Genomic DNA, 288,358 nt, shown 5'->3' with positions numbered 1-288,358 from the left:
GTACTCCTTTTCCTATTTGGAGCCAGTCTGTTGTTCCATGTCCAGTTCTAACTGTTGCTTCCTGACCTGCATACAGGTTTCTCAAGAGTATTAAAATAATATAATTGTTTTAAAACAATGAAAGCTTAAGTAATAATGGTATGTTGCTGTATTAGTTTGATGTACTCTTATTAAGTCAATTTGCCAATCAAATTATTGTCAAAATCCTGTTATAAATAATTCAATATCAAAAATTTTCATGACATTTAAGTCTTATTTCTGTGGGGTGAGAGAATACTGCATTAAGATGAGTCCAAACTAATGTATCCAACTTTTTAATATGTGTATTCATCAAACGTCTCACAAGCACTGTCCTCTTAACCTGTAATTGACATGTTCAATTTGGGACTCAAGATCTTTCTGCCCAAATCTATTCTTTGTTCTGTGTTACCTGTCACAAGGGTTTGAGACTCATCTTTGACTCTTCCTCTTCCTAGCATCCATTTATCTCTGTTATCTAAGGCATTTTGATTCTATGCCTGATATCCATTCTTTCTTCTACATCCCCACAAACACAAAGCTATTAAAGAGCCTCATTTTAGCTATTAAAAAAGTTCCTTCATTTGTAACAAAAAAGCAGAGACTCACTCAAGCTAATTCAAGCAAGAGAGTTTGTTGTCCCAAGTAACTGGTGAATCACACAATAACCTGGGATATAAAAGGACACGTGTTGATTAATAAAACCATTTAAGCATAAAATTAAGCAATAATAATACATAAATACAAATTTTAAGCAATCCTGCTTTCTCTGGTATATATCTTCTAGTGCCTTATTCATTAATTGTGCATGAGAGATAAGCTTTCTAAATCCTTTGTGTCTTTACATTACTTTGATAATGTAGCTTGATATAAAATTGCTAGTGTTGGTGACATTTCCTTCAGAACTTCTGTCTTTTAGCATTACCTGATGTAAATGAAAAATTTTATGCTTATCTAATGTTTGCCTCTTTGAGCCTATTTTTTGCATTATGTAAACAGATTTTTCTCATTCTATCCAATGTTCTGAAATTTATTAACCACATATCTAGGTCATTCACTCATCTGACCCAGCACTTGATAAGCTCTTTCCACTAGAAGGTAAATTGGTCCCCTTTTGTTTTAGGAAATATCTTTTATTATATTTATTATATCTTTGATAATTTCCTCACTTTCATTCTTCTCTTTGGAAATCTTAGTAGTCTGAATTTATCCATCCTAATCTTCTTTCTTTTTAATATTTATCAGTTGCTTCCTTTTTTCTTTATATTCTGGATAATTGACTTCATCTTTCAAAAATTCTATTGAATTTTTAAATTTGACAATCATTTTTAAAACAAAAGCTCTTTTTATTCTCTGATTGCTCCTTTTTACTGACTAAACCATTTTAATCTCTTCCCTCTTACCCATTTTGGTAGCTGTCCAGTTTGGTAATATCCCCTTTTTGTATTTCTGAGATTTATTTTTTTTTCCTTTTCGCCTCTAACATAACTAGCTTCTGCCAAGACTTGAAAGGCAGATGTGAAGTTTTTGAGACCACACAACCCAACTAGCAATCACAGTTTAAAAGTCCTTCAGTCTTTCTGTAGCAATAATAATGAGAGTACTAATATCTAATCCCTAGCTTCTAGAGTGACTGGGAGGGATTTCCACTGGCAAAATCTCATGGAGTGAACAGCTTTCCTGAGTGTCTCACTTTAGTGTGGGATCAAACTTTGATTCTGTAGCCTTTCTAAATATTCTGTAAGCTAACTTATATGCTATGATAAAATTATTTATGCTTAGAATCAGTGATTCTGTTGTCCAACCCAATGGTGGCAGATAACAAGGAGTAAACTGTTCTATGTTCATACCTTCACTTAACCTCCCTTTCCTCAGTCAGCACTTTTCATCCATAAATGTCCTAGTAGTTTTTTGAAATTTGCCGATTTATTTTCTATTGCTATGTAAAAAAATTACCACAAACTCAGTGGCTTAAACCAACACCCATTTGTTAGTTTACAGGTCTGTAAATCATAAGTCAAGGCAGGCCTGACTAGGTTCTCTGCTCAGGATATTACAACGCCAAAATCAAGGTATCAGCTAGGCTGTGGTCTTATCTGGAAGCTCTGGGGAAGAATCTGATTTCAACCTCATTAAGGTTGTTGGCAAAATCCAGTTTCTTGTTGCTATAGATCTGAGGTCCCCATTTCTTTTCTGGCTATCAGTCAGAGGCTGCTGTTTTTTTCTAGAGTTGTCTCCACCGTAGCCTTATCACATGGGCCCCTTCATCTCCAAGATCAGCAACAGAATCATCTTTCAATTCTAGCCTCTCCTGCTGCTGCTGCTGCTAAGTCGCTTCAGTCGTGTCCGACTCTGTGCGACCCCATAGACAGCAGCCTACCAGGCTTCCCCGTCCCTGGGATTCTCCAGGCAAGAACACTGGAGTGGGTTGCCATTTCCTTCTCCAATGTGTGAAAAGTGAAAGTGAAGTCGCTCAGTCGTGTCCGACCCTCAGCGACCCCATGAACTGCAGCCTACCAGGCTCCTCTGTCCATGGGATTCTCCAGGCAAGAGTACTGGAGTGGGGTGCCATTGCCTTCTGCCACTAGCCAAAGAAAACTCTGCTTTTAAAGGACTTGTGTGATTACATTAGAATAACCCAGATTATCTCCTTTTATTAACTTAATCAACTGATTAGTAACCTTAATTACATATGCAAAATCTCTTTTGCCATATAATATGACATATTCACAAAAGAGGGAATTGTGCAAGGGCAAAGGTCATTGGGTCATTCTTAGAATTCTGCCTATCTCACCCCTCTCTTGTTGTTGTTGAGACGTTAAGTCGTGTCTGACTCTTTGTGACTCCATGGACTATAGCAACCCAGGCTTCCCTGTCCTTCACCTCCCAGTGTCCGTTGAGTTGAACTCATGTCCACTGAGTCAGTGATGCCATCCAACCATCTCATCCTCTGTCATCACCTTCTCTTCCTGCCCTCTATCTTTTCTAGCATCAGGGTCTTTTCCAATGCGTCTCTCTTCACATCAGGTGACCAAAGCATTGGAGCCTCAGCTTCAGTATCAGTTCTAACAGTGACTATTCAGAGTTGATTTCCTTTAAGATTGACTGATCTCTTTTCTGCCCAAGGGACTCTCAAGAGTCTTCTTCAGCACCAGAGTTTGAAATCATCAATTCTTCAGCACCCAGCCTTCTTTATGGTCCAACTCTCACATCCATACATGACTACTGGAAAAACCATCGCTTTGACTATATGGACCTTTGTCAGCAAAGTGATATCTTTGTTTTTTAATATGCAGTCTAGGTTGATCATAGCTTTTCTTTCAAGGAGCAAGCATCTTTTAATTTCATGGCCACAGTCACCATCCACAGTGATTCTGGAGCCCAAGAAAATAAAGTTTCTCTGTTTCCATTGTTTCCGCATCTATTTGCCATGAAGTGATGGGACCTGATCCATGATCTTAGATTTTGAATGTTGAGTTTTAAGCCAGCTTTTTCACTCTCCTCTTTCACCTGCATCAAGAGGTTTTTTAGCTCCTTTTTGCTTTCTGCTATTAGAGTGGTATCATCTGTATATTTGAGGTTGTTGGTATTTCTTCCGGCAGTCTTGATTCCAGCTTCTGCTTCATCCAGGCCAGCATTTTGCATGATGTACTCTGCATATAAGTTAAATAAGTAGGGTGACAATATACATCCTTGATGTACTCCTTTCCCAATTTTGAACCAGCCTGTTGTTCCATATCTGGTCATCCCTCTCTGGTTTGTTTTAATGTCAGAAATGGAAACCTTTTTAATTTTTTTATTAATTTTATAATCTTTTCAGACTTAAAAGGATTTGACATTATCTTAAACTAAAAGTATCAATCCCACTCACAGTTGGTTGCAAATTTATTTATATTAGAGTTAGATGTGCAAAATATCAAGGTATGATTTCTCTATAAATGATCCAATCATCTTTGCTAGCCACTATTCCCCTAGTCACTGGGTTGGGGTTGGAGAAGGGAGCGGGACTTAGTAAACTCATTTAGTCTCTTTTAATAAAGGTTTTTAGATTAATGGTATATATCAAAAAAAAAAAAAAAAATTTTCACTGGCAGAGTAAACAGACAAAGTCTATTCAAAACAGACAAGGAAGAGAATCTGACCACAGCTATACTGCAACAAAGGTGGGGCTTTAGTGAGACAGAAGGAAAGTACCAGAGGTACTTCCGATAAGATTGGTTAATGTGATTAGGCCATTTATGATTAGGCCATTTATTATCATGGAGAATTAAATGGCAACCCACTCCAGTATTCTTGCCTAGAGAATCCTGTGGACAGAGGAGCCTGGTGGCCTGCTGTCTATGGGGTCGCACAGAGTTGGAAATGACTAAAGTGATTTAGCATGCATGCATGCATTGGAGAAGGAAATGGCAACCCACTCCAGTATTCCTGCCTGGAGAATCCCAGGGACAGAGGAGCCTGCTGCTGTGTCGCTTCAGTCGTGTCCGACTCTGTGCGACCCCATAGACGGCAGCCAACCAGGCTTCCCCTCCCTGGGATTCTCCAGGCAAGAACACTGGAGTGGATTGCCATTTCCTTCTCCAATGCATGAAAGTGAAAAGTGAAAGTGAAGTCGCTCAGTCCTGTCTAACTTTAGCGACCCCATGAACTGCAGCCTACCAGGCTCCTCCGTCCATGGGATTTTCTAGGTAAAAGTACTGGAGTGGGGTGCCATTTGGGCTGCCATCTATGGGGTCGCACAGAGTCAGACACGACTGAAGCGACTTAGCAGCAGCAGCAGCAGCATTATTATGAAAGTTCAGCTCCACATTGCCTCAAAAACTGGGAGATAGGAGCAATATCTTTCTTGATCCTATTTCAAAGGGATGGCTAGCAGGTTCTTGAAAAAGATATTACTAGGATGTAAAACTGTCAGAAAATCTATATCTCAAAAGGCAGTGAAAAATTTACAACTGAACGTTTTCTCTTGAGAAACCTTTATGCAGGTCAGGAAGCAACAGTTAGAACTGGACATGGAATAACAGACTGGTTCCAAATAGAAAAAGGAGTACGTCAAGGCTGTATATTGTCACCCTGCTTATTTAACTTATATGCAGAGTACATCATGAGAAACGCTGGGCTGGAAGAAGCACAAGCTGGAATCAAGATTGCCAGGAGAAATACCAGTAACCTCAGATATGCAGATGACACCACCCTTATGGCAGAAAGTGAAGTGGAACTCAAAAGCCTCTTGATGAAAGTAAAAGAGGAGAGTGAAAAAGTTGGCTTAAAGCTCAACATTCGAAGATGAAGATCATGGCATCTGGTCCCATCACTTCATGGAAAATAGATGGGGAAACAGTGGAAACAGTGGCTGACTTTATTTTTGGGGGCTCCAAAATCACTGCAGATGGTGATTGCAGCCATGAAATTAAAAGACGCTTACTCCTTGGAAGAAGAGTTATGACCAACCTAGATAGCATATTGAAAAGCAGAGACATTACTTTGTCAACAAAGGTTCATCTAGTCAAGGCTATGGTTTTTCCAGTGGTCATGTATGGATGTGAGAGTTGGACTGTGAAGAAAGCTGAGCGCCGAAGAATTGATGCTTTTGAACTGTGGTGTTGGAGAAGACTCTTGAGACTCTTGGACTACAAGGAGATCCAACCAATCCATTCTGAAGGAGATCAGCCCTGGGTGTTCTTTGGAAGGAATGATGCTAAAGCTGAAGCTCCAGTACTTTGGCCTCCTCATGCGAAGAGTTGACTCACTGGAAAAGACTCTGATGCTGGGAGGGATTGGGGGCAGGAGGAGAAGTGGACGACAGAGGATGAGATGGCTGGATGGCATCACCAACTCAATGGACGTGGTTTGAGTGAACTCCAGGAGTTGGTGATGGACAGGGAGGCCTGGCATGCTGCGATTCATGGGGTCACAAAGAGTTGGACATGACTGAGCAACTGAACTGAACTGAACATTTTCTAAAGCAAATGCTCTAAGAAAAGGGAGGTCAGGGACCTAAAGTCTGGAAGAAATCTGACTTATGTTTAGTCAGCCTAAGAGGAATGTTAAAGTACCTCGGTCACTATTAAGGGTAAAATGCTTAGCAATTCAGTTTTCTACCCATCTCCTATTTCTCTCCACAAATTATGAGTGTTTGAGGAAAGTGAAGCTTATAAGATCTTGTGTCTGATGACAAAAGATAGAGACCTTGAATCCATACAGTGTCTCCTGGACTCTTGCTGGTCATTTCTGCAGTGTGGCCACTGTTGATAACCTGTTGGGAACCACTGATGTGTGCTAGACCTATTGATTTATTTTAATAGAAAGTATCATGTTGTGCTTCCCACAAGAGTTCTTGGTTCTGTTTCCTTCCATTCTTGAGGTCATTGATTCCTGCATTCATTAATATTGTCTTTATTTTGTGCCCTTTCTCTAGAAGTAAACAGATTCCTATGTTCATTGTATATCTTTACCCCCTTGAGAATCAGGGCATTACATCCAGTTCATTTACCTGTCTTCCACCAGCACCTCTGCATATTGCTTATCATGTGTTAGGGCCCTAAGCCAGAAGCCTAAGATTCCTACTACCCTGTACCTCCCTAACATTATTCCAGAAACAAGCATACTACACACACACACACACACACACACACACACACACACACACACACAACCAGGTGTTCTTAGTCCATAAACCCAGCTCATTGTTTCAATCCATCCCTCCACCCACTCCACATTCTTACCCCAAAGGACACATCCACCGTGTTGAGACTGGGAGCTGACTTTCCACTGACTTCTGTTATTCTTCTTCCTACCCACTCAGGGCATTCTCTTTCATACAGTTCCCAAGCATAATACTCTAGGCCCAGTTTTTTATATCTTAATCTGAAGTTATAATAATTTTTTAATTCCTTTCTTTTATAATCAAATTGTATTGCTGAAGAGCCTAAAACTTAGTTCATGCAATTCAAATGACTTATCAGTGACTTTCTAGCACTAACCACTTCCCTCTTTCCTGGGCAATATGCTTCAAAATATAATTTGGAGGGGAACAATTCCCTTATTTAATATTTGCAAAATATTACCCCTGTAAAATACTCTTAAGAGATTAAGCAAACATATGGGATAGTAACCTGGCTATAAAAACGTTTTTGACGTCTTAACTGACAGATACAAAAACAAATGTCTTACAGCTAGACTAAAGTTCTGTTTAGCAATCTGTTCTTTCCCTTTTTAATTTCAATAAATGTGAATACTGTTACTGTCATCATCTTCCCCAATAGAATTTATGAACCTATATTCAGTTGACATGACAGTTGTGTCTTAAGGACACAAACTTTTGAGAATGGTGTGTATCACTTACACATGTAACAAGTATGATTACCTAATTATGATAATAAAACAATTTTACTTATTTACAAAATAATTTTAACAATTGTTTGCTATTGTTTTTTTTTAAGTTTCTTCAGAGTAATTCTTAAATAGCTATATACAAAATACATGTGTAATCTATATGGAGACATCTATGTACATGGAGAGAGGAGAGAAATGGTGATTGAATAAAGTGCCTTCACTCTGAAACCTTACTCATCATACAGTGCAGATTGTCTTTTATTTTGAGTCCTTTTAAGTATTAATAAATAAATTAAAAATTCAATTTATAATTTCTTTTGGTTTGGATATGAGATTTTTTCTTAATGTATTAATGTAATATTTATTTTAACATCTAGCACCATTAAATTGATGGTAAAGTTGGGAGTATGGTACATGTATGCTAGTTGTTGTTAGTCAGAATAGGAGAGTAGAGATAAAATTAAGTTAAAATCTTAGACCTAGGATTGGATGCTGTTTATTCAGTTGTCTCACAGGTGAAAGCTGCTATTTCTATCATCTTCTTTCATATCAGGGCCTTTGACCATTTTCTCCTCCTGCTCTTGACATACCGAGTTGTGAGTTCCTTCCATGATAAAATAGGACAAATATCCCTCATTTTTATGTTACTGGGCCACAACTGGTCATTTCTTGATTTCACTTTTAAAGACAGATTCCAGTAATATGGCTTCTTCACTTGACTCATACTTTATTGCTGTCCTACTGAACGCAGTAACAAAGCTCAAAGACAATTTGAACTATCCGGTGAACATTACATACCTTATTCCTTAAATAGGTATTTGTAAGTTTAGAGGGCATAGAGGCAATGGATTCTGCACCCACCCCTGCCGCCCAACACCCATCCCTACCCAAACATGCAGTATAAACATGCTGAGCACAACACCATCACATACATCCCTACTTAAAGAGTCTAGCTTCCAGGTTAGAATGCTGTGTTCCACATCATTGATCTTCCCCCAGCGATTAATTCTGATTATGCACCTAGTGAGCAATTGGGAAATGTTTGTGGAACGTCTTTCGGATAAAAACAGTGAATCATTAAGAGATAATTTTAGCATCCAGAGACCTAACTGTAACCGGGTTGTGCGACTGTCCTAACAAAGAATTCACGAGCCCCGCCTGTGAGGAACCAGCAGAAGGAACGCGAGAGATTAGACAGCGATGTCTTCGACCGCCAGCGTTGGGGATTAGAAACATTCCGCGGTCAAGATTGTTGCTTCTGGATGGAGTGGAGGCGGGTGTGATCTCTCAAAGCCACACGTCAGCGCAAGGCACGCCGGGATACCGGGGAGCCCGAATACCGTCACCATGCAACCGACAGGCACGCGGTTGTCATGGAGACCGGCTGGCGACTCCGACAGCCTGGCTGAACTGCTGCCTTCGCCCTAACCCGGGCAAGATGCTTCGCGGGGGCTGTAAAGCCTCTGAGAGGCGAAAACACTTGATAGACCGCCTCAGCTGGCAACAAGACCAAGCGCTGAGTAGCAGCATCTACCTCCTCCGAGAGATGGGCCCCACCGCCTTTTTGCTGAGAGAGGAGGAACCGGAAAACAGGGATTTCAGAGTAACTACCGCCCCCAGCTCGCCTCGGCTTCCAGCCAGGCGGACCCGCCCAGTCCCCCCAGACCCACCTTGTATGTAGCTAGTCGCTGCCGAACCTCACCCGCGAGTGTTCCAGACTTTAAAGACGTGCGCATTGCCGAGCAAAATAGCATTTGTCAGAAAAGTTACGTTATTGAAGGTTAAGGCTCCAAATCGTATCCAGCTCTTCTAAGATGATGCCCCTTGATCTTCGGGCTTGAAAACACAGCAGGTTTTATTTGAGTATATGGTTTGCTTTTACGTAAATTCTTGGATCCATTAGCAGTCACTAGCCTTGTAACGCAGATGAAATGAAAATCGTCCAATCTGTTTACAAGCCGTATATATCTGCTGGATAAATAAAATTGGATTTTCTTTACTTTTTTGTCTCTCGGAAGCTATAACGAGACACTTTTAAAGTGTGGATTAAATGGCGATTCCTTTGACAGTTCTTGATGAATAAAAATTCTTTTTAATTTTGCTGAACAGGTATTTAATTTTCACATATCCTGCTCTCATCAGTCAAAAATCAGCCACCTCTCTACCTCTCAGAAGTTAACCTGGAATCTTTTAATTTAATGTTATTAAATTAAGTTTATTTATTTTAATTTATTTTATTTTAAATTAATGTAAATTTATTTTAATGATAAATTTAATTATTAAGTTAATGTCATGCGTAAGATAACCTATGCTTATCTCAGACATCCTTTCCCCACTTTACAACACTTAGGGCATTTAATAAATAGTTTAAGCCAGTATAGACTTAGTGAGTAAAATTAAATACAGTCACTAATTGAAATATATGCACAAAACAAAAACCCGGAAAGTACTCCATTATTAAAAGCCTTTAGCTACACTGCAAAGTAGAATTTCCTTTCAGTTAAAATTCTATAGATTTTTCTTTCAAGCTTTTAAAATTAGATTTCTTTTCACTTGCCTAAACATAGGACTCTTAAAAACAATCTTAGCTGACAATACAATTTGTTGAGCAAGGCAAAGAACATGGAAGTGGAAAATTAGACTGGTGTCAAGAATTACGATGTCCCAAGTAGGCTGTATTTAGCCTTTTGGAGTCACCTGAACTATGAGCTGAAATCTCTGTTAATCCAGTTATTAACTTAATTTTACTCTATAATCTAAAATTTGACTTGAGGGTTTTTCTTTTTAAGTATGCATTTTTCTTTTGAAGGTTTCTCTGGGAAATCCTCATGTTTGTAATTGTTCCACATTTCTGAAAGGAGGGGAACTTTGTAAGCACATATGCTGGTAAGTGATGTTGTAATGAAGCTCTTCCACAAAGAAACATCTTGTTTTATTACATATTTTGCCTTTTTCATGGTTTGAGTTCCGTGAGATTAAAGAAATTTGGTGTTGAGAAAATATAAAGGTAAAATGATCATAGATTGTCAATATAGTCAATATAGTTTGGGGCATTTTATTTCAACCCAAAAATTAAGTAAGATTTAAATTGAGAAACATACTACCACCTCTACATGTTTGTAATGTTATTGTTTTTAATAAGAAAAAAAATCAATGTTTAGATTTTTATTATGTACAAAGGTGAAATCTAACAATAAATCTCCTTGATTCACGTCAGTGGTGATAATTACCTAGTTCATTATGATTGTTAAAAATTTTATTACATTCCTTTTCAGTAACCATTTGACTATGAATTTTCAAAACTGAAGTAGGACTCTACTTTAGATTACTTATGTCAAATCTAGAATTTTTCCTCTAGAGTCAGAACCTGTTTGTAGGGGATCCCAGAAATGAAAAACAAAAAAAACTCCCTCCACCTATGGACCTTTCAAAGCTTGCAATTTGGTTTTATTATTTTACATAAAATAGATTTTTTCCATTTTTATTTTATACCAGTTTCCTTAGGGCAAGGGTGTTCAGTTCTGATTTTTATGTAATGTAACATTTTTTGCAGTATATTAACCATAAATTTCGTGGAAATATAATCCAAGTATTTAATATACTAATGTATATTTAATATATTTAAGTAAGAATTTAAAATATGCTTCCCACTTTTTTAAGAGTCATATTCCATTTTAGTTGATAATATTTGAAAGTATTTTTCTGTCATACATTAAAAGTGATATGTATAGGAAAACAGGAATTATCTAGAAAATTCCTCCATTTCCAGGAGTAGGAAGCTTCTGTGTTAGTTGCTTAGTTGTATCCGATTTGTGACCCCATGCACTGTAGCCCACCAGGCTCCTCTGTCCATGAGATTCTCCAGTCAAGAATACTGGAGTGGGTTGCCATTTCCTACTCCAAGGAAGCTTCCAAGGCAGTTTAAAAGGAGTGCTGTGAATACTTAGATTCCCTCACTAACCTTTCTTTGTGAACTACTCTATGTCATAAAGAAATATATGGACTCTCTCTGACAAATCTCTTTATTGCAAATGCCTTTTGTTTCCATGGATCATGTGTTTTTCACATACTTATTTGAAAACATAAATTTAATGTCTTGTAACAGAAAATGATGAGAATTTTATATTTATACCTAATGTGTTCAGCAATGTAAATTCTGTAATGCCATTCCTATTCTAAAATTAGTAATACCTTTTGAGGTTATGTCAAAAATAAATGTTTAATTTTGGTTTTCTACTTTTGGATATTAGGGTCTTGTTGAAAAAATTCAGGCTCCCAAGGAATCATGAATGTAAGTTATGTTTGTGTGTGTGTTTTTACTAATTTAAAGTTAACAAATTAAAAAATTTTTTATTTAGACATATTCTAAATTTAGGCAGTTATTTTTCTAGGTGATCTGACAGCTGTCTGTAATGCAGTTTGTTACATTTAAGACAATTGGAACATTTTATATATAACAAAAAAATGTAACTTTATATGACATTTCAAATTAAAAAGCACTTAATAATAAATGAGATGAAATAATTGACAGATTTTCAGTAGACTTTCCCTATGTATTCTAAGCAAGAGTTCAGAGTAGTTTCTTTATCTAATTTTATTTTAATTGTGAGAAAAATAACAAATTGTTCAGATCCCACAAATACACAGTTGACATGATACATAATTTTTTAAAAAATATTTACTGACAAGTTTTATGCAAAAATGTATGTTTTTTAGAGTAAAATAATTCTAATGAAGTAAACTTAGTAAATTGAGTTTAAAGTCAGGCATATGAAAATTTTTATAATTTTCAACTTAAAAATAAATTCTAGAATCCTCAAAAATAAAAAAGAAAGAAAAATAATTCTATTACAGGTTAATTAGATTTGTACATTTTACAATAAAGATTCTGTCATTATCAAAGTGTTTCCTGCAAAGATTTATCTAACCTATACTAGATTAATCCAAAAACTACACAGGCATTTTTAAATTTATTAATAAATGTCTATAATATTCATTAAAATTAAAATAATAATTAGTTTTTTTTCCAATTCAGGGTATAGATTCTATTTAGGCAAGTTCATTCCCCTCAAACTATTTTATAAGCACAATAACAGTAGACATTTATAAGTTCTAATAGACAATAAATTAATATTAGTGTTTCACAGGCATTTTTCCTTTATATTCTTCTCTCCACATACACATTCCCTGGTGGCTCAGCAGTAAAAGAAACTGCCAGCAATTTAGGAGACCACCTGCCAAGCAGGAGACATAGATTTGATTCATGGGCCTGGAAATTGCATTTCCTGGAGAAGGAAATGGCAACCCACTCCAGTATTCTTGCCTGGAAATCCCATGGATAGAGGAGCCTGGCGAACTACAGTCCATGGAGCCACAAAAGAGTTGGACACAACTTAGCAACCAAACCATCGCCACCACATATTTTCTTAGAAATGTCTCACATTTCCTGTTTCCCCTTGTTACCTCTGTAAATGTGATTTCTGCATCTCATCAGGAAACCCGTATTTCCACCTGCCTTCTGAGGAGCGCAGTTTTGGTGGTCCCACGGGCATTTTGAGTACTCAGTTCCCCCATATGTGTTCCCCTGTCCTATTCTCCAACTCACATACTGACTTTCCCTTTTCTTAGTCTCAAAGCTAGAAGCTTTGGCATCCTTGGTTTTTCATTTCTCATCCTCTTCTCTGGTACAAATCCTGTTTATGTTACATCGTCCCTACTTCTCAACTGTGCTCTCACCTCTCCTCCTTCTCACTTTCGGCCAGACTTCATCAGCCGTTAGTACTATTCTCAGTGGCCTCCTTGTTTCCAGCACCTGCACTTTGTTGCTGGCTCCTTCACATTGTAGACAAAAGGTTCTTTCTGAAATGTCACTTACTCTTCACTTCATCCTCTCCCAGTCCTTCTTACACAATGATTGATTGTATGAGTTCATGCATATTGTTTTCTTCTCTATTTCTCTGTTCTGCTTGAAGTTAAATGTTCACATCCTCTACACTATTTTTTATATCATGTCACAAGCTTCTATACTACACTGCCCGTTAGAAATATAATGTGAAGCACATGTATAATTTTCTAGTAAACATATTATAAAAAGTAAAAAGAAATAAGAAAATTAGTCTTAATAATATATTTTATTTTAACCCAATACATAAAAATGTCAGCATGTAATCAATATAAAAATTATGAAATAGTGTCTTTTACACTTACAGTACATCTCAACTCAGACACTGAATTGAGTGTATTTTCATTAGAAATGCTTGATCTGCATTTAGACATCATAAAATATTCAGTTGAAAAATAGATTTAGATAACACATAAATTGTTATACTTCTAAATTTCCAAAAACTATAGATTATTGGTCTTCCATTTAAATTTAAATAAAACAACATTTAAAAGTCAATTTTTCAGTCACACTATCCATACTTCAAGTGCTCAGTAACCAATGGCTATTGTATTGGACAGTACAACTCTACCCAATTATATTCAACAAATATTTATTGTACTGCATTTTAGTTGAGAGCTCTGCTAGGTTATTTTTTAATAAATTGAATCAGATGAATTGCCAATATTTTTTCATCTATGAAAATAGTAATTTCATATGGATAAATCTAATATTTTGTATCATATTATCCTTTGTGTTCTTGAAGGCAGAAATCATGTCATTCTTTTTATTTACAAGTATCCCTGTAGTAGGAAAGTTTGTAAATGCTTACATGTGATCCTATATATGAATTTTAAAAAATTATGTTTCCTACTAAAAGTATTTTATATAATATTTAAAAGATATTTTAGCTACTCAACATTGAGAGAATCCTTTGTGTACAAATATTCAAAGAAAGTATGTCTCAATAATGTTGAAATTTATCATTTAAATGAAAGTTCGAACAAACATGCATGAAAATTAAAGTAATCCAAAGAAAGCTATAAACAGCTATTCATTAATATTATGTAAAGTATATAAATGTAGAGAAGAAGGTTATTAATAATGAAGTAGAAACATTTTGAACATCATTCATAGATGTTCATAGATTCATAGATTCTTTTCTAAAACAAATCTGGAAACAATTATTAGTGTTGCATTCCAGAAACCTGAGACTTACTTTTATTTTTGAAGACCTACAAAGATGGTTGAACAAGGAAATGGCAACCTATTCCAGTATCTTTGACTAAAAAATTCCATGGACAGAGCAGCCTGGTTGGGCACAAAGAGTCAGACACGACTTGTGAACTGAGCACAAAGATGGTTACATAGGAATTTTTCATAAAAATATCAGTTTTTGAACACTGAATATTTTTCCCATCACCCCACAAATATTTCCCAGCAAAACCTAGCTTTATTACCTAATGAGTTTTTTCTAAATGCAATGTCTAGTAAATCCCATCTATTCCTTTTTTCAGTTAAATATTTATGGATAAAATAAAAACCACACTTAACGAAAAAATTTTTAATTCCAACCACAAAGATATAATAAATATTTATTTTCTATTTTTTTTGAATTTGTATTTACAGAAAATAAATGTAAATGTGGGAATTCTGTGTTCTGCTTTTATCACACACTGTTACTTTATAAACACTTTCAATGCTATGTAGTCTCTCCAAGTTGTCAGTGAATGTTAAATGAATTATGATATACTCAGAGTATTATAGTCATAATTTATTTAACGTTCTCCTGTTTGGCATTTATTTCTAAATACCCGTTATATTCTTTTTTATCATGACTCATTTCTATTGATTTTTTAATTAATTTTTATTGGAGTATAGTTGTTCCTGTTATATTCCTTGTATATGAAACTTATTCTTCTCTCAGTTATTTCTTTAGCCTAAATCATTAATTGGATCTTGGAGTAAAAGTACTATTGTTTTTATTTAGATATAATTGACATAAAACATTATATAAATTTCAGATGTACGGCATAATGATTCATTGTATATGTATATTGCAAAATGATTACAAAACCACACAATTATAACTTTTTTCTTGTAATGAATATTTTTAAGATTTTTCTCTTAGCAACTTTCAAATACGCAACACAGTACTATTAACTGTACTATTAACTGTAGTCACCATGCTGTGCATTATGCTCCCATGGCTAATTTATTTTACAAATGGAAGTTTGCACATTTTGACCACCTTCAGCCATTTCTCTTACCTCCTAGCCACCCTCCTACACACCTACACACCTTCAGGCAACCATCAATCTGTTCTCCATATCCGTGAGTTTGAGGGTTTTTCCTTTTGTAAGTATTACTATTTTATGTCTGTCACCCGTAAGTATTGCTTTATAGCAGTACTTTTGCTGATTTATGACTTCAGCATATATCAGTTTTCTGCCAGTTTTGCTTTTTGGATTCATGCTTTAGTCATATTTAACATACTACATATATTTAACAGCATATTTTAAGTCTCCAAAGTAAATAAAGATACATGGAAAATTTTGAAAAACTGAGATATTTCTATAATACTAGGAAAAAAGACTAAGTCACACAAAGTAGGAAAAGATACAAAGTTCATAGTAATCTATTCATTCCCAGAAAATTAAGAAAATAGTTTTCATTATTTCATACATCTGACATACCTTTAGAATCTAAAATGCCCTGATATAATATAGGGCAAATGAAACATAGCCCTTTATTTATTTATTACCTTTTATTTAGGTTTTATTCTATATCTGTGACTCATTTTGATTTTAACCCACTTTTCCTTGATATTGATGAAATTGAATATCTTCTATTGACTTATTTGTACTACATGTGTAAATAGTACTTTGGCTGTTTATTTATTGGAGTAAAACTACAAGCTCTTCCTAAATATAAGGTTTACCCTTCTTTGCAAATGTTTTCCTAATGACATAATTCTTTTTCATATGGTTTTATTAAGTTTTGTCACATATATGTAGGTTTTTGTGTTACTAAATCTTACTATTTTTATTTTTTGTGTGTATTGTTTTGATACTTTGAAAGTTGTCCTTCCATAGTATTTTAGAGATTTTTTTTCTGCTAGCTTTTTCATTTTATTTTTATTTTTCCTTATGGCATCCATATGTAGCTGTATTGGTATAAATTGGAGATTGGTTTTTTTAAATTAGTTTAATTTTCTCCATATTTTTACCTAGTTATCTCAGTAACAGCTAATAAATAGTGCTTCTTTTCAACCTTTCTTCATAATTTTTATTCTTTAGTGAGTTTTGTATATACTTTCTTGTTTTTATAATAGATTGTGATATCTGATAACGTTAACTGTCTTACTCTTCCCTGTTATTAAAGAGGATTCTTTCATAGTCTCTTACATCAATTTTTCCAAATTAATTTCAGAAGAGTTTGTTTCTCCCTTTTATTCTCTGATTCATGTTGTACCACAGAGAATATTTTGTAGCCAGCTTGTCTTACGAAATTTTATGATTCAATATTTCTGCTACTGTGGAGAAATCTTTTGTTCTTCATTTTCCTCCTCATTTTTTAGGGAGCAGATGTTGCTCTGTCTCTGTGACAAATAGCCCTCATCCTCCAAAGTAATGGTTAATTAAATATGATACCCTCCCACATTCCACCTGCCACCCTACCTTAGACAAGGAACAGAGTATAGTCAAATGTAACCGTGATGTTTTCAGTATTTTTAGTGTGTAAGTGGTAATTTTTTTAGGGGAAAATGAAGCTTTTCATTATCTTGCAAGTGATTTTTAATCTATGTGTATTAAAGAATGTATAAAATGACTAGAACTCAGGGGGGCCAATAACAGCTGGCATTTTAATGATGGCATGTAAGGAGAGAGGAAGAGAAAAGAACATGGGAATGGGCCAGAGGAAAAAAGGAATCTGGGATGCCTTGAGCTAAAACTACATGCACCGAGAGCGCCAAGTTGGACAGCAGGATGCAGAAAACTCAGAATTCAGAAACTGCACATCCCAGGCTGTAGATAATACATTCCTCATAGGTTGTCCCCAGGAATACTGACCAAAGCTGTGAAGGGTGTGGCTACCAAGATGCTCCTGTAGGGGCGTAAAACTGGGAAAGGAAAATAGGCACAGTGGAGTCTTGCTCTCTCATTGTCTATTTACTCATCTAACAAATGTTAATTACACTAACTACTCAAGTATCTCTTCCCCTTTCTGAATTTGCACCCATTTCTTTTCATACTCTTGTATGTTGATAAAGTATTCATTTTTGAATAAGAGATAAACATGTAAGAGATGATTACAGCACCAATCCAAGGATGAACACTGTCATATAATTAATCTGAAATGTTTATAAGGTACTGGTTGTACCAACTCTTTACAGTAACAAGAAGATAAGAGATAACTTCCATTATTTTTATAAATAACTCTTTTCTGACCTTTTGGCTCTGAAAGGAATACAAAAATAGTAAATGTCAGTGTAATAATTCAACCAAGTCTGTCTTTCTGATATTTGGAATAAAACATGCTAACTTTCAGCCTAAGTTGTTTCTGTATCTCCAATTTGCCATCAAATTTTAATACTTTGGAATTTATCACTAGCTGCTTTGCAGTTAGGTCTTGTGGAAAGAGAAATCAACGGTTTGCTTCAGGGAATACATCGAGTTCAAACTCCCCAACGAGAAATGAACAATGAAAATGCACAGACTGAAGAAGACGGTTACATTAAACAGAAGGAGATTGGTTCAGATGATATCTGCTCTATTTGTCAAGAAGTACTTTTAGAGAAAAAGCTTCCTGTCACCTTTTGCAGGTGATATGAGTTTTCCTTAGATTCTACAAACTTATGAAAAAATTCTAATTTAATGTGTTTATAATATATTGTTATGAAACATGTTGACAGAAAAATAATACATATTTAAGCAATCATATTTAATTGGCCTTTTATTTCCTAACATATCTGTTTAAAGAGGTCCTGTTCTTACTCTAAATATTTCTGGCTACATTTAAAGGGTGAAAATTAAAAAATAAATTCTACTTTATTTCCCTTTTCACTTTAAGTAATTAAAGTAGATAATTTTCATGTTTTTGTTTTATACACATGAACAAATGCCATGGCTTATAAGCCACCTGTTAATGCAGGAGATGTGAGACGCAGGTTTGATCCCTGGGACCCAAAGATCCCCTGGAGGAACACGTGGCAGCCCACTCCAGTATTCTTGCCTGGAGAATCCCATGGACAGAGGAGCCTGGTGGGCTACAGTCCATGGGGTTGCAAAGAGTCGGACATGACTGAAATGGCTTAGCATGAACAAATGCCATTGCTTAGAGTGGTTACAAAAAGTTTTCTGAAAGTAATGATTATTTTACTTTAAAATGATAAAAAAAATTCTCTTCAGCTTTTCTAAATTTTATCTTTAAACCTAAATAATTCAAAATTCCACTTATACATAAATGCTTATTAAGAGTTTTGTATTCAACTATTCTTAAAGGCACTATAAAGTTGGACATGGAAAGTTTGAGCAACCACTTGGTATTTAACTTTTTAACTCTTTTTTCCTTGGTTATTTACTAAAATTTTCATCCACATTGTATTTTTTTACATAGCTGCTTCCTTTGCATATTTTGAAATTATTAACTATTTCCCCAAATATTATTTCTCTCAGCAGATATTAACTAGGTACTACCACATTCGTGTTAGTGTAATTTCTAGAAAAAAAGATGGCACCTCTGCTCTCAGTAACAATTTTTATTTAAAAATAATAATTATTATTATAATTTTCCTCTTTGCCAAGACTGTATTCATTCTCAATTTTAAAATGAAAAACATAATGATGCAAAATCTTTTACGGCCAATTTCATTGAAATGGGGAGCATTTTGTCTGGAATTCTGATATACTAAATTAAATATGATAAATTAGACTAGATAGATAAGATAGTATTTATGTGTGTGTGTGCTTAATTCCTCAGTTGCGTCCAGTTCCTCGTGACTCTGGACTATAGCTCACCAGACTCCTCTGTCCGTGGGATTTTTCAGGCAAGAATGATGGAGTGGGTTGCTATTTCCCCCTCCAGGGGATCTTCCTTACCCAGAGATCAAACCCGTGTCCCATGTCTCCTGAACTGCAGGTGGGTTCTTTACCACTGAGCCAGCAGGGAAGCCCCGTTTATGTCTGTAATCAGGCTATAAATGATCAGTTCCGAATCCATTTTTATGGGAAATAAAAATGGTAGCACAGAAAACTTATTTATGTAAATAAACTTTGTTGCATACAAATGGTAAACATGGATTTTATTTCTAACAGGTTTGGCTGTGGCAATAGTGTTCATATAAAATGTATGAAGATCTTAGCTAATTATCAGGATGTGCCATTGAACTCTTCCATGTTGAAATGTCCTCTGTGTAGGAAAGACTTTGGACCATTAAATCTTATTTTAGAGGAATTCAAAAACTCTAACAAACTGGTGACTGCAGCTGAGAAAGAACGATTAGACAAGCATCTTGGAATTCCTTGTAATAACTGTCAACAATTTCCACTTGAGGGGAAGTGTTACAAGTAAGTATCAGTTAGTAAAACTATAAGCTTGTAGTCTTTTTTTTTTTTTATTTTAGAAAACTTTGAACATTAGAGTACTAGTCATTTAAACTTCTTTTCTTCCTTTATTTATTTATTTATTTATTTTGTTTTGCTTTGTTTGAGGGGTTGGGTTTTGTTTTGTCTTGTGTTTGTGTTTGCCCTATATAGGATTAGGCTGCCTATTCAGGATTTTCAGACTAGTGATCTGTGTACCTCATAGATGTATCCCTGTACCTCAGAAATTTCAGTTGTTTGTTTCCTTTCCTCACACAGAGTATTAACTTTGCATTCTGGTATAGACTGTGAGTTTGAAGTAGCATTCTTTCTTGGAAGCTCTGAACACAGGATTTATAATTTGGCTTAAATCAGTTTGCAAGCTCAGAGCCCTGCTACAGAGACCTCTCATCCCCTGTAATTTTCTTTGAACCACCTATGAAGTCATTGCCAAAAACTTCTAGGACTGAGCCAGAGGGATATTGACTAGATCAACTGAAGTTAATTTCCCCCCAACTCCAAACTGCAATGATGCATGTTTTGTTTTCTTTTACATCTCAAACCACCACAACAAGATACTTAGGAGAGAAGGAAATTTTCATTATTTTTAAGTAATCCTCAAACTTTCCCACAAGTCCCACAGTAAAATATCAATTAATTTCTATGCTTATAAAATTGTTCTTTCATAATTAAAATCTTAAAAGTTAAATGTATGTGAAGAAGAAAATATCTTGTTTCAACCTTTGTTAAAAATTTTCTAAAATGCAGTCTTCCTGAAATTACATTATGATGAGTCCAATTAATATATTTGTTAAACCCTCTCATAAAACTATAGACCTGTTTTTATCACCCCAACAGTTAATGATACCTCCCTCTTGGAACTGTTCTAATACTTTGTTTTCTCAGTGTGTCACATAAAAACAAATCATCCAGAGCACTGTTCGCAAAAGTCTTTATTGGAAAACAGCTAGCCTGAGAAAGCTCCAAAGGAGCCTTTTCACTTGAGGAAAAAGGGCAGAATTTTTATAAGGTTTAGCAGGAAGTGTTCAGACAGTTTCTGGAATGTTGGTTAAAGAAAATTCTAGAAAAAGGAAAGACTTGATATTTGGCACTAGCAGTCATCGTTTTGGCAATCTGAATTTTTTCAGGAGGGGTGAGTAAGAAGAATAAGGGACTAAGATAACGCCTGGAAAAGTACGTTGGGAGAAATAGCTCAGGTGGGGAATAAGGACAGGCGAATGTCACAGTGTAAAATTTTCAGCCTTTATAGTGATGTGTTCCTCAGATGGTTAACGTGTGAGTGGCTTTGGTAAATTATCTTGTTTTTGTTAATGACAGTGTTCTCTGTCCCTCTGACTGCACTTTCTGTCCCCGTGGGTAATTCTTCCTACTACCCTTCAATCTAGGCATTTTCCACTGTTCAGCTCCTTGCCTGCTGTTCCACACTCTCAGAATAACTTCTTCTATATGAATTTGGTTCACAATTATTCACATCCATATCAATTTTCTTTTACAAATTAAAGAATGCACTATTCCACTCCCTCAAATACTAAGATTTCAGGCATTACCCTGAAAGAACTATTTCCAGTGGTTTAGTAATGGTTTGAATAAGAGGCAAGATAAACTATAAAGCTTTTCAGTTCTTTCTTCATTAAAGTTTATAATATAGCTATTAATACTTATTATCTTTTAATTTCAAAAATATCATATATATATCAATACAGAGATGCTTAACTTTTCCTAGCTCAGCATAATCTTATGTATTGAATAAGTTACACCATTGCTCAGATGTTATTAAGAATCTTTCTTGTGTATATAAATTAATGAATAAATTAATACTTGCTGTTTCTAAGATATCTGAAGGATATATTTTCCCAAATTTCTCTTGGAAATAATCTTTGACAACTTGAGTAAGAAAATAACATTATTATATTGCTTGAAATGTTATTTTGTGGTGAATATTGTGGCAAGTAAATTAGAACTCTCTGCTTGTGCCAAAATTTTATTTAAGTAACATATGTTTAGATTGAATTTGGCTGAAAATGAAAATTTTTATCATATCAATAGTTTTTCAAATTTTTTTATACATATAGGTTTTTCCATTTTGTGAGGGAAGAGAGGGAATATAATACAATTCTGTTTTCAAGAATCTTTCTACTAAGTATAACTCTAGCGTTCAGGAAATCGTAGGGAAACACTGGGTAATCAAATGATAGAATATCTAATAGGCTGTTGGACCTAAGGAACTTAGAGAAAGAGGTAGATTCAGGATAAGGTATTCCAGGAAGACATCATGGTGAGGTGGGGGGTGGTAGGCAAAATAATACCTTCCCCAATATATCCACATCTTCATGCCCAGAACCTGTATGTTAGGTTACATGTTGTAGGAGAATTAAGGTTTGGTGAAATTCAGACTGCCTGACCTTGAAAAAAGGAGATGATCCTGCACTGCCTGGTCTCAGTGTATAATCACAAGGGTTCTTAAAAGTGGAAGAGGGTGGCAAAGAAGACAATCGAAAGGGATACATGACTATGAAGGAAGGCACAGAGAGATACTGCATTGCTTGCTTTGAGGAGGAAAGGGACACAAACTAAGCTAAGGAAGGTGGGAAGCCTCTAGAAGAGAGGACAGAAAAGCAGATCTCCCCTATAGCCTCCAAAAAGGAATGCAACTTTTGTGGACCCCTTGATTTGAAACCCATTGAGACCCATGTCCAACTTCCAACCTACAAAACTGTAAGATAATATAGTGTTGTTTAAGCTGCTAAATTTGTAATTTGTTACAGTAGCAGCAGGGAACTAATATAGGTGAGACTTAAGATGGGCCTTGTCATTATCTGCATAGTTCCCAGGAAATCTTGACCAGAGTTTTTCACCAAAAACCATCAAAATAACTGGATTTTTTTTTTCCTGTATGTTTTGGTGTTTTGCATTTTTAGGTGTACCAAATGTATAGAATATCACTTATGCCAGGATTGTTTTGATAGCTGCTGCCATCTTTCTCACTCATTTATGTTTCGTGAGGTACAGTATCCTTCTTGAATTTCATATAGTGTTTGTATTTGTCCCATTGTAAATCTAAGTAAAATCTAAGAATAGATAACACTCTGGAATAGAGCTGACTATGTCTGAATAAAAACCAAAGACCAAGATTTTTTGGATAACTTTTTCATAAGGTTTTCTAGGCGATTGGTTCTTACATCAGTAATTTATAAAATTCAACACAATAACAAATATGTGATGATATCGTATATAAGGACAGAAATTAATGGCCATCAAGCTTGAAAATTCATTTTGAAAAAAAAGATCTCAACACACCGAATGACTTATTACTAACGATGATTTATGGTTTTAAAATGTCTTACATCACTTGAATTTAACAAGTAAATAAGTGTCTCCTGGTTCTGAACTTACTACACAAGATAAAACATCCACAATTACCATTATTGATTAATAGATTAAAATTTTACCTTTAAAAGTAATGTTAGAGTAGCTGTGCAACAGTGTATAAGAATGACTGCTGCTGCTGCTGCTAAGTCGCTTCAGTCATGTCCAACTCTGTGCATCCCCATAGACGGCAGCCCACCAGGCTCCCCCGTCCCTGGGATTCTCCAGGCAAGAACACTGGAGTGGGTTGCCATTTCCTTCTCCAATGCATGAAAGTGAAAAGTGAAAGTGAAGTCGCTCAGTCGTGTCCGACTCTTAGCGACCCCATAGACTGTAGCCCACCAGGCTCCCCCGTCCATGGGATTTTCCAGGCGAGAGTACTGGAGTGGTGTGCCATTGCCTTCTCCAATAAGAATGACTAATAATTTGCAATTTCTTTAATGTGTTACAAAGCTATATTTTAAAATGATGAGTCTTTATCTACATTATTATTTTACTGATATGCATCTTACTGATTTTAATGCACAAGGTAAAAGTTTCCACAAATTACCAAGTAACATTCACTTTTTATGTATTACAGAAGAGAAATCAAAAATGGAGATCGCTGGGGAAAAGGTCGGATAAAACTGTAAAATATGTCGATATTAAAGATGAGATAGAGGAAAAGATGCCACATTTTCAAGAAAAGCAAGAGTAAGATTCTCAGTGAAATTTGTATTTGGGAAAATATTTAAATTTTCAGTTTGAATAAGTTTTTATTCATTTTTTTATTCAATAAATATGTATTGATCAAATACTATTATGTACTAGATGATATAGTATTCAAGTGAAGAGCAAAGCTCTGGAGTCAGAATGCTTAAATCCAGTCCTGGTACAGCCACAGGTTGGCTATGCCACTTTGGGGCTAGTTATTTCACTCCTCCCTGCAACAGTTTTCTTTATCTTTAAAATGGGGACAGTTATAAAACCAGTCTTATAGACATTTTGTGCATGTGAAGTTAATACAGTAAATATTCAAATAATGCTGTCTACTATTATTAATATTAATTCTACCAAAGATTATATTAGGGATATAGTAGTTAGAATAGTTTCCTTAGTAATGATCATCAAAATAAATATAAAATTAAAACTGATAGGAGTTAATATAAAGAAAAAATACAGTTAGCTATGAGATTTGCTTTGAAGTAATCAGCCACTGGAACTTCCCAGGTGGCTCAGTGGTAAAGCACTCACCTGTCAATACAGGAGACGTGGGTTCAATCCCTGGGTCGCAAAAATCCCCTGGAGAAGGAAATGGCAACCCACTCCAGTATTCTTACTGGGAAATCCAATGAACAGAGGAGCCTGGCTGGCTACAGTCCATGGGGTTGCAAAGTCATCCTTGGCAAGTCTTTCTTTTCTTATTGCCCCTCTACTCCACCCCTATTGAAGAGTGTTGAAGGGATTGGTTGTATTTCAAAACCCTGACTCAGCCTCTTTACTAGAGGACAGTTTTTGTCATACTTACTAATGAAAGAAAATTAAACCTACTATGTATAATTACTATATTGCTATGCTATGCTATGCTAAATCACTTCAGTCATGTCCGACTCTGTGCGACCCCATAGACAGCAGCCCACCAGGCTCCCCCGTCCCTGGGATTCTCCAGGCAAGAACACTGGAGTGGGCTGCCATTTCCTTCTCCAGTGCATGAAAGTGAAAAGTGAAAGTGAAGTCGCTCAGTTGTGTCCAACTCTTAGCGACCCCATGGATTGCAGCCTCACAGGCTCCTCCGTCCATGGGATTTTCCAAGCAAGAGTACTGGAGTGGGGTGCTATTGCCTTCTCTGAATTACTATATTAGGTACACTATAAAACATTAACAAAGTTCATTTTAAAAGAATGGGATAAAATTGAAATATTTTTTAAAAGACAATTTCAATGAATTAACCAAACAAAAATTGTCCTTGTTCATTATATATGTAATATATATATATTTAAAATGTTATCCTATGTATATATATTTCTATCCTACATATATATATATGTGTGTGTATGTATATATATATATATATAGTATGTCTATATCTAGATAGACAGATGATTGATAGATTTCTGTCCAACCCAGTAGACAGTAGATACCTAGCCCATGCCCTGTGGGTGCTCCACACACTTCAGAGACCATAGCTCTTATGGACTATAAAATGCTTTGTGGGTGTGAAATGAGCCTATACAAAGGCTCTCCATCTCCATTTTCCGTGGCCCTGGCTGGGTATCACACCTCAACCTATTAGAATGATAAATTGTATAACTAATGGTTTAAGAGATATTGTGGAGGTAGGCAAGAGAACATTAGGGATAGAAGGACGTTCTAGGCAGAGAAAATGGAATAAATAAAAGAGTTTCAAGATAAAAAACTGTTTCAGTTCAGTTCAGTTCAGTCACTCAGTCGCGTCCAACTCTCTGCGACCCCATGAATCGCAGCACGCCAGGCTTCCCTGTCCATCACCAACTCCCGGAGTTCACCCAGACTCACATCCATCGAGTCACTGATGCCATCCAGACATCTCATCCTCTGTCGTCCCCTTCTCCTCCTGCCCCCAATCCCTCCCAGCATCAGAGTCTTTTCCAATGAGTCAACTCTTCGCATGAGGTGGCCAAAGTACTGGAGTTTCAGCTTTAGCATCATTCCTTCCAAAGAAATCCTAGGGCTGATCTCCTTCAGAATGGACTGGTTGGATCTCCTTGCAGTCCAAAGGACTCTCAAGAGTCTTCTCCAACACCACAGTTCAAAAGCATCAATTCTTTGGCGCTCACCTTTCTTCACAGTCGAACTCTCAAATCCATACATGACCACTGGAAAAACCATAGCCTTGACTAGACGGACCTTTGTTGGCAAAGTAATGTCTCTGCTTTTCAATATGCTATCTAGGTTGGACATAACTTTCCTTCCAAGGAGTAAGCGTCTTTTAATTTCATGGCTACAGTCACCATCTGCAGTGATTTTGGAGCCCCCAAAAATAAAGTCTGACACTGTTTCCACTGTTTCCCCATCTATTTCCCATGAAGTGATGGGACCGGATGCCATGATCTTCATCTTCTGAATGTTGAGCTTTAAGCCAACTTTTTCACTCTCCACTTTCACTTTCATCAAGAGGCTTTTTAGTTCCACCTGAAATAATAGAAACACATAGTTTTTTTTTTTTTAGTTGATAATTAAGTGACCTTGGTAAAGGCAATTTTTGTAGTTTATCTGCAGAGTTAATGAGAAGTATATCTATAGAGTCATGAAAAGTATAAAGTTTTCTAAGAATAGATTTTAACTTTATTCTGAATAACCATTGAATAACAAGAATGCATCTAACCTTTAAACCAAGCTTTTGTTTTTAAATATTTATCTGTTTTATCAGCTGCTTGCAGCATCAAATTTACATTGCATAATCTAAATTATGTTTGTTGGTACTTTGGATACAAAAATGGGGTTGGTATCTTTACAGTACATTTACATGGTCTAACAGTACTGAAGTAGTAAGCATATGCCCCATGTGAAATGTTTCTTCATAGACTATGACCTACCAATTTATCATAGTAGCCTGAAATATTTAATATGGCCTACCATCCACCTTACTTCCTACCAGATGACAAAGTGAATTGGGTTGTATTTTTCTAAACACCAGCCTTTGTGTTAGCGCAGCTCATATATATGAAAGTATATAGTTTGCATCAAAATTCTGTTCTGGTTTCATTGATGTGAAAAAGCTCAACTCAAAAAATTCCAACTTAGTATTTTTGTTTGAAATGACTAAATTTTGTTCTTTATGAAGTTGATGTTGAAATTGGATGCATCTTGTTCAAGATCAAGACAATAGATTTTTTTTTACTTTACAATATTGTATTGGTTTTGCCATATATCGAAATGAATCTGCCACAGGCATACACGTGTTCCCCATCCTGAACACTCCTCCCTCCTCCCTCCCCATACCATCCCTCTGGGTCGTCCCAGTGCACCAGCCCCAAGCATCCAGTATTGTGCATCGAACCTGAACTGGCGACTCGTTCCATATATGATATTATACATATTTCAATACCATTCTCCCAAATCATCCCACCCTCGCCCTCTCCTACAGAGTCCAAAAGACTGTTCTATGCATCAGTGTCTCTTTTGCTGTCTCGTATACAGGGTTATTGTTACCATCTTTCTAAATTCCATATATATGCATTAGTATACTGTATTGGTGTTTTTCTTTCTGGCTTACTTCACTCTGTATAATAGGCTCCAGTTTCATCCACCTCATTAGAACTGATTCAAATGTATTCTTTTTAATGGCTGAGTAATACTCCATTGTGTATATGTACCACAGCTTTCTTATCCATTCATCTGCTGATGGACATCTAGGTTGCTTCCATGTCCTGACTATTATAAACAGTGCTGCTATAAAACTCCTAGAGGAGAACATAGGCAAAACACTCTCCAACATACATCACAGCAGGATCCTCTAGGACCCACCTCCCAGAATATTGGAAATAAAAGCAAAAATAAACAAATGGGACCTAATTAAATTTAAAAGCTTCTGCACAACAAAGGAAACTATAAGCAAGGTGAAAAGACAGCCTTCAGAATTGGAGAAAATAATAGCAAATGAAGCAACTGATAAACAACTAATCTCAAAAATATACAAGCAACTCCTACAGCTCAATTCCAGAAAAATAAATGACCCAATCAAAAAATGGGCCAAAGAACTAAATAGACATTTCTCCAAAGAAGACATACAGATGGCTAACAAAGACAATAGATTTTTAAGCTTTATAATGCATGAGACTTATTATCTTCAGTTCTAAAAAGTATTGGGTTCAGTTGCATTATTTATATGGAGGTTATTACCTGTACTATTGATTGCTTCCTGATCTATAATCACATATGACCATTCATCTCTCTCTGCTTATTCTCACTTAGCCAAATTTATACACCAAAACACGTGGTAAAGTCACTGCCCCTCTTTCTGATCACAAAGAACAGTAAACTGCTTGCTCCAGGATACCAGTGTCGACTTTGTTTGAAGGCGTTTTGTCGTGGCCAACATATGAGACAGCTGCCGTGCACTCACAAGGTAGAAGTCACAGCATTTTAGTCTGACTTTCCCTGTAGGGCCAGCTTTCACAAATGGAATGGCAATTTAAGTCTCTCCTTATACTTTTTTAGTTGGATTATGAGCAGAGATGTTCAGATTGAACAGTGTGTGTAAAAAGCTATAGCAGAGACTATTGAGAAGGTGGTCTGCCTCCCAAGGATGGATTCCTATGAATTAGGATTCATTTCTGTATATACTACTGAGGAAACATAAAATGACACTTTAAGTTAAATACTTTTGTCTACTTTGGTTAATGATAAAAAGAAAAAGCTTAAAGAATATACTAACTTATGATTCTTCAGATGAAACAGAAATGCTTAATTTGACATAGTTTACTATTTCAATGGACTCACTGGAATCAAAGTTGCTGAATCACTATGTGGTGGTAACCAGGTTTTTTCTGAGATAAAGTTGTTTTAATAAACTTTTATGATTTATGATATGTCTTACCATCATCATATAAGTTTTCAACACAAGTTGGCTATGACATTTTTATTATTTAATAATATTCATTAGAAAGTAAGAGTGAAATGGTATCCATTGAGGGCTTTTCATTTTAATGTGGAAAATAGCAATCAGTCTATAACCAACTACATTTTTAAGAGAACTTCTTCAAAATATTTCCATAAAACATGATAAATTGTATTACCTTCCAAATTTATGAAAGTTTTAAAAGTAACACAGTAATGATATGGGAAAATGTGTATGAATACTATACATTATAAATAAGATATTGTATCTCTCATTAGCATAACTTTTTTTTAAGTTTCATAGGAAATGTATTGACAGTTGGTTACTCTACAAGTGCAATTCGTGCCCTATTGATGGACAAGTTATATATAACCCTTTAATTTGGAATGATAGAGCGGTGAATGGACATGTACATCATTCTGTTTCAAACACAGACGTCACTCATCTGCCAAAACAGGAAGAATCAGAACTTTTTATTCCTGGTACTGGATTAGTCTTAAAACAAAACAAACCTGGAATTTTACCTATCTTACCTCAATGTAATTCTGAAAAATTGAATACTCCTCAGAGTCCAAATGATACTTATCAGAATATAACAATAGACAATCTATATTCTATCAAACTAGATGATTCAAATTCAAGAAAATCAATCTATGAATGTAAAATTAACCAACATTTTCCCAGCTATCTCCAAGATTTACCCACTGGATCCTTTGGAAAAACATCATCTCAAACACTTTTTCCTTCTATTGATCACAAGAATATAATACATCTAACTGAAAGGAAAAACCCATGTATAAATAAAAAACACCACACTAATCAAAGCCAGAAGATGAACAAAAGTTGTAAAGGAACTAACCACAAATCAAAGAAGATTCTTGGTAATAAAGTAAGAGAGGACAACACGAGATCAAATACTTTGCTTCCAGATTTAAGTCTTATTGTCAGTTGGGGTACAACAAAACTTAGTTTGTCTAAAAGGTATAATAATTGTATGGGGAAGATTAGACCAAAATGTAGTCATTTATCCAGAAGGCCTGTATCTCACCCTTTAAATACAAAAAGTCCTGAGCTATCTTTAATATTGGAAGGTGTTCATTTATAAAAATTAATTTCTTAAAATCAGAAAATATTTGAATATCAAATGTAAAATTTTTGTAGAATGTAATAAATGCTATATACTCTTGACAAATAAATATAAAATTCTCTGCTATTATTTTGCCTACTTGTCTATGAATAATGGCCTATATATATATATATATACAAAATTCTCTGTTTTTATTTTGCCTATTGTTTATGAATAACAACCTAAGGAAATGGCCTCATTTCTTATAAGACTTAAAGCATCGATAAGTATGTTTCAAGGTCTTTTGAATTATAAATGATTTTTAGAAATTTTGTATATGACTTTACATTGATTAAATTAATTATTTTTAATTAAGGAAATAGATCTTCCTTGCATTGAGTTACTGTTTTCAAACATTGCATTTGATGACATGTAACATACAGGGATTCTTTCCAGTTATTTTTTACATTTTCTGAACTAATGATCACCACAACCCTATAGGAAAATCCAGATGGTGGTTTTCTTTTTTTATTTATTTTTTAATTGAAGGATAATTGCTTTACAATATTCAGTTGGTTTCTGCCAAACATCAACATGAATCAGCCATAGGAATATATGAATCAGCCTCCCTCTTGAACCTCCCTCAACTTCCCAATCCATCCCACCCCTCTGTTGTCACAGAGCCCCAGGTTGAGTTCCCTAAAACATAAGGAAAATCCCACTGGCTATCTGTTTCACATATGGTAATGTATATGTTTCCATGCTACTCTTTGCTCATCCTACCCTCTCCTTCCCACCCTGTGTCCAAAAGTCTGTTCTCTATGTCTGTCCTAAAAATTGGTTCATCAGTACCATCTTTCTCAGTTCGGTCACTCAGTCGTGTCTGACTCTTTGCGACCCCATGGACTGCAGCACGCCAGGCCTCCCTGTCCATCACCAACTCCCGGAGTTCACTCAGACTCACGTCCATCAAGTCGGTGATGACATCCAGCCATCGCATCCCCTGTCGTCCCCTTCTCCTCCTGCCCCCAGTCCTTCCCAGCATCAGGGTCTTTTCCAATGAGTCAACTCTTCGCATGAGGTGGCCAAAGTATTGGAGTTTCAGCTTCAGCATCAGACCTTCCAGTGAACACCCAGGACTTATCTTCTTTAGGATGGACTGGTTGGATCTCCTTGCAGTCCAAAGGACTCTCAAGAGTCTTCTCCAGCACCACAGTTCAAAAGCATCAATTCTAAAAAACAAACAAACAAACAAACAAACAAAAAGCATCAATTCTTCAGTGCTCAGCTTTCTTCACAGTCCAACTCTCATATTAATACATGACCACTGGAAAAACCATAGCATGACTAGACAGACCTTTGTTGACAAAATAATGTCTCTGATTTTCAATATGCTATTGAGGTTGGTCATAACTTTCCTTCCAAGGAGTAAGTGTCTTTTAATTTCATGGCTGCAATCACCATCTGCAGTGATTTTGGAGCCCCCCCAAAAATAAAGTCTGACACTGTTTCCACGGTTTTCCCATCTATTTCCCATGAAGTGATGGGACCATATGCCATGAGCTTAGTTTTCTGAATGTTGAGCTTTAAGCCAACTTTTTCACTCTCCTCTTCCACTTTCATCAAGAGGCTTTTCAGTTCCTTTTCACTTTCTGCCATAAGGGTGCTGTCATCTGCATATCTGAGGGTACTGATATTCTCCCAACAATGTTGATTCCATCTTGTGCTTCTTCCAACCAGCGTTTCTCATAATGTACTCTGCATATAAGTTAAATAAGGAGGGTGACAATATACAGCCTTGACATACTCCTTTTCCTATTTGGAACCAGTCTGTTGTTCCATGCTCAGTTCTAACTGTTGCTTCCTGACCTGCATACAGGTTTCTCAAGAGGCAGGTCAGGTGGTCTGGTATTCCCATTTCTTGAAGAATTTTCCACAGTTTATTGTGATCCACACAGTCAAAGGCTTTGGCGTAGTCAATAAAGCAGAAATAGATATTTTTCGGGAACTCTCTTGCCTTTTCTATGATCCAGCGGATGTTGGCAATTTGATCTCTGGTTCCTCTGCCTTTTCTAAACCCAGCTTGAACATTTGGAAGTTCACGGTTCACGTACTACTGAAGCCTGGCTTGGAGAATTTTGAGCATTACTTTACTAGCGTGTGAGATGAGTACAATTGTGCAGTAGTTTGAGCATTCTTTGGCATTGCCTTTCTTTGGAATTGGAATGAAAACTGACCTTTTCCAGTCCTGTGGCCATTGCTGAGTTTTCCAAATTTGCTGGTATATTGAGTGCAGCACTTTCACAGCATCATCTTTCAGGATTTGACATAGCTCAACTGGAATTCCATCACCTCCACTACATTTGTTTGTAGTGATGCTTTCTAAGGCCCATTTGACTTCACATTCCAGGATGTCTGGCTGAGAAGGGTGATCACACCATCGTGGTTATCTGGGTTGTGAATATCTTTTTTGTACAGTTCTTCTGTGTATTCTTGCCACCTGTTCTTAATATCTTCTCCTTCTGTTAAGTCCATTCCATTTCTGTCCTTTATTTGTTTTCCTCTTTCTGACTTACTTCACTCTGTATAATAGGCCATGTATAATAATTCATCCACCTCATTAGCACTGACTCAAATGCATTTCCTTTTGTTGCTGAGTACCATGAACAGTATGAAAAGGCAAAAAGATAGGACACTGAAAGATGAACTCCCCAGGTCGGTAGGTGCCCAATATGCTACTGGAGATGAGTGGAGAAATAACTCCAGAAAGAATGAAGGGATGGAGCCAAAGCAAAAACAACACCCATTTGTGGTTGTGACTGGTGATAGAAGCAAAGTCCGATGCTGTAAAGAGCAATATTGCATAGGAATCTGGAATGTTAGGTCCATGAATCAAGGCAAATTGGAAGTGCCAGTGAGATGACAAGAGTGAACGTCAACATTTTAGGAATCAATGAACTAAAATGGACTGGAATGGGTGAATTTAACTCAGATGACCATTATATCCACTACTGTGGGCAGGAATCCCTTACAAGAAATGGAGTAGCCATCATGGTCAACAAAAGAGTCCGAAATGCAGTACTTGGATGCAATCTCAAAAATGACAGAATGAACTCTGTTCATTTCCAAGGAAAACCGTTCAATATCGCATAATCCAAGTCTATGCCCCGACCAGTAATGCTGAAGAAGCTGAAGTTGAAAGGTTCTATGAAAACCTACAAGACCTTTTAGAACTAATATCCCAAAAAGTTGTCCTTTTCATTATAGGGGACTGGAATGCAAAAGTAGGAAGTCAAGAAACACCCGGAGTAACAGGCAAATTTGGCCTTGGGGTACAGAATGAAGCAGGGCAAAGACTAATAGAGTTTTGCCAAGAGAATGCACTGGTCATACCAAACACCCTCTTCCAACAACACAAGAGAAGACTCTACACATGGACATCACCAGATGGCCAACACCGAAATCAGATTGATTGTATTCTTTGCAGCCAAAGATGGAGAAGCTCTATAAAGTCAGGAACAACAAGACCAGGAACTGTCTGTGGCTCAGATCATGAACTCTCTATTGCCAAATTTACACTAAATTGAAGAAAATGGGGGAAACCACAAGACCATTCAAGAATAACCTAAATCAAATCCCTTACACAGTGGAAGTGAGAAATAGATTTAAGGGACTAGATCTAATAGACAGACTGCCTGATGAACTATGGATGGAAGTTCATGACATTGTAAAGGAGACAGGGATGAAGACCATCCCCCCCCAAAAAAAAGAAATACAAAAAAGCAAAATGGCTTGCTGGGGACCAGCCCCAGCTGATCCAGGGTATTCGAAGGAGAGACGGCCTAGGCGACTATTTATATGCTAATTAGAGATATAAAGAATAATAGAATGAGGATAGCTCAGTAGGAAAATTCAGTGGAGAAAAGAGGCTGAGTAGCTTGGTTTACGCGGGAGACCAATAAAACTTCAAGACAAGAAGTTTGCACCACTTACGTAGGCCGCAGGCGCCCTCTCGAATAGCGGAAGGTGCCTCACCCTAGACACCTTCTCGAGTGGGTCTTAGAAGCCCAGGCATAATTAGTAAGTGTGGTGGGTTCCGCGCTCCAGATGGAGACTCAGCTGGAAGTTAAAGGGAAGAATGACATGGGGAGACCAAGCGTTGGTGAGCAAGGCCCGTAGCTTTATTTTCAACAGGGGCTTATATACCCTAAGTTACACGTAGAGGATAATAGGGGATGCAAAGTCAGCAGTCTTTGATTCTTATCAAAAACCAGGGTTTCTTTCCTGCAAATTTATCGTATACAAATGGTTTAGGTGATTTACATCATCTTCTGGCCAGAAGGCCTACTAACATTTTATGACTCTTGACAAGGACTTATCAACAAAGACTTATTTTCTCTAAGAGTAATTATTTTAAGGTTTGGCGCCATCTTCCAAAGATAAAATTGCATTCCTATAGGGCGGATGTGTAATGGGCTTACAACAAAGAAAAGAATTTATTACCTTAAGGGTCTAAAGTTACTAACACCAAGGCCACTACTTATTTTTTCTATATACCAACTATTAATTAATACACATTCAAGGATACAATTCAGGGGATGTGAAAACTTGGCAACAAGCATTGGCTCATCAATGAAATCCTTTACTAGTTTATTCTGACAGTTTCTAACTCTCTGAGAGGCTCTAAGCTATTTGAATATCTTAAGCTTCCCATGCCTCTGGAGGCTAGGAGACTGTAAACAATCGTATGCATAGCTGCAGGAGTCCGGGTAAACTTGTCAGGCGAGTTAGAGAGCCATATGAGGGGTTTGGATTTAAACACTCCTAATTGCCCAGGAACTTTATTAATTGGAGCTGTAAGTTAACTCTTTGACAGAGAGAGAGCGAGATGGTGGTAGGGGACAGCCCCCAGTAAAGTCAGAGGTGAGAGCACAAAGCAATAAAGTAGGCAGACTCTGGTTTTTTTGGGGGGAAAATGCTCGAGAATATCCGGGCGGACTCCTGAGGCTCGATCCCGCCTTTGCGTATGCCGAGCCTCCTTCCTCATGACCTTTGTCACGAGCGGAATGCCTCACCGGCTCCCGGCAATGGCTGTCTGAGTAGGCCTTACAAACAGTTGTGAAAAGAAGAGAAGCAAAAAGCAAAAAAAAAAAAAGCAAAGGAGAAAAGGAAAGATACACCCATTTGAATGCAGAGTTCCAAAGAATAGCAAGGAGAGATAAGAAAGCCTTCCTCAGCAATCAATGCAAAGAAATAAAGGAAAGCAATAGAATGGAAAAGACTAGAGATCTCTTCGAGAAAATTAGAGATACCAAGGGAACATTTTATGCAAAGATGGGATCAATAAAGAACAGAAATGGTATTGACCTAACAGAAACAGAAGATATTAAGAAGAGGACACAAGAATACACAGAAGAACTGTACAAAAAAGATATTCACAACCCAGATAACCACGATGGTGTGATCAGTTACCTAGAACCAGACATCCTGGAATGTGAAGTAAAGTGGGCCTTAGGAAGCATCACTATGAACAAAGCTAGTGGAGGTGATGGAATTCCAGTTGAGCTATGTCAAATCCTGAAAGATGATGCTGTGAAAGTGCTGCACTCAGTATGCCAGCAAATTTGGAAAACTCAGCAGTGGCCACAGGACCGGAAAAGGTCAGTTTTCATTCCAATCCCAAAGAAAGGCAATGCCAAAGAATGCTCAAACTACTGCACAATTGCACTCATCTCACACACTAGTAAAGTAATGATCAAAATTCTCCAAGCCAGGCTTCAGCAATACATGAACCGTGAACTTCCAGATGTTCAAGCTGGGTTTAGAAAGGGCAGAGGAACCAGAGATCAAATTGCCAACGTCCGCTGGATCATAGAAAAGGCAAGAGAGTTCCCCAAAAACATCTATTTCTGCTTTATTGACTATGCCAAAGCCTTTGACTGTGTGGATCACGTTAAAACTGTGGAAAATTCTTTAAGAGATGGGAATACCAGACCACCTGACCTGCCTCTTGAGAAACCTGTATGCAGGTCAGGAAGCAACAGTTAGAACTGAGCATGGAACAACAGACTGGTTCCAAATAGGAAAAGGAGTATGTCAAGGCTGTATATTGTCACCCTCCTTATTTAACTTATATGCAGAGTACATCATGAGAAATGCTGGACTGGAAGAAGCACAACCTGGAATCAAGATTGCCTGGAGACATATCAATAACCTCAGATATGCAGATGACACCATCCTTTTGGCAGAAAGTGAAGAAGAACTAAAGAGCCTCTTGATGAAAGTGAAAAGGAGAGTGAAAATGTTGGCTTAAAGCTCAACATTCAGTAAACTAAGCTCATGGCATATGGTCCCGTCACTTCATGGCAAATAGATGGGAAAACAGTGGAAACAGTGGCTGACTTTATTTTTTTGGCCTCCAAAATCACTGTAGATGGTGACTGTAGCCATGAAATTAAAAGATGTTTACTCCTTAGAAGAAAAGCTATGACCAACCTAGACAGCATATTAAAATCAGAGACATTACTTTGTCAACAATGGTCCATCTAATCAAGGCTATGGTTTTTCCAGTAGTCATGTATAGATGTGAGAGTAGGACTGTAAAGAAAGCTTAGCACCAAAGAATTTGAACTGTGGTGTTGGGGAAGACTCTTGAGAGTCCTTTGGACTGCAAGGCGATCCAACCAGTCCATCCTAAAGGAGATCAGTCCTGGATGTTCCTTGGAAGGACTGATGTTGAAGCTGAACATCAATACTTTGGTCAGCTGATGCTAAGAGCTGACTCATTTGAAAAGACCCTGATGCTGGGAAAGATTGAGGGCAGGAGGAGAAGGGGATGACAGAGAACGAGATGGTTGGATGGCATCACCAACTCAATGGACATGGGATTGGGTGGACTCCGGGAGTTGGTGATGGACCGGGAGGCCTGGCGTGCTGCGGTTCATGGGGTCACAAAGATTCAGACACGACTGAGCGATTGAACTGAACTGATATTCCACTGTATATATGTATCACAGCTTCTTTATCCATTTGTCTAAAGATGGATATCTAGGTTGTTTCCATGTCTTAGCTATTTTAAGTAGTGCTGCAATGAATACTGGGGTTATATGTGACTTTTTCAGGTATGTTTTTTCTGTTGGTGTATGAGAAAACCGTAATTGTTGGATCGCCTGATAGTTTTATTACTTTTTTAAAAGGAATCTCCATGCTGTCTGCAACAGTGGCTGTATCAATTTACATTCCCACCAACAGTGCAGAGGGTTCCTTTACTCCACATCCTCTCCTGCATCTATTATTTAAAAGGTTTTTGATGATTGCCATTCTAACTGGTGTGAGATCCCACTCTAGTTTTGATTTGCATTTCTCTAATAATGAACGATGCTGAGCATCTTTTCATGTATTTATTAGCCATCTGTGTGTCTTCTTTGGAGAAATGTTTGTTTAGGTCTTTTGCCCACTTTTTGATTGAGTTGTTTATTTTTCTGGTATTAAGTTGAATGAGCTGCTTGTATCTTTTGGAAATTAATCCTTTGTCAGTTGTTTCATTGCTATTATTTTGCAGATGGTGGTTTTCTTTTCTACTTAATGTCCTTAAAGGAGTTTTCTTGTACAGAAAATGAAATAAAATAATTATTATATAATTATATTCTGATAATGCTATAAACTATGCCATATTTACAGTGATTTTACTGGGGTTTTTTTTTTTTTCATCAAGAAATATATAAGTACTACCAAATTCCCTCTTTTATTGTAGTAACAGTTCAATTCAGTCGCTCAGTCATGTCCAACTCTTTGTGATCCCATGGACTCCAGCACACCAGGCCTCCCTGTCCATCACCATCTCCTGAAGCTTATTCAAACTCATGTCCACTGAGTCTGTGATACCATCCAACCATCTTATCCTCTGTTGTCCCCTTCTCCTCCTGCCTTCAATCTTTCTCAGCATGAAGGTCTTTTCCAAAGAGTCAGTTCTTCACATCAGGTGGCCAAAGTATTGGAGTTTCAGCTTCAGCGTCAGTCACTCCAATGATTCAGGACTAATTTCCTTTAGGATGGACAGGGTGAATCTCCTTGCAGTCCAAGGGACTCTCAAGAGTCTTTTCAAATACCACAGTTCAAAAGCATCAATTCTTCAGTGCTCAGCTTTCTTTATAGTCCAACTCTCACATCCATACATGACTACTGGAAAAACCATAGCTTTGACTAGATGGACCTTTTTTGGCAAAGTAATGTCTCTGCTTTTTAATATGCTATCTAGGTTGGGCATAACTTTTCTTCCAAGGAGCAAGTGCCTTTTAATTTCATGGCTGTAGTCTCCATTTGCAGTGATTTGGGAGCCCAAGAAAATAAAGTTTCTCATTGTTTTCATTGTTTCCCCATCTATTTGCCATGAAGTGATGGGACCAGATGCCATTATCTTAGTTTTTTGAATGTTGAGTGTTAAGCCAACTTTTTCACTCTCCTCTTTCATTTTCATCAAGAGGCTCTTTAGTTCTTTTTTGCTTTCTGCCATAAGGGTGGTGACATCTGCATATCTGAGGTTATTATATTTCTCCTGGCAATCTTCATTCCAGCTTGGGCTTCATATATATATATATATACAGAAGCTTGAGCTTCATATATATATATATATATAGGATTTGAGTTTGTTGAATCATCCCTTGTGACACTGGAATAAATCCAACTTGATCATGGTGTATGACCCTATTGTTGAATTAGGTTTACTGATATTTTGTTGAAGATTTGTTCATCCTTATTCATCTGAGCTATTGGCCTGTAGTTTTCTTTTTTGTAGTGTCTTTGTATGGTATCAGGGTAATGGTGGCCTCAGAATGAATCTGGGAGTGTTCTCCCTCTACAGATTTTTTGGAATAGTTTGAGAAGATAGATAAAAGTTGTTCTTTATATGTCTGGTAATATCCACTGTGAAGCTGTCCAGACCTGGACTTCTGTTTTCTGGGAGTTTTTATTACAAATTCAATTCCACTTCTAGTGATTGGTCTGTTCAACTTGTCTATTTCTTCTAGACTCAGTCTTGGAAGGCTATCTTTTCCTAGAAATTGGTTCATTTCTTCTCCTTGTTTAGTCGCTAAGTCATGTCCAACTCTTTCAGACCCCATGAACTGCAGTGTGTCAGGCTTCTCTCTCCATCACTATCTCCCTGAGCTTGCTCAAACTCATGTCCACTGAATCCATTAATACCCTGAATTAACTTTTTAGCTAACCAAATAAATAAGCTCTCCTGCCCAATCTTATTTTCTAGTCCCCTTAATTAAGCACTCTTAGAATTCAGACCCACAGGTTCTCCTCCAGCACCTGTCAATACACAATGGCTAAGTCTCATTTTCTCTTTAGAATGTTAGGCATTATTAACACCAGAGTATCACAGAAATGTCAGAAGAGTCTAGAGGTTCAAAATGTCCAGGATCATTCACCCAGATATTCTCTTTGCAAATATTAAGATCCCATTTTATCCCAACCAGGCCCTGATCTTGTCTTAACTAACCTCCCTTGATTGGGCATTTAATCTTATCTGGAACTCTACACTCCATTAACTACTAGTCATCAGTTTCTTCTGCCTTCCTGTTGCCAGAGACTGTTTTTGTAAGCTTTCAGAAGGTTTATAGACTTTCATCCTTGGTGATCAACTGCCCACACCTTTCCATGATCTTTTTCTGGGGCAGTAATGGGCTTAACAATAGCCATTCATTCCCATTATTTTTAAAGTTTGTTTCCCAGTTCTTCTCAGAGGTCTGATACTTTCCACTAGCTAAAGCATACTCCCTTCCTGCAGTGGTACCCTTCACCATTCACCAGTGGAGCAAGGTTTAATAACTGGACACCCACTTTATGTCCAGGCACATCTATGTTCCCCTTTCCAGTCGGACTGAAAGGGATCCTACTCCCAATTAACATCTTATCTCAGTTTTCAGATGCCTCTCATTACCAAGCATAATTTATTTCTTCCAAAAACAAGGCTTACATAGAATTTGGGGGCTTCCCAGATGGTGCTAGTGGTAAAGAATCTGCCTGCCAATGCAATAGACGCGTGATCCATCCCTGGGTCGGGAAAATCCCCTGAAGTAGGGAATGGCAACCCACTCCAGTATTCATACATGGAAAATTCCATGGACAGAGGAGCCTGGCATGCTATAGTCCATGGGGTTTCAAAGAGTCAGATGCAACTGAGCACCTGAGCACACAAATAGAATTTGATGTATAAACACCTATGAAAAGAAAGTGCCCAATTCTGTTTTCATTTAAAATACTTATGTTTTGTTCATCATCTTTCCTCACTCTAGTCCCTTTCCTGGAGAAAGAAAGCCAAGTTTGTCAGAGAGAAAAATCAAACTGTAAAGCCTTGGTCCTACTGCTGCTGCTGCTGCTACGTCACTTTAGTCGTGTCCGACTCTGTGTGACCCCATAGACGGCAGCCCACCAGGCTTCCCGTCCCTGGGATTCTCCAGGCAAGAACACTGGAGTGGGTTGCCATTTCCTTCTCCAATGCATGAAAGTGAAAAGTGAAATTGAAGTCGCTCAGTCGTGTCCGACTCTAGCGACCCCATGGACTGCGGCCTACTAGGCTCCTCCGTCCATGGGATTTTCTAGGCAAGAGTACTGGAGTGGGCCAGTTACAGTCAATTTGGGGGTGTTGCCATCTCAGGAAGGGTGTGATCTTGTCCCAGGTAGCACTCGCCAACTAAGGCTGGCTCTGGAGAAGCTGACAGCTTCAGGCTGTCTTCTAAGTGCGATCCCAGCAGCCCCAGCAACATGTCTTTCTGTAAAGGCCCATTCATAGGCAATGCATCCCCTGTTTGCTATAAGCAAAGTGCTTATTGATAAGGGGAAGGAGAAAAAGAAGTCTAAAATAATTCTTTTTGTGATAGATATTGCTGGAGCTAATCAGTAGCTGGTTCCTTGCTGGGCATCTGGGAAACTACATTCCCCAGTGAACCAGTGAAGTTGCTCAGTCATGTCTGACTCTTCGCGATCCCATGGACTGTAGCCCACCAGGCATCCATGGAATTTTCCAGGCAAGAGTACTGGAGTGGGTTGCCATTTCCTTCTCCAGGGGATCTTCCCGACCCAGAGATCGAAACCAGGTCTTCTGCATTGCAGGCAGACGCTTTGCCATCTGAGCCACCAGGGAAGCCCTGCCCCCTTGTAGTAAAGCTCTGTGGCTAGCTCAGGATGGACAGAATGTGGGAAAAATTGAAGTCTATCACTGCCAGACAGAGACAGTGAAAAGCTCCCTCACCATCCAGCCTCTTTTCCCCAGCTACAGTATTTGGGAGGCCACATACTCCAGCTGGCACAGCAACACCATGGGTCCTCCAGCAGCCTGTGGCCTTGAGGTAAGCACTTAAAGTATGGAGCTCAGAAGAGGTATGGAGTGAGATTTTAAATGTAGGGGTTATAGGCACATAGACAAAAATCGTTTGAGTAAGGAGTGAATACAGAGTAAATAAGAGAGCTTTGGATGGAGCTCTGGAAAGCTCGACCATTTAAAATTCAGAAGACTCTAGCAAAAGATGTTGAGGGACAGTGAGAAGCACTCTAATTTGGGTTCTAATATAACTATTCTACCATTTTCATAGCACTTGAGAATTATGTGAAATTAGTTAATCCCCCCACGCTTAAAATGTAAAGTACTTAGGAGCAAGGATCTTGTTGTTTTGTTCACTGTTAACATGCTCAACATACACTGCTTGACATACATGGATATTCTGTAATATTTGTTGAACTATTGAACTATAAAGGAAAATGGCCAGATTGGGAGTGGAGGGGAAAAAAAAAAAAATATGTTATTAGGAAACCAAAGAAAGTGTAGTCAACTAGCAGGGACTGGTCAAGTAAGAACAGGACTGAGGGAGGCAATTTTGCATTAGCTGTGAGGAGGGCAATCCTGACAATGGCTAGGAGTCTTTTAGTGGAGTTGTGGGAGCCTAGTCCAGATGGTGTTGGGGTGTAGAAAGAATGATGAGTGAAGACATAGAAACAGGATGTATACATAACTCTCATTATGAGAAGTTTATGAAAAACATAAAAGTAGCTGGAAGAAGGTGTTTGTTTCAGGGATTTTTTAAAGCTAAGACTCAGACATGTTTAAGTCTCATTGAGATACAGCTAGTGATAATTGAGTAACAAAGATCTCGAGCACAGATGATGGAACAGCCTATGGCAGGATGCAGACACATGGCCCCTGTAACAGAGGGACGAAAGCGGGTGGGGGGTATTAGAGACGTAGGCAGGTGTGAATACTTGCTGGCAGGAGATAGTGAAATTGTAGTCTAGATCAACAGAGTGAATAAAGAATCAAAAGGTTTGCAGTCATTGAAGATTAAAGAACATTTTATTTTCCTCAGAGAAATAGAAATGGAGCTGACTTCTGACACATGACAGAAATTCAGGCAATTTTAAGGTCCTTTTAAGTTTGTTGGCTACGAATTTATAGACTGTTACCGATCTGACTTGTTTGGACGATTTTTAGCTGCACAAAGCAGTCTATGTGCAAGCTGAAGCCGAAGAGCTGGATTCACTCATGGTTGCAGTTTTGGTAGGCAGTTAGAATTAAAGGAAAATGGACAAGAAAGTTTTGGGCCTTAACAAAGAAATTATTGAAGAGAGAGACTCAAAATCTAACCTGGATTAGAAGAGAACAGAGGAGAAGTCTGACCTGTAGGTAAAATAAATCAGTAAATGAATCAGAAGACAAAGAGTGGTCAAAGAAGACTGCTTAGGCAGGCAAACTGCAAAGCTAGGACGTTTGAACCCGAGATCATGCCTGAAGAAGAGATTTCAGAGGTGGGGCAGGCTTGAGTGAGGTCCCAGGGGTGGCCCAGGTGGAGATGGTGGAGAGAGGGCTGCAAGGGTGAAAACACAAGGAAACTCAGCAGCAATGGCAATAACCAGGTCAGTCTGTTGGCAGCAAATCTGAGGCCCAGTCATGTTGCCAAGTGTTGTGGCAGAAAAGCATATAGTGAGGCAGAAGGAGCTAAAGTCAACAGGAGGCTGGTGGTCAGCAGGGCTGTTCCAGGGTAACAAAATGAACCAGGACTGAGAGGGGATCACAGGGGTAGACTTGGGTGAAAGCAGACTGGAGACCAGCGACTGGCTCAAACCCTTTTCTGTGGTCTCCTGATCTCTCTCAGCCTTTCATCCCGGATGCAGAGCTTAGGAGCTGAAAGAATTTTTGGAGATCCTGCTTTCTTTATGAGGAAAATGACATTTAATGGACTTTCATGTTTCACCCAAGATAAGGAGTCAAAGCTACATTCAAAAAAAATCCACATTTTTTTGCTCCTAGTTTGATTTTCTCTCTTTCCACCTCTCCTTCCTTCTCCCTCTTTCAGTCCCTCTCAGCATTTAATTGAGGGAATGTTGTATTATCCCGTTAAACTAATCTTTCTTATCATGGCTAGAAAATGTTTTTTGAAGCGTGTAAAGGCAAAATTTTAACAGTGGGATGTATTTAACTTTTATAGAGTCAGTATTATACTGAATAAATACCTTTGTGAGTATTATCATGATTAATAACTGCATACATAAACCATGTTGCTTGTACATATGGTAATAAATATTTTATTCAGATTAGCCATTATAATGAAATATTTAGTGACACATGATTGCAGGAACATTTCCAAAAGCAATTAGAGGATTCAAAACTGATAGAACTGCTTTTTTCAAAGTGAAGCAAATTCTACTTTTAATGTGCTCTTTGAAGAGAATGACCAGTTTCTTTCAAGTTAAAATATCATCATTACTGGGTGAGTGACTGATGTCTCTGAAGTAGAGGAGGCATCTTTCAAGCTAGAATAGAAACCATTGATTCATACAAAAAAACAATCTGGCATACCACAGAGGTTTAAATCACTGGAAAGGCTCTAGTGTTTAAAAGTTGGATTTCAGTTTTTAAATAAATTGTACTGTTTTGCAGCCATCTGTTTCACAATTAAAATACATTTTCAAGAAGTATGTTCAAACATTAAAGCCCTGAGAATGAGAAATAGAAGACATAATACTAAAGATCAAACTGTGCTTCAAATGCATCTTTAATAAAGTAATATACTAGTATATTATTATTATAGTATAAAGAAGCAAGATAAGAAAGAAAATAAAAATATTTGTAAGTAGTTGCTCTCATTTGAAAAAATGCCAACCACGAACTAGAGGTATGTTTCAATAATACGTCAATAATATCTGAATAAAACAATTAAGGTATACTAACAAAAATTCCTCTTACCAAAAAAAAAAAACAAACACCAGGTGAGTTATAAATTTAAAAGAAACATGTTCAAGCTAGAAATAGTATCCTTTTATATTTTAAAAACCACTAGAATACAATGTTAATTTTCCCAAAATCCACATGCCTGTCATTGATTAATTAAAATAAAAGCAATTGTTTACTAATTTTTCTAATGAAAAATTAATAGTAACTGTTAAGTGCTAAAATTCTAACTCTACCTCGCAGAAGAAAAATAGAGTAAAAATCTAATAAGCTTTCAAAAGCAAAATTTCATAAAAATCACTTTTGAACAGATGAAAATTATTAAAATGATTTTTCACTGTTCCATCACTAAGTCATATCTGACTCTTTGTGACCCCATCAACTGCAGCACACCATGCTTCCCTGTCCTTCACTATCTCCTGGAGTTTACTCAAACTCATGTCCACTGAGTTGGTGATGCTGTCCAACCATCTCATCCTCTGTTGCCCACTTCTCCTCTGGCCCTCAATCTTTCCAGCATCAGGGTTTTTCCCAATGAGTCAGCTCTTCAAATAGGGTGGCCAAAGGATTGGAGCTTCAGCATCAGTCCTTTCAATGAATATTCAGGATCGATTTCCTTTAAGATTGACTGATTTGATCTCCTTACTGTCCATGGGACTCTCAAGAGTCTTCTTCAGCACCACAATTCAAAAGCATCAGTTCTTCGGTGCTCAGCATTCTTTAGGGTTCAATTTTCACATCCATACATGATTACTGGAAAAGCCATAGCTTTGACCATAGGGACCTTTGTTGGCAAAGTCTCTGCTTCTTAATACACTGTCTAGGTTTGTCATAGCTTTTTTCCCAAGGAGCAAGCATCTTTTAATTTGGTGGCCATAGTCACGATCCACAGTGGCTTTGGAGCCCCCCCAAATAAAATATGTCACTGTTTCTACTTTTTCCTCATCTAATTGCATGAAGTGATGGGACTGGATGCCATGATCTTAGTTTTTTTGAATGTTGAATTTTAAGCTAGCTTTTTCATTCTTGTCTTTTACCCTCAACAAGAGGCTCTTTAGTTCTTCTTCACTTTCTCAAGTGGTATCATCTGCATATCTGAGATTGTTTAATTCTCCCAGCAATCTAAATTCCAGCTTGTGAGTCATCCAGCCTGGCATTTCCCATGATGTATTCTGCATGTAAGTTAATTAAGCAGGGTAACAGTGCATCCTTGATGTACTCTTTTCCCAATTTTGAATCAGTCTAGTTAGAATCAATCAGTTAGAATCATGTCTGGTTCTAACTATTGCTTCTTGACCTGCATACAAGTTTCTCAAGAGACAGGTAACATGGTCTGGTATTCCCATCTCTTTAAGAATTTTCCATAGTTTGTTATGATCCACACAGTTACAGGCTGTAGCATAGTCAATGAAGCAGAGTAGATTTTTTTTTTTTTTAATTCCCTTGCTTTTTCTATGATCCAACAGAATTTGGGAATTTGATTTCTGGTTCCTCTGTTGTTTCTAAATCCAGCTGGTACATCTGGAAGTTCTCGGTTCACGTACTGCTGAAGCCTAGCTTGAAGGATTTTGAATAATTAGATTCTGAGTATTTCTCTTTGTAATACTAACTATATAGTTACTTTAAATAAAATAATAAAACCATTATACATGTAACATGGATTTTGAAAATAAAATATAGCAATAGCACTAATTTGTATACTTTTTATGATAAAACTTTCCAAAAGTACAATTTAAAGAATCTCAGTTCCTAATTTTTCTATATACTGTATATGCACTAAGGAATGGTGCATTTAAAAAAGGACTATGATCTTGATAATTCTCAAATGTATTATTTTTAAACTTCAATTGATTATTTTGGCAGCAAGAAGTTTTAAAATATATTACTTTTTTGGAGTATAGTTGATTGATTTAATCAACTATACTCAAAAAAGTAATATATTTTAAATCAATACAATATTACCAATATATTAGTTTCAAGTGTACAACAGAGTGATTCAATATTTTTACAGATTATAAACCTTTTAAAGTTACTATAAAATATAGACTATATTCCCTGTGATATCCTTGTATCTTGTTTATTTTATATATAGTATTTCTTAATCCCCTGCCTTTATCATGCCTGTCCACCCCTTCCCCTCCCTACTGGTAGCTACTAGCTTACTCTGTCTGTGAGTTTGTTCCTGTTTCATTATTTTCATTCATTTGTTCTGTCTTTTAGATTCCACATGTAAGTGGTAACATACAGTAGTATTTTTTTGGTCTTTCTCTGCTTGACTTATTTCACTAAGCATGATAACCTCCAGGTCCAATCATGTTGCCAATGGCAAAATTTTATCCTTTTTTATGGCTGAGTTGTATTCCACTGTATGCATGAGTATGTTCAAGTATGTGTGTGCACGTGTGTACATGTGTTTTTATCTGTATCCATGTGTCTATTGATGGACCCTGGTTTAGTGTCCATATTTTAGCTTGGCTATTATAAATAATGCTGCTATGAACATTGGGATGTATCTTTTCAAACTAGTGTTTTCATTTTTATATTTTTATACACCAGGAGAAAAATGTATGGGTTATATTGTGGTTCTATTTTTATGTTTTTTGAGGAATCTCCATAATGTTTTCCATAGAGACTACACCAATTTGCATTCCCACTAACAAAGTACTAGATTTCCCTTTGCTCCACATCCTTGCCAACATTCATTATTTGCATTCTTCTTAATGACAGTCATTCTAACAATTGTGAAGTGATATCTCATTGGGGTTTGATTTGCATTTCTCTGATCAGCAGTGTTGAGCATCTTTTCATGTGCTCGTTAGCCATCTACATGTCTTCTTTGGAAGAATGTCTAGTTGGGTCTTCTGCCTATTTCTTTTATTTTTTTGGTATCGAGTTGGATAAGCTGTTAATATATCATGGATATTAACCCTATATCATCATATAATTTTCAAATCTTTTCTCCCATTCAAAAGTTTATCTCTTCCTTTTGTCAGTGATTTCCTGTGCCATGCAAGCTCTTAATTTTTATTGAAATACAGTTGATTTACAATGTGTTTCAAATGTAAAGTTATACAAATGTAAATATATATACTCCTTTTACTTTATCTTCCAATCTAACAGTGCAGGAGGTTTCCTTTTCTCCATACCCCATCCAGCACTTACGGTTTGCAGACATTTTGATGATGGCCATTCAGAACAGTGAGGTGATACTCATTTTAGTTTTGGTTTGTATTTCTCTAATAATTAGTGATGTTGAGCACTGAGCATCTTTTCATGTGTCTTTGGCCATTTGTATGTCTTTGGAGAAATGTCTGTTTAGTTGTTCTGCCCATTTCTTGATTGGGTTGTTTTTTATATAGAGCTGCATAAGCTGTTTATAAATTTTGGAGATTACTCCTTTGTCAGTCCCTTCATTTGTGAATATTTTCTCCCATTCTGTGAGTTGTCTTTTCTTTTGCTTATGGTTTCCCTTAGTATGCAAAAGCTCTTAAATTTAATTAGGTCCCATTTGTTTATTTTTGTTTTTATTTTCATTAGGAGGTGGATTGAAAAAAATCTTGCTGCAGTTTATCTTAGAGTGTTCTATCTATGTTTTCCTCTAATAATTTTTATTCTATCAAACTTATATTTAGGTCTTTAATCCATTTTGAGTTTATTTTTGTGTATGGTGTTAAGGTTTGTTCTAATTTCATCTGTTTACATGTGGCTGTCAAGTTTTCCCAGCACCACTTGTTGAAGATGCTGCCTTTTCTCCATTGTCCATTCTTGCCTCTTTTATCATAGATTAGGTGACCATGTATGGATGTGAGAGTTGGGCTATAAAGAAAGCTGAGCACTGAAGAATTGATGCTTTTGAACTGTGGTGTTGGAGAAGACTCTTGAGAGTCCCTTGGACTGCAAGGAGATCCAACCAGTCCATCTTAAAGGAAATCAGTCCTGAATAATCATTGGAAGGACTGATGATGAAGCTGCAACTCCAATACTTTGGCCACCTAATGGGAAGAACTGACTCATTTGAAAATACCCTGATGCTGGGAAAGATTGAAGGCAGGAGGAGAAGGTGACGACAGGATGAGATAGTTTGATGGCATCACTGACTCAATGGACATGAGTTTGAGCAAGCTCCAGGAATTGGTGATGGGCAGGGAGGCCTGGCGTGTTGCAGTCCATGGGGTCTCAAAGAGGCAGACACGACTGAGCAACTGAACTGACTGACTGAGGTGACCATAAATGTGTGGGTTTATCTCTGGACTTCCTATCCTGTTCCATTAATCCAAATGTCTGTTTTTGTGCAAGTAACATGGTGTTTCATACTGTTTTGACAACCGTAGCTTTATAGTATAGTCTGAAGTCAGGGAGCCTGGTTCCTCCAGCTCCATTTTTCTTTCTCAAGACTGCTTTGGCTATTTTTGGTCTTTTAGTTTCCATACAAATTGTAAACTTTTTGTTCTAATCCTGTGAAAAATAATCTTGGTAATTTGATAGAGATTGCATTGAATTTGTAGGTAGCCTTGGGTAGTATTGTTGTAGCCACACATTCCGGGAAACAAACTCACTCAGAAGGACAATGCAGATAGTGGAGTTCAGTTTATTACACCGGTGGGCCCAAGGCAGAGTCTCCTCTTAGCCAAGGACCCTGACCAGCGTTTGTGAATATTTTTTATACCCCATGTGTACATGTCTTAACTCGTCACTCCAAATTCCTTGAGACTTACATAAACCAAGGAAAATACAATCCCAATAACCCCATTATTCACGTACTATGTGCTCATGTGCTCAAACAGTCAAACAATTAGCCAATAATCAATAAACCTGAGGTTATACTTCGATAGATACAGAAAAATTTATGGCCTGTCTGGAGGAAGGGGCGATTAGTGTATGTTTTCTCTTAGGCGATGAATAACCTAGATACAATCTAGGTTCCCCTGTCTGGAGGGGGTCTCATCCTGTTGCTGTTTTCATAGGCACTAAACACAGAGTTCAGAGTCCATTGGAAAGGTGGCCGAGCATGATCAGCATGAACAGGCCTAAGATGGAGTCCAGGCCCTATGAATTCCTTCTTCAGTATAGTCATTTTGATAATACTAATTTTTCCTGTCCAAAAACATATCTTTCCATCTGTTTGTTGTCATCTTTGATTTCTTTCATCAGTGTCTTATGTTCGGTATACAGGCTTTTTGCCTCCATAGGTAGGTTTATCCCTAGGTATTTTATTCTTTTTGATATGATGCAAAATGGAATTGCTTCCTTAATTTTTCTTTCTGATGTTTCATTGTTAGTATATAGGAATGCAAGAGATTTCTGAGTATTAATTTTGTGTCCTGCAACTTTACTGAATTCATTGAGCTCTAGTAGTTTTCTGGTAGCATATTTGGGATTTTCTATGTACGGTATCATGTCATCTGCAAACAGTAACAGTGTTAAAACGTCTTCCTTTCCAATTTATAGTCTATGTCTTTTTCTTCTCTAATTGCCATGGCTAGGACTTCCAAAACAATCTTGAATAAAAGTGGTGAAAGTGGACATCCTCATCTTGTTCCCCTTCTTAGAGGAAATACTTTCAGCTTTCCACCTTTGAGAATAATCTTAGTGTGGACTTGGCATTTATGGCATTTATTATGTTGAGGTAGGTCCCCTCTATGCTCTCTTTCTAGGGGGTTTTTGTCAAAACAAACAAACAAAAAAGAATGTTAAACTTTACCAAAAGACTTTTCTGAATCTATTGAGATTATCATAGGGTTTTTATTCTTCTGTTGGTTAATGTGGGGTGTCACACTGATTTGTGCATATTGAAGAAGCCTTGAATCCCTGGGATAAATCCCATTTGACCATAGTGTGTAATCCTTTTAATGTATTTTTAGATTTGATTTGTTACTATCTTTTTGAGGAATTTTGCGTCTATTTTCATCAGTGATATTGACCTCTGATTTTCTTTCTGTAGTAGCTTTGTCTGGTCAGAGTGATGGTGGCCTCATAGAATGAGTTTGGGAGTGTTCTTTCCTTTGCAATTTTTGGTAAGAGTTTCAGAAGGATAGATGTTGACTCTTCTCTGAGTATACTTTGAGAGAATTCATCTGTGAAGGCATCTGGTCCTGGACATTTGTTGAGAGTTTTTAAGTCACAGTTCCAATTTCAGTTCTTGTGATTAGTCTGTTCATATTTTATGTTTCTTCATGGTTCAGTCTTGGAAGGTTGTAACTTTCTAAAAATAGTTCCATTTCTTTTAGGTTGTTCATTTTATTGGCATATAGTGGCTTAAAGCCCTGTCTTGTGTGCTCAGTTATGTCAGACTCTTTGTGGCCCAATGGATGGTAGCCCATGAAGCTCCTCTGTCCATGGTATTTTCCAGGCAAGAATACTGGAGTAGGTTGCCATTTCCTATCCCAGAAAATCCTCCTGACTCACGGATAGAATCCATGTCTTATGGTAGTTCTAAGGATTCTTTGTATTTTTATGGTGTCAGTTGTAACTTCTTCTTTGTCATTTCTAATTTTATGGACTTGGGCCCCCTCCCTTTTTTCTTGATGAGTCTAGCTGAAGGTTTATCAATTTTGTTTCTTTTCAAAGAACCAGCTTATATCTTCATTCATCTTTTCTATTGTTATCTCTGTTTCTATTTCATTTGTTTCTGCTCTGATCTTTATGATTTCTTTCCTTCTACCACCTTTGGGGTTTTGTTTGTTCTTTTTTCTCTAGCTATTTTAGATTAAGATTACATTGTTTATTTGAGATTTTTCTGGTTTCCTGAGATAAGCATGTATTGCTATAAATTCCCCTCCTAAAATTGCTTTTCCTGCATCTCATAGGTTTTGGATCATTGTGTTTTCATTGTCATTTGTCTCTACGTATTTTTTCTTCTTTGATTTCTCCAATGATCCATGGTCGTTTAGTAACATATTGTTTAGCCTCCACATGCTTGTGCTTTTTTTACCATTTTTTTTTTCTTTCTGTGACTGATTTCTAATCTGATAGCATTGTAGTTGGTAAGATACTTGATATGATTTCAATCTTCTTAAATTTACCATGGATTGTTTTGTGACCCAGTATGTGATCAGTTTTGAAGAGTGTTCCATGTGCACTTGAGAAGAATGTGTATTTTGCTTTTGGATGGAATGTTCTATAAATATTAAGTTCATATCATCTAATGTGTCATTTAAGGCCTATATTTCTTTATTGATTTTCTGTCTGAATATTCTGTCCATTGATGTAAATGGGGTGTTATTGTAATTGTGTAACTGCTATTATGTACTGTTATTATGTAACTATCAATTTCTCCTTTAATGGCTATTAGGATTTGCCGTATATATTGAAGTGTTTCTATGTTCGGTGCATATATATTTACAATTGTATACCTTCTTCTTGATTGATTCCTTGGTCGTTATGTAGTATCTTTTGTTTCTTGTAATAGTATTTTAAAATCTATTTTCTCTGATATAAGAATTGCTATTCCAGCTTTCTTTTGGTTTCCATTTATATGGAAAATATTTTTCCATCCCCTCTCTTTCAGTCTGTATGTGTCCATAAATCTGGGTCTCTTATAGACAACATATATACATGTCTTGGTTATGTATCCATTCAGCAAGTCTGTGTCTTTTGGTTGAAGGATTTAATTCATTTCTATTAATGTAATTATTGATATATATGTTCTTATTGACATTTTGTTAATTATTTCAGATTTGGTTATGTAGGTCTTATTTCTTACCTTCCTTTTTTGTTTTCTTCTCTTGTGATTCAATGCCTATCTTTATTATTGTATTTGAATTGGTTTATCTTGTTAGTGTATCTATTGTAGCTTTTTGGTTTGTAGTTCGCATGAGGTTTTGATGTAGCAGTCTATATATATACATACACACATAATAGTCTTTCAAGTTGCTGGTCCCTTAATTTCAAATGCATTTCCAGTATCCTGCATTTGTACTTTTCTCTTCTCATGTTTGCTGGTTTTGATATCATATTTGTGTGGATGATTTTCTACCTTTATTGTATGTCTGTCTCCACCAGTGAGCTTTCCCAATTGTAATTTTCTTATTTCCAGTTGTGACCTTTTTTTCCTGTATAAAAGAAGTTCATTTAGCATGTGCTATAAAGCTGGCTCAGTGGTGCTGAATTCTCTTAGCTTTTGCTTGTTTATAAAGCTTTTGATTTCTCCACTGACTGTGAATGTAAGCCTTGCTGTGTAGAGTATTCTTGGTTATAGTTGTTTTTTTTTTTTTTTCTTCCTTTCATCACTTTAAATGTATCAAGGCATTTACTTCTGTCCCAAAGAGTTCCTGCTGGAAAATCAGCTGGTAACCTTATGGGAATTCCCTTGTATGTTTTTGGTTGCTTTTCCCTTGTTGCTTTTAATATTTTATCTTTGATTTTGTAAATATGATTAACATGTGGCTCTTGCTCCTTGGATTTACCTAGTGTGGGACTCTCTGCTTCCTGGACTTGAGTGAGTGTTACTTTTCCATATTAAGGAAATTTTCAGCTGTTGTCTCTTCAGATATTTTGTCAGGCCCTTTCTCTCTCTCTTCTCTTTCTGAAACTGCTATAAAGTGAATGTTTGTGTGTTTAATGTTCCAGAGGTCTCTTAGTCCTCATTTCTCTTCTTTTTTCTGTTCTGTGGCACTGATTTCCACCAATGTGTCTTCCAGCTCCCTTACTTGTTCTTCCATCTCATTTATTCTGTATTGATTCCTTCTGGTTTATTTTTATTTCAGTTATTGTATTGTTCATCTTTGTTTCTTCTTTAAAGTTTCTAGCTCTTTATTAAACAATTCTTATATTCCCTCCATCTCTGCCTCTATTCTTTTCCCAAGATCTTGGATCACCTTTGCTATCATTTCTCTGAATTATTTTTCAAGTAGATTGCCTATCTCCACTGTACTTATTTGTTCTTCTGGGGTTTTATCTTGTTCCTTTATCTGGAGCATATTTCTGTGCTGTCGCATTTGTCTAACTTTCTGTGGTTGTGGTCTCTGTTCTCAGGCTGCAGAATTATAATTCTTGGTTAGTGAAATTGGTCCAGGGGCTTGTGCAGGCTCCCTGCTGGGAGAGACTGGTGCCTACCCACTGGTGGGTAGTGGTGGGTCTTGTCCCTCTAGTGGGCAGCCATGGGGTGTGTTTTTAGGCAGATGTTGGCTCAATGACTTTAGACAGCCTCAGGTAGTTTGGCCTGAGGTGTACTGGAGTTGTACTGGAGCCATTTGAATGCAGAGTTCCAAAAAATAGCAAGGAGAGATAAGAAAGCCTTCCTAAGTGATCAATGCAAAGAAATAGATGAAAACAATAGAATGGGAAAGACTAGAGATCTCTTCAAGAAAATTCAAAACACCAAGGGAATATTTCATGCAAAAATAGGCAGAATAAAAGACAGAAATGGTATGGACCTAACAGAAGCAGAAGATATTAAGAAGAGGTAGCAAGAATACACAGAAGAACTATACAAAAAAGATCTTCATGACCCAGATAATCACGATGGTGTGATCACTCACCTAGAGCCTGACATCCTGGAATCCGAAGTCAAGTGGGCCTTAGGAAGCATCACTATGAACAAAGCTAGTGGAGGTGATGAAATTCCAGTTGAGCTATTTCAAATCCTGAAAGATGATGCTGTGAAAGGGCTGCACTCAATATGCCAGCAAATTTGGAAAACTCAACAGTGGCCACAGGACTGGAAAAGGTCTGTTTTCATTCCAATCCCAAGGAAAGGCAATGCTAAAGAATGCTCAAACTACTACACAATTGCACTCATCTCACACACTAGCAAAGTAATGCTCAAAATTTTCCAAGCCAGGCTTCAACAGTACCTGAATTGAGAACTTCCAGATGTTCAAGTTGGTTTCAGAAAAGGCAAAGGAACCAGAGATCAAATTGCCAACATCCATTGGATTATTGAAAAAAGCAAGAGCATTCCAGAAAAACATTTACTTCTGCTTTATTCACCATGCCAAAGCCTTTGACTATGCGGATCACAACAAACTGTGGAAAATTCTTCAAGTGATGGGAATACCATACCACCTGACCTCCCTCCTGAGAAATCTGTATGCCAGTCAAGAAGCAACAGTTAGAACTGGACATGGAACAACAGACTGGTTCCAAATCGGGAAAGGAGTACATCAAGGCTGTATATTGTCACCCTGATTATTTAACTTATATGCACAGTACATCATGAGAAATGCTGGGCTGGGTGAAGCACAAGCTGGAATGAAGATTGCCAGGAGAAATATCAATTACCTCAGATATGCAGCTGATACCACCCTACTGGCAGAAAGCGAAGAACTAAAGAGCCTCTTGATGAAAGAGAAAGAGGAGAGTGAAAAAGTTGGTTTAAAACTCAACATTCAGAAAACTAAGATCATGGCATCTGGTCCCATCATTTCATGGCTCATAGATGGGGAAACAGTGGAAACAGTGACTGACTTTATTTTTGGGGGCTCCAAAATCACTGCAGATGGTTATTGTAGCCATGAAATTAAAAGACTCTTGCTCTTTGGAAGAAAAGCTATGACCAACCTAGACAGAATATTAAAAAGCAGAGACATTACTCTGCTGAGAAAGGTCCATCTAGTCAAAGCTATGGTTTTTCCAGTAGTCATGCATGGACATGAGAGTCAGACTATAAAGACAGCTGAGCACCGAAGAATTGATGCTTTTGAACTCTTGAGAGTCCCTTGGACTGCAAGGAGATCCAACCAGTCCATTCTAAAGGAAGTCAGGGCTGAATGTTCATTGGAAGGATTAATGCAGAAGCTGAAACTAATACTTTGGCTACCTTATGTGAAGAACTGACTCCTTGGATAAAGCCCTGAAGCTCGGAAAGATTGAAGGCAGGAGGGGAAGGGAACGACAGAGGATGAGATGGTTGGATGGCATCACCAACTCAATGGGCATGAGTTTGAGTAAGCTCCAGGAGTTGGTGATGGACAGGGAAGCCTGGCGTGCTGCAGCCCATGGGGTCTCAGAGTTGGACATGACTGAATGACTGAACTGAACTGTACTGGAGCCTACAGGCCATTGGGTGGGGCCTGTCTCAGTGCTGAAATGGTGACCTCTAGGAGAGTTTACACTGATTAGTATACCATGGGATGTCCATCACAGTGTCGTTGCCCCCACAGTGAGCCACAATTGACCCCAGGTTCCCCAGGAGACCCTCCAAGACCTGCAAGTAATGTGGCCCAGGCTACTAAGGAGTCACTGTTTTGCCTTGGTCCTTGTACATGTGAAACCTCCATGACTGGAGTCACTGTTTCTCGCAGTCCTAAGGAGCTCCTGCACCAAAGCCTTGCTGGCTTTCAAAACCAAGTGCTCTTAGGAGCCTTCCTCTAAGCCAGATCCTAAGCTTGGGAGTCTAAGGTGGGGCTCAGGAATTCAGTCCTATGGGAGAAACTCTGCGATAAAATTATTTTCCAGTTGTGCATTGCCCAACTTGGAGTTACGGCGTTGGATTATATAGCAAAAGCATCTCTCCTACCATCTCGTTGAGGCTTCTTCTTTTATGGTAGGTTCAAGTCTTTTTTCTTTTTTGTTAATATTTGTTCAGAAGTTTGTTGTGATTTTGGTGTCCTCATGAGAGGAGGTAAACTCAAGTGCTTTGCTTGCCATTTTATCTCCAGTCTGTTTCATTTATTTTTGCTCTGATTTTTATTGTTTTTTTTTTAACTTATCTTTGGTTATGTTTTTTCCTTCTTTTTCAAGTTCTTTTAGGTGTAAGTTAGATTTTCTTATTTGAGATTTTTCTGTTTCCTGAGGTAGGCTTGTACTGCTATGAAGTTCTCTATTAAAACTGTTTTTGCTGTGTCCCACAGGTGTTGAATCACTGGGTTTCCATTTTCATTTGTCTCCAGTTATTTTTATTTCCTCTTTGTTTTCTTCAATGACTCATTGGTTAGTAGCACATTGTCTAGCCTCCATGTATTTGTGGACTTCGCAGTTTTTTACTGTAATTGATTTCATTTTCTCATTAAAAATGCTCGATATGATTTTAACCTCCTGTGACCAATCTGGAGAATGTTCCATGTGCATTTGAAAAGAATGTACTCTGCTGCTTGCATAGAAGGTTTTCTATATATCTTATTAAGTTCATCTGCTCTGATATGTTAAGACCCATGTTTTTCTATCGATTCTATGTCTAGATGATCTGTCCATTGGTGTAAGTAGGTCCCACACTATTATTTTGTTGCTAATATTTTCTACTTATGTGAGCTGATATTTGCTTTATGTCTTCAGGTTCTTTTGTGTTGAGTGCACATATATTTATGAATGTTCTGCCCTCTTTTTGTATTGCGACCCTTTTCACCATGTGACATTCTTCTTTGTTCCTGTTCCATTTTTTGTTTTGAAGTTTATTTTGTCTGGTATATGAATTCCGACCCCAGCTTTCTTTTGGTTTCATCTGTATGCAGTATACGTTCCTGTCCCCTCACTTTCAGTCTGTGTGTTTAGAGCTGGTGTGAGTCTCTTCTGGTAGCATGTGTATGTGTCTTATTTTTTATCCATTCAGTCACTCAGTGTCTTTTGATTGGAACATTTACCACGTTTACATTTAAGGTAATCACTTAAAAGTATTATTTATTGCCATTTTGTTCACTGTTTACAGGGGGTTTTTTTGTTTGTAATTCTGTTTCTCTCTTCTGTTTTTGCTCCATTCCTTTGTGACTTGATTACTGTCTTTAGAGCTATAATTGTGTAACTTTCTATTTTCTGAGTGTGTATCTGTTACAGGTTTTTAGTTTGTGGTTACCATGAGGTTTATATATAATTAGTTTAAATTGATCTCATAAGTTTGAACACATCCTAACAACCCTGTATTTTTAGTCCCCAACACCATGAGTAATACTTTTGACATCATATTTCACATCTCTTTTGTTTTCTGTATCCCATTTATTCATTGTGAATAAAGATGTTTTTACTATCTTAAAATGTTCATACAATTTTTAAAGTTTAAACTCCATTTACAGTTATTACAAAATGTTGGTATATTCCCTATGTTATATAATACATTCTTGAGGCTAACTTGTACCTCCCACTCCACATTGATATTGCCCCACTGACTCCTCCCCACTGATAATCACTAGTTTATTCTCTACATCTGTGAGTCCACTTCTTTTTGTTATATTCACATTTGTTATGTATTTTTAGATTCCACATATAAGTAATATCATTGTGTATTTGTCTTTCTCTGTCTGACTTACCATAAAATCTCCAAGTCCATTCACATTGCTTAAAATGGTAAAATTTCATTCTTTTTTATGTCTGAGTATTATTCCATTGGGTGTGTGTGTGTGTGTATAACATATACATATATATGCTACAAATTCTTTGTTCACTCATCTGTTGATGAATGTTTAGGTTGCTTCCGTATCCTGGTAATTGTTAATAATGTTGCTGTAAACTTTGGGGTGCACGTGTCTTTTCAAGTTGACAGTGAAAGTCACTCAGTCATGTCTGACTCTTTGTGACCCCACGGACTGTACAGTTAATGGAATTCTCCAGGCCAGAATACTGGTGTGGGTAGCCTTTCCCTTCTCCAGGGGCATCTTCCCAACCTGGGGATTGAACCCAGATCTCCTGCATTGCAGGTGAATTCTTCACCAGCTGAGCCACCAGGGAGGCCCATGTTTTTAAGTTAGTGCCTTGGTTTTTTTGGATATGTACCCGGGAGTGGAATTGCTGGGTCATATGGTAGTTCTATTTTTAGTTTTTTTGACTAACATCTGGACAGTTTTCCACAGGGGTTGCACCAATTTACATTACTAGCAACAGTATAGGAGGGTTCCCTTTTCTCCACATCCTCTCCAATATTTTTGATTTGTATTCTTTTTGATGATAGTCATTCTGACTGGTATAAGATGATATCTCATTGTGATTTTGATTTGCACTTCCCTGATGATAAATGATATTGAGCATCGTTTCATATAGCTGTTGGCAATCTTCATATACTTTGGAAAAATATCTAGTCCGGTCTTCTACCCATTTTTTTTTTTCCAGGCAAGGCTTTACTGGGGCCCAGGAGGAAGTGAGAACAAACAGTTTCCCTTCCTACTCACTCATGGGGTGGAGGAGTGGGAGAGAGAGAAGGGAGAGGTGAGCTTGTTCCTTATGTAGGGTGAGGGTAGGGGTGTGTCCAGGGGTCAGGCTGGAGTGGTGGCTTAGGTGGTTTGCCCAGCGCTCTGGTGGTGTTGAACGTAGGGGCATGCTCAGTACTCTGCTGTTGCTCCGAAGACCCTGATTTTACTCCTGGCTCTTGAGAAGTAGCAATAGGGGTTTTCTGGTCTTTTGTATATTTTGTCCAGAATTTGCCCTAATTGTACATGCATGCAGCTATTTTTAGTCACATACAGTTTCTTTGTATTTTGTTGCTGGAGGAGAGGTTTGTCCAGGTGTAAGCATTGTAGCACCACAATAAAAGGTCCCAGGTCCCAGCCTGTCTCATTCCTCCCTGAGAGACTCTACATCCTCATTCTTATTTATTTATTTTTTTTTTTAGAATTTATTTATTTATTTTTTTTCAATTTTAATTTAAAAAAATTATACATGTGTTCCCCATCCTGAACCCTCCTCCCTCCTCCCTCCCCATACCATCCCTCTGGGTCGTCCCAGTGCACCAACCCCAAGCATCCAGCATCGTGCATTGAACCTGGACTGGCATCTCGTTTCATACATGGCATTTCACATGTTTCAATGCCATTCTCCCAAATCTTCCCACCCTCTCCCTCTCCCACAGAGTCCATAAGCCTGTTCTATACATCAGTGTCTCTTTTGCTGTCTCGTATACAGGGTTATCGTTACCATCTTTCTAAATTCCATATATATGCGTTAGTATACTGTATTGGTATTTGTCCTTCTGGCTTACTTCACTCTGTATAATAGGCTCCAGTTTCATCCACCTCATTAGAACTGATTCAAATGTATTCCTTTTAATGGCTGAGTAATACTCTATTGTGTATATGTACCACAGCTTTCTTATCCATTCATCTGCTGATGGACATCTAGGTTGTTTCCATGTCCTGGCTATTATAAACAGTGCTGCGATGAACACTGGGGTACACGTGTCTCTTTCCCTTCTGGTTTCCTCAGTGTGTATGCCCAGCAGTGGGATTGCTGGATCATAAGGCAGTTCTATTTCCAGTTTTTTAAGGAATCTCCACACTGTTCTCCATAGTGGCTGTACTAGTTTGCATTCCCACCAACAGTGTAAGAGGGTTCCCTTTTCTCCACACCCTCTCCAGCATTTATTATTTGTAGGCTTTTGGATCGCAGCCATTCTGACTGGTGTGAAATGGTATCTCATAGTGGTTTTGATTTGCATTTCTCTGATAATGAGTGATGTTGAGCATCTTTTCATGTGTTTGTTAGCCATCTGTATGTCTTCTTTGGAGAAATGTCTATTTAGATCTTTGGCCCATTTTTTGATTGGGTCATTTATTTTTCTAGAGTTGAGCTGTAGGAGTTGCTTGTATATTTTTGAGATTAGTTGTTTGTCGGTTGCTTCATTTGCTATTATTTTCTCCCATTCTGAAGGCTGTCTTTTCACCTTGCTAATAGTTTCCTTTGATGTGCAGAAGCTTTTAAGTTTAATTAGGTCCCATTTGTTTATTTTTGCTTTTATTTCCAATATTCTGGGAGGTGGGTCATAGAGGATCCTGCTGTGATGTATGTCAGAGAGTGTTTTGCCTATGTTCTCCTCTAGGAGTTTTATAGTTTCTGGTCTTACGTTGAGATCTTTAATCCATTTTGAGTTTATTTTTGTATATGGTGTTAGAAAGTGTTCTAGTTTCATTCTTTTACAAGTGGTTGACCAGATTTCCCAGCACCGCTTGTTAAAGAGATTGTCTTTAATCCATTGTATATTCTTGCCTCCTTTGTCAAAGATAAGGTGTCCATATGCGTGGATTTATCTCTGGGCTTTCTATTTTGTTCCATTGATCTATATTTCTGTCTTTGTGCCAATACCATACTGTCTTGATAACTGTGGCTTTGTAGTAGAGCCTGAAGTCAGGTAGGTTGATTCCTCCAGTTCCATTTTTCTTTCTCAAGATCGCTTTGGCTATTCGAGGTTTTTTGTATTTCCATACAAATTGTGAAATTATTTGTTCTAGCTCTGTGAAGAATACTGTTGGTAGCTTGATAGGGATCGCATTGAATCTATAAATTGCTTTGGGTAGTATACTCATTTTCACTATATTGATTCTTCCAATCCATGAACATGGTATATTTCTCCTTCTATTAGTGTCCTCTTTGATTACTAGAACTAATCAATGATTATAGTAAAGTTGCAGGATATAAAATCAACACACAGAAATCCCTTGCATTCCTATACACTAATAATGAGAAAACAGAAAGAGAAATTAAGGAAACAATTCCATTCACCATTGCAATGAAAAGAATAAAATACTTAGGAATATATCTACCTAAAGAAACTAAAGACCTATATATAGAAAACTATAAAACACTGGTGAAAGAAATCAAAGAGGACATCCTCATTCTTATTGTGATCAGAAAAAACGTTTGAAATAATTTCTATACTCTTTAATCTGTTGAGATTAGTTTTGTGCCATAGTATGTAGTTAATCCTAGAGAATATTACAGGTGCACTTGAATGTGTGTTCTGTTTTTGTTTTTTAATGTAATATTATGAAAATATCAATTAAGCCTGACTTCTGTTGAATCATTTAGGATCTTCTTGCCTCATTGATTTTTCTATCTAGAAGATCTATCCATTGATGTGAGTAGTTTTAAGGTTTCCTACTGTTATTGTATTCCCATCAAAATCCCCTTATGTCTATTTGTTTTATATATTTGGGTGCTCCTATATTAGGTGCATATATGTTGATGAGTGTAAAATCCTCTTGTATTGACCCTTTTATTGTTATATAGTGTCCTTCTTTATCTATCTTTATGGCCTTTGTTTTTAAGTCTATTTTGTCTGATATGAGTATTTCAACTCCCATTTCTTATCATGTCCATTTGCATGAAATATTTTTTTCATCCCTTCACTTCAGTCTATGCATGTCCTTTGCCCTAAGTGGGTCTCTCATAGGCAGAATATTGTAGGCTCTTGTTTTTTTAATCCAGTCTGCCACTCCTTTGATTGAAGCATTCAGTCCATTGACATTTAACGTAATTATTGACACGTGTATTTATTGCCATTTCAAACCTTGTTTTCCAGATGATTCTGTTTCTTCTTTGCTTCTTTTTGCCTTTTTTTTGTGTGTATGTGGTTTGATTATTCATTTTATGCTTGTATTCTCTTCTTTTTTGGTTTTTGTAAAATCTATTGTATGTTTTTGATTTGTGGTGACCTGTTTTTAAAGTATGTTAACCCCTTCCGGTATCTTCTTGCTTTAGGCTTTTAGTCATATAGGCTCAAGTGAAAGTCGCTCAGTCATGTGACCCCAAGGACCATACAGTGCATGGAGTTTTCCAGGCCAGAATACTGGAGTGGGTAGCCATTCCCTTCTCCAGGCATTCTCCCTAACCCAGGGATTGAACCCAGGTCTCCCACATTACAGATGGATTCTTTACCAGCTGAGTCATCAGGGAAGCCCAAGAGTACTAGAGTGGGTAGCCTATCCCTTCTCCAGTGGATCTTCCTGACCCAGGAATCAAACCAGGTCTCTTGCATTGCAGATGGATTCTTTACCAGCTGAGTTACCAGGGAAGCCATTCTTAAAAAAAAAAAAAAAAAAAACCTATATTTTTACTCTCTTTCCCCACATTTTATGATTTTGATATCCCTTTTTTTTTTTTTTTTTTTACATCTTCATGTTTAGCCTTGGCTGTTCCCTGCATTTATTATCACTCTCACAAGTAGTTTTTTCCTTTTTGATCTGTATACTGGCTTATTTAAGTGAATTACTTTCCAATTGTGATTTCCTCCTTCTTATATCTTCTTGCTTTATTTCTATTTAGAGCAGACCTTTTGATATTTTTAAAAAATAAGTTTGTATTGCTGTATTCTTCTAGTTTTTGCTTGTCTGAGAGATTACTTCTCCTCCTATTCTAAATGATAATCTTGCTGGGTAGATTATTCTAGGTTGAAGATTTTTCCTTTCAAGCTCTTTGAATATATTTTTGAGTATATTAAAATATATTTGAATATTTAAATATATTTTGAATATATTTTACAATTCCCTTTTGGCCTGCAATGTTTCTGTAGAGAAATCAGCTGATAGCCTTTTAAGATTCCCTTGTAATTAACATTTTTCTGGCTGATTTTAGAATTCTGTTTAACTTTTGACATTTTTATTATGTCTTGATGTAGGTCTGTTGGGTTCATTTTGCTTGAGATCCTCTATGTTTCCTTTATCTGGATATCGGTTTTCTCTTTTAGGTTTGGGAAATTTTCAGTTATATTTCTTCAAATACATTTTTAATCCCTTTCTCTTCCTTCTCCTTCTGGAATCCCTGCTGTGCACAGATTGGCACACTTTATATTATCCCATCAGTTCAGTTCAATTGCTCAGTCATGTCCAACTCTTTGCAACCCCATGAACCACAGTACGCCAGGCCTCCCTGTCCATCACCAACTCCCAGAGTCCACCCAAACCCATGTCCATTGTGTCGGTGATGCCATCCAACCATCTCATCCTCTGTCGTCCCCTCTCCTCCTGCCCTCAATCTTCCCCAGCATCAGGGTCCTTTCAATGAGTTAGCTCTCTGCATCAAGTGGCCAAAGTATTGGAGTTCTCAGCTTCAATGTCAGTCCCTCCAATGAACACCCAGGACTGATCTCCTTAGGATGGACTGGTTGGATCTCCTTGTAGTCCAAGGGATTCTCAAGAGTCTTCTCCTACACCACAGTTCAAAAGCATCAATTCTTCTGTGCTCTACTTTCTTTGTAGTCCAACTCTCACATCCATACATGACCACTGGAAAAACCATAGCCTTGACTAGATGGACCTTTGTTGCCAAAGTAATGTCTCTGCTTTTTAATATGCTGTCTAGGTTGACCATAACTTTCCTTCCAAGGAGTAAGCGTCTTTTAATTTCATGGCTGCAATCACCATCTGCAGTGATTTTGGAGCCCCCAAAAATTAAGTCTGACACTGTTTCCACTGTTTCCCCATCTATTTCCCATGAAGTGATGGGAACAGATGCCATAATCTTAGTTTTCTGAATGTTGAGCTTTAAGCCAACTTTTTCACTCTCCTTTTCACTTTCATCAAGAGGCTCTTTAGTTCTTCTTCACTTTCTGCCATAAGGGTGGTGTCATCTGCATATCTGAGGGTACTGATATTTCTCCTGGCAATCTTGATTCCAGCTTGTGCTTCTTCCAGACCACTGTTTCTCATGATGTACTCTGCGTATAAAGTTAAATAAGCAGGGTGACAATATACAGCCTTGACTTACTCCTTTTCCTATTTGGAACCAGGCTGTTGTTCCATGTCCAGTTTTAACTGTTGCTTCCTGACCTGCATACAGGTTTCTCAAGAGGAAGGTCAGGTGGTCTGGTATTCCCATCTCTTGAAGAATTTCCCACAGTTTATTGTGATCCACACAGTCAAAGGCTTTGGCATAGTCAATAAAGCAGAAATAGATGTTTTTCTGGAACTCTCTTGCTTTTTCCATGATCCAGCAGATGTTGGCAATTTGATCTCTGGTTCCTCTGCCTTTTCTAAAACCAGCTTGAACATCTGAAAGTTCACGGTTCACATATTGCTGAAGCATAGGCCTCTTATATTGCTTTTATTTGGCTTTCTGTCTGCTGTTTTGGTTGGATAATTTCCTTTATTCTATCTTCCAGATCACTTATTCTTTCATCTGCATTATTCATTCTGCTGTTCATTGCCTTTAGCTCATTTTTTGTCTCAGCAAAGAATTTTGCAAATTTCTCTTAGCTCCTCCTTTTTTTCCCTTTTACAATAACTTGCATTTCTGTTAATGGCCTTTCTTAATTCCATATTTTCATTTCTTCCTTTTTTAACTTAGTGTCTATTAGCCTGAAGAGGTCTCTTTCATTGCCTGTTCCTTCAGGGAAATTCTCTTCGTCTTTCAACTGGAAGTCATTCCTCTGCTTCTTCATTTTGCTTATATTTCTTTCTCTCTGAGCTTAGGAGAAACAATTATCCATTGTAGTCTAGGGGCTCTATTTATATGCAGGTGAATCCCTGTGTATCTTGTGTGAGTTTAATATCTTTTTGGAATGTGGACTGTATTTGGTTTAGATGCTTGCCTCTCTTTCCTCAGTATGTGCTAGCTATTATCCTTTTGCTAGGCGATGTGCAGACACTTGGCCCATGCCTGCTCCCAGGTAGGTGGGGATAGCAGTTGGCACCCAGTCTTGGGATTCTTGGCAATAGCAGTGATCAGCACCTGCTTCTGGAGTCCAGGGTATCAAAGGTAGCTCACACATCCCATCCCCTGAGCTCACGTAGGCAGTGTCCTGCTGCCTGGGAGCACGCATGTGGAGAGAGAAGTGCTAATGGAAGTTCCAGCCCTCTCCTCACATACCTCATCTTCTTGCCTCTCTGGCACACTCACATTTCTTCCTATACTCCCTTGGTTGTGATGTATCACACCCTGGCTCCCTCAAACTGTATCCACAGTCCTCTCTCAGGCTCTAACTCTAACACCTGAGCCTCAGCACCCATCCCCCACCTGCCCCAGCAAGGCGCATTGCAAGCGAGGGCGTGCCAGGAGGTGGTGTCCCCATCTGTGCAGGTCTCTCTCTGCTTTGCCTTCCACAAACTGATTGTTGTGTTCTCTGAGGTTCCCCCTCTGTCCTGACTGATCTCCCCTCCTCTCAGGGTGGGGAAACATTTCCTCTTTCACAGCTCTCTCCCTAAGGTGCAAGTCCCATCTGATTCCTTTTTGTCTTTTCTTTTTTTTTGGCTTTGTTTTACCCAGTTACTTGGAGATTTTCTTGCCCTTTTGGAAGTCTGAGGTCTTCCTCCAGCTTGAAGTAGCTGTTCTATGAGAATCGTCCCACATGTAGAGGTATTTTTGATCTATTTGTGGGAGGAGGTGAGCTCCATGTCCACCTCTGCCACCATCGTGATCTGATCCCCCAAAGAAATAATTCTTATTCCCACTTCATCTGATGGCATCACGATGCCAACTCCCACAGTACTTTTTTCCCACTTACTCTAGGAGAGGAAAGCAATCTAATCATAGAAAGAGGTGTCTGCATCCCCTTATTGTAGGTACCCCCAAACTTCACCAAACTTCCCCAGTGATCTTGACCCCCGACTGAAACATCTGAGAAGAGTACGAGTAAACTGCTCCTTTGACCACCACAGGGGTGAGGTGAGCTGATAGCTCCCTTCAGTAACACCCCCTCCCCAGAAGGAGCACTTCTCTGCTTCCTTGTTGTCTTCTTAGATTAATGAAATGGGGAGCAGGGTGAATTTAACACCAGTTCTGCAAAAAGGTTGCTCTCAACCAACCCTTCAAAGAGATGGTTGATATCTGATAACTGAGGGTTCTCTGGACTTAAAACACATGTGTTTTATTCTACAGACTTGAGTCTTCAGGTTACCAGGAAATCTCCTACTCAACGTTTTGGTCCATTCTTTTACAAGTTTTAGAATACATTCAAAATATCAGTGAAGAGATCAAGAAAATGTTAATTCTTAGAAACAATTTTTGTCTGAAGGAAATGGTGTGAGCGAATACTTTTAATTTGTAAAACATTTTAGAGTAATAAAAAGGTAGGAAACTACTAGAATGAGGATGTGTAGATTCCTTTGATTCATGAATCACTGAATAATGGGTTCATAAAATCCTCTTCTTCATGCCTTGCTGTTAAATTATTCTAGGTAGCTAAGTAGTTATTGCATTATATGGGATTTAATATGAAGTATGGGAGGCAAATGATACAGGAGAGCAGTGAGTTTACCCAGTTTGTCAAATCCCCTAAGTAATTTGAGTGGTTCTCCTCTTTCCCCAATTCCTAATGATACTGATTAAAAGGAAAAAAAGTACAGTAGTTGCTGTAAGGAGAACTCTAGCATCTGGAGGCCTATACTTTGATAATTAGCTAACATGGTGTTAGTGTGCAGTGATAAATCAGCTTTTAATCGGAGATAATCCAATTGGTTAAACAGAGTTGAATCACAAAAGCAACCCTGCTAATTTATAAATTGGTTAAATGTACAGTCATAGGTCAATAACTCATAATTTGCCTGGTCTGTGCTTTTCCTTTGTACCACCTTCAGTCTTACCATATTGCTGTGATGAACATTGTCAGACCCACATAACACGAGGAAACTGAAGTTTACTTGAAATGTGAAGAGTCATGGCCTGAACCCAGATCTCCTAATTTTTACTTCTTTCTATTTATTGAAAATCTACATTGTAAAAATGAAATATAAAAAAGGAAAAAAATAATGAAATTAACATAAAACAATAATTTGCCACTTATTTTTAAGTAAGATTCTACTTACAAAAAATAAAATTATATTTGAGATATAAACTGAAAGTCATATTTATGAAATTTAAAAGGAGATACCAAAGTCATTGTCTTATTTTCTTTCAACTCTACTACATATACAAGTCTATTTGTTAAAACCTAATATTCTTAAATAGAATTGATATTTTACTTATATTTTATTTATTACACAAAAAATGACACCAATGGAAGTATTTTCTCACCCTCCCTACTCTTTCTTGACCATCTCACCTTTGCCTGTAGCTTCAAACAACCATTTGAAACTCCCAAAATCTCTACTGCCTGCATTGGATTTAACATCTGATGTGACCCTAATAACCCAAGATGGATTCAGAGGTACACAGAAACTCTTCTAGATACCCCACAGATCCTTTTAACTTGGAATATCCAAAAGAAAGTGGCAGGTCTCCTCTCAAGCCTTCCTCCGGCCACCTAGTTACCCCAATAATCAATAATAAACATCAAATGAAAAGATAATAAGAATATATGTAAAACATGTTAATAAACATTTCTGTATTTAGTGGTCACAAGTCTTTTAGAAGTTATTGAAGTTAGAAAAATAAATGCAAAAAAGCAAAATGGCTGTGTGAAGAGGCCTTACAAATAGCTGTGAAAAGAGAAGCGAAAAGCAAAGGAAAAAAGGAAAGATATACCCATTTGAATGCAGAGTTCCAAAGAATAGCAAGGAGAGATAAGAAAGCCTTCCTAAGTGATCAGTGCAAAGAAACAGAGGAAAACAAGAGAATGGGAAAGACTAGAGATCTCTTCAAGAAAATTAGAGATACCAAGGGAACATTTCATGCAAAGATGGGCTCAATAGGGGAAAGAAATAGTATGGACCTGGCAGAAGCAGAAGATATTAAGAAGAGGTGGCAAGAATATACAGAAGAACTGTACAAAAAAGATCTTCATGACCCAGATAATCACGATGGTGTGATCACTCACCTAGAGCCTGACATCCTGGAATCCGAAGTGAAGTGGGCCCTAGGAAGCATCACTATGAACAAAGCTAGTGGAGGTGATGGAATTCCAGTTGAGGTATTTCAAATCCTAAAAGATGATGCTGTGAAAGGGCTGCACTCAATATGTCAGCAAATTTGGAAAACTCAGTAGTGGCCACAGGACTGGAAAAGATCAGTTTTCATTCCAATCCCTAAGAAAGGCAGTGCCAAAGAATGCTCAAACTACCACACGATTGCACTCCTGTCACACGCTAGTAAAATAGTGCTCGAAATTCTCCATGCCAGGCTTCAACAATATGTGAACCAAGAACTTCCAGATGTTCAAGCTGGTTTTAGAAAAGGGAGAGGAACCAGAAATTAAATTGCCAACATCCGCTGGATCATCAAAAAAGCAAGAGTTCCAGAAAAACATCTACTTCTGCTTTATTGACTATGCCAAAGCCTTTGACTGTGTGGATCACACAAATTGTGGAAAATTCTCCAAGAGATGGGAATACCAGACCATCTGGCCTGCCCCCTGATAAATCTGTATGCAGGTCAGGAAGCAAGTTAGAACCGGACATGGAACGACAGACTGGTTCCAAATAGGAAAAGGAGTACGTCAAGGCTGTACATTGTCACCCTGCTTATTTAACTTAGATGCAGAGTATATCATGAGAAATGCTGGGCTGGATGAAGCACAAGCTGAAATGAAGATAGCCGGGAGAAATATCAATAACCTCAAATATGCAGATGCTGCTGCTAAGTTGCTTCAGTTGTGTCCAACTCTGTGCGACCCCATGGACAGCAGGCAGCCCACCAGGCTCCTCTGTCCATGGGGTTCTCCAGGCAAGAATACCGGAGTAGGTTGCCATTTCCTTCTCCCACCCTTATGGTAGAAAGTGAAGAAGAACTAAAGAGCCTCTAGATGAAAGTGAAAGAGGAGAGTGAAAAAGTTGGCTTAACACTCAACATTCAGAAAACTAATATCACAGCATCTGGTCCTATCACTTCATGGCAAATAGATGGGGAAACAGTGGAAACAGTGGCTGACTTTATTTTGGGGGGCTCCCAAATCACTGCAGATGGTGATTGCAGCCATGAAATTAAAAGACGCTTACTCCTTTGAAAGAAAGTTATGACCAACCTAGACAGCATATTAAAAAGCAGAGACATTACTTTGTCAACAAAGGTCCATGTAGTCAAGGCTATGGTTTTTCCAGTAGTCATGTATGGATGTGAGAGTTGGACTGTAAAGAAAGCTGAGCACTGAAGAATTGATGCTTGTGAACTGTGGTGTTGGAGAAGACTCTTGAGAGTCCCTTGAACTGCAAGGAAATCCAACCAGTCCATCCTAAAGGTGATTGGTCCTGGGTGTTCATTGGAAGGACTGATGCTGAAGGTGAAACTCTAATACTTTGGCCACCTGATGTGAAGGGCTGTTTCATTGGAAAAGAACCTGATATTTGGAAAGATTGAGGGCAGGAGAAGGGGACGACAGAAAATGAGATGACCAGATGGCATCACGGACTCAATGGACATGAGTTTGAGTAAAGTCCGGGAGTTGGTGATGGACAGGGAGGCCTTGTGTGCTGCAATCCATGGGGTCGCAAAGAGTCAGACACAACTGAGCAACTGACTGACTGAAGTTAGAAATCAGGATTTCAAGGTAGTATTTATTTCAAAATGATGGATATTAGAGATAAATTTAAACTGAATAAATTCACTTTAAAATATTTTCTACATAAAACATATCTTTATTTTCCAGACTGAAATATGGGGATATATAAAAATTATTTTGATATGTAATGCACATTGTTTAATAGTTACAATCCTACCTTTCATTATTTAGGAAATGTTCTTAACTAAGATGTTCAAGTATAATAAGCCCAGAGACTCCTGGGAATGTAATTATCTGGTTTGTTTTGAATCAGACTGTCTGGAGTTAGTCTAGTGTTTTAATAAGGTCCACAGGGATTAGAACTAGTAAATATATGAATTATGAAACTTCTAGTCAACCAGAAGAACATAAGAAGGAAAAATAGAAGACTAAATCATGTGGGAAATTTGAATATCCCTAAAGGACTGTAGAATATTTACAACCATAGCAAATGTAGGTTTGAAAAACAGGAAATATAGGGTACAATCAAGACAGATTTTTGCCACCAAAGGTTTAAAAAATACCATTTACTTCTCAACATGTAAACTTTCCCAATGGAAATAGACAGATAGTCATCTACTATAGCAATGTGGAGAAAAATTGTATTGTAATGTTTTGATAAACACCACAGATAATTTTAAAATGTGATCTTTAAGCTTAGCTTAGAAAGAAAATAGTTACTTTTCCCCTAAGTAACTTTCCATATGTATCTAATGATAATGTTTCTCCATCATTTATAATTGGTTTTATTAATTTTTGGTACTTAACATTATAAATTGTGATTGTCTAGAAATCAGTTTTTCTCTAGTCAAACTGAAAATGCTTTTATCAAAAAAAGTAAACTCACTGGACAGAGTCCAATTCCAGGTCCTCCACAGTTCCACATTAAACAGAGGCTCAAAATAAAGGGAAAAAGAAAACAAGTCAAAGGAAAAATATTTATTTTGATAGAGAAAACATATCAAAACCAAAGACAAAAGAAATTAACCCCACAATTGGTTGAGAGAGCTTACTGTTGAAATTAAGCTGTCTCACTGCATATTAGGATAAAGAAATCCATCTATAAAAAGAAAGCTAAAAGGTGATTTTATGAAGTGTAGATAAAGCAGCACTGCCATATAGTTTAACATTTTTCCAGCATGTAGTTGAAGGATCCCTGATGAGCTGTTAAATACCTCCTAACGCCACCCCTTTCCTTTCCTATAGTTCCTACACGTTAATTTCCCTTGAGAATGTGAACTTCAATCTCTTTGGCAGCTAAATTTCTCATTATGATTTATGAAATCTTATTTTCTATTACAACCAATTCCATGTGAGTTTGAGTCTTGCATGACTCCTCCAGGGGCTGCATCATTTCTGTTAAGACTCCATACTCTCCTAGATGGAGACCAGGCCCTGACAAAGGTAGCTATGGCCTGGCTTGCCCTTGGGAGGGATCCAAACTGAAGTGTCTATTTCAACTCCAGTGTTGAGGGTTATAATCTCCATTGTATTTGTGAGTGGATTCAGACTACAATTCCCATTAGAATTGACCAAAGTTATTTCTGGTACCATATTTATTTATATAAGTTGTACAAAATGCCTAAAAACATGGAAGTCAGGTTTTGTTGTTATTCGGTCGCTCAGTCGTGTCCAACTTTTTGCAACCCCATGGACTGCAGCACACCAGGTTTCCCTGTCCTTCACCATCTCCCGGAGTTTGCTCAGACTCATTGAGTCAGTGATGCCATCCAGCCATCTCATCCTCTGTCGTCCCCTTCTCCTCCTGCCCTCAATCTTTCCCAGCATCAGGGTCTCTTCTAATGAGTCAGCCCTTCACATTGGGTGGCCAATGTATTGAAGCATCAGTCCTTCCAATGAATATTCAGCATTGATTTCCTTTAGGATTGACTCCTTAACTGACTTCCTTTAGGATTGATCTCTTTGCTGTCCAAGGGACTCTCAAGAGTCTTCTCCAACACCACAACTCAAAAGTGTCAATTCTTCAGCACTCAGCCTTCTTATGGTCCAACTCTCACATCCATACATGACTATTGGAAAAACCATGGCTTTGACTAGAGGGACTTTTTTGACAAAGTAATGTCTCTGCTTTTTAATATGCTGTCTAGGTTAGTCATAGCTTTTCTTCCAAGGTGCAAGTGTCTTTTAATTTCATGGCTGCAGTCACCATCTGCAGTGATTTTGGAGCCCAAGGAAACAAAATCTGTGACTGTTTCCACTTTTCTCCCCATCTATTTGCCACGAAGTGATGGAACTGGATGCCATGATTTTAGTTTTTTGAATGTTGAGTTTTAAGCCAGATTTTTCACTCTCTTTCACCCTCACCAAGAGGCTCTTTAGTTCCTCTTTACTTTCCGCCACGTGTAAGGTTGTTGATTTTTCTCCTCGTAATCTTGATTCCAGCTTGAGCTTCATCCGGCCCAGCATTTCACATGATGTACTCCACATTTAAGTTAAATAAGAGGGTGACAATATATAGCCTTGATGTACACTTTCCCCAGTGCTGAACCAGTCCATTGTTCCATGTCCGGTTCTAACTGGTGCTTTTTGACCTGCATATAGATTTCTCAGGAGGCAGGTAAGGTGGCCTGATACTCCCATCTCTTTAAGAATTTTCTGTAGTTTGTTGTGATCCACACAAAGGTTTTAGCCTAGTCAGTGAAGCTGAAGTAGATGTTTGTCTGGAATTCTCTTGTTTTTCTCTATGATCTGGAAAAACCCAAATGAACTTTCTGGCCAACCCAATACATGAACATAAGCACTGTTCAATTAACTGAGCAAACAGCCTTAGTGTTATCATTAGTCTTAGGTTTAAAGCTAAAAGAATTTTTTCTTTTTTTTTTTACAGGGGATATGGGAGGGTGTACTCTATTGGTTTTACTTAGAATATAAAAACTACAACTCGAAAATAGCTGTCATATTTTCTGGACTTCCCTGGAGGCTCAAATGGTAAAGAATCTGCCTGCAGTACAGGAGACTGGGGTTCAATCTGTGGGTCAGGAAGATCCCCTGGAGAAAGGAATGGCTACCCACTCCGGTATTCTTGCCTGGAGAATCCCATGGAAAGAGGAGTCTGGCAGGCTGCAGTTCATGGGATTACAGAGTCGGACATGACTGAGAGACTAACACTTTCATTTTCATTATCTTGTAAAGTCTTCTCATTGAATGGGAAAATGATTTGTCTATATTCAGCTTTAATAGTCAAAATGTGAACTTTGGAGAACATGAAATACAAAGAGAAATCAAGTTCATTATATAAACATAGGGTATTCAAATATTTATTTTACTATAGGGAGTGTAATCAAGAAAATAATTGAATATTCATCTACCAGATTAAATAACAATTTAGGAAGGAATGTTTCATAGTTTACCCAAAATAAAACAGTGCATCAGATACATTTTTAGATTTTATTATCTTTAATGAACCATTTAACATTTTTACAAATCATCAGATTTTTAACAATTTCCAGCAGTAAATATAGTAGTGATGGCATAAATACACTGAAATGTGAGATTCCTCTGAGGAGAGAATACAAAAGATAGAAACACCTGGAAACGGAGGGCAAAATGTCAATTCTAGTTCTGAGACGGAAATTAACATAGTTAAATTCTTTACAACTCTAGTACACGGAGAAATGAGTAACTCATTCCCTATAAATGAATACGTAACTTTGAGCTTCACCTTCCTGGAAGTTTTGAGGGACATCATTTGACCCAAAGATCCCCAAAACTTTATACTATGTATTGATACCAGAGGATTCAAACATACAGAAAGTGATCTGAAAATGATTGCCAAAGTAAAGAAGTGCTTTTATTCCTCAATATTTGTGACCTTCGTGGTATACTGTGTATTATAAAAGGGCGTAATCCCTATACAATTGCATAAATGTCATACAAATGGATTTTACAAATTCAATATCATATGTATTCAAAAATACATACAGCTGTGCTTTAGTAAATGAATCCATCAGTTCCTTGAGGGATAATTTTGCTTTTAAGTTATATCCAAAGTATATACAAAGGATCCACAAATGTTAACAATTTGTGACTAAAATTCTCAAGGTTTTCATTTGCAAAAAACTGTGGTGGTTTTCAATTTAAAAATTTTAAGAAAGTTGTGAATATTGCCGCTTTATTATCACTTGGGTTAAGAAAAAGTAGATGGCTTCAGCTCTTTAACAGGAAATTTGTGAACTACTCACAAATGAGAAGTTACACATTTTGGATCATTAGAAAAAGATGAATTACCTATACTTCCCAATTGAGAACAGAATGTGCAGTGTATAAAAAAATAAGATTTTATTCTGAAACCAACAAAAGTATTTCTAGAAAAGCCCTTGGGGATACATCTTCTCATTTCCTTTACACAAGAATGAGTAAGTGGCATACCTTAATGGCATATGCTTATATCAAAGTGTGTATTCCATTACCAAGATGAGAGATTGAACATTTTTTAAGGGTGGGAAAAATATACACTTAAAATGTCAAAGTCAGTACATTACTATATAGTTTCTAACTTCATTCCAACATAATGTTATCAATATAAACTAGACTGAAAAAAGAATTAAATACACAAAGAGATGTTACTGGCATGCAAAATTCATTGTTCCAACGTGAAACACTAGGTCTATATTTATAATAAAAACTGCACATCTGTTTAATTTGGCTAACAGGAAGAAAATGCACATTTAAGAAAGATGTTATCATATCCTTCTAATAAAGCAAGTCTATATCAAAGGCACTTCAGCAGAGCACTAACTCCTTTACCTTTTCCAAATCATTTTCATTTATGTCACCTTAAATACATCTTTCTGTGTAAAACCAGTAAGAAACTGCCTCTAATTTTGGACCTTATCACCCCCTCCCTCAAAAAAGTAAATGTAGTAAATTAACCAAAACATTTCTCTCTTCTATGGATTGGGGTAGAATATAGCAAACTTTTACCTAGATCTTTAAATTCTTTGGGTTAATACAGAAAGGAATGTTATCTGACAGGTTCTATGCTTCAGAAATGGTTACAGGAAAACCTGGCTGAAGTCTACTGCCTTGGGGGAAAAGCTGTTGTCTTTTGTTGTCTATCTATCTACAGTTTGACTGAAGCTAATGTGGTTAATTTTAGTTCTTACAACTTGTTTATGTGCCTTGGGTCTCTATGTTGCTCCCATCTTAATTAGTAGTGCATGAGAAATAAAGCAATTTAGTTTCATTCCCCGCCCCCGCCCCACCCCAAGGAAAAGGGTAAGCTGCTTCAGACATTTGCCTTTATGGAAATTTTAAGAAAAATGAGATGAGTTGATTTTAATTAACAAAATTTCATTTTTAGGACATGAATGATAATTCAGAGTTGAAAGCACTTAAAATTTAAAAACAGTTCTTGAATGTGTTCACACTAATTCTCTGCTATGATGGAAAGAATATATTACTTCCAAATCTGGAAAAAAAATGTTATATAACTTAAAAGCATTTACGTGATTTAATAAAAATCTTTTACTTTTCCTGTGAAATTGAAACTGTTGTTCCCAAACATTTTTAGAATGTCAGCAACAAAAAAATCTGGATGTATACCTGGGATCCTGAAGGTATTCTTGAATCTCAAGAGAAATGGCACGTTTTTTCTGCTTGACATTTCAGAAAAAAACTGAAATGTTTATTTCCTTTAGCTCCACATATTTTAAGTTTGGATGTTTATAAGAAACTTTCAATTCATTGATTTTTAAAAATCAAGTTTAATAGTTTAAGTGACTTTTTTTGAATAGAAGAAATATCTGAAAACTAATTTCAGTCTATATGTATCAGTGAGCCTTAAAGATTGGGGAGTGGGAGGAATGACTTATTTTTTTAAAGACTGGTAAAAAATTTTCTTGACAGCTAAGCTCACTTCCCCTTTTGGTAATGGGGAAGGGGGCAAGAAATTTTTAAGTAAAAATTCAGTATCAGAACATTCATTTCTCAGATTTCTAGATAAACTAACATCTTTTTATTCTGTGAAGTTTTATCCAAAAACAACCAAAGAGCTGGCATTTCCCTCTCTAACAACCAAGTAGCTTCTTGCCCATCTTAGGTGAGTATGGAATTTACTTTTGGGTTGATACAATATACATGCTGTTTAAAATGAAAGAAAATGTGGTTTGGCCTTTGAACTCTAGAATAACATCAATCCAGAACATTTATCCAGTTATTTTCAAGTATATGCAGTGGAGAATATAATAGTAACATTTCACAAGAGTAATACAGTTTCATTTCTAAATGTTTCACAGGGGTAGTTAAAGCAAAAGCAGTATTTTTGAACTTTAGCAACTTTAGAAGTACACTTTTCACTGTTATTCTTCAGAGTCAGGGCTCAACTTGATGACTGAGCAACAATTTCAGGTACTATTTTACATTTTGAACCCTCAGATACTTCAAATTCATCACCCAAAAATAAATAAAAAGCATAGGCCAGAAAAAAGCATTTCTTGGTAGCCTTCTCACTACTGAATTACCAGTTTACTATTTACTCTGCTTGAGACATGTCCAGGGACCATGAGATTGCTCAGTCTCAGCTTCTTCAGAAGTTCACACAGCAATTTACAATAAAAAGCAAGAATAAACAGCACGAGACAACAGAGACACAACCACTCTTGGTGTTAATTTATGGGAATCAGTGGGCGTTCCTCTCGCTTCTTCCAGATGTTAGTTTTGCTATCTCTCTTGGCTAGTGGTGGTGGTCTGCCCCTTTTTTTAGTGGGGGATATATTGGCTTCAAAATCTTCAGTGGTGCTTTTTCTTCCTGGGGACTCTTCCCCAGGGTGCTCCATGATGGCTCCACTCCCTCCATCTAGGATGTGCCTTAAAGCTGGGTCCTCTGGAGAGCAGACAGTGGTTCCACTCTCACTACTGCTCAGGTCTAAGTCTTCTAAGTAAAGGATCTTAGGCTGATGCATGCTTTTGATGAACGTTTTCTCCCTCTCCAGTTTTCTACTGGAGTGGTGCTCATTCATGTCTACCCCAGAGTCCAGACTCGTGTCATTGCTCTGGGCTCTCTTGCCCTTTTTCAGGTCTATGAAGGAGTGCCTCACCTGTGCGACCGGCTTTCCATCAAGAGACACAAACCAGGCTCTGGGGTGGGGGGAGGGCTTTCCTTTGGACAGTTCTAGGAGGGTCTGTTCTGAAATTCCTTGAAGCTCTGATGAAAAGGGAGTCATTACAACAGCTTCATTTAGTGTTCCAGGAACAGAAACAGATTCCAGGAGGCTGTTTGAATACCGACTCCAATCTGAAGTTTGGGATGGCAAACTCTGTTGACCTTCCAGTGGGAAGTTCTCTTCCCTGGCATCTGGGGGCTGGGCATGAGAATGCATTGGCATTTTTGGTAATGTCTGTGTAAAGTTCTCTCTATTTACTGGTTCCATCAGTTGGCCATAGACTAACTGTCCCTTTCTTGGCAGAGTAGCCGACTTAGCAGGATGCAACTGCTCTGGAGTGGGGAAGAGGTCAGCTGTCTGAAGGATGGCTATGGGCTGGCTGTAGATGTGCATGATCTGCTCTGGAACGTGGGAATGCCCGTATGCCTCTTCATTACCTGTGAGATACCTCTTTTCCTCTTGCGTATCACCTAGAGACGAAGACATATTGTTGTTAACATGTTTAAGTTGTTTGGACCCCACATTGGGCTCCAAAGACTGTGCTGGGTTTCTGGAGTAATTATTTTGATTGACTGACAGAAACGAAACATCTTCATTGTAGATTTTTAAATTGTCCCGAGTTTTCACCATGGAAACTCTTTCTTCTGATTCCACCTTGGATGATTCCTTTTTCTGAGGGCTGTACGAGGAGCTTTTGGCATTGAATAACTGTGATTTGTCCTCGGTTTTTAATGCAACTTTGACTGAACTGATGTGATTTATGTGAGTTGTTGAAGTTGTCTGGTCTCTCTTGAGGACCTCAAGTTTAGTGGTATTTCTTTCTCTTTTCTGTGGAGTACCACACTTATCCCTAGAGTAGAAGAGAAGGAAAAAAAAAAAAAAATTTTTTTTCAAACTTATCTAGAAGGTTTCATTAAAAAAAAAAATCTCATGTTTATTTTATATATATAATGCTACTGTTAGAATATATCTTTTTTTATTTTAATCTATATTTTAAATATCAAACCACTGCTTTCTACAAACTTTGTAACACACAGAATTTACATGACACTAATATCAGTTTGTGTTCACACACATTACTATTGTTCTTACCTGCAATAACAAAGAAGTACAGCAAAAAATCCAATGACAATGACTATTGTTCCTCCTAATATGGCTGTAAGAAATACTGTGTGGTAGGCAGTTATGTCCTTTGAATCTCCATTCATACCTGACCCTAAATAGTTCAAAATAACAAAGAGAAAATATATTACTTTAGGTCAGACTTTCAACTGTGTCCTATCCTGGGTGAGGCAGATTAAAGATGTGTACACAGGTCTATTAATTTGTCCCCCTCCCATGGCAGGCTTCTCTGTGGATGGAAAATATTTTCCCTACCCCCATTAGACTTAATCAGTTGACTTGCTGTGCCCAGTGAGATATGAGCACCTTAAATGAGACTGTATAAACTGCCTGTCCTCTGCTAAGGTCTTCTACTAAGTGAAAAGTATATCCTGAAGTTTTGTTATTCTTTTAACCTAGGTTCTGGAATGAGAAAAAATCTTAAAACTGAACCAAGTCAAGCCCAACAGTCACAAAATGAAAGCAACAAATAGAGAGCAGGCTTATTTGTTACTGATGCTGAATGTTATAGAAAATGATACCAAGATGCTAAAGTCCTGCTGTTACAGAACTTAAAATATGTGACACTGGCTTCCAAGTCAAGCAGTAAGGAAACTGTTGCAGGAGGTAGTAAAAATAGTGACCGAAATTATGTGGTAGCAAAATGTGTGCTGGAACAAAAATATTTCTAAAGAGAGCTTTGTGCAAAGAGGTTTTGAGATAGAATATAGTGAGCGTTGATATTAGCTGTATTCAATTGAAAAAGAAAATTTAAAGATAAAAAGAATCCTTTAAAATTCTTTAAAAAGAATTTGCTAAAGTAAACAGGGATGAAAAGACCAATGAGAATGCAAAAATTAGGGGGCCTGAAGAATCAAGTTGTAACTCCTTGACAGGACCCTAGAATAACATGGCGCCATGATCCCCATAAGCTAAGCCCAGCAGAAGACGCTGACCCATTATTCTTCTTTATGAGAACACATATACACAATGTTGTGGTAATTACTTTGTTGTGTTTGTACAGTTGCTAAGTCATGTCTGACTCTTTTGCAACCCCATGGACTGTAGCCCACCAGGCTCCTCTGTCCATGGGATATTCCAGGCAAGAATACTTGAGCGAGTTGCCATTTCCTTCTCCAGAGGATCTTCCTAACCCCGGGATCAAACCTGCATCTCCTCCATTGCCAGGCAGATTGTTTGCCATGGAGCCACCAAGGAAGCCCCTGGAATTAGCTTAACTGCAGTAAAAGCAGACTAAGCATGGGGATGATCAGTGGAGGTTCTGAATATCCTGCATGAAAGTAGATGTAACTTACCTTGAGGTAATGTTTCAACATCACTAGGACTTAATTTTGCTCAGAAATGTATACAAGTCTACTGATTAGTATCAACTGGATTCTAATGTGTATTGGGGGTGATGAGACACCTGATTTTCCACTCATCTCAACCATAAGAAAAAGTCCAGCATGAGGCTTTCAAGTTCACCAAGGACACTGGAAAGACTAAGGACACATAAAGACTTAGATCCTTTAACTTTTACATCATCTAAGTTGACCAAAGTGTAGTGACATTAAAGGATTTGGAGAAGCAGTGTTTTGTTTATGCATTCAGACTTCGAAGCCAGAGTGCCTGAACTGGAATCCTGGCTTCACCCTTTCTGTGTGGTGTTGGGCAAGCTTCATTCACTTATGTCTCAGTGCACAGCTGTCATACCTGTTACAATGATTAAATAAAATATTGAGAACAGTGTTTAGCACATGATAAGCACTCAGCAAGTGTTGGCTATATTATACCACTGTTGTTAAATGAAATGTCAAGGTTATAGAAGAACGGGCACTCTAGTACTGAATACTCTTTTAACTGGTAACTGAAAATAAAATGTTTATCATATTGAGTAGGTAAGCAAGCACAGCATCGCACAATATGAAATTTCTTCAAAGAAAAAAGATAAAAGTAACAACTCTATCTGTAGATTACTATTTACCATCCGGAGCTGCAACAGAGTAAATAGTTAGACTATAACTGGGTGAAATTCAAGTTCTTCTCCAAAGAATATCTGAATATACGTTTTCACAATTGAGTAATGTAAGCAATTTTCACTCCACAGAATTCCAACAGAACTCACCTTTGGAATTAAGAGGCTGACATTGTTACATCTGTCCCAGATCTTACGTGTATGACAACAGCAGAAAAGCATACAACTGCATGTGTGTGTGTTAGTGTGTATGCACGTGCCCAAGAGAGGTCAGAAAGTTAGAAAATTACATAAATTTTCATTCTGATATTTGAAAATTAATGGTACTTGTTTAATTCTATACTCAGCTACCTACTTACCTATAATAATGTGAAAAACTAATTGATTTTAATTTTTTGCACTTAATATTTTTTCTAGAAATTGGTTTAAGATTTATTTTAAAAACATATTTAGTAATATTATTAACCAAATTATAGCTTCAGCACACCAGACACTAACTAGCCCATCACAAAACCAGTTTGATTTTACAGTAATATTTGCATCCTAAACTGTTTAGGGACATGAGTGATCCTCATATCCAACTCCTGCAATTTAGAAAAAGGAAAACTAATACTCAGATGGGTAAGTACCTATTTCAAGTTCACTCTGTTAATTACTGTCAGAGCCAGAACTACAATCAAATTAATGTTACCCATATTTTTCATATGGACCTTTCAAAAGCATAACTAGAAATTATCTTAATAATCCTACATTTCTGTTAGTACTCCGATTCACACAAAATTGTTCCCAACATAAAAGCCAAAATAAAACTTCTATTTTAGAAAATTACTTCAGCTCTTATAATTCAGTCATCTTGCATAAATGGTATATTTTTAGTGGAAACCACATTTCTCTGTAAAACTCAAGTGCTCCTGTGGTTATTTTTATCAGAAATGCAATAACTTGGATTTAGTTGAGTTGAAGTGTTAAATATTAATTGTTCTTTTTCATCAATATTTTATAGTTGCAAATTTAGAATACAATAAGATCAGACAGCTGGCAAGACTGCATGATATTTTGCACCATAAACAACAAAAGCAATCACCCTCTGTTTTCTGGATAAATATAAACTCATAAGCACTACATTGAAATAAAAACAGAACATTCCTCATGATTATAATGGTTAATAGCTCATATTTCTTCTACTCAAATACTCTATTTTAGCTTCATTTTTGAAATAAAGTCTTGTTACCTTGCATGGTTTAAAAATGGAAGGTTGTCAAATGTAAAATAAAAATAAACTACATAAAAAGTTTCAAAAAACTCAAAGCTTTCAAATAGGCAGCCATAACAAAGTTAGCTGATACACTGCTACTGAGAAATGGATGTAAAATGTTATCCGTAACCTGGATCAGGGCATGTACAAGGACTATTCCTGAACAGCATGAAATAGCCAGGTTGCAGCTGCCTTTCAGCTGGAAGCCAAGACACTAGCTAAACCAAAAGAATTACTTCTGACCCAATTAAAGATGAAGGAGGGACATATGCATTCAGCTTTTACACTTTCCCTAAACTTTACAAAAAGGACACTGAAAGTTTTGCTCTGTCTTGTTTTTATAAATATACATGTCCACAGGTTAAAGGAGAATGAGATCAAAGACAGGAGCAACAAGATGCTGACAGCTGGAGGGTTGACTTAGCAGAGTGTGCAGCAGGGAAAACCAAGAAGCAACTCAACTCATACCAGTGAACACCCAGGAGACCTAATGAGTGGTTGCCGGCCCACGGTGCAGCCAGGCTACATGACAGCTGGTTAGAGTATTTCTTTTTTTAAGATGACTTAATGGATGAGATATGCAATGTTTGAGAATTTTGAGACTTTTACACAACTCAAGATGTAGGCTTTCTAAGTACAAAGTATATACATAGACTGATACCATGTTAATTTGATACCAGTTAAATCCAGGAAAAATGAAACACTTATTTCTCCTAGAATATGAATAAGACCATTCCTAGCACACAGCTCTTGGTTTTTGCCCACCTTCTGTTCACATGTCAGGCCAATCTTCATTTGGGCCATCACCTGTCTTATCCTATGAACACTGGGGACACTATTATTCAACAGTCCCTCGTCCCCACCACACCCCCACCAAGGAAAATGCTCATGATCTAAGTCTGCAAATTCTTCATCCCTAGAAAGATCAGGAACAGTGTGAGGAAAAGACTGCAAAGGGTTAGGTTCCGCTATCTTGAAGCAGCAATCTTCCAAAGACAGTGGAGCAGGTCTGCTAACTGGGTCCTCTAGGATTCCTGCCTTTTACAGTCTGCTTTTTCAGCCTTCCCTAGGATCCTGCAAACTCCTGATATCCTACTACATATTTCTAATTATCCAAACTCTGCTCCTGTTGTTTGCAATCAAAAGCTCTCAACTAATCTGGGTAGAATTCATTCATAAAAAGCAAACTAAGAAAATTCTTCATTTGAATAAACTTTGTACTTCAGATTCATCAGGTATTATAGCTGTAAAGGACCCTAGAGTTCATGGAACTTAATCTTTCCCTATATATCTGGAAAATATAGATATATTCTATATTTTACTATAGTAAATATAGTAAAATATAGATATTTTCTAATTTTACTATAGTAAAATAAAGCTGAGATCAAGAGACTAGAAGCTTTTTCCAGTGTAATACAGTAAGTAGCAATGCTTACAATAAAATGGGAAACTAATATCAGTTTCAGCATGACTATTTGGATTTTTTTAAGTTTATATTTTGTTTCATTTTTACCATACCTGTAGTTCGTGGAAGTGGAGCTGCTATCCAGTAGCCCAAATGTGGTGCATCATATGTCCAAATTAAATGACTGTTATATTCCTTGACCATTCCCTGGCCATGATTTACCCATGCACCTAAAAAGGAAGGCAAAAAAAAGTACTAATCAGTTACCTTATATATCTTGAATGCTAATAGGAGTTTGCTGATAGTCATGTACAGAATACTTTGTAGGATATTTTCAAAGATGAAAACTGTGACAATATATTTTCATGGGATAATAAATATCATAATATATTATATTAAATAGAATAATTTATGACCAAAGAATATACAATCAATATAAATAAACTTTATATCATATATAAAATCAATATAAATTTTATATAAATATAAAAAGGGTATCTACTTAAGAGTTGGAGAAGGCAATGGCACCCCACTCCAGTACTTTTGCCTGGAAAATCCCATGGGCAGAGGAGCCTGGTGGGCTGCAGTCCATGGGGTCGCTAAGAGTCGGGCACGACTGAGCGACTTCACTTTCACATTTCACTTTCATGCATTGGAGAAGGAAATGGCAACCCACTCCAGTGTTCTTGCCTGGAGAATCCCAGGGACAGAGGAGCCTGGTGGGCTGCCGTCTGTGGGGTTGCACAGAGTCGAACACGACTGAAGTGACTTAGCAGCAACTTAGGGAAATCATACTCTCCAAATAATGTCTAAATTGTGTATATTGAGATATGTCTTAGTAAGAATGTAATTAAATCCAAATTTATCAACAGATGGTTGTTACCTGCTCTGGGGTTCTCATTAAATGCTTATAGTATGTGTTTTATGACCTTATTAATATTTTTATTAAATGGTGTTTTGTTCTAGTACTGCTGGCATGGTTCTTTTAGAACTAAATGTCTTTTAAAAAGTGCTATTCTGATTCATTTAAATATCAACCACAGAAAAAAGAATTCAGTAAAACCAGTATCTTTTATGAAGTCCAGCATTACAAAGCTTGTTTATAAGTTTGGTCTATGTATTTGGTTTACTGATTCATTGTAATGATGTATATAGATGAAATTATGGGAGTGAGTCAACCTGCTTTTTGAATAGTCACGTTAAACTTAAGCAGTACATGTGATGAATCAATTCAAAAATTCTGCCACTGGAAGGTACATGAGAAACACAGGCTTTTTTCAGGAGAAACAATCAGAAAGCAGAACTCAAAGCAGATATTCTTCTTTAAAGTGCCTTGAAACAATTCTCTCATTCAACAAGTCAGGGGATTGAGGCCAGAATAAGTCAAGTGACTTGTTCAACATCATGTTGCTGGTAAATGGACAGAATCCAGGTCTTACAGCTTTTAATCCAGTGTTTTACAGTACTATACCACTGTGACACTGAGACTTATAATAGGAAATTTATATATACGGTCTTGAATCCCCAGTCCTGGCACAGAGCGCCTAAAACTTTGTAATTCCCTATGTGATAAGATCCATAAAGGTGGAAACAGTGTCTTTTCTTGTTGACAACAAGCTAATTTCAACCATGTCTGAGTTTATGTTAATGAGGTGAATTTTGGAAAGTCCCAGTGGATGGGGGCTGGTTGCCAGGGGAACCAACTGCATGTACCTTTCATCCCCACCCCCACACAACCCTCTAGAGAAGGGAGAGGGGCTGGACCTTGAATTCAATTGTCAGTGTTCAAAGATTTAATCAAGCATGCCTACATACGGTGGCCTCCACAAAAGCCCCTGAACTGCAGGGTTCAGAGAGCAGAGCTGGTGAACACGTGGAGGCGCTAGGAAGGTGATGCGCCCAGAGGAGAGAGCACTGCGGCTCCAAACCCCTTGCCCTGTGCATCTCTTTCATCTTGCTATTACCAAACTGTATCCTTCTACAGAAGACCGATGACCTAGTTAGTAACCTGTCTTCCTGTGAGCTATTCTAGCAAGTTACCAAACTTGAGGAGAGGGTCACAGAAGCCTCCAACTTATAGCCAATCGTGGCAGGAGCATGGCTGATAAGCTGGACTTGCAGTTGGCCTCTTGATTTGCAGGTTGTGAGCTTGCCTTTAACCTGCGGGATCTGACACTAACTCCAGGTAGATAGGATCTCAGTCAGTTCACTTCAGTCGCTCAGCTGTGTCCAACTCTTTGCAACCCCATGGACTGCAGCACGCCAGGCCTCCCTGTCCATCACCAACTCCCGGAGTTTACTCAAACTCATGTCCATTGAGTTGGTTATGCCATCCAACCATCTCATCCTCTGTCGTCCCCTTCTCTTCCCACCTTCAATCTTGCCCAGCATCAGGGTCTTTTCAAATGAGTCAGTTCTTCACATCAGGTGGCCAAAGTACTGGAGTTTCAGCTTCAGCATCAGTCCTTCCAATGAATATTCAGGACTGATTTCCTTTAGGATGGACTGGTTGGATCTCCTTGCAGTTCAAGAGACTTCTTCAACACCACAGTTCAAAAGCATCAATTCTTTGGCACTCAGCTTTCTTTACATCCATACATGACTACTGGAAAAACCATAGCTTTGACTAGACGGACCACTGAAGGAAATTTTAGGACACTTAGCTCATGTTGGAGGGTACAAGAAAAAATACCCTCACATTTGGTGACCAGAAGTGAAACTTCTGAGTGCAGAATAGAGTTGAAAGAAGAGTTTGTCGCTTACAACTACCTTTGTTACTTACATAATTTCCAGTCTTTTAAAAATAACATATCTGTTTTTATCTTCTGTAGTGAACATGTTTGTGCCTCACTACCTACCTTTTCAGTTACAATGAAACCTCAATTCCAAATCTCTTTGAGAATACACTGCTCCCTCTTCTTAGTCCACATGATTAGTTTAGGGCTCCAATCCCAGCTCCAACACATGACTTAAGCCTAAATAAATCTATGAAATCTATTTGCAGGCCACAGACATTTTTTCTGAGAATAGGCATGCAAACCTCCTTCTAGAAATGCACGGACTCCAAGGGCTTGTGTACTAGCTATAGGAAAAGAATTTCTCTACCTTCTGGACTTTAACCTGGGTAGTATAAAGTGAGAGCGCCTACGGCCTTCCTGCTACTCCAAAGGAAAATCCTATTTCAGAAAGGTTATTAACAGAGGAAACAGATGAGAGAGAAATCAAGTCCTACAAATCAGTCTAGTCTGTGCATCGTGACTTAATCCAACACAGCTCTACCCCGGGGCTTTTCAGTTGTGGGGGATTGATCATCTTTTTTTGTTTTTTGATAAGGACTCCACTTTATTTACATGGAAAAACAAAACCAAGAGAAGCAGAAGAGAAAAATGCATCCAGTTGCTATTTAGGAGGCTAATCTCAGGAAACAAAATTGGTACCAAAGTGTTTTTTTGGAAAATAATCATTCTTTCTACCTTTATACACACACACACACACACACAGAGAGAATACAATGTTATTTATTTTCATGAAATTTGCATACATTTATTAATTGCTTTAGCCAAGCTTTTAGATATAAGTTTATACTGCCTATGAATCCACCTGCAATGCAGGAGACCCCAGTTTGCTTCATGGGTCGGGAAGATACCCTGGAGAATCTTGGGCTTCGCTGGTGGCTCAGATGGTTAAAAATCCACCTGCAATAAGGGAGACCTGGGTATGATCCCTGGTGTGGGGACCATCCCCTGGTGGAGGGCATGGAAACCCACTCCAATATTCTTGCCAGGAGAATCCCCATGGACAGAGGAGCCTGGCATGTTACAGAACGTGGGGTCACAAAGAAGTGGACACAACTGAGCAACTAAGCATTAGCACTATCATAGCAAAAACCCATAAGAACCTCAAAATATAAAACATGGGAATGTGAGTAAATAATGCTATTTTAAAATAATAGTGATATCATTTTCCCTACAATTTTATTATACTAATCAAAGTGGGGCCACTTTTGGTCACTGATAAAGTGCTTAAAATTATAATATTACTGATTTAGTGCTCTACTAAAGATAAAACATTCATATATAAATATTAATGTTTAAATAATAAGGAATATTAAAATTTAATATTCTATGTAAAATAGAAATTTGTCAATTGTACCTTAATAAAGTTGAAAATTTTTAATAACAATAGAAACCTATTTTTAAGGTAAACATGCAAATATTCAAAAAATTCCAAATATTCAGAACTTTTTCCCATAGTTCACATACCTGTGTTCATATCAAATGTCCAGGCAGGTACGTGATCGCCTGCACTTACATCATTTGTATGTAGAAGAGGAAGAGAAATTTGAATAGAGCCATCCACCTTTAATTCTTTTCCTCCAGAATATATTTTCACACATATTGCAGCAAGAGGAGTTAATTCAATGCTTTCAAAACCTAAAAACAGAAGACAGTTCATTAAAATATGTAAAGCACAAACTGTTAACAACAAATATTAACAACAAACTAATATTGGCCTAAAATATCTAGTTCCTCTATTTCAACCAGAGCTATCCAGTGTAATACCAAATAGATACTAGATTCTATTCGAAGATTTTTAAACTATAAAATATATTGTAAGTAAATGCTATACTTATGTAACACTGAGACATCATGTTACGAGCCTAATCTAATTCTCTCAGACTCCTCTGATTTAATGTCACTGGAATCTAAAAGTCAATATTTTTTTGTTTTTAACTTTTATTTTACATTGGAGTATAGTTGGTTAAAAATGCTGTGAGAGTTTCAGGTGTAGAGCAAAGTGATTCAGTTATACATATACATGTATCTATTCATTTTCTAATTCTTTTCCCATTAGGTTGTTATCTAATACTGAGCAGGGATCCCTGTGCTATCCAGTAGGGCCTTTGTTGGTTATCTATTTCAATAATTTGATGTTTTTAAAAACCTACAAAACCATCAGGAAGGCTGCCTCTCTGAGAAGGAGACATTTGAGCAGTGGCCAAATGACAGGTGCCATCCATGCAGAGACCTCAGAGAAGAGCCTTCCAGGCAGAAGAAACCAGGGCAAATCCCCCAAATCAGAAGTGATCTTGGCATGTGTAAGAAGGCAGATGAGAGCGCAGAGGGAGATGGAACCAGCATGAGGCCACGGAAAGGAATTCTAATTATCGCTGCCACCGAACCTATGAATGTATCTCCAGTTATCAGACAGGGCAACCACTGGCTTATTGGAGATTTTCTGTTAAATGTAACAGATTTAACCTTTGTAAACATCCTAAAATTCTATCCATAAGATAAGCAAAATAGTGCCATACATATTCTGTAGACTAGTTGCACTGGTAAGTAATGTACTATAAAAAGTACTATGTGAGTAATTATAATATCTCATATCAAACTGTAAAACCAGCTGGCTTTCTTAACTCCACCCCTCGGGTCTGTGAAGTCAGTGGCTTCACATACTGAATGCGTCTGAAACTGATGAGGTCAACACCCTATCATTTGGGATAAGGCCAACTAAAAGAAAAGGAAAAAAGAGTCTGAAAGACAATGAGGAGACTTTAAAAAAGCATCTTCATATTCACAGAACTCTAGAACTGTGCAATCAGTATATTAGCCATGAGCAACATATGGCAATTTCAATTTAAATGAAATTATCAATTTAGTTCCTCAGTGCACTGGTTATATTTCAAGAGCTCAACTGCCACCTGTGGCTAACTGCTACCATATTGGGCAGGACAGAACATTTTCATTTGACACCATGGCTCTAGGACTTTTCAAATGTTAGCAGCTTCAGGACCATTGAAACGTCTAATGAACAATCTCAAAAGCAGGTGGTAGAGAAATGATGAAGAGCAGAACATATTATAACTTCCTCCCACTGAATCTAATGAGTCTTGTTCATAAAAACCCTCCAGGGCAACATGAGCTTCATTTGTGATAGTGTATATTGGCTACCATGCTTGCAATGCTTTTATTTGGAGCATCCTATAACTTATACCTGGAAAACTTTGGCAGGTGTCTTAGATTGGCTTCCTCAAGAAGCAGACCCTGAAATAACACTTTGGAAGGAAGGAAGCACCCACCACTGAGGGAATGGAGGAGTAATACAGAAGAAGGAAGGAAGCCAACACACGATGTGTTAATGAAGAGGTGTGTACACTTTACGTACTCTTTTCTGTCACTGCTTGAGAGCCTGCCTCTTGTGAGGGCTCAGTCTACTTCCTGGGCCAGGGAATGCCCTTATGCAGAGTCACAGATACATGCAGTAGGAAATATTTAGGCTTGTAACAGAAGAGAGGGTCATCTGCCTGGGGTATCAATAACATCAGCTACAGCAGGTAGAAAAAATGCCTATCTAACCATAACACGTATTTGCTTATTACTCTAATTTCTGACTAGCTCCCAAATGATATGGACCAAAAATTTGACTCACGTGAAACCATAAAAATTACAGATTGTCTGAGGTGATTTTTAAAACTGTGGAGTTTCTTACTGGCAACAAGTGGCAGAAATGGTGGAACAAGTATGGATTTACAAAGGAAAGATACAGCTTTTACAGGGGTCATTCATAAGTAAATTGTTAAATAAAATGTAAAATCCCATCACCTCCTTAACTTAGGTCATGACAGCCTTACATATTACTACTGTTGAAACTGAAAAATATACTTTTTCAATATTTACCCTTTTACTCGAAGTATTTCAAATATTTCAAAATTTCCAATTGCTCACTCCAATCTACAAACTTTTTTGTTTCCAACAATTATTGACACTTCTGATCAATTTGAGAATGACTGGTCAAATCATATGTCTAAACTTCTTAGTCAAATTTCCACTTTTAAATGCATTTTTTAATTTGCAAAATTTTACAGTAAACATTACTATTTTCTATAGTTTGTTTACCTACTTTGAATAAAAATACCCTGTAAATTAAATTCCCCATTAACTTGTAATTTATGCATAAGGTTCTGATGTAATCTCTTTCATAATGTACTAGAATAAAAGGACTGCCTATAAACACTTTAATAACTGTGTTTATGTTTCAAAACTGATGTCTCCTCCAAAGTGTAAATTAATATCAAACATCTAAATAAACAGAATTTGAATATGTACTATTTTTATAAAGAGATTATATAAAAATTAGGAAATACCTGACTTATTGAGAGTAATGCCAGTTGTATACAGAAAATTATCCACCTTCAAAAACTGTTGTAGAACTGTAAGGTAGCCTGTAACATTGCTAATATGATGGTTGTTGGGTAGTTTAATTAAGGCTTTTGAAAACTGAACACTTGGTTGAGATTTGGCATCTGGAAAAAGAAAACCTCATTAGCCAATAAACAAAACAAATGCACAGAAAGCACAGCACTACTGGTCAGGACATGTTACTCTAAGTGAACCAGTTATTTCTAAAACATTACTAACATCTTATTATAATGATTATTTTATATTCAGATCTGAATAAACAAGAAATGCCCCTTTCTTTAACTCAAAGTCCTGCACTCAACATGCCAGCAAATTTGGAAATCTCAGCAGTGGCCACAGGACTGAAAAAGGTCAGCTTTCATTCCAATCCCAAAGAAAGGCAATGCCAAAGAATGTTCAAACTACCACACAATTGCTTTCCTCTCACACGATAGCAAAGTAATGCCCAAAATTCTCCAGGCCAGGTTTCAACAGTACATGAACCGTGAACTTCCAGATGTTCAAGCTGGGTTTAGAAAAGGCAAAGGAACCAGAGATTAAATTGCCAACATCCGCTGGATCATCAAAAAAGCAAGAGAGTTCCAGAAAAACATATACTTCTGCTTTACTGACTATGCCAAAGCCTTTGACTATGTGGATCACAAACTGTGGAAAATTCTTCAAGAGATGGGAATACCAGACCATCTGACCTGCCCCCTGAGAAATCTGTATGCAGGTCAGGAAGCAATAGTTAGAACTGGACATGGAACAATGTCCAGTTGCAAATCGGGAAAGGAGAACATCAAGGCTGTATATTGTCATCCTGTTTATTTAACTTACATACAGAGTACATCATGAAAAACACTGGGCTGGATGAAGCACAAGCTGGAATGAAGATTGCTGGGAGATATATCAATAACTTCAGATATGCAGATGACATCACCCTTATGGCAGAAAATGAAGAAGAACTAAAGAGCCTCTTGATGAAAGTGAAAGAGGAGAGTGAAAAAGTTTGTTTAACACTCAACATTCAGAAAACTAAGATCACGGCATCTGGTCCCATCACTTCATGATAAATAGATGGGGAAACAGTGGAAACAGTGGGAGACTATTTTTTGGGGCTTCAAAATCACTGCAGATGGTTACTGAAGCCATGAAATTAAGACACTTGCTCCTTGAAAGAAAAGTTATGACCAACCTAGACTGCATATTAAAAAGCAGAGACATAACCGTGCCAACAAACGTCCTTCTAGTCAAAGCTATGGTTTTTCCAGTGGTCATGTATGGATGTCAGAGTCGGACTGTAAAGAAAGCTGAGTGCCGAAGAATTGATGCTTTGAAACTGTGTTGTTGGAGAAGACTCTTGAGAGTCCCTTTGGCTGCAAGGAGATCAAACCAGTCAATCCTAAAGGAAATCAGTCCTGAATATTCATTGGAAGGACTGATGCTGAAGCTGAAACTCCAATACTTTGGCCACCTGATGTGAAGAACTGACTCTGAAAAGACCCTGATGTTGGGAAAGATTGAAGATGGGAGGAGAAGGGGACGACAAAGGATGAGATGGTTGGATGGCATCACCGACTTGATAGACATGAGTTTAAGTAAGCTCCGGGAGTTGGTGATGGACAGGGAAGCCTGGCGTGCTGCAGTCCATGAGCAAAGAGTTGGACACGACTGAGCGACTGAACTGAACTTAGATCACACAAGGCACATTTAGGCTAGAGCCTGCTTGAGCTTGATTCATCTGCCCAGAATTTCTTCACCTTTGAGTTTCACTCTGGGGAACCACACGTTGACCCATGTGGCACATCTGGGGTTTCATTTCTGCAACAAGAGTAGAGGCACTGGAGCATGCTAGAATGGGCTGAAAGCAATCAACAGCATCTCATTGTCCTCTTGACCACAGTGACTTGCTGAGTGATGGAACCTGTGCCAACCACAGTTAATGAGACCCAACGTGGATTTTGGGCTTCTCAGGCAGCAGACAGTATAAAGAATCCACCTGCCAATGCAGAAGATGCAAGAGAATGGGTTCGATCCTTGGGTTGGGAAGATCCCCTGGAATAGGAAATGGCAACCCACTCCAGTATTCTTGCCAGGAGATTCCCATGAACAGAGGAGCCTGGTGGGCTACAGTCTATGGGATCACAAAGAGTAGGACACACTAAGCATCTGAGCACAGACAATGTGAATTTTGCTTGGACTTCTAGGGGCAAAGACATGCTATTGCCTACACTAGATTTAATGTGAGCAGGTATGTCCAGGAGTCACAAAAGCCATTTTGTGACCAGAAATGAGAACTCATTTGAAAATAGACAATAAGGGGCGGAAAGTTGAAAAATGGAAAGAGTTTGAAGAGGCCAGTAAGGAGTGGGACTATGTCAAGATAATGGCCTTTCTCTGCACACATGCAGGTCCTATTTACTTTTTACCCTTCACACACAGCTCTACATCCATCCTGCTGTGCACCAGCAAAATCAGTGCAAGAGTGAGAGATTCTACTACCTCGCTCAGTAAATGACTCCAAGATTAATCAAGCCCCAGTTTTTCCCAAATGATAGTATTAGGTTTTCTTTAATACATTAGGACTAAATAAGATAGCTTCTAAAAATGAAGAATTTCAAAAACTGTTTCTTTACCATGACTCTTGTCTCGGACTCTAAGATTTTCTACTTTTACCAGTCATTCCTAATATGCTTTGGTTCTAAACATTGATTTCCCAAAAGAAATAAGTGAATTATTGTCATTTACAGACGTTTTACATAATATGCAGTAAGAGTTACAAAATGCTGGGATGTTCCCTAAGGACTAGTTAAGGGAGGGGAGGAGGTAGGTGAGGATGAAAGCTAGCATCTTCGAGGTTGCTAAGCAGAGTTGGAAAACACAGTTTGAATCACAGCCCAAATCAGGCTTCTTGTATTCCTGCCCTCGGGACATGTGAGTGGGGCAAATCATGTCTGCTCAGTAGATACTGAATTCCCCAGCCTCAGATCTTTCCCTCGCAGGCAGCAAGATTAATGTCAGAAGCAGGAATGAAGGTGACCTGCCAACGAGAATGCCCCAAAGGTCTGAGTCCTTTTCCCAATTTCACCAACCACCAAAGCCCAGAAAGAGCTGTGATTTGGGAAGAAGTTCAGAGACTCTTTCCAGTATTTCTGAAAGTCAAATGTTCTATTGAGGGTGGCTAAAATGATAAAAGAGAATGAGTCCCACTACACACAAAAAAAAATATGTATGCTATAGCTTGATAGTGAAATAAGAATCGGTTCAGGCCAACTTATAGTCAATACCAGTCATCCCAGTTCAATTTAAATTTTTCCCACCTTATAATCAACATTGATCCATTGGTGAAGTAGTACAGTTATACAATACAGTCACTTTCAAGTGTTTACTTACTAGTTAAGAAGAAGTAGAGTACTTACCAGCTAATTTTCCAGTAATTAAAATAGTGTCTTCAAATAGCCATATATTTGCTTGGTTTTGTGGGAACAATGAAAGTGTAACTGATGAATATACTGTGAAATATAGCACAATTAGAATATTTTATTAGACATGGAGGTAAAACTGGGACAAATACAGTTCTGCTCCAGCAGGCCCTAAAAATGTAGGAAAAGCAAACTGTGTGATGGGAAAAGCAATTCAAAACAAGGAAGAATGAATGTAAAATATAGAGGGGAAAAAAGAAACATAATAAAGTGAGAAGATTGGGCATGACTACTAATGTTTTAAAAATTTCATACAATACTTTGTACCAAGATGACTAATGATGTTCTCTAACCCTATATATATGTATATGTGTGTATGGTCAAGCTAAATGCTTAAACAACCCTCTGCTCTTTTCTCTATACAATCATTACTTATTTCCTTCTTATAATTCTTAAAACCTTTTTTCCTGCCTCCATGATTTTAGGTTCTTTAAGGGGAGTACATCCATTCTGTTTTAACTTCCCACACAAAGGTTCAATGCTTTTCTTCACAGCGTGGTTCACCAAACAGACTGAGTTGGCAAAGGATAAAACAGTTTAACATACACATGATCCATAGGCAACCTTTAGTAGTAGGCAGGATGAGGCTGAACCTGTCTACAAGAGTAGGCATCTGAAATGACTGGTGAGATGAGTAAGTGCAAATCCCTGAAAGATAACAATTCTTTCCAGATGAGGAGCAAGAGGCAGGGATAAAAGACCATCATTTTATAAGCAAGAACAAGTCGGATAAGCTTACCAATCCTGCAAAAGAAAAATGTTTTGAGGCATTACCTAAAGTACAAGTTCTCATTGATCTCCTCCATGCAATGTATTTAAATATCAACAGAAACTATATAGTACCCCTAAATCACGTAAAAGATAAAATACACTTGCCTGGGAATACTTTTAATTAGAGCTTACTGTTAAAGGAAATATGAAAAAGAAGATAAAATATAAAACTATACAAAAATTATGGGTGGATGTAAAACAATTTTTTTTATTAAATAGAAAAGGAAGACTATCAATGAAAGTAATTTTAATTCAGAAATTATTAATATTTAGACAGATTGCTGGAGTTCCAAGATTGGAGAGGAGGTGGTGGGATAATAGCTTGGACCTTGAGATGACTGGATCCCACACTGTGGAAAGGGGCTACCCTGACAGCTTTTCCTATTAAGCCTGAGGAGAATCTTTCTGAATCTCATTAAAATTTGCATTCAGATTTCCTTCGATTTACAGAAATGTTTCTGATTTTAAAAGGGATGTGTATCTTCTCTGGAAAAGCTGAGAAATACAGAAAAGGAAGAAAATGATGGTCATCACAGGACCACCACAGAGACCACCACCATTAGTATTTCACTGTAGCTCTTCCTGGATTTGTCCTGTGGTTTAAAAAAGAGGGAGTGTGATATCATACACAGAGTATTTTCACCCTGCGTTTTCACTTAAGATAATGTTGTAAGCATTTCTGTCCCTCAGTAGAAACTTTTCATAACATTTTCAAGGTCACATTCCTTAAAGTATCAAGATTCACTTAAACTGTATAATACTGTAGACTGTTTCCATTTTCACGATTACAGAATATTCGCCTCATTATCCTTGTGCACAAGTATCTGTCCACTTTATTTGTATGTTCATGTTTAGAAAAGATTCCCAGCAAAGATGAAGATTTCAAAGACTCTGACACACATATTTCAAAACTGTCATCCAGATAATACTGCCAACTTCTCCTCCCACCAGCAGTGTTAGAGGAGGCCCATCCTGTCAATACTGAGGATGTTCACTCTATAAAACTTCCCTGAGGTGAAAAATCTAAGAAATGCATGTTTTGGGGGTGTACTTAGATTATTAGAAAGGTAAATATTTTATCACATTCTTTAACTTGTATTTCCTGTTTTAAATCTGCTACGTCATGGTTCTGTCCATTTATATTATTTAGGCAGTGTCCTGGTGTCTTTTACTGACATGAATGAATTCTTAGCACATAAAAGGTATCATTCCTTATTACTTCACATATTTTTCCTACTTTTTTAAAATTATGGTGAAATTTACCTTTTACGACATCATTCATTGCTTTTCAGTTTAAAAAGACCATCCTAAAAAAAGATAGTTTATTATATTAAATATAATTTTCCACATTCGAACTCTTTGAGCAATATATTTTGGAATATGGATTCAAATTAATTTACTGCAAATGGTTAGCAAAATATTCCAGTATTACTTATTGAATATTCAGCTTTTTCCTCAATGATTTATAATAGTTCCTTACCATAGATTATATTTTTTATACCTACTAGTATCTGATTTGTAAAATATCACAATAAATCTGTAGCTAGATATTTTAGTTATCTGGAATTTCAAACTGCCTCTAGTAAATCTCTTAAAACTTCAGGTATTTTTACATATTTATTCTTCAAGAATTATTTTGCCAAGTATTTTGCTAATACGTTAAATCTGTAAATTAATATGGGAAGAATTAAAATCTTTACAATATTCAGAGTAAGAAAAATATATATTTTTCCAGTTATTCGGTGTTTTAGTTGATTTTTTTTTTCTAGTTCTATCAGTAACATTTGGTAGTTTTATTTTCCTCCCCACAGTTACTTCACTTTTTTTGTAGGTTTCCCTTCTCATAGTGTTCTGAGAAGCATTTATTTTCCTTTTTCCTAATTGGAAATGTATGTAAGAACATCTGTTGATTTTTACCAGTGCTAACTTTCAGTTTTCCAGGGATATGATCATAACCACAAATAATGGCTTTGATTCTTCCTAATAGCTCTCCTCTTTTTTGTCTGTTAATATCTTTTTGTTCTGATGAGAACTTCTACTACAATGTAAAATAATACAGATATCTGTATTTAGTTTCTTACTTTAGTAGGATCACCTCTAATATTTTATGCTTAGTATGAGTTTGAGATATCTAAGTATATCTTTATGGTCCTAGTTTTTAAAGAGTTTATTCTTGGTTACGCATGAATGGTAAACTTACAAAATACATTTCAGGCACTTGTTGATATTATCACATACTAGTTTTAATTTGTTTTAATTGTTGTTGTTCAGTCGCTCAGTCATGTCTGACTCTTTGAGACCCCATGGACTTCAGCACACCAGGCTTCCCTGTCCTTCATCATCTCCCAGAGCTTGCTCAAACTCGTGTCCATTGAGTCGGTGATGCCATCCAACCATCTCACCCTCTGTTGTCCCCTTCTCCTCCTGCCCTCAATCTTTCCCAGCATCAGGATCTTTCCTAATGAGTCGGCTCTTCGCATCAGGTGGCCAAAGTATTGGAGCTTCAGTTTCAGCATCAGTCCCTTCAATGAAAATTCAGGATTGATTTCCTTTAGGATGGACTGGCTTGATCTCCTTGCTGTCCAAGGGACCCTCAAGAGTCTTCTCCAACACCGCAGTTCAAAAGTATCAATTCTTCAGCACTCAGCCTTCTCCATGGTCGAACTCTCACATCCATACATGACTACTGGAAAAACCCTTGCTGTCTCTGCTTTTTAACATGCTGTCTAGATTTTTCATAGCTTTTCTTCCAAGGAGCAAGCGTCTTTTAATTTCATGGCTGTAGTCACCACTTGCAGTGATTTTGGAGCCCAAGAAAATAAAATCTGTCTGTTTCCATTGTTTCCCCATCTATTTGCCATGAAGTGATGGGACTAGATGCCTTGATCTTCATTTTTTTGAATGTTCCCTGGTGGTTCATACAGTAAAGAATCTGTCTGTAATGCAGAAGACACACATTTGATCCCTGGGTTGGGAAGATCCCCTGGAGAAGGGAGTGGCAACCCACTCTAGTATTCTTGCCTGGAGAATTCCATGGACAGAGGAGCCTGGTGGGCTAAGTCCATGGGGTCGCAAAGAGTTGGACACAGCTGAGCAACTAACACTTGACTTTTACTCTCCTCTTTCACCTTCATCAAGAGGCTCTTTAGTTCCTCTTCACTTTCTGCCATAACAGTGGTGTCATATGCACATCTGAGGTTATTGACAGTTCTCCTGGCAATCTTGATTCCAACTTGTTCTAATAGTATGATATATAAAATTAATAAAGTCTGACATCTGTATAGTCCTGCAAACAGAAAAATTCTACTTGGTCTGGACAGTACGCTATATTTAAATAATGGTGAAATTCTTTTTCACTATTCTGCTTAGGATTTTTGCATTTCAAGTTACAGGTAAGATTGATCTATAGAGGGATGTGTAAATGAGAAAGAGTATGCTCACAAGAGGGCATTTAATTTTGACCTTTGTTAGGTCTCAGGATCAAGGCTGTACTGATTGATATGGTAGAATGACCTGCAGTACTTTTCCTTATAGCCTCAGAAGTTATTTTTATCTAGAACATTTTATGCATGATTAATTTACCTCATCTAAAAGCAATAATCATTTACATTATAACAAAATTGTTTGTTTTATTGGATTTTTAAGATATTTGCCATCAAATTTGTTATCAATAACTTTTATGACTTTTAAAACTTTTATGTATTTTTGTCAACTATTTCTTTATATTTTTCTAACATATGCCAATATACTTCTGTCTTTATTATTTCCTTTTCCCAATAGTTGGTTTCTTCTTTCATTGTTTTTCTCACTTTTTCTGAATGAATAGTTGTGCTTAATTTCTATCTTTAAAAAAAATTAAATCATTTGAGACCATGAATTTATCTCAACCATATCCCTATACAGATTTTCTAGTCATTATTTTCTAGAATTTTACTCATGTGAATCTTATTAAATTACCTAATTTTTCATTTTCTTTCTCAATCTAATTTAAATAGTTCAATGATTCAAATGTTTCCAATATGAACTATAATATCTAAAATTTAACAAGAACAATAAAATATAAAATTTTTGAAAAGACTGACTGCCGAATGGATCATCCTTCCAATCAGACTTGTATTCTGGAAACTGGTTGGCCATTTTACCCCCAATATCCAATTAGTTATACTGTGGTAGTCACTCAGTCATGTCCAACTCTTTGCAACCCATGGACTGTAGCCCACCAGGCTCCTCTGTCCATGGGATTCTCCAAGCAAGAATACTGGAGTGGGCTGCCATTTCCTTCTCCAAATTAGTGATACTAAGTACTACCAATTTTTTCCAGCTTTGTTGAGATATAACTGACACATAACATTATATAACCTTAAGGTATACAATGGCATGATATTTGTATATATTGTAAAATGATTACCATAATAAATACTGATTCTTTCTCTAGTATGCCTCTTGTATGCTTACGTCTCCTTTCATCTCCTTTCTTACATCAGGCTAGCCTTACAGTCCCCCAGCACAGCCACAGTTTCATAGCTAGACTCCCTGAATCTATTTTAGCCCTGCTGTTGACCTATTCCCTATATGCTGTAAACTCAGTTTCTAAACAACTTAAATTCATGTGTTCAAGAATCTATAAGAATGGCTTTATTAGTCATCATGTAAATCTAAACTGTTCATCTACCTTTAGAGAAGGTCCCTTCACCAATACTTTGGCCCATCCTAATCCTGTAGGCCGGAGAAGGCAATGGCAACCCACTCCAGGACTCTTGCCTGGCAAATCCCATGGACGGAGGAGCCTGGTTGGGTGCAGTCTATAGGGTCGCTAAGAGTCAGACAAGACTGAGCGACTTCACTTTCACTCTTCACTTTCATGCATTGGAGAAGGAAATGGCAACCCACTCCAGTGTTCTTACCTGGAGAATCCCAGGGGCAGGCGAGCCTGGTGGGCTGCCGTCTCTGGGGTCGCACAGAGTCAGACACGACTGAAACAACTTAGCAATCCTGTAGGCATGCCATGCCCCCTACCCCCATACACCTGCAGACAAGTTTTATACCAGAGCAGAGCTATTTCTCAGGATTCCTTCAGGCCTCTGTAGCAGGAAAAAGGCCTTCATATTTTCTTCAAACTGGCACACCTTTCTAATTTCCTTATACTGGCTTCACATAGACAGTCATATTTTCAGTTTACCAGAACAAGCAATTCTCAAAGAGTAAAAAATCATTTACATTTAGTGAAGGCAAAACACTATTTAAGTGCTTACTTGGCATTCTTCTGGTCTTCCAAGGTAGAGGCGTCAACACATAGCCATCTTTGTAAGCAATAATGGTTAAGCTGAGTCCTAACTTGTAGGGTACGCTTATCAACACTGCTCCATTGTTTCTAGTTACTGTGGAATTTGTCTTTGTGTAGTTTACAAACACTTCTACAACTGCTTGACTCAGGTACTGACGACTGATGATGTCATTCACCTGGACTTTCAGCATAAATACAGACACTAGAAAAGACAAAATCACAGCACATTAAATCCTATAAAGCATATGTCACTATACTGTAAAATGTCATTTAAAACACCTGAACAATACCAAACTGTTGAAAAACTTAGAAGATACATACATATGGATGGATAGAAAGGTGTTAAACATTCCACCAAATTCATTCTTCCTAAAACTGATTAAGTTGAATATTATTAATAAGGTATAGTATTATCACTATTTTGTCTGCCAGTTAAAAGGAAAAGAAGGGAGAATAGTGAATAACGGAAAGTGAGAATAGTAAATAATGCAAAGACAGCTTCTGGCTTTAGGAAAATTTTTACTTTATATGACAAATTTCTAATATTATCAAGTTGCTGCTACTGCTGCTAAGTCGCTTCAGTCGTGTCCGACTCTGTGCGACCCCATAGATGGAAGCCCACCAGGCTCCTCCGTCCCCAGGATTCACCAGGCAAGAACACTGGAGTGGGTATTATCAAGTTACATAGATTTAATACTAATAAAATACAGTCAAAGGTCTTAGAATAAAATGCTATTCACCAAACCCATTAGTGCATGGATAGCTCTTTTATTTTGCTCTGTTGTCTGGAAAGCAGAGGATGTGTTTTAGTTCCAAATTACAAAATATCAAAACAAAATCTCAGATGGACCTAGAGAATATTATGCGTAGTGAAATAAGTTAGAGAAAGATAAATACTATGATATTACTTTTAAATAAAATCTAAAAAATAATACAAATGAACGTATACCCAAAACAAGCAAACTCACATAGAAAATAAACTTAAGATAACCAAAGGTGAGAGGGAAGCTGAGGGGACAAATTAGAGGTATGGGATTAACAAACTACTATTTATAAAATAGATAAGCAACAAGAATGTGTTGTATTGCACAAGGAATTACAGCCATTATCTTGTAATAGCCTATAATGGAATAAAATCTACAAAAATACTGAATCACTATGCTGTACTGCTGACACTAATACTGTAGATCACCTATGTGTGTGTGCTAAGTTGCGTCAGTCATGTCCAGCTCTTTGCGACCCTACGGACTGTAGCCCATCAGGCGCCTCTGTCCACAGGATTCCCCCGGCAAGAATACTGGAGTGAGTTGCCATGCCCTCCTCCAGGAGGTATTCCTGACCCAAGGATCTAATCCGCATCTCTGAAGTCTCCTGCACTGGCAGGTACGTTTGCCCCTAGCTCCACCTTAAGTTAAAAAAACTTTTACTAAAATATTAAAAACATTATCAATTAAATATATAGACGATAAATTCAAGAAAAAAGAACTAAGGCTGGCTTCTACTTAACACCTCCAGCCTTACAGATTTTGACAATGTGTTCGTGGATTTACCATTGATAATATCTGGCTACGGAAGAACTTTTACCATCATGGAAATACCTTTGCAAAGCCAGCATCACAACACCTTTGCTAAAAATGTCTTTCTTCTCTTCCACTATTTATGGGCTCTGAGGTCAGTCAAGGTCCATCTTTGCTGTTCTCTAGATGTGTGACTTTAGGTAAGTTACTCACCTCTCAGTCCATTTGCTCATCTGTAAAATCAGGACAGCAGCCACTAATTTGAGCTAATAAAGTGAAATAATGCAAATAATGTGCTCTGTATAGTGTTTGTCAAATCAAATTATAATATTGTTATTTATAACAAAAATTATTACTTCACAATTGGAGACCACTTCACAAACATGAGAACATCACTAAGAAACAGCTCATAAGGATTAACTATGCTGCTATGCGTTTGTATAAACCTATATTTAAGAATTTTTAGCAAGAACATCATGTCAGGTAAAAAATCCCAGTCAGCACTGACTGAATTGCAGTGAAGCAATTGCAGCACTGACTGAATTTAGTATTGCTACAAAACTTATCACACCTTATCTATTCTTTGTTAAAATAATCGAGACTTTAAATTGCTTTTGGACCACAACAAAGGCATTTAGATCAAAATAGAATCGTCAAAAATAGAATCATTAAATTTTTATATAACATTAATTAAAAATAAAAAAGTAATCACAAACACACGCTCGTGCCAGACCATGGCTTCAAATTCAAATGGGAAATATAACTCTTGGCAAAATAATAAAAGGTTGTAATAAAAATGGTATGATGAGCTTCTAAACCAGATGTCCTTGTACAGGTCCACCTAGTACAATAAACTATGCGTAGAGGACAAGTAGCTGCTGCTCAATCTAAAGTAAATACCCCAGCCACCTGCCCCTAAACCCCGAGACAAAATGTACTGAGCCACTGGCATAAAGCATCCAACTAATGCAAACTCCAGGAGACAGAGGAGGACAGAGGAGCCTGGTAGGCTACAGTCGATGGGTTCACAAAGAGTCGGACACAACTTAGTGACTGAACAACAACAAAACCGCAGGCCAGACAGTCTGTTAGGCCCTTGAAATGTTGATTAAAGATACACAGAGGCTAACAGTTGCTGAAGCTGAATCATCTCTGGGAGTCTATAAGCTTCCCCTCTCTGTGCTTCCCTCTCCTTCCAGAAGAAGTGTTATACAGCCCCTCCTGATGATCTGTGAGTTGTATCAAACTCCCTGAATCTTATAGCATGAGTTGGGTTCTGTTGCTTGTTTCCAAAGCAAGTACCTTAAATGACATAGGACACAACTGTAAGTACAGAATAGTTTATTCCTCAGATGGTAAAGAATCTGACTGTAATGCAAGAGACCTGGGTTCAATCCCTTGGTTGGGAAGATCCCCAGGAAAAAAGAATGGCTACCCACTCAAATATTCTTACCTGGAGAATTCCATTGACAGAGGAGCATGGCAGACTACAGTCCATGGGGTCACAAAGAGTCAGACACGACTGACAACTAACCCTTTCACTTTTTTCTCTTTACACCCTATCTTCCATAAGAGAAAGAGGAGGGAAGGATAATGTACCAAACTCAGATAAACCATATAAGAGGAATACTGCACACTATGGTTTTTCCAGTGGTCATGTATGGATGTCAGAGTTGGACTGTGAAGAAGTCTGAGCACCAAAGAATTGATGCTTTTGAACTGTGGTGTTGGAGAAGACTCTTGAGAGTCCCTTGGAGTGCAAGGAGATCCAACCAGTCCATCCTAAAGGACATCAGTCCTGGGTGTTCATTGGAAGGACTGATGCTGAAGCTGAAACACCAATACTTTGGCCACCTCATGTGAAGAGCTGACTCATTGTAAAAGACCCCGATACTGGGAAAGATTGAGGGCAGGAGGAGAAGGGGACAGCAGAGGATGAGATGGTTGGATGGCATCACCGACTCGATGGACATGGGTTTGGGTGGACTGTGGGAGTTGGGTGATGGACAGGGAGGCCTGGCATGCTGCTGTTCATGGGGTCGCAAAGAGTCGGACACGACTGAGTGACTGAACTGAACTGAACTAGAAGATAAGGAAACTAATAATTTTAAAAGCTTTTAAAATTCGGTGATGGGCCTTATTCAAACCAAAGGTACTACAATGGTTCCTTCAACAGCATTTTCAGGAATGGGACTCAATAGGGAATTTTTATTAATTTGTTTGCTCCAAAGATTAGTTTCAGAAATTCTCAGAGCCTTTGGATTTATAGACAAAGTCCAAGTGTAGTAAGAGTCTAAACTAAATTAATTAAAAACTCTGCATATTCCATCTGTTCCATCTTTATAAAAGTACAGTTGCCAAAATAAGACACCCAAAAACCTCCTGGCATTCTGAAACTGGGTTTGATTCACAAAATGTCTTCCAATCCAGAATGGATGATTTTATTTTTTCACATGTACTAATACAGATGCTTTAACCTCTGAGCCACCAGGGAAGTCCAATACTGTTAATAAATCTGATGAGAAATGAGTATCAAATTCAGAAAAAAACAACTTGCAAAGGTCAAATCTTCACTATCAAAAACACACCGTCTCTCTCTGAGGAGATCTCCTCTATCTATACCTTAGGTTGCCTGACAGACTCAGGATATAATGTAGGCCTGACCAAAACTGTCTTTCTAAGCTCAAATAGGAAAAAAATTAGTATTTGTATAACACACACACACACACCTCTTCCCCCAGGCCCAGTACTAGAAACTTTATATACGTTGTTCAATTTCAACTCAGTACAAACCCGCAAGACTTCCCCCGTTTTAAGGCAAGAAAACTGAGGCAAACATTGAGCAGCTAATAGAGCACAGGCAGGATTAACAGGTTCATTTTACTCCAAGTTCCATGTATTTGTACTTTCTCTCTCACCGCAAAGCCTTAGGAATTTGGTTTCCACCATATTTACTAGTTTCTGCTTTCAGAGTCCCTTGGACATCAAAGAGATCAAACCAGTCAATCCTAAAGGAAATCACCCCTGAATATCACTCACTGATGCACAAACTAAAGCTTCAGTATTTTGGCCACCTGATGGGAAGAGCCGACTTACGGGAAAAGACATTGATGCTCTCTGAGAAAGACTGAAGGCAGAAGGAGAAGAGGGTGACAGAGGATGAGATGGTTGGATGGCATCACCAATTCAATAGACATGAACCTGGGCAAACTTGGGCAAAGACCAGGAGGCCTGGAGTGCTGTAGCGCATGGGGTTTCAAAGAGTCGGACATGACTTGGCAACTGAACAACAAAAAAATATTCACTAGCTTATTTCCTCCCAACCAGAGAAGGAAGCCCTCATTTGCTGACCCTCTGAGCCACCCACTCCCTCCTTCAGCTTGGTTTTTCTGGCCCCAGCATAAGCAGCAGCAAAAAACAGCATTAAAAAAAAAAAAAAACAACCCTAAAAACAGAATCTTGGCTGAAAGCCTAGTTATAGAAATTAAAGAGGCACAAACAATTCTTTTTCCTCCAAATAAAAAGTTATAAAGAATTGTCTGCCATGACTTAAAAAACAGGATGCTTCTGGCTTCTGTGATGTCAACAGTTTGATCAGGCAAATGGTACTGACAGCCAGAAATAATATATAGCCATAATAATCCCCCTCACTAGCTTTCTTCTTCAACAAAAATACTTTGGCATTTCGATTGGACAGATTGTGTGGTTAAATATATGATTTTCCACCAGAGGTGCTTTTGTCTCCATAATCTACCTACTGTTCTCCATTGTATTTTTCAGCTCTCCATGCCCATATTATTTTCTCTGTCACTTAATTATAATCATTATGTCTTGCCCACACAATCTTCTTTTCAAAATGTCAGCATTGGTTTAAAAATGGTTCAATATCAAATGATTTCAACTACACCCTTAGAAAACATATAATCTAAACATTGAAAGAAACAAGTAAAAATAAAATATACATGCATGAGCAAGACCCTGAGGTTGCTGGCAAAGATTTAACCACTTAGCACATGATTAGAAGCATTAAGTAATGAGAATCACTAAAATTCAAAAGACTGCTAAATAGGTATAAAGAAATGTTCTTGAAAAAGCCTATTAGAATCAACACTGTATTATGGTTTTGCTATAGGGTATGTTGCTAAGTCGCTTCAGTCATGTCCGACTCTGTGCGACCCCATAGACGGCAGCCCACCAGGCTCCCCTGTCCCTGGGATTCTCCAGGCAAGAACACTGGAGTGGGTTGCCATTTTCTTCTCCAATGCATGAAAGTGAAAAGTGAAAGTGAAGTCGCTCAGCTGTGTCCGACCTTAGCGACCCCATGGACTGCAGCCTACCAGGCTCCTCTGTCCATGGGATTTTCCAGGCAAGAGTACTGGAGTGGGGTGCCATTGCCTTCTCCGACTATAGGGTATAGATAGGTAAAACTCAAAATCCAGAAAGGGCTAAAACAAAAGGTACTGCTAGCCATTTATCTGGCAACATCTGGAGTAGGGTGGGCTGAGAAATTACAACCCCACTTCTTTCCAAGAGAATCTGACATCTTATTATGTTGGTACTATTATGTAGGTTACAAATGTACGTATGGAGAAACTCTATTTTCAGATTTCTCTGGTACAAAAACTAGCCTACTTCTTTTCAACTATGTATAAAGCATCTATAATAATTTCATTTAATATACAATTTTTTTCTCTCTAGGAATATAATGCTACAAATACACTAAGTATATAAAGTTTTGTAAACAGATCACAGATGAAATTTAATATTTTAACAATGAAGACTTTTAAACTTTGAGGTTTATGCATTCTAAATGAGAACTATTAAGAAACGAAAAACACAAAATATAGTGAAATAACTTGTTGGGAACAATTAGAAATGTTTACCTACATTCATTCAGTTAGCAAATGTAGACTGATAGTCTGCTTTCGGCCAGATTTGCACCAGGAGATAACAGGGCTGCAAACATGAATAAGGTACATCCTTACCTTGAGGAAGATTCTGAGGAAAGACATGAGAAACAGTACTGCAGAATTATCTGATATTACCGTAGAGGAAGTTTTAAAAAGGAAATGAACCAGAGACAAGAGAAGAACTGTCTATAGTACCTAATACAATCTTCTATGAAATTACGTAGAATTTTAGAATCCACACGTGTAACTATTCCTGAAGGTATCAATCTTGAAGAGAGAGGCTTGTACTCCCATGCTCAATGCAGCATTATTCCCAACAGCCAAGACACGGAAAAAACGTAAATGTCCATCAGCAGATGAATAAAGGAAACTGGTATATACATACAATGGAATATTATTCAGTCTTACAAAATAAAAAAAAGAAATTTGCCATTTGCAACAAGATGGATAGAGCTAGAGGATTATGTTAAGTGAAATAAGCCAGATGCACAAAGATAATAATGTATGCTCTCATTTATACATGGAATCTAAAAGAGTTAACTCAATTGACATGAGTTTGAGCAAACTCCAGGAGACAGTGAAGCACAGGGAAGCCTGGCAGGGTGCAGTCCATGAGGTCGCAAAGAGTTGGACATGACTTAGTGACTGAACAATAACACAAAACAGTCAAAGATTAGAATGGAGTTTCCAGGGGCAGAGAAGAAGGAGACGTGGGGGTAAAAGGGTGTGAAGTTTCAGTTACACAAGATAAATAAGTACTAGAGATTTAGTGTACAACAGTACCTACTGCCAACAACACTGCATATTTCATACTTCCTAACAGGACTGATCTTACTTTCAGTGTTCCTACCACAAGATAATAATAATAGGAGCAGGAAGAAACCTTGGGAGGTGATGCATATGTCTATGGCTTTGATGGTGGCGATGGTTTCACATGTGTACATTTATCCCTGAACTCATTAAGTTATATATGTGACATATCTACAGCCTTTACATGTCAATCATGCCCAATAAAATGCCTTTTAAAGAGTAAGTATCAAAAAATGTGGATTTTATATCTACTTTGGAATCAAGTTCACACTATTAGTTTTTGAACAGGGAAGAATGTGGACATTTTGAGTCCAGATCTCCAAAGGGCCCACCCATTCATTCTCTCCCACTTTCTGAGCTCTGATTTTTTTGATCCATTCCAGTGAAGACTTTATTGTGAGAAACCAATACAACATTGTAAAGTTAAAAAATAAAATTTAAAAATAAAAATAAAAATAAAATTAAAAAAAAAGAAGAAGAAGCCCAAAGATGCTATGACTCAAACTTTACTGCGGGGCATTCAAAGGCCTAGTTTGTTCTCTATCCACTATTTTTATACTAAATATTAATCAGAGAAATCTTAGTATTGAGCTAGCTATACAGGTATCTAAAGGATGTAAACAGAAAACATCTGGTTCCATATTTAAATATCAAGGTATTTAAAGTCTTTAGTAGAGACATAATCATGGTTTTACTAAAGAGAGTACAATTAATTTCCACGTCTTTAGCTTAGCATTTATAAGCTGACATCTGGCCATCACCTCCCATTCTAGCCATATTTCCCACTAGAGAAGGAAATGACAATCCACTCCAGTATTCTTGCCTGGAAAATCCCCATGGACGAGGAGCCTGGTGGGCTACAGTACAAAGGGTCGCAAAGAGTTGCCCACAACTGACTACTAAGCACAGCGTATTTATTTCCCACTAACCACTGTTTTATCAGGGATTAGCAGACGATAGCCCATGGGCAAACTCAGACCTGCAGCCCATTTTGTAAATAAAGTTTTATTGGAACACTGCCAGTGTACTCATTTATGGATTGCCTATGGTTGCTTCTGCTACAACAGCAGAGGCCACATGGTCTGCAAAGAAATTATTTACTCTCTGGCACTTTACTGAAAACGTCTGAAGAACTCTGCTCTATCAGTTCAGTTCAGTCGCTCCGTCCTGTCCGACTCTTTGTGACCCCATGGACTGCAGCACACCAGGCTTCCCTGTCCATCACCAACCCCCAGAGCTTGCTCAAACTTATGTCCATCAAGTCAGAGATGCCATCCAACCATCTCATCCTCTGTCGTCCCCTTCTCCTCCTGCCGTCAACCTTTCCCAGCATCAGGGTCTTTTCCAATGACCATGACATAAATGGGTCACTAGTCACTATCCCAGACCAACCCACACAACTGCTACATCCTTCCTTTCTTCTGTCTGAAGAAAATCTTAATCTCTCCTCATCAAAAACCCTAACCTATCCTTCAAAGTTTAGGACAAACAACCCTCTTCATAAACCTGCGCTGGGATAAATTTGCACTTATCCCAGTTAGATGGCCCTCCTCTCCTGTACTGACTCATCTAATGGCACATGATATATTGTGGTGTATGTTTTTATTCTCTGTGTATTGATCTTCTCTGTGAGAACAAGCTTCTTGACAGTCAATGCTGTTTCAAACTCAGCCTTGTGTTTTGCCAGGGTTTACTAAGGGTAGTTAGCATGTAGCTTCTAGGTGAATGGAACAGGGAGAGGAAGGAAGAGCAGAAAGATGAGAAAAGTAGGAAAAAGAAAAGAAATTAAGAAGAAAAGAAAAGAAGATAGAGACAATCAGAAGTGACCAAGCACCAGGGTAAAGAGTGATAATTGTTGGATATCCACAGAAGTCACTTGAAATTATAGCCAGCTTTCCAGTCCTAGGATTGGTGAAGTTTTGGGCTTGACCCCATAGTTGCTGGTGACAAATATTTCACATTATTACAATAATCACAAAAACAAATATTAAGAGTGCATTCTTTTTGGAAATTAATGTTTCCTTCTTATAAGAAAATTTAACTTGGAAATTTTTATTAAAAAAACCCATAAGTAGCAAAATTTGCTAAATAAATATAATGCAACCAGATTAAGTCTAATTTACTTTCACTATTACAAAACAATACCAACAAAGTAGGTTTACAATTCTTTCTCCCAGGGTACCAGCCCAATTTTCCTACTTAATTGGAAGGAGGACTGAAAGTTTAGGAAAGAACAAGGACAAACAAGGAGTTTATGAGAGAAAGGACCATATTATTCCACATTCTATAAAGCAGAATGGAAAGGACTTCAACAGTCTAAGCTTTACAGCATTTCAAACATGGACACACAGCCTCCTTCTTTTAAAGGAACAAAAGGGAGCTGAATTAAAGAAAGAGTTCAACAAATCAGAAAAGCCTTCTTTTCGTTGCTTAAGCACCATATTGGATCCAAAATTCTTACAGGCTTTAGAGTTTAAGGGAAAAAAAAACAATCTGCACCTGTTTGAAGCAAAAACAAACTTACTGCACTAATACTTATTACAGAGAAAATGTCAAATCGAAGAAGAAATTATGGAGCTGGAATGAAGACATGATCTCCAAAGGTGAAAAACAGTATGAAGCAAGTAAAATGCACGTTGTCTTCATTAGGACCAGAAACTTGAGTGTGATTTGCCAAAACTAATGAGATGAGTAACGTGAAAGAGTCCTTATAACTTATGAACAAGCACATGGCAGAGGCCTCAATAGGGAGCCAACAAGAAAGTGAGCCATTTGCAGCTGGACTCAGTCCCTTCTTGCCTACCCAAAGGGCCCTTTCCCTCAGTGGAAATAATTCAGTCTGATAAATGAACAAATCAAACTCCACAGGCATTTCTCACTCTTTTTTTCTTTGCAATCTCTCATCCTGCCTCAGGATCACAATTATTCACTCACTCACACATTCACCCAACACGCATGAATTGGGCACATAAACTATATAGGGAGGCACTAAGTATGGGGTGACAGAAGAACCAATAGCCCAGTGAGTGGCAACACAGATGAAAAGACTAAAAGAAAAATAAAAAGGTGAGACTTATTTTCCTGTGAAAAGTCAGCAAAAAAAAAAAAAAGTTAAGGACCGAGGAAAGAAAAAAATGAGGTTAAAAAGAATATGTTAAGTCTCTGCCAAAACCAGAAACAACTGAGCTAAGAAAACATGAGAAGCAGATATTCCTCCTCAGAGGAAAGATGGGAATTTAGTGACCAACCCCACAAACATGCACTGAGCAACATCACCCCCTTCCCTCAAGAAGGTCCTTGCCTGAAGATGTGCCCCTGAGTCTCTGAGCTTAATCCTCCCTGTTCCATCCTCACTCCTCTGATCCACTTGGGCTCCAGCACTTTCTTGAACCAGGCAAGTTTCCACCTCTGGGTCTTTGCACAGGCTGTCCCTTCTGCCTAGAATTCTCTCCCTACCTCCCACCCTACCCCCATAAATGAACAGCTTACTTTCTCACCTCCTTAGAGTCTTTGTCAAAATTACATTTCTCATGACTCCATACTCTCCCAGTCCTTCTTACTCTATGTTTCAGGAGTCCCAAGACCACTTCCAGTTCAGTGACTTATCAGAAGGACTCACACCACTTAATAGGAGGTCATACTCAAAACTAAGATTTGTAACAGTCAAGGATAAAAAGTAAAAACAACAGGAAAATTAAATGCATCAGGCAAGCCCAGAGAAGTCAGGCATGGGCTTTCAAGTCCTTCTCCTGTTCAGTTTACACAAGACACAATTCTTCTCTAGCTGTGAACTGCAGGCACATGGAATCTTAGGGTCAGAGCCTGCCATGGGGACACCGGTCATGTAGCCATATTCCTGTTACGTAACTAGCCATGGATGCTGAAACACAGAACCCAAGCAAAGATACCAGGTGTACCTGCTAAATAATCCTGAGAAGTCTTGACAAGCTGGAATAGTACACCCTATTGCTCTGTGCATATCATCATTCGTTAGTAACAGAAAGAACATTTTAAGAGCCTAGTCTCAGGAGCTGGCCAAGGAACAGCCATGGTTCCAGGGTCTGCTGGAGACATGCAAGGGTTGAGCAACTACACCTGCTGTGTTATCACTTTTCTTATATCCTATTTTTTCCATACTACCATCTTTACATACTGTTTAATTTACTCAGAATGTTCATTTTCTGTTTCCCCTATGAGATATTGAGATTTTTCATTTTATTTATCGTTGTATCCTAAACTATCAATCCTTATTTTTGAATTAATGATCGAATTAGTGAACGAATTCCTTACTCTGAAATCACAAAGTGAGACTACAACTCAGAACCACTTCTGTAAGTGTGCTGTGCTTAGTCACTCAGTTGTGTACAACTCTACAACCCCATCAACTATAGCCTGCCAGGCTCCTCTGTGGGGATTCTCCAGCTAAGAATACTGGAGTTGGTTACCATGCCCTCCTCCACGGGATCTTCCCAACCCAGGGACTGAACTCAGGTCTCCCGCATTGCAGGCGCCTTCTTTACCGTCTCAGCCACCAGGGAAGCAATAATTGCAAGGGAGGATACAAACATGTGAAATGAGGTGGATAAGCCTTGCAGTGGCATCTGGGACAAGGAGATAATGTGTAATCAACAACTTCTGTGCATAGAATATTCGTAAGTTATATACTTTAAGCAAAGTACAGATTCTTTGATTCCTTACCAGTTCTTCCTTCAATAATTTCTTCAACAGATATGTTCATTCTTGTGATGTCAAGAAAGAACTTTTAAAAACAAGATTAGGGCAACCATTGTGGCTTTTCCTTAGAAAAGCAATTAAATGAAGATTAAGTTCTACCAATTATTACCCAATTCTAAATAATTAATTGTAAAAAATCTCTTTAGCATATCATCAAGGAACCAAAATTGAAGTTGGCAATAAAAACGGAAACAAGTAATATGAGTGAAAACAAGAGACTGCTGTAAGGGGGTGGGGAACACCCATCTGGGAAAATAATTAAAGAATTTTAAAATAAAAAGTTGTTACAAAATCTATTTCACACAGATTTAGGCTTCTTAATAAATTGCTATTTAATAGGAACAATCCATTAGGAATTGGTTGAGTAGTAAATGCTTTTCCCCTAGGTATTTCAAATATATTAACGATGATACATAGGAGAGAGGACCTTTAGAGAACCAACAATCACTGAATGCTCCCTCCCATGAATGTAACATGGAAATCAGGTTAGATGTGTTAGTTGGGATGCAACACCTGCTTGGGGAAGAATTAAGTATGAACTACTTGAACACAGGGTACTCTAGCCTCCTTTGAAACTTAATGAGTCAGTGTCCTTCAGTTCAGTCGCTGGTTGTGTCCGACCCTTTGCGACCCCACGGACTGCAGCACGCCAGACTTCCCTTTCCATCACCAACACCCGGAGCTTACTCAAATTCACGTGCATGGAGTCAGTGATGTATCCAACCATCTCATTCTTTGTCGTCCCCTTCTCCTGCCTTCAATCTTTCCCAGCATCAGGGTCTTTTCCAATGAGTCAGCCTTTCACTTCAGGTGGCCAAAGCACTGGAGTTTCAGTTTCAGCATCAGTCCTTTCAATGGATATTCAGGACTGATTTCCTTTAGGATGGACTGGTTGGGTCTCCTTGTAGTTCAAGGGACTCTCAAGAGTCAGTTCAAAAGCATCAATTCTGCAGGGCTCAGCCTTCTTTATAGTCCAACTCTCACATCCATACATGACTACTGGAAAAACCATAGCTTTGACTAAGCATTCCTAATTTAGTATAATTGATGGATGAAATCTGGAAAGGACTATGTCATCCAGGCAAAAAGAAGAATTAAGTGACTGCTATTTATACAATTAATATCCTGAAAAGGATTTAGTTTACTAAACTGTCTTCCCAAATGATCTCCCCAAAATATTCCCCACCAAGCTTCCAATAAGGATGTAACACTCCAAGAGCAAATAACTGTAAAGTGTGATCACTATTTTGAGCTGCACAACTCTAAGCCAGGGGACCTGGTACAAGACAGAACTCATCCCTGGAGCCCACATTAGCACATTTCTCCATAATGAGCTAGGGTCACAGTCCATACCAACTGGAATGGCCAGCAGCATCCACCACTTGTCTAGTGAACAGCCCAGCACTGCCCGAAGACCACCACCTCCAAGCCCCAGGCTACAAAACAACCTCCTACTCTTTCTTTAGAACCAGGGTGGTTTTCTTTACCACTGTTTGTGAAAAGCGTTCCAATTTCAAAAACATCAAAGAATATGGTACTATAAAGTACTTATTAGTGCAGCGCCTTGAATCCAGTGAAGTGCTTTTCTTTTTTAAAGTAATCATTTTTAGTGGTCCCACATCTCAATGATACAAACAAAGACTATGATTAGTCTTCTTTGTTAGAATGTATGCATAGGCTTAGCAACTAGATATCGAAAGCTAACAAAACAATCAACAAACCCTTAACAGACAAATCCTCTGTCATGCCCAAAACAGAAAAATATCAAAGCCAGAGACTTGGGGCCACAGTTCCTAAACTGTGTTTGAAGCCACCAAAGGTTATACAACAAACTCACAGGGGTGACAGAAGGTATTTTAAACTTTCATGAAAGCAAACCAACTCGAGAGAGTTCATAATTCAAGATTCTATACTCAAAGCAATGACATGAGATTTTTGTGTAGCTGAATATTTAGTGATTGTTCTGCTAAAAAGTAAACAGCGCATGAAAACCAATGCTGAACAGGAAATAAGGATGGCTATATTTAGTTTTACTCCAACGTCTGAGAAGCTGTGCAGTGTCTAACAGAAAAATACATCCCACTAAGTAAATAGCAAATATGTATTATTTTTTTCAAATGACTACTAATTTGTTAGAAGTTGCTGTGTGGCCACATGAAAAATTACTGAGCTACTAAAGCGAGTGTGAACCAAGAAAGTTTCAGAGTCTGGGTCTGAGCAGTCATTTTATGCTACACACTTTTATTAAGCACCGACTATATGCATAATTTGTACTAGTCACTGTGAGAGACACAAAGAAACTGTGCTATGTCACTTCAGTCGTGTCCTACTCATTGGACTCCATGGACTGTAGCCCACCAGACTCCTCTGTCTGTGGGATTTTCCAGGCAAGAATACTGGAGTGGGTGACCATTTCCTTCTCCAGGGGATGTTCCTGACCCAGGGATCGAAGTCATGTCTCCTGAGGCTCCTGCATCACAGGCGATTCTTCATCACTGAGTCGGCTGCCTTCAAATATGTACATGACAGAGTCCAATAAAAAGAGTAATAGTACCAAAAAAGCACACAAAGATATTTAAGAGTTAAGAGAATTGTATGATTAAATTATGCTGGTTAATGATATTAAACAAGAAATGAGTCACATGTGAACTCATAGTGTCTATCTTTCTAAAAGTGCCAGTTCACTTTTGTTAGTAAGAACATTTCAGGAAACAACTGCTCTTTGGGGAACAAAACACATTTAGAATTATAAACACATGTGTTTACTCAATTATTTTCTGAATGTGTGATTGAATAAAAAATACATGATATATTAAATGAAACTCTTACAAAATCTCAAAATTATCAACTTGCAAATGATGTGTTTACTATTGTTACCTCTCTAGTATGTACGGTTCTCCTGGCCTAGGACAGTAGTTCTCAACCCTGTGTAGACATCAAAATTGCCCGGAAACCTTTATATTCCCAGGCCCCACCTCACTCCAATTAAGTCAGCATCACTGCAGATGGGGTCCAGGGAATCAAGTTTTCAAAAGGTCCCAGATGATTCTAATGTACAGCCATGGTTGAGAATCGCTGACATAAAAAAATATTGGATATTCCTAGGGGGTAGGGACATGACCTAAAGTCATCCTCTTCAATTGTTTGGTTTCTTTTACTATAAAAAAATATAAACTTATCTTTGAAATGAGATTTATTTATTCCAAGGCTTGCACAGGTACCCCAGAGAATCAGAGACATAGGATACTGACATGAAAGAAAGCTAACCTTGGTGGCTATCTACTAATAGTTATTGTTAGCTGCTTTTTTTTCTTTTTAATCTGATATTTACTATTTTCTAATCATTTATTTCTGTGTCCTTCTCACATTAAAAACACCTGGTTAACTTATATATGGCTCCACACAATGTCTTTTAAATGATCTATATAGATAAGTGGGAAAATATGGAAAAATAAAATTTTCTAACCCAATTTCTCAGAAATAACTTGGATTCCACCCAGTACTTTTAAAAGCATACTAAAAAAAGACTTACAAAATTAAAAGCATATTGTATACATGTATATAATCGTGTATATATTTATGTAAGCATGAGGTAAGGTGTGAAAGAAATTGACCAAATATTGACTGTATTATTTGGGCCATGGGAAGATACCATTTGACTTGCTAAAACATGATGTGACTTACTACAGTGAGCATGCATTAGAGGTAGGAAGAATAAAAATAAAAAATAAAGAATGCTATATGTTGTGTCTTTTGTTAAGATTATACTGTGAACATGTATCCATGCTATTAAGTACTTTTCAAAATTACCATATTTCATCAGTGAAGAATATTCTATGGTTGTTTATCTCATTAGTGTATGTTTAGTCATTTCTAACTTTTCACATGTGCAAACAATGCTCTAATTAAAATCCATGTACAAATATCTTCATCTGAATCTTTCATTATTTTGGGGGGAGGAAAAATAATAGGCCCAAAGGTATAAACTCTTTATAGGTTCCTGTTTTTAAAAAAAGAGTCTTGATATATAATTATTAAATTGCTTTCCAGAATGTGATACGAATTTGGAAACAGAAGAGTATTCATACTTTATTTTGTTGTAGTCAACGTATCAATATGCCTGCTTCTGTCTCTCCAGGGAGTTACCATGAAAAATACTAAAGTTTTGAAATTATTTATTCTACTTTTTTTTTCTACTTTACCTTTTAGTCATTTTATGTTTTTTGCTATTTTTCTTTTGATACCCTCCTGAGAGGCTGAGAGGAGCCTTCTTATGAACAAAATTAAGTAAGAAATAGCCTGACAAAGAGCCAACATGTACTGCCTATTTTGTTGTTTGGGGATTGCACTGATGAACTTATAAACTTAATTTGCAGTCAAATGAGGTGGAAAGGACTTAAAACATCTATCTTCCCTTTTTCCGAAGGCTCTCTTCTTGTTCTCTCCTTGTTCTTTCTACATGCAAAGTATGTTTAAATAAATAAAAAGAAAATAGAACTTACTTAGAACTTGCCAGATACATGCTTCAGAGTGGCTTTTTTTATTTTATTTTTTAACTTTACAATATTGTATTGGTTTTGCCATATATCATAATGAATCTGCCACAGGTATACATGTGTTCCCCATCTTGAACCCTTCCCCCTCCTCCCTCCCCATACCATCGCTCTGGGTCGTCCCAGTGCACCCGCCCCAAGCATCCAGTATCATGCGTCGAACCTGGACTGGCAACTCGTTTCACATATGATATTATACATGTTTCAGTGCCATTCTCCCAAATCATCCCACCCTCTCTCTCTCCCACAGAGTCCAAAAGACTGTTCTATACATCAGTGTCTCTTTTGCTGTCTCATATACAGGGTTATTGTTACCATTTTTCTAAATTCCATATATATGCGTTAGTTTACTGTATTGGTGTTTTTCTTTCTGGCTTACTTCACTCTGTATAATAGGCTCCAGTTTCATCCACCTCATTAGAACTGATTCAAATGCATTCTTTTTAATGGCTGAGTAATACTCCATTGTATATATGTACCACTGCTTTCTTATCCACTCATCTGCTGATGGACATCTAGGTTGCTTCCATGTCCTGGCTATTATAAACAGTGCTGCGATGAACATTGGGGTACACGTGTCTCTTTCAATTCTGGTTTCCTCAGTGTGTATGCCCAGCAGTGGGATTGCTGGATCATAAGGCAGTTCTATTTCCAGTTTTTTAAGGAATCTCCACACTGTTCTCCATAGTGGCTGTACTAGTTTGCATTCCCACCAACAGTGTAAGAGGGTTCCCTTTTCTCCACACCCTCTCCAGCATTTATTGATTGTAGACTTTTGGATCACAGCCATTCTGACTGGCCTGAAATGGTGCCTCATTGTGGTTTTGATTTGCATTTCTCTGATAATGAGTGATGGTGAGCATCTTTTCATGTGTTTGTTAGCCATCTGTATGTCTTCTTTGGAGAAATGTCTATTTAGTTCTTTGGCCCATTTTTTGATTGGGTCGTTTATTTTTCTGGAATTGAGCTGTAGGAGTTGCTTGTATATTTTTGAGATTAGTCCTTTGTCAGTTGCTTCATTTGCTATTATTTTCTCCCATTCTGAAGGCTGTCTTTTCACCTTGCTTATAGTTTAAGCAGAGTAGCTTTTTAAAAGGGTCTGAAACCTACTGTCAGCATTTCATTTAAGCAGATGAGACCCACCCTGCGGGGAGAGTGCTCAGATTTAAACAGACTGAGTTCCAGCATTTTCTCCAGTGCTCCTCTAACAACTTAGTAAAATGAAGCAACTTCCCTGTAAACAGACATATGAAAGGAATAGTGACCAGAAAATAGAAATTCAGGTGTTAGAAGAACAAGTACCTAAGCCATGACCACAGAAAGACTACTACAGCCTGAAGGGAATGCAGTTTACAGTATGGCAGAGAGGTAATATATGGGTATGCAAATTTTAAGCAAAATGAATGATTCATTAATTCATTTTTTCAGTGAAAAAAATAACATGAAATCAAAAGATCTTAAAAGACAAAGCAGTATGAATTTTGTATGAAGGAAATGGACCTTTCTTTTAAAATACTTTAAAATGATGGGGAACACATGTATACCTGTGGCCGATTCATTTTGATATTTGGCAAAACTAATACAATTATGTAAAGTTTAAAAATAAAATAAAATAAATAATTAAATAAATAAAATAAAATAAAAATAAACAAAAACAAAATACTTTAAAAATATTTTTAAAATTACTTTTTAAAAATCACAGTATTTTTAAAAAGTCAGATGAAACTCACCTGAGTAAACATTTGTCGAATACTGACCAGGCATCACCAGGTAAAGGGCCAGGTCCAGTGGAGCACATTTCGTAACTTGGATTTATTCACCATGATCTCTGTATCAGAAACTATGCTCTTCTAAATTTTTATGTTATTCTATTTAATAGTACCTAGTTTTAGGTCTGAAATAGTTCAAAATCTAGCAAGAAAGGCATAGAGAAAGGATATGAACAAAGTATTACAGGTATGCAAAAAGGGAAATATGAATTCTAAGTGAGAGAATGTGAGACATTTTCAAGCAGCAATTAACTGAGGCTAAACTTAAAAGTGGTCTTCCGGTTGTGAGAGCTGACCATAAAGAAAGCAGAATGCCAAAGAATTGATGCCTTGGAATTGTGGTGCTGGAGAAGACTCCTGAGAGTCCCCTGGACAGCGAGGAGATCAAACCAGTCAATCTTAAGGGAAATCAACCCTGAAAACTCATTGGAAGGACTGATGCTGAAGCTGAAGCTCCAGTATTTTGGTCACTTGATGTGAACAGCTGACTCAATGGGAAAGTCCCCGATGCTGGGAAAGATTGAGGGCAGAAGGAGAAGAGAGTTTTAGAGGATGAGATGGCTAGATGGCATCACCAATGCAATGGACATGAACTTGGGTGAACTCTGGGAGATGGTGAGAGACAGGGAGGCCTGGAGTGCTGCAGTCCACGGGATTGCAAAGAGTCGGACACGAATGGGCAACTGAACAACAAACTTAAAAGAGTAAGATAAATTTTAAAATACAGGCTTGATGTAAGGACACAGCAAGAAGAAGGACTAGCATGAGAATGGGCACCAAAGTTAGGGGAAAAAAGAAAATAAATGAAGTATTCAGGACATGACAGTCAGTGGTAGCCAGAAAATTTAAAAGTCCATGTACAATGGGAGAGGACAGGATTTCATTCCACTGTCTATGTGATGAAAGGTTGAGCAGTGTATAAAAAGACTTCTCTGGCAGTGGAGGGAAAAAATCGACTTGGATAGTGAGAAATAGATATATCTATTGAAATAACTTGGGATCAAGTGAAGAAATAATTTAGGATCAAGTGAAGAAAGTCAAAGTTAGAGTAGATGCAGAGCAAAGGAGGATTGGAAACAAAAACATTTAGGATCTGGCCACTGACAATAACTGAGAATGAGGTAAAGTTAAAATTACGTGAGATATTTGAACTTCAACAACTAGGAGAACAGAAATAATATTCTTGTTATTTAATATTATTTACTGAGTACCTAATCATTGCTGATGAAAATGGCAGGCAATGATGGTCAGTGAAGAAAGCTGAGCGCCGAAGAATTGATGCTTTTGAACTGTGGTGTTGGAGAAGACTCTTGAGAGTCCCTTGGACTGCAAGGAGATCCAACCAGTCCATTCTAAAGGAGATCAGTCCTGGGTGTTCACTGGAAGGACTGATGCTGAAGCTGAAACTCCAATACTTTGGCCAACTCATGCAAAGAGTTGACTCACAAGAGAGGATGAGATGGCTGGATGGCATCACCGACTCGATGGACATGAGTTTGAGTAAACTCTGGGAGTTGGTGATAGACAAGGAGGCCTGGTGTGCTGCGATTCACGGGCTTGCAAAGCGTCGGACACGACTGAGTGACTGAACTGACCTGAACTGATGGTCAGCCGAACAGAACAAGATACTCCCTACTCTGTGGACAGAAAAGTCTAGTGGGAAGACACAGACAAATCAAAGGCCATTTCAACTGAGAACCAAGAGTGCTTTAAGACGTCAAATGACATGGAACCTAGAGCAGGACCACCAACCCAGACCTGGAGGAGCCAGAACAGCCCCTAATAAAGGTGACAGGTAAGCTGACACTAGAAAGCTCTTCTACATTACCGAGAAGAAGCTCTCCAGACAGTGATCTAGACAGAAGAGTGAAGCAAAATGCTGAGGCAGTAGAAGGCAGGAGACAGGAAAGCCTGCCTAGAGCCCAGAACGTCAGGGAGAAGACTAAGAGCAAGAAGCATCTGAACAGAAGCACCCATTATAGTAGATTCAGCTACTGTCCTTCTGGAAAGCAATGTGAATGAACTTTCATAGGTTGCCCAGCCTAGTGATTCTATGATATAACTCCACGGAAAAGGTCTGCCCTCTTCGTGCCAGTGATACTTCAATCTGTTCAAGAATCTGACAAGTCCATGGTCTCTCTTCATCTCCACCGCACAAAAAAGAAAGTGCACAACAATTTTGCATGTAATTTCACTGGGCTCAAACATTCCCATAAACTAGGGTTTCTAAATTGCTGAGGATATCAGCATATTCCCTGCTTCACATTTTTTAAAAACAAGATTATTTTAACTATCATTATCTTAATTTCAAAAATGTGTCTTCGTTTTATAAACACAGGTAATTTTCCAAGAGGCCAATACAGTCTATTTTAAGACCCAAACAGCCACAGTTCCAGTTCCAACTCTGTCTCTTACTATTTATGTGACTGTGGCAAGTTACATAGCTAACCTGTGCCTGAATTTCATCTATGAAGTGAGAATAACAGGACCCAGGCAATGGCTATATATCATAAAGTTACTGTGGGATTAAATGAAATATTAAACAATGCTTAGAACAGCTCCTGGCCCTGAGTATTACTAGCATTTGGTACTGTTATTCCATATTTGTAAATATTTCCTTAGCTTCTGAACATAAGTCTCCTCTGGTATTTTTGAAGAATCACTCTCACTTTACCAAGATCTTTCTCAGAAAAATGAGCACATATTTATATACATTTCAGTTTGTATACTTTGGCCTTTCTGGAACTTTTGTCTTCACTTTAATATTTGTATAAGAAGGCTGTTGGGACTTCCCTGGTGTCCCAGTGGTTCCACCACAGGGGGCACAGGTTTTATCCCTGGTCAGGGAACTAAGATCTTGAATGCTGAGCAGTGTGGTTAAAAAAAAAAAGAAGAAGAAAGAAAAGAAAACAGTCTGCTAAAAAAAAAGGGGGGGCTGTTTATTTCTTTGAAAATAATTACCTTCAATAAAATATTCTTTTATGAAACAAAAATTTTACATATATATATGGATACTTAAATTACTAAAAAGTCTTACAGCAAATCTTGACAAGTGATCCATATAGGTGAGTTAACAATTAGAAAATACTGTTTTTATTATTTCTGTTAGGCAAAGATATTACTTGTATATTGTAGCTTTCATTTAACTGATCTGGAATAAACTGTATAGAAAAGGAAGTCTAGTTCAAATAAGAAATTTTCTGTATTCAACAAACATTAACTAAGCAAAAAACACTGAGACCAGGATGGATTTAACAACAGTTTTGCCTTCTGAGTTACAGTGTTCTTAGTATCTTGTATATATGAACTCATCTCAAGTCTCACTAACCCATTTTAAGCATTACCCTTCACAATTTAAAAGTGAGGAAACATGATTCAAAAAAGAAACTGCTCAAGGTCTCATTACTTGAGTACTGAAATCCTCAAGGAAGAGTGAAGATAGTATACTGCTCAATTACATACATTATTCTTTCCCAAGAAGAAAACTGAAGCATCCAGTAGTGTGACATCAGCCATTATATGGAAGATTCCACAGCAGCAGCTGGACTTGTATACAATTCCTTTCCCAATCTCAAGCAATACCAAAACTGGTGCAAAGGCAAATTTACGACAAAACCAGATAAGTTGCTCTTTTCTACCTTCAAATCTGAATATAAGTTTCTCCAAAGAAGTTATATAATAATCTAATTTCTGAAGCAGTCAACTCTGAAAATAAATTATTCATGCAAGAATAAAAGTTCCCACACTCCTAAAAAAGACTCTTCTGTAACCATGGCAATAGGTAGGCACAAGAACAGACTTTAAACATGCTTAATTAATATATGACAGCTTGAAATAGCCTTTAAACCAGAGAATTGGTTTGAAACTCCTTTAACCAATGATTGACAAGTTGCCACAGTGAAGGCGCCTCTATAAGGCAACCAATCAGTGACCAACACTCCTGAGCATCAGCCAATCTGGAACAGAGATACTCATGGATGGTGCCTCTGTCCTGCCATCCAGACAGCAAAAGCTTCACCTGAGAAGCCAGTTTCCATTGCCAATGTCATCCCACTGGCACTCCTGGAAGTCCGCCAATCCAAGAACTCAACACTTACCAAACACCTTCACGTAAGGCCAGTTTCCTGCTCTGCTTCGAAAAACTGCCTGATCATATAGCTCTCTCCATCAAGTATGCAACAAATTCAGCATTTTGCTTTTGCTTCAGGTATCAACTGGTAGTTTCATCCTTTGACATAAAGCATGCTATTTCAGGCCTAAACAGACACTGAAAACAATACTTTCCACATTAAAAAAAAAAAAATTTTTTTTGCTAACACTGTTCCAAGCCTAGTATCCCATTCTTCATCAACTGCTTTCATTTTGAGTGCTCTGAAAGCAGGATTACTTCATAAATAAAGAGAATTTTTATTATTTCATAAAGAGTTCTCTTTATATTATATAAATATGATATAAATACAAATAACTTCATATATTGAATATAACGTATGCTGCTGCTAAGTCACTTCAGTCATGTCCGACTCTGTGTGACCCCATAAACGGCAGCCCACTGGGTTTCCCCGTCCCTGGAATTCTCCAGGCAAGAACACTGGAGTGGGTTGCCATTTCCTCCTCCAATGCATGAAACTGAAAAGTGTAAGTGAAGTTGCCCAGTCGTCTCCCACTCTTCGCAACCCCATGGACTGCAGCCCACCAGGCTCCTCTGTCCATGGGATTTTCCAGGCAAGAGTACTGGAGTGGGTTGCCATTGCCTTCTCCAGAACATACTGTATAGGTTCTTTTAAAATTCTCATATTTCTCAAAGCTTCTGAACTGAAAAAGCACTAGATAAAATCTAACTGCCCCGTGAGGCTCTTTTATATGATGGGCTATTATGTAGCAATTAAACTGAAGTAATGACATGTTAATCCATCAACAACGGAAGTTCCCAAACAGGATACTGAGTGAAAAATAAACTGCTAAAGGATATGTATAATATGAATATACATATATATTCAGTTCAGTCACTCAGTCGTGTCCAACTCTTTGTGACCCCACGGACTGCAGCACACCAGGCCTCCCTGTTCATCACCAAGTCCCTGAGATTACCCAAACTTATGTCCATTGACGGAGAAGAAAATGGCAACCCACTCCAGTATTCTTCCCTGAGAATCCCAGGGACAGAGGAGCCTGGTGGTCTGCTAACTATAGGGTCGCACAGAGTCAGACATGACTGAAGTGACTTAATAGCAGCAGCAGCATTTCCGTTGAGTTGGTGATGCCATCCAACCATCTCATCCTCTGTCATCCCCTTCTCCTCCTGCCTTCAATCCTTCCCAGTATTGGGGTCTTTCCAATGAGTCAGCTCTTCACATCAGATTGCCAAAGTATTGGAGTTTCAGCTTCAACATCAGTCCTTCCAATGAATATTCAGGACTGATTTCCTTTAGGATGGATTGGTTGGATCTCCTTGCAGTCCAAGGGACTCTCAAGAGTTCTTCAGTGCTCAGTTTTCTTTATAGTCCAACTCTCACATCCATACATGACTACTGGAAAAACCATAGCCTTGAATAGACGGATCTTTATTGGCAAAGTAATGTCTCTGCTTTTTAATATACTGTCTAGGTTGGTCATAACTTTTCTTTCAAGGAGCAAGCATCTTTTAATTTCATGGCTGCAGTCACCATCTGCAGTGATTTTGGAGCCCAAAAAAATAAAGTCTGACACTGTTTCCACTGTTTCTCCATCTATTTGCCATGAAGTGATGGGACTAGATGCCATGATCTCTGTTTTCTGAATGTTGAGCTTTAAGCCAACTTTTTCACTCTCCTCTTTCACTTTCCTCAAGAGGCTCTTTAGCTCTTCTTGACTTTCTGCCATATGGGTGGTGTCATCTGCATATCTGAGGTTATTGATATTTCTCCCAGCAATCTTGATTCCAGCTTGTGCTTCATCTAGTCCAGTATTTCTCATGTTGTACTCTGCATATAAAAAGTACATACTCCTTTTCCTATTTGGAACCAGTCTGTTGTTCCATGTCCAGATCTGACTGTTGCTTCCTGACCTGCACACAGATTTCTCAAGAGGCAGGTCAGGTGGTCTGGTATTCACAACTCTTTCACGGTTTTCCAAAGTTTACTGTGATCCACACAGTCAAAGGCTTTGGCATAGTCAATAAAGCAGAAATAGATGTTTCTCTGGAACTCTTTTGCTTTTTTGATGATCCAGTGGATGTTGGCAATTTGATCTCTGGTTCTTCTGCCTTTTCTAAAACCAGCTGGAACATCTGGAAGTTCACAGTTCACGTATTGTTGAAGACTGGCTTGGAGAATTTTGAGCATTACTTTACTAGTGTGTGATAGGAGTGCAACTGTGTGGTAGTTGGAGCATTCTTTGGCACTGCCTTTCTTTGGGATTGGAATGAAAACTGCCCTTTTCCAGTCCTGTGGCCACTGCTGAGTTTTCCAAATTTGCTGGCATACTGAGTGCAGCACTTTCACAGCATCATCTTTTAGGATTTGAAATAGCTCAACTGGAATTCCATCACTTCCACTAGCTTTTGGAGAAGGCAATGGCAACCGACTCCAGTACTCTTGCCTGGAAAATCCCATGGACGGAGGAGCCTGGTGGGCTGCAGTCCATGGGGTCACTACAAGTCAAACACGACTGAGGGACTTCACTTTCACTTTCAACTTTCATGCACTGGAGAAGGAAATTGCAACCCACTCCAGTGTTCTTGCCTGGAGAATCCCAGGGATGGGGAAGCCTGGTGGGCTGCTGTCTATGGGGTTGCACAGAGTCAGACACAACTGAAGTGACTTAGCAGCAGCAGCAGCACTAGCTTTATTCATAGTGATGCTTTCTAAGGCCCACTTGACTTCACATTCCAGGATGTCTGGCCCTAGGTGAGTGGTCACTCCATTGTGATTATCTGGGTTGTGAAGATCTTTTTTGTACAGTTCTTCTGTGTATTCTTGCCACCTCTTCTTAATATCTGCTGCTTCTGTTAGGTCCATACAATTTCTGTCCTTTATTGAGCCCATGTTTGCATGAAATGTTCCCTTGGCATCTCTAATTTTGATCTCTAGTCTTTCCCATTCTATTGTTTTCCTCTATTTCTTTGCACTGATCACTGAGGAAGGCTTTCTTATCTCTCCTTGCTATCTTTGGAACTCTGCATTCTGATGGATATATCTTTCCTTTCCTCCTTTGCTTTTCACTTCTCTTATTTTCACAGTTATTTGTAAGGCCTCCTCAAACAGCCATTTTGCTTTTTTGCATTTCTTTTAATTTATTTTAATTGGAGGCTAATTACTTTACAATATTGTAGTGGTTTCTGCCATACATTGACATGTCTTGTACCTGTCTCCTGTATAATGTCACAAACTTCCATCCATAGTTCATCAGGTACTCTATCAGACCTAGTCCCTTAAATCTATTTCTCACTTCCACTATATAATCGTTCAGTTCAGTAGCTCAGTCGTGTCTGACTCTTTGTGACCCCATGAATTGCAGCACACCAGGCCTCCCTGTCCATCACCAACTCCCAGAGTTCACCCAGACTCAAGTCCATCGAGTCAGTGATGCCATCCAGCCATCTCATCCTCTGTCGTCCCCTTCTCCTCCTGCCCCCAATCCCTCCCAGCATCAGAGTCTTTTCCAGTGAGTCAACTCTTTGCATGAGGTGGCCAAAGCACTCGAGTTTCAACTTCAGCATCAGTCCTTCCAAAGAAATCCCAGGGCTGATCTCCTTCAGAATGGACTGGTTGGATCTCCTTGCAGTCCAAGGGACTCTCAGGAGTGTTCTCCAACACCACAGTCCAAAAGCATCAATTCTTCGGCACTCAGCCTTCTTCACAGTCCAACTCTCACATCCATACATGACCACTGGAAAAATCATAGCCTTGACTAGACGGACCTTTGTTGGCAAAGTACGTCTCTGCTTTTGAATATGCTATCTAGGTTGGTCATAACTTTCCTTCCAACGAGTAAGCGTCTTTTAATTTCATGGCTGCAGTCACCATCTGCAGTGATTTTGGAGCCCAGAAAAATAAAGTCTGACACTGTTTCCACTGTTTCCCCATCTATTTCCCATGAAGTGATGGGACCGGATGCCATGATCTTTGTTTTCTGAATGTTGAGCTTTAAGCCAACTTTTTCACTCTCCACTTTCACTTTCATCAAGAGGCTTTTGAGTTCCTCTTCACTTTCTGCCATAAGGGTGGTATCATCTGCATATCTGAGGTTATTGATATTTCTCCCGGCAATCTTGATTCCAGCATGTGCTTCTTCCAGTCCAGCGTTTCTCATGATGTACTCTGCATATAAGTTAAATAAGCAGGGTGACAATATACAGCCTTGATGTACTCCTTTTCCTATTTGGAACCAGTCTATTGTTCCATGTCCAGTTCTAACTGTTGCTTCTTGACCTGCATACAAATTTCTCAAGAGGCAGGTCAGGTGGTCTGGTATAATGGTTAGGGATTTCATTTAGGTCATGCCTGAATGGTCTACTTTTCTTCAATTTAAGTCTGAATTTGGTAATAAGGAGTTCATGATCTGAGCCATGGTCATCTCCCTGTCTTGTTTTTGCTGACTCTATAGAGCTTCTCCATCTTTGGCTGCAAAGAATATAATCAATCTGATTTCGGTGTTGACCATTTGTTGATGTCCATGTGTAGAGTCTTCTCTTGTGTTGTTGGAAGACAATGTTTGCTATGACCAGTGCTTTCTCTTGACAAAACTCAATTAGCCTTTGCCCTGCTTCATTCTGTACTCCAAGGCCAAATTTGCCTGTTACTCCAGGTGTTTCTTGACTTCCTACTTTTGCATTCCAGTCCCCTATAATGAAAAGGACATCTTTTATAGGTGTTAGTTCTAGAAGGTCTTGTAGGTCTTCATAGAACCTTTCAACTTCAGCTTCTTCAGCATTACTGGTCAGGGCATAGACTTGGATTACTGTGATATTGAATGGTTTGCCTTGGAAACAAAGAGAGATCATTCTTTTTTGTTTTTGAGATTGTATCCAAGTACTGCATTTTGGACTCTTTTGTTGACTATGATGGCTACTCCACTTCTTCTAGAGGATTCTTGCCCACAGTAGTAGATACAATGGTCATCTGAGTTAAATTCACCCATTCTAGTTCATTTTAGTTTACTGATTCCTAGAATGTCGATGTTCACTCTTCCCATCTCCTGTTTGACCACTTCCAATTTGCCTTGATTCATGGACCTAACATTCCAGGTTCCTATGCAATATAGCTCTTTACAGCATCAGACCTTGCTTCTATCACCAGTCACATCCACAACTGGGTATTGTTTTTGCTTTGGCTCCATCTCTTCATTCTTTCTGGAGTTATTTCTCCACTGATCTCCAGTAGCATACTGGGCACCTACCAACCTGGGGAGTTCCTCTTTCAGTATCCTATCTTTTTGCCTTTTCATACTGTTCATGGGGTTCTCAAGGCAAGAATACTAAAGTGGTTTGCCATTCCCTTCTCCAGTGGACCACATTCTGTCAGACCTCAGTCAGTCCTCCAGGAGGGCTTATGCCATACCCAAGTCTGCTGTACCCAGAGCCCCTATCCCTGTGGCAGACCACCACCAACCCATACCTAATACACACACACACACACACACACACATACACACATATATATTATATATATAAAAAAGTTTTTTAAACAGAAAGATTAACACCAATTTCAGGACAGTGATTAATTCAGAGTGGAGAGTGGAGCTTGAGTCTAAGTTTAATTTTTGCTTCTTGAAAAAAAGAAATTTGAAGCAAATAGCAAAAAGCTAATATTTGACTAATTTCACTGATGAAACTATGTAGACATACAGACTACATTTCTATATGTTTGGAATCTTTCATATAATATGAAATATAAAAACAGAAGTGGGAAAATGAATTCTTACAGTGAATAGGTGAGTGAATATAAAAACACAAACCAAAATCTTAGTTTCCATTTTCTCCTTCTTAACAGCTAACCTTCTAATGAGAGACAATTAAAAAAAAATTCTCCTTACTCCTTTCCAGCCACTCCCTTTAACGTAGGCTCTAAAACTGTGGTAACAATAAAGAAGGTAATTAAGCCATAGCAATTGGGAAATCAGTCCCTTAAAAATTGAAAGTCTGTTTCTCCTTCCCTCAGGTTCCCATAGCACTTTTAAACTCTAAGGGGATATATTATGGCATCTTACATTAAATTATATTTACATATGTTTATGCCCTCTTAATCAATTTAATGTTAAGTATCTTGAGAGCAAAAAACTTGCTCTTCAAAGTTCCTTCAAAAAGTCAGACTTTGTAAATGTTCACCTGCAGTTGCTATACTGAATTTGAGTGTTACTCTCTATGTCCATCTATTTGACTGGATCATTTTCCATCTTAGAATTTCAGTATATCACATTTAATTTTCAATTGTCAGGTTTAATAGACTAAGAAACTATCACCTTTTTAAAAATAGAGCTAAATTTTTTTAATTTATTTATTTTTAATTGAAGGATAATGGCTTTACAGTATCGTGTTGGTTTCTGCCAAACATCAACATGAATCAGCCATAGGAAGCTACCACCTTTAAACTAAGTGTTTCTAGTTCGTTCTCTTATGGCAAAACCTGAGAGGATAGCATAAGCTGCTTTATGCTAAGAATTGAACAAGATCAAATCTTATATTTAGCCAGCCATCAACTTAGACACAGCTGACTTATTAGCCTGTGCCCAACCTGTCAATCAATTCCACCTAACCAATCAAGAAGCAAACATATATCCACTGAACCAACCACCCAGGAAGTTATTACTGTGAACCCAACACAAGTCCAGGGTTGATAATTGCCTTCCTGCCAATTGCCAGGCTCTGTAAGTACAGAGAAAAAAAAAAAAAAAAATCACTAACACTGAATCCTTTGTTTCTGTGTACATTCAAAGTGGACTAAAAATAACTCCTAAACTATGAGCTTTCATTTATTTTTGTCCTACTAGCTTTATAAACCTTCATCTTGTTTATTACTTTAATTTGAACACAACTATATCATCATGATTAGGAATTTTCAGTAAACTCCTGATGAATCTTATTTGGCCTTTACAATGCATGACTTCCTCTTGCTTCCTACTTATAGAAAGAAGAATGGCAAATCATTTCTGAATACTTTTAATGTGTAGTTTATAATAATTCTATTTCATTCTTCCATCTCGTCCTTTAATGAAAACACCTTAGAATTTGTTTTACTTGTGAATGTTGTTAACAGAAAATTTTAAACTAGTCAGATGCAACTGCCCTACCAAATTCACAGAACACAACCTTCTAGATCTAATCAATATGTTAATCAATCAGCTGCCTCCATTAGGATGTTAATGCCCTTCTCTGCTGTGGTAGGAACCACAATACTAGAGAGAAACATAATTTACTACTCCTCTGAGATACGCTGTATTCAAAAATAAATAAGATTTCATCTGCTTTGCAGAATTCTTTTCTAACAAGAATGCTTCCAGACACATCATTTTCATGGACAGATCCTTCTCCCCAGCACAATCCAAGGCTAGCAAAAAGACAGGAGGTGAACTGCAAAATATTCCTGTTTGTTCAACAAAGAAACACTATCTTTTCAATACATAGTTTTCCAAGGACCACAGCCAGTATTCATTGGCTTATTTGTATGCTGAGAATATTCTAGATCGTGTTAAGATTTTCTGGAAAGATAACAAAAGAATAATATAAACTATTGTTTGAATTCAGCCTTTCTTAAGAACCAAGTTGTGTTTTCAGCAAAACAAAAGTAATCACTATAACAGTGAAAGCAGGAAGCTCACAGATGAATTTTTGGCTTCCAAATATATTTTGCGTGCTTGCTTGAGGTAAGGTTCCAAAGACAATGTCATTTCTAGGTTGTCTGAAAAGAAAAACAGAAACTTTATTCCACAATATGCTTTAAAACTTATTAATGGAACATTCTCTTTAGAATCAACTTATAGGAAATACATTAAAGCAATGAAAAGAAATCCAGCCTCATTTACTAGAAAGTGGTAAAAATCGACACATTATCATTTCTGTCTACTTATTCAATCCTTACCACCAGAGACCAAGACAGAACACTCATAGTTCTGAAATACTTAACTTACTAAAAACCATCTCTAATAACAGCAGTAATAGATAGGTACCTGTTAAGTTCTGGGTGTTTCACAACAACTCTAGTACTTGACAATGCTGCAACGTTAAGTCTCAGTATCTTTATCTCAGAGGAAGTTTAGTTTGCCCAAGAGCACGCCTAAGAAGGGGCAGAACAGATTTTGAATTCTAGCTGTCCAAGTTCCAAAGCCCATGGAATAGCCACCAAACTACAAAGCCTGAGAACAATTCCTCTTCTGACAAAGACACAGGAGCAAGTGAGCGTACAGAACCCAGTGAGCTGCCATAAACAACCACACCCAAGTCCTGCTTGCCTTCACCACCCAATCCCATCACCTTCTCACCTCACTCCCCTCAGGGCAGCCACGCCACATGGGCCTTCTTCTGTGGCTCAAATTCTCCAAGGCCTCTCCACTTCAACATCACAATCAAGAACCATAAGTCAGCTAGTCAGGCAGCTTTTTAAAAGTGCCATGAAGTCTCATGACTGCCCTCATTTATTATGAATTTTGTGACAAAGAACTTTTATTTGATAATTACTGAGGACTGATTAATTAAATGCACTTGTTTGCAATGTAGATTTTGAGATTTGTTTATGTAAGTCAGAGGCTCTAGAGCAGTATTTGGAGGAGAAAAAAAGATTTCAGTTTGGAATCCTTAGGACATCTAAATTGGTCCTGTGAAGTGAGGTGGGGGGAAAGTGAGTGAGAAAAAAGAGGGAGAGGGAGTGAGAGGCATGAGGCTTTCATCACGGACCAAAAAGTGATAAAACTGAGTGCTAATGAGAGACAAAAAAATAAAAGTAGAAGTAAAAGGGAACAAAGATATAGAAAAGGGAAAAAACTGTCTCTGACAAAGCAGTCCAGGTGTAAGAACTGCACACAACTGACCACTCTCAACCTTAGAGCATCATACAATTTTCATCATCTTCAAATTCATTTAATATCATCAGTATTTACTCCAAACTCATAAATATAAGAATATTTTAATTAACATGAATTTACACACACCTACCATTTTTCTAGCACTGTAGCAGGCATGAAGAGCAAATGAATAACGTGCCTAACAAAAGACCCTTGGTTCCTTAGCTATGTGTCTTAATATACAGTGTCACAGCATGTTAGGAATCAACATGCCATGCTTCTATTGCGCACTTACTGAGTGTCAGGCATTCTGGAAGGTAAAAATGGATTAAAAAGTATATCTATGCGCTAAAGGAATTCAGAAGAGACACACACACCAGAAACAATTAGGGACTAATTCAAAATACCGTGTTATCAAATACTAAATCACCAAAGAGAGATCACCAAGTGATGCAGCAAGAGAAAAATAATTGAGAACTGAAAAACCTTCATGAAAAGACTAGAGTTAAGTTGGTTTCTGATGGAGTTAGGGATAAAACAGAGTTAGGGCAATGCCAATGGGGTGCTAACAGTAGCTCCCAGGTGGTGCTAACAGTAAAGAACCCACCTGCCAATGCAGGAGACATATGAGACGTAGGTTCGATTCCTGGGTCAGGAAGATCCCCTGGAGAAGGGAATGGCAACCCACTCCAGTATTCTTGCCTGGGAAATCCCATGGACAGAGGAGCTTGGTGGGCTACAGTCTATAGGGTCACGAAGAGTCAGGAATGACTGAGCACATACAATGGGGGAGGAGGGAAGAGTCAATGAATTTAAAATCTGCTTGGAGTTAGGACTTACCACTGGAAATAACATATTAATCTAGTTATAACATTTTGGATTAAAATCGTTACAGAAATCAACCAGAATTTCCCAAGGCAAAAGGGAAATTTATCAATTGATGGATACAAGAAAAATTACAAGCAAACCACAGGGATGGCAATTATCCAGTTGATCTGGAGAATGACTGTAACCAGGAGCTCCACCTCTGTTATATCGGCTTCATCCTTTCCATCCACAGGCTGACTCACTTTCTCCACATGGTGGGGAACATGACTGATGACAACTCTCAGGTTTTACGTCTTACCATTTCGACCATCAAACGTGGATGGATGAGGGCAGCATAAGCAGAAGAAAGGGGGAGAGAGGTACCAGCCAGACATGGTTCTATATATGTCCACCATCAAAGATACACTTAAAAAGCTGACTAATGGGAATTGATCTTAGACTGGTAGGAAACAACCAAAAGACAAGATAAATTGAAAGCCTGGCAGAACCTCCCATTTTGGAGCAAAATGAAGCTAATATGCTACCTTTATGCAGTCCATGGGATAGCAAAGAGTTGGACATGACTTAGCAACTGAACAACAATACAAAACTCGGTCTTATCACAACCTAGTCAATTTTTTTCCAGGAGTTGGTGATGGACAGGGAAGCCTGGTGTGCTGTGGTTCATGGGGTCGCAAAGAGTCGGACACAACTGAGCAACTGAACTGAACTGAAAGTGGATTTGTAACATGTTAATTGTACAAATATTATTAACAAAGTGAAACCTATACTGCACAATCTGTAAGATTCATTTATTCATTCATCCTGTACTTGAAGCTCTATATCTTTTCTTTGATCATTTTTATACAGTTCAATTAAAAGTTTTTAGTACTTGTTTTACCATTTCAAAAAATTATCATTTCAAAAAAATGTATTACCTGCCCATTAAATGTTTCCCCAGATCTTAAAAGAGGCATGCTAAAGCTTTTAGACATGAGAAGTCAGGATATATAAATCTAAGTTTCAACTGGTTCTGCTATACCATGTGTGTGTGTGTAGATAGATAATAAAAGAGATAAAGTAAAAATAACAAAATTTTAGTAACTGTTGCATTTTGGAGGATATATGGATACCTGTTACAATAATTCAATTTTTTGGTATACAGTACCTTATTCATTGTAAAAATTTGAAGAATAGAAGCTTGACAGACGGCTTCACATTTTAAATGAAAACATAATGAATGCTTAAAAATGAAAATGGTGTTTCAGGAAGATGCATGGAGTAAGGGTATGGTTTGAGTGAGGGGCAGGAAAAACACAGGGAGACCTAGGAGATTACTGTCAGAGTCCAAGCAGATGGAGAGGGGGATGGGCTAGATGAGCGAGTGGCCGAGAGAATGAAACAGAAGGAATGAACCCGGAAGACACTCTGATGAATACTTAACTGAAACCAGTGAGTGCTAGGTGAGTGTGGGGGAGAGGACAGAATCGATGAATCCTGGTTTCCCAGGTCACATAGAGAAGGGAGAGAAACAGATCTAAAGCAGGGAGCAGATCTGTTGGGCTAAGACGATGTCTTTCATTAAATAGGGTAATATATTGCCTCTTCCCTGTGAATCATGTAAGTACAGTTCACATGCTGAATGGTGGTGTATGTGCTATCATCTCCTCCTCAGTCTCTGAAAGCCCAAAAGACAGCATAGCACACCATCATCCTCAGAGCAAATGCAGCAGAGACAGTGAGCTGGAGCCCGAGGCGGAACAGCGTGCGTCAGCCCATATGCTCCCCCTGGCAAGCCACCTGCCTCAGTGTCTCAGCTCCCCCAGCCGGGAAGATGTACAAAATTTAAGGGCTTTTTAAAAAACACAAAAACTGCATGATAGGGTGCTTTAAAGTGGTAAGAACAAACCTGAACTTGATCCACAAAAATACATCCGAGCATACAGCTTCACGTAAATGTGAGAGGGCTTCCTAGGAACCTGCCAGCTAATTCAGGAGACAGAGACGTGGGTTCAATCGCTGGGAGGGGAAGATCCCCTGGAGGAAGGCATGGCAACCCACTGCAGTAATCTTGTCTGGGGAATCCTATGGACAGAGGAGCCCCATGAGCGGGCTGCAGTCCATAGGGTTGCAAAGAGTTGGACCCAAGTGAAGTGACTTACACACAAGTGTGAGACCTTTTCTCATGCTTAGATAATGTCAGTTAAATGGCCTCTTGCTATGAAGACACCTCTAGAGTATCTTAATGGAGAAAAAGTTCATGAATACATAAAATTCCTCTCTATTAGTTTTCTTAAACTTTCCCATTTAGCAGAAAACCAGGCAACTGTTATGTGCAATTACATTTCTTTAAAGTACAATTCAGATGGTACAATCACAATCATTAACAAATTTTAAATCACTCACTGCCTTGCGGTGGGGTGTGGAAATGAAATTGCGGGTCACTAAAGAGGAAAGAAGAGAAGCCAGGCTGTTTCCGAGACAGACTGGGGTAATGGCCAACAGTTTGGCCCAGATGGGAGAGGGAGGTTACAAGAAATGTCAAGACACAGCTCTCAGTGTTGTGTTCATGTGGAGAGCTGAGATGCTAAAAAAACAGCACAAGTTGGTCAAGGTGGCGACAGCTCATAGCTAACTGCAGGGGAAAGTATTTCGGCTACATATCAGTGCAGAGGCAAGATGAAGTCTCTGCTAGGTTACAGCAGATCTAAACTGATAGAAATGGGGCTTATGTTTGAATCCTGAATTCCATTTCTTTGTTTAGAAAGAAGTATGCACATCAGTCTGGTCTTCAGGAAATGTGAGCACAGGGGAAGAACTATGGTCTTTTTCTTCATAACAGTATGGAATGGTGAGCCATTAGGGATACGAAATAAAGAGGAATTAAAGGAAAGAAAAAGAATTCTAGAGAATATAAGATATTAAAGGGAAAAGAATTATCGTACTGTTAATCACAAAGAAATGAAAAAATAGACCTTAGTCAAAAATAAATTATTTCTGGGTTTCCCTAGTGGCTCAGTGGTAAAGAACCTGCCTACCAATGCAGGAGGCATGAGTATTGATCCCCGACATGGGAGGATCCCATATACGTGGAACAAGGCCCATGCACCACAAGTACTGAGTCTGTGCTCTAGAGCCGAGGAACTGCAACTCCTGAGCCCACGTGCTGCAGATACTGAAGCCTGCGTGCCCTAGAGCCCGTGCTCTGCAGCAAGAGAAGCCACAGCAATGAGAAGCCTTATCGCCGCAACTAGAGAAAAGCCCATGTAGCAACAAAGAACCAGGATAGCTAAAAATAAATAAAATGACTTAAAAAAAATATTTCTTTCTGCTTTTATCACTTTGGTTTCACTTTAAGTGTTCTTTCTTCCAGGAAACAGGCTAAATCATTTCCCCCAAACCTGGGTTCCCACAGTCTTCTATATATTCCTCTAATACAGCATTTATCACACTCTTAGCATTTGTGGTCTTTCTATGTCCCCACCAAGGGTTCTCTGCAATGAGAGTTTTGTTTAAAAAAGGAAAAAAAAAAATGAATGAAATCAGTTCCTATAGGAATCTTGTATGTTATCTGCAGCACCATATATAAACTAACATATAAGGTCCGTCTAGTCAAGGCTATGGTTTTTCCTGTGGTCATGTATGGATGTGAGAGTTGGACTGTGAAGAAAGCTGAGCACCGAAGAATTGATGCTTTTGAACTGTGGTGTTGGAGAAGACTCTTGAGAGTCCCTTGGACTGCAAGGAGATCCAACCAGTCCATCCTGAAGGAGATCAGCCCTGGGATTTCTTTGGAAGGACTGATGCTAAAGCTGAAACTCCAGTACTTTGGCCACCTCATGCGAAAAGTTGACTCATTGGAAAAGACTCTGATTCTGGGAGGGATTGGGGGCAGGAGGAGAAGGGGACGACAGAGGATGAGATGGCTGGATGGCATCACTAACTCGATGGACGTGAGTCTCAGTGAACTCCGGGAGTTGGTGTTGAACAGGGAGCCCTGGCGTGCTTCGATTCATGGGGTTGCAAAGAGTCGGACACAACTGAGCGACTGATCTGATCTGATGTTGAGTTAAATCCAAATAAATATCAGTTCCTCTTTCAATCAATTTTTTTTAAAGCCAACATTGCTCTTGATCCAAAACCTGCATACTTTGGCCACTTCATTCTGCAAGACTACAGCCTTTTCCCTATATAATGTTCTTTTCATATATATACTCACTAGAGAAACCCACTCAAGCTAGGGAAAGAAAGAAGATACTCAACGGCACATATTTATCCACATGGAGTTATTATTTTTTTCACTCAATGACTATTTATACAAGATATGGCCCCAACCAAAACAATTATTGCATCTGGCCTCCCCTGGCTTCCAATATAGAGGTGAAGACAAATATGGAATTATGGAACAAGATGCCTAGCTAGGAATTAAGGTGCCTAGTTACAGCTCAACTACGGACCCTGAGCAATTATAAAATGCTTATGAGAGCACAGAATAGCAGAGGAACCTAGTTCAGACTGGAAAGCCAAAGAAAATCCAACGAAGTAGCACTTAAGCTAATACTGGAAGTTTGGATGAATTAGGGGAGGGAAGGGCGGGGGCAGAAGGTGTGTGCATGTTGGAGCAGGGAAGTACTGCAAGCAGAGAAACAACCTGCAAAGGTGCTGAGGAGCAAAACCTGTCACACTCAAGGCACAGAGAGCAGGAGTGTAGTGATGAAGCAGGAGAGAAGCTGGCACTGAGACAGGGCAGGAGAGCACACAGACTTTTACACACAGGTCATTGGTTCTCAATGTCTTGGGAAGCCTGATCAGGTTTGTACTTAAAAATAAAATAACCGCTACTGTGGGTGTGGGTGGATGGTCTCCATCGTTGCTCTAGGGCATGGATTTCACAGCACCAAGAATGGACACAGGGAGGCCAGTCAATATGCGAACCCAACTAGAGCATTAAGAGTAACCTGGGCTGACGGAGGGGCAGTGAAGATGAGAAGTTAACAGATGAGAAATACTTAGGAAACAGACTTGATGGGTTTGGTGACGGGCCAGGAGAAGAAGGAAGTGGCAAGGACAGCATCCTCAATTCTCCTTATTGGTCACAGGGGCACTTTAGTAACAGTGGAGTTTTTAGTTAACAACAAGGATGACTGAAGGTAGGTGAAAGGTAAAAACTGCTAGTTAACGTAAGTTCTGGAAGGTAGTGTATAGCATAGGGACTGCAGTTAAAAAAAAAAAAAAGCCAGGAGAGGATTTTTTTATCCTGGAAGGTGTGGTAAGAAATGAAGAATCCAGACTTAGGCATGGTTTAACAGAAAATCTTGAAATCTATCCAGATAAAGATGTCAAAATAATTGGTGGATATATTCAGAAGTACACTCTGGGGAGTCTTAGCCTATAGATAGTATTTAAAGCAACTGGAGTAGATGAGATCACCTTGTGAGAAGGGAGAGTGAGAAGAGAGAATGTGGAATGAAAAAAATCTTTTTCTACTTTTACGTTTTAGAACATAAAGACATTTTAATTATCTACATGTTACAGTATCGAATATTTTATGGTTGTAATGATACTTAAGTATAACTCTAAAATATCATGTAATTACTGCATAGCAAATTATTCAAAAGTTACAAACTTCAGACTTCACTACAAAGAATACTGATACAAAGAAAGGGGAGTAAATGTGGGTCACTGTATTTTCCTCTTTCTTTGTCAGATCTCTAAGCTGCTGGATCCATAAAGGGTCCCACACGTAGACCCTGCATAGAGCTCTAGTCTGTGAGCCAGTCCTTACATACAGGATACACAATGGCCACAGAAAAACCCAGATTTGTCAGGGAGCTTACATTGTTTTTACCTCCCTGCCTGTGCACTTACACTGTTTTCTGAAGCTTTAGTTTTCCAAGTCTCAACACATGCTATTATTTATCTTTGGAACATCAGAATGTGTTGAAACATAAATTTTTCCATTTGGACTTTCAAATGAAAGAAAAAATGTGCAATATTAAGCCACTTCTCAAAACAAGGAATCACTCTGTTATTTACTCTTCGTAGCATCTAGCTTTTCCAACGCAGTCAGTTATTAGTAAAACTAGGAGAGGTGTAAATCAAAAACCGCAAGGAAAACGAGTCTCAGTAAGTTTAGAGATGATATTCTAAAATTCTGAAAGCCTAGAACAGCACTGGTGATAAAGAGAGCAAGTTCAAACCACAACTTGAGTCACAGTAGGCTGAAGTTACTATTTTGACCCAGAAACTGTTTTAAAACCAAAGATTAATACTTATTTCAGCAGGTGGGAAAGAGCTTACATTTTTATAAATGCCTTCTCTGTAAACTAATAACAACCAGGGCAGGCCCTCATCTGCTAAAACTGATTGAAGTTTATCATCAGGCCTGAGGGATTGGATGAATCACAAAGTCATCAGAGCCCTTGTTAAGATATTAACTTAATCTTTGTGACTCTATCCTTCAGTGCAAGAGCCAAGAGCCAAAATCCAGAGAGTTTCTGGGTTGACTGCCAAAAAATTCTGAACAGAGGGCTTTTTTCAGGTATAAGATATCCCACCAGGTTATTATATAATGAAACCTGGATGCAAAACAATTCAAAGTCACGTAGTTTATCAAAAGATAAACCTGGGACTTCCCTGGCAGTACAGTGGATACCGCCACTGTATCGGTACATCTGCCTGCTGGTGTAGGGGACATGGGTTTGATCCCTGGTCCGGGAAGACTGCACACGCTGCAGAGCAACTGAGCCCACGCACCACAACTACCGAAGCCCCGCTGCCTACAACCTGGGCTGCGCTTCAAAGGAAGCCGCTGTTTGATAAGCCTGTGTGTCACAACTGCGAGGAGCTCCCACTCGCTGCAATGAGACAAAGCCTGAGCACAGCAGTGAAGACTCAGTGTAACCAAAAATACATTAATTAAAATTTTGAAAAAAGATAACTGCTGCATTTTGGTAGCCACTCTATAAACAGAAAGGAAAAGCCAAAGGTTGAAAGAATCAGCCAAGGTACATGCATCTCAAGCAGTCAGTTCCTTTAAGGGTTAAGGCCTTCTGGCAGGATTGGTTATGTCACCGAAATGCTAGTTTTACCCATCACAGACACACAATAACAGGAACTTTACATATTAAAAAAGAACAGAAAAATGTTATCTGAGTCTGAATGTTACCCTTGTCCTCATTGAGTCCACTTACAAAGGCCTAATTAACCATGGCAGGTTTTCTTAACCTTTTGGGGGTCAAGGATTGCTTTGAAAATCTTACAGCTGATCTCAACACTAGGTAACTGCTGACTGTGTAATTAATTGCAGGGAGCTCACTACACCCTGCACTGGTTCCCTAGAACCTCTGCCATATAAGTATAAGGGACAGTGAGTCCCTTACACATACCAGGGGAGAAGAAGATTCACCAAGCTTTACTGATTCGCACGACTTCTTTCCTATCTGAAATACCATGGCATAGAAGCAATTTAAAAATACATTTTTTTGACTCTTCTGATTCACAAAATTGAATTCGTTGGTAAGGAAAGAGCTCACTTATCTTAGTCATATTTGCTGTGAAGAAAATCAAATTATCCTTAAGTAACAGTGTTATCAGGCTTTGTATCTGCCAGGTGGTACCACAATTTCTTTTAAGATGTGGATGTGGGACCTGGAGATTATCATATGAAGTGAAGTAAATCAGAGAAAGAGAAATATCATGGGATCACTTATATGTGGAATCTGAAAAGAATGATACGAATGAACCTATTTATAAAACAGAAACGGACATTAAAAAAAACCTTATAGTTAAAAAAGGGAAAGACAGTGAGAAGGGATAAAATAGGAATTTGGGAGTAACATATACACACTATTATATATAAAACAGATAAACAAGAAGGACCTACTGCATAGCACAGGAACTATATTCAATATCTTGTTAATGATGTATAATGGAAAAAAACCTGAAAAAGAACATATAATATACGTGTGTATATATACGGCCTTCCCTGGTGGCTCAGATGGTATAGAATCCACCTGCAATGAAGAAGCCGCAGGACATGCGGTTTGATCCCTGGGTCAGGAAGATCCCCTGGAGGAGGAAATGGCAACCTACTCTAGTATTCTTGCCTGGAGAATCCCATGGACAGAGGAAACTGGCAGGCTACAGTCCACAGGGTCGCAAAGAGTCAGACACGACTGAAGTGACTTAGCACACACACACATAAATATATATATATATATGGATATGGATATTTGTACGTATGTGAAAGAGGTAGGTGCTCAGTCGTGTCCGACTATTTGCAACCCCATGGACTGTAGTCGGCCAGACTCCTCTCCGTCCATGGAATTCTCCAGGCAAGAATACTGGCGTGAATAGCCACACCCTTTTCCAGGGGATCTTCCTGACCTAGGAATCGAACCTAGGTCCCCCACATTGCAGATTTTTACTGTCTGAGCCACATGTATGTGTACAGATATATGTATGTGTGTATGTATATATATATATATATATATATATATAACTGAATCACTTTGCTGTACACCAAAAACTAACACAATATTATAAAGCAGCTATACGTCAATAAAAATTTAAAAATAAGAATAAATAAAAACAAACTACTTCAGATACAGAGAACAAACTAATGGTTATGGGGGCAGAGGGAAGACAGGGGTAGGGATTTAAGAGGCAAAAACTACTGCATATTAGACAAATAAGCTAGAAGGATGTATTGTATAGCACAGAGAATATAATAACTATAAATGGAGTATATAACCTTTAAGAATTATGAATCACTATAGTTGTACACCTGAAACATATAACATTGTAAATCAATGATATTTCAATTAAAAAATAACTCTTAAAAAAAAAAAAAGATTTACAAATTACCAGATTTTTTTCTTAAAGTGTTCCAGCTTATGTCATATACTTTTCAAACAGAGCCAAAGCAAAGCATTTAGGAGGCCATTTCTACCTCATCCCAGTTCCAAGAGCCAACTATTCCAAGACTTAAGTTTTAACTATATACAGCCATATTTTGACAGCTTTAACCTAGGGTTAGTCACTCAGTCATGTCTGACTCTCTGCGACCCCATGGATTGTAGCCGGCCAGGCTCCTCTGTCCATGGAATTCTCTAGGAAAGAATACTGGAGTGGGTAGTCATTCCCTTCTCCAGGGGCTCTTCCTGATCCATGGATAAATGTGGGTCTCCCACACTGCAGGCAGATTAATTTCTATCATTTCTAAAAATACTGCTGGTGGGGGGCAGGATGGGGAGACAGGCAAGGGTGGAATGGGTTACAAAATCCAGGACCTTGTAGCTTCAATTCCTGGTTATAGTTAACCCATTAGAAAAAACAAAGCATCCATCTCCCATTCTGTTTCTATTGTATCATATTTCTGTTACAAAAAAGAATCGGAATAGGTAGGTATGAATAAAACCAGGGACACTGGTATTAAGACAATGGATATGAAATTCTACAACATCCCTGGAGCACTTACCACCAAGGTAACCCAAAGGCCTCACAGTACAAGCCTTGAGTTGAGGCTGGATATTTCAACCAGCTTCCAACTAGTCAAGTGGTCAATGAAAGCCCAATTAATATTTAGGTCCACAGATAAGAACTGTCATTGGCTTAGCTATATGAGTGTTCTAAATTTCAGCACAGCTAACGAGTGAGTTAAGAGTATATAGTTTATAAATGCTATTTCTCTACTGAACAGAAACCAAAGTAAACTAGGTACAATAACTGATGATAACCAGTAAATGTTTAATTTTAAATTAGCCCCTCAAGCGTTATGATATAGAAACCTAGTTGAGAAAAAAAAAAAGCACAGTAAATAGCAACTGAAATCTCGGTCACATATAAATAAAATTAATTTAAAATCTTAGTTTCCATGCAAGACAGAGAAGCTTAACATGGAGAGATTTACGGGTATTATCAACTCAAGGCTTCAGAGAAGCCCAAGACACTGCTGAGACACTCTGCAATCGTGGTTCACTAGGTCACTGAGGCAGATCTGAAACAAGCATTGCTATTTTCCTTGACACCCGCTGAGCTTCCTTGGTGGCTCAGCTGGTAAAGAATCAGCTGCAGTGAGGGAGACCTGGGTTCAATCCCTGGCTTGGGAAGATTCCCTGGAGAAGGGAACGGCTACCCACTCCAGTATTCTTGACTAGAGAATTCCATGGACAGAGGAGCCTGGCAGGCTACCATCTATGTGATCACAAAGAATCGGGACACGACTGACCCACTTTCACTTCACTTCACTGACACCCTCTACCCTACATGAAACGGCACCCAAAAATCACTTCTCATTTCAGGTCCAAATGAACTGGCCTTTACACTCACAGACATCATCAACAAGTAGTCAAGAATGCTGCCTAGTCCTTATAACCCAGTCACAAAAAAGTAAGAGGCAGAGAATCTGGTATGTCTTGGACATATTGTGCTTACACAAAAGGGCAATTACAGAGACATCTCCAAACAGAATCTTCAAAGCAAACAGAAGCTATTTTCTTAAGATTATTATATATTTCACTACAATGCACACAGCTTTCATAGTTTTAGAATTTTCCAGGTAACTACTCCAAAGCATACTTCTTTTTACCAACAGCAGATGGAAAATCTTGTATCGATTTCCTAGGGAAGGCAACTTGGCTATGAAAAAGAAATTAGGACACATTACACTAAACCAGGTCAATGAATGACAATACTGCCACTAACCTAGTCAAACAGACTGTTGAAAGAGACTCAAGTTCAATGTTTATATACTTAGGTGGAAGAGTTTTGTTTCCGAAAAATATTTCATGGTTTCTGTTCAGGCACATTAAGAACAATGAAAAACCACCACTGAAACAAACTGAAATTCAACACAATGGCATGAGTTTTTCAACCTGTAATCAACACCAAGAAATGGCTCCCTTTAGTGATTAAAATCCTGGAAAGAAATCATAATTACTCCATCTGGGATGATGGCCTTCAAAGCATGAGTACTTTAAATAAAACAGTCAATGTCTAGTCCTATTTCTACTGATTTTCAAATTCCTTGAACAGAAAAAAAAATCTAAACAAATGCCTTCATGGATGGGAGATTTCAAACAGGTCTGCTTAAATCAAGAAGTTTAATCAAGTTTTTTGAACATAATAAAAATTATAGAGTAATATATTGAGTAATATTCTACACTGAATTTCACTATTTTTAAATTTCATTAAGTTAAATAGGTCCCAGCTATACAGAATATAAAAAAGGTTTTAACTTTAAAAGTACAAGAATGTAGCAGCTTCATTTACAATGGCTAAAACTGAAATAACCCAAATATCCTTCAATAGAAGTGATAAATCAAACTGCAATAATTCATACAATGGAATACTACTCAGCAGTATAAAGGAATAAACTACTCAACAAGCAACAACAAAACCGTTGGAAATTAGACTTAGCTAAAGAAGCTAGACAAAGAAGTACATGATATATGCTTCTATTTTATGAAGTCTAGAAAACACAAAATTAATGACAAAAATAATCAAATCAGTGGTCAATGGGTCAGGGTCAAAGACTGCCTGAGAAGGGGACATGAGGGAACTTTCTAAGGTGATATAAATGTCTTCTGTCTTAATAGGGGTAATGCTTACAGGGGTGTATCTGTTTGTCAAGAGACTACAGTTTATGTTACTACCAGAATCTGAAGTATGGATGTCCATTAAATAGCTCCTATAGTTCTTTTTTTTTTTTCATTTTATGACTTTTGATATTTTTAAACTAATATTTACAAAGTGTATATAATCATAAGCTAACTTGAAAATGACTTTTGAATTTTTTGCAAGACAAAAATAGAGTGATAATAAAAGTTTTAATGTCAGTTTAAATATATATATATATATATATACATAAAATGTGGCAACTCTAAATCAAGCACCACTTTCCCCACCTAATAAACTAGCTTATTGTTTAAAAAGTGTACAGTTTAGGTATGTCCATTTTAATATAAGTACATACTTCCCCCAAATCCCACATAGTAGAAATGAATGGAACTGTGAAGGAAAACAGGGATAGCAGAATTTGATCACTGTTAAAGCTGGGTGATGGGTATGGCTTTATGAATACTATCCTTTACTTTCTATATATTTGACATTTTCCAAGCTAAAAGGTTTAAAACTACTTATCAGTGAAATGGTATGCACTTAACAGAAGCAGAAGATACTAAGAAGAGGTGGCAAGAATACACAGACGAACTATACAAAAAAGATCTTAATGACACAGATAACCATGATGGTGTGATCACTGACCTATAGCCAGATATCCTGGACTGCGAAGTGAAGCGGGCCTTAGGAAGCATCACTATGAACAAAGCTAATGAAGGTGATGGAATTCCAGCTGAGCTATTTCAAGTCCTAAAAGATGATGCTGTTAAAGTGCTATACTCAAAAGGCCAGCAAATTTAGAAATCTCAGCAGTGGCCATAGGACTGGAAAAGGTCAGTTTTCATTCCAATCCCAAAGAAAGGTAATGCCAAAGAATGTTCAAACTACTGCACAACTGCACTCATCTCACACACTAGCAAAGTAATGCTCAAAATTCTCCAAGCAAGGCTTCAACAGTGCGTGAATTGAGAACTTTAGATGTTCAAGCTGGATTTAGAAAAGGCAGAAGAACCAAAGAGCAAATTGCCAACATCCGGTGGATGATAGAAAAAGCAAGAGTTCCAGAAAAACATCTACTTCTGCTTCACTGATTATGCTAAAGCCTTTTTGACTGTGTAGATTAATACCAGACCACCTGACCTGCCTCTTGAGAAATCTGTATGCAGGTCAAGAAGCAATAGTTAGAACTGGACGTGGAACTAGACCGGTTCCAAATCAGGAAAGGAGTACATCAAGACTATATATTGTCACCTGCTTATTTAACTTACATACAGAGTACATCATGAGAAACGCTGGGCTGGATGAAGCACAAGCTGTAACCAAGATTGCCAGGAGAAATATTAATAACCTCAGATATGCAGATGACACCACCCTTATGGCAGATGAAAGTGAAAGAGAAAAGTGAAAAACTTGGCTTAAAACTCAACATTGAAAAAACGAATATCATGGCATCCAATCTCATCACTTCATGGCAAATAGATGGAGAAACAATGGAAACAGTGTCAGACTTTATTTTCTTGGGCTCCAAAACCACTGCAGATGGTAACTGCAACCATGAAATTAAAATTGCTCCTTGGAAGAAAAGCTATGACAAACCTAGACAGCATATTAAAAAGCAGAGACAACATATGGTTGTCTATATCTTGTCTCTAAAGGTTGTTGGTCCTTTGCCAACAAAGGACCATATAGTCAAAGCTATGGTTTTTCTAGTAATCATGTACAGATATGAGAGTAGGACCATAAAGAAAGCTGAGCACTGACAAATTGATACTTTTGAACCATGACATTGGAGAAGACTCTTGAGAGTCCCTTGGACTGCAAGGAAATCAAACCAGTCAATCCTAAAGGAAATCAGTCCTGAATATTCATTGGAAGGACTGATGCGCAGCTCCAATACTTTGGCGACCTGATGCAAAGAGTCGACTCATTAGAAAAGACTCTGATGCTGGGAAAGACTGAAGGCGAGAGGAGAAGGAGATGACAGAGAACGAGATGGTTGGATGGCATCACTGACTCAATGGACATAAGTTTGAGAAAGCAAGGGGAGATGGTGATGGACAGGGAAGCCTAGTGTGCTGCAGTCCATGGGGTCACAAAGAGTCGGACATGACTGAGCAACTGAACTGAATCAGTGAAACACACAATCACTGATATAAACAGTATATCAGTATAAACACACACTTATACTGTGAAAACATACCCCTCAACAAGCTTTCATTGTATGCAGAAGACTTTTATAAAAATCCGTGGAGGTTCCCTGTGTCTGTACTTCACGTGGAGAATCTGAAATGGAGCTCGTCATTTTCTCCAGCTCTGCTCACCCCAACCCCCAGTATGTCTCCCATCTAATAGGCCATCAGACTGGATATGATATTATTGTTTCAGTTATTACCAACCCTCAAATTAATTCTTCCCTCATCCCTCAAATATTTATTTCTAACAGTTACTGGTGCAGATGGAGAAATCAGAGCTGCTGTAGACACTAGAGAAAATAGATCTCAACTTTCATCTTTTTTCTCGCTACTCTGAGGATGATGTTTTGGAAATTAATGAGGTAACAAAGATTTGTTTTTATACCTTGATTTTATAAATCGCATATTCAACTTCTTTTAACATCACTTTCTTATTTCTCAGCTATATAAAGAGACAAAAATTTTGAAAGTAATAAAATCTGAAATAAAAGTCAAGTCAGTTTTTCTATATGGACTTATGAAGCTCAATCATATACGAGTCACTAAACACATCTTATTAGTTTTCTACATTTTGCCTGAGAAGGGCAAATGTCTGAAAAATCAGAAGCACCATACAGAGGCAAAGAAAGAACAGTCAGGCTCAGTCAGAGCTATTTAAAGGTATATAATACCCTCCTAGGTCATAAGAGAATTATAAGTGCGCCTGGGTAAAGAATCTTCTTGACAGAACCTAAAAAGTGGACTTAAGTATTGTTCTAGAAGTTGTCTGCAATCAACTTAAGATAAACAGTGAAATTAGCTAAAATTAAAAGTCCAAGATAAATGCACTTTATAACCTCCTCCTATAAATATTTCTACCTACTATTTATTTTTATATGCCCCTGCTAAATTTCAATGAAGAATTTCACAAGATGTTAAATAACATAAACTCAAAGTAAAAGAGATGCCCAATGCCAGCATTTTAGTTTATTCATTCAAAAAACTTAATGTGTGCCTATGAGTCACATATGCTCTTCTAGGTGCTAGAAAGATATGTAATAATTCTATGTAATAATGAACAAAGCAAAGTTCATGCCCTCAGAGAGCTTACATTCTAGTAAGAGGAGACAGGTTTACAAGAAGGGCTGAGGATATTAAATGCCACGGAGGAGAATTGGTAGGAAAAGAGCATGCAGATTGCTATTTAATATAGCGGTCAGAAAAGCTTCTCTGTTCTAGTGATATCTGAGCAAATCTGATGAATGTGAAGGTCCAGAATTCCAGGCAGAGAAAATGAAAAGCACAAAGGTCCGACACCAGAGCCCACTTGCCAACTGAAGAAGCAGAGGGAGAGTGTGGCCCCAGCACTCAGAGTGAGAGCCAAGGGACACAGGAAGGAGGTGGGCATAGAGGATCCAGGCCTTTGAAGTCCATTTTCAGGGTCTGGGCATCTAGTGTGAGAGCCACGGGAAGTCACTGTGGGACTGTGAGCTGAAATGGTCCTTTTTAATATTTTTTAAAAGATTACTAACTGTGTGAGGAGAACAGAGAGTAGAGGAACAAAGGTTGAAGCAGGAAGACCAGTTCAATGTAGACCACAATGTGCTCAGAGGAATATTTAACTTCTTTGTGTACGGGTTGTGTTTCAATGGGCAGCCGAATGTGTGTGTTAGTCGCTCAGTCGTGTCCGACTCCCTGCGACCCCACGGACTGTAGCCCACCAGGCTTCTCTGTCCCTGAGATTCTCCAGGCAAGAATACTAGAGTGGATTGCCGTTCCCTTCTCCAGAGATGCAACCCAATATCTCTAACTAAAACAGCAATCATCTGAATTGCTCTCCTGGTTGGCACTGCCTTGGAGAGGTAGAGTTTTTGAGGGAAATGCAAGAGTCATATTACATTTGAGGCTCGAGTCTGCTCTGTTCACTAGTGGTTCCTTTATCTCCATTAATCTAATAGGTAAATATGCTCCAAAACTGTACTTCCCCCCAAATAATCCTTTTCAAAAATATTCTATCCCAAATATCAGAAAGCAAATATTTTCACATGCATGCAGGATACAGAAGTTTCTCATATTATTTCACAACGGCAGTAGTCAAAACCCATGTTACGAATATTTCTGAAAGATAAATCCAAATAAAAATATACTGCAAACCATAATTCATCTCTACTCTCAGACTTCTGTTCCGTAATTTATGAAATCATGAAGACAGGCTCTCAATCACTCTATCTCTGATTTCCTTAAATTCAGCAAACATTGTGTCTAACAGCTGCCTCATCGAAGCTCTGTGGTTAGCAATGTCAGTTATAAAAAGCCAGGAAGGAAAACCACCACCCTCCACACACCTTTCAGGACTTTCAGCCATGCTCAAGTCTTATTAATTGGTTTAAAAGGGTGCCAGAAACACATCCTTTCCTCCACACTTTGGTGATTTCATCCTTTGCTCAGAGCACTCTGATAAATTAAATCATCCTGGCTCTGTCAGGAATCACAGCTGGTGTTGTCAGAATACTGCTCTTTGAGGATGAACAAGCAGTAAAAAATAAGATACTGAATCCTACTCTTCAAAAATCTCATTTTCGGCATCTGGTATGATGTTACTAGGCAGGATGTTAAAGCAAAATTAAATGCTACAATTCACTTTGGTTTTGCAGAAACCTAAGTCCATTCAAAAAAAAAAAAAAAAAAAAACTGATGGCTTTTTTTCTTTCCAAATAGCAGGCAGCTTCTACAGTAGGGAAGGGAACTGGGGTGGGGGGTGGAGAGAGGCTATTAAAATGGACAATCCCGCTTTTTGCTTACCGGTGGAGCCTTAATGGAGGGGAACCAGGCAGGAATGGAGGGACTGTTACAGTACTGAAAGGGACTTCCTCACCCTCACTGAATAGTGCGGAGAATCTGCCTCATTACTCCTACTAACAAGTAAGGAGATTCCCCTCTCTGGGGGCAGGCTTTGCTATACCAACATCCACTACAGACTTGATCTCAACCACCCCCTCTCTCCTTTTCCCTTTCTTTCAATCACAAACTCCTATTTCATTTTTGGTTTGTTTCATTTTTATTAAACAGAAGACGTTCTTGCAAACTGCCTTAAAACCATTCCCAGCTTAAGAAGAGATAGAAATAAATAATAAAATAAATCAAGATTTTTCTCTAGAGCCAAATTTAAATATACAGGCTGAGCCAGATGATGAAAAGGGGTGTGTGGGTGTCTATCGCAAAATTTTTCAGTCTCCAGGAGAAAAAACGTTACAGAACAGAAGGCTAAAGGGATGTGAGAACGTGTGTGTGTGTGTGTGTGTGTGTGTGTGTGTGTGTGTGTGTAAATCATCCCCAGGCTAGAAGGATTTGAGAACCGTGTGTGTGTGTGTGTGTGTGTGTGTGTGTGTGTGTGTGTGTGTGTGTGTACACAATCATCCCCAGGGCAGAGGGAAAATTCAGGAAGGGAGGAGAAGAAAAGGATCAATCTAGGCAGTCTCTCAATCCCATCCCTCCCGACCCCTCCCCGCCCCACTGCAGTACTCTCCGCTTACCAGAAAGCTCATCACCCAAAGGGCAGATTCCAGAAACCAAAGCTAAGCCCCAGTCCTGGGCAGGAAGGCTGGGGAGGTGGGGGGTGGGTAGAGTCAGGCGATGGAAAACCATCTGGCTAGGGATTGTGCGAGGCCGCCAGTGAAATCAGAAGAGTCGCCGGCGGAGATGGAAAGGCAGGGCCGGGCTCCCGGGACCTACCTGGAGCAGCGGCTGTAGAGGATGCCCCGGGCACCTCCGGCCTCTCTTCCTCAGCTTCCTCCCGCTGCCTTTGCTGCTGCTGCTGCTGCTGGATGAGGCTGAGGTCTGAGCGGCTGAGCTCGGCTCTGGCGGCCGCGGGGACCAGCCTCGCCTTCAGCAGCACCGCGGCCAGGCCAAGGAGCAGGGTGCAAGGGACGCGCCGGCTGAGCCTCGCCATGGCCGAGAGCCAGAGGGCCGCGGCGGCATATTGCGGAGCTGCGGGCGGCGACGGGCGCCAGGGCTGCGGGCTCCGGCTGCGCCCGCCCGCTCGCGCCCCCTCGCGCAGTCTGACTCGCACACGCTCAGCAGAAGGAGGCCGCAGAGGCGGAGGGGACGCCGCGGGAGGAGGAGGGGGAAGTTAGCATCCTTGGCGCACGTGATGCTGGAGGCGGGACGAACCCGGCGCCAGGGACCGCGTCTCCGCGGTCAACCCGGGGCTGGGCTGCTCCGAGGGAGCGCACGCGGCGGGGTGCTGGGGCGCCCGTGCCACTGGTGGCCTCCGAGGGTAAACGAAAAAGGAAAGCCTTTCAGGGGACTGGCAGACCAGGTCCTCCAACCCCTACTGAGACACAGAAATTTTGCAGAAAGTGGAATAAAATTCCCTCCTCCTGACCGCAAAGAAGAGCAGGTGATATTAACATATTGATTACACTCCTACAACACGCGAGGCCGCAACAACGAATCCAAAAGCCAGGATCTCTTAACCATATGGGCTTTGGGGACACCGCGGCCATCATTGGCTAGCTCGAAATTAAACTACAGTTCTACAGATTTTGATTAAACTTCCTTTTTCTTCCCAAGTTGAATTTTCTTTCTGTATCATAAAATGTCCTTAATTACATTTTGTCTAATTATAGTCTACAGTTTTCATTTGCTCAATATTTTTCTAAATGCCTACGAGGTGCTTACCGCGTGCGTTCCAGTATTTTGATGAGGATTTGAATAAGCAAGATAGAATCCCTGCGTTCTAGGAGCTCACTCCCTGTTAGAGCAGAGGAACATAAAAGCAAATTATAACCCAAGGTGATGAAGAAACAGTACAACACGCAGAAATTACATCAAATTGGAAGAAATTAACAATGTGGTATATGGAAGGGGGCTATGAAACACTATGAGAGGTGAGATTTAAAGAAGATTACGAGTTCCACGCATAGGTGGGGGCAACCAGGTCATCTAAAAAGTGGAGTCGTGTGTGTGTGTGTGTGTGTGTGTGTGTGTGTGTGCGCGCGCGCGCGCGCATACACCTAGAGTTAACAGTGCAGTGTGCTTGGAAAATTGTGAGCAATAATTGTCATAGAGTGACAGTGTTTTAGATTGAAAAGGACAGTGGAGATCAGGTCATTAAAAAAAAAAAAAAAACAGCAAACACTTCTATAGTACATAGTGTGGAGGCACTGTTCAAGCACCTTATACACATTAACTCCTGTTACATTAACTTTAAAGAAGGCTGAGCACGATGAATTGATGCTTTTGAACTGTGGTACTGATGAAGACTCTTGAGAGTCCTTTGGACAGCAAGGAAATCAAAACAGTCAATCCTAAAGGAAATCAACCATGGAGTCACTGGAAGGACTGATGCTGAAGTTGAAGCTCCAATACCTTGGCCACCTGATGAAAGAGTCGACTCATTGGAAAGACTGTGATGCTGGGAAAAATCGAGGGCAAGTGGAGAAGGGGGCAACAGAGGATGAGATGGCTGAATGGCCATCACTAACTCAATGGACGTGAGTTTGAGCAAACTCATAGTGAAACCTGGCGTGTGCAGTTCATGGGGTCACAGAGTCAGACACGACTTAGTGACTGAACAACATTAACCTTGGATGTTACATAAGGAAACTGAAATTTACACTGCAAGTGATTATGAAATAGTGAAAGAAATTAATCAGGGAAGAGACTTGCTGCCAGTCTGTTTCAAAGGATCACTATGCTATCAGTATGGAAGATGGATTTTAGAGGAGTAGATTGGTGGAGAGGAGGCCAGTGGTGTTTGTGAAAGCCAGTGAGAAAATACCAGTCTAGTGAGAGTGGAAAGGTGTAGAAAAAGAGTGGGAGATTCAGTATGTAGGGCTAGAATCAGCAGACATGGTTGATTGGTATGGAGAAGTGAGGTATGTGCGGTGTGATTCAAATTGCCAAACTGAGATTTTGGCTGCTTAAGACATATACAGAATCAGTGGTAAGCCATGGCTTGGTCAGCTGTAGTCTCTGTATTTGGAGTACCTCTGGAACATCTCATCATATAATGTAAATGTGATCTATGACATCACTTCCTTTACCCTCATACTAGATTCAGCTGATCTGGCTGACTGGACAGTCCCTTTCCACACTCACCACTCTTTTGTGTTCCTCCCAATTTTCCCAACATGCTGGAAAAGAACAAATTTCTCACTAGTGGAAAATTATTCTTTGGTCAAAGATATGAAACTAGTTCCATAAAAAATAATAGGCATTCTATACACGTTATCGTATATTCTTAGAGCAGTCCTACAAATTAGCTCTCATTTTCCTTTTCTTTTGGAAAAGACTGATGCTGGGAAGGATTAAGGGCAAGGAGAGAAGGGGGTGACCGAGGATTAGATAGTTGGATGGTATCACTGACTCGATAGACTCAAGTTTGAGCAAACTCCAGGAAATAGTGGAGGACAGAGGAGCCTGGCGTGCTGCAGTCCATGAGGTTGCAAAAAGTCGGACATAACTTAGTGATGAACAACAACATCCTGTTTAGTAAATGGAAACACTGAAGATCAGAGTGGCAACTGTCTTGCCCAAGGCTATACTAATATGTGCCTTTACCTTTCTGCACTGCTTGAAACTTCAAATGAGTTTACATTGTTTCTTAGTGATTTTTAGAAAAAATAAACTGAATGGCCTACATAATTTTTGGAAGAGAAACGCCAAAATGAGGGCCCTCACACTAAATATCACTATTCCATCGTGGCTTTGCCTCACCTGTATGAGCAGGAGCTATTAGGGGGTGAGGTGAGGCTTGAATGCAGTCTTTAATTAGTTTCATCAAGCTGTTTGTGTTGCATTTTCTTCCCAACTTACCTCTGCTCTTGGAGAGAAAAAAGGAATAAAATGGAAATGGCTCCAGAATCCTGATTAGCAGATCAGAAGGAAAGGAATGTTGCCAGAATTTTCTGTCATCCTGCCTTATGGTGGCAGTCATCTTTATTTTTAATATAAATTTTTTTAATTGGAGGTTAATTACTTTACAATATTGTATTGGTTTTGCCATACATCAACATGAATCCGCCACGGGTATACACATGTTCCCCATCCTGAACCCCCCTCCCACCACCCTCCCCATACCATCCCTCTAGGTCGTCCCAGTGCACCAGCCCCAAGCATCCAGTATCATGCATGGAACCTGGACTGGCGATTCATTTCATATATGATATTATACATGTTTCAATGCCATTCTCCCAAATCATCCCACCCTCTCCCTCTCCCACAGAGTCCAAAAGACTGCTATATATATCTGTGTCTCTTTTGCTGTCTTGCATACAGGGTTATCGTTACCATCTTTCTAAATTCCATGTATTGGTGTTTTTCTTTCTGGCTTACTTCACTCTGTGTAATAGGCTTCAGTTTCATCCACCTCATTACAACTGATTAAAATGGATTCTTTTTAATGGCTGAGTAATACTCCATTGTGTATATGTACCACTGCTTTCTTATCCATTCATCTGCTGATGGATATCTAGGTTGCTTCCATGCCCTGGCTATTAGAAACAGTGCTGCGATGAACATTGGGGTACATCTGTCTCTTTCAATTCTGGTTTCCTCAGTGTGTATGCCCAGTAGTGGGACTGCTGGGTCATAAGGCAGTTCTATCTCCAGTTTTTTAAGGAATCTCCACACTGTTCTCCATAGTGGCTGTACTAGTTTGCATTCCCACCAACAGTGTAAGAAGGTTCCCTCTTCTCCACACCCTCTCCAGCATTTATTGCTTGTAGACTTTTGGATAGCAGCCATTCTGACTAGCGTGAAATGGTACCTTATTGTGGTTTTGATTTGCATTTCTCTGATGAGTGATGTTGAGCATCTTTTCATGTGTTTGTTAGCCATCTGTATGTCTTCTTTGGAGAAATGTCTGTTTAGTTCTTTGGCCCATTTTTTGATTGGGTCGTTTATTTTTCTGGAATTGAGCTGCAGGTGTTGCTTGTATATTTTTGAGATTAGTCCTTTGTCAGTTGCTTCATTTGCTATTATTTTCTCCCATTCTGAAGGCTGTCTTTTCACCTTGCTTATAGTTTCCTTTGTTGTGCAAAAGCTTTTAATTAGGTCCCGTTTGTTTATTTTTGCTTTTCTCTCCAATATTCTGGGAGATGGGTCATAGAGGATCCTGCTGTGATTTATGTCAAAGATTGTTTTGCCTATGTTCTCTCCTCTAGGAGTTTTATAGTTTCTGGTCTTACGTTTAGATCGTTAATCCATCTTGAGTTTATTTTTGTGTATGGTGTTAGAAAGTGTTCTAGTTTCATTCTTTTACAAGTGGTTGACCAGTTTTCCCAGCACCACTTGTTAAAGAGATTATCTTTAATCCATTGTATATTCTTGCCTCCTATATCTTGCCTCCTTAAAGATAAGGTGTCCATAGGTGTGTGGATTTATCTCTGGGCTATTTTGTTCCATTGGTCTATATTTCTGTCTTTGTGCCAGTACCATACTGTCTTGATGACTGTGGCTTTGTAGTAGAGCCTGAAGTCAGGCAGGTTGATTCCTCCAGTTCCTTTCTTCTTTCTCAAGATTGCTTTGGCTATTCGAGGCTTTTTTTGTATTTCCATACAAATTGTGAAATTATTTGTTCTAGCTCTGTGAAAAATACAGTTGGTAGCTTGATAGGGATTGCACTGAATCTATAGATTGCTTTGGATAGTATACTCATTTTCACTATATTGATTCTTCTGATCCATGAACATGGTATATTTCTCCATCTATTAGTGTCCTCTTTGATTTCTTTCACCAGTGTTTTATAGTTTTCTATATATAGGTCTTTAGTTTCTTAGGTCTTTAATTTCTTTAGGTAGATATATTCCTAAGTATTTTATTCTTTTCATTGCAATGGTGAATGGAATTGTTTCCTTAATTTTTCTATTTTCTCATTATTAGTGTATAGGAATGCAAGGGATTTCTGTGTGTTGATTTTATATCCTGCAACTTTACTATATTGATTAGCTCTAGTAATTTTCTGGTGACCTTCCAGAGGCAAAGTTGCTGATTTCACAGCCACCAGTGGAGGAGGATGGGTGTGAAACCCTTCAATACTACAGACTATTTGAAGAAATAAGATTAATCAAGATGGTTTTTAAATGACTTTTAAATGCTCCATTACGCATAGTTTATGCTTTATTTTTGTGCAATATACAAAAGCCGTATTATTTGATGCAATCAGGGCTAGTAGTTGGTGAATCAAAAAAGTAGGTCAAGAGACAAAATCAATATATTTAAAACATATTTTAAAAGAAGCATATATTCACTTACTAACCTTTTGATATAGGGTCAATAATTTTTTTTTTTAACCAAACCCCAAGAGTTTGAAGTAGTAAACCACAATTACAATGAATGCCTATTACTTGAAGTTTTCGGCTAAGTGGAAGTTCTTAAAAGCTCTTGTCAAGCAGTTTGAATGCCAAATCTTTCTATTTGTAATTTCTCTCCAATTTTACAATTTCCTCACCCACTTTTTTTTCATAGAAAAATATACTTTAAATTTATATTTCATCCATTCCATGTAACACATAGAACTGCCAAAAAAAAAAATTGTGTAAACAAACATAACTGACTTTCAGCATACATACAGGCCAACTGATGGGGACAAAACCAAGTAGATGCTGACAAAGGGGTGTCCTGCCAACTGCATGTACTATACCTGCCAGCCAGTGTGTTTTACAAATGGATGGAAGGTGCTAGTTAATCTAGGAAATTATTTTCAATTCTTAATCCATGATACTGTTCATGTTTATGGTGTTATTCAGTCACTAAGTCATGTCCGACTCTGCGACCCCATAGACTGCAGCACACCAGGCTCCTCTATCTTCCTCTCTCTTGGAGTTTGCTCAAATTCATGTCCGTTGAGTCAGTGATGCTATCTAACCATCTCATCCTCTGCCACCCCCTTCTCCCTTTGTCTTCAATCTTTCCCAGCATCAGGGTCTTTTCCAGAGTTGGCTCTTTGCATCAGGTGGCCAAAGTATTGGAGCTTCAGCAACAGTCCTTGCAATGAATATTCAGGGTTGATATCCTTTAGGATTGACTGGTTTGATCTTGCAGTCCAAGAGATTCTCAAGAGTCTTCTCCAGTACAATTCAAAAGCATCACTTCTCCAGTGCTCAGCCTTCTTTATGGTCCAACTCTCATATATAATGTAATCACTAATGTTAGAACTTTGTTTTTATAAACATACTGCAGGAGCCATCAGAAAGAGTATAATACCATACATATTCTATATAATAATTCTTCCCTGCTTAAGATCTCCTGGTACTTCACTATTGCTCTTAGCAAAATATCCAAAATCCCCAACAAATTGACAAAGCTCTTTACAATATATCCTTTGACTATGCACAGAGATGGGGGTTCTTGGGAGGAGAGAAGGGAAGGGAAGGGTATATTTTATTCCCTTGAGCTAGAACTGAACTATTTGAGTTGAAGATACTTATTTCCTCTGCCTAGACCTCTACTCCCTCATGTCGTTAACTGACAAGCCCCCACAGACACTGAAGGTTAGCTTATGTATTACTTTCTTGAGGCTACTTTGCCTGATATCCTTAGCTTTGATTAGGAACCCCTGCTATGAACTTTCACAACACCTCTTCTTTCCCCTTAGGATTCTTGTTACATAAAATGGATATTTTCTTGCCTGTATCCTCGCTAGTGTAGGTTCCACAAGACCAGGGCCATCTTGTTCACAGCTATATTTCCAGTTCCTGCCACAAGGCCCAACACTGACTGTTTGATAACTTGGTTGATTAAATCAACAAATCAAAATTTTTCTTACTTGAACATACATGTTTATTACAGAAAGTTGATAGGCAGGTAGATAAATTTCAATTTTTTATGAATTTTTATTGGAATATAGTTACTTTACAATGTTGCATTAGTTTCTGCTGTACAGCAAAGTGAATCAGCTATATGTTTACATATACCCCTCCTTTTTTGGATTTCCTTCCCATTTACATCACCACAGAGCACTGAGTAGAGTTCTCTAAGCTATACAGTAAGTTCTCATTAGTGATCTATTTTATACACAGTGTCAATAGTGTATGTATGTCAACCTCCACCTCCCAACTAACACTGCTAAGAATTGGGACTTTTAAAGAGATGTGCCACCTCTTTGAGGTCATCCTTTTAGTGCATTGTTGCTGGCTCCTGTGATTAAAAAAAAAGCAACATCACAGAAGGAAAATAGAACATCCACGCACAAAAGTGGCACCACATGCTCAAGTTTATTGAACAGACACAAGTTACACATTGGAAACTAATAAGAAGAACACTGTACCAGTTTTCACTAACTCAAATCAAGTTAGCAAATCATAAATTTTAGAACACACTCATTTTATGCCTCACCCAATGTGGGTGATCACAAGAGAGCTAAAGAAAGAAAATAAGTTTCTATGTTACCTAGGTAGGAAATTAATTGATATACACAACTTCCAAGTAACTTTAAGATACTGTAAAGTGTTTCAAAACTAGCAGGGAACAGTTCACATCCAGCCTGAAATAAAGTGTAGAATGAATAAAGGGTAGAATGACCTTTTAGGGGCAAATAACTTCATTCATATATCCATCTCAGAATCCTTCCTTCCTGCTTACAAAAATACTAATAAATTCTTTTAGATTAGGTTTACTAAATTAGACTTTGAAATATCTAGGTTTGGTTACATTGTTATATTGCACTTGAGAAGAACAACAGCAAAAAAAAATCAAAGATTCAGTACCTCTGCCAAAAAATTCATTATGTATGAGAAATTACAATGAAATACAAGCATACATGCATGCTACATGATACGTTCATTGGCCAAACTAGCCTACCAACAAGTTAAAAGAAATACTCTCTACAACACTGAGCACTACATCATTTCATTCTCTATTTTTGATCTTATATTCAATTTTCAAATTTTGTATTTTTCTTATTAATCAAGCTATCGCATATATAAGCTATCCAAGAGCACTAACACAGTGATACTGAGATAAGCAACAGTTGTACACAAATATTCCAAGAATGGCTTATTCTTTGCAAGCTCAACACTACATTCTGTAACACAGGGACATCTATCAATTTACAGACTGTATGCCTTATAAAAAACCTGCTGATCTTATTATACACTATACTTTTGCCACATACATCTCTCTTAGGGTTATGATTCACTATCAGAAACCTTTCACATCCTCTTAAAGAAGTCAGTAGAGCCTCTAACACTTGAATTTTCTCTTTATATAAAGTATTAATGAGAATTTACTATGAATAATTAGTTTCAAAACATGTAGAATTGTGGCACTAATATTTTGATTAACTGTTTTACAACTCAGTATTAAGAACTTAATCAGAATTATAATAATCACTAATTACAACAGAAAGGTAAAGGGAAGAAAAGGAAAGAGCATCCCTCACACAAATGTTTCGCAAAATATTAAGTCTGAAATAAATGCCTACATAAGAAATCAACAACATAATCAATTTCTTACCAATATCATATATTTTATGATATTCCCAACTCCAACGATATGTGATTTCTTAAACTGAACCAGATTATAAGAATTTTACAGTCAAAACAGCTTTCAGTTCTCAATAAATCACAAATACAGCAGTGATTATTTTTTGACATTTTAACCAAACATTTACATTACTTTAATCCCAACATTTTGCCAAATATTTTCTTCAAAGACTAGGTTTTTAGTCTTCAAAGTCTAGACTACCATATTTTTGTAGAGATAAAATTTTTTTAAAAAGAAAATAGTATTGCTTTAAATTACAGTTCATAAGAGCAATTTAAAACATGTTAATTTTCATGACAAGACCCTTCAGTCTCCTCTAGTCTAATGCTCTCCCAACTGAGCTATCTTGGCTCCTCCTTCAATCGCTCATAAAAAATTATATCTTGAGAGAAAAGGCCATGAAAGGAACAGATTGTGCAAAAGCAAATAGTAACATTTAACTTTTTGAAAGAGTGACTTTCTATCCAACAGATATTTCCAGGAATGACCGCTAATAGATGGGAAAACAGGTGAGGTAAATGCTGTTCTAGACCAACTTAGCAACTGTCTTGGGGCAGGCCCTATGATAAAAAAAATTTTTATTTAAAAAACTTTAAATTTATTGGTAACAAAAGTACTTATTGTGTATGACTACCTACGATCTTTTAAGCTACTAGTAAAATCTATATTATAACACCGATTTTGAAAATCACTAAAGCTAAATATAGGGTCTTGTCAATGTTCTAACTTGTTTGTACAACTCACCTACATATGCCTCTATTTTATGAATGTATTCTAGTTTAGCCACTTGTGTAGGGAGTTATAACACAAGCCATGGCAAGAAAATTTCAATTATTTTTAAAACATGGAGAAATATTCAATTATCTAAGGGAAATATTTATCATCACCTAATGAAGGCAGTAGTTAAAAAGCTATTGAACTCTCAATTTGTAATGCACAATATGATGTAATTACACAAAAATAGGTATAATTAACAGTTATCCCCAGGCCTGGAGGAACTGTGAATAATTCACATAATCTTCTAGTAAGATTCATCACCCTACAGACTTAAAAAACTACAACTTGCCACCTGTACAGCTTTTATTTAAAAATCCTAGAAAAGTAGTTCATATTAATAAAACTAAGAAAATTTTAAAAGGTTTCCAATAACTTGAATTGCCTATAAAATAACCTCTAAGAAGTTATTATGATAGCTGAGACTGGTTTTACATGTTATACCTGGTTTCAACTGAGGTAATATCCATGTGAGTAGCATCATGCTATTGCTAGAAGTAAACCAGTGAGCTACCTTAGCATTTCTTGTGGGATTCAGAGGTTGAGTGCACGTTCTTATAAACTGTAAAGTTTTCTCAATGATCTTGACACATTCTCAATAACAGTTTTGAAAATATAAGGAAAAATACATATATAGGAGGAAAATAAATTAATCCCAACTTAAAAACTCTTGCTCTAATCTAAGAACAAACTATTCAATAAGCAACTCTGTCAAAGAACTACATAGCCTTTTAATTTAAATGCTTTTTTTTTTTTCCTGGTATTGTCTACAGCCAGACTAATGCAATAGAATATACTTTGGAAACAATTTCCAATTCCATCTAACTTCAAGCATCATGATGTTTAGCAGAAATTAAACAATTACGCAAAAGAGGCAATTTTGATTATAAAACTAATTTTTAGTATAAGCTGACTTAAAGGATTTGAAATATAACTTGTGTGTGTATTAGTCGCTCAGTCAAGTCCAACTCTTTGCGACACCATGGACTGTAGCCTGCCAGGCTCCTCTATCCATGGAATTTTCCAGGCAAGAGAACTCCAATACCGGAGTGGGTTGCCATGCCCTCCTCCAGGGAATCTTCCTGACGCGGGGATGAAACCCGCATCTCCTGCATTGCAGGTAGATTCTTTACTGCTGAGCTACCAGGAAAAACTAATTTTTTAGTATAAGTTGACTTAAAGGATTTGAAATAGAATTTAAACTTATACAAAATAAAATGTAATCAAATGGACTGTGGATAAAAATATAAATACAAGTTTAATAGCATGTACTCAATTTTCACATTAAAACAAAAATCTGTACCTTTGCAGTTACAAGAAAGAGTTTTGATGGGATCATGTGTTTTTCTTTTTTAAAAAGTCCTACCATATAGGTAATATTAAAATCCAAGTTTATACAGCTATGAAGTTAGCTTGAAAACTCAAGTGTAGTGTAACGTGTATTAACATCATATATCTGCACAAAAGATGTGGATCCTAAGGTCCAAATTTGGATTGCTTTAAAACAACAAAAAAGACAAACAAAATCCAACATACAAAATCAGAAACAGTAATTGTAGGAGGTACTATTTTAGATAAAGTGGTAACTCAGGCACTATCTTATGTACACTGAAGAAGACCTATCACTTGAAATGTTATTATTTAAATACCTAAAAACACAAGTCAGTAGGGGTATTAAATGTATGTATGAACTTAATCATAATGAAAAGGATGACAAATATTGCTCTCACTTTGTGGTTAACACCAATGGGCACCATCAGCAGTACGGTCTTGGAATTTTATTCCTCAGGAAGGAAATTAAAATCTAAACTGAAGTTGGAACTTCTAATGGATCAGGATGTAGCGTAACTTAAAAATTACAGTTAAGTTTCTGAGTTTCCTTCACCATTTTCATGAGGCTGAAGCTGTTCCCTTTCTTGTTCTTCTTGAGGTGGCCGTACACGCTTAAAAAAGCCCATCTGTCAGTTAAAAAAAAAAAGAAGAAATAACATCACTGCTACATCAATGAAGAATACAGAAAGTATTCTGAGTGGCCATAATATGGCCAAGAAAATTTAACATGGTACTTAGTTCAACTTTTCTTCCTTCAAACAATAAGGAGTGCTCATCATAACTCATTATTAAATGTCCAACTCCTCTGTCCCTCCCTTTTTTCTCTCCCTTTTTTCTTCTCTCCCTTCTTCTTTTCTTCTGCTTCCCCTCCCTCCCTCTCTTCCTAAGTCCATCACTTACCCTGTACATTACAAAGACTAAAACAGCCAGTAACAACAATCCTGCTAGAACAGCTAAAATGATCACCCACACAGGTACAGGCATGGGTGCCGGCTGAATGCCCCAGGTGACATTTGTGGTGACCTGTTGAGGAGAAAAAGTTCTTGAGTCTTAAAAATAGTTCACTGAGGTATTCAACAAATATCTGAATATATACTGCATTTTAAGTTAATGTTACTGACATTATTTTCTAGTATAAGTACATTTCTTATACATATGAGTACATATGTATAAGTACATTTCTTATACGTATGAGTACCTATGTATAAGTACATTTCTTATACATAAGTACATTTTCTAGTATAAGTACATTTCTAGTATAAGTACATTTCTAGTATAAGTACATAGTATCATTACACATCTGGCATCAATAGCATATACACACATGAAACTCTCAACTTCAGGTTAACTTCTGACTGTCTCTGAAATGATTTTTTAAATAATCTGACCACCCACTTTATGATGCATTGGTTTCATTTTAATCCTCAAATTAAAGATCTATAAAATGCCCTCACTTACTGCAGTTAATTTCCAACTTTCTAACTTTGTGGAGAGAGATTCCCCAAATTTTCCCACATGAAATTCAGTATATGCTAAGTATATTACACACAATAAGATGCTAAAGTCTACCTTTAATAATTCTGGGATGGGGGAGTAAAATAGTATTAAACTAAGTTATAATCCATTCAAATAACTCAATTACTTTACGAAAATAGCTAACTGCTAATACTTAAAATAAAAACAACTACAGTATTTAACTGAATGCACTTATTTCATTTCCCAAAATCAATGACTTACCAATGTGGAGTTGAAGATGTCCTCAATTGGAAGGTTTTTATAAGGAAACTCTATGACATTAAATGAAGCAGATGACTTCAAAGAATATGAATGATTCTGGTTTTCCTTCTATATGGGAATAACAATAAGATGATTTTCTAGATGTCAGGCCTTTTTATTTCTTTGAAAAAGTGGATAAATTTGCTGAATGCCGCCTTTCCCCACTTACATTCATAAAGGTCTCGGTCCACAGGAGAGACCTCACATACAGGATTGCACTCTTTCCTCTGTCTAGTCGCCCCACCTGGCAGACAATCTTCAAGCATTCAGCAATTCCACAACCCTGCCAAAAAAATTACTTACTTAAAAGAAAAGATCATTCCATCATCTCTTCAACATATAAAAGTTAGACATTTGTCTTGTTTTATATGAAAGCTAAAGAGATCTAGATTCTTTTGCCTTACAGCAATAACGTTCAAAATGAGCAGGCTAACAGCTGAACCTATGAATGTTTCTTGTTATGAAGGGATTGGTTTTACTGTGATTTGTTATGGAAGGATAAACTTTATAATATTAAAATATTTACTTTTATAGCTAGAATTTAACATTCTAAAGAACCCAGAGCATGGTTATTTTAGTAAGACATGAAAATCAGATCACAATATGCCTGTGGAAAAGAAAGAGAAATGGGGTGAATCTTTAGTAGTTATTCCATGTCACATCTGTAGAAATCAAGTGGCATGCTGATGGTCTTTGCCACATTTGACGTTTTTAACGGTAACTTGAAGGCAGACAGAAGTAACAAATATTCACCACCTTTCATATGCTGGTCAACCTGCATTAGACATAAACTGTAATGTCATATGCATACACCTCACAACAGTGCTATCCAGTAACTGACCCCTCCGGTTGATGATAGAATTAGAAGCAAACTCCTCTGACCTGATAAAAGGTATCTATGAAAAGCACACAGCTAATACCATACTTACTGGTGAAAGAATGGATGCTTTTCCCATAAGATTAGGAACTGTATGACAATGTCCATTCATGATACTTCTACTCTACACTGTTCAGAAGGTTCTCACCAGTGCAATTAAGCAAGGAAAAAAAATTTAAAAAAAGGTATCCAGATCAGAAAGAAAAAAGTAAAACTATCTCTATTCAGATGATAGAATACTTACAGAAAACTTTAAAGAACCCAAAATAAAACTACTAAAGCTAATAAACAAGAATAGAAAAGGTACAGAACACAAGATCAGTATACAAATGTGAATTATTTTTATATAAACTGTCAATGAAAAATAAAATGAAAAAAAAATTTAAATTCTATTTTAAACAGAATTCAAAAAGAATAAAATATGTAGAAGTTACTTAACCAAGGAAGTGTAAGATTTGTACACGGAAAACTACAAAATATTTTTGAAATAAAGAAGACTTAAATAAAGAAGATAGCTCATATTCAAGGACTGAAAGACTTAACATCAAAATAGCAATACTCTCAAAGTGACAGAGGTAATAAAACTGCTATCAAAATTTCACCAAGTGTTTTTATAGAAATGGACAAGCTGGTCCTAAAATTCACATGGAATTGCCAGGAACCCCAACTAGCCAGGGCTTCCCTTGTAGCTCAGTCGGTAAAGAATCTGCCTACAAGGCAGGAGACCTGGGTTCGATTCCTGGGGCTGGGAAGAGTCCCGAAGAAGGAAGAAATGGCAACCCACTCCAGTATTCTTGCCTGGAGAATCCCATGGACAGAGAAGCGAGGCAGGCTACAGTCCATGGGGTCACAAGAGTCGGACATGAGTTAGCGACTAAACCACCACCACCACCAACCAGCCAAAACGCTCTTAAAAAAGAAGAAATACTGTGCAGGGGGTGCTCACACCCCTCAACTTCAAAACTTACTGCAGAAAAACAATAATCAAAAAATTTTGATACTGACATTAGGATACATGTGTAGATCAATGGGACAAAATTAAGAGTCAAGAAATAAACCCATATATTCACAGTCAATTCATTTTCAACAAGGGAGTCAAGACCATTTAAAGGGAAGAGCTAGGTCTTTCCAACAAATGATGTTGCAAGAACTGGAAAACCACATGCAGAAGAATGAATCTGGGCTTCTATTTCACACCATATACAAAAATTAATTCTGTATGGATCAGAGATATAAAAGTAAGAGCTAAGATTATAGAACTCAGAAAACCAGAAAATTTAGGTGTAAATCTCCAGGACTCTGGGGTAGAAAATGGTTTTTAAAATATGACAGTAAAAATATAAGCAACACACAAAAAAAGTATACTTGAGAAATTTGGACTTCTTCAAATTTAAAAGCTTTTTTGCATCAAAGGCTACTATCAAGAAAGTAAAAAGACAATTTACAGAATGAGAGAAAACATCTGCAGGGTAGCATCTAGAACACTTCACAACTCAACAAGAAAAAGCAAACAACCCCATTTAAATATGGGTAAGCGGTTTGCATAGAGATTCCTCAAAAGAAGATACAGAAATGAAAAAATGCTCAGCACCATTAGGAAATCCAAATAAAACTACAATGAGGTACTACTTCACTCCAATAAGGAGGACTACAAAATAAATTTCTTTGAAGGCAATAGCAAGTGAAGGCAAGAATGTGGAGAAATTGGGACCCTCTTATACTGCTGGTTGGGAATGTAAAATGGTACAACCACTTTGGAAAACAGTTTTGCAGTTCTTCAAAAGTTAAATCAAGTTTGGCTGTATGACCATATGACACAGCAACTGGACCCCTAGATTTATTCTCAAAAAAATTAAAATATATGTTCACACAAACGTTTACAGTGGCACTATTCAAAATAGCAAAAACCGGAAACAACACAAACACTCATCAACTGATGAATGCATAAACAAAATGTGGTATTATCCACAGAATGGAATATTATCCAGCCACAAAACGACTGAAGTACTAATGCATGCTTCACGATGAACCTCAAAAACACTATGCTAAGTCAAAGAAGCCAAACACAAGAGGCCACATTTTATATGATTTCGTTGATAGGATATGTTCAAAACAGATGAATCCTCAGAGCGAGCAAGCAGATAGTGGTCTCCAGAGACGGGTGGTAGGCAAGAAGGCAGTTGGCTGCTTAGTGCATAGTGTTTCTTTTTGAAGTGATGAAAACGTTTTAGAGTTAGATAATGTACAGTGTTGTGAATACACTAGAGATTACTAAATCATGTATTTTAAAATGGGTAAAATGGCAAATTTTATCTAAGTTTTATCTCAAATATTTAAAAAATGTGATTCTGTACGAGGCCAGAAAGAACAGGATCAAAAGTGGGATGAAGGTAGAAGGTAACTTCGAATTCACATGGGTTGGTCAGGCAAGTCCAATCTGCCACTTAAGAACAGCAGGATATGGGGGAGTAAGCCACAGAGAGAGTTGGGCGAAGAGCATTTTAGGAGGAGAGCAATTTTCAAAATTAGGAGGTAGAAACAGGCTTGGGGCTGTCTGTTCAATGAAAAGCAAGGTGACCAAAATGGGAAGAGCAGAGTAAGGAGAGGAAATGCAGGCAGCAAGGCAGAAGGACCCAGATCCTGTTTGCCTTGAAGGCTTTTTAGGCTCTGGTTTTCTCCTGAGTTAGATGGGAAGACACAGTAGTAGTGTTCATTGCTCAGTCATACCTAACTCTTTGCAATCCCACAGACTGTAGCCCACCAGGCTCCTCTGTCCATGGCATTCTCCAGGCAAGAATACTGGAGTGGGCTGCCATTCCCTTCTCCAGGGGATCTTCCCGACCCAGGGATCGAATCTGGGTCTCCTGCATTGCAGGTAGATTTTTTTACTGTCTGAGCTATAGGGAAGTCCTTGGGAGTGACATGACTTGACCAATTTTTAAAAAGAGTCACTATGGCTCCTATGTGGCAAATACACTGTCATGGGGATAAGGGCAGAAACATGGAGTCTAACGGGAGGTTTGGCAATAACAGTTCAAGTGCAAGAGGAAGGTGGCCTGGGTTAGATTGTGGCAGTGATACAGATGGCAACAAGGGGTCACTTTCTGTGTGTTGTGAAAGTAGATAATGACAGAATTTGCTGATATGTCAGATATGAAGTTTGAGAGAAAAAAAAAGAGTCAAGCACAACACCCATGTTTTGGACAGAGATACGAGCTGGTATTTACTAAAACGTGCGACATCACAAAAAGATTAGCGTTGGGAAAACTCAAGGGTATATTCTCAGCATTAAGTGTAAGATTCCTATTTAAGAAGAGTTCCAGTAGATAGCTGGATAATAAGAGTCTGGAGTTCAATGCAGAGGATTGGGTTGGAAATATAAATCAAAGTCATCTACACAGAAACAGTACTTAATAGCCCTGAGAATGATTAAGGTCATCTCACATGGAACTGTGGGATATAACCTCTACAGTGACAGAAATCATCAGTGTGGATATACCTGCACTTCTCTAAGTGGTAGCCACTAGCCACACGTGGCCAATGAATACCTGAAATGCGGCTGCTATTTACAAAACTGGACCACATAGATCTAATGAATGACTGGAAGTGGATCAGCAAGAAATCTGAGCCCTGAAAATCCTCTCGGGAGCTTAAAAGCCTAGATATGGAGAGTAAACAGTCGAGAGTTGTGGTAGGAAGACAACCAAGAGAGTAGTGCTCTAGAAGTAAGACAGGAATGTTTCATTACGGAGGAAGTGCTTAATGTGCCCAAAATCACTGAGCAGTTAAACTGAAAGAGAGCTAAGAAGAACCATGGAATTAGGAGATATGAAGGTAACTGGTGATTGCAAGTGAACAGAAACACTATACCAGGTGCTCTGCTAGCTGTGGTTTGCAGCTGTTAAATTTTAACATCTTTTAACACATTAAATTTTAAGGACTGGAGTGACAAACCTCTCTATAATATTGTAGTCATTAGGCTGACTCAACAAAAGATGATCATAATGTTAATTATTCTCACATTTTTGTTGAGGCCTTCTGGGTTTTTCCTACAGTACTGCACATAAGTTGCAAAGATTAGAATGAGACGGAGAAAGAGGTCAGTTAAAGGAGTGCAGTCAGAAAAATAAGTTAGAATATAAAACATTTTTATTAGCAATCTATAAAGACAGATCCTTTGAATAAAATGTGGTGTTAATCCAGTTAGGAAGAGGAAAGTAAGAGGAGTGAATGGTATTAAAATATATAGCTCTTTCCAGCACAGCTGTTGTTATTTTTGAAATGTTCTTTGGCATCAGTTCTATAATCACTTATTTTAAAAACATTTAAAGTGCTTGTTGTTGGAATGGCACTTACCAAAGTGTGAACGTCTCCTTCATTGAGGGTGAGATCCCGCTTCGTGATGAGATGGTTCCGGTCGCCTTGCCCACCAACTGTATCATTCTTTTCACTTGTTTGTGAATTTGAGATCTAGGATTACATTAATAAACTGGTGGTAAATAACAATGGAAAATATTTTGCATAAAAATTTTGGCATAAACTGTTACATGTGATTAAAATACAAAGCCACTAAAAATTTGGTATGATAGAAAATTCACCACTTACTATATGGCTAACACTAAGCACAGAAAATAAAGATGAGTCCTTAATATGTGGGGAAAAATTACCTCTGCCTAGCCATCATTTTCTCCCCTTGCTTAGTGAGAGGAGAAACTGATAAAATATACAAAACAGTCAGAAATTTCACAGTGTACATCTGTGATGTGTGTCAAGAGTATACATTTTTTTGTTTTGTTTTCTTAACCCTCCTTTTTCCCAACTGCAACAGCTTCCTATCCAAAGATACATGCTAGGATGGAGAGGACTATACCTAAAAGTAAATGGAATTCCATAAAATGAGATTTTCTAGGTCAAGTCAAAAAAGCCAAGAGTAAAATGTTACATCTTACCCCAAAGACAAAAATTTGGACATCCAAACGTCCTTGATATAATATCACATGTGGATAAAACCACTCTGTGATGAAACCAAAGTCAAACTGGATCACTTAAGAATATCTCCAGAGGCTCACTAAATACTACATAAACAAATGGTTCAGTAGAACGTCATAGAATTCATCCTTACTCATTACACAAATAAACAATCTAATCCATAGCATACTGGTTATGAACTAAAATATTTTTGCAGAATGGATTTATTACTAAAACAATTGCTTTATTTTATGCATTTCTTTTATAGATTTAGAAAGAAAAGCAATAAAACATCAGCATAATAAATGGCTGCTATGAAGCATATTACCTTAATTCTCAAAGGGTTAATCTCCATATCTGAAGTGCAGTTCATTGGCCCATCAATATCATATTGAAGGATGTACAACAAGGTGTTATTGTTATATCTGTAAGGCCACTGAAGATGTAGCATTGCCTTGCTGAATGAACTCGGACCGTTGTTTCTCAGCTAATGAGGAAAAAAAAAATGTAAATACTCTGGGCAAAAATCTATAATCCGTCCCCTACATCATCTTTAGGAATCCTAAAGCAACAGCATTTGACTAACAGCAGAGTTTCCATAGTGACTCTAATATTACATCATGATCATTAATATGCAAAAGAATCAAACTCAACATCTGCCTCCGAATAGGGCAGTATGTGTTAGGATAAGAATATAAACAAAAGAGGAAAACATGAGAAAGTTACTGAGAAGTGGCATAGAAAATTTTCTTCCCACAGAATCAAAATTTTACTCATCGACCTATTCCTTTTACCCAAGTACAACTAATTGGTTTTAAACAACAGTTTGTATAAACAGCTTTCTTTTACCACTTGAAGTTACTTGTCTAATGGTAATGAGCTTCAGAATGGGGAAAAAATTCTAAGAAATCTCTGGTACAAAATTAAACTATGCAGAGTTCACATAAAAGTTACATAGATTTGTTTTCTTTTTGTTCTTTGGACTTGTTTTTTAAAAGCAGCCTATCTGTTCCTCCCTCTGTTGTCTCTCTACCAGGTATCAATTAAATCCAACGCAAACCTCATAGATGTGCTGAACAACTGGCCCAACATCTTCTTCAGTCTCAGGGTTCTCTTTGTACTTCCAATTTGGAATCGGAAGAAAGATATGATCAGGACTTGAGACTCTAAACAATGACCAAAGAAAACCTACCATGAATATCAAAATGATATGGTCAGTTCATTTTCAAAAGTACCTAGTATCCAAATGAATAAAATCAGAATTTTTAAAAAAACACCAAAGACAAGAAAAATTATACTTGTATGTGTACATGCACAGCTGGACATACAAACTCTTCTTTACTGAATCCAGTGTAACAGATGAATTGGTAATAGGCAAACATTTCTGCATTAAAGTTCAATAAATTTACTTTATGCTGCTTTTGCCATGTCTGGTTTATTACCAGAGAATTAGCAAATAAATATTTGGGGCTTTGGAATAAACCCAGAGCCTTCTTATTCCTACAGAAGCTATAGTTCTAGCTTCTGTAGGAATAAGAACATATACTATCCAAAAGAAGTTAGGTGGCCTAAGACTTGGACATGAGTTATGTGCTGCGTTTAGTCGCTCAGTTGTGTCTGACCCACTGTAGCCTGCCAGGCTCCTCTGTCCATGAGGATTCTCCAAGCAAGAACACTAGAGTGGGTTGCCATGTCCTCCTCCAGGGGATTCTTCCCAACCCAGGGATTGAGCCCAGGTCTCCCATATTGCAGACGGATTCTTTACCGTCTGAGCCACCAGGGAAGCCCTGGACATATCTATGCCTATGGCTGATTCATGTTGATATTTGGCAGAAAACCACAAAATTCTGTACAGTAATTATCCTTCAATTAAAAAATAAATAATTTTTTTAATGTAAAAAAAAAGTAACTACTTTTTAAAGTAGTTTAAATCATGAGAATAAGATACTCAACTGGGTAATCATACTGACCCTCTTATCTCAACAGCAGCTAAAACAGCAAGGTCAACTTTGTAAGATACAACCGGGCTTACTTTATCAAAAAGATTGGAGCTGAAAAGAAAAAAATAAATTTAGGACTGAATTTATTGATGAGCATAATTATCATCAAAATCATACAGAGGCAAAGGCAGTGAAACTAAAAGTGAACAAATGAAAAGCAATAAAGAAATGACAAAGTGCACAAAATAATTATTTTCATTAGCATTTAATTCTAAGAAGATGAGTTTTATTTAACTTTTATTTTTGTCTTAAAACTCAAAAATAATAAAATTATTCTTATCATATAAATATTGTTCTTAAAATTTGAAAACTAAGTACTAAAATTTTAGTCTACCTTATTCCATAATACTTAAGTATACTGCAAAATATATTTATAACAAACGCTATTTCCTCAAAAGTTATTATAGACAGAAAAAAGTTGTCTTCACACCTTTGAATTTGTAAATCAAATTTCACAGACGTATCCATCTCTGATTGCTGGTGCACACTGAAACGGAGACCAGCTAAGAGCTAAAGGAGGAAGAGAAGGTTAATGTTAGTTAGAAACATGTCAAACAAGTGAAATTTCAAATCCAATGTCCAAAGAAAAAAGAATGGTCTAACACAGGGTTTTTCTGAACTTAAAACTGAAAGTACTCTGGCAAAAATAACTAAGCCTGCTGCTGCTGCTGCTGTTCAGTCACTTCAGTCATGTCCGACCCTCTGCGACCCCATGGACTGTAGAATGCCAGGGCCCTATGTCCGTGGAATTCTCCAGGCAAGAATAATGGAGTGAGCTGCCATGCCCTTCTCCATAGGATCTTCTTGACCCAGCAATCGAACTGCGTCTGTGTCTCCTGCATTACAGGCAGATTCTTTACCAGTGAGCCACCAGGGAAGCCCTAAGTCTGATCTTCTATTAAGATACTCAGACCAATCCATAATGGAGCCTGTTTAACAACAATGATTAATCATATCTCCTTATAATATTAACTTATTATCTCCTTATAATGTCAACTAATATTAACTTTCTGAAAAATGCAAGAGGAACCACTGATCCAATGAAAGTACAGTAGTTATGCACAAGATTTAGTGACAGGAAGCTAATACCTGAACTTGTTTTAATAGAGCAGGAAGAAATAGATGGTTTACAAGACTCAGAGAGCCTGACTAAAAAGGAGAGAAGTAGGGCCAGAAGCCGAATTTCTCTACGCCACCCACAAGTCCATCAGTAACAAACATCTTAACTTCTGCGGGCAGAAAATTATTTTAAAGAAAACAACTGAGCTACAAAGTTAGAGAAAGCAGGCTTCTTGGAAGTCATATAAAAGACATCTAAAAGTGGCCCTTCCAGGGGACTTCATGAAACCACCTCTCACTTTACAAAGCCTGGAGCCGGCCGTAAGAATTAACCTGGAATTATCTTTCCTGAATACACAGGGAGTAAGAAAGTCAGAGAGAATGAGTGTATGAGAAAATAAAAGGCACGTTCACTTCTTAATAAAACACTGCATTAAACACAACTTTGAAATGTAACTTTGAGGACTCTGTTCAAGCCATCTTCCCCAAGAGACCATACATCTAGAAATAATTATGACTTTTAAGGGAAAAATATATTTAAAGAAATACGGAATATTTATTTTTTATTGAAATATATTAATATTTGACACACAACGCTGTGTAAAGTTAAGATATACAACATGTTGATTTCATACATTACATGATTACCATTGCAGCAATAACTGTAACTCTGTCACATTACAAAATTATAACTTCTTTATTTGTGGTCCGAAGAATTAAGATCTAATCTCTCACAAGTTTGACACCATACTCTTGTCTATAATCATATACCGCACATTAGATCTCTAGGACTTATTTACTAGTCATTGAAAGGCTGTACCCTTAAAAACACCTAATAGGACACTGTCTGTAAGGGTAGATATGGAATTTGCAGTCCCATATTATCACAGATAATGCCAGGCTGGATGAAGCTCAGATTGGAATCAAGATCGCATCCAGTCCCATCACTTCATGGCAAACAGATGAGACAAAAATGGAAACAGTAATAGACTTTATTTCCTTGGGTGCCAAAATCAACTCAGACAATGACTGCAACCATGAAATTAAGACACTTGCTTCCTGGAAGAAAAGCTATGACAAACCTAGACAGCATATTAAAAAATCAGAGACATCATTTTGCCAACTAAGGTCCCTATTGTCAAAGCTACAGTTTTTCCAGGAATCATGTACGGATGCGAGAGTTGGGCCATGAAGGTGGCTGAGCACCTAAGAATTGCTACTTTTGAACTACAGAAGTGCTAGAGAAGACTCCAGAGTCCCTTGGACAGCAAGGAGACCAAACCAGTCAATCCTAAAGGAAATCAGCCCTGAATATTCATTGGAAGGACTGATGCTAAAGCTGAAGCTCTAATACTTTGGCCACCTGATGTGAAGGGCCGACTCATTAGAAAAGACCCTGATGCTGGGAAAGGCTCAAGGCAGGAGGAAAAGGGGACGATAGAGGACGAGATGGTTGGATGGCATCAGTGACTCAATGGACATGAGTTTGAGTAAACTCCAGGAGATAGTGAAGGACAGGGAAGCCCGGCATGCTGCAGTCCATGGGGTAGCAAAGAGTCAGATATGACTGAGCGGCTGAATAGCAATTATCACAGATCTTCTAAGAGAGTTCCAGAAAAACATCTATTTCTGCTTTATTGATTATGCCAAAGCCTTTGACTGTGTGGATCACAATAAACTGTGGAAAATTCTGAAAGAGATGGGAATACCAGACCACCTGATCTGCCTCTTGAGAAACCTATATGCAGGTCAGGAAGCAACAGTTAGAACTGGACATGGAACAACAGACTGGTTCCAAATAGGAAAAGGAGTACATCAAGGCTATATATTGTCACCCTGCTTATCTAACTTATATGCAGAGTACATCATGAGAAACGCTGGGCTGGAAGAAGCACAGGCTGGAATCAAGACTGCCGGGAGAAATATCAATAACCTCAGATATGCAGATGACACCACCCTTATGGCAGAAAGTGAAGAGGAACTAAAAAGCCTCTTGATGAAAGTGGAAGAGGAGAGTGAAAAAGTTGGCTTAAAGCTCAACATTCAGAAAACTAAGATCATGGCATCTGGTCCCATCACTTCATGGGAAATAGATGGGCAAACAGTGGAAACAGTGTCAGACTTTATTTTTGGGAGCTCCAAAATCACTACAGATGATGACTGCAGCCATGAAATTAAAAGACACTTACTCCTTGGAAGGAAAGTTATGACCAACCTAGATAGCATATTCAAAAGCAGAGATATTACTTTGCCAACAGAGGTCTGTCTAGTCAAGGCTATGGTTTTTCCAGTGGTCATGTATGGATGTGAGAGTTGGACTGTGAAGAGGGCTGAGTGCCGAAAAATTGATGTTTTTGAACTGTGGTGTTGGAGAAGACTCTTGAGAGTCCCTTGGACTGCAAGGAGATCCAACCAGTCCATCCTAAAGGAGATCAGTCCTGGGTGTTCTTTGGAAGGAATGATGCTAAAGCTGAAACTCCAGTACTGTGGCCACCTCATGCGAAGAGTTGACTCATTGGAAAAGACTGACGCTGGGAGGGATTGGGGGCGAGAGGAGAAGGGGATGACATAGGATGAGATGGCTGGATGGCATCACCGACTCAGTGGACATGAGTTTGGGTTAACTCCGGGAGTTGGTGATGGACAGGGAGGCCTGGCGTGCTGCGATTCATGGGGTCGCAAAGAGACGGACATGACTGAGTGACTGAACTGAACTGAACTGATGTGTCATTATTAATAAATTAAATTCTACTGAAAAGGTAACAAGAAATATACTGCTTTTTTCCCCCTTGATACTAACAATTCAAAAAGGTATATTTTGTCTCCTTTTTTAGAAGATTTGGGAAGCAATCCAGTGAGTGCTTCTTCTCAAGCTTCTGGGCTCCCTTCTCCACCACCTAAAGAGAAGTCTGATCCAACCAATGTGCAGTTTGATCCTAATGGGATGACCTTACAGGTTTCATGTTAATAAAGTGTGAAGTGAAAGTGTTAGTCATTCAGTCGTGTCTGACTCTTTGTTACCCTACGGACTGTAGCTCACCAGGCTCCTCTGTCCATGGAATTCTGCAAGGAAGAATACTGGAGTGGGTAGCCATTCCCTTCTCCAGGGGATATTCCCAACCCAGGGATAGGACTTGGGCCTACCTGCATTGCAGGCAGATTCTTTATAGTCTGAGCCACCAGGGAAGCCCCAGTTAATGAGATCACTCTAACTCACCTAATAACAACAGTCTCGGTATTTGTCAGAGTAGCTTTGAGGATGCATTAAAGCATCAGTTTAAAACATCAAAGTTACAATCTATCCTTAGTTTAAACCATGTTCTCATCCATTCACCAAACTGAAGGCAAAGAGGAGCTTACTGAATACAGGTAATAGCACAACTCACTACTCTGGTATCTTAATCAAAACTAAGCTCTAATAATCGTTACATTCTAAATCAAAACCAACTGAAATACTATTTTGAAGTTTTTATTTAAAAAAAAAAAAAAAATTACTATGGGACTTCCCTGGTGATCCAATGGTTGAGAATCTGCCTTGCAATATAGGTGATACCAGTTCAATCCCAGGTCCCGGAAGAGCCCATATGCTACAGAGCACTATGCACCACAACTGCTGAGCCCATGCTCCAGAGCCCACGAGCCACAACTACTTCTCCCACGTGCTGCAGCTACTGGAGCCCAAGCTCCGCAACAGGAGAAGCCACTGCAGGGAGAAGTCCGAGCACCACAGAAAGGAGTGGCCTCTGCTCATGACTGGAGAGGGCCACATGCAGCAACAGAGACCCACCATAATCAAAACATAAATAAAAAACAATCAAACAAATGACTGTGGACAAACCCACAGAAAAATATGCTAATCTCTATGAAAGAACAAAAGAGACCCATTTAATTAAAATGTCTTACTTGAGTTCCAGCCTTCATTGGGTTTCCAAGGTCACAAACCACCTGGCGGGTTTGGTTTTCTGTCTTAAACGCACAGGAAAGTCTTGCTAAGGCCTTTGATAGACGAAGAAAGAGGATTGAAGGGAAAATAAATTAATCACTAAAAAAAAAAAAAGCAGAAGTCATACTAAAACTGTAAAGTTTCTAGACAATATCATACATTTGGATGTTTGGGTTTCTTGCTTTACAAAGCAAACAGATCTATTTGAATAATGAGGGATATGGGGGAACCAGAACTGTGTTTAGTTGCCACATATACATGCAGAAGTGTTTCTGAACGATCCCTAGAGGACTCAGACACATAACCATATTATTTCTGACAAATTATTTGATGGCCAGGCTTAGACCCTTTATCCATCTGACCTTGTGTCAGGCACTTAGCTAGCAATTTTTAAAAAGTCATATCAATGCATTATGCAAAGTACTAGGCTTGAAAAGAATTATGTAAGACAGGCACTCTATTGTCTAGCAATTTAGCCTTAGGTAGAACAGCTAAGCTGTAGTATAATAAATAGGGTAGCTGCTCATTAATGTTAATGTGAACCATGAGTGCATTTCGATTTTTAAAGAGGCAGCTTGCTTACTTCACTGTTACGGACAACCCCGATGAAATCAGCCTGCAGTGGGATGGAAACGATGAGCTCGGCTTCATAGGCACCTTCCCCCTGATTCTGAGCCTTAACAATCAAGGTCAGAGGGTTGTCGTCCCCAATATAGATCTTCTTTTGATCACTACAAGTTAATATAAATCTAGTCAATGAAGAAAGACTACATAGCAAGAGCATGACTGTTCAAAGCACTGATGGTGTTCAACAGCATCTCAGGATATTTTGAGACCACTGCACAGATCAACACTGAACTGGAAATAGCACACTGGGTGCAAACTCAACGTTTCTCCCAATCAAAGAAAACACTGATGCCTTTCTCATATCACTATCACTCAAATCTACTTATGGAAGTAATTTTATATCCCTTTGTACTTATTAATTTCCTGATTTTTTTCTAAAAGTTGAACTAATCCCCTGGTCATGATACTTTGCTATAATTTATACATCATATAAAATGGTAATACGTCCTTTAGTCAAGAGACAATCTTTAAGAGAATACAATGCTACTTTGTGACACTACTCCATACTGATGAAAAAAGATCTGTTAAACTAGGCAGCTGGTGAAACATACAGCCTATTTTTCTAAAGCTCAACATTCACTCCTTTACTGAAAATCATGCATTATCCTCCAGTTTAACTAATTCTCATTGCTATTACTTTAATAGAAAAATGTGCTCTTTCATTTCAATTTCTTATTATACAGTCTATTATTTGGAACAAAACTTACCTATCTACAGAAACCTCCAGTTTGGGCTTACAGACATTGTCTTCACCACAGTCAAGTAGAATATGAGCCTAGAAAAAAGTTTTTTAATTTTTTCTACATGAATAAATACCAATACAGGTCACACACAGTGTATATTAATATATATATGGATGTATATGAATATACATGTATATATTTATATACACTCAACTTATATATACCTGAATGCAAAAGGGATCATGGCTGCCTGTTTTTAAACAGGTCAGTGTTAGCTAGTAAGAATGAAAAGGAAGGAAAAGATTCATAGGGTATAATACAATTAGTTGGAACCTTTTAGGTCTATCTCGAATTAAGCTGTTATGACTTTGGAATGAAGTGTAGAATAGAAAGTAATACTGAATTTAGAGTTTAGCTTTAATCTGCTACTGCTAAGTTGTGTGATCCTGGGCCAAAGAAGCTCCTTTACAGAATTTCTCATTACAGACTATGCCTCTGGAGAGCACAGAATAAGGAGTAAAAGAATAAGGAGCTGTGGAGGCATAGCAGCAATTCAGACAGACAGACCAAACGGAACAGAAACTGGATGAAAGGAGTTCCGTGTTGGCATGGCCATCTGGAAAGAGATAAAGAAGAAGGACCCAGAAGCATTAAGTTAGCAGATCCAGGACAGATACAATAAGCAAAGACCTCAACACTTTCTCCCTCTAGATATGACCATATGACGTGTCAGCCGGAACACTGTGGAAAACCCAGCAGAAAGACACAGTGGAGGAAGCAGAAGAAGTTGGGCAGGATGTGAAATAAGAAACATAAAAATTAATAAAAGAGGAAAGAAAAAAATGATTAAGCCATTCTTGGTTTGTCTATTGTTAACATCCAAAGGGCTTCAGGTCCTAAGGCAAACAGAAAAGAAAAAGATTTAAAGGGGAAAAATAGTGACAGGCTTTCTTGAAAACAACAACAAAACTGTATGCTTTCAAGTTACAGGGATGTATGGCTTCCAAGAATAAAATTATATGATAGAGATCTTAACTGACAACGTAACTGGGATGAAACCCAACAATACATGTTAACTAATTCACTGACCTAGATGTAAACAGCTGCTATGTGCTTCAAGAAGTTGGGGGGAAAAGGCCAGGATCATTAGAAGAACTTTGAGGTAACTGCACAAGTCATATCAAAGACAATCAACTGCTAACTTAGTTCATGAACTAAGACTGGATTTAATGATATGTGATAGTTGGCCACCTCATGTGAAGAGTTGACTCGTTGGAAAAGACTCTGATGATGGGAGGATTGGGGGCAGGAGGAGAAGGGGACGACAGAGGATGAGATGGCTGGATGGCATCACTGACTCGATGGATGTGAGTCTGGGTGAACTCCGGGAGTTGGTGATGGACAGGGAGGCCTGGCGTGCTGCGATTCATGGGGTCGCAGAGAGTCGGACACGACTGAGTGATTGATCTGATCTGATCTGATCTGATCTTACACAGTTAAGAACTTAATACACATTTGAATTAACAACCAGGAGGCGGTGGGGGGGTGGGGAGCTGCTAAGTCGCTACAGTCGTGTCCAACTCTGTGCGACGCCATAGACGGCAGCCCACGAGGCTCCCCCGTCCCTGGTATTCTCCAGGCAAGAACACTGGCCTGAACAGTTCTTGCCAACACAGGCAAGAACATTGCCTTCTCCAGGGCGGGGTGGGGGGGTGGGGTGGTTAAAAAGCACGTTTTCTGCAGAAAGCACTAACTCCAAGGGATAAGGGTACAGAAAGGAAAACTCAAGAGCTGCTTTGTCCAATAGAAAAGCCACAGCAAGCTGCACGTGGCTTTTGAGCACTTGAAATGTACCTAGTATGACGGGGCGGCGTGGGGGCGGGCGCGGGAGGGAGTTGTTTGAGTTTTACATTTCATTTAATATTAATTTATTTAAATTTAAAAACTGATATTTGATTCTGCCACTGGAAAACTTTTAGTATAACTTTTAGAATAACTTGCCTATGTTATTCTAAAAGTTATACTAAAAGTTTTCCAGTTGCAAATTCTATGACTTCTAAATGCAGAAAAAATATCTGACGAAGCTTTAGCATCCGAATTGAGATGTGCTATAGTATAATAAACTCTGGATTTTGAAGACAGTAAAAAACAATATAAAGAATTTCATAGAAAAATGTGACTATTTGGAAATATAGTTTTTAAAGGGTAATTAAGTTAAAAAGACATCGTTAGGGTGGGCCCTAATCCAATATGGTGGTGGTGGTGGTTAAATCGCTAAGTCATGTCCAACTCTTGCAGCCGCATGGACTGTGGCCTGCCAGGCTCCTCTGTCCATGGGATTCTCCAGGCAAGAATATTGGAGTGGGGTGCCATTTCCTTCTCCAGGGGATCTTCCCAACCCAGGATCGAACGCAGGTCTCTTGCATTGCAAGCAGATTCTTTACTGACTGAGCTATGAGGGAAGCCCTAATCAAATATGACCAGTGCTTTATAAGGAGATTAGAACACAGACACAGAGGGGAGACCACATAGAGACACAGGGAGAAAGTGACCACTACAAGCCAGTGGGAAAAGCTTCAGAGGAAACCAATAACCCACACTTTGATCTCTGACTTTAAGCCTCCAGAATTGTGAGAAAATAAATTTCCATTATTTCACCACCCATTCTGTGGCACTTTGTAATAGCAGTCAGTCCTAGCAAACTAATACAGATATATTATTAAAATTACAGTCACCAGTTTTCTATTTTTTTTAATGTTACTGATCAGTAAATTTAAATTATGAATGTGTCTCACATTATATTTCTACTAGAAAGCAGTACTTTAAAGAGTGTACAGTAAAAAAAAGTGAGTAATATGATCAGGGAAATAAAGGGCCATTTTAGAGAGAAGTAAATAAGCATGGTGGGGTAGGTAATTAACACAGAAATGAGAGTTTATAATAAAACTAAGAATAGAGAAAGAAAGATGCCTGAGAATAGGTAATGTCCTTGTTGAAACAAAAGTAGAACACAGAGGAAACAAAGATTCAAATAATGAAGAAATGGAGGTAGAGAAAAGGAAGAAAGTCAAATATTAAAGTTATTATTTCCCTCAAATCAGATTCCAAAGTTAGCCAGTTTGATAAGCTGCCTTTAAATTATATTGGTATCAAAGAGATTGGTGATCCCAGTAAACTAATGTTAACACTAATAAATAGTTTCCGAAAAAATTCCACAATTATAAACAGAAAATAATCATAACCCATATATCAAAATGCATAATGTAAAATTAACAATTAACTTTTTTAAAAACTGTAAAACTGAACAACAGACTATAAGAGGCTCATATGTTCATTATTAAATTAATCAAAGTAAGACTGTGCATCCCCTAAAAATATAAATTGTAAAAAATACGAACTAAGAACAATGTTTGTAAGTTCTATACTAATGGGTAGTGGAAAGCAGCATCTGTACTATTTACATGCAAAATAAATATAAGATAGCTATATAAAATAAATTATAAAATTAAAACTATAAAATGTAGCAAACATATAAAATATGTTCCTTATAAAATTCTGTGTTGCTGTATTTGATTTTATCAAAAGAATGATTTATATACTATATATGCATATGTGTGTATATACACTAGCTTTTAAAATATAAATCAAAGATAACATAAACTTGTTCAGCAAAATACTAAAATACTATGTATTACTTAGCATCTTGTTGTTTTCCTTGAATTACTTTATTGTTTTATGTATTCAAAATGCGACCTTGTCTTCCTCTGCATATAAGCTGAGTGGCTTTGAATGTCTCCTCCCCTCTGACTTCTCTGACTAAAAAGGCAACATTATAGAAGCAATCCTTGTACAGCTGAGTCCCTTTGCTGTGCACCTGAAACCATCTCAATATTGTTAATCTGCTATACTCCAATGCAAAAAGATTAAAAATATAAAATAAAAGCCATCCTTTATGCTATTTAAAAAATGAATTATAATATTTTTTAAAAAGATAAAAGAATAAAAAAGTACAGTACCTGTCGACTAACATTGGCAGGAGTAAATTGGTTAAGAATAGGTTGCAACCCTGTTGCATCAGCAGCTGTTCTATAATCCAACCAATACTCCATAAAAATAGTAATTGGAGTGAGTTTGTCTCTAAATTCAGATTCATCCTAAAAATGGAAAAGCTTTGAATTAATTACAACATCAACCTAAGTAAGACATCAAGCTATCTGTAGAAATCCATAAGCACACAATACAAAGCCAGCTGTACTCAGCCCTTGATCCAGTTCTACCAAAACTCTCTGTAAAACTACACTTACATAAGAATAGGATATCCATAAAGAAGACTATCATTATCCATTGAGAATCCTTAACCAACTTTGTTTTGCAATGTAATATTTGATTCACACAAAAATATATGAGACCTGTTAATAAAATGAGCACTCCGACACACACCCAATATAAATAATAACTAGGACATTACCTATATTGCTTAAGCTACCTACATGCTCTTTTCATCCCTCTGTCTTCCTTCCAGAGGTAATCATTCCATTAGCTTGCTCACAGTAGTGTATAGGTCTCTAAAACAGCATGTTCTTCAGATTGCTTTTCCTGTTCATTTTAAAATGAGACCATACGTATTCTTCTGTTATTTGCTTCAACACTTTTTTAGAAGATTCATTTGCATTATTGCATGTAGCAAGGTTAATTTTTATTGCTGAGTAACTGGAGTGGGTAGCCTTTCCCTTCTCAAGGGGATCTTCCCAACCCAGGGATCAAACCCAGATCTCCCACGTTGCAGGATTCTTTACCAGCTGAGCCACAAGGGAAGCCCAAGAATACTGGAGTGGGGTAGCCCATCCCTTCCTCAGGGGATCTTCCCAACCCAGGAATTGAACCGGGGTCTCCTGCATTGCAGGCAGATTCTTTACCAACTGAGCTATCAGGGAAGCCCATGTTGAGTAATACTTATAATAAATCCACAATTTATCAATTATTTTTTGGATTTCTTTGGGTTTTTGGTTTATTTTTGCTATTACAAAAAAAAAAATGTATCATTCTACACAGTGGAAAGGAGATTTGTCGGCTAAGATAATACCATATTATCTTCCAAAATCTTCACAGCATTTACACTGCCATCAGCAACACATAAGAATTCTCATTAATTCACAGCTGGACCAAGCAATAGGTACTGGTAGACTTTGCGTATAAAATGGTATTTCTTCATAGTTGAAGCTTGAGGTATTTGTCTTGTTTGCAAATATCATGAACAGTTATTTAATCAAAAACCTTTCCTGCACTTCAAGTAAGATGCCCATGTTTTCAGTCTATTCATGTATGAAGTTGTACTTCTATACTTTTAATGTTAACCCACTCTAGGATACATGCAAGTTGGTCTGTTTTTTAATCTTCTTTATAAACAGCTTGGATTGAGTTTGCTTATATTTGGTTAGTAATTCTTTATCTATGTCTTTGTGTAAGACTCATGAATTCTTGTTTATACTATCCTTGGCCAGTCTAGGTATCAATTACACTAGCTTCAGAGAATAAACTGGAAATACATCTTGTTTTTCTATTCTTTCTAAGAGCTTAATATTGGAATATCTCATTCCTGACAGCTTAGACATTATTGCCTATAAAATTATTTAGGTCTTGTGATCTGTTTGTGTAAAGACTTTTAAACTGCCAGTTCAATTTTCAGAATGGTTTATATGGTTAGTTTATATGGTTAAGTGGATTGTTTGGGTTTTCTATTTCTTCAAGTAACAGTTGTATCATGTTTTTCTAAGAATGTTTTTGTTTTCTTGGTACAAGGTTGTTCATAATATTCTATTATTTTAATTCCTCCATTATCTATGTGCCTGCGAGCAAAGTTGCTTCAGTCATATCCGACTCTTTGCTGCCCCACAGACTGTACCCCTCCAGACTCCTCTGTCCATGGGATTTCCCAGGCAAGAATACCGGAATGGGTAACCATTCTCTTCTCCTGGGCATCTTCCCAACCCAGGGATCGAACCCAGGGTCTCCCACACTCTAGGTAGATTTTTTACTGCTGAGTCACCAGGAATGTCCTTTTTTAATTTTTAATTTTGTGGAGGTTTTGGGGGTTTTTTTCCCCTTCATTTTTTCCCTCAAGCTTTCATTTAAACAGCATTTAAGGCTATATACATTTACCTCTATATTATGCTTTTGGGATATCCTACATATTTTGATATTTCCATTATAATTTACTTCTAAGTAAATTTCTAGTATGATCTTTTTTTTAATCCATAAGTTGCTTAAAATCACAATTCCTAATTCTCAATTTAAATTTGTTACTGATTTCTAAATATTGTACTATAATCAAACAGCATATATTCTATGATTTCAATTTTATTAAATTTGTTCAGACTTCCTATATGTATATTGGGAACTTTTATATTCTCTAAATGTTGGATGCCAAGTTCTATATAGAGTTTATTAATTATGTTGAGTCTTCTATATCTTTACTGATATCTTTGTCTTTTAAATCAAAGTTCACCCTTTATTTCTTTCAATATTTTATATACATTTATACTTTGTAACTGATAATTCTAAATCTCAAGTCTTTCCATGGGGTGGCAAAGAGTCGGAGACGACTGAGCAACTTTCACTTTACTTTTCCAGGACTAAGATTTGTTTGCTGTGTCTTCTAATGGCTTACTCTCTGTTTCTTTAGTACTTTAGAAATGAATTCCTATTTGATTTGAACTTAACCTGTGGGACCTGTACTAGATTGTTCCAGTGAAAACTTGCATTTACTCTTGCAAGAGTCAGGGGCATCTTTGTTTTGGGGACACTTTAGCCCTGTGGAAAAATCTAGACCTAATACAGAGGTTCAGGTCAGACCCCTAGCTTGCAGCAGGCCCCAGGTGACTCTGAACCCCCATAATGGTGTTGGCAAGTACTGCTCCCCTCTGCCCAGGTTCCATCCCTCCCTCTCTAGCTACCCTGACTCATACACTTGCTTACAACTCACAAGTCAGGTTTGCCAATGGAGTTTTTTAATTGATTACTTGGGGAGGGGTAGATTTATTTTACGGTCTTGAGAGTCCAGTTAATACGTTTGTCATAATTTAATAAGGCCACCTGACAAGAGTAGATGTCCATTACTCAAGTCTGACTCTTTAAAAAGCCCTGTTTCCTCAACTGCATTTTTCTGTTTTCTTGTTTATTCACCACCAAAAAAACTTTTACAGAAAGGAAAAATCATTCAGATGAAAAAATAATATATAGAAAGATAAGAAACATAAAAGTATGTCTTACCCGCAGATATGCGATCAGCTCCTCACACTGCATCTGTCCCCCCCTTGAGATGGTCATGTTCTTGGAGTGACCCGGGGACCTGTTATGGAGAAAGAGTGCTCGTCGAATTGCTCCTTTCTGCTTGAGTTTATCCAAAAGAAGCTCCACCTGGAAGTCTATACAAACCAAAGGATTTATAACCAACATAATCTTTATGGACACCTACCTGTCCTAAATATCTCAAGTTTTCATGTAAAGAGAGATATACAGACATTTCTTAAGAAGTAACTTCCTTCTAATTCATTCTTAAAAAGTCTATCCAGTACAGTGAGACCACAACATATTAATTCTGAATAAATATTTAATAATTAATTAATCCAACCATTCCCAGCTTAATGTCGTCTAATAATTCAGACACTAGATAATGATAAAACAACTAGCAGATAGAAGGGAATTTTTTTTTCTTTTCACTTAAGCTGAGAGGAGGAAGTTCAGAAATAAGATATGTGAATAATTAAGACTTCCACCACTAATGCAGGTAGCAGCACTCCTGCTGATTGTGAGTAAGAAATGTTTACTAATCTGCACCCATATATTCACTACCGTGATGAATGAGCAGTTTGTATCAATTCCAACTCCTACTTCTAATAAAGCTACCATATCAAACTATCAGGTAAATATGTCTCTTGTGAAGCAAATGACCAAACAAAGCTGACCAGGTCAGGAATCATCTTAAAAAGAATGTGCAGCCAAGAATCAAGCATAGTTGCTAGATTACTAGCTTTTAAGATTCAGTTCTTCTTAAATAGTTTCTTCAAAGGAGATAAGAATGTAGATCTTTAAAACCACAAGTCTCCTTTCAAGTTCCTCTAAATGCTCAACTTCATAACAAATCTGAGTGAAAACCCAGGATTATTTTGCTTCCAGTTCTGTTCCATCCACTCTTTGAGAGACAGCAAGCGCCTGCCTCTAGCCTCTTGAAACTGCCATTTCCTCCGCAAAATACGTGTCCAGGTAATCCCTTAGCTCCTTCATTTCCTTCAGGTCTTTACTGAAAAATTACCTTCCTTGCCACCCTATGTGAACTTCAGACACAAACACACCTCCCAACAGACTCAGTCCTCTGTTAAGAGCTTCACTGTTATTTCTTAGCATTTACACTGAAAAATCTCCACAATAGTTACTGAACTCTCCTACCCTGCTTTCAGAATCACATAAACAATTTTTTGGAAAAAAAGAGTGAAGTTAGTATTTTCTGTGTGGGTTAAACTTAGTGGTCAAAACTTTTTCTCCTTCTCTCTTTCTAAATTTCTTCTCTCTTTCTACTCCTGAAATTACCAGGGTTTCTCCGGCACATAAAATATAAACTTCTCAGTAGGTAACTGACTTTATAAGCAATGATATTCATTTTTCCTGAAGTTCATTTGTCTCACATTTGTAACTTTAACTTTCTCAAGGCCGTATTTATCACTAATTTTTCAGAATGCCAATAAATAAATGTATTATCTCTGAACTGGCTTAAGAGCTGCCAAACAAAATAATTATGTTGTAATTTTAAATGTCTTTTACATAAACATTCAAATAAAAAAAAAATAACAACTATCTGAATAGTTATTCAGATATCCTAGAACTTTTTTAAGTGCTGCATACGCAGCACCATTATATATAATTTTTCCATAGAACACTTACCAAGCTTCGTAGGAAGTGCTCCTTTGCCATCTGCCTTTAAGCAGAACCTGACATTAAAACTGTAAAAAAATAAAAAATACATACAAATCCCATAATCCAGTTTAAACATTTTTTAATATCATCCAAATCTCACATTTCTTCTTTTTTAAATCTCACATTTCTAATACTTAGTTTACACTGTGAAGCCTTGTATCTTTCTTTACATCTTAATATTATTTTTATACATTAAACTATACAGAATATTCTAACTCATTCTTCAGTAACAGGCACATTTCCTTTCACAATACTTTAATGAGACAAAAAAGAAAAAAAAGTTCCTAACCTCCTCTCAAGTTTATAGAATCTCTTTGACAAATCTAAATGAGGAAAATGACAGTCCAGATTTAAAATAAATATCTCACTTATTTAAAAGCCCCGCAAAGCTCCCTTTAATTAGTGAGCTCCTCTAGAATAGCATTTTTCGCAGCTTATTACTAGGTCATGACATCAGTTTACTGGGCTGTGGCCAGCATCTTAAAAAAACGAATGTATGTGTAAAATTGATGTAAGTATCAAGGGTAAGATTTCATGAAACTTAAGTTTAAAAATGTATGTTTACTGGATTATGATGTAAAATGTGTTTCATCCTATAATCAAAAACATGTGAAAGCTACTGCTCTAGTTAATGTATTCAAAGCCTTCACACTGTTACCAGAATAAGCAAAACCTTGAAAATGTCACTGCCAATCAATGAAAATGAAGACCAAATACTATTGAACTTTTAAAGCACTCTGATGAAAGAAATAAAATTTTTATTGTATACATGTTTTTTTATATATTATAAACAAAATTTTGAAAAATGATTTTAATAATAACAATACTTCAAAAACAAAATCAGGAAAAATATCTTTCCATTAGATCATTTGAAGTAAAATTTTCCCAGCTTCCAATCATTCAACCCTTCATATATAAGTTCTCTTTGATTTTTCTGTGTAAATAAGAAACACGAACATTGTTTCCCAAAGTTGGGTACTTACAGTCAGTTTATATGGATCAGGACTTTTCATTACTAATTTTATATTTATGTTGACATGCATGAGAAAGACTGGTTTCTCCATTTTATTTTAATATGTTTTAAAGTAAAACATGAGTCAGTTTAAAGGAAAAAAATCTTAAATTATAAATACAAATAAAATAAAAAATAGTAAAAAAAAATCACATGATATAGTGAAAAGTAATAAAAAATGTAAACTTGAAAAATAGAGAAGAATTTCAGACATTAAGTTTACAGAAAAAGTTACATTTTTCTTCAGAAATTAGTAAAAGAACAAATAGAAGACCAATACCTTCAAGCAAAATAATTCTTTTCATACAATGAGTCACAGATACTAAATCTGAAAAACATCATTAGTTTTTAAAAATCAAAATCAAAATCAAAATGTTCACTGGTTTTTTTATTTTTGATATATTCATTTTTCAAAAATTAGTTTTATACTAGTTTATAGAATATTTCTAGAGGCTTATATGTACCCTCTTTGGAACAATATTTGTAAACTCAATCTATGACAAGAAAATAGAGTATATCCATAGAAACTGTTTTAGTAATATTTCAGCCCACTCCCCCATTTTCAATTAATTTTATAATGATTGAACCAATAATTATAACTATTATTAAACAAAAACCCTTACCAGGAAACTTTGAGATCTGTCCCAGGCAGAGGGCAGGTTTTATTTTCTTGATTTAAAATGCTAGGGTACACTTCAAGGCCAGCATTTACAGTGATAACTGGTCTGGCCCTGGTTTTAAAAAAAAAGAAAAAAAGTTATTTAAAATGATACACTGATCTAAGTACTTCAGGATCACGTTCATGGTGTATACAGCGCAATGTTCACTAAAGCAGTGTCTGTAATAGCACAAAGAATAGAAACAATCTAAACGTAGAAAGACCAAACAGCTCAGTTTGCCCCAGACTGTCTTGATTTTATCAGTGAAAGTTCCATGACCTGGTAAAGCCCCCTCAATTCCAGGCAAAGCAGGACCACTGGTCACAACCTATCTGAACACAGCCCATTAAAGCAGGATGATTAAACAAGTCGGGGGATAGCTACCTAATGCAGCTGCAATACAAGAGGGAGATGAGTGCTGTAAAGCCATCTGCACTAATATGGGATGATATTAGCCAGGAGAGAATTTTAGTATGACAGGAAAAAAAACCACCATGTAAAAAGGATGCGTGCACACATTTACACACAATTTTGTAATGCACAGAATGTTTCTGGTAGGATATACTAATGAACTAGTAACTGGTGTGAGAGGAAGTATATATTTTTTATTGTATGCCCTTTTTATATTGCTTGACATTTTACCACATGCCTGTATTACTGCTATTACTATTAATAGCAATTTTTAAAACTAAACAATAAATTAAAATAAATATAGTTTTCCAAAGTTCAGATGTACATGTTTATGCTCTGTAAAAAAAATACAGCAGGCTCAGGTCAGTGTGCTTGTTCCAATCATGACAAATCCAAGAACCTGTATGGTCGCAAGCTGCTCTGAGAGGCACAATCAAGTTGACCTACACTACACAAGAGTGTTAGTTTTCCTGCCAGATATAAGCACAGTCCATAGAAGTGTAAACATCTTAATCTACTTGCGAAGCCAGATGATACCGTAAGGCATGAGGAACTGATGAAACACAGAGAATTACTGGAAATACGGATGAAGCTGGGAACTAGAGATATGTAGATTTACACATATTACTCTGATAAAAATATTTATTTTGGGAGTCATTACATCCTTCCCCAGTGGTCTCAGAATACTGTGGCACAAATACCAAGTTAATTTCTTGTCTCTTAGAGGAAAATGTAACTTTTATACTTTTAAATGTAACTCATATACTTTTAAATTCATAAAATCTAAAACACAGGAGAACATCTTTGAACAAATTTAAAGAACAAAGATGGAAAGTTCTTAATGCTTTTCTAATAAAAAACAATCTACTGCTTTCTCTTTTCTGGGGATCTCCTTGTATCACTCCTCCTTGCCTGAAGTGAATCTTGAATAGAAAGAACAAATTTTATCATTAATTCAAGAAAATTAAAATGAAATTTAAGCACTGGTACTTAACTATAAAACTTCCATATAATTCATAACACTCCTGTAGTATCAGATATGGAAAGTCTTACCTGTATAATACAGCTCTATCAACACCAAAAGCTCCTACAATTAAGTCTTAAAAGAGAATAGAAAAAATATGTTAATAATAATAGTTTTTTAAAATTCACATACCATTCTATAAAGCTCTCCATGTACATAATAAAGATTAGATTTAGACATAGACTCAAAGTTCTTCATCAGTGATTTTAAGACAACATCTAAAAGGCTAAAATTTATATGAAAACTTTACACTATTATCAATGACAAACACTTTCATAACACTAATTTTTTCATCCATCCAGGTAGATAAGAATCTTCTGAATAGATACTGAGTAAAAATCAGCACCAATGAAGAAGGATATACCACCCAAATACACATTCCCAAAGGTAAAAGCTTTATAGATGCCTGTGGATTTTTTTAATTTAGTTTTTTTTTTTTTTTATTTCCTTTTAACTGAAGGATAACTATAATATTGTGTTGGTTTCTGCCATATATCAACATGCATCAGCCATAGGGATACATTTGCCTGTGGACTTAAATTTCTCTTTCTCTGAAACAAAAAAATTTTTGAATTTTGTGTTTTGAAACAAAACAAAATTTTTTTTCTGTTTTTGAAACAAAATAAAACCAAAATACAAACACAGTTGATTCTTGAACAACATGGGTTTGAACTGTGAAAATCTACTTATACATGGATTTTTTTTTTTTTCACAGAAAATACTACAGCACTACACAACCCGAGGTTGGTTCACAACCAGAACTGTTGATACAGAGGTCGAGTGTAGTCAGTTATAGATGAACTTTTGAGTGTGCAGAGGGTCAGCACCCTTAACACACTGTCCAAGTATCAACTGTACCTAGAATCCTTAGAATGACAGCAGATAGCATCCAAATCAACAAGAACAGAATGCGTTAGTCTTCACATGTATCTTTACACGTAGCTAGTACCACTGGTTCACAATCAGGAAAAATGAAATCAGAACTCTATCTCACAGTATATGCATGCGTGTGTGCTAAGTCATTTCAGTGTGTCTGACTTTGTGATCCCATGGACTGTAGTCCAATAGGCTTACCCAAGCTAAATTTGACAAAGCTCTTTCTAAGCAGAAAAGTACATGAGAAACCATAAAGACAGGTACAATGGATCACAAAAGAATTAGGAACTTTTTTATGCCCCTAAAGAAAACATCACAGGGAACAGAGCTGTCTGTGCTCCGTACCCCCTCAGTGATGACCACCTGCCTTGAACAATGGCAGGGCTTGAACAGCAGCTGAAATACTGAATTAAACTGACTTATAACATAGAATCAAGAGAGGAGTAATTAATATTAGGTTGGTGCAAAAGTAATTAATATTAGGTTGGTGCCATTTGATACTGGAATATATCCTTAAATGAATGGGGTTATGTTATACATCATTTCAATGTGCATTTCTCGCTTTACGTTTTTTTGCTAATGACTTAATACTTGCTGTATATTTTATTTTAGACTATGGAAATGATGTTAGACAAAAAGCAAAATTGAGTGACTTTCTTATTCAAGTTCAAAGTGGGTCACAGACAGCAGCGGAGACAATTCACAACATCAACAAAGCATTTGGCCAAGGAACTGTTGATGAACGTACAGGCCGTTGGTAATTAAGAAGTTTTCCAAATGAGATGAGAGCCTTGAAGATTAGGAGCGTAGTGGCCGGCCATCAGAAGTTGACAACCACCAATTGAAAGGATCATCAAAGTGGATCCTCTTACAACTACACAAGAAGTTGAAGAACTCAACGCTGACCATTCTATACTTGTCTGGCATTTGAAGCCAATTGGAAAGGTGAAAAAGCTAGATAAGTACGTGCCTTGTGAGCTGACCGAAAATCAAAATAATAGTTCTTTTGAAGTGTCATCTTCTCTTATTCTATGCAACAACAATGAACCATTTCTCAATCATATTGTTACCTGTGATGAAAAGTGGATTTTATACAAAACTGGTGACAATCAGCTCAGTGGTTAGACTGAGAAGAAACTCCAAATCACTTTCCAAAGCCAAATTTGCACCAAAAAAGGTCATGGTCACTATTTGGTGGTCTGCTGCTGGTGTGATCCACTATAGCTTTCTAAATCCCAGTGAAACCATTATATCTGAGAAGTATGCTCAGCAAATTGATGAGATGTATGGAGAACTACATCACTTGCAGCAGGCATTGCTCAACAGAAAGGGCCCAATTCTTCTTCACAACGACCCCTGACTATATGTTGCACAATCAATGCTTCTAAAGTTGAACAAATTGGGCTACAAGTTTTCCCTCATCTTCCATATTCACCTGATCTCTCACAACTGACTACCACTTCTTCAAGCATCTTGACCACTTAATGCAGCGAAAATGCTTCCACAACCAGCAGGAAACAGAAAATGCTTTCCGAGAGGTTCGTCAAATCCTGAAGCACAGATTTTTACACTACAGGATTAAACAAACTTATTTCTCACTGGCAAAAATGTGTTTATTGTAATGGTTCCTATTTTGATTAACAAAGATGTGTTTGAACCTAGTTATAATGATTTAAAGTCCACGGTCTGAAACTCCAATTACATTTGCACCAACCTACTACTACTGGCTGTTAGGACTGAAAAATCTAAGATGCACTATTTATTTCTAGGAAGCACCTGGATATCCATTCTTGTCTATATCCGTGGCTCCTTTCATGGAATAGCCAAAGCTTGGTGGCATGCTCCGAGCTGCCCACTTCCCTTCAAGGATCTGAGACGGTACTGCATTCAAGCCTGTGGGTCTTCCATTGAAAATATAAACAATTCCTTTTTTATCTTCACCCCCATATGGAGCAGCAATTGCAATATCTGAGGGGGAAAAGGAAGAGGGGGAGAGTAAGGAGGGGGGAAAGGGGTAGGGGGAAGGTAAAGAAGATATGAGAGTGGGAGGGAGGAGAGAATAGATGGAGAAAATAAGTCATAGTACTCATCATTATTTCTGTGGAGAAGATCCTAACATCTTTAGAATCCATGTATTGATACCATGATAAATATCAAACTTCAGTAGGGTACTCTTAAAAGCAAAAACCAAACTCAAGGAGATTCAAGCAAACAGTATGGAAATGACATTAACTTGGAGCCATATATTCTGGGTCTGATCTTGGACAAATCACTTAACTTTTCTTGACCTCAAATGACTCATCCTTAAAACAGAGAGGAGGGGACATGTCCAAATATTCATCTAAGGTTCATTCTAGCTCTCAAAATTCTTGTTAATTTAATTGGGCATGGTTTGGGGGTTTTTTGTTTTGTTTTTTGAGAAGTCAATCTGGTTCAGAGACATGAACGCTATGATTTCATCTCTATCTTAATCAATTTATACTGAAATTTTTTTTAAAGTTTGAAATTCTTAAAAAGAAAAAAAAAAAAAAAAAACAACCAACCAACCAACCAAATGGTCACTATAACCTTTCTTAACTCCAGAATATATTATGAATACTATATCCACTTCCCTCTACCTTTCTGGCCCCACACTGGACAAGCCATTCTCATCCTTTGCCTGGACCCCTAAAGGAGTCTAAGTGCCTCCCACTTCTACTCTTGCCTCTATAATCCATTCTCCTCAAGACTGCCAAATGTTAATATCATGTCACTTTCCTTCTTAAAAATCCTTCAATTATTTCCCCAAGCATTCAAATGCCACCTAGTTTGTCCATTCATCACCCCACCTCTAACCCAACCCCAGATCTTCCTACCAATCCTGGCCTTTAAACTCACCAGGTTAGCCCCCATCTCTGGATTTATACTTGCTGTGCCCTCTGCTTTATAGGCTCTTGCTCCAGAGCTTTTCAAGCTTTGCTCCTACTGTTTGTCCAAACTGGCAGAGCGTTCTTCCCTGGCCCGTCTGTGGAGTAACAGCTTCTCCTTCCTCTGTCTAGGCACTCTCTATCACATCACCTTGCCTTTGTTTGTCTAAACCCACGGCCTTTATCACTACCTGAATTTCCCCTTTATGTGTTTACGCTATTGGTCCTCTACAAAACATAAATTTCCTAAGAACAAAGATGTGTTCATCTTGCTTATAACAGCCCCTAAATACCAGCCATTTCAAACTGCCTCAGTTTTCTTAATATACCTGAAGTGGTTTCACCCCCTCAACGTAACCTCCCGAGACATCAAAGACACCTCGTCACTCATTTTTTAAGACGGTTATACCCAGGAATATCTCAAACACTGTGATGACTACTTTCTAGTGTTTACTTGTTCATATTAAACTTTCTCCTATTGATGCTAAATTCCTTAAGGACATGGATGGGCTCTAATTCATCCTCTCATTTTTAGCACTTACTACAGTGCTTAGCTTGCAGTAAGCACCAACTAAGAATTTGTTATCCTTAAATAAAAAGTAGTTTTAAAATTACGTAAAAGTTCTTCTTTATCTTTCTTTAAGTTTTAAAAGATAAATATAAATTCTAAATTGACATATGCACTAAGAAAGTTTTTATTAAAATACAATTTTCCAACAGAAGATGGCTCTACTACTGAGAGACAGTTTTAAAAAAATTCTCTTTACCTTTCCTAAACCTTTGTTATTTTGTATATTCTAATCATGTCTTCTCTTGGCTGGTATCTGTCTAGTCTGGAGAGCCCTCCTTTTTCATGTAATCAATCTACTCCTTTGATCATTTTAGTTTCTTTTTCTGTGCTTTTCCCCCTCTGCCTTTCTGGAGAAGTATTGACAAAAACTCCACGTAATTGTGGAACATAATTTTATTATTGTTTTCAGTATCCCTCTTGATCATACCTAGGGTTTTCCCAGTGGGTGTTAAGTGGAAAGAGAGGAAAATAGGAGCAAAGACAAAAAAAGAGTCAATGTGATCAGGTCTGAATAAGGAAAAGATCCAGGTTATAACTAATACACACACACATACAGACTATATGGGACAATAAGACCTCAGGAGACACTTTGGGAGCAAAAAAAGAAAAAATCATCCTCAATGGTATCTAGCTCTAAAAGTAAAATCTCTTTGTAAAACTGTTATAAAACTTTGATATTTTTTAGCTATCACTGCTTATAATTTTTGTGTTCACAGTACATTTTAATAGGAATAGGGAAAGCAAGATGAGACGCTATCTGGATTACGATATTAAAGAAACGTTCTTTAAAGTGGCTGGAATATTCTCAAAACAGGGTGAAGGCAAACATGTCCAGGTTTTCCCAAAATGCCTGGAGACAGGCCCATCCTCAGCAAAGAACCTGTTAAATTTACTCAAGGTAGAACTTCGAATCTGGCCCTGTTTTCTAGGTAGTTTTTGTTATCAAAAGTTAATGATTTGATCTGTTCTATAGTATTCTTCTCAAGTTCTACATTGAGTTTTATACTAGAATTCCATTTATGTTCTCCTGGTGGTAAAAAACAACCTTTAAGATTATTTTAGGAGGCAAAATGTCCCCTTGAGTAGTTTTTCCACTAACAATGAAAACTTCTAGGGTGAGAGATGATACTTTCAGCACGTGACATAACACTACCCACGTGGCAGGAGGAGTCTTGAGGCCAAACAAACATTTTCCTTTTCTACTACTAATTGGGAGATTTGAGAGTCATCTGTCTTTTTTGAGGTTTTCATCTTAATTTATAACTTTCTTGTCATTTTGGGGGGGATATCCCTATATACTGTTGATTATACAAACAAACCCATGGTTCAACTCTCCATTTTGTGACCTCTGGGAAGATTATTAGTATCATTCCTTTTTGAAAAAAATCTTGGTGATTTGTAATCTACATTTCACTCTATAGCAGAAGCCAACTTTGATTTTTAAAGCTATCTATAGCTATTAATTAAATTATTAAGTGGGACTGTGATAAAAGTGAACGTATACCTTTTTTATCTGTCCCTGTGAAGGGAGATACAACCTCCCTCAGAATATTCTGGATAGCCACAACAAAATTACGGCTTTAAAAATATTAGTATCAAATCATACCTTTGAAGGAGGCATTAGGGTCAGCACTGCCTTGACAATAGGCCTGGGAGCATTTTTTACACTTGTATCTGAATGGACAGCAGAGGGCACTGCTGCTAAGCAGGACATAAACAAAAAAATCACCAGCTCACACTGGGCTCCCTGGGAATGCAAGTGCCTTTCAAAAATTAACCACTCTGATGCTCTAATTTGAGCTGCATGTATAATAACTCATGAGAGTCAGTTTTTGAAAATTCCCCTCTGATTTTTAAGGGAAATGAACAACCTGTCGTTGAACCTAGTGTGTCACTCAAATCCTTCCTTCCAGGAAGGAGGTTTGCTCGTGTGAGCTTCTATAAATAGGGTATAGGACTTTTTCAAGTGGCCACAGAAAATCAGGGACCTTCGGCTCTTCACACTCCTTACCATTGAAGCCATCCTGGTCTAGATCTCCCAAAGGGGCTATGGCGCTGCCGAACCTTGCAAAGACCTCAAAACCATTCAGCTTGATGGTCTGGAAGTCCCCCGAAGCTTTCTGCAGAGACACCGAGACCTGCCCCACCTCCTGGAGTTTGCCATCAGAACCGCGATCCATGAAGAGAGGTGCGCCGATAAACACATCTGCGTAACTAAAACAACAGAATCGTTTTCACGAAGGCAAGATCAAATTCCATGTGACTATTAATAATCATTTTCTTTCTTAGTTGAAACTCAAGTTTTCCTCTTTCTACCTCTCTTAAGGCCACATTTGAAATGACCATTTCTAATTCAAACCTTCCTTCAGTTCTTTTAAGAAACTACGAGTAATTCGTAAGATTATTTTATTCCTTCATACTATAAAAGCTATTGAAAGGAATTATTAACAACATAAAGATTTTCTAGTATTCGTGATTAAGGCTGCATCAAATTGGTTCCTTAAATAGGAAGATTAGTGGGAAGGAGACAGAGAAACAGAAGGAAAAATGTTTAGTTTTAGTAAAGCATTCATAAACACAAGAGGAAAACTGTTTCTGAAAACATTTTTTAAAACTTACTCATCCCCATTAATGTCAGTGGCAGCGACAGAAAATCCAAAATATGCAGCCATCTGGATAATGAGATGAAAATGAAATGTTTACAATTTCATCCAACTAATTTAGAAAATTAATATTTGTTGTGTATTTACCAAATAGAAAGGATTACTTTTTTCTCTGCATATAGTGTTTCAATCTAAGTTTCTTCTTTTGTTTATTCTACCAAAACAATGACCGTCAGTTAATGAGGCTTGTATACTTTCCTAGATTTACTGGCAAGACAGCAATGTGTCTTGGAAGACATTCCAGTGTCTTCAGCACACGCCATTCACAAGTCCAAGTACAATCAAGGCTCCTCCTGAGGCCTCACCTCCTATCTCCTGTCCTCTCTACTTACCCAAAGACACCAGACACACTACCAGAAAGACAGACAAGACATTTCAACTGAACACAAGAAGTTATAAATGATGCCAGAGCAGTAAAAATAATAAATACTAATTTTAATAGGTCATAAATAGTTTTGGAGAAGGCAATGGCAACCCACTCTAGTACTCTTGCCTGGAAAATCCCATGGACAGAGGAGCCTGGTAGGCTGCAGTCCATGGGGTCGCTAAGAGTCGGGCATGACTGAGCGACTTTACTTTCACTTTTCACTTTCATGCATTGGAGAAGGAAATGGCAACCCACTCCAGTGTTCTTGCCTGGAGAATCCCAGGGACAGAGGAGCCTAGTGGGCTGCCGTCTATGGGGTTGCACAGAGTCCGACACGACTGACGCGACTTAGCAGCAGCAGCAGCAAATAGTTCTTCCTATGTGAAACCACTACAACTCAAAAGAAATTACTGTTTGGAAAGATACAGAATGGAGTTCCTTTTTGTTTCACATCTCAATCAATTATGTGCCAGTGGTTTTGCTTTTAAATTGCATGTAGTACAAATGTGCTTGGGTTTATCATGGGCTTGTTTTGCAGAGAAGGAATGTCCTCTCCTCACCACAGGAGACTGCTGGCCATCATAGACAGAGCAGTCTGGCTGGAAATACATGTGAAAAAAAAAAGTTCTAAACAGATTCCAACATACAAAACAAAACTAGGAGTGATGACAGACTAAAGATGAACTAAAATGAAAGATGAATCAACAAACCACTTACTAAAAGTGGTTAGTAAATCTTCCAAAATTCGATTAGCTGAGCTATCAGGAGGGAGATTCCCAGGTTAATCTATTTTGAATTTATACAGTGTAACTGAGAAAATGAAAGACAAAGTCTGTGTTGAATCACAAGGTCAGAACATGTGTAATGAAGTGTGCTGTATTAGGGGTACCATGATAAAGTGCTGGCTGGAATTTAACAGAATACTACTCTTGGATTGTGGTCTCTCAGGTTACTGGGCCTGAAACTGCAAAGAAAGGATGTCACTGACTGAGAAAAGTCTTGTCCTGTGTTATTATCATTGAAGTTTTTCCCTTGGATTTTCACCACATCCCCATAAGGAAGCTACCAGGATCCCTATTTTTGTACGTAAGCCATCAGATTGACAATGCTAAACACTGTATCCAATGCAGTAAGACTGAGTAGTGAGAACCCAGGTCAGTCCGAATGCAAACCCTGCTTTCCTCCACAAAAGAGCTGAGGACAAAGAGAAAGCATCAGGGACCAAGTACAAGACCCAGAGACACACACGGGCACCCGACTGCAGAAGCTGCTTGAGGACAAGAAGCCACAACAGCACAAAGGGATAGCCGCCCCTGCCACAGCCGTAACAGCTGATAATTGCACATGTCAACCCTGACGGCCACACAAGCGGGACGTTCCTGGGGACCTCGAGTCTAGTTTCCCAGCCTATCAATCCTCTCGCAAAGCCAAACAGTCTCAACTGAACAAGAAGTGGGCTTAAATCCTAGATGTGCAAACTAGGAGATGCTTTTTTCTACCACTGATTTAAGTTTTCCTTTATTGTTACAGGTACACCTCGGAGATGCTGTAAGTTCAGTTCCAGACCAGACCACCGCAACAAACTGAACAGCCCAATAAAGTGAGTCACACAAATTTTTTGGTTTCCCATACATATAGCATTTAAACTTTACTATAGTCTATAAGTGTGCAATATCATTATGTCTAAAAAAACAATGTATGTATCTTCATCTTAAAATACTTTATCACTAAAAAATACTAACCATCATCTGACAACTCAGGGTTGCCACAAACTTTCAGTTTGTAAAAAAAACAAGCAGAATCTATGAAATGTATTAATAACGAAATGCATTTCATTATTAACGAAAACATGGTATTCCTATACTAACTTACCATTTCATTCTTTGAGACATACAAAAGAGAATATTGTAAAACACCTATAATTATAGAGAATGTCTAGTACTTAAAAGTACTAATTAGTAATTGAAGAATGTTGTATTTCATATAGTACAAATGAAGTTTACTTGTAATATCTATACTTAACACATCTTGGCCATGCTTTGTTTTACATCTAATAAAATTAAAAGGTCATTCTTTAGAGAGATCATTCTTTAAAAAAAAAAAAAAGCATAGATCATTCTTTAAAAGAGAATTTAATGTTATTAGCAAACAAAAAGGAAATTTTTTAGTTTTGTTATGTGTTCAATTTGATTTTGTATTTCCTTTTTTAAAAAACTATTGTTAACAATTACAAAAGGGTTTGCTTAAATAAATTACTCTGGTTAAAACAAAGGTGAAATATTTAAAGCCTATTTTATATTTATAATATCCACTATTAAACCAATAGTTACTATATATTAAATATTAAACCCTCGGAATATTACCAAGAAAAGTTGTTAAAGATAGTAGGAAGTGTTGGTGTCAAAATGTTAAGTGAAAAAATAAACAAAAAAAAAACAAACCCCACAATATTTCAAAAGCATACCTGTTCACCAGTAAAATTGTGTAAGGAGGACATGTTTTTCCCATCATAAATATAAACCTGTGCAAGAAAAACAAAAGCATATGAAATAGAGTAAAATACAAAATAACCCAGAGATTTTTTAGAAAATACCTTTTAAGTTTCCTACCATTCCCAAAGTCCTCGCTGCTCTTGGAACTCCTGAAACGAAGTCTGAAAAGAAAAAAATTACTTCTTTTTAAGACCAATACTGGCAACTCCAACAGTAAGTGGCTATGTCAGACAGCTTTAAGTTTTGTTATTTCAGTAGACAGTAAATATGAGATCTTAAAAACTTGGGACTCCATAATAAATGACCCAAGCATTGATTTTAACCACAAAATCAAATCTTTACAAAATATGGAAAGATTCTTGAAGACTTCAAATAAATGCATGTGTGCCCTTAAGGTATTTATAATCTTGTGAAAGAGAGCAGACAAGAGAAAAGGGCTTAAGGATGAAGAAAAGCTGTACATACAGTAATAAAAAATAATCCAGAGTCAAGTGAAACAAGGCTGAGGCTGCAATGATACAGAAACGTGATCAAATCAGGCCAAGTCTAGGCTCCCAAGACTGAGCTCTGAAAACGGACAAAGAGAAGATATAGACAGAGCCCAGAAAGTTACAGATGATGTGTCCAAAGAAAGCAGGAACTATTAAACTGTGCCTCCCCAAGAGAACTGAACCCACCACACGTAAGAAGGAAAGAGCCGAAGAAACAGCTGGAACTGAGAGCAGACAGAGGTCGCTGAGGTGCTCAGCTCCCTTGGCTACCTAAAAGAGATTTACCCGGGACCATGCTCAGTTTCAAAACTCTTTAACTGCTGAAATTTTTCAGTGCCACCTGTTTCAAATGCGTAGTCTAAATTTTTTAAAGACGATTAAATCTAGTTCAAGCACGTCGTACCATCTATGCCATCACCGTTGAAATCTCCGACGGCCACTGAGTAACCTAAAGAGGAACCAAAGGTAAAACACCATCAGAGCAGAACTGATTATCTTCAACTTATTTGCAGGCTAAGCTTTCCTGGAAAATACCTTCAACTAATTCCTTTAATTATGTAATATTTTGTCCTCTAGGAGAAATGGGTTCACATGTGCATGATAAATGAATCTTGAAGAAAATAAGGGCGCTAAATAATCAAATAGTATATCTCTGTTAGAAATATAAGACTGTTTTATCAACTTTACAAAGGAGTCAGTTAAAAACAGGGCAAATTTGCAATCTGGCGTAAAGGAGTAACAAAGAACAGATTTTCTCAATCAGCAAAATACTATTTCTGTCATGTATACTTGGTTTAATGAATAAGAGAAACTTAGAACAAAAGTAAATAAATCCTAAACCAAAACTGTAGTTTAATACAGTGAATAGAAGTTCAAGAATCAGACTGCCTGGGTTGGAATCTGAGAAAAGCAAAGTTATAAGTGGAAGACTTTAGGCAAAGACTTCAGACTTTATTTTGCCTCTCTGTGCCTCAGTGTCTTTATCTATAAAATGGGAGTAATAACAGCACACTGTCACAGACTTGTGAGGATAAATGAGTTATTAACGATAAAGCTCTTAGAACAACATCCAGAATGCAGCAAGCACATCTTAAAGACTATCCATTATTATTATCACTGTGTAAATAATCATGCCTTTAATTTCAGCTACTGAAATACAACATAATCTAGGTACTCAATAACAATTTGAAATTATATGTTCCTTATTTTAAGAAAATCTTAATCTATTTCACAGAAAAGATTTTTCTACTGAAAGCAGCATATGCAAATATAGGACAAATCTACCGCAACACCAGAAAGTGAATCCATATTTCGATTTTACCTACCCAAATAACTGTCATCAAAAATAGCTTGTGCAGTCCGGGTTGCTAACTGGTTATTATACTTGATGCTGTAAACTTTGGGGTCATATTTAGATACAATTTCTGCTACTTGATCAGAAATGAGTTGACCTGAAAGAAATATATAAAATAAATTATAATTTAAAATGAGCTGTCCTGAAAACAATATATAAAATAATTGACAATTTTCTAGCAGAATCTTATGATGCAGATGATGGATAGCACCTGCATGAAAGGAAAGAGATTAGATATAAATATTTCTGCTTATTAGCCTTAAACAACTCTTCATGATCCTAAATCTGAAATTTTATTATTTTTAAGTCACAATTATTTCTATTCAAGGCTAGTATTTAATCTCTGCTAAAAAGCAAAAATTTATAAATACAGAATTTAATTCACTAAAAAGTCATTGTTAAATAAATGGAATCATAAAATCAAGGATTGTTTCCCAACCAAATTTCAAGTTAGAACTTGAAAAATCTACTGAAATTATTTTTACTTTCATAATTGGTTAAACCTGATTTTTTTTTTTTTTTTTAATTTATTTATTTATTTTAATTTTATTTTTAAACTTTACAATATTGTATTGGTTCTGCCATATATCGAAATGAATCCGCCACAGGCATACATGTGTTCCCCATCCTGAACCCTCCTCCCTCCTCCCTCCCCATACCATCCTTCTGGGTCGTCCAAGTGCACCAGCCCCAAGCATCCAGTATCATGCATCGAATCTGGACTGGCGACTCGTTTCATATATGATATTATACATATTTCAATGCTATTCTCCCAAATCATCCCACCCTCTCTCCCACAGAGTCCAAAAGACTGTTCTGTACATCAGTGTCTCTTTTGCTGTCTCATATATAGGGTTATCATTACCATCTTTCTAAATTCCATATATATGCGTTAGTATACTGTATTGGTGTTTTTCTTTCTGGCTTACTTCCCTCTGTATAATAGGCTCCAGTTTCATCCACCTCATTTGAACCGACTCAAATGTATTCTTTTTAATGGCTGAGTAATACTCCATTGTGTATATGTACCACTGCTTTCTTATCCAGTCATCTGCTGATGGACATCTAGGTTGCTTCCATGTCCTGGCTATTATAAAGAGTGCTGCGATGAACATTGGGGTACACGTGTCTCTTTCCCTTCTGGTTTCCTCAGTGTGTATGCCCAGCAGTGGGATTGCTGGATCATAAGGCAGTTCTATTTCCTGTTTTTTAAGGAATCTCCACACTGTTCTCCATAGTGGCTGTACTAGTTTGCATTCCCACCAACAGTGTAAGAGGGTTCCCTTTTCTCCACATCCTCTCCAGCATTTATTGCTTGTAGACTTTTGGATCGCAGCCATTCTGACTGGCGTGAAACAGTACCTCATAGTGCTTTTGATTTGCATTTCTCTGATAATGAGTGATATTGAGCATCTTTTCATGTATTTGTTAGCCATCTGTATGTCTTCTTTGGAGAAATGTCTATTTAGTTCTTTGGCCCATTTTTTGATTGGGTCATTTATTTTTCTGGAATTGAGCTGCAGGAGTTGCTTGTATATTTTTCAGATCAGTTGTTTGTCAGTTGCTTCATTTGCTATTATTTTCTCCCATTCTGAAGGCTGTCTTTTCACCTTGCTTAGAGTTTCCTTTGTTGTGCAGAAGCTTTTAAGTTTAATTAGGTTCCATTTGTTTATTTTTGCTTTTATTTCCAATATTCTGGGAGGTGGGTCATAGAGGATCCTGCTGGGATATATGTCAGAGAGTGTTTTGCCTATGTTCTCCTCTAGGAGTTTTATAGTTTCTGGTCTTACGTTGAGATCTTTAATCCATTTTGAGTTTATTTTTGTGTATGGTGTTAGAAAGTGCTCTAGTTTCATTCTTTTACAAGTGGTTGACCAGTTTTCCCAGCATCACTTGTTAAAGAGATTATCTTTAATCCATTTATATTCTTGCCTTCTTTGTCAAAGATAAGGTGTCCATATGTGCGTGGATTAATCTCCGGGCTTTCTATTTTGTTCCATTGATCTATATTTCTGTCTTTGTGCCAGTACCATAATGTCTTGATGACTGTGGCTTTGTAGTAGAGCCTGAAGTCAGGCAGGTTGGTTCCTCCACGTCCATTCTTCTTTCTCAAGAAAGCTTTGGCTATTCGAGGTTTTTTGTATTTCCACACAAACTGTGAAATTATTTGTTCTAGCTCTGTGAAGAATACCGTTGGTAGCTTGATAGGGATTGCGTTGAATCTATAAATTGCTTTGGATAGTATACTCATTTTCACTATATTGATTCTTCCAATCCATGAACATGGTATATTTCTCCATCTATTAGTGTTCTCTTTGATTTCTTTCACCGGTGTTTTATAGTTTTCTATATATAGGTCTTTAGTTTCTTTAGGTAGATATATTCCTAAGCATTTTATTCTTTTCGTTGCAATGGTGAATGGAATTTTCCTTAATTTCTCTTTCTATTTTCTCATTATTAGTGTATAGGAATGCAAGGGATTTCTGTGTGTTGATTTTATATCCTGCAACTTTACTATAATCATTGATTAGTTCTAGTAATTTTCTGGTGGAGTCTTTAGGGTTTTCTATGTAGAGGATCATGTCATCTGCAAATAGTGAGAGTTTTACTTCTTCTTTTCCAATTTGGATTCCTTTTATTTCTTTTTCTGCTCTGATTGCTGTGGCCAAAACTTCTAAAACTATATTGAATAGTAATGGTGAAAGTGGGCACCCTTGTCTTGTTCCTGACTTTAGAGGAAATGCTTTCAATTTTTCACCATTGAGGATAATGTTTGCTGTGGGTTTGTCATATATAGCTTTTATTATGTTGAGGTATGTTCCTTCTGTTCCTGCTTTCTGGAGAGTTTTTATCATAAATGGATGTTGAATTTTGTCAAAGGCTTTCTCTGCATCTATTGAGATGATCATATTGTTTTTATTTTTCAATTTGTTAATGTGGTGTATTACATTGATTAATATGCGGATATTGAAGAATCCTTGCATCCCTGGGATAAAGCCCACTTGGTCATAGTGTATGACCTTTTTAATGTGTTGTTGGATTCTGATTGCTAGAATTTTGTTAAGGATTTTTGCATCTATGTTCATCAGTGATATTGGCCTGTAGTTTTCTTTTTTTGTGGCATCTTTGTCAGGTTTTGGTATTAGGGTGATAGTGGCCTCATAGAATGAGTTTGGAAGTTTACCTTCCTCTGCAATTTTCTGGAAGAGTTTGAGTAGGATAGGTGTTAGCTCTTCTCTAAATTTTTGGTAGAATTCAGCTGTGGAGCCATCTGGACCTGGGCTTTTGTTTGCTGGAAGATTTTTGATTACAGTTTCAATTTCTGTGCCTGTGATGGGTCTGTTAAGATTTTCTATTTCTTCCTCGTTCAGTTTTGGAAAGTTGTACTTTTCTAAGAATTTGTCCATTTCTTCCACGTTGTCCATTTTATTGGCATATAATTGCTGGTAGTAGTCTCTTATGATCCTTTGTATTTCTGTGTTGTCTGTTGTGATCTCTCCATTTTCATTTCTAATTTTATTGATTTGATTTTTTTCCCTTTGTTTCTTGATGAGTCTGGCTAATGGTTTGTCAATCTTAATGAGCTATTTGGACACCTTTATGCAGCAGCCTGAATGAGTGACTGCATTTTCTTCACAACCTTAAGTTATCGAGTACACAAGAAAGCCAGACACCTACATGAAAGTCAGATTGCCTCCTTGTACCCAAGAAAGGCTGTTTGATTTATTAAATGCCATCTCCGTAACATATGGAAAACAATCTCTTCATTTCTGCTATTTCAGAAAGAAAATCGTAATAGCTAAAGATTATCAGTTTAGTTCCAATTTTTCCAGTCACATACGCTGAGTTTGTAGGGCAGAACACTTTCTGTCCGGATCTCTAATTTATTATCTTTGCCTGCGTGTGTGTGTGCTTACTTGTGTCTTGACTCTTTGCGACCCCATGGACAGCAGCCCACCAGACTCCTCTGTCCATGGGGTTTTCCAGGCAAGAACACTGGAGTGGGTTGCCATTTCCTTCTCCAGGGAATATTCTCAACCCAGGGATCAAACCCACATCTCCTGCATCATTGCAGGTGGATTCTTTACTGCTTGAGCAATTGGGGAATCCCATCATCTTGCCTAAATGGTATCTAACACATAGGAGAGATTCCTTAAATATTTGCTGAATCAAAGAACACAGGAACATTTATCATGTCTTTGGAATAAAACATCATTATCATTTTCTCTATTCTTACAGAGACAATTCTGAGATCTATGGGAAAATTCATCCTAATATCTTATGTATTCCCAATGAAACATGCTGATTTTAATCTTATTAAAATATTATCTGCCCAGTCACTGAGTTTTTAGTAACATATTATATACCATTTATAATAAATCAATAGTATCTGTGCTAATTTATAATAAACAGGAATGCCTGCATTGTGCAATATTCAAAGTATTAAAAGAACAAGTAATTTTAATATATTCACAATTGTGTCTCTTAAAAAGTCCTGACCGAGAATCAAAAAATCCATCTTTGGTTCCCACACATGCCCATGAGACACTTCCTTCTCTTCCACTGAATGATATACCTAGCAGCAAAGAGGAAAATGAACCCATGTTTTATAGCTAACTAGAAAGCATTAATATATATTTTCTTACATATAATTAGAACTGCTATTTTCATTTTTATTGTAAGGCTGCAAAACTCAAGTATAATTCTCCTACATCATTTCATCTTCCAATAGAGGTATAATTCACAGAAATTCAAATCTTTCAGTTTTAGTTAATATGTGTCATGTTGATCCTCTTTGCCTGATTTTTCTTTTTCTCCTTTGCCATCCCTTCCAATTTCTCACTTATTCCCACTTTTCATTCCTTATTTTCCTTCCACCTTGTTTTTCCTTCAGCAAATCTCTTTCTTTAGTTCCCTTTCTATAAAGCAAAAGCACAGGTTTTCCTATAAGGAAACAAGTAAAGAAAGCACAGAGCAGAATACAGAAGTAAAATTCAGAATCAGAAAGTACTTGCAAATCAATATAGTCAGAGATTTTCCAGTTCTTCCAAATATTGGCAATGCTTGAATAACAGAATACCAATAAACAAAAAAGTCTTGATTTGGTAAATGGTACTTTTTAACAGAAAATAAACATATGAATATATTGACTAAATAAATAATTATGTTTCTAATGATAAGTGAAACATAAATCAAATAAGCAGATATAGTTAAGAAAATAATGACCTGTTATACATTTGTTCAAATGGCAATTTTATTAATCCTCTGGAAATGACTAAAGAATGCAGATTTTTACTTCAATCACCAATGCTAATATATTCTTTTGAAATTTAGTAAGATCCTCTATTTTTACAACTTCCCAAATACAAAGAAATCATTCTTGATGTCAGTGGTTAATGAGAAAATAACCACATCAATAATCTAATGTGCAAATTAATTTTAAAACCATGAGCTTTTGGAAGGCCACAATTTACCTACAGCTCCTCATACTTCCTAATGATTAATTATATAATTTCCTCTAAAGTACAGAGATGACGTATATAAGCAATAAAAATTAATTACTTTAAATTACTTTATAATTTACTTTTAAAATATTTAGTTTATTTTCTACTAGAAATGCATATGTCATATATTGTTATATATTTTACATATACCTTATATGATGTTGCAGTCCTTTTTAAAATAATTATATATAGATAGTGGTTATCCATTTAATTTTTTTTCATTTCTTTCTTTTAAATAATTTGAAAAGTCTCAAAGCCTGGTGGGCTGCCGTCTATGGGGTTGCAGAGAGTCAGACATGACTGAAGCGACTTAGCAGCAGCAGCAGCAGCAAAGATACATGATAAGCCAGATGAGTCTGAAATATAGTCATTACTGGGTAATTTTTAAAAAAGATTAACCTACCTTGCCAATAAAAACTACCAGGACCACCAAGAAGTACTCTGTCAGCCTAGATTAAATCAAACAAAAAGATATATATTTTAAAACAGATAGCTTTAAAAACTGAGAGCAATATAATAAACATAAAAGCTACACATTCATGTATATATGACATATATATGCATATACATTAAAGCAAACAAAATCATAAATCTTAAACCCAGGTGATTCCATAATTTTCACTGTACCTTTTCTAAAACACAATACAATAACTATTAAAAAGGAGGCCTATATTCATTTAATATATGAAAATATACAAATACATATATACATACAGATTCTGTAGATCTTGACTGCTTCACATACTTGGTATGAAGTACTGTCAGCAAAGTATTATTAGTTACAGTAAGAAAAAAAGTCACTCCTTAATTTTGTTTATTACATTTGTGACTACACTGACAAATTTCCTTTCTAATAATCATTAAATTTTTTTTAAGCTAAAGCAAAATTTGTAGTGTCATGTAGATCTAAACAGGAGTGAGGTTTGAGGGTACATTTTTCAGGGTATGTTATGTATACAAATTACACTTGACTAACATTTCTTATATCTGTAATAATTTACAAGTATCTAATTCAAGATAGTGTTTTGAGCATATTTTAAAAATTTCTTCTCACTGGAGAAAAGAGAAAAACTTTCTCCAAATACACATACAGCCTTTGAAGCTTTCAACAATCTCCTGCCTTGGCTATGTAAAAGATATTTCTAAGTTGTCTGCTTTAAAATGACACCACTTTTCGAAATGAGTTGAAGACAGCAGTTAATTTAGCAAAGACTATTCATGGTATGGGAATATTTCTGGAGTTATAGTTGTATTGGTTTAAGTACAGAAACTATGAACACTTCTTGTTTTAATACATCTATTTGAAAATACATCATCCAAGTTGAAACCTTTTATGTGTTAATACACTTTACCTCTCTTTGTTCTGCTTCCTTAAATTTTAAATTATGAGTAATTATGAATAAATTTTGAATTATGAGTTTCAAACTGAGTGAATTAAAATTAACTGCTTGATAAGGAGAGTTAACTAAAATTATTAGTACCTAATATTTAAGATTAAAAATATAAATTTATAAAAATAAGAAAATGCTTTATTAGTTTCTCTGAACCATGATTATAGTTTCTGTGCTTTTAGTAAATTTAAGGTACTTTGCTTACATTTTCTAAGTCATATTAAGTTTTCTAAGAAAGCTCTACTTTTATTCAAGCAATGTGTTTTTGAGACTTCTCTAGGAGTAATTAATTTTCTCAATTTGTTATTCAAAATGCTCATATATCCCACAAAAAACCACACAAAGACAAAAGTAAATTATATAAAATATTTAAGAAAAATTTCCTTTGAAAATATACATGGAATTCTTATTTTTTAAAAAATGATGAAAAATTATCAACTCTAGAGAGCATATCAGCTTAGTTAAAAATACATAAAGCCCTATATATGAGATTTCTTACAGTAATTAAACTTCTTCATCTTTATTTATTGCCTATGGGCACATAATAGATGGCAAACATGCATGTTTTTCAACTTTTATTAACTAAACCCTGATTTGTAAAAACTCCCATTGATAGCTTTTATGAAAACTCAATTTCAGGCAAAAATAGAAAGCTTTACTATAACAGTCTGTAAATCTATCCAACTGGAAGTTTTAATATTAAGTCATAATTGCTGTCTATCTTCTGCTAAGGAGATTTTCTACTATTTTCCATTCCCTTTTTGATGAATATTTCAAATAAGCAACGTCTCCTAGGGAGAGAACAGTATCAAGCAAAGGATATCAAATGCATGGGTAATTTTTATTAGATGTTTCCATAAAACAGGTAATAGTTACAGAGAATACGAAGTATTATCCAATAATTTTTAACCATGGTTTAGATAACAAGGTAGATCTGAATCTCATTCAGTCTTAAATGAGAACTTACTTTAGTAAAATCAATGCTGAATCCTCCTTGACAAAATCCCTGTCCATCAGCATCAATATTTTCTAAAATAAAAAGATTGGAAATATACACAAACCCAAAAACAAACAAATAACACAAAACAAAACATGAGAAAAATCTGATATCACTGTAAGATAATGTACTAGTCTTGGAGAGTGTTCATTCATTCAGGTTCTTAATGGGTTATTAACACATTCTTAAAAAGTTAGTAGGCATGTTTATCAACACCCATTCATCAGAAATGGCAACACAGAGAGATGAAAGTAACTAGACCAGTCAGCAAGGGGCAGAAAGATCATCTAAGATAGTGGATTTCAAACTTTATTTTTATACAGAAAGATTATAGTTTATATCATAGCTCACACAACCCAACATAACACGCATTGTATTTCATTCCATCTTTTAAAAAACTGGTTATGACCCATTCTTTGATTTCATTTAACAATGATGAGTCATGATCTTTGAGTTAAAAACTCCAATCTGAAATTTCTAATTCTTACTATTATTCCCCTACAGTTGCTAGGTCTTTGCTAAGTTATTATGAAGACTAATAAGCAGATATCTGCATTCCAATACATTTATAGCCAACAACAACAACAAATCTGAAAAAAACATAGTTCAGAATTTAGGGAGATGGCCTAGTTGAATTTTCTGCAGAGAGCAAAATATACCCTGAAAACACATTTAGAAAGCCAACTTTTTAAAACATGACACTTTTAAGTATATTCCAAATGATGACAGACTCAACTGTTTTACTCTTTCACAATTACCCCTTTCCCATAGTTCTCACAAAAGGGGACAATTAGCCAATTAATTTAAATTAGCTCTAATCACTAGTAATACTGTACCTAGAATAGAGGTAACAGTGAGCAAGTCTTTTCCTTGTTTTATTTTGAGGATAATAAGAGCAATGAAAAACAGCTACTCTTTAGTCATCAAGGAATTATTGTAGTCAATGCCACAATATCTAAATAATTATGATATAATATTCCTGTATTTGCCACCCAAATACAGTAACCAAAAATACCTACTTTCAGTCATAAGGACAACTTGCAAGAATTTTTGTCAAATACTCCCATCAAAATTTTTGAACCCATTTTTAAAACCTGGGAACTGCCCTAAGATTACACACTTAATATCTAAATTTAGAAATTTTTTTAGAAAATAGCCTCAAGAGTATAATGCTCCCCCAATGTAAATTTTTCTAACCAAGAGGGAATGGGAAAATGTAGGGCTGGGGTTTCCAGTGTCTAGTGAATCATAGTAAGGAATTCTGCTCTGACCTCAAGTCAGCCTTTTATTTCCTTTATTCGAGTTGCATCTGGGGAACTCTTTTAAGCTATTTATAAAGACATCCTTTTTTGATTATCTTACTGTACAGTTATCTACTTTATTTGGTTTCCCAGAACATCCAACTAGAAAACATTACTGTCTTTTAAAAATGTAACAGGTACATATTAAACAGTGCAAATGTAAAGAATTTTCTGTTGACTATAACCTATTTCAGGGAAGGCTTTTGTTTTTATTTGTATGGACAGTTAATATTTTTCCTAATTGTTAAGCCTGACAATATTATATTTAATGTTACTGATCGTGATAGTAAGAGCAGCTAGTGTTTATCAAGCCCTTACTGTGAGTCCGGTACTGTACTAAAGCACTTAAATTCTTTTCAAATTTACACAGCAAAATTCTATGAGAATAACAGTAGCCCTATTCTATGAGAGATAGTATTATTAGTCACCACTTATATCTAAGGAAATTAAGGCTCACAGAAATTAAGGAATTTAACCATGGCAAACCTGCTAGTAAATAAAAGAGAGTGGATCTGAGGTGAAGAGTGGCTATACGATTAAGGCTGCAGTATCTCAAACCAGCAGTGTATTTGTAATTCCCCAAGCAACCATCAAGGGAAAGAAAAGAAAACTAGAAATGATACCTGAGAAAAATCTATGTGCAAATAATATTATCATCAGAAAGTAGAAAGAACAAAGACTCGGTCTGAGCCTGAAGCTGAAAGACTATTTAAATCATATGATTTGTGGTTCAGGCACTTTTAGAACAGAAAGACATTCAGCCTTTTGTGCAATGCCCAAGAACGGGCATAGATATAATAATGAAAAGCCAAAAGCAAACATAATCAGTAATAAGGTAAATTTTTACAGAGAGTAAAGTTCCATAAATTCACATAGGTCACAATAAAAATGAAAGCAAATAAACAAACAAATGAACAACAACAAACCCACAAACTACCACCACACCAAAACAAGCAGTTATCAAGAAGTTGGCAGTGTAGCCCTACAAAACTGGCATTCCCATGTAAAATCAGTCATAGGGCTAGCTTACATAATTTATTGAAGTATGAAGAAGCCATAAACTACAAAAATTGCCTCTGAAGTCTTTTGTCTAAATCAGTGTTTTATTAATGATCAATCACCCACGACTGTAGACAAGCAGGTTGTCGGCAGATAAGAATACAACCCAAGTTCTCAGATTCCCACTCTTGAGTGTGTTCCTCTGGGCCGTTTGCCTTTTGTACTTTAGGCCTGCATGTAGCTTAATATTTTAAAGGTTGAGCCCAAAAGTACACACAATGATCAAGAGATACTGAAAGCCAGACTTACTAGGAAGAAGGCATTCACTTTGATTTTTTTTTTTTTTTTTTTAGATTTTTCTCTGCTTTTTCTCATACTTGAGGTATTATTATCGGTAAAGGGCCAGGTAATAAATGTTTCAGGGGCTAGACAGCCTCTGTGGCAAGAATTCAACTCTCCCATTGTAGATATTAATAGCATGTGAACAAATGGGTGTGGTTATGTTCCAGTCAAACTTTATTTACAAAAACAGGCTCACAAGTCATAGTTTGCTGACCTGATTTGGATGTTAAATACTTTGGAAAGTAAGTTTAAAATGTCTGTGCTTAAACCAAATAAGTGAAGGCATTATGCAGCAGCTACATCATGCAAACAGTCTTAATCGTTTAAATACATGTTAAGAAAAGAACTGGTCATTAGCGAAGAGGCAAAATGACGAAAAATACTAGCCAAACATCGCAGTATATCCTCAAGGGACCATCATCATTAGAATGCTTGTTTTCAGAAGGTTTCTTGTCCTCTTACATCAGGAATTAATTCAAACCTGCACTTGTGAGAGCAGAATGTACTCTCTATAGAAAAGCTGTGCTTAGTACAAAGGCAGCTGAAATGGCAAACGTTTCCTATTGCTAGTAATACAGGGAAAAGGTTCCTCTGGAATAAGACAGACCCGGGTTTATATCCTCATTAGATCACTCAGCACCATAACATGCAGGAAAAAACCGTGACTTCAATTGTCTAGATCTCGGTTCCCACATGTATCGGAGGAGAATAAGGATGATTTTACAGGTGTGCCCACCACACAAACAGTAAGTTACAAGTATGGCACACAATGGTTAGTTCATCCTTGAGAGCTACAAAATTATCTTTTCATAATAGGAATATTTTTGCAATACAAAAATTAAAAACACAAATTTAGTCCTCCCATTTTCCACACGCCACCAGAGAACAGTACCGTGACCAAAACACCGACAAAACGTGGCAACACAGATGGCGTCAGGAACTGGGGATAAAGCTGCCTGTTCCCTCCATCCTGCGCACTGTGCGCCTCCTGCCCTCCCAGAGTAAACGACGTGGTTCCACGTACATATCATTCTTTTCATGTTTGCCTCCCACTTACAGAAGTAGGAGCAAGGCAGTAGGCCAAGAAAACAAGCATTTAGCAAAGTGATCTGCAGTTTCTCAGAGGTTCAACTGCTTAGAATTTTGAAGACTAAGTTGATCCTTTGACCTGATGTCCGAAGTCGCCTGACGAGGAAAAAAGAGTCCAGCAGTAAGAATCTTACATGTTGTGCCTTTGTTATTAACTTTCTCTACTACACTACCTAGTCACCAGTGAAGCAGAAAGAGTAAAGGCCTAAAAAGTGCTCCAGGTATAAACACCATACTGCATTTCAGTAAGAGATTTTTATGTTTCTGATATGGAGATCTGGGGTGGTGGCCAACTCAACGATGGTGGAGAAGCTAAAGCACTGCAGTCTCCAGGAAGGAAAGAACATACAGCGTTTGGAAAGCATAATTAAAATTATAAATGCTCAAAGTCATCTTTAGTCACAATATAAATTTCACTGGAAATTTCAAATAATATTAGAGAACAGGGTGAGATCTTTTAGATCATCAAGAAGAGTGAGTCTAGTTAACAGACTGACAAAGAGACTGATTAAAGCAAGGAAATTCACACTCTGACTCCTGAGCCCAATGTTCTATCTTCCTATAAAAAATCTGGCTTCTTAAGATATAATTTTTTTTTAACTTTTAACACCATTATTAATATAAAGCTGTGAGCTCTCAAACTTTGGTTTCCATCAGAATTACCTCGTAGAGTTTGTTAAAAATGCAGGTAGCCAGGCCTGATCTAGACCTGCTGAATCAGAATCATTAGCTGTGGGGCCTGCATCTCTGATAAAGTTCAAGACAGCACCTTTTGACTAATAGTGACTAAAAATGCAGGTTTCCAAAATCAAATGTTAATTGTTACTGACCAAGGAAAAGGAAAACAACAGTTCTTAGGAAGAAAAGATAAGCCTTTGACTGTTTTTTGACATTTCTTTACATTAATAAAACTGCTTTCATTTTGCTCTCTCAAACATCATGGTATGTCTACAAATTTTAACACATACACACACACACATTTTTAACAGCCTAGGCTTCCCAATCCTCTTGGTAAAAGCTAGTACAACTTCCAACACATACTTGATCTGCATGGAGCATACTCAACAGTCTTTGTTCCGTCCTGAAGAAAGCATGTTCCCACAGGCTCTCTTTCCTGCTTCATCTCAGTCCTCCAGTGATACAGTGGGGCACAGGCCTGGAATCAAAGGGGGGAGTCCATGCATAAACATTTTCTGAAAAAAATTAGTGTTTCAGACAATATATAACATCTTTTTATAAGCATTAACAAAAATTAATCAAACCTATACTCTTAAATTCCTTATCATAGTAGTGGATAAGATTTTTATAAGTACTCTTCTCACATGCTTCTAAAGGCCGTATATGTAGTCTAGGTTTTGATTTTGTTTTTTTCCCAAAATAGTTAGCAAAATCATTATTCCATGCAGTACCTTTTTGATTTTAGGTACAGGTCACAGACCAACTCAATACTTTAACTAAATAATATATCTCTAACCTATAAAACAAATAATTTATCAAATAAGGGAGTAAAAGAATTTGCAGCATTTATTTTACTTACTTTTCAAATAGACTACGACCTTTTTGCTTTCAGGGCTATAGATTTCAACACTACGTATAAGTGGCAGAACCAATGTTTGAATAGCATAGTAATCTACCAAAGTATAACAATTCAATTTGCTGGAAAAAAAAAAAAATCAATAAATTTTCTATAATATCCTTTGAAGCAAAACATTTTAAAACAAACACCGCAAACAATGCTGAGCTATATTTACCCGAAAAACTGGAAGTAAGCAATTGTACTACTTCTCTACGTGTACCTGACTTCCAGGGTGGAGTATTACCACTTCTGCGTATTCTTGCTTGCCTCTACCTCTTTCTGCCCAGAATGCCACTACTCTCAACTCCTCCCCTCACCTCTAACTGCAATTTGACACATTCCTAAGCGCCACTGAAATATTACTTCCTAAATAAACCCTTCCTTGATGCCCCACAATCCAATGGGAAAGAAAGAAAATACTAAATACTATGCAGCTAATTAAAATAGGGAAGGGCTGTCTGAGGAAATGAAAGTAGAGCTGAAATCAGACTGACAAGGAGCCAGCTCAAGTGAAAAGCAGTAAGTTACACATAAGATAAGCAGAGGGACAAACACTAAGGAACTAACTGAAATGACTTGGTATGGAAGGAATCAAAAAATTAGTGTACTACACATGTAAGATGGAGTGAGATGCTGGCAGAGAGACAGCAGCCAGTGACTGGACTATGAAGATGCTGATAAAAGCAAGGATGAACAGATTTTTTTTTTCTGAGAGTGATGAAAAGCTGCTTAATTGTTTGAATCAGGAAGGTAAAATGCTCTGGTTCACTCTGGTCCCTCTATAAAGAACGTGTTGTAGCTGGGGCAAGAGAGGAAGCAGAGAGGTGAGAGGTGCTACTACACTGGCCCAGGAGAGTAATGATGGGGGCTTGGCACAGGACAGAAATAGTGGAGATGATGATTTATTGAGGGGTGGAATCCTGGAAGCTGAAGGCAGAACCGACTGGGGTTGCTGAGGAATGGCGTAGAGTCATGCTTTTAAGATGAGGATGTTTTATATGGAAACAGTTACTTCCCTGGTTTTTCCTTTATGACAGAGGGTAAGACTTCTGTTTTGGTTCACATTTATTTTGAGTACTAATGAGATATCTAAATGGAAATGCCAAATTGGCAGTTTGGAAATACAACTTGAAAGATACAAGAACAATTAAGAGCTGGAGATGTAGATTTGCGGATTATGATATACAGATTGTATTCACAGTCACAGGATAGGTTAGGAGCTGCTAGATAAAAGGTACAGTTCAAGAAAATAGGAGCCCAGACCAAAGCTCAGACACTCCAACATTTAGAAAATAAGCAGAAGTAGAGCTACTAAAGGTGATGGAAAAGGAGCAAGTGGTAAGGGAGGAAACTGGAAGAGTACAGTCCCAGGAGCCAAGGAAAGAAAAGTATTTCAAAAAGTGTGGCTCAAGTGACCTTGCTGAATAGTGTTGAGGGGCCAAGAAAAATATTCTTGACCTGAAAGTCAAAAGTGACCTTGCCCATGCCTACCTGAGCCAGACAGGAAGGGCTGGGAAGAGGAAGGAAAGTGAGAAAGTGGAGACAGTTACTACAGAAAACATTTCAACAAGTCTTCAAAAAGATGAGCAAAGGAAGGAGACTATAGCAAAGAGGAAGATGAGGCAAAGGTAAGGGTGTTTTATTCGTAAGGAAAGGAGGTACTAGGGCATTTGAGTAATCAAAGCCACACTGTTCATAAACCTTGCTGGAGAGAAACAAATTCCCAGGGAACTACCAAATGGGGCAGAAAAAATGTCCAATGTAGGAATGACAGTGAAAGTAGCAAAAGCCAAGTCTATGAAGGGTGAAAGAGAAGGTATCCTTAGAAGGGGTTCAGTTCAGTTCAGGCGCTCAGTTGTGTCCGACTCTTTGCAACCCCGTGAACCGCAGCACGCCAGGCCTCCCTGTCCATCACCAACTCCAGGAGTCCACCCAAACCCATGTCCATAGAGTCAGTGATGCCATCCAGCCATCTCATCCTCTGTCATCCCCTTTGCCTCCTACCCTCAATCTTTCCCGGCATCAGGGTCTTTTCCAATGAGTCAGCTCTTCGCATGAGGTGGCCAAAGTATTAGAGTTTCAGCTTCAATAGCAGTCCTTCCAATGAACACCCACGACTGATCTCCTTTAGGATGGACTGGTTGGATCTCCTTGCAGTCCAAGGGACTCTCAAGAGTCTTCTCCAACACCACAGTTTAAAAGCAACAATTCTTCAGTGCTCAGCCTTCTTTATAGTCCAACTCTCACATCCATACATGACTACTGGAAAAACCATAGCCTTGACTAGATGGACCTTTGTGTACAAAGTAATTAGAGCTATGTTATCGGAATAGACTCTGTGCCCCTGAGCACACTGAATTTTACTATCAGCTTTCAAACACAAAACTTCCTGTGTTTTCACATAAATTGACTAAATTTAACCTGTGAGTAAAAGCGTAAAACTTACCAAAATTTTATCCTGTTTTGACCTCACAGATGCTCCAAACCACTGATGAGACTTAAACTCCAATGGATCATCCTTGGCATAATCTCTGTTGCCTAAAATAAAATAAAATAAAATTTAAAACTTTTTTTAAAAGCATGAGGGTGAGAATCAAAATATGCTTTCTTTGTATAACAGAGTTTATTTCAACTCAGTGAGGTTTACAAATAGCATGCCTCTGATTAATCAAATTTGGCTACTTATTTCATACACTTTAAAACATTATATACTTTATACTTTCAACTAGTCAGAAAAATAAAATGCAAGATGACTTGGAAGTATATCAGATTTGTTACTTGCCCTATCAATGATCATAATATAGATGTGTAAAAGTCACAATAAGTGAAATTTTCCAGTTGCTTAATTATAAGATAATTAACTATTAAATACCTTTTGTATTCCCCAAAGTTCTTTCTGTAGCATAAAGATATTTCTAAAAATAGAAAGCTATGAAACACCTTTATAGAACACCAACAGTTAAAGACTAAAGTAAAAGACTAAGATCTTGCAAATGACATTATACCATGAGTCAGAGTCCAGGAGACATTATTTGGCTGGTAGGAAAAAGAACTAGATTTGGCACACTACATGCAAACATTTATTTTTCAGCCTACATTATTGAAAAAATTATTTCCAGTATACCAAGTACTCGTAAAGCACTATAGATTTTAAAAGAAAAAGATAAAAATATTTTCTACAAGAAAGTTCTTGATCGGCTCAATGAAAAAGAAATTACAGAAATAAATCCATAAACTATTAGGAGAGACTATTCTTAAAGACTAGTCTGTTCCTCTTAAAATCTACTTATAATAATCATTCCTTATAAACAGATATTTCAATAACTATACTGGAGAGATATATCAGACCAGTGTCAGCTTTAAGAATGCCAGCCAATATGTAAATATCATCAGGAGGTTTGATTAAATCTATTCTCTAAATCTCAACCTTCTAAGATAGTGCTTATGGTTATTCAATTCCATTTTGAGGACTTTTAAGATCAACTGAAGAATTATAAATAATTAATGATCATTTCAATAATGCCAGACATTTCATAGGCAAGATGAAGGACATATTAGCTATACAATTCTTTTAACTTTTTTGTTGTTTTTGCAAAAAAAATAAATAATTTGAATTGTCACTCTCCAAAGTCCTCTGCTGCTGCTGCTGCTGCTAAGTCGCTTCAGTCGTGTCCGAATCTGTGCGACCCCAGAGACGGCAGCCCACCAGGCCCCACAGTCTCTGGGATTCTCCAGGCAAGAACACTGGAGTGGGTTGCCATTTCCTCCTCCAATGTATGAAAGTGAAAACTGAAGTCGCTCAGTCATGTTGGACTCTTAGCGACCCAATGGACTGCAGCCTACCAGGCTCCTCCATCCATGGGATTTTCTAGGCAAGAGTACTGGAGTGAGTTGCCATTGCCTTCTCCGCCAAAGTCCTCTATCTGTAGTCTAAACACCACTCACTTTTGTCAGTGGTCACAAAGCACCTTTTTATTGGTAAAGGGAGGGAGGAAGGATGAATGAACTAACTAATATATGCCTTTTACCAAGAAAATCAAGGTTTCCCAAGAGTGGTTGGCTTGCCTTTGATGCTGATGTTCACATGCTGACCTCACTGGCAATAAGACACATCAGTGACCTAAAGGTCCCCCAACAGTCCATGTGCTCCCTTACATTTCCCATCCTCCCAGTTAGATTAAAGCCACACAACTCATTTTAATCAATAAGTTAAGTGCAGAAGTGGCATGTGTTCCTTCTAGCTCAAGTCAGTTAAGAGTGGATATGACTTCAGCAGTCATCAAGTAAATGCAAATCAAAACTACAATAAGGTGTCATCTCATACCAGTTAAGAAGGCTATTATCAGATGTGGAGAAAAGGGAACCCTGATACACTGCTGGTTGGCAATGTAAATTGGTCCAGCCATTATGGAAAATGGTATGGAGGCGACATAAGAAATTAAAGATAGGACTATTATTGTATGATCTGGCAATTCCACTCTAGGAATATACCTGAAGGAAATATACCACTATCTTAAGGCAAAATCTGTACTCCCTTGTCACTGAAGTATCATTAACAACAGTCAAGACATAGAAGCAACTTAAATGTCGATGGTTGAATGAACTAAAAAAAAAAAGAAAATACAGTCTATAATTAAAATGGAGTATTGTTCAACCTTAAGAAAAAAAAATCCTTCCATGTCCACCAATATGGTTGGATCTAGGAGGCATTATGTTACGGGAAATAAGCCAGACACAGAAAAACAAATGTTTCATTGTATCACTTATATGTTAAATCTCAAATTGTCATTTCATTTTAAAAAACAAGGCAAAACAAAAACAGTGGATATAAATTCTCCATGTTTTTTTTCTCTCATCTATGAAACTGAAAACAATAGATGGTGTGGAATTCCTTAACGAAAGAAGCCATAGTTCAAGTTTCCAAACCATCAAAAACAGCCAAATGATCAATACAAATAGATGACATGAGCAAGAACTTATCCTTTTTTAAGTGAGTAAGATCTGGGTATTTGTTTTAAGGGAAAAAAAAAATGTTGTTATTGCAGTACAGCCTAGCACAGTTTGAGCAACATATATTCTAAAAACAAAACACTAAAAATGGCCTGACCTACAACTGCAAAGAGGCTTTGCCCTTGGAAGAACTGGATTCAATTAATAGTTTTTTCTAGGATTTTAGCCAATAAATGTATGATTACAAGCTATGTAATAGGATTTTTAAAAAATCCACTGCAAGCTGAGTTCTCTCACTGGCTTTCTATTCTATTCTTTTCTGCAAAGGAAATAAAGGCATCGCCCCTCCCTGACATTACTGAGAAATACAGTATGAAACTGAAACAGTTGGTGCCTGGAGGGATACACTTCCAGTCACCATCACCTGATAAACTCAGGTAAGCTTAGCCTGAGGGAACTGACGTTATGGACTTATGTATCTGAACAGAAGGTACAGCATTATCACAATTGCTGCCTTCTACTTCTGCTTTCATTTAAAACAGCCTTTTCAGCAAGACCCTAAAGATATCCAAGCAGAAGCACAATTTTTCTGTATTTCTGTATTTTGTTCTTTCATGAACCAAAGTACCACACTGGAGAGGTGCAACTCAAATTAATTCAAATTATGGCTCTATACAGTTCCTCATACTCTAATAAAACTTCAATTAAAAAAAAAAATGCAGACCCAACATCACTATATTCTTGCAAATATAAGTATTCCTGCCTAAAGATATCTGGTATAGCTTCCTCAAAAATGTCAATGTCATAAAAGACAAAAGAAAAATAGTAAGATTCAAGATTAAAAGAGAACAATGAGACATGGCAACCCAATGCAAGATATGATCCTTGACTGACTCTTTTGTCTGAAGAAATTTTTCAAGTTACATAGGACTTTATTCGGAGAAGGCAATGGCACCCCACTCCAGTACTCCTGCCTGGAAAATCCCATGGACAGAGGAGCCTGGTAGGCTGCAGTCCATGGAATTGTTGAGGGTCGTACATGAACGAACGACTTCACTTTCACTTTTCACTTTCATGCATTGGAGAAGGAAATGGCAACCCACTCCAGTGTTCTTGCCGAGAGAATCCCAGAGACGGGGGAGCCTGGTGGGCGGCCGTCTATGGGGTCACAGAGAGTCGGACACGACTGAAGCGACTTAGCAGCAGCAGCAGCAGGACTTTATTAGATACCGTATTGTAATAATGACACATGTCTAGTCTGTGATGATGACAGTGCTGTGGTTATAAAAGGAAGGTCCTAGTTATGGGGAACTATCTGCTATAGGAAGTATTCTGGGGGTAAAGTTCCACAATGTCTGCAAGAATACTTGAATCTAGGTGAAGGGGATACTGTTCATTACATTACAGTTTCAAATTTTCTGTAAGTTTAAAATTTTGCAAAATAAAAGTACAGCAGTCAGCAAGTAAAACTGTATGTACTGTAGGCCAACAACAGAATATCTTTTATTTCCACTCTTTATCATATTTACTCTGGGCTTCCCAGGTGGTGCTAATGGTAAGGAATCCACATGCCAATACAGGAGATGTGGGTTCAGTCTCTGGGTCATGAATATCCCCTACAGGAGGAAATGGCAACCCACTCCAGTGTTCTTGCCTGGAAAACTCCACGGACAGAAGAGCCTGGTAGGCTACAGTCCATGGACTCGCCAAGAATTGGACACGACCGACCACAAACATATACACACACACACACACACATACACACACACATTTACTCTAATAATACCATTAAAAGTATTATAAAACAAATGAAAAAAATAAATATGAAATAAATAAAGCCATATGCAAAGACAAATCTGAAGACTACAATCCTACCATGAAGAAACAAAACAGCCTCTGCTTACATTTTGGTATCTATCCTAAACATCTGTTTTAGGAATACATGCATATTCTTTTATGTAAAATAGATATTTTAAGCCAGTATTTAAAAAACACTCAGAGAACAAGATGGCAGAGGAGTAGGTGGATGTGGAGTACATCTCTCTCCACAGATACATCAGGAATACACGTTCAGACACAGAAGTGCACACAGAACACCAGCTGAGAGCGGACAGGAGTACCTGACAAGCAGAAAAGAACATATAGACCCAGGCAAAACTCAGTAGGATGAAGGAACTAGGTGGGAAACAGGAGTGCTAGTAGGACTGGACCTGCCCTCGGCGGGTAGGGGAAAGAGCAGGGGTCCGATCCCCACATCAGGGCAATTGTCTGAGTCAGAGGAGACACATTTAAGGCTGAGAATGAAACAGCTGATCTGTGGCAGCCTAAATGGAAGGAAAATAAGACAGTCCTTGCCACAGCCATACATATCCCGGACAAGGACATATATCCCCTGGAAGGCGCAGTGGCTGGCAGCTGGAGTTTAGGGATTGCAGAGCAATCCCAGGGCAAGAGCTGTCATTGACTGCAGAGAGATGGATTGACGGGATGTGAGGGAAGAGATCGTGGTGGGAAATGCCTGTGGAGGAAAGCCAGGCATCCATGGAAGCAAGGTGACACTGCTGAGTCACACGTAGGGAGTGAAGTCACCATAGCCTCTCTCCCCCCACACAACAGCATCAGCAGCTGAACAATACAGAGACTGGCCCATCAAACGCCTGATGCACTGAAACACAGCGCAGGACCCCACCCTGGGTGCCCCTTTAAGTGCCTGACCCGTGGATCTACAGAGTAGGACCCCAGGCAGGGGGGCCCTTCTATGTGCCTGACATGCCGAACAACAGAGGACCCCGGGCAAGGGAGCCCTCTAAGTGCCTGAACAGGCGGAGCAAGGGAAAAAGACTGGCCAAAGAGGCCTTCTGATCGCCAGCTACAAGAGGCTTGAAAAAGACTCTGATAGGGCCATAACTCCTTCAGTGGAAGCAGTCCCTGTCCCTACACACTTGGCACCACCAGGGTCCCTGCAAGCCAAGCAGCTATGCCACCTTCTTGCTCAACTCTCACTGGGGCAGAGCTGCCACAGGAAAAAAAAGTCTTGCATCTATGCTCACAGGGTTGCTTTGGTATTGTCTGACTCTTTGTGACCCTGTGGACTGCAGCATGCCAGGCTTCTCTGTCAGGAACGGGGGTTCTCCAGGCAAGAATATTGGGGCGTACTGGCCAATACTGGTTGCCATACCCTACTACAGCACCATATTTCCTGCTGCCCTAGCTGCCAACTCCCCTGAGTACCCGGTGCTGCCAGAACCCCTGACGCCCAAGCAGCTGTACCACCTCCACACCTGGCCCTTACAGGGGCAAATCCAAGACCTTCCAGGGCATCCTCAGGACCAAATTCCAGTGTACGACCCACATGCAGAGGTGGAAATAAAACCACAATTGAAACTCAGGGGCAGTGTGACTGAGGAAAAAGAACCAAAACCTTCCCACCAGCTGTACAAGCTGCAGATTAAATCCACTCAATCAACTAGGCAGGCTCTGTGTCTACGCAATATATAAAAGGTCATTGAGAGCTCCCACAAAAGAAAATGCACTAGTTCTGATAGCTGTGGACACTGGAGGCAAGAACACACAGGAGTAGGACCAGATTAGCATCTGAGCTGCCCCCACAGTAGGTCCAGAGGCCAGCAGAGTGTTGGAGGGCACCCTAGGGAGGTGAGGCGGACTGTGACTGCCAGCAAGGGAAAGCACTCTGGCAGCAGTGACTCAAGAAGAACATTTATTATTCTTATGTTTCAATTTGTTCTGTAGACTGTTTAGGATATTTTTTTCCCTTTTTTCCCCTCCCTCTGTTGTACTTGCCAACTTTATTGGCACTATGAAATTAAGCTTTTGAGCTTTTTTTTTCCTCAGTCACATTTTTTATTGTTGTGACAGGCCTCTGCCTTTGCATTGGGCTTTTGCAGTTCTGGGGGGGTCTCCCTTTCCCCCCCCCTTTTTTTTAGTTTTAATTTTTAATTTTTTAAACCTATTATTACTTTTTCTAAATTTATTCTCTTGTTTGCTTTTCCTACTCTTCTTTTCCCCTTGCACTTAATCTTTAATGTATATAAATCTTCTTTATATATCTCTATTTAACTTTGCATATCTATTCTTTCTTTCTTTTCTTTCTTTCCTTTCCTCTCAACATATTTGTTTTATTTTCATTGCTTTACTTCCCAATTGGCCCCTTGCTTTAGTTTTGTTATCCGATTTATGCCTTTCAGTTAATTTTGTCCTGGCAGATAAACATTTTGTTCGCCAGGCCAATCTATTGTACTTTATTTTTGTTGGACTGTTTTAATTTTGCTTATGGGTGGATATGTATATGTGTATATTCAGTCACACTTTTTATTATTGTTATAAACCTCTGCCTCTACGTTGGGCTTTTGCAGTTCTGTGGAGTTTTCCTTTTTTTTTCTTTCTTCTTCAGTTTTTTTCTTTTCTCTTTTTTGTAATTTTCATTTTTTTAAACCTATTTTCTTTTTTCTACATGTATTTCTTTGTTTGCCTATCTACTGTTCTCTTCCCCTTTCAGTTAATCTTTAATGTATATAAATCTTCTTCATCTACCTCTGTTTAACTTTGCATATCTATTCTTTCTTCTCTTTAAGTTCCTCTCAACACATTGTTAGTTTTTTTTCATTGCTTTATTCCCCACTTGGCACCTTACTTTAATTTTGTTTTCCACTTTCTGCTTTAGCTAGTTTTGTTCTTAACTGGTAAACATAATTTCTTATTTCCTTTGTTCGCCGGAGCAATCAATTGTACTTCATTTTTGTTGGGCTGTTTTGAATTTGCTCATGGGTATATATGTATATGTGTATATCTCATTATTTTAATTATTATTTGCCTGATTTTGGAACTGCCATTTGTCTGGGTTCATCTTTGGTTTCTCGTTAGGGGTATTTGTTTTCATCTCACTCAATGATGTAACAAACCACGTGTGGAATCTTTGTTTCTGACCAGAGATCAAGCCCTGAGCTTTTGGAGTGGGAACAATGACTCCAAGACTACCAGACAACTACAAACGCTAGGGAGTATCAGATAGTGAGAACTCACACAAAGGACCACTTGAATATAGACCCAGCACCACCCACCCACCAGTAGGACCCTGTGCAGGACACCTCATCTAAACAACAAACAAAGCAAAAATACAAACCCAGTCATCAGCAGACAGGATTGCCACCTCACCCAGTCTTGCCCATCAGAGGAAAAACGAACAAAAACTCAGCACAAATCTCACCCTACTGCACCAACCTTAGGAGGGCAGAAACCAAAACGAAGAAAAATTCAACCTTGAAGCCTGGGAAAAGGAGACCTCAAACACAATAAGTTAAAAAAATAATGAAAAGGTAGAGAAATACAACACAAATGAAGGAATAAACTAGACACACAGAAGTCCAAATAAATGAAGAGAAAATACGCAAACTCCCTGAAAAAGAATTCAGGATAATGATAGTAAAGATGATCAAAAACCTTGAAAATAAAATGCAAGAATCAATTAACAAAGACCTAGAATTACTTAAAAATAAACATACAGAGACAACACAATTACTGAAATTAAAAATACTCCAGAAGGAATCAATAGCAGAATATCTGAAGAAGAAGAATGAATCAGTGAGCTGGAAGATAAAATGATGGAAATAACTTCTGAAGAGCAGAATAAAGTGAAACAAATGAAAAGAACTGAGGACAGTCTCAGAGACCTCTGGGACAAGATCAAACATTCAAATTACAGGGGTCCCAGAAGAAGAAGAGAAAAAGAAAAGGTATGAGAAAATTAGTCAATCAAGTCCAAGAGGCGCAAATAGTCCCATACAGGATAAACCCAAGGAGAAACTCGCCAAGACACATACTAATCAAACTAACAAAGACTAAACACAGAGAAAGAATATTAAAAGCAGCAAGGGAAAAGCAACAAGTAACACACAAGGGAAATCGCACACACTTAACAGCTGATCTTTCAGCAGAAGCTCTGCAGGCCAAAAAGGGAATGGCAGGATATACTTAAAGTACTGAAAGGGAAAAATCTACAACTAAGATCACTCTACCCAGCAAGGATCTCATTCAAAATTGATGGAGAAATCAAAAGCTTTTCAGACAAGCAAAAGTTAAGAGAGTTCAGTACCACAAAACCAGCTTTACAACAAATGTTAAAGGGACTTATATAGTCGAGAAATACAAGAAAAAAGATCTAAAAACCAACCCCAAATAATTAAGAAAATGACAATAGGAACATATATATCAATAATTACTTTAAATGTAAATGGATTAAATGTTCCAACCAAAAGACACAGACTGACTGAATGGATACAAAAACAAGACCTATATATATGCTATCTACAAGAAACCCACTTCAGACCTAAAGACACATATAGACTGAAAGTGAGAGGATGGAAAAATATATTCCATACAAATGGGAAGCAAAAGAAAGCTGGAGGAGCAATCCTCATATCAGACAAAATAGACCTTAAAATAAAGAAGATTACAAGAGATAAGGAAGGACACTACATAATGATTAAGGGATCAATCCAAGAGGAAGACATAATAATTGTTATATCTATGCAACCAACACTGGAGCACCTCAATACATAAGACAAACATATAAAACAAAAAAGACATAAATACATAAGACATAAAAGGAGAAATTGACAGTAACACAATAATAGTAGGAGACTAACACCCTACTCTCACAATGGACAGATCATCAAAACAGAAAATTAATAAGGAAATACAAGTCTTAAATGATACATTAGATGAGATGGATCTCATTGATATCTTCAGGACATTCCATTCAATTGCAGAAGAGTACACCTTCTCAAGTGCACATGGAACATTCTCCAGGATAGACCACATCTTGGGTCACAAATCAAACCTCAGTAAATTTAAGAATATTGAGATCATATCAAGCATCTTCTCTGACCACAACACTATGAGACTAAATATCAATTCCAAGAAAAAAACTGCAAGAAACACAAACACAAGCAGATTAAAAAACACATTTCTAAATAACAAACAGGTTGCTGAAGACATTAAACGGGAAATCAAAAAATTCTAGAAACAAATGACAATGAAAACACAACAACTGAAAACCTATGGGATGCAGCAAAGCAGTCCTAAGTGGACAGTTTACAGCAATACAACCCTACCTCAAGAAACAAAAACATCAAATAGACAACCTAACTTTACACCTAAAACAACTATAAAAAGAAGAACAAAAAAACCCAAAATTTATAGAAGGAAAAAAATCATAAAGATCTGAACAGAAATAAATGAAAAAGAAATGAAAGAAACAATAGTAAAGATCAATAAAACTAAAAGCTGGTTCTTTGAGAAAATGAACATTGACAAACCACTAGCCAGACTCATCAAGAAAAAAAGTGAGAAGAATCAAATCAATAAAATTAGAAATGAAAAAGGAGAGGTTACAACAGACACTGCAGAAATACAAAGGATTATGAGAGACTATTATGAACAACTATATGGCAATAAAATGGATAACCTGGAAGAAATAGACAGATTCTTAGAAAAGTTCAATCTTTCATGACTGAACCAGGAAGAAACAGAAATTATGAACAACCCAATTACAAGCACTGAAATTGAAGCTGTGATCAAAAATCTCCCCCAAAACAAAAGCCCAGGACCAGATGGCTTCATAGGAGTATTCTACGAAACATTTAGAGAAGAGCTAATGCCTATCCTTCTAAAACTCTTTCAAAAAACTGCAGAGGAAGGAACACTTCCAAACTCATTCTACGAGGCCACCATCACCCTGATAACAAAACCAGACAAAGACAACACAAAAAAAGAAAACTGCAGGCCAGTATCACTGATGAACATACATGCAAAAATCCTCAACAAAATTTTAGCAAACAGAATTCAGCAACACATCAAAAAGCTCATACACCATGATCAAGTGGGTTTATTCCTGGGATACAAGGATTCTTCAATATATGCAAATCAACCAAGGTGATATACCACATTAACAAATTGAAAGATAAAAACCATATGATAATCTCAATAGATGCAGAAAAAGCCTTTGACAAAATTCAGCACCCATTTATGATCAAAACTCTTCAAAAAATGGGCATAGAAGGAATCTACCTCAACCCAGTAAACGTCATATATGATGAGCCTACAGCAAACATTATTCTCAACAGTGAGAAACTGAAAGCATTCCTCTAAGATCAGGAATAAGACAAGGGTGTCCACTCTCACCACTATTATTCAATATAATTCTGGAAGTCTTAGCTTCAGCAATCAGAGAAGAAAAAGAAAGAAAAGGAATCCAGATTGGAAAAGAAGAATTAAAGCTCTCACTGTTTGTAGATGACATGATACTATACATAGAAAACCCTAAAGATAATATAAGAAAATTACTAGAGCTAATCAGTGAATTTAGCAAAGTTGCAGGATACAAAATCAATACACAGAAATCACTTGCATTTCTATATACTAACAATGAAAAATCAGAAGAGAAATTAAGGAATCAATCCCATTCACCACTGTAACAAAAAGAATTAAATATCTAGGAATAAACTTACCTAAGGAGACAAATTTTCTGTACACAGAAAATAAGACACTGATGAAAGAAATCAAAGATGACATAAACAGATGGAGAGCTATTCCATGTTCCTGGGTAGGAAGAATCAATATTGTGAAAATGACTAGGAATAAACTTACCTAAGGAGACAAATTTTCTGTACACAGAAAATAAGACACTGATGAAAGAAATCAAAGATGACATAAACAGATGGAAAGATATTCCATGTTCCTCGGTAGGAAGAATCAATATTGTGAAAATGACTATACTACCAAATGCAATCTACAAATTCAATGTGATCCCTACCAAATTACCAATGGCATTTTTCACAGAACTACAACAAAAAATTTCACAATTCATATGGAAACACAAAAGACCCCAAATAGCCAAAGCAGTCTTGAGAAAGAAGAATGGAGCAGGAGGAATCAACCTTCGGGATTTCAGATTATACTACAAAGCTACAGTCATCAAGACGGTATGGTACCAGCACAAAAACAGAAATATAGACCAATGGAACAAAATAGCCCAGAATAACCCATGCACCTATGGGTACCTTATTTTTGACAAAGGAGGCAAGAATATACAATGAGACAAAGACAGCCTCTTCAATAAATGGTGCTGGGAAAACTGGATGGCTACAGGTAAAAGAGTGAAATTAGAACACTAACACCATACACAAAGATAAACTCAAAATGGATTAAAGACCTAAATGTAAGACCAGAAACTATAAAACTCTTAGAGGAAAACATAGGCAGAACACTCTGCCTTGTTTTGATGACATAAATCAAAACAAGATTCTCTATGCCCCACCTCCTAGAGTAACAGAAATAAAAACAAAAGTAAACAAGTGGGATCTGATTAAACTTAAAAGCTTCTGCACAACAAAGGAAACTATAAGCAAGGTGAAAAGACAACCCTCAGAATAGGAGAAAATAATAGCAAATGAAACAACTGACAAAGGAGTAACTTCCAAAATATATAAGCAACCCATACAACTCAACACCAGAAAAACAAACAATCCAATCAAAAAGTGGGAAAAAGACCTAAACAGACATTTCTCCAAAGAAGACATACAGATGGCTAACAAACACATGAAAAGATGCTCAACATCATGAATTATTCAGTTCAGTTCAGTTCAGTCACTCAGTCGTGTCCGACTCTTTGCAACCCCATGAACTGCAGCACACCAGGCCTCCCTGTCCATCACCAACTCCCGGAGTTCACCCAGACTCATGTCCATCGAGTCAGTGATGCCATCCAGCCATCTCATCCTCTGTCGTCCCCTTCTCCTCCTGCCCCCAATCCCTCCCAGCATCAGTCTTTTCCAATGAGTCAACTCTTCGCATCAGGTGGCCAAAGTACTGGAGTTTCAGCTTTAGCATCATTCCTTCCAAAGAAATCCCAGGGCTGATCTCCTTCAGAATGGACTGGATCTCCTTGCAGTCCAAGGGACTCTTAAGAGTCTTCTCCAACACCACAGTTCAAAAGCCTCAATTCTTCGGCGCTCAGCTTTCTTCACAGTCCAACTTTCACATCCATACATGACCACAGGAAAAACCATAGCCTTGACTAGATGGACCTTTGTTGGCAAAGTAATATCTCTGCTTTTCAATATGCTATCTAGGTTGGTCATAACTTTCCTTCCAAGGAGTAAGAGTCTTTTAATTTCATGGCTGAAGTCACCATCTGCAGTGATTTTGGAGCCCCAAAAAATAAAGTCTGACACTGTTTCCACTGTTTCCCCATCTATTTCCCATGACGTGATGGGACCAGATGCCATGATCTTCGTTTTCTGAATATTGAGTTTTAAGCCAAGTTTTTCACTCTCCTCTTTCACCTTCATCAACAGGCTTTTTAGCTCCTCTTCACTTTCTGCCATAAGGGTGGTGTCATCTGCATATCTGAGGTTATTGATATTTCTCCCGGCAATCTTGATTCCAGCCTGTCCTTCTTCCAGCCCAGTGTTTCTCATGATGTACTCTACATAGAAGTTAAATAAGCAGGGTGACAATATACAGCCTTGACATACTCCTTTTCCTATTTGGAACCAGTCTGTTGTTCCATGTCCAGTTCTAACTGCTGCTTCCTGACCTGCATACAAATTTCTCAAGAGGCAGGTCAGGTGGTCTGGTATTCCCATCTCTTTCAGAATTTTCCACAGTTTATTGTGATCCACACAGTCAAAGGCTTTGGAACACATGAATTATTAGAGAAATGGGAATCAAAACTACAATGAGATATTACCTCACACTAGTCAGAATGGCCATCATCAAAAAGTCTAGAAACAATAAATGCTGGAGAGGGTGTGGAGAAAAGGGAACACTCTTGCCCTGTTGGTGGGAATGTAAATTGATACAGCCACTATGGAAGACGGTATGGAGATTCCTTAAAAAACTAGGAATAAAACCACCATATGACCTAGCAATCCCACTACTAGGCATATACCCTGAGGAAATAAAAATGGAAAAAGACACATGTTTCCCATTGTTTACTCCAGCACTCTTTATTTACAATAGCTAGAACATGGAAGCAACCTAGATGGCCATCAACAGATGAATGGATAAAGAAGTTGTGGTACATATACACAATGGAATATTACTCAACCATAAAAAGGAATGCATCTGAGTCAGTTCTGATGAGGTGGATGAACCTGTAATCTATTATACAGAGTGAAGTAAGTTAGAAAGAGAAAGATAAATATCGTATTCTAACGCACATATATAGAATCTATAAAAATGGTACTGAAGAATTTATTTACAGGGCAACAATGAAGAAACAGACAGAGAGAATGGACTTATGGACATTGGGAGAGGGGAAGTAGGGTGAGATGTATGGAAAGAGTAACATGGAAAATTACATTACCATATGTAAAATAGATAGCCAACAGGAATGTGCTGTATGGCTCAGGAAACTCAAACAGGGGCTCTGTATCAACCTAGATGGGTGGGATGGGGAGGGAGATGGGAGGGAGGTTCAAAAGGGAGGGGATATATGTGTATCTATGGCTGATTCTTGTTGAGGTTTGACAGAAAACAACAAAATTCTGTAAAGCAATTATCCTTCAATAAAAAAAATAAAAGGTTAAAAAAAAATTCTATTATTCTGTATAAATGTATATACTTTTTTCCATGTCACAACATGTCAATAAAAGTAGACCTATAGCACCATTTTCATTGTTATGTAATTTACAACTGCACAGCAGTTTATTTAATCCACCTCCTACATCTCCTTTAGTTTCATGTTCAGTAACATTTGTATTTTGATTTAACAGACTTACATATTCTCTCAAAGTCACATCCATTTCCTCTTGAATTTCAAGAAGCTCAGCATAAGCTAACTGAGCATGACCTCATTCCTAAGTGAAGATAATTCCTAAATAAAGGTTCCTAATCCTTCTGGAATATGGAATGTAATATAGAATATTATTCTAATGGATAAATTTTTATTCAGTTTCCCAGATAAACGTATTATTATATGTAAGAGTTCCCTTACTCTGAGCCTCTAGTGCCTTATACAAACACCACTCATTCCCACCTGTAGGCCTTTTTACCCAAGGCCCTCTGACCTGGAATACCTTATTCCTTCCATGCTTGATCCAAACCCTAACTGAAAATTCAGTTGCAACCGTCCATGACTCTAACACATGATGAAATGGTAGTCTTCCCTGAAGGAAATATCTGACACACAAAGCCCAGTCGTGGGGACAAGTAATTACAGTGGAGGGATGGCAGAGGAGTGGAAAGAGCACTGGGAAAAGGGTGGCAGCGTACAGGGGAGGGGTATGCTTTCTGGGTCAAGAGAAAACCCTGTGCAAAGAAAGAGAGCAATGGGTATTCCTGGATTTTTAGAGACTCGTGAGTTGTTCACTGTGACTAGAGAAAAGAGTCTCTAGGTGGTCAAGAGCTTTCACACAATGCTAAGAATGGGCTGCATGGCATTTTACAATTGCCCTCTGTGCTAAGCAATTTTTCTTCAATTATACTCCTGAAAGATGGAAGAGAAGTTTCCTCCGTAAAATGATACCAATTCTCTTCCTACTACTTTGAAAAACTGCCTCCATATATATATTTTTCCCTAAACAAATGGACTTTTCTCTAAATTTGTAAGTGGTAGCACAGGACACTGCAATGACTGTTAAGTAATATGTGCTTCTCATTGCTACCATGTTCTGTGTCCTATTTTTTTTTTTTAAAAAAAAAAAGCTCCTATAGCACCCCTACCATTATGATTATGGATATCTGCTTTTGTGGACACCAGGTTAAGCTTAAGCTAAAAAATGCCCAAGAAAATAAGTATTACATATACTTCAATTTTATTTTTATCATCAAGTATTATGGTACACAAAAATCCACAGTTCTTTCCAATATGGCAAGCAATTTGCCCACAGGATTTTTTAAAAAATAAGAAACACCAGTCAAAGGTAAAAAAACATCAGGCAATATGGCTTTTTTCTTTGTTTTTTTTAATTAAAAAGCACATTTGAAAAGCCCTGCTGCTGCTGCTAAGTCGCTTCAGTCGTGTCTGACTCTGTGCGACCCCATAGACAGAAGCCCACCAGGCTCCCCCACCCCTGGGATTCTCCAGGCAAGAACACTGGAGCAGGTTGCCATTTCCTTCTCCAATGCATGAAAGTGAAAAGTGAAAGGGAAGTCGCTCAGTCATGTCTGACTCTTAGCGACCCCATGGACGACAGCCTACCAGGCTCCTCCATCCATGGGATTTTCCAGCCCGGAGCTTATTTAAAACTTAGATATGCCCCCAATAATTACATCTTAAGGCATCAAGTTATCAACTGTGTTTTCAATCACATTACCACACAAAAGAAGTCAAATATATTTGGCTATAATGTATCAGCATGCATTAACATCTAAAACTTAAGTCAACAGTTTTCCAAAAAACATGTATTAATGCCACCCATTGCTTTGAATGGCTTCAGCTTCAACAGGTTCACAATCTCAAATTACCATTTCTTTAAGAAGTTTGCTCAATGGGAAGTTCTTCTTTACCAATCAGAACTTTTTTTTTTTTTTTTTCAGAGACCAAGTCTTAAAATACCCAATTCAATCTCAGGCAGAAGTTTAACTCAGATGCAGTGTGAATAGAATTGGGTGGGGAGAAAGAAAAAGAAAGCCTGCTCACCAAACACACGGACAAGAAGTTCATTCATGACCTGGCTGAAACTGGCAGCTAATCCAGGGCGCATGAGGGAAGTAAATATTTTGAGTCATGGCCTTGAGTCACCATTTCGAGTGATGCCGGAACTCCCCAGGCTGCTTGGACTATGCCACCAACCTTGAAAGGGAAATCTAATACAGACAAACTGCAGAAATTCCAGTGCTGGAGGAAATGCTACCTCAGGCAACAGTCAAGAAAGAACAACGATTTCTGTCCACAGTTCTGTAAAACCCCTTGGAATATTAGCTCTGATCTCCCAAGTAAATTTCAAAGGAAAAAGAAAATCTCATGCAATGGCAAAAGTGAGAAGAAACTGCCCCATATTATTTAAATTAAGACTCTATACTGTCACTTTCAAAAATGCATAGAGGAAAATGTTGCTAGAGAGTCCTGAAGTTAATTAGCAAGTACATCCCCTGAGACTTGAAAATTTACTATTTTGGTTGGCTTTTGACCTTGCCATTGCACTTTATCAGACTTCCATGATTGAGGACTTCAGCACAGAAGCACACTGAACAACACAAACTATCACAGCTTTAGAATTGGCCTGCTGATTATAGTAACCAACACTTTTTTTCTCTCATTTCCTCCAAGTGTTTGAAAAGACACTGTTCAACTTTCAGGAGAATCAGAATTATTTTTAAGACAAAGTCACCTTATCACCCTGAAACTACATTTTGTTTCTTCTTTTCATGCCTAAAGAATCTCCTTGGGAACAATAAGATTACGTCACCTTTTCTGAAAAGGCCAAAGGCAAGAATGCCAAAGCATTAGAAAAGCAAACCAATGAAGCCCTATTTGGAAGTTATCTGTGTATTTAGTCATTTAGTTTCCATTACTTTACAAACAATGATATGATGTGGGTCCTCAGAGAGTTTACATTTTGCCCTTAAAAAGTGGCTATTAAAACAATATAACGTACAGCATGGTGACTTTATTACAGTTAATAGTAACATACTGCATACTTGAAAGTTGCTAAAAGGGTAAATCTCAAAAGTTCTCACTACAAGAAAAAAATATTTTGTAACTGTATATGATAAATTAATTAGACTTATTACGGTCAACATTTTGCAATATACACAAAATCAAATCATTATATTGTACACCTGAAACTAATATGTCAATTATACCTCAATTAAAAACAATAATGCCACTTCATATTCACCATTTAATGAGACAATTTGGAATCTTCCTTAAGTAGCTTTTTACCTCAGACATCACTTTTGTTCAATCATGTTTCCTGTAACAAATCTGCCTGAAAGAAAAATCTCCCAATATGGCTTGCTTATTTATGTGAAAATTAACAGGGCAGAGAAAGAAATCTCTTTGATCATTCAGTTAAATAAATAAATCATGGGCAATTCCTACATCTAAATGCATGGAGTATAACAGTTAAATGAGACAGATAAGATCCCTGCTTTCAAGGGAGAGAAATAATAACCAATTATGTAAGATATTTTCAGACAGTTACAAATACTATAAAAGAAATATGAAAGAAAATGAAGTAATCAGACAGCTGCTGACTGACTATGTAAGTAAGATAATACTATTGGGAAATAATGTATTTTATTGATTCAGAGTTGCAAATATTCAGATATCAACATCTTTGAAATATGAATATGTATTACAGTCAATGGTGACATAATTATAATTAGCAGCACTTTTTAGTAGTACCTCATGAGCACATTTTAATATCAATGGGGGTGCAAATGGGCAGTGACTGATAATGAACATGACGTTTCTTTATAAAGGGTGATAGAAATGCTCTGGAATTCAATTTTAATAATATCTGCAAAATGCTATAAATATGTAAAATTATATCTCAATATTGTTCCTAAAAAATGACAAACTTGTCAGGCAGAAAAGTAGCTGCCACACAGTAGAAATGTATATATGTAATAAAGACTTTTCAAAATCAACAAAAAAACAGATGTATCAGTAGGAAAACAGACCAAGAATACAAATAGACAATACAAAAAAAAAAAAATACAGAAAGAGCTAATAAACATATTAGCTTAACCTAATATGACTTAACCTCGCTAGAAATCAGAAATGCAAATTGTTGTTGTCAGTCGCCAAGTCATGTCCAACTCTTTGCCACCCCATGGACTGCAGCAGGTCAGGCTTCCCTGTCCCTCACCATCTCCCGGAGGTTGCCCAAGTTTATGTCCATTGAATCAGTGATGCCATCCAGCCATCTCAATCTCTGTCACCCTCTTCTCCTCAGGCTTTCAATCTTAACCAGCATCAGAGTCACTTCCAATGAGTCAGCTGTTCACATCAGTGGCCAAAGTACTGGAGCTTCAGCGTCATTCCTTCCAAAGAGTATTCAGGGTTGATTTCCTTTATGATTGACTGGTCTGATCTCCTTGCTTTTTCAAGGGACTCTCAAGAGTCTTCTTCAGCACCACAATTTGAAAGCATCAATTCTTCAGCACTCTGCCTTATTTATTGTCCAGCTCTCACATCCGTACGTGACTACTGGAAAGATCATAGCCTTGACTATGCGGACCTTTGTCAGAGAAGTGATGCCTTTGCTTTTTTAACATGCTGTCTAGGTTTGTCATAGCTTTCCTGCCAAGAAGCAACTGTCTTCTAATTTCATGGCTGCAGTCACCATCCACAGTGATTTTAGAGCCCAAGAAGAGGAAATCTGTCACTGTTTCCACCTTTTCCCCTTCTATTTGCCATGAAGTGATGGGACCAGATGCCATGATCTTAGTTTTTTTAACATTGAGTTTTAAGTGGCCTTTTTCACTCTCCTCCTTCACCCTCATTCCCTGGTGGCTCAGAGGGTAAAGCGTCTGCCTGCAATGCAGGAAACCCGGGGTTCAATTCCTGGATCGGGAAGATCCCCTGGAGAAGGAAATAGCAACCCACTCCAGTATTCTTGCCTGGAAAATCCCATGGATGGAGAAGCCTGGTAGGCTACAGCCCATGGGGTCGCAAAGAGTCAGACACAACTGAGCGACTTCACTCTTCACTCTTCTTAAGCTGGCTTTTTCACTCTCCTCCTTCACCCTCATCAAGAATCTCTTCAATGCCTCTTTGCTTTCTGCCATACTACTTTAGAGTAGTATCATCCGCATATCTGAGGTGGTTGATATTTCTCCTGGCAATCTTGATTCCAGCTTGTAACTCATCCAGCCCATCATTTCTCATGGTGTACTCTGTGTATAAGTTAAATAAACAGGGTGACAATAAACAGTCTTGTACTCCTTTCTCAATCCTGAACCAATCAGTTGTTCCATACAGGGTTCTAACTTTCGGTTCTTGACCTGCATACAGGTTTCTCAGGAGACAGGTAACATGGTCTGGTATTTCCATCTTTTATTTAAGAGTTTTCCACAGTTTGCTATGATCCACCGTCAAAGGCTTTAGCACAGTTAATGAAACAGAGATAGATGTTTTCCTGAAATTCCTTTGCTTTCTCTATGATCCAGCAAATGTTGGCAATTTGATCTCTGCTTCCTCTGCCTTTTCTAAACACAGTTTAAACATCTGGACATTCTCAGTTCATGCAATGTTGAAGCCTAGCTTGGAGGGTTTGAGCAAAGCCTTACTAGCATGGGAGATGAGTGCAATTGTCTGGTGGTTTGAACATTCTTTAGTACTGCCCTTCTTGGGAACTGGGATGAAGATTGGCCTTTTCCAGTCCTGTGGCCACTGCTGGGTTTTCCAAATTTGCTGACATATTGAGTGCAACACTTTAGTAGCATCGTCTTTCAGGATTTTAAATAGCTCTGCTAGAATTCCATCACCTCCACTAGCTTTACTGGCAGCAGTGCTTCCTAAGGCCCACTTGACTTCACACTCCACAATGTCTGGCTCTGAGTTAGAGACTACACCATCGTGGTTATCCGGGTCATTAAGGATGTTTTTTGTATAGTCCTTCTGTGTATTCTTACCATCCCTTCTTGATCTCTTCTGCTTCTGTAAGGTCTTTCCTATTTCTATCCTTTATTGTACCCATCTTTGGATGAAATATTCCTTTGATATTTCAAATTTTCTTGAAGAGATTCTAGTCTTACCCTTTCTGTTGTTTTCCTCTATTTCTTTGCATTGTTCATTGAAGAAGGCCTTCTTATCTCTCCTTGCTATCCTCTGGAACTCTGCATTTAGTTGGGTGTGTGCTGTGCTAAGTTGCTTCAGTCACGTCCAGCTCTCTGTGACTCTATGGATACGTAGCCTGCCAGGCTCCTCTGTCCATGAGATTCTCCAGGCAAGAATACTAGAGTGGGTTGCAATGCCCATCTCCAGGAGATCTCCCCAACTCAGGGACTGAACCCGAGTCTCTTGAGTCTCCTTTACTGGCAGGTGAGTTCTTTACCACTGTCGCCACCTGGGAAGCTGAGTGTGCCTTTCCCTTTCTCCCTTGCTTTTCACTTCTCTTCTTTCCTCAGCTATTTGTAAAGTGTCCTCAGACAACCACTTTGCCTTCCTGCGTTTTTCTTTAGGATGGTTTTGTTTGCTGCCATCTCACTAGAAAAGTGAGAAAAGCCTTACCCTCAACTAGAAGCTGCTGCTGCTGCTGCTGCTGCTGCTAAGTCACTTTAGTCGTGTCAGACTCTGTGCGACCCCATAGACAGCAGCCCACCAGGCTCCTCTGTCCATGGGATTCTCCAGGCAAGAACACTGGAGTGGGTTGCCATTTCCTCCTCCAATGCATGAAAGTGAAAAGTCAAAGTGAAGTCGCTCAGTCGTGTCCGACTCTTAGCGACCCCATGGACTGCAGCCCACCAGGCTCCTCCGTCCATGGGATTTTCCAGGCAAGAGTACTGGAGTGGGGTGCCATTGCCTTCTCCACACTAGAAACTAACCTCACTTAACCTCTTTTCATGAGAAAAGACTTAACCTCCCTAGAAACAAGAAATGCAAATTAAAACAATTTGATTCATCTGCCAGACTAAGAAAGATTACATCAAGTTTGGTTTAGAGAGTTTTCCTACTTCACAAATATGTATCAAGTATGTGTTAAAGGGAGTTTCCCTGGTGGCTCCCTGGTAAAGAATCCGTCTGCCAAGCAGGAAACACGGATTCAATCCCTGGTTCAGGAAAGTCCTCCTGCAAAAGGAAATGGCAACACACTCCAGTTTTCTCACCTGGGAAATCCCATGGACAGAGGAGCCTGGCAGGCTAGAGTCCATGGGGTTACAAAAGAGGTGGACACGATTTAGCAACTAAATTACAACAATGTGTTAAAAACACACATCCCTCTGATTTCCAAATTTCATTTAACCCTAAATAATAATTTAAAAGAACAAAAACATAATAAACAAGGTACATACACAAACATGTTATACACACACAACCAAACATATCCTATAACTACTGATTTCCTCGGTGGTGAGATTTGGGAGATTTTTCTTTTCTTTTTGCCCTTTGGAGTTTTCTCATTTTTTTAAATCAATGAATATGTATTGTTTGTATGTTTCAAAAAGTGAAAAAAAAGTAGTGTGGGTATATATTCAAAAACCTTCACATATAAAAGCTCTGTCAGGAGCTTATATATCCCCTTTTAATTAACCTAAGGTTTACATTTTTGTCTTCCATACATAAGAGTTTTAGCTCATGAAATTCAAGAACATTTAGGTTGAACAAGCTCTCCTAGCAATTTTTATAAGCATTATTCTTCGTATAGTCAGTAAACATTATATTTCCTAGTACTCAAACTACTGGACTAGAATGTTGTGAAAAATAATTCATTTAAAAAAAACCAAAATTCCAGATATTACTGATGACCAAAATGGAGGTTAATAAACTTCTCTGACTAAGAAAACACAGTTTCTTAATATAAGAAACTCTGGAAGACAATATGCAATGGTTATACTTTAGTATTAGTAAAAGAATTATTTGCTTTATAAACTTTAAAGTGTCTTTAAATATCTCTAAAAGCGTAACTGTACTGACTTTAAAATGAAAAGAGATAAAGATCTTTAAATCCAGTGTTTGGGGCCACAGACTACTGAAAAACTAATCACTTGCAAATGTAAAAATAAATCATAGTCTATGAACATGAGCAAGTATTACTAATTTACACAGAGCTATCCAAGAATATCTTTTATATATATTAGATACAGCTGTTTTTCAAAAGCAAACAAGAAGTGTCAGAAAAGTAGAGCCAGAAGAAAATATGATAAAGCTCATTTCACCCGGGATTGGTATTTATTTACTGACTGATTTATTACCATCACGGGGAACAGAGAATCAAAATCTCCCTCTCCTTCCATGAGCAATTCTGATGCTTCTGATGGAGCCAGCACAAAGAATACAGGCCCTTTGAAAACACCCAGTGCTCTATCAATGCTGGTTTGTTTCCTCCTAGAGATGAGAAGGAAATGATCCTGAAAGCGTCTAACATTTTAAAACAAAAACTCTTTACCAAAAGAAAAAAAAACAAAAGTCACCGTTAAGTCTTAAAATAATGGGGACGAGTCAGGTCCAAACAGGCTGGGAAGAGGATGGTCTTTAAAGGACTACACGTGCTCAGCTTCAGTAAAAATTTAAAGTGTTAAAACACCAACTAACTGCATGAGTAGTAGTCAACTAGTAATAAAAGAACTGGATTCATTGATTTCTAGGTTGTCTGCCAGTTCTTCAATTGTGTAATTCTCTACTGGGGAACAATAGAGTACATTAGGAGAAACAGTTTCATTAAAAAACAACATATGTGAATAAACACAGACACGCTAAACAAAAAGTAAAAAAACCCACATATGTAATTCTTTAGTATAAACTTATTTTGTAGTAACAAGGGAAGGGAGACTATTTTCTCCGTGTTTTTTACCTTTCTAATTTGCAGGACTATTGCACCTGGACAGGTATCTTGACACCATTCTGAGACAGAAAATCCACCAGGAGGACAAAGGCAAACAGGTGGCTTTTGAGTCAGCCTGATTGTTTTAATTGCACTGAGTTGGCAACTGTATGACGCAGAAGCCAGAGAGCGGCTCAGTTTTCTACTTTCTATTAAATACAAAGCACAGTAATTTTCAGAAAATACTCCACAGCATTTTTCTTGACTGGAAAATTGGCATAGCCAGGGTTTGCCCACAGTCTACACAGCCAAGCCCTTCTGGGAACAGGTGGTAAGTGTTCCAGCAAGTCACTTGGATGGAGGGCAATGACCTAATGACCTTCTCTAGGACAGACATTGTTGGTGAAAGGTGCCACCAATTCCCTGAATGTGGGACATAAATGTAGGTGCTTCTCCTTTTATAAGAGAGATGTATTTAACAAATCACGCAGGCAAGTCCACATTCCTAAACAAAGAGACTGCAACGGTGCCAGGTGCTACATGTTTTCCTGTCAGTGCTCATCATCTGTTTAACTTCTGAGAAAAGATTTACTATTAAGAAAACTGGGCAATGGTCAATCTGTCAGTAACATCTGCTTCCTGAAAAAGGAAAGCGTGTTGCAAGAAGATTTTCCTAAATGTTATCATAAGAGGTTACAACACAGACCAAGGATATCCACAGTTATCTTAATTTTATCCCTTTTCCATAATCATTCACTTCCCCACAGCTGCAGTATGAGCATGATGTCAACTATCCTTTCTTCATTTGTATCCTTCTTCATCATTTATGAAGAAGAAGGATGAAGACATTCTTCACAGACATTATCTCATTTGATCCACATACAAGTTTGAGGCGTAGGTCTTATGCTTATTTGACAAATGGGAAAATTTAAGGCTGGCAAACTTGAATCACTTGCCCGAGGTCACATCTAGTAAGTGTCAGGACATGGATTTGAGCCTTCACCTTCTAGTTTGCATTCCCCATAACAACAGAGCCAAAGCAAAAACAAAGAGAGAGAAAACAAGGCCGACTTATACAATCATGGTTGTGCCCTTAAAGTAGCTTATAGTATGGGTGTGCATGCGTGCTCAGATGCTTCAGTCGTGTCCAACTCATTGCAACCCTATGGACTGTAGCCCACCAGGCTCCTCAGCCCGCATTGCCATGTCTGGATCTTCCCGACTCAGAGATCAAATCTATGTCTCCTGCATTCCAGGCAGATTGCTTACCGCTAAGCCACCAGGGAAGCCTCTAACCAATATCAAACAAAATATTTAAAAGGGCTCTGTGACAACAGAATAATCCCCACTACCCCCACTTCGCCACCAAAGACGTTCAAATCCTTATCCCTGGAAACTTCACACCACGTGAAATGTCACACCTGGATATAGGACATTACATAAAGGAACCTAGCAGGTATGATTCAGTTAAGGACCTTGCAATGGAAAGTTACTCAGGATTATCTCAGTAGGCCTGAGGTAGTCACAGCAGGGCGGAGAAGGCAATGGCACCCCACTCCTGTGCTCTTGCCTGGAAAATCCCATGGGTGGAGGAGCTTGGTAGGCTGCAGTCCACGGGGTCTCTAGGAGTCAGGCACGACTAAGCAACTTCACTTTCACTTTTCACTTTCATGCATTGGAGAAGGAAATGGCAACCTACTCCAGTATTCTTGCCTGGAGAATCCCAGGGACAGAGGAGCCTAGTAGGCTGCCGTCTGTAGGGTCGCACAGAGTCGGACACGACTGAAGCGACTTAGCAGCAGCAGCAGGAGCAGCAGTCACAGCAGGGAGGCCGGAGAGTCAGTATCAGTGATGTGGCCTGACAAAGACTCAACCAGTCAATCCTGGCTTTTAAAACAGAGGAAGAGGCTACAAGCCAGGGAAGATGAGTGGCCTCTTCAAGTTAGAAAAGGCCTGAAAATGGCTTCTTCCTTGGAGCCCCCAAGAGCAATGCAGCACTGCAGACCTTGATTTGGGCCCCATGAGACATCTGACCTTCAAAACTGAAGATAATAAATTTGTGTTGTTTTTAAGCCTCCAAATGTATTTATAGTAACTTGTGATAAAAAGAATAAGAAATTAATCAGGCATGAAGACAAAACTGAGATAACAGACTAACCCTATCTTGCTACATAATATTCTTGATAATGTTTTGCATACCAACATAACACAATTTTAGAATACTTTCACTTCTTAAAATACACAGATCATTAGTCCTTATACTAAAGTAGACTTGTTTAAGTTCTACTTTTCCACATCTGTGTGCTGTGTGCTGTCGTGTCCGACTCCTTTGCGACCTCATGGACTATATAGCCCACCAGGCTCCTCTGTCCATGGGATTCTCCAGGCAAGAATACAAGTGGGTTGCCATCTACATTCAGATAAATTATGGTTTCTACATAACAATCATTTTGTTTTTTTAGAAGTAGGGGAATAAGAGATAACAAACTACTGTGTATAAATAAACAAGCTCCAAGGGTATATTGTAGAGCACAGAAAATATAGGCACTATTTTATAATAACTATAAATGGAGTATAATCTTTAAAAATTGTGAATCACCATGTTGTATATCTGAAATGTATAAAATATTGTAAATCAATTATATCTCAAAAAATTTTTTTAAAAATCATGTTAGAAAATAAACAAATCATACCCCAAAATGACCTTTTAAATTTCAGTAATTCAACCCATGTCTCAAAGTTCAGATTATTCTATCAATTTAGGGAAAAATCAGTTTCCAACCATTATGCAAACCTTGGTTAAAACCTACCAATTTTGCTGAGTCACTAGATGAAAGGGTTTAAAAACCTAAGTGGGTAACTACCATTTCAAAGTAGCTGAAATCACTGAACAGGTATGTAAAATAAGACACGAGGTTTTCCTTTTTACATACTAGTTGTGGTTTTATTTACATATTACATCAAGGAAATCAGCAGGAAAAAGAAAAATCAAGACGACAAATCACACAAAAGGACACAACTAGAAACATAATAAAGTTTATGTTTAGAAGTTAACAAAAGAAAACAAGGAAGACAAGCCAAAGTCAAAAGCTTAAAAAAAAATTAAGAGAGCATGTTTAGGAACTAAGTTTAACAAATCCATGAAATAAGGAAGTTTAGACTAAGGTTTTCTTTTGTTCCTGCAGGATCAGTAATGCACAAATATCATTCAAAAATCAAAGCAGTAAATAAGCGTACCATCTCAGACTGAATTTTCTACTAAATTAAACTTTTCATCACAGAACCCTACATTTTCCTTGTTTAAAAGACACGTCTACAGTATTTTGGAGCTATCCATATAATATTCATTATTTCATGTAACCTGTATAATTCTACCAAAAATAATGACTAAGAAAATTAATAGACTAGGTATTGAAAATGTTACTTTCTCTGTAAAGTTCACATCAAATCTACTTAGCCTGGCAAAGAACCAAGAGCTCTACCCACTGGGTTTTAGATCCTTTTATTTTTCATACAATGCTCTATGTGTGTTAGCCTCGATGGTGAATTTATTTGGTTAGACTGCTGGCTTGAATTATCTTTTTAAAGTTCATTTAGATCCTCCCTCCATTTACTTCCAGCTTAATTTCTCAACATGCCCTCAGACACTCTCACCCTATGCATATAAATCTTATAGAAAAATGTACACATGCAGGTCACATAGAATTATTTGATTTTCCTTCAAAAACACTTTTACTAATCTATGCATATTTTGTTTCCTCTGCCCTGGAACTCTCTTTTGCCTCTGGTGAATTCTACCTTATCTTTTATTAGCTACCTAAAATACCAGCAACTGATCTGGGAAGCCCTTTCTCTGCAGAGTTAAGACTTTCTGGGTCTGCCTCCTTTATTTCAGTATAAATCTACTTGTGTCTACTGCTCAGACATAAAGTGACATAAATTTAGACTAGTCTTCCAACCATAATTTTTAAAATCTTTCTTCCTCTTCCACTACCAAAAATCATGCCCTGGGATAAGAAAAAAAGAAAAACACTACAAGTATTCATCTTTCCTCTTTAAGAGCTAAGAAACTAAGTGTTACACTATTCTAATACCAAACTCCAGATTTTCTTTCTTAGCTACTGCTACATGTCTTAATGCATGTGACAAGTCACACTAAAATGGCCTACAAAGTTATACACTGTTTAATATCTAGGTATATCTTTGGTAAAGAGAAAATAAAATTGGTTCATGAATTACTGATCAGCAATAAACACACAATGAACCTGCGCAAACTCCAGAGATAGTGGAGGACAGGGAAGCCTTGCGTGCTACAGCCAATGGGGTTGCCAAGAGCTGGACATGACTTAGCAACTGGACAACAACCACAGATACACACTGGATGTTTTCTTACTATGACCTTGTTTTCCAACCCAAAAGAGAAAAAGGTACTCTCTTACTGCTATTCTTTTTCTTCATTTGAAAACTGTAATTTTAGTTCTCTAAACAAGCTCATAGTCTATCATTTCTTAGCTGTGCTAGGTAAGACAGACTTTCTGACACAGGCATAGGCATATTTCTTAGAGTCAGTCAGATACTACCATAAAAGCTTTGAATCTCTAGCAAGTGATGCCAAAAGCCAGAGATGGGTAAGAAATTATTCTCATGGTGTTGTCCCATAGCCAGTACCAGCAAGTCCAACAGCAGTTAAGACCCTGCACTACTAGTTCCTCTGTTAGCTTCTCTTACCCATTATTCAGAAAACTATCGAGTTACCAATATTCTGCCAATAAATTCCTATTCAGCAAAATTTAGCCAAAGGCAGTTTTTATTGCTTTACATGAAGAACCCAACACCTGCAGGCAATAAATACACACACACAGCCTACCATATGCCAAGCACATCTCTATTCACTAGCACGCGATGGTGAGCACAAACAAATTTGTCTGGAGAATTTACAGTCTAGTCTGGAAAACAAACACAATGTAAGACAACCAGAAAGAAAAGAAAAGAAGTGTAAATTTTAGCTAAATAAAGAAAAAGAGCTGTACCTACTGCGTTGACAGCCTGCATAGCAGAAGCTGATCTTAAAGGAAGACAAAGGGAATGGGAAAGGACATTGATAATACCTATTTAACACCAAGTATTTGTAGTATCTCCAAAAAGCACCTTACTGTAAAAAAACTTTATTGTGATTCTGGAACTAGCTGATATTTGTTCTTACTACAAGAAGGGATAAGTCACTGTTCTGTTTTTAAAGAGACAGCCCAAGAAATAAATGAGCCTAAAAAGTAAGTACTTCATACAGTTACAAACATCAAATGTTGATACAACTATCAGGAGGGATTCTCAGGACTCAATTGAATGGTCAGACTCACAAAACCACCAGAGGCCACACTCAGCACCAGTCTATTTCAAGGCTTTAGAACAGAACTGGACATACCTCCCTAAGAGAGTCCTCACATGAACTTTCCTCTGCAGCAGTACACACAGCTGTCCAGAGCATGTCTCTTTGCCTCACCAGGACACAGCTCAGACATGAACGAGATCTGGCGGATAAAACAGCTACCAGTGTGTCAGGTCTCATGCCCCATGGGAATGGTTATCTCCTATAAAAACCCCACAGCCAGCACTTTCAGAGTTCCCACAAAGGACATGCCAGTTATGAGAGTCAATGCACTCAGGGAACGCTAACGCTATGGCTTCCCCATCAGGTACTAATAGTCTATAGTTTCTCCTAAACTAAATTCAATTTACCAACCAGGGGCCATTCTTAGCAAAGCAACAATATCTATTTACTTAGCCACTCAGGACCCAATAAAATAGAACAAGAAACTTAACAGGAACTCGGGTTGGCATGCAGAGTAGGAAAGGGTTTTAATAACCATTTTCCAAAAGCTGACTACTGATAATTTTACTTAGTTTTAATATCCCTACACGTATTATTCAGTTAGGCTGCATTATGCTAAAGTAACAAGCATCCCGAATGTCTATTAGTCAAAAATAACAAAAAATTATTCTATATACATACATTGTGGGTCAAAGAGCCTAAGCTTCACATCATCCTCACTCAGGAAACTACGCTGAGGGAGCCTCTAACATTTAAACTATCACCACTCACTGCGGCATCTGGCAAGAGGAGGAGCAGAACAATGTCCCGACTCCTAAACCCTTCCACCTACACTGCTGCTCATGTTTCATTGGCTAGCAAAAGTCACAGGGGCTTACCTAATTCAGGGGCATTCCTAGAAGTTTTAGAAATATGATACTAATCACTAGTCGTAATATTTACTATACATCATCTAAGAGCTAATGTAAATAAAACAATTTTATAAATTCAACATCACAGTAATTTTATAAATTCAACCATTCAACATGACAGTAATCCAAGTCTATGCCCCAATCACTGATGTTGAAGAAGCTGAAGTTGACCAGTTCTATGAAGGTCCTACAAGACTTTCTAGAACTAAATACCAAAGGGAAAAAAAAAACAGATGTCCTTTTCATCACAGGGGATTAAAGTACAAAAGCAGAAGTCAAGAGATACCTGGAGTAACAGGCAAGTTTGGCCTCCAAGGACAAAATGAAGCAGCCTTGAACAGAGTTTTGTCAAGGGAACACACTGGTCATAGCAAACACCCTTTCCCAATAACACAAGAGATGACTCTACACATGGACATCACCAGATGGTCAATACAGAAACCAGATTGATTATATTCTTTGCAGCTAGAGATGAAGAAGCTCTATACAGTCTGCAAAAAAAAGACTGGGAGCTGACTGTGGCTCAGATCATGAGCTCCTTATTGCAAAATTCAGGCTTAAACTGAAGGAAGTAGGGAAAACCACTAGGCCATTCAGGCATGACCTAAATCAAAAATCCCTTAAGATTATACAGTAGAGGTGACGAATAGATTCAAGGGATTAGATCTGGTAGACAGAGTGCCTAAAGAACTATAGACAGAGGTTCCTAACACTGTACAAGAGGTAGTGACCAAAACATCCCAAAGAAAAAGAAATGCAAGAAGGCAAAATGGTTCCAAATTGGGAAAGGACTACAACAAGGCTATATACTGTCACCTTGCTTATCTAATTCTTATGCAGAGTACATAATGCAAAATGCCAGGCTGGATGAAGCACAAGCTGGAAGCCAGACAGCTGGGAAAAATATCAACAACCTCAGATATGCAGATGATACCACTCTAATGGCAGAAAGTGAAGAGGAACTAAAGAGGGTGAAAGAGGAGAGCGAAAAGCTGGCTTAAAACTCAACATTCAAAAAATTAAGATAATGGCATCCAGTCCCATCACTTCATGACATATAGAAAGGGAAAAAGTGGAAGCAGTGGCTGACTATTTTCCTGGGTTCCAAAATCACTGCAGATGGTGACTACAGCTATGAAATTAAAAGACGCTTACTCCTTGAAAGGAAAGCTATGATAAACATAAACAGCATATTAAACAGCAGAGACTGTTTGCTGACAAAGGTCTATACAGAAATCCAGGCCGCCCCCAACTACAGCCGTGTCCCAGAATCTGCACACTGCTCTCATTTTCGGGAGCTTCATCTCCCTGATTGGTGCCGCCCTCTACCTCATCTACTTCCAGACCCTAATGCGACTGTAGGAGTAACAGAAGCAACAAACCATAAATCAAGCTGGCACTGTTCAAGAAGACATGCAGCCACCATGGCTGAAAGTGTGGTTGGATCCATTTGGTAGGAAATGAGAAGACTATCACCACCTTTAATTATGAAAGAGAAAGAGACTTCATGCTTTCAGTTCTACAGCAAGTATAATCAATCACCTGGCTAGAGAATGATGGCTGGAGAGGAAAACTCAAGAAAGCCATAAAGAAGAGTACTGTGCACAAGGATTAAATTCCCTACTTAAGTTCAAAAGAATCCTGGAATAAATCACACCATTAGGAAAGTTTTCATGATTTGGCTTCCTTTCTAAACATGAAGCTCTCTCACCCAGCTGGGATTGGAGGCAATCTATTTATCATTCAATCTCTACCTCTTACCCACCTGGGTTGTGATATGAATATAAGCAACCGATAGACTGGGGAAGATCCTAGTCTGTTTTGCAATCTTCCAAATGGGAAGTTTCAGGGGGAAACCACCATAATGAGCACCCTCATAGGGCTCTTTGAAAATGTTAAAGTTGATAAAACTCTTTGAGGACAAGGTACATTGTACTCTTTAAAAATAAATAGTTCAACTCAACTATCTCATTAGGAAGGTGGCTCTATGTTGAAGAATAAACTTGAAGCAAAACTAAATGGATGAGCATGCCTATCAGAAATCACTGTTGAATTAATGAAGTGAAAGTGTGTATATTAGAATGATTTCTTTTCACTTCAAAAAAAAAAAAAAAAGGTCTATATAGTCAAAGCTATGGTTTTTCCAGCAGTCATGTGTAGGTATGAGAGCTGGACCATAAAGAAGGCTAAGCACCATAGAACTGATGCTTTCTAACTGTGCTTTGGAGGAGAAGACTCTTGAGAGTCCCTTGGACTGCAAGGAGATCAAGTCAGTCCATCCTAAAGGAAATCGACACTGCATATTCACTGGAAGGACTAAAGCTAAAGCTGAAGTTTCAATTATTTGGCCACCTGATGCTACGAGCCAGTGCAGTAATAACAGGAGAAGTAGTAACAATATGGTCTTTCAGTGGGAAAGACCCTGATGCTGGGAAAGATTGAATGCAAAAGGAGAAGGAGGCGGCAGAAGAGATGATTAGATACTGCCACCAACTCAATGGACATGAATTTGAGCAAACTCCAGGAGACAATGGAGGACAGGGAAGCCTGGCATACTATAGTCCATGGGGTCACAAAGAGTTGGACACAACTTAGTGACTGAACAACAATAAATTTTATTTCCCAAATATTCAAAAAAATGAGGATGGAGCCCTTTAAAGCACTGAAGTCTCCTCTGGACTCAGAAACACAATAAAGCAGAGAAAATAAATTAAATAACTGAAACATTTCATGATCACCCCTGGAATATAGTACAGCTGTGGAAAGGTAGGCAATCTTTCCAAAGTAACATTGGGAACCCCTGGAAAAGGGAATGGCAACCCACTCCAATATTCTTGCCTGGGGAATCCCATGAACAGAGGAGCCTGGCTGGCTTCAGTACATGGGGTCACAAAGAGTCAGACGTGACTGAGCAACTAGAAAACAACAACACTGGAAAAAATGGCAGAGCCTGGATTTGAACGCAGGTCTGTGTGACTCCATGGTCTATTTCCTTTTCATGATATGACGATGTATAACAAATACAGATGGAGAGAGCGAAGAAAGAAGAGTCAAAGGGCAAACTCCACAAGAGTCCCAAGAAGGCTAGGAGGCAGGGAACTATATTCAATATCCTATGAGAAAACATAATAGAAAAGAACATGAAAAAAACACATATATAACTGAGTCACTCTGCTGTATAGAAGAAATTAACACATGATAAATCAACTATACATCAATAATTTTTTTTTTAAAGGTCAGGAGGAATAAGAGGACAAGATAGTTCCAGACAGGCACAAAGTGGCAACTTTAAATAAGACAGTGGTGGATGAGGGATCAAGTGTCCACTGAGGCAGAGCTGCCACCAGCGATTTGAGTTTGGGCAATGCTGGGTTGGGTTCAGGGAGCCTCCAGATTGAAGTAGCTGAGCATGGGAGGTGATAAACGGAGGCAGAGTGTTCAGTATATTGCTTGTGAAGAAAAGGAGAAAGGAAAATGGCTAAGAGAAGACACAAGCTCAAGGGAAAGCTGTTTCAATTAATTTTTCAGGTAGGAAAAAGTAAAGCATGTTTGAAAGTTGTTTTCTTTTTAAAAAAATTTTAAAAAGGAGTACGGGGGAAGGGCGGGATCATAGAGACAAATGAAAGTAAGCAGGGTCCCTGAGAAGGGAGAAGTATTAACAGTACAAAGCAACTTGAAGGGGAGGACAGAGGACAAGACTGTTGGCTGGCATCACCGACTCAGTGGACATGAGTTTGAGCAAACTCCAGGAGATGGTGAAGGACAGGGAAGCCTGGTGCGCTGCAGTCCACCAAGTCGCAGAGCTGGAAATGACTGAGCAACAGAACAACAACAGATACGAAGTGAGTGACTGTAGTGGGCCTGGCCCTGCACCAAGTAGGTCACATGTTTTAACATTCCATTTAACTCCATAGGAATCAACTCATTCCTTTTAACACATGCCTGCACTGTGTCAGGGAGAGGGTGGTAACCTGTTAGTAAACTGTGAAAAGTTTAACAGCAGTAAATGACAGGGCTGGGTTAAGCCCCAGGCGGTTTGCTTCCAGAAACCACATTTATCCCCTCAGCTACTATCTCCCTGGGAAGTCAGCAGGACTTCAATGTCTACAATGCAGCAGACCAGGATTCAATCCCTGGGTTGGGAAGATCCCCTGGAGAAGGAAATGGCAATCCACTCCAGTACTATTGCCTGGAAAATCCCATGGCCAGAGGAGCCTGGTAGGCTACAGTCCATGGGTCGCAAAGAGTCGGACACGACTGAGCAACTTCACTTTCACTTTCACTATCTCCCCTGACTCAAGACTGAGGATGAGGGAAACAGAAATGCCACTATCTCTCTTGAGATAATGAAAAAGATAAAAGACATCAGTGGTGCAGAGATGGTGAGGTATTTGGGCCAGGATGGGACAGAGGTGTGAGGAATGTTAAGGAGGATGCTGTAAGTTGTAAGCATTTCTTTCATAGTCAAGATACAGTCTGATGGTGCTAGTTCCAGATAATACATGTTTATGACTAGATTACTGAAAACCATATTGTCCTGTTTTCTTAAATTCAAACACTATTTGGATAAAAACTGTAATGGAAAAAATACTATTTGTATATTTTTTTCATAAGAGAAGTCTGAGAGGCTATACAAAATGATTGGAGAACTATCATAAACAAGGGCAAAAAGAATAGAAAAAGTCCATACATGTCAATGTACAACTGAAGGACTTTAGCAATTTCCTCACTATAGAAAAAGCTCTTATGACTCATTCATTCATCTACTTAATGTATTGGGTACCACTGGTGTCAGGCACTGTTTTAGGCCCTGGGATTGCAGCAGTGACCAAAACAGATAAAAACAATCCCCATGGAATACATATCCTAATTGAAGGAAAGGATAACTAAAACAAATTAACTAAAAATAAATTGTACAGCAGCGTGAGTACTAAGGAAAAAAATAAAGGGGAGAAGACGATGGGAGCACACAGTGGGAAAGAGGGAATTGGAATTTTAAATAAGAAGGTTAGCACATAACTGAGAAAATGACATTTGAGGAATTCCCAGAAGAGGTGATGGAGGGGCACCCAATGTACATTCGGGGAATCAATGTTTCAGGCAGTGGAAATAGTCCAGGCAAAGGTGAGGTGAGAATGTGCCTACTGTTTACAAACCTCTGCAAAGAGACCCAGTGAGGCTGGAAGAGCATGAAGATAAAGACAGAAACAGTGGGCTGGAATACTCAAGAGTCCTCTTAGCTACTGTGAGACAGATGGAAGTGGAATCTGTCCATTCAGTGGAATCTGAATGGGAATGTTACAATCTGAATATTATTTTAAAAGAATCACTCTGGCTGCTCTAGAGAACAAACAGCAGGGCTACCGGGGGCAGAAGCGTGGAGAACTGCAGAGGGTGGTGCTGGCTCTTTTCCATCTGCCCCTCCAGGTCTCCTCTCCACCGTTCCCCACGCTACTGTGTGCCGAGAATGCCTAGGATGCTGACCGGGGTGAACCCATGGACTGCCCTGCCTGCTGGCAAGAGATAAACAATATGGACTGTATGTACATAAAACTGAATAATCACCATGATTGGCAAAGAATGCGGTAAATCTATATATGTCTATAAGAGATTATATTAGGAGGCGGAGGGGGTTGACTCAGGTGCCTTAGTAATATATAGAAGACTCCTATTTCGTGAGTTGCTTTTTTTTTAAAAGGATATATAGATATGTAAGAATAAGAAAATTCTAAGAAGATAAAAGAAATTGTTTCAAGTGGTAGCCTCTAAGCAGGCTGATGTGAGCAAATCCATTTCTCACTGTCTACTCTTTTAAACTGTTTGAAATTTTTTCAATAAACAAATTTCAATAAAGACCAGTTAATAAATTACCTTGCACTGCACAAAACCTATGGTGTTGAATACAGAAATATATCTGAACATTTCAACAGTTTTATTCATTAATATGCATATTTTGTCAAAAGACATAAAAGCCCTGACCAGTAATACCCTGAATCACAGATATATTTCTCTATTTGTGGTAAAACTGAATCTTTTACATACTCCTAGAGTTTTCCAAATGCCATATATATGGGGAAAAAAACAAGGTTTAATGCAGATGGTTTCAAATGGAAAAAAGCAAACGTGACCTGATTCCTATAAAGAACTGGCTTAATGACATTCATTTTGGCACTGATCATGATATCAAATGGAACAGTCCATATCATGATTTCTGTTTAATTGATAGTATAATTCCCAGAATGAATTTTAGAACTAGCAGTAAATAACAATATGGAAAAAAATATTAATTTTCTTCAGACTTATCTTAAAATATTCTGTCAAAGCCAGCAAATCAACATTGTTAAAAAAATTATGCAGACTATTGCACCTGAAGAATGTCAAACTCTTTCTTTAAGGATTCTCTAAGCTTTCACAAATGTAGATAAATATACCAACAGAAATATATATAGGATTATGCATATTTTATTTTACCTATGTAAGTGAAAAACTTACAATTATTTATTTCTCATCTTATCCTATCTTTCTCCTTACCACCACAGTGGAATTGTCCCTGTAGAGAAAACTTTAATGTTATCAGAATCATAACATATTATTTCCCCAATAAATTCTAGAAAAGAATTTTTTTAAGTCAACCAAATCTACTTGAATACAAAAGATTACTCAACTGGTTTTTGATAAAAAATTTTTGCACCTCTTCAAAGAAAGCTTTTTGTCCTTTCTCTGTTGGCAAAAATATTTTAATAGATTTCCCCAGACTTCTGCAGGTTACATTACCAGTTAAAGTTGGAGACATCTAAAGCAATAGAAACACAATGTATTAAGGCTTTCACATGCCACAAAATTGTACAAAAAACAAAAAATCATATAATAAGTCATTTGTCTTTAACTCTCTGGGGATCTGAAGTACTTATATATATATGTCATTAAATTGTTACATTTAAGCTAATGCAAGTACTTTCAAAAATTAAATGTTTTAAACTATGTCAAATGGAGGGAGGTAAAGATAGGGGGAAAATATAAGTAACAGAAATTAAGAAAAGGGGCCACCATATAAATGCTTACCTGTGGCATCAAACTCAATTGGCTGGCACCTACGGTGAGAAGACCAGTCACACTTAAGGACTTGCCCTCCTTCCACAATCCCAGGCTGGGTAGTGTTTGCTTTGGGCGCTCCCACCAGAAGAAACATCCTGCTAAAATACAAACGGGAAGACAAAGACTTTAAGTCACACAAAGCATAAACCATCTCTTGTGATTTAGGAAAAGCAATCATTCTCCTTATTTTATCCACAAATATTTTTAAAAAACCACTCACTGAGAGCATAATCCATCTTCCTTACTCATTCGGTGCTCTTTTACATACATACATTATTCAGTATGGTTTATTCAATCCAGTAACACATTATAGGGCAACTTCAGGGTTGTCGCTGTTGTTGTTCAGTCACTAAGTCGTGTCAGACTCTGCTGCGATGCCATGGACTGCAACACACCAGGCCTCCCTGTCCCTCACTATCTCCCAGATCTTCCTCAAACTCATGCCCATTGAGTTGCTATTGCCATCCAACCATCTCATCCTCTACTGCCCCTTCTCCTCCTGCCCTCAATCTTTCCCAGCATCAGGGTCTTTTCCACTGAGTCAACTCTGCATCAGGTGGCCAAAGGACTGGAGGTTCAGCTTCAGCATCAGTGCTTCTAATGAATATTCAGGGTTGATTTCCTTTAGGATTGACTGGTTTGATCTCTTTGCTGCCCAAGAGACTCTCAAGAGTCTTCTCCAGCACAATTCAAAAGCATCAATTCTTTGGCACTCAGCCTTCTTCATGGTCCAGCTCTCACATCTGTACATGACTACTGGAAAAACCACAGCTTTGACTACAGGACCTTTGTCAGCAAAGTTATATCAACTAAAAATTTATGCCAGCCAAACTGTCATTTTAGATAGGTACAGTTTATCATGTCAGTTCAGTCAGTTCAGTTCAGTCGCTCAGTCATGTCCAACTCTTTGCGACCCCATGAATCGCAGCACACCAGGCCTCCCTGTCCATCACCAATTCCCGGAGTTCACCCAGACTCATGCCCATCGAGTCAGTGATGCCATCCAGCCATCTCATCCTCTGTCGTCCCCTTCTCCTCCTGCCCCCAATCCCTCCCAGCATCAGGGTCTTTTCCAATGAGTCAACTCTTCGCATGAGGGGGCCAAAGTACTGGAGTTTCAGCTTTAGCATCATTCCTTCCAAAGAAATCCCAGGGCTGATCTCCTTCAGAATGGACTGGTTGGATCTCCTTGCAGTCCAAGGGACTCTCAAGAGTCTTCTCCAACACCACAGTTCAAAAGCATCAATTCTTCGGCACTCAGCTTTCTTCACAGTCCAACTCTCACATCCATACATGACCACAGGAAAAACCATAGCCTTGACTAGACGGACCTTTGTTGGCAAAGTAATGTCTCTGTTTTTGAATATGGTATCTAGGTTGGTCATAACTTTCCTTTCAAGGAGTAAGCGTCTTTTAATTTCATGGCTGCAGTCACCATCCGCAGTGATTTTGGAGCCCAAAAACATAAACTCTGACACTGTTTCCACTGTTTCCCCATCTATTTGCCATGAAGTGATGGGACTGGATGCCATGATCTTCGTTTTCTGAATGTTGAGCTTTAAGCCAACTTTTTCACTCTCCTCTTTCACTTTCATCAAAGGCTTTTGAGTTCCTCTTCACTTTCTGCCATAAGGGTGGTGTCATCTGCATATCTGAGGTTATTGATATTTCTCCTGACAATCTTGATTCCAGCTTGTGCTTCTTCCAGCCCGGTGTTTCTCATGATGTACTCTGCATATAAGTTAAATAAGCAGGGTGACAATATACAGCCTTGACGGACTCCTTTTCCTGTTTAGAACCAGTCTGTTGTTCCATGTCCAGTTCTAACTGCTGCTTCCTGATCCGCATACAAATTTCCCAAGAGGCAGGTCAGGTGGTCTGGTATTCCCATCTCTTGAAGAATTTTCCACAGTTTATTGTGATCCACACAGTCAAAGGCTTTGGCATAGTCAATAAAGCAGAAATAGATGTTTTTCTGGAACTCTCTTGCTTTCTCCATGATCCAGCAGATGTTGGCAATTTGATCTCTGGTTCCTCTGCCTTTTCTAAAACCAGCTTGAACATCAGCAAGTTCACAGTTCACATATTGCTGAAGCCTGGCTTGGAGAATTTTGAGCATTACTTTATTAGCGTGTGAGATGAGTGCAATTGTGCAGTAGTTTGAGCATTCTTTGGCATTGCCTTTCTTTGAGATTGGAATGAAAACTGACCTTTTCCAGTCCTGTGGCCACTGCTGAGTTTTCCAAACTTGAATACACAGAAGAACTATACAAAAAAGATCTTCACGACCCAGATAGTCACGATGGTGTGATCACTGACCTAGAGCCAGACATCCTGGAATGTGAAGTCAAGTGGGCCTTAGAAAGCATCACTACGAACAAAACTAGTGGAGGTGATGGAATTCCAGTTGAGCTATTTCAAATCCTGAAAGATGATGCTGTGAAAGTGCTGCACTCAATATGCCAGCAAATCATGTCAATTATAGCTCAATAAATTTGTTAAAAATATATGCTGGCTGAAGACAGGGACATTTAGTTTTAATTTGTGGGTTTTGGGGGTTTTTTTTAATGATTTACTTTATACATTCTATATCCTGAATGGTCAAAAAATAAATAAATAAATGATTTCTATCGTATGGTAATTCTAAATACTATCATTTCTCCACTGGGAAAACTTATCTTGTCTTAAAACAACATATTTTAATTTTTTTTTTATAGCGACTAACAAATTTCTCTTTTCACTGGATTAATTTAATCAACCTCTGGTCAAAGAACAAAACCACTATTCAATTTCCTAAAAGGGTAAAATTAGCAAAAGATGAAAATAATCAGGAATCAGATTTTTAAGTAAAAGAGGTCTTTTCTTTAGCTGTTTTTCTATTCATTCCGAAAAAGATAGATTGAGTGTCTCCACTACTAAGGCACAGATCTGGGCACTAGAGAAACCAGGGTGAATAAAACCATCTTGATTCCTGCTCTCAGTGGAGCTTACATTCCTTCGGGGGAAAATTAAGACACTAGCAAAGAAAATTAGTCCCTGTTACAAGTGCTAGGAAAGAAACCAACAATTGGCTGAGAGACATTATTTGGGTATGGGGACAGGACACCTTTTTAGATAAAGGAAAGTTATCTCTAAAGAATGCAGAGGAGAGATTTTCTTCAGATAAAGGGATATCTAAGGAAGTTATCTTTAAAGAACTAGGAGAAAAGACTTCTTGTAGGTAAAGTCACAAATGGATTTACCTGAATTACCTGGTGGCTCAGACGGTAAAGCATCTGTCTACGATGAGGGAGACCCGGGTTCGATCCCTGGGTTGGGAAGATCCCCTGGAGAAGGAAATGGCAATCCACTCCAGGACTATTGCCTGGAAAATCCCATGGACAGAGGAGCCTGGTAGGCTACAGTCCATGGGGTCGCAAAGAGTCGGACACAACTGAGCGACTTCACTAAGACTCACTAAGACACTGAAGTGTACATGATTAGAAGGAAGTTGCCAAAGAGCGTCTTGTGTATTGGGAGTAAGGGAATAAGGGACTGGAATGCAGAGGTTGAACAAGTCAGTCAATCCTAAAGGAAATCAACCCTGAATATTCACTGGATGGACTGAGGCTGAAGCTCCAATATTTTGGCCACCTGATGAGTGGCTCTACTGAACAGCCAACTCAGTAGAAAAGACCCTGATGCTGGGAAAGATTAAAGGGAAAAAGAGAAGGGGGCAACATAAGAAGAGATGGTTAGATAGCATGACCGACTCAATGGACATGAATTTGAGTAAACTCTAGGAGACAGTGGAGGACAGAGTAGCCTGGAGTGCTGCAGTCCATGGGGTCACCAAGAGTCAGACACGACTTTGTGACTGAACAACAACAATAGAGAGGTGGAAGGGAACATCCCAGGCAGAGGTACAAAGTCGCAAAGCAGGAAAGACTTACAAAGAAGAGGAGCAGCTGAAGGAGAGCAAACTGAGAATGGCACAAAATAAAACTAGGGCGCTTGGCCAAAGCTGAATCACGCAGGGTCCTTCAGCCAGAGGAAAACTTTCAGGTTTTCTCCTAAGGTCCATATGAAGCTTCTGAATGTTCTTTTTTAAAGCAAGAGAAAGACATAATCTAATAAAGAAAATGAAATTTGGTGCCTTAGGGGAAACAAATAAAGGAAGGAGGGGGTAAAAATGGAACAAGAAAAGTGAGAGACTTTCAGCAGCGGAGGAAGGAGGTGACAGTAACTGAGATTGGGAGGGTAGATGGAGAAAGAGACGGATGGGCAGATTTGGAAAATATCTGCAGTAGAATGAACAGGAAGAGCTCATGGCTTGACTAAGGTAGAAAGAGAAGATGAGATGAAAGAATAATACCTCGGTTTCCTTCTGGAGCTCAGGAGTGGGAGAACCATACACAGTGCTAGAAAAGCAGAGAGAGTAGGGAAGCAGAAGGCAGACTGAGTATTTTACAGAAAAACCAAGAATTCAGTTCCCAACATGTTAGCCTGCAATACCTGTGAGACACCTAATTGGTATCTGTGGCTCTAAGGAGACTTCTGTCTTAGAGATAATATGGTGGGAATGTCAACTAGGAATGCAGAGTTTCGCACAGAGAGGAGGACCAAAGAGAGGAAGCAACAACATTTAGGAGGCAGAGAAAGAGGCCAGCGTAAAACGGGCTGAGCAGGACGGAGTCAAGCACAGAAGGCCTTGGATAAAAGCTACCACCGCTATCATTTCCTTACTAAACACTAAGTCACTTACATTCTTCCAGCAAAGAAAATACTCACAATTGCTTTTCACTTTTTTGTGAAGTTATGAACAAACCTACATCTTAAATATGGAATGCTCTGATTTCTTTTTTTTTTTGAGCTAAAAGATATTTTATTGTAAGGTAATCATGGCATCAAAGGAAAAGTGATAAAGCTGATTTGGGGGAAGTACTGGAATGCTTTGATTTTAACTTTTATTTATCAATTTCATTTCTTCTGGATGGTAGCTACCAAATCCTATTTAGACCAGTCAAGAGCTGGCTGCATGAATTACTTGAATCTTGCTTTCAGATACTTATCTTAAAACTCCACACTCAAAAGACAAAATTCCCAACCAAGCCACACCCTGCTGAATAAAGTTTTATGCAGTCATATTTGGCATCAGTAAAACACCAATGCTGGCTCTTTCTCCTCATAGCCAACTAAGTTTTCATTCAGCAAGGAAAAAAAAAAAGCTGAGTAAGAGAACCCTTCAGTTCAGTTCAGTTCAGTTCAGTCACTCAGTCGTGTCCGACTCTTTGCGACCCCATGAATCGCAGCACGCCAGGGCTCCCTGTCCATCACCAACTCCTGGAGTTCACCCAGACTCATGTCCATCAAGTCGGTGATGCCATCCAGCCATCTCATCCTCTGTCGTCCCCTTCTCCTCCTGCCCCCAATCTTTCCCAGCATCAGGGTCTTTTCAAATGAGTCAGCTCTCTGCATCAGGTGGCCAAAGTATTGGAGTTTCAGCTTTAGCATCAGTCCTTCCAAAGAAATCCCAGGGCTGATCTCCTTCAGAATAGACTGGTTGGATCTCCTTGCAGTCCAAGGGACTCTCAAGAGTCTTCTCCAACAACACAGTTCAAAAGCATCAATTCTTCGGCACTCAGCTCTCTTCACAGTCCAACTCGAGAACTCTTAACCCCCATGAATAAGAGAGCAGCTCAGTTATCATCCTACCCTACATTTCTACAGCAGAGCTGGTTAACAACTAAATTACACACACACACATCCGTACACACACACACATATATATATATGAAATCTGCCTTTCAACGGGTCAAAAATTTGGCTACAAAATTATAAAACTGCCCCTCCTTATCTGAATTAAATGATTCTTGAGTACAAGATAGGGAAAAAAATAAAGTATTTCTGAGAAGTATACTTTTCAGATCTGTACCTAAAAAGGCATAGGATCATTCCTGCAGTAGCCCTAATAAGGGTAATACAAGCACAGGTGTGTGTTATGATTTTTGTGTTGTGGATAAAGGACAGGTTCCAGGACATCAGGACAGAAGAGCTGGTTCTCAGAATCTATTTAAAAACCTACAAGCAAACTCATTTCTGAACTGTCCTCACACAGCACAGTACAGTATCTTTAATAATTTTTTGTCAAAGCACTTCTTCCTACCTTATAATAAACGGCTTCCATGAATGAAGGATACCCTCATTCATCTTTGTACTGCCACATAATAAGCGCTTTAAAAAAGCTTATTAAATTGACAACTGAGTGGCAGGTACATTTGATAGTTATAAGTCTCAGTTTTAACAGCCATAAATAAAAAGCCACCTCCACTATCATCAACCCCTGCAGAATGCAGAAATCATCCTCCAATAAACATCTGGTTAAGTTATCCTTAAAATAATTTCTTTCTGTAACATATCGCTTCTTAATCTTGGATTTCAGATACTTTCTTTACTTGGCACTAGAGACAGAGAAGGCTGGGAAGTTGGTAGGGGACACAGGCTTCAGCAAAGACAGAAAAAAGGGCTCTGCAGGAGAGTTCTGAATGGAAATTGCACTCACTCTATTGGTGGCACAGAGCTCGAGTTCCTTGGATAAGACCAGGAACAAGGCTGCTGCTTTTCATCAGACCATTTGCACATTATGGGCATGAAATGACGGTAATTAGATGTGCTAACCAGGGTGTTCATCAAGTTTTCCTAAGCATACCTTCATGTGCAGTCTTGCACATTGGTGAAATGCCACAGAAATGGTAGAATAATATAAAAGGAATGTGTGAGCATTCTCAGCTTCTAAGTGCTAGGTTAATGGGAGGAATGGGAGGGAAAAAAAGCTGAGAAATGAAGTTCTTTGTGCAAAGTGTCAACATGATGTTGAAGTTACTTGTAAAGAGTGTTAAGAGAAAGTTCTACAAGAGAAAAATGGAGAGATAAAAACAGTAAGACTGCCTTAGACAACTGTTAAGTTCTAAAAGGGAGAGAAAAATGTAAGCATTTGTAGAGAACAAAGAGTACAGGGTGGCAAAAGATCCTATATGAGAAAATTAAGACTATAAGAGCAACACATATCGCAGAGAGGAAAAGCCTGCTAATGTGTTGGGAGGACAAGTTTGTGTCTTTCTGCCACAGTAACAAAAAACAGCCTGTAAATAAATCACCTTATAAACAATTAAATCGTTTTTACTAGAGTTCATCTAGGAATATCTAATGAATGCCTACAACAGCTTAATTAAAGTCAAAGAAGTGACAGACCAGAAAAAAAAAAAATGTGATGTAAGCAGCACTGTCTAATGGGCAGTTTGGGTCTAAAGGTTCTAATCACCATATAAATCATTCAAGAAAGTCACTGTAAATCTCTCAGCCTCAGTTTCCACTTCCATTGTATGGAAATAGTAATGCCCAGTACAATTACTTAAAAGAGAAATTTTCTGAATGTGTACAGATAAGAGCAAACTTAGAAAATGTGACCACTTCATAAAAATACAAGATGATGACATCAGAACGAAAGACAACTATTAATAAAATGATTCCCTAATAAAACAAGAAATAAAAAGTTCAAACCTCTTTTTAAAAGAGCTTTTTCTTTCCTCAATTTTCTCAAAGGGTCATTAATTAACCCAAAGGCAAGCTCTCAGAAGAGAGGTAAAAAAGAAGGCAGAAAATGGTTGGCTTGCAACATTTCCTGACAACGGTGGACAGCTGGGGGAGATGCACAGGGTTAGTTGAGGCTGACAGAGATTTCTCTGAGAAGCACCAAAAATGTGAACTTGAGCAACTTAGTTTCACGTGCTTGCAGTTTCCTGACAGAATCCATCTCCCACCAGAAAGTTTGCCCCAAAACAGTATCAGAATCCCCATTTTCACTCAATGACTTATTTTCATTAAATGGCTTTAAAATTAAGGTTTACATATATGAGCAGGTTATTAATATCATGCCAAGAAATTCTAGGGTAGCAGGTGAAGAAGAAAGAGGGAGGGCCAGCAGATAGGAAGGGAGAAGGGAGATAGAAAGGGAGGGTCAGGATGGAGAAGAGAGGAGGGAGCGCAGAAGAGGGGGAGGAAAAGGAAATTTTAAAAAGGGAAGGGAAGGAGGAAGAGGGAAAGGGAGGGGAAGAGGATGTGAGACAGACAAGAGGATGTGAGCTGACAAGCAGGAAGATGCCCTGTGGACGCACTTCTAACCCAAAGTGTACTTTAGGGGCAGTTGCAGGGAATGGGACCTTGACCACCGAGGAGAGACAACCAGCCGAACAATGACAAGAACACTTTTCAAACCCTCCAAATGAACTAAGTTATTTGGCTGCTTTCAGCATCGACTTCTCCATGATAAAGCATGTTGAACATATTTTGGCTGACTCTGGCTGACCAGTGAGGTTTCACCAAAAGGAACTTCCGAAAAATGATCATATACATATATAGAAAGAAATGTGTATTATATTGTCTGAATGTTATTTCAGAGCTATAATTCCAGTCACATTTACTTTTCATTTTTTTCATAAAAAAAAAAGCTACAGTCAATATTTATATGATGTAAAACAGATGCTTTAATTATAAATTCTATGTATTTGCTCTTTTTCTCCATAATATCTATCCTATAAACCTTGGGCCTTAATCAGGAGAAATCAACATAGGACTTGCTTTCTAAATAAAAATGACAGAACCTATGCATATATATTATTTATGATAAGAAAAAAGAACCAATATAGCCAGACCCACACTATGTTCAGTTCATGAAAATAACCTGTATTATTTGGTAAAGGGTTGTGAAGTGAAGTGAAGTCGCTCAGTCATGTCCGACGCCTAGCAACCCCATGGACTGCAGCCTACCAGGCTACTTCGTCCATGGGATTTTCCAGGGAAGAGAACTGGAGTCGGGTGTGATTGCCTTCTCCAAAAAGGTTGTGAAGATGGTTACAAAAACGAAGGGAGAAATAGGATGTAAGCTTTTAAACGTAAAAGCAGACTGGGACAGACTGAAAGGGGCCTTCATTCAGGTTAAGCAGTTTGGACTTCATCTCTGGTCATGAGAACATTGTTGAGGAAACTTAAACAGCAGAATACCAAGTTCAAAAGATGCTTCAGAAAGAGAAAACTGTTAGAAACATGTAAGATGTTTTGCAGGTCTAAGAGCTAAATGATGAGCAAAAGTGATGACCTGAGTACCACAGACCATGCTTGTGACAGCTCGTCAAAGTACAAGTGGAAAGCAGGGATGGATGCAAGGAACATTAGCAAGGAAGAACTTCTAGGACCTTCTGCCTGGTGACTAATCACTGGCTAATATTAGGGGTGTGCAGTAGGAGAGATAAAGAAAAATAGAAAATGAGAGGGCGGAATATGAAATCATTTCCAGAGCGACAGAGAGAATGAAGGTACCATAATAGAAACAGAGGTGCAATTGACATCACTTAGTGAAAAAGTTCCTTTTCTTTTTTGTCAAATTGAGGTAAGACAGTCTAGTCAAGGAGAAATGATCCAGAGGCTGTTGAATATAAAGTTTGAGCTCTGCTTTGAGATAGAAGATGCAGACAGGGAAGCAGTATGGTTTTAAAAGCTCTCCAGGTGTTGCAAACAGGAAGTCAGGACTGAGAATCATTTTGCAGGATGGCCTGTGACCAGGGCACACCCACCCAAACCTTGTCTTTGGGGTCACAGGACAAATAGTAACTGTAAGGCTCCAATCATGTTTAATGGGGGGAAGCCTTATAATCTAGTGTTGCTTATTAGTTTCGTAGCCTTATTAATTGTTGCTTTTTAATAGCCTTATTAAGTGTTGCTTATTAGCCTTAATAATCTAGTGTTAATTATTAAGCCTTATAATCTAGTGTTGCTCATTATAGCATTATTTCAAAATATATGTAAAATGAGAACTGTATAACATACCTTAAGAATAAGAAAACTGTTCATTTTCTTCTTAAAATTTGAATACAAAAATTAAATGGAATTTGGATTTCATTTCTTCTGCCTTTTGTTCCCATCTTTTCCATTTTACCCCACATCATCCCACTCAAACAACTTAAGGCTACAAACGCTTCTGGCCTCAGTTCCCTCATCTGTAAGAATGAGTTTATCTGCTTCCCTTCTTCCCCTAGAGGTCTGTGGTGTAGAGCAAAATGAGAAATCACAGCAAAAGTGCTTTGTAAATTATAAAATAGGTCAACCAATGTAAAATACCATTATTATAACTAAGCCTAGGGTGTAATTTTTAACTCTTTCAATTACTCTCCATAAGAAAAACATGCCTTTGCTTCTTGGCCTGTATACACTATTTAAACTTTATGTAAGTTTGGCAATACAGTCACCATAAATTAATGCATACAGGAAAAAAAAATAGGGAGTGCCAATGTTTTATTTTTCCTAATTACTTTTCCTTTTCTTCTGAATCATAGCTAATTTACAATGTTGTGTTAGTTTCTGGTGTACAGAAAAGTGATTCAGTTTTACATATATATGTATGTGTGTGTGTGTGTGTGTATTCTTTCCCATTATAGCTTATTACAACTTATTACAAGACATTGAATATAGTTTCCTGTTCTATACAGTAAATCCTTGTTGCTTTATTTTATATACAGTAATTTGCATCTGCTAATCTCAAACTCCTAGTTTATCCTTCTCCCCTACAATCTTTCCCCTCTGGTAATCATAAGTTTGTTTTCAATATTTTTTATAATTTTCAAATCACAATTTTTCTGACTTTTCACTTTAAACCTAAGACATTTCTGGAGAAATTTTACTGAAGTCACTTTAATATTTTTGCTTATTATGAACACTGATTCATTAGTTTTCATTAGGGTATGGATATAATTTGGTAACAATTTTCTGTAACAAGAAAAATGAGACATAAAACAGTCCTACAGCTTGCCAAAGGTATTTAGACACCTTCAGAAACCAGAAGCAGCAGGAGGAGACCTCATTGCTTCCTCATTAATCCAGGCACTCTTCCTTCAGAAGAAAGGAATTTTTAATTAGCACTTTTTTTAACGTGAATTTTATTTCCCTTTAGATGTTTATTATCACACCAAATGACAACAGTAAATGCAGCTGCTGATACTGTAAACGGCATTCTCGTGCACCTGGGATTCCAATGCTTGTTAAACTTTAGAAGTACCTCTCTCCAAAATTAAGCACATTGTTGTTCAGTCATTTCAGTCCTGTCTGACTCTTTGCAACCCCATGGACTGTAGCCACCAGGTTCCTCTGTCCTTGGGATTGTCCAGGCAAGAATCCTGGAGTGGGTTGCCATTTCCTTCTCGAGGAGATCTTTCCAAGCCAGAGATGGAGCCCACATCTCCTGCACTGGCAGCGGATTCTTTACCACTGAGCCACCAGGGAAGCATAAGTTTGCATCAATCTTTTTTAAATCTGAAATGCTCAGAAGTAGACACCTTTGTTTATATATATTTTGGGTTTTTTTAATCTCAAAGATAATTTTATATTTTTTTAAGTAAGGCTTTTCTAGAGCTCACTAGTCTATTAATAACAAAGTTAGTGAAGAAAGTTTCAAAATGTTATATGAAACCAAATCAACTTCAGTTTTACCTTACCATTAAAGGCCCAAGTGGGAGATCATGTAAACCTGTGAGGTCACAGTGTATTCAACAACTACAATGGCTAGTCACAAAGTAGACATCCACCCTCGCAGCCAAAAAATAGGAAATACGTCAGGCCAACAGTCAACATTACTGCATTTTCCATGGTAAAAACACTAAGTTTATCATTCTGTCACATATCTTTACACCACTAAACTCAGAGGGTTGCCACAGAGTTAAGAGCAACATTTGCAAAACACTCCATCAACTAGAAAACATTTAAATGCTAATTCTTGTTTCTGTAACTCTTGACAAAAAACAGCACGCATTTTCAAAACTATTAGAATTATTAAGAGCACTCTGAGAGCAACTAAAATCCTCTGCAATATAAAGGCATACACTTAAAACTATCTGGAGACAAAAAGAAATTTAAATAACAAAAAAGGCTGAAAATATGATTACATCAAATGAGAAGGCAGTAAATGCTTCCTGAAGTTAATGATTATTTTTATCACTTTGGAAAATCTGTGCTCAGGTCTCATAAAAAGTAATGATGCTGGAGAAAGCAAAACTGAGTTCACTACAGAGATCGAGGTCTAGTTTCCACCAACTGCTTCCAACAGATTTTCCAAAGTGCTGCAAAGGTTGTCACCAAAATGAATGATAATCAACAACTCTCAGAAAGAATAAATCCTGATGAATATTATTAAAAGTCAAGGAAAAATACTTAATCATCTTCAAATTAGGTATGTATGAATAAGAAAAAATGGTTCTAAAAAGCACTGACCATTAAAATTATCCTCCCTCCCCTCCCCAAAAAACAATACTTTAAAATACAGAAAAAACAAAAAAACAAAAATATGTTGCTACGATTTATAAGAGCTAGGAACAGTTCTCCCTGTTGGAAACAAGATTTAAACATCAAAAGACAGCCAGTGAACATTGATTAAATCAGTATTTCTAACGCTAAAAAAGGTGGTGGGTGGTGAGAATGATGTCAGCGTTTGGTGACGTGAGAGACAACTTTTAATCCAATAATGACAATAACTCTGTTCCAAATCCTGTGCAACGCGAAACGTTGGTAATTTGAAACATAACTGAAAAGACCTGTAGTGAGTGAAAACTCAGCAAACACCCTTGTTCTTTCTGAACAATGATCCAAATAATGGATCACTATAAAAAGAACAGATGACACATCCAATTCATCTGTTCAGCCTCCAATGTACACAGGTTTGACAGTCTCAGAGATAAGACACAATGAATCTCCTACGACAGAGTGGTCATTTTAGTCATCAGAATGTCTGGAAAAGGAGCAGACGAGGAGGGACAAAATCAGACTGAGAGGCGTAAAGAATGAGGGAGGGCTTTGGGGAGAGCGAAAAACACGGGTGTTTAAGTAAGTCTGTGAAGCAAAAAAGACGACTACAGGAAAGGCTAACTTTAACTGGTATAGGAGAGAAAGAAGTTCAGAGATGAAACTGACCAAGTCCCGGGAGCCCGCAGAGGCTGCGCGGTGTTCCGCCGGACTAGCCTTTGTTGATTTCCCTCTTTCCCCTAATTTTAAGCACAGGTCTGCTTCAAAGCGCTCCCTATGAAGAAGGGAGAAGGGGGAACTGGGTGATGAGCAGTGCAGGGGCTCACCTCCCCCAAATATTTCATCCACCCAGAATCTAACTCGCCCAGTGAGGGGGAGGGAAGGTTAGAAGGAACGGATAGAAAGACGCCGGGATCTTTTGCAGAGGTCGCTCCCTATGGGAAATCGCAGGGTGGGTGCGCTTGATGGCGGAGGGGACCAACTCCCCTTCCAAGGGTGGCCACTTACGAAGACGCGCTGGGCACGAAGAAGTCCACCGCGAAGCCGAAATAACTTCCCTCTGGGCCGGAGTACTCCGCAGGACTCTCCACATCTAGATTGAAGGCGCCGCAAAGAGGCAGCAGGATTCCGGGGAGAAGGAGCAGGAGGCGGCGGGGGCGAAGGCGCAGTCGCCGCCGCGGCAGAGAAGCCATCGTCGAAGTGCGCGCGGGGCGCCGAGCCCGGAGCCGCGGCCACCCCTCCCGGAGCGCACGGAGCCCGCGGCCCGCCGCCTGCGCGCGCCGAAACTTGCCAGCTGCTCGCTTCCCCGCGAGTCCCGGACAGCGCTGGGGGAGGAAGGAGGGCCGAGCTGTTGAGCGGCCGCCCGGGAAGTGGGGCGCAGGGCGCGCGGGGCGGGGACAGCAGCTCGGGCGGCCCCCGCCTCCCTCCCGCTCGGCCGCTCAGCGTCGCGCCTCGGGCTCGGGACTGCCGGGACGGGCGCCGCACCCCCGGCCGGGGTCCTGCCTCGGCCAGTGGGAGGAGGCAGAGCAGGAGGAGGAGCCGCCCTGGAGGCTGAGCCATCGCAGGAGGAAGTGGGGGAGGAGAGTCAGACTCGGACTGGGACGAGCCGAGCACACTTCCGTGCGCGCTGGCTATCGCCTCCTGTCCCAAGAACGGGGCTCGAAGATCGAGGCCCCAAACCCTCAGAGCCCGGGTCAGCGGCAGCGCTCCTAGACTAGGGCCTCAGACCCACAACCGGAGTAGCCGGGTGAGGGGTGAACGATGGTCGGTGGAGGAGATGCTCGAGCGTCCCAACCCGCCCGCGCCCTACGGAGTGCCAAGGGCAGCCGGATTCCGTCGGCAACTCTTGTGCGACGTTTATTTAAAAATGAGTAAAGCTTTGTCCGTTTTTCCTGTTTCTGGTACTTTAAAGCCCTCAGGCACCCGCAGACGAAACTCTGTAATTAATGGTCGTTCTCCTCCCCAATTCTAGCCCGCACTCAAACACTGAACTTAATTATAAACTTTCAGAATGCTAGCACAGCCTCTTCCAGGCGAGTCGTGTTAAAGCTGATCTTCAGCCGACCCCGAAAAGATGGGCAGGGCAAAGAACAGCACTAACCGTTTTAAATTACGTCAGATTAGTCAAAACCTTATTCCTAGTTTATTAGTGTAGAAGTATGAATGTGTGATCACTGACCTAGAGCCCGACGTCCTGGAATGTGAAGTCAGGTGGGCCTTAGGAAGCATCACTATGAACAAAGCTAATGGAGGTGATGGAATTCCAGTTGAGCTATTTCAAATCCTAAAAGATGATGCTGTGAAAGTGCTGCACTCAGTATGCCAGCAAATTTGGAAAACTCAGCAGAGGCCACAGGACTGGAAAAGGTCAGTTTTCATTCCAATCCCAAAGAAAGGCAATGCCAAAGAATGCTCAAACTACGGCATAATTGCACTCATCTCACACGCTAGTAAAGTAATGCTCAAAATTCTCCAAGCAAGGCTTCAACAATATATGAACCGTGAACTTCCAGATGTTCAAGCTGGTTTTAGAAAAGGCAGAGGAACCAGAGATCAAATTGCCAACATCCGCTGGATCATCGAAAAAGCAAGAGAGTTCAAAAAAAAAAACATCTATTTCTGCTTTATTGACTATGTCAAACCCTTTGACTGTGTGGATCACAATAAACTGTGGAAAATTCTGAAAGAGATGGGAATACCAGACTACCTGACCTGCCTCTTGAGAAACGTATACGCAGGTCAGGAAGCAACAGTTAGAACTGGACATGGAACAACAGACTGGTTCCAAATAGGAAAAGGAGTACGTCAAGGCTGTATATTGTCACCCTGCTTATTTAACTTATATGCAGAGTACATCATGAGAAACGCTGGGCTGGATGAAGCACAAGCTGGAATCAAGATTGCCAGGAAAAATATCAATAACCTCAGATAGGCAGATGACACCACCCTTATGGCAGAAAGTGAAGAACTAAAGAGCCTCTTGATGAAAGTGAAAGAGGAGAGTGAAAAAGGCTTAAAGCTCAACTTTCAGAAAACTAAGATCATGGCATCCGGTCCCATCACTTCATGGGAAATAGATGGGGAAACAGTGGAAACAGTGCTGCTGCTGCTGCTAAGTCGCTTCAGTCGTGTCCGACTCTGTGCGACCCCAGAGACGGCAGCCCACCACGCTCCCCCGTCCCTGGGACTCTCCAGGCAAGAACACTGGAGTGGGTTGCCATTTCCTTCTCCAATGCATGAAAGTGAAAGTGAAGTCACTCAGTCGTGTCCAACTCTTAGCGACCCCATGTACTGCAGCCTACCAGGCTACTCTGCCCATGGGATTTTCCAGGCAAGAGTACTGGAGTGGGGTGCCATGGAAACAGTGGCTGACTTTATTTTTCTGGGCTCCAAAAATCACTGCGGATGGTGCTTACTCCTTGGAAGGAAAGTTATGACTAACCTGCTGCTGCTGCTGCTGCTAAGTCGCTTCAGGCATGTCCGACTCTGTGCGACCCCAGAGACGGCAGCCCACCAGGCTCCCCCATCCCTGGGATTCTCCAGGCAAGAACACTGGAGTGGGTTGCCATTTACTCCTCCAATGCATAAAAGTGAAAAGTCAAAGTGAAGTCGCTCGGTCGTGTCCGACCCTCAGCGACCCCATGGACTGCAGCCTCCATCCATAGGATTTTCCAGGCAAGAGTACTGGAGTGGGGTGCCAACCTAGACAGCATATTAAAAAGCGGAGACATTACTTTGCCAACGAAGGTCCGTCTAGTCAAGGCTGTGGTTTTTCCAGTAGTCATGTATGGATGTGAGAGTTGGACTATAAGGAAAGCTGAGTGCCGAAGAATTGATGTTTTTGAACTGTGGTGCTTGGACTGCAAGGAGATCCAACCAGTCCATCCTAAAGGAGACCAGTCCTGGGTGTTCACTGGAGAGACTGATGTTGAAGCTGAAACTCCAGTACTTTGGCCACCTGATGCCGAGAGCTGACTCATTTGAAAAGACCCTGATGCTGGGAAAGATTGAGGGCAGGAGGAGAAGGGAATGACAGAGAATGAGATGGTTGGATGGCATCACCAACACAATGGACATTGGTTTGGGTGGGCTCCGGGAGTTGGTGATGGACAGGGAGGCCTGGCGTGCTGCAGTCCATGGGGTCGCAAACAGTCAGACACGACTGAGCAACTGAACTAAACTGAAGGATTTTAGACTTGGAAGAAGGAATATGCACCTGAGGTCCCTTGGGGCTAGCTTGCTATTGGTGTTTTCCACCTCGCCCAGGCCCTGGAGCAGGATTGAGGACTAAACCTTGACCTTTTCTTTTGTATTCACAACTCTTAGCACCTTAACAAGCAATCAATTGCAGTTAGCAAGCAATCAATAAAATGTTGAAGGAATGAATGAGATGAGATGAAATCTAAGATGAAATCACCAGTAAACTTTGCCCAGAGACGTGACTTCCTCATATTGTGTATCATGTGCTATAAAGAATTTGGTGAACAAGATAAGAGTATAAATGCATTGTTTGGATTTTTAAAACAGTTTAAAGAGTACTAAAACAGTAATTTTGAATTTGAACCTAAAAGCTCTTAATCCTGTGCAGGGATATGTATGTAAACTGAAATATCTAATTTGAATGTATTACTTAATTGCATCATATACTTTGATTTTTAAATGTGACTAATATTTATACAACACAACCTTAAGCATGTTTTATAATGTAAGATCCAACACTTGCCTAAAGGAAATTACTATGTGAGATTTCCTTTAGGCAAATGTTGGACCACATGTTATAAAACATGCCTAAGCTTGTGTTGCATACTTGTACATAAATATAAATGTACCTTTTTCCTTGCCGTGTTCTCTGGTACACAAATCAGGCCATGGGTATGTACACACAAACCCAAAGGATCATCTATGCCTTAAAAGCCTGAGAATCAGTTCCCTTGGAAATCCACCGAGATAGGGAGAGAAGCTGAAGCTTGAGTGAATGAAGACCACATTTCTATGAGGAGACGAACAGGGTAAGCCAGTACCTTAACCCTCAGGGTTGTGAATGCAGACATCTTTGTTACAGAGTAGTCAAGCTTGAGCAGTCATCTATCCAGCACCTTGCAGACTGAGGAAGTTTATTATGTGAATGAAGCAACTAAGTCACTTTAGTCATGTTTTACACTTTTTGACCCATGGACTGTCCATGGGATTCTCCAGGCAAGAATACTGGAGTGGGTTGCCATGCCCTCCTCCAGGGGAATCCCAACCCAGGGATCAAACCTGTGTCTCCTAACGTCTACCTGCATTGGCAAGGGGGTTCCTGACCACTAGCACCACCTGAGAAGTGTGTATACCAATTCAGCCCATGCTTATTCAGAATCCACAATGTGCCAGGTATTGTGTGCACAGGAGAGGGCAAGAGCATATTTTATGCTACAAAGAAAAACTGTGCTATCCCCTTTCCCATAGCATTCTTTAAAACTACATTATAACAGTTTTCCAACTTAAGAGAACTAGATATCAACATTAAGTATAATCATTTTTAAATCAAGAAAATTAAATAGTAAAAGTATATTTACTTTGAATTTACCCCATACTTCTTTGTCCTATGCTTAAAATCCTGAGTCCACTGACTTCTGTAAATTCAAATGCCTGAGTTCAACTCCTGGCTTCACCAAATACTAGTTAGTTGTGTGATGCTGGGCAAATCACTCCCATCATTATATGTCTGTTTTCTTTTCAAAGAAAGCTCAGTTCTGTTACCATAAAATAAAAGGAATTTCAAATTTTTATCTTTCAACCAACATCAAGGAGGATTCAGTTCATAATCCACAGAAACCCTTTTGAAATCCTCTTTTTCCGCCCTCCATTTCTCGAGCCCTTAATCCACTAAACCCAACCCTACAATGTTTGTTGCTATTGCTTTCCAGCTATTTGTTAAGGAGATCAACTTGGCCTTGGCCTTTCCAGCTGCACTCCCTTCTGGGTGAAGGCATTCATTTCTTTTTATTGAGATAACATTGGCTTATTACATTATACAAGTTTTATGGGTACAACATTTCATTTCTACTTCTATATACCCTACAGAATTGCCTTTTCCTATCTGTATCACAAAAGATCCCCAGCTAGCACTTGGGTGTGTGGAACAGAAGAGAAGGAAGGCAAAAAACTTGTCTTTCTGGGCTTTCTTTCCTAATCTGCTCCCTCAGGGTTAGGGTTGCCCAGGTCTGTTTGATTCATTGCATTTCTCATTCTACACATCACTAACATTATCTTACTCATTGTCATGATCTTACCGCTCTGCACCTCACAAAGTAGCTTTAACTATATTAAATCAATTACTCAGTGTCCCCAAAGTGCCATCTTTGTTCACAGGGTCTCTGTCTTCCTAGAAAACATCAGATCTCATCAACCAGCCTACATCCTTCTGCAGCTTCAACCTACACAATGTCCTCTCTCTGGCTGCTTCCTACTCTTCTTTCAAGATGTGTATCAGTCATCATCATGTTCTCAGGAAGCCTTCTATCAGGAACCATGATTTTTGTTTTTGTATCCTCTGAGCTCAGTTCTGGAGAAGGCACTGGCACCCCACTCCAGTGCTCTTGCCTGGAAAATCCCATGGATGGAGGAGCCTGGTAGGCTGCAGTCCATGGGGTCGCTAAGAGTTGGACACAACTGAGTGACTTCACTTTCACTTTTCACTTTCATGCATTGGAGAAGGAAATGGCAACCCACTCCAGTGTTCTTGCCTGGAGAATCCCAGGGACAGGGGAGCCTGGTGGGCTGCCGTCTGTGGGGTCACACAGAGCCGGACACGACTGAAGTGACTTAGCAGCAGCAGCAGCAGCAGCTAGGCTTGTCATAGCTTTTCTTTTAAGGAGTAAGCATCTTAATTTCATGGCTGTAGTCACCGTCCACAGGATTTTGGAGCCCAAGAAAATAAAGTCTGTCATTGTTTCCATTTTTTTCCCCATCTATTTGGCATGAAGTGATGGAACTGGATGTCATGATCTTTGTATTTTTGAATGCTGAGTTTTAAGCTATCTTTTTCACTCTCCTCTTTCACCATCAAGAGGGATCAAATCCCACCAGGGAATTCCCAAAACCTCTAATTCTTTTTTCCTTCAGCTTTATGATAAATTTAAATACTCATAATCAGATGATCTTTAAAAAATAAAGTCCACAAAGTCATGCATATTTTTATTTTTTCCTTGGAAAAAATGGCAAGAAAATGTCATTAATGACAAAACACAGCATTTGTATAATGTATGTATGTATAGGTCCTGAAATTTTTCCTTAGATACATGATTTAATCCTACTATTGTTTAGTACTATGTTACCTAAATGATTATTAAAGTATTTTCTTATAAAACATTATCTCCAAAAAATGAAAAAAATTATCTTGTGTCCCAAAAAGACATGGCTAGACATATGTCTACAAAACACAATTTTGCAGAAGAAATTTTAATATATAAAACTTTTTCTTGTTCTATTAAATAAACAGCTAAAACAATCTGATATATAACTCAAATAAAACATAAATTTATTCACATCACATTTTCTTTCCACTTACAGAAACACTCCACTTAACTACTTTATTAAGGAATATGTTAATCATTCACTTATTCATCATATAGATGTTGCCTCTTTGTAACAATATAGTTACTACATGTGGGTAATTTTACCCCATTTTACAGATGAAAAGAGTAAGTTTGGAGATGTTAAAGTATGCTCCCTTCAAGAGGTGGAGCCCAATTCCTCTTCCCTTGAATGTGGACTAGATCTCATGAATTACTTTCAAGGAATAGGATTAAAAAATTTTGTGACGGTGCAACTTTGTTGACTAGGTCATAAAAGGTGTCCTTTTGCTGTTCCAGATGGGAGGCCAGATGTCTTGAGGTGGGAACTTACAAGCTGCCCTGTGGAGAAGTCCACATAGTGAGAACCTGGGGCCTTTTCCTAACAGCCATGGGAGTGAGTCCTCTTCAAAGTGGCTCCTTCTTCCCAGTCAGGCCTTCAGATGCTAGCAGCTCCCGCCAACATCTAATCTGAAGAGAGACGCTGAGCCAGATACTATCCATCTAAGCTATGGTATAATTGTTAGATAATAAATATTTGTTGCTTTAAGCCAGTACATTTTGGGGATATTCAGCAATAGAAAACTAAGACAAAGAGTTTAGAGCAGATATGTAATTTGCTAAGGTCACAGAGCCAGGAAATGTAAGAGATGTGTCAGCCAGTCAACTATAGCTAATCATGTAATTTATTGTCGAACTGGGACACTTTAGAGAGTAACAGGGATAGTGATAATAATTATATTGGTACAACAGCTATATACTGGAACTATCTAGGGCAAACTGGGACATAGATTCACTCTATAGAGCCTATGCGCTTTACTGCAACAGAACATTGTCTTCTGTGTAAATTACTGGATACAGTGTGACTTACCCAACAATGGAAGTATAGCACAGGGAAGGTATAAAGCAGGTACTCCGACAGAGACTACTAGCTGTCTACCAAATAGTCGTTGTTCCTATTGGTAATACTCCCACACTGTGTGATGCAATAATGTGTCTAGCCAGAAAAAAAAAAAAAACCTGCATTTGCCACCTCCTTTATAGATGACCAGAAGACGTCAGCAGAAGTTATCAGGTGGAGCTACTCAAGAAACCACTTAGAAGAGGGCTAGCTTAACTATCAGGAGCCCTTTTTCCTTCTCAGTTTCTTTCCTGCTGACACTTGGGACATGGATATGGTGGTTGTAGCTGCAGCAGCCTCATTGCAAACATGAGGAGGCATACTTGGTAATGAAGGTCATGATTTAAGAATAACAGAGCAGAAAGTCTGGGCTTCTGCAAACCAGGGACCCACTGTTTCTGTCTTAGTAAATTTTTCTCTTATGTGAAAGAAAAAATATGCCTCTATCTTTGTTTAAGTAGATATTACAAGGGTTTTCAGTTATACCTTGATTAACCTAATCCTAACTGATATACCCACCTTAATTCCTCAAGCAATAGATTTAAGTTTTGAGCACCAAACATTTGTATACTTACTCTGTCTTAATAGAAATTGTTCTCAATATATTGAACACCCTTCCTACTTTTTAAAGTAGCTAAAATAAAAGCACTGACAGTTTTCTTGATGATACAAGGTTATTATTATTTATAGAAAGGAGAGTCAGCTCACTTTTTAGTGCCTAATAGAAAATCCTATGGATGGAGGAGCCTGGTGGGCTACAGTCCATGGGGTCACTAAGAGTTGGACACAACTGAGTGACTTCACTTTCACTTTTCACTTGCATGCATTGGAGAAGGAAATGGCAACCCACTCCATTGTTCTTGCCTAGAGAATCCCAGGGACGGGGGAGCCTGGTGGGCTGCCATCTATGGGGTCTCACAGAGTCGGACACGACTGAAGTGACTTAGCAGCAGCAGCAGCAGAGTTTTATATGCCCCATGGAAGCTCATTCAACTATTTGTATTAAATAAACCAGGTATGAATTAAGTCTGCTAAGTGATACTCTTAGATGGGTTAGTTTGTTCCTTTTAAATGAGTCATTAGAGGGTTTTTTTCTTCTAAACTCTCTACTCTTACTTCTTCTTAAAACTTGAAAATTAATTAAAGATTTCCACCTGACAATCATTATGACAGGGGATTTTCATGATACGTTAAATATCTGGATTTAATAGGAAATTATTACATTCAGAAAGGAGTTAGATGCAGAGCTCTTAACCACATAATTGTATTAGGTTTAGCTCATAAAAATATAAAAGAATTAAATAAAAGGTTTGGTGCATATTCAGCATTTTTGTGAAGCAGAACAGCATTTCCATAGTTTTTCTTTTGAGTTCTGAAAAAGTAAATTAATAATATTATGTAATTATTAATAGTAAATTAATACTATTATAGGCAGAAATAAGATACTCTAAGAAACTGAATTAACTTTTTTATTCTATTTCAAGTTAGTTATTCTATTTCAGTTCAGAATATCCTTATCATTAAGTAAACAACATTTTTGAACAGTGATTGTAATAAAATGCTTCCATTAGAGAATAAATATTTTCATACATGTAAAATGTCTAGGATAAATACATGGAAGAAAGCTTCAAGGACAACCTAACAATTACATCTGACCCAAAATGCAATAGTAAATGACATTCACAAAAAGAATTCAAGCTAAGGCTGGATGATCATTTGATAGGGATATAATAGACCTTTCTATAAGTATGGAAATACTCTGTATCTATACTGTCTCTAATATTTATAATAGCTACATGTGGCTATTGAGCACTTGAAATATGGCTAGTATCACTGAGAAGGTAAATTTCAAATTGTATTTAATTTTAATAGCCACATGTGGCTAGTGACTCTCAAACTGGATGATATAGTTTTAGATGGTATTCATGGGGGGTGAAAGAATTAATTTTGATGGATTCTAAACTCCCTCCCACCTTTATATCACCATAGCTGCAAAAACATGCAATTAAACTTTATTTCTTCTCCATTGTCTTCTCTGTTCAGCACCAAATTATCCCTGTTTCTAATATCTAAAATTAACCAAGGAATTAATTTAATCATCACAGAACTATAATGTGCCAAATGCAGTGAGGGAAAAAAAACACAAGAGAATCTGCTCTGGTATTAATTTGGGGGGGCATTAATATTTTTTACCTTCTCGATTTTCCTCTTACTACCCTATTTATTTAACCTATACGCTGAGCACATCATGAGAAATGCCGGGTTGGATGAGTTATGAGCCAAAATCAAGATAGGTGGGAGAAATCTCAGCAACCTCAGAAATGCAGATGATACCACTCATGGCAGAAAGCGAAGAGGAACTAAAGATCTTCTTAATGAGGGTGAAGGAGGAGAGTGAAAGAGCCGGCTTAAGACTAAATATTAAAAGAAACTAAGATCATGGCATCTAGCTCCATTCAGTTCAGTCGCTCAGTCACGTCTGACTCTTTGCGACCCCATGAATTGCAGCACGCCAGGCCTCCCTGTCCATCATCAACTCCGGGAGTTCAGTCAAACTCATGTCGATTGAGTCGGTAATTCCATCCAACCATCTCATCCTCTGTCGTCCCCTTCTCCTCCTGCCCACAATCCCTCCCAGCATCAGGGTCTTTTCCAATGAGTTAACTCTTCGCATGAGGTGGCCAAAGTACTGGAGTTTCAGCTTTAGCATCATTCCTTCCAAAGAAATCCCAGGGCTGATATCCTTCAGAATGGACTGGTTGGATCTCCTTGCAGTCCAAGGGACTCTCAAGAGTCTTCTCCAACACCACAGTTCAAAAGCATCAATTCTTCGGCACTCACTTTTCTTCACAGTCCAACTCTCACATCCGTACATGACCACTGGAAAAACCATAGCCTTGACTAGATGGACCTTTACTTCCTGGCAAATAGAAGGGGAAAAGGTGGAAGTAGAGAAAGATTTCCTCTTCTTGGGCTCCAAAATTACTACGGGCGGTGACTGCAGCCATGAAATCAGAAGACGATTGCTTCTTGGCAGGAAAACAACGACAAACTTAGTGTGCTGAAAAGCAGAGACATTACTCTGCAGACAAAGGTCCATATCAAGGCTATTATTTTCCTAGTGGTTATGTTCAGCTGTGAGAGCTGGACTGTAAAGAAGGCAGAACACCAAAGAATTGATGCCTTTGAACTGTGTGCTGGAGAAGACTCCTGAAAGTCCTTTGGATAGTCCCCCAAGGAGATGAAACCAGTCAATCTTAAAGGAGATCAACCCTGAATATTTACTGGAAGGACTGATGCTGAAGCTGAAGCTCCAATACTTTGGTTATCTGATGTTAACAGACGACTCACTAGAAAAGTCCCTGATGCCGGTAAAGATTGAGGCCAGGAGAAGAGGGTGTCAGAGGATGAGATGGCTGGACTGCATCACTGATGCAATGAACATGAACTTGGGCAAACTTCTGGAGATGGTGAGGGACAGGGAGGCCTGGTGTGCTGCAGTCTATGCAGTTGCAGAGAGTCAGACACACCTGGACGACTGAACAAGAACCTTCAATAACCCTTCTTTTCTGGACACCTCTCAAATATGATGTCCAGGTAGCAGCAGGCTGTGGACACCATATCTAAATGCAGGAACTCCCAGATTCACCAGAGATTTCTCTGCTTGGATAGAGTAAAGCCACGGGAATTGATGGGGTCATGCAGCAGAATAAGGGTTCTGATCAGATTCAAGTTGATTTTAAAGTGATATTATCTGCACATGTGAGATGTGAGCTATAAGGAATTCCTACTGTTGCCAGCCTCCTTCGCAGTGTTTCCCAGGATTCTCAAAGCAGCTTCAGCCTATATCGAGTTCTTAGTCTCGCTTGTACTCCTGCATCTGGTCTGTTCATTCATCCCTGCAGATAAACTATCTCAACCCAGATATGGAACATGCTCCCTTTCACATCGATTCCACAAAGCAACCTAAATGCAAGGTAGCAGGATTCTGTAAAAAGTTGGAGGGTAATAGTGGGATGTGCTGTGTTGCAGCTAAATATTAAAAAGCCCTGTTCCTTAAAGCCTTCAGCATTCCTACTGTGGGAATCTCTCCCAACCTGTGTCCCCTTCTCCAATTCCTGACTGCCTGTCATGTTAGTGCCCACATCTACCAGGCCCTTTTCTGTCTCTTTTCCTCATTCCCAAGCCCCTATTATTTCTTCACTCTGGTCCATGGCCATGTCTAAATTGCTCTCAATTTTTCCTTCAGAATAATTCAGACTTCTCTGCTCTACCCTAATTTTTCAGATGTCAGGGACCTATATTGCCAGATCCAAAATTTCAAATAAAAAACTAAGTATACAAAATGTTCTTACCCTAAAAAAAGGATTCTACTTCCAGATTTTGAAGTAAAATTTTCTTTTTCATGTGACTACATAACTGTATATTATAGTTTCAAAGAAGACTTGGCCATGGTCCTAAAGTCAATAAAAGACATTATGGGGACTAGAAGGTGAAACTCTTGAAGAGCATTTATCTTTTCATTAAATTATAGCCATAAACAATGAATTAGATAAGATTTTGTAAACAGGTATGAGACTCTCACAACCACTTACAATACTGTCTCCAATGAAAACAAGGTCATGAGCACTAGAAAATGGCATAACAGACACTGGGGGAAAAGCATATAAAAATGAAAGCTATATAGATTTAAAAAGTAACTAAAAATAGCTTGATCCATATCCCACCCCCTCTTCCCTCCCCTCTCCCGCTTCCTCTTCCAGCTCTGCTTCCTTCTTTTAGTTGTCTCCTCTCCTGTTTCAGGTTTCCCAGTTGACTAGAGAAGATAGCCACCTGTAACCTCAGGCTCTGTATCGTAATTTAGCAATTCCATTCTAGCTAAAATCCCAGGATAGCAGCTCCAGGCAATGATTCGTTTGAGTTGGCTCTGTTTGTAATAATTGCTTACCCCTGAGCTGATCGCTGTGTTCAGTGGAGTGAGATATTAGGATTGGCCATGCCTGCGTCAAGTAATCACTTCTGTAGCAAGAATGTGGCACGACACTGTTGTAGATAGGAGGTTCTTAATGATTTAGGATGCAGGAACGGAAGTTGTACAAAGAAAGGGGTGCAGCCAAGCATGCCAATACAATGTATGCGGTTTGTTCCACGTAAATCTTAGTATTTATTACATCAAAGGGGAAAATACCCCCGCACAGGCCTCCAATTTTGACTTCTATTATTAATCAGTTATCTCAGTTATAAAATTTAAATATCCTATCAGTTTTTATTACCATTATATAAACCTGATTTTGTTAGTTTTAAACTATGTGTGAAAATTGTTTGCTCATTGGTGTAACATTTTTGTGGTGGTCAAAAGGCAATGTTGGCTTAAAACTTTTTCTGGTATAATGAATGATAAATTTGTTTTTAGACACTGTGAATACTATGTCAATCTAACAAGCCATTTCCCCAGTTAATCTGAGTTGTGTGGCTGTGGTAGTCTTAACAGTGTGTCTTGGCTTCACCACACTTTGGTTGCCACCGTATTTAGAGACTATTTTAGCCTTGACAGAAAAACATTATTTTTATAGGAATTTTATTGGCTAGAAAGCATGATTTGTGTTATTTTCTACTCATGTTGCCTTGGTATATAGAAATTAAAAACCTGCTGCTATTATCACAAATTTTTACTAAATGTGCTTCATGCGATAGGGTGAAAGACAAGCTTTTGCTGGGTTAAGTCACAGAGATTTGTGAACTAATTTTATAGTTTACAAAATCTATAATATAATCTGAAATATATCCTAGCCAATCCTGATAAATATAAATGTGTTAAGTTTCAAGGTATAATTTATAAATAAAAAGATTCTTACTATAATTAGACAAATACTATATACTTTACCTTATTACAATATGTATAATTTATGTTCTAGGCAAACATACATATGTCTGTGTGATTTCCTAAGAGTGATGGTTAAGTCTGCCTTTTTCCCAAGAGAAATAGGGAAAAATCATAATTTGGTGAGTGTCAAGAAAGCTGTCAAACTTAAGAATCATCAACACCAACTTTCTGTAGGTATCTATGATTTTTTTTTTTCTTACTGTATTTCAGTGATTTAAGTTTCACAAACAGCTCCTATAAAAGGGAAGCTTCTGAATATAAGTTATATTACTATATAAGAAGTTGGGGTTTTCACAGGTTATTTCACATCTACTGGGGCTTCCCAGGTGGTACGAATGGTAAAGAACCCACCTGCCGGTGCAGGAGACTTAAGAGACATGGGTTTGATCCCTGGGTCAAGAAGATTCCCTGGAGGAGGGCATGGCAATCCACTCCTGTATTCTTCCCATGAACAGAGGAGCCTGGAAGGCTACGGTCCATGGGCTCTCACAGAATCAGACATGACTGAAGAGACTTAGCACATGGAAAAGAAAATACAGGTTGGACTCACCAAAGGATCCAGGGAGATGGCATTTGTTGAAAGCTTTATGGATTTCCATCACCTTCTGAGAACAAAAGGGAACCACAAGAAGACTGAATTTGACTACATCTGCCACTGAGAAGCAGCGATCTCAGAAACTAAAATATCAGTGGTGTGATACTCTTTCTCTTCAATTAAATAATATTTCTTTCATACTTTAATTCCTTGGTTTTCAAATGTTTCCTGGCAGTGGAACCCATTCTTCCAATGATACATTAGCAGAAATCACAAATACAAGATGGATAAAAGCAGGACCCAGACACTCGGAACATCACCATCCAGCACAACATAATAAAGCTATGGCTTTAAAGATACACCTGTTAAAGTTCATGACACTCCTATCAAGGGTTGTACACATGAGTAGAAAACTCAGCTTTCTCTTTCTAGCAGATTCACATTTCATCTTTCTAGAGCTTCAGGATATTCACCTGCAGTTGGTCTTGTTCTTCATTCAAATAACCTTCCTGAGCATCTGCCTTTCCTATTTTCCTGCCTCCTCTTTTCACAGTGCTCAAAGAAACTTGCATACTCTTTTTCTCTTTCTGCCTCAGTTTTGCAGCCTTTAAAAGAATACCTACCCTCTTATTTCAAGACTTTAGCCCATATCAATTTTATCAGGCAAATGGGGAAGCATAAAAATAAACTTCTTGGTTTCTATTTTATGTTCTCTCTCTATATATATATATTTAGTCTTTTTATGCAAACATTAAGAAAAGCTTCTGTCTGTACCTGGCCATTGCATGTGGCAATGCAAATGTACTTTGCACAGATGCAGGAGCACCATTTGCAGGGGTGATGCACAGTTATGTGGCCACCTGCCTCAGGCCTGCTATGTGCTGAGAGAAATCTCACTAGGATATTCTCCCAAAGGACGGTCTGAAGTTCACCTTCATCTGGGGTCTTCATGTGAAAAGTGTGATCAGAATCCCAAGCCAGGCACTAAATCAGAATTTCTGGAGAGGGAACTTTGCATGTGCCTTGTTAACGATTTCCTTTGGGAGTTTTAGTTACCTGTTAATAAATAACAATCCTCCCCTCACCCCCAAACACAGTGGCTTAAAGCAGTGATTTTTTTTTTCTTTTTTGGCCACACCAAGCAGCATGGGGATCTTAGTTCCCCAATTAGGGATCTAACCCGTGCATCCTGCAGTGGAAGCAAGGAGTCTTAACCACTGGACTGCCAGGGAAATCCCAGCAATGATTTATTACTTCACATGATTCTAGGTGGGTTGACTGGCAGTTTCTCCTGGGCTCACTCTTGCAACATCTTTCTAGACTGGAAGGTCCAAAATGGCCTCACTCACATATTTGTCAGTTGGTGTTGGCTGTCAGTGGGGTGCCTCAGTTCTCTTTTTTGTGGTTTCTCATCCTTCACTTGCCTCCTGATACCAGAGGTGGCTTCCTTACAAGTGGCATTCTCAAGGCAGTGTTCCAAGAGGGCAAAGGTGGAAACCGAAAGCTCTCAGGAAACCTAGACTTTATTGACACATCACTTCTGCCATATTCTATTAGTCAAAGCAAGTTACAAGGTCAGACCAGGTTCAAAGTATGGGAAACTGATTCCTTTTCTTGACTGAAAGAGATACAAAGCATTTACAGCTATATTTCCCAACATACTATAGTGTATAATACTTTCAGCCCTCATCATCCTGTCTGTGGAAATGGAAACCTCTGAAATACGGTATTTGTGAGTTTCTTTTAATGTTTATTTACTTTTAGCTGTGCTGGGTCTTCATGGCTCCGCAGGCTTTTCTCTAGTTGCAGCAAGCAGGTGCTACTCTGAGGTTGTGATGCATGAGCTTCTCATTCTGGTGGCTTCTCGTTGCAGAGCACACGCTCTAGGCTGCAGGGCTTTGGTCGTTGCAACACGTAGGCTCAGTAGTTGTGGTTCCTGGGCTCTAACGCAGAGACTCAGTGGTTACGCTGCAGGGGTTTAGTTGCCCCAAGACATGTAGGATGTTCCCAGATCACAGACCAAACCCATGTTGGATCAAACCTGTGTCTTCTGCATTGGCAGGCAGAATCTTTAACACTGGGCCACAAGAGAAGCCCCTGTAGGCTTTCCTTTTAAATGGAAGTTTCTGCCTTCATTTGATAGAAAAAAGCTGGTTTTCTTTCAGGTCCTGAAACTAAGATTGTCAAAAAAAGTTGTATCTACACTTACATTTTCAATCTACTCAAAATCAACCATGGGATTATTTTTTAAAAATAATTAATACAACAAGATTGCTTATTTTCACAGCTATTTTATCCAGACTTTTCTGATCAATTATTTTCCAAATTAAAAACAAAAAGGTCAGAATTGGGTAATGTAAGTTTAGTTTACTCTTCTACCAAAGCTAATCTTCAGTGATTTTGGTAACAAGTAGACTTAGTTAAAAATGACAAAATTATAGAACAGAATACAGAAGGATTGACGACAACCTGAGAAATTAGGTATGGGGTGTAAGATTAAAGGACCGTTCCAGGAGGAAGGACTGGGTTGTCAGCTTTGCCTACAGTTGAAAGCCTGTTGTGAGTCAGTGACAGAGGCAATGTAGCCATCCAATCCACACCCACATCTCTGTTCAAAAATGTGCTACTTTATTTGCAAACTACAGGCAGTATTGAGAAAACGGATCTAAAATGTATTCTTGGAAAGTGTTCTCTGAGGGGGCTTAAGTAGCAGTAATTGTTAAGAAAAAATACCAACCTCTTAGTGCCATGGCAGAACAAACCACAAAAATGTCTTTTAATCAAATAATGGAAAACATACTATTACAAACCCTTGAATGTGTCGGCTGCAAAGTGTTCTATATATTGTGCCATATTTAACATTTGCTTTGGAAATTTTTTTCTTCTGGTTTAGACTGGAGGAAAAGTTTGCCAAGGTTTGTGTCTCCCTGAATCAGCAAGTAAATTTCCCATTACTCTTCCAGTTGGGTGAGTCATCAGCCCGGCTTAGGGAAGTCACAGTCCTGGCTGTCTGGGTGGGATGAGAAATAACATTACAGTCAATCAGTCTAGACAGTCACTTGGCCATTTATGGTATCATTTCCCCTTTACTACTGAGAACCTAGAGAGCAAAGAGACGCTCCTGGGAATATGCGTAGGGTTACCAGATTTAGCAAATAAGAATACAGGATGCTCAGTTGAATTTAGATTTCAAGATAAACAATGAATACTTTTTTTAGTATATGTATGCTCCATGAAATATTCGTAACCTACTTTCACTTGAAAAAAAAAAATACATTGCTTATCTGAAATTCACATTAACTAGGCATCGTATATTTTATCTGGCAAACCTACAAACATGGATCTCACTTCATATCATCTGCAGAATGTCAGAGAGATGAAAGTCTGTTTCTTGAGTTTTTGAGAAGAAAAGTCAAGCTATTTTTCTTTCATCTTTTATTAATCATGTAATTACTACCTAATATCATAGAAAGAAAAAAAATTATCAAATACAAGAATTCTTTTGAGCAGTAATCCTCAGACTTTAATGTACATATAGGCCATGTGGGGATCTTGGAAAAATTCAGATACTAACTCTAACCTGAGGGGGCCTGACATTCTGCATTTCTAACAAGTTCCCAGATGACAGCAGTGCTGTTGGCCCCTGGACCACATTTTTCAGTGACAACGTTTTCAGTGTTTCTCAGACTTTGCTGCACATTAGAATCACCCAAGGAATTTTCAAAATTCTTGATGCCCAAACTGTGTCCCATTCAAATTAGATGTGAATTGCAGGGAAGTGGGAGACAGGATTCAGTATTTTTTAAAGCTCCTCAGTTGCTTCCAGTGTACAGCCAGTGTTGAGAACTGCTGTCTTTGATGAGTTCACTTTGATGCTGGATAAGGTTTGTTATCACCTACCTGGCGGACTACATTCCACCAGGTCATAAAGAGTCGGACACGACTGAGTACACAAGCACACACACACGCACACTCCTGGGGGGCAAAGCTTTTTAAAAAAGAAACTGACATGGTGCTTTATTACTCATTAATTGTAATCTTGAGAGACTGATGTATGAAGGATTATCACCATGATCTTTTCAATCACCTTGGTCTTTTCAATGTGTCCACTTTCAATCACATTTTCTAAGCAATTGAGGAAAGCAATAGACTTATTATTTTAACTGGTAGATCACTAAATATTTTCCAAATTTGGAAACTTTATATCTGTAACACACATTTTTTCCATGGGTCCAAAATAATTTATTTCTCTTAATGTTTCTAATGGAAACCAAACAGCCACCACCTCAGAGTCGGTCTGGCTTGGAAAAGACTGGAATTTATAGTCTGTTACTCTTTGTGAGGCTTGGCTAGAGTCAAGGAATGTGACTTAAGGAAGAAAATCAAACCTTAAGTTCTTGTTGTTTTTCACACAAAGACATGTCAACAAAAGTAAAAGCATGCCTTCAAAGCTACTGATAAGACTATTGCTTTTTTAAAATTGTTATGTATGTATATTTTTTATTTATTTTAATTGGAGGCTAATTACAGTATTGTAGTGGTTTTTGCCATACATTCACATGAATCAGTCTGGAACCACCAATTAAGAAAAAAGAATATTGCATGAATATATAACACATGTTTACACAAAACAGACATGTGCTTGGATAAAGTTAACTTGCTTTTTAACCAAACACCTTCCTCTTTTTTCTTCTAATTGTGTCACACTTTAGTGTCAGCAATTTTTATGCCACCTTTCTTAAATCATGATCTTTTCTGCAGTATTGTTTAGCTGGAAGAATGCTTTTTGGGTTTCTTGTACCTTACACTGAAGTTTACCCACAGATTTCTTTCCCCTTTTAAAATTTTATCTTGTTGTTTGGTTTGTTTGCTTATTTGTTTGTTTTGTTTTCTTTGGGGATAGTGTTTTTTTTTGTTTTTTTGTTTTTTTTTGGTCCACTTGATTCATCATGCATTATTTTCTCTTGTTCATGCTTAGTCTACACCTTCCATCACTGTTCTGCTCAGTTCTTTACCTTGAGCATTCTAGAATCTGTGACCAGACCTTTACTTGATCTGCATCCCTCATCAATGCCAGCAGTCATCACCATGCCCTGGGAAACAACGTTAGGAATTACACACATGCCCCTGTTCCTGGGTGGGCCCATCAGCAGGTTGAAAGGCTGCCAAGATGAAATGTTGGCTCAGAAGAGGTAAAACAAAGCCATTAGGGGTGGGTGGCAAATTGCTATGCAAACATTTAACTGTGGGTTCTCGGTGTGCCCTTTCGGGGAACTTCCGCCTAGGGGAGAGAAAAGTAGAAAGTGACTCTTAGGCAGCAGATGTCTCCCATGAGAGGAAGAAATTAACCTGATCTGGCCTGCAAAAAATGTCACTACCTAAAAATGTTTTTGTTCTAAACTATGGCAGTTTATTTACTCTACCTGCCATGAAAAGTTTATACACATTTTCTTACAGAGCCCACAGTTTAGCAAGGTAGTGTACAATATGATAAATTAATAACTAGGCTAATATTTATTAAGCACTCACTATATGTATTTATGTGCATTAGATCCTTAAATCTTTGTAACCATCCAACGAGCACTATCACTACTCCAGTTTTAAAGATGAGGAAGCTACAGCTTCAAGAACAATGACCTGGCCATCGTCATACAGATAATTGGTAGTAAAGCCAGGATATAAATCCAAACGAAACAAGTTAAAGGCATAACCCTGCATGTACCTTAGCTACCATGCATCGGAAAATATCCGGGGCCTCCACCATATGATATTGCTTCTGAAAGTTCCTGCAGGGAATAACAGGATCCTAAAGGACCCTTTATTTATTTATTTGCTTATTTCATTGACTACACTAAAGCTTTTCAATATGTGGATCACAACAAGCTTGGAAAATTCTTACAGAGATGGGAATACCAGATCACCTTACCTGCCTCCTGTGAATCCTGTATGCAGAACAAGAAGCAACAGTTAGAACTGGGCATGGAACAATGGACTGGTTCCAAATTGGGAAAGGAGTACAACAAGGCTGTATATTGTCACCCTGTTTAACTTCTATGCAGAGTACATCATGTGAAATGCTGGGCTGGATGAATCACAAGCTGGAGTCAAGACTGCTGGGAGAAATATCAGCAGCCTCAGCTCCACAGATATCACTCGATAGAAAGTGAAGAGGAACTAAAGAGCCTCTTGATGAAGGTGAAAGAGGAGAGTAAAAAAGCTAGCTTAAAACTCAACATTCAATAAACAAAGATCATGGCATCTGGTCCCATCACTTCATGGCAAATAGATGGGGAAAAAATAGACATAGTGGCAAATTTTATTTTCTTGGACTCAAAATCACTGTGGACAGTGACTGCAACCATGAAATTAAAAGACACTTGGTCCTTGGAGGAAAGCTATGACAAACCTAGACAGCATATTAAAAAGCAAAAGCATCACTTTGCTGACAAATGTCCATCTAGTCAAAGCTGTGGTTTTTCCAGTAGTTATGTATGGATGTGAGAGTTGGACCATAAAGACAGCTGAGCACCAAAGAATTGATGCTTTGGAAGTGTGATGCTGGAGAAGACATTTGAGAGTGCCTTGGACTGCGAGGACATCAAGCCAGTCAATCTTATAAGAAATCAATCCTGAATATTCATTGGAAGGATTGATGCTAAAGCTGAAGCTCCAATACTTTGGCCACCTGTTGCGAAGATCTGACTCACTGGACAAGACCCTGAAGCTGAGAAAGATTGAGGGCCGGAGGAGAAGGAGGCAACAGAGGATGAGATGGTTGGATGGCATCACTGACTCGATGGACATGAGTTTGAGCGAGCTCCGGGAGATAGTGAAGGACAGGGAAACCTGGCATGCTGCAGTCCGTGGGGGTTGCAAAGAGTCAGACACGACTGAGCGAGTGAACAACTGACACTGGGAATTATAGAAGACAAAAGGACAAGAGGGCAGCAGAGGATGAGATGGTTAAACAGTGTCACCGACTCAATGGACATGAATTTGAGCAAACTTCGGTACACAGTAAAGAACCGGCAAGCCTGGAGTGCTGCAGTCCATGGGATCACAAAGAATCGGACATGACTTGGTGACTGAACAACTAAATGACTCTTAATTTTAAGTATTAATGGTAGTAAGAAAATGCATTCATTGTAGTAGTTTTCTCCCAACCGAGCCAATGGTTAAAGAAGTTATTTGAAGTGTTATCTAAGTGAATCACAGTAAAAATTTTACCCACCTCCAGTTTCTTTCAGTCTTTCTGATTATAACAAAGGTTAAGTTTTAGATTGGTGCTAATTTGTATTCATTTTTCTTTTTAACAAAGAAGGGCAGGCCTTGGGCTGCCTTGATGTACCATGATGGCTAAAGTGTAGAATACTTTAAATGAGGCAACAAGAAAAAAACCCAAAAGACTGCAGTCTTGTTTCCATTAGCTGCATGAAAATGTCTGAATTAAGGAAGAAATGAAAAGTCTAGCTCTAAAGAAAACAGAAAACTGCTTTTGAATTTCCCTGGATTTCAGATTCTAGAGTTCTAGACTGTAGAAAACTTAATTATTCCTCATTCCCTGCTATGAGGCTGTTTTCCACTGTATAAAGAGCTCTTGATTAACTTTCAGAAGCTGCGGTTTGTGTCCAAGCTCTGCCACTAGCCTTATGCAGGTCCTTGCAGTCAGTGTCTCCATTAAGAAATAAAAGATCAAATTAAACTGTTTCTTCTAGCTCTTTTAGTCTAACTTTCTACAGTGTATCTGAAATGGTCTGCACATTTATTTACCTTTCTTCCAAAAGGCTCATTTCGGGGAAGCTTTGAGCAGGCCTGTACAACTCACATGCTTTTTTGAGAGAATATAAGCCATGTTAATGCTTTACCTTGTAAAGCTTCTGTTTTTGTTATCAAAGGTTACAGAAATTGAAGGCTATTTTGGGGTTGGGGGAGGGAGCTATTACAGGTCAGCTGCATGTTACAACTCGATATTATTCTGGGAGGAAAGTGAGGCTTCCACTTCCTTTACACCATTCAAAGAAACTAGCCTGAGTTCCAAGAATGCCCAGGCCATTTACCAGACACTGTGCTTTTCCTTGTACGTGTTTATTTTTACACTGGGCACAAAGTACAATTAATTACCACTGGTCACTGGAATAGAATGTAATTATGGCCTGACAGGATGACCAAACTGCATTCTCTTGTTGGCTGACTAACTGTGGAAACTCTTCCAGAACTGCTTATCTGTGTGATCAGCTTAGTGCTGTTACTGAGCGTGTCCAGCAGTAAATAGACAGCCCAGCTTAAGTCAGTGCCCTTAAACCTTGCAGGTTCTGGTTGCCTGACAAAAACTAAAATCAAATCACACACTGAAAACACAAAAAGCGGAAAACACAAGATCAGTCCTTGTGAGCTGTGTAAGATCACTTAAATCCCCAGTTGCATAATTCATATTTTATAAACATCTTTTCAAAGGATCTGGCATATTTGTAGGAGAGGAGAGACAATCTGCCCTGTAATCAGGATTAGTTAGAAGGACAGATATAGCATGTTCATTTCATTACAATTTACCACCTGGCACCAACCATGTAATTCTTAGTCTGTCCTTCTTTGTGTTCACTAACATTTTAAGCACTTTATGCATGAAATGACTTTCATGAGACATAACGAAAAGTGGGGAAAAAACAATATGAGTATAGCTGCATTGAGATCCTGGGAATGCAGAGATAAATACCTGCCAAGTAATGCTAATCTACGAGAAGGGCAAAATGATGAATTTGTCATTAACAATAACCTTTATAGGCCCTTGTACTGGAAACTGTATTACTGGAAAACAATGAAGTATTTGTTAAATGTCCAGTCCAACAAACCTCCTAAGAAAAGCTTGATATGGAAATATCTAGCTCCATGACCTGGATGTGGCACAGAGTAACAGTGTTTCTGTAATCTGCTTATTGACAGTCCCCTGGAACAGTTAACCTGAGCAAACTCTCAGTTGCCACCGTTGTTTAGTTTGTGGTAGTCCCCTATAAACCACCTGTTTTGTCAGGATTGCTGGAATAGTTAGGGAGAAGAAGAGAGCCAACGACAGCAGAACCTGAATAATGTAAGCATCTACTGACTGGCTGCTGTCAGGGACTGATGTCCAGCCTATTGACACTTCATGAGGACAACCATTTGATATACATGAAGTGGGCTAAGCAGCCTGGCCCTCAGGAACTCAAAGAAATCTGGAAATCTGCCACAAAGGAGATGGGAACTCTAGATGTGCATTTTCATACCAGGCTCAACAAAGCTGTCTGAGCCAAAGGAATAGGAATGTCCCATACCATTTCCATGTGTGGTTGTCCAGGAAGCATAATGAGGATGAAGATTTGCCAAACAAGCAAGCTGTATATGTTGGCTACCTAAGTCCCCATCACCACGGTCAAAATCTACAGCCAGTGTGGATGAGGACTAACAGCCAACTATAAAATAAAGTTATAAAACTGCCAAAAAAAAAAAAAAAAAAACTTTTGCTGTCTTAAGTGGATACAGGAGATTCTTTACAGAATTACAGATTTTACCAGTTATAAATTGGATTCATCTGCTGGTACCAAAGAACTGAAATGCTAGTGTTCCAGCAAGAGAGAAGTTTGTATTTTTCTCATAGAAAATAAGTCCAGAGCTGGGACGGCAGATCCAGTCACTTCAGGCACCCCCATCTCTTTCTATTTATTGTCTTCAAAGTTGGCTAAAACAGTTGCCAATGCTTTGGCTCTGGCGTCCACATCCCAGGCAGGAAGCAAATGTAAAGAACAGCAGAAAGGTGCATGCTAATGACATGTTCTCTTTGGACGGGGTGTTGCTAGAAGTTTAACAGATGTGTAAAACAACAGTAACTTAAACAAGAGCAAAGTGTTCTTTCTTAGGGAGCTTCACAACCTAAGTTCGTGATGGCAATGTTGCTCCAAAGCAGCCTCAAAAATTCAGCCTCCTTTTTTCTTGTTGGCTATCTCTTAGTGACTTTCATTCCAAGATCATCTCAAGGGTCAAAATAGCTGCTCCAGCTTACACCACCACGTGGTGCTGTGATTCATAATAAGAAGTATATATATTTGGTCTTCATCCTGGTTTCTGGCACAGAGCCCCTAAACCTTTGGAATTTCCTAAGTGATCAGAGAGATAAAAGTATCTTTTGTTATTCATAGCAAACACCTTTCAACCACATCTGTTTGTGTTAACAAGGTGACTTCAGAAAGCTCCTAAAGAGGCAGGCTGGTTGCCAGGGTAACCAACCCTGCCTAGGTGCTGGGACAGAGGTGTTTTCTAGAGAAGGCATGGAAGCTCTGTCCCTCTTCCCATATATCTGCTCTGTGTATCTCTTCCATCTGGTTGTTCCTGAGATGTTTCCTTTTATAATAAACTGGTAATCCAG

The 288,358-nt window shown here is 38.1% G+C and overlaps 3 protein-coding genes and 1 pseudogene across 4 annotated transcripts; 2 read left to right on the top strand and 2 right to left on the bottom strand.

Moving 5' to 3' along the window:
* Positions 1 to 8,749: 8,749 nt before the first annotated feature.
* Positions 8,750 to 29,927, top strand: ZSWIM2 (zinc finger SWIM-type containing 2). The gene is made up of 9 exons (XM_005889546.2): positions 8,750 to 8,956; positions 10,163 to 10,239; positions 11,604 to 11,644; positions 17,849 to 18,059; positions 19,552 to 19,803; positions 22,758 to 22,842; positions 23,786 to 23,898; positions 28,138 to 28,291; positions 29,079 to 29,927. The coding sequence occupies exons 1-9, from the start codon at positions 8,792 to 8,794 to the stop codon at positions 29,886 to 29,888; spliced, it is 1,908 nt and encodes a 635-aa protein (XP_005889608.2). The 5' UTR covers positions 8,750 to 8,791; the 3' UTR covers positions 29,889 to 29,927.
* Positions 29,928 to 72,356: 42,429 nt separating this feature from the next.
* FAM171B (family with sequence similarity 171 member B) lies at positions 72,357 to 148,613 on the bottom strand. The gene is made up of 8 exons (XM_005889549.3): positions 148,234 to 148,613; positions 98,605 to 98,838; positions 92,519 to 92,611; positions 89,063 to 89,221; positions 86,178 to 86,348; positions 82,029 to 82,145; positions 77,272 to 77,395; positions 72,357 to 77,029 (listed from the first exon to the last, which is right to left on the bottom strand). The coding sequence occupies exons 1-8, from the start codon at positions 148,448 to 148,450 to the stop codon at positions 75,682 to 75,684; spliced, it is 2,463 nt and encodes an 820-aa protein (XP_005889611.2). The 5' UTR covers positions 148,451 to 148,613; the 3' UTR covers positions 72,357 to 75,681.
* Positions 148,614 to 155,699: 7,086 nt separating this feature from the next.
* Positions 155,700 to 264,553, bottom strand: ITGAV (integrin subunit alpha V). 2 transcript variants are annotated; one of them, XM_070359325.1, is made up of 30 exons: positions 264,095 to 264,553; positions 250,733 to 250,860; positions 214,471 to 214,562; positions 211,490 to 211,604; positions 206,688 to 206,749; positions 204,733 to 204,778; positions 198,797 to 198,922; positions 197,875 to 197,919; positions 197,098 to 197,141; positions 196,953 to 197,009; positions 194,078 to 194,130; positions 193,470 to 193,672; positions 189,758 to 189,949; positions 187,135 to 187,180; positions 185,635 to 185,742; positions 183,967 to 184,025; positions 182,299 to 182,453; positions 179,046 to 179,183; positions 175,054 to 175,121; positions 174,303 to 174,450; positions 173,680 to 173,772; positions 169,148 to 169,227; positions 168,688 to 168,768; positions 167,778 to 167,883; positions 167,046 to 167,204; positions 166,106 to 166,219; positions 161,042 to 161,155; positions 160,834 to 160,941; positions 159,997 to 160,119; positions 155,700 to 159,722 (listed from the first exon to the last, which is right to left on the bottom strand). In XM_070359325.1, the coding sequence occupies exons 1-30, from the start codon at positions 264,277 to 264,279 to the stop codon at positions 159,627 to 159,629; spliced, it is 3,144 nt and encodes a 1,047-aa protein (XP_070215426.1). In that variant the 5' UTR covers positions 264,280 to 264,553; the 3' UTR covers positions 155,700 to 159,626. The 2 variants fall into 2 exon arrangements, with proteins under 2 accessions (XP_070215426.1, XP_070215416.1); XM_070359315.1 differs by having other exon boundaries at positions 250,733 to 250,863; positions 264,095 to 264,552.
* LOC102281672 (small integral membrane protein 20-like) lies at positions 244,889 to 245,376 on the top strand (annotated as a pseudogene).
* Positions 264,554 to 288,358: the final 23,805 nt, after the last annotated feature.

This window comes from Bos mutus, chromosome 2 (assembly GCF_027580195.1).
Source record: "Bos mutus isolate GX-2022 chromosome 2, NWIPB_WYAK_1.1, whole genome shotgun sequence".
In the NCBI taxonomy this organism is placed as follows: Eukaryota; Metazoa; Chordata; class Mammalia; order Artiodactyla; family Bovidae; genus Bos; species Bos mutus.
Note: the sequence above shows the minus strand (reverse complement) of the source record. Positions and strands in the feature narration are given on the sequence as shown.

Coding starts and splice junctions, on each gene's coding strand:
- ZSWIM2 (XM_005889546.2), top strand. CDS start 8,792: ATGCTTCGCGGGGGCTGTAAAGCCTCTGAGAGGCGAAAACACTTGATA. Junction 11,645..17,848: donor GCTCCCAAGGAATCATGAAT/GTAAGTTATGTT, acceptor ATTTATCACTAG/CTGCTTTGCAGTTAGGTCTT. Junction 19,804..22,757: donor CTTGAGGGGAAGTGTTACAA/GTAAGTATCAGT, acceptor TTGCATTTTTAG/GTGTACCAAATGTATAGAAT.
- ITGAV (XM_070359315.1), bottom strand. CDS start 264,279: ATGGCTTCTCTGCCGCGGCGGCGACTGCGCCTTCGCCCCCGCCGCCTC. Junction 194,131..196,952: donor ACAATTTTACTGGTGAACAG/GTATGCTTTTGA, acceptor CTCATTATCCAG/ATGGCTGCATATTTTGGATT. Junction 189,950..193,469: donor AGACCAGGATGGCTTCAATG/GTAAGGAGTGTG, acceptor TTTCCCCCTCAG/ATATTGCAATTGCTGCTCCA.
- FAM171B (XM_005889549.3), bottom strand. CDS start 148,450: ATGGCGAGGCTCAGCCGGCGCGTCCCTTGCACCCTGCTCCTTGGCCTG. Junction 98,839..148,233: donor CTCTACAGCCGCTGCTCCAG/GTAGGTCCCGGG, acceptor TGTCTTTTCTAG/TGTCTGTATTTATGCTGAAA. Junction 89,222..92,518: donor AATTACTGGAAAATTAGCTG/GTAAGTACTCTA, acceptor TTCTTTTTCCAG/ATGCCAAATCTCAACCAAGT.